The sequence below is a fragment of the Pagrus major genome, chromosome 23 (assembly GCF_040436345.1).
Source record: "Pagrus major chromosome 23, Pma_NU_1.0".
Taxonomy (NCBI): Eukaryota; Metazoa; Chordata; class Actinopteri; order Spariformes; family Sparidae; genus Pagrus; species Pagrus major.
In genome coordinates, this window is record NC_133237.1 from 2935291 (window position 1) to 3223648 (window position 288358).

The 288358-nt window shown below is 41.9% G+C and overlaps 7 protein-coding genes across 10 annotated transcripts; all 7 read right to left on the bottom strand.

The window, feature by feature from the left end:
* Positions 1 to 53369: 53369 nt before the first annotated feature.
* On the bottom strand, positions 53370 to 56288 carry hoxb1a (homeobox B1a). The gene is made up of 2 exons (XM_073494042.1): positions 55430 to 56288; positions 53370 to 53737 (listed from the first exon to the last, which is right to left on the bottom strand). The coding sequence occupies exons 1-2, from the start codon at positions 56286 to 56288 to the stop codon at positions 53370 to 53372; spliced, it is 1227 nt and encodes a 408-aa protein (XP_073350143.1).
* Positions 56289 to 75979: 19691 nt separating this feature from the next.
* On the bottom strand, positions 75980 to 79672 carry hoxb2a (homeobox B2a). The gene is made up of 2 exons (XM_073493606.1): positions 79040 to 79672; positions 75980 to 77520 (listed from the first exon to the last, which is right to left on the bottom strand). Exons 1-2 carry the CDS (start codon positions 79521 to 79523, stop codon positions 76667 to 76669), a joined length of 1338 nt encoding a protein of 445 aa, XP_073349707.1. The 5' UTR covers positions 79524 to 79672; the 3' UTR covers positions 75980 to 76666.
* A 5378-nt stretch (positions 79673 to 85050) lies between these two features.
* hoxb3a (homeobox B3a) lies at positions 85051 to 153370 on the bottom strand. Of its 2 annotated transcripts, none has more exons than XM_073494463.1 (6): positions 153298 to 153370; positions 142062 to 142336; positions 128268 to 128665; positions 102349 to 102415; positions 94220 to 94932; positions 85051 to 88981 (listed from the first exon to the last, which is right to left on the bottom strand). In XM_073494463.1, the coding sequence occupies exons 5-6, from the start codon at positions 94809 to 94811 to the stop codon at positions 88125 to 88127; spliced, it is 1449 nt and encodes a 482-aa protein (XP_073350564.1). In that variant the 5' UTR covers positions 94812 to 94932; positions 102349 to 102415; positions 128268 to 128665; positions 142062 to 142336; positions 153298 to 153370; the 3' UTR covers positions 85051 to 88124. The 2 variants fall into 2 exon arrangements, with proteins under 2 accessions (XP_073350564.1, XP_073350563.1); XM_073494462.1 differs by lacking the exon at positions 153298 to 153370 and adding an exon at positions 149040 to 149124.
* On the bottom strand, positions 130632 to 135257 carry hoxb4a (homeobox B4a). Its single transcript, XM_073494464.1, has 2 exons — positions 134445 to 135257; positions 130632 to 132783 (listed from the first exon to the last, which is right to left on the bottom strand). The coding sequence occupies exons 1-2, from the start codon at positions 134899 to 134901 to the stop codon at positions 132488 to 132490; spliced, it is 753 nt and encodes a 250-aa protein (XP_073350565.1). The 5' UTR covers positions 134902 to 135257; the 3' UTR covers positions 130632 to 132487.
* A 1262-nt stretch (positions 153371 to 154632) lies between the features above and the next one.
* Positions 154633 to 166905, bottom strand: hoxb6a (homeobox B6a). Its single transcript, XM_073495344.1, has 5 exons — positions 166278 to 166905; positions 163995 to 164208; positions 163795 to 163807; positions 157450 to 157555; positions 154633 to 156044 (listed from the first exon to the last, which is right to left on the bottom strand). Exons 1-5 carry the CDS (start codon positions 166831 to 166833, stop codon positions 155797 to 155799), a joined length of 1137 nt encoding a protein of 378 aa, XP_073351445.1. The 5' UTR covers positions 166834 to 166905; the 3' UTR covers positions 154633 to 155796.
* Positions 166906 to 184682: 17777 nt separating this feature from the next.
* On the bottom strand, positions 184683 to 202310 carry LOC141019597 (homeobox protein Hox-B8a). 3 transcript variants are annotated; one of them, XM_073494563.1, is made up of 4 exons: positions 201878 to 202310; positions 196234 to 196463; positions 196101 to 196130; positions 184683 to 184715 (listed from the first exon to the last, which is right to left on the bottom strand). In XM_073494563.1, the coding sequence occupies exons 1-4, from the start codon at positions 202308 to 202310 to the stop codon at positions 184683 to 184685; spliced, it is 726 nt and encodes a 241-aa protein (XP_073350664.1). The 3 variants fall into 3 exon arrangements, with proteins under 3 accessions (XP_073350664.1, XP_073350662.1, XP_073350661.1); XM_073494561.1 differs by lacking the exon at positions 184683 to 184715 and having other exon boundaries at positions 196024 to 196118; positions 196155 to 196466; XM_073494560.1 differs by lacking the exon at positions 184683 to 184715 and having other exon boundaries at positions 196024 to 196466.
* Positions 202311 to 216021: 13711 nt separating this feature from the next.
* hoxb9a (homeobox B9a) lies at positions 216022 to 227201 on the bottom strand. Its single transcript, XM_073494880.1, has 2 exons — positions 226589 to 227201; positions 216022 to 216257 (listed from the first exon to the last, which is right to left on the bottom strand). Exons 1-2 carry the CDS (start codon positions 227199 to 227201, stop codon positions 216022 to 216024), a joined length of 849 nt encoding a protein of 282 aa, XP_073350981.1.
* Between the last annotated feature and the right edge of the window lie 61157 nt (positions 227202 to 288358).

A 288358-nucleotide genomic window follows, 5' to 3' on the forward strand; every position in this document is an offset into this window, starting at 1 on the left:
AGTTCCCAGCAGATCAGCAGAAACAGGAAATACATGAAAATGAGAGGCTACTTTTTTCTGAGCGCTGGCATAGCCAAACTGAGCATAGTGTAAAAGGTCAAAGTGTCAGCAACTCCCATCCCGTCATTGATCCACCTGACAAACACACACACCCTCAGTCCTCGTATGTGTGTTGGTCTATGGGACACCTGGCTGGCTCTACTCCCGCCTCCGAGGCGAGGGTGTGGTCACATGACTCATCAGAACATGATCAAAGGGCTGAGGAAGCGGTGAGCTCACAGGCCAGGTGTGGAGGTCACAGGTCGAGGTAGGCCGTTCCAACGGCGACCAGGGAGGAAACGCAGAGAGGATGTGGGCTCAGATCAAAGAATGCCTGCTCACACGCTCACGGCCTGATCGCACTGCTCATTGAAGACTGCCCCCAGGATGATGAGCCGACCTCCTATTGGACACTCAGTTTTTGATGAATTTTTCATCTCACTGTGATGTCTTGAGGAGTTCACATTGGGGTCAGTTATTTTGGTATAAAGTGTTGCCTTTTGTTTGTTTCTTTGGTCAATGGTTATAAAAGTTCCCAGAATGCCTTTCACCCAAATGGAGAGGAAAAAAGAAATGGAATCAAACTGATAAACAAATATAAATTAGGGACCTCAGTTTCCATAAATTTTGCTTTCAATTAAGGGTGGGTAAAAAAAAATCAATTCATATAAGAATCTAGATCATCATCTCCTACGATTCAGAATCGATTCACAAATGTCAAAACTCTAACTGAACTGCGAGAGGAGTGCAGCACCCAGACAATTTATTGTTTTAGTGTTATCTTGAAGTTCATCTTCAAACAAAGAAGCGGTTGCAAGTGTTTGTTTTTGACTGAATAATTACCATTGCGTGTTGAACATGAAGCAGGCCAAATGTTTGTGAATCCTTTTATTGCAGTCTCATAAAACTAATGCTGTGTGCAGACCAAACGCTACGCGGATTATCCGCGTGACTATATAAGATACAAAGTCAATGATTAGACACATTTAGCTGCAAATTTGCATCTAATCGCTCAGCACGGCGCGAATGACACTACGTGATTGAAGCGATGTGAAAAATCACGTCAAGCGACAATAGCGTGAGTTGAAAATGTTGAACTCGAGCAAAATTTTTGCGGGACGCTGTGTCGCAAAAGCCTATCGGCATTGGCGTTCACACTGACGTCATGACCTTAACATTGCTGATGTCTGGACATACCTGAACAACAACACATCTACTCGTGAGTGAGAATGTTAGGCTACTTGGTAAGTTTTGGAAATATGTCTCAGCACTGCACAGCATAGCAGAATCTCCATTCAGGGAACAAGCATTTTAAAAATGGTTTGCTTGTCATCTGGCTGACAGACCTGACGAAAGCATGAATTCAGACTTTATACAAGATGGCATTATGATGTTGTTATTTTGGCATCCTTCTGATCCATTTGTTGCAGTCAGATCACAGAGAAGTCTCTTCGTTTTGGGTTCATACTGATGTGGTTCGCTTTTTTTTCTCGTGGTAGTCGCGTGAGTAACACGAAGTGAATATTTTCTTCGCATTTGGTCTGAACGCATAACGTTAACGGTGCAGAGATATGTAGTAACAAACGAAACCACCTGACCAACACACAGTGTAGCATTAAACAAACTTGGCTGTGAAGGAAACAACTCTGCTCAGTCTGTTCTACCTCAACAATTCCTGGTCTGCATCTTCTACAACGATGGACCCCCCAGAGCTAACAGTGCAGCAGAGAGGCTGCTCTCACTGCCGCAATCAAATCAAATCATGAGATTGCTAAAGATTCACACCCCTACTTTCAATAGCCTGACACTCATTAACGGCAATTGCTAGCTAACCAGTACATTTGAAAAGGGTCATGTGGATATGGCCAGAATTTTAGTTCAACATTCAATTAACACTGTCAACAGTGTGAAGAAACAAGAGTGTCAACATTGTGTCTATGTACTGTGTTGCAGTCATATCTATTGAAGAGAGTCCTGGCCATCTCGTCTTGTATTACCATGTTGTATTGCAACAGGCAATAGTCCAGTAACCCTGTTAGTTACAGCTGAGGATGGTGAGTTTGCTACTTAGTCTAATAAGTGAACAAAATAAACTCAGAAAATGTCAAGAAAGGATTTTTTTTTACTCAACAGACAAATACAACCGTACACCATCTGAATTCAACTTTCTCTCTTTTACTGAACTAGGATGAGCGAAATCGCCTCAATAACATATCGTAAAACACACTTCATTCAAACTTGACACAAACAAAATAAACTCATCAACACAGTCTTGGTTTGTCTGTCTGCATTCACCTTTGGTTTGGTTGAAATAAATCCTCAATTCACAGAGTAGGATGTGAAAATATTCCGGCCATTCCTCCAAATGACATCTTTAAGAAAAAACACAACATTAGGTGAAATACATAAAGCACTTTCCTTTTAGTCTCAGGCTCCACTGACTCCATGACCTCGTGAGGTTGTGTGACGTCCGCTGGACAGAGGCTCTAAGTGAGGAGGACTGTATCTCCCAGTTGGTGCTGATGATGTTACAGATAGTTGTGAAGTTGCTTTTACTTGCGAAAGCTGTCCAGCAGTTGGTGGTCAGAGCTAGGTTGTCTGCCCTGTCTAGCTTTAATCCTAGCTTGTCCATGGATGCTGGTTGTTAGTTTTTTAATGTAGTACAGCATGGTGATACAACTACTAATAAACTCAAGACTAGTATCACACAATTTACATTTGATTTTCTTTTCTTTCTGGAGGAAATGTTTCCACACTACGCTTCATTTAGCCTAGCACGCTTAATTCTCTTTTACTTCAGACTGCTTGCTCACAAGGCCATTTGCAGAGTGTGTGTGTATGCAAATTAACCCATAGAATGACATTCATAACTGGTCCAAAATATTCTCAGTGGGTAACTGATTAATGTTGTTAACTGTTGACATCCCAACAGAACAGAAGTTTCACTATTGTTCCACAGGTCTTTCTTTTACCTCATGATCTGATCTTAAAGCCTGACACCTTGGTGACTGTCTAAGCGATATGTTGATTTTAAAAAATGATAGAATGTCTTCAGACCCATACTTTAACTGGACCGTTTCAAATGGTGTACCTACTGTACTAATTAATACACTGAACAAAATGACAATATCATGTTCAGGCTCTTGCAGATTTACACAGTAGCCTACTCATTGCTGTCAGCATTTTGTTCCTCTCTACACTGTAAAACTTTTCACTGTAAATTTACAGTAATTTACTGGCAGCAGCTTTGCAAAGTACTGTATTTTTTCAGTAATATACTGTAATTGAGAATTACAGGGAAATAAAATAGTAAACTGAAGGTGTAAAGGGGCCTGGGTTTTAAAGGGTCACTAAAGATGTGGGCAGCCCAGAAACAAAATAGGGCCCAAATAGACCAGTTCTGGCTGGCAATCTAAGGGGAATCAGGTTCTTGGTAATTCAGGGAGTGATTCAGCATGGGCCACCGGCAGATTCAGTAAGAGGGTGAGAGCCACTGGTGTGCCAGTTCCCACCTCTTTTAAGCCTTTCAAACAGGGTGTCGTCACACCCTGATTGGCTGGGAGGGAAATGCCCCAAGCTGCTTCCACTCCTCAAATCAGGAGTCTCCCCACCTGTGCACAGGTACTATGAAACTCCTGCAACCAGTCGTGAGGAAAATCAGCCCAAACAAAGAAAAATAGCAAGTCAAACAATTGGACTGCTACAAGCTGCAAAAACAACTTTTGCCAGAATGGTACTCTCTTAAAGTGCTGTAATCATGTTATTTTTTCCCAGATTGCCTTGCAGTTTACAGTATGATACTGTAAGGCATTAATACAGCATAATGCTGTTGAAATTTTACTGTAAATTTACATCTAAGTCTTACAGTGATGGTGAAAGTCATTTATACGATTACCTTTGCTTTTTAAAAGGTAAGAGGTCAAAGGTCACAGCATACATCCCAGTGATCTCTGTACATTCTATTCTATACTATTTTGCGTGGAGCCACTGATGGTGGAAGCAGGTTGATTAGGTATAAGTTTCTCCTCATCATTCCCACCGGAGGGTTAGCAGAAGGTGGGGACTAGGAGGGGTGGTTTGGAGTATTATGGAGAGGTCAGGGTGAGGTCATTGAGGGGTTGGGACAGGGCTATGGAGAGTTCATAGTGAGGTTTCAGCCAATCGTACACCAGGAGGAAACAGTAGGAATAGAAGGGGCTAGTGGTTCACATTAAGATGCTGAGAAACACACTACATACTCTAATGTACACACACACAACACATGTTTTACTGCCCAATATAGACTGGTGTCATTTCTGGAGCAGTATTTGACTTGCTACATGCTACCACAGCAAAGAGAGTGAAGCACTGTTTGGCTAAGCGTTAACACCTCCATATTGCCAACACAACATAAGCCTGTCAGCTTACACATTAACACAGTATGTGTGTATGTGTGTTTGAATCGACATTAACATAACTCAGTGGTGTCAACAGTAAATGGTGCCGTTGTTCACGGCAACTGGTGAAAACTGTGGTTATGATGTGTGTTAATACCAATCAGGTGGTTTTGTACTGCAGCACCACCCCTCTGGGATGCAGCTTGTTTAGAGAGCAAACACACCGTGAGGTTTAAGCTACTGAGATAATAGAGAGACAGAGAGAAGGATGATGATGAGAGCAAAAAGTGAGGGAATTAAAGAGTGATCGAGGGGCAATGAGGGATGAAAAAAGAGGGTAGAAGGAACAGAGAAAGGAAGGGACAGAAGAGGAGTAAGAGAGGAATGGAAAGAGGGCACCAATTTAAAAAGGTAGTGGAATAGAGGAAATGCTGGTGTGATGGGAGAGGGCTGCCAAGTTTCTATGAATGGAGTTCTCTATGCAAGAATGAAATATGCTCTGTTTTTATAGGCAGAACGGGAGAGAAAGAAATTGAGAAAAAAGAGAAGAGAGGAGAGAGAGAAAGAGAGAGCGGGTAGATTAAAAAAAGTAGATAAACTGAATTAAGAAAGAGATGAGGACAACTTGGTTGAATAGGGGTTGAATTTTCAGGATATTTTTGCCCTGTGTGCTTGTTTTTTTTATCAGAGATCATGATTTTGTACATGGGGCTTTTCTTTGCAATTTCATAAGGCATACAGTATATAACATAGGTTGAGGCTAATCATCAAACTTGGCTCCACTCACATGCATAAGAATGTACATTCACACTTGCAAGTAAATTTGACATACTGTTCACACATACAAACCAGAATCACACAGAATCGTGTGCCAACATTCAGCACCAATGCAGCTGTATAGTGTATTCTTTGGGTAGCAAGGGGAAAGATATGGGTGTGGAGGTCAGGGTGGTGGATGGGCTTGTAGTGGACCAGAATTCAATATCTGTCACCTTTTCACTAACCGTGGCCCTGATCTTTGCCTAAAGACTCCTTAACACTGTGCAGTGTTCGAAAGTTGACAGTCATGAATGAAACCTGATCAAATCTTTGGTCACATATTACTGTGGAACATTTTGTAAAAGAATTACACTGGCGGTGTAACAAAAAAATGAAAAGAAATGTCAGCACTGTAGCCAAAGATCTGCACAGATGGATGATTGTGTGCCAATTCTCTCTCTTACTTTTTTCTAATTACATCGTATCCATATGATTCACAATGCATTCATTGCGCAATCTGATTAATTCATATTGAACAGTCTGACACACATTGAGATTTCATTTAACCCGTCTTGCAATGTATGACATATAATAACCTTTCATGTTCGTGGTTTTCCCAACTTACATTAACAATACCATAGTTTTCCATAACTACAATATTTTCCTAATATTAACCACCATGCACTGATATTATAGGAGGTGCAATGCATTAAAACATTGGCATTCAAAAAAGAAAAAAAGTCTTGAATGTTTGAATTGTAATAAAGACATTCTTCGCTGGTGATAGGTCATTTTGGTAGTCCAGTGGTCAATAAAGGTGGAATGTTCATTTATTTGTCATTTAACAACACCAGGGTTGTAACACAAAACTGGGTTTAAGTCCCTTTATGCTACAAAATATATTTTATACAGTGGCGTGTAAAGGATGAGTCTGATGAATGAAGCTGCTCTGTAGTCTTGTGGTCTGGCAGCAGATACTTCTGTATCTGTTGTCAGATGGCAGCAGGGTGAACAGACTGTGGCTGGGGTGGGTGTTGTCTTTTAGTATCCTTTGGTCTCCGTGCAGACATCTTAAATCACTGACGCTTGGTGCTCGGTGGATGGGCGGTGTCCTGCTCTACATTAATCCAGAGACATTGCAGTCATACAATTTTCATAAATGTACCAATTCCAGTTTTCCAATTTTCTGTCTGTATCTTTAAAGTCACTGTGCCAAAATGTCTCCAATCCAAAAGCCAAATGTATGTATCATTTTTTTCTTATATGATATTGTTATTAATTTGTATCGCTAACATTAGTACCTCTTCTATATGTTTTTTAAAGATTAACATTCTCATAGCAATTACAGTAAATAATCTTATAAATTATACTTTTTAACTTCTTTAAATACAACTTCCTAAAAGGTTTAGTTTATGAAAGTTAAAGTTTATTTTAGCTAAAGGTATTGAAAAAATCTCAAGAATTGGTTTAAAAGTGTCATCTTTTCTGCTGATTTGTGATTAACTGACCCTATTAGTTAAAGAATAATAGTTTAAGAATTATGTGAGAATAGAAGGGATATGAGAGCAAATTTTAAGTCACTGAAGTTACATTTTTCTCCATGACACCATCTGGATGCCGATAAAAGCATGCACTAAATCACATTTATTTTGTTCAAATATTAGAAATTCACTCAAACACAAAACACAAGGATTTAATAGAAACAAAACTAACGTGTGAAGTCAAGACCGAGAGAGAGCAAGAGAGAGAGAGAGAGAGAGGAGGGAGAGGAAGGGAAGGGAAGTGAAGCAGGTGACAGCTGACAGGTCTGGAAAATGAAGGAGAGGAGGAGTAGGTAAACTCATTGTCCTATTCACCTGCCAATCACACACACACACACACATGTTCACACACACGTTCTCCTTCATGGTTAAGTTAACAGCACCCCACCCAATTCCAAAGCTGTGAGTCACACAACCAGGTCCACCTTGGGATAACTAGGCCGCTCTCAGCTCAGCTATGGTCTGTAAAACTAGTGAATGCACAGCAGCAGCCTCTCTGACTGAAGCATGACATGGAAACAAGTTCATAACGACGATAAGCAAATTCAGTCCCAAAACAAACCTGCAACAAACGGCAGGTCAGAACCACAGCATATGAATAAATGTGTGTGTGACTGTCTTTCCCAGCCTTATTTTCTGACTCCTGATTTGCTGCCTGGAAGAAAACTGACCAATCGGGTGGGAGCTGATGAGAACAGGCTGTGATGTATTGGATGGAAGTTCCACTAGTTGAACTGAGGGGGGCACTGCAGTGTGACATAAGGTGTGTGTGTGTGTGTGTGTGTGTGTGTGTGTGTGTGTGTGTGTGTGTGTGTGTGTGTGCGTGCCTGCCTGCCTGTGTGTGTGTGAACTAGACATAAATCTTCTATTGCCACTGGTGGGATTTTTGGAGGAATCGATCCATCTCATTTTTCTGTCTCAAGAGTGAGCGAGAACAGATCAAGATACAATTTATGACACACACACACACACACACACACACACACACACACAGACACACAGACACACACACACACACACACACACACACACACACACACACACACACACACACACAGCCACTAGGGGCAGTGTGGTCCAGTGTTATCTGTGATTTCAACCTGAGGATGAGGACCCTTTGGCAGTTGTAAGATGATCTATGGAACAGGAAAGAATCATATTTCTGCTCTACTAAAGTATTATCATGTCAGTGTCATTTTTTGTATTATCCTTGTGAATTACTGTATAGTTTCCAGCCTTTGGGCCTGAACTTTGAATCAAATGTAACAACTTTACAAGTGAAAATCAGTCTTTATTTGATTGATTTGCAGCCAGCTGAGGGGGTGTCATTAAGGATCTGCTTCATTTTAAGGTTAACTGAAAAAAAGATTTACATTTAGCATCAGTGTAAGAGAAGATGGCACTTACACCGATAGACATTAGTCGTAAACTCACCTTGTCAGTTGACAATACTGGAAACAAGTGTTGTTCAGTTACACAACCAGTGCATTTCAGATGATTCTGCTAATATTTTCTGACTTTATCTTGTTTGGGTTTTATTTGGTCAGATTTGGAGAAATCCTTGTCTGAAATGTTTGCCTTTGCAGTGCTCACAACATTGATTAATGATTTTTAAAACATTGAACAGTTACTTGCCGTTACCAGAAAGCGTCTTTTACCAACAATCATTGCAAACAGATTTTATTGGCAGTAGTTTTTAACAAAGAAATACTCTCTTTTAAGTGTTATTTATTCATTTGTATGTTATTAATTTATATTCTTTCTATTGTATGTGATTGTTTTTTTTGTTTGTTTTTTTTCTTTAACAAATCCAGGTTTGTTATACTGTACACCTGACACTGGATCAGATATAACACCTAGTGGCCACCAAAGAAGCTTGACAGCATTTAAAAGCACAAAGCTGACAGTGTACGCTATGCCAAGAGGATAACATGACTTCACATGCATAACAGGTCACAGTGTGTGAGCATGTGATATTGCTATTGCACCCAGTCTATAATACAGTTGCCAGTAATTCTTCTTTCTGATTGGCTGTCCTCAGTGTTTATCTGTACCTGGTTATAGCGTTGCCAAGGAAGCAACATTTTACACCTGGTCGCCAACATTCTGACATTGTGCGCTGCCAGTGAAAACACACTCAGAGACACAGACACAGAGACACACACACACACACACACGCACACACACACAGGTGTACGTCTTAGTTAAACACTAATGTGGAATCAACTCTCCCTCTCGCTCTTACACAAACACACACAAATGGTTGGAGGCAAATATTACTTCATCCTAAGTATTTTCAAATCAGGTGATGACAGAAAGAGAGAGAGAAGAGAGAGACACATGCAGCCGTTGTGGTTTCGGGTTAAGCTGTGGTGTGTGTGTGAGGTTAACGAGCTCTTACAACCTTGTTATCACACTGATGACAGACAGAGGGAGAGAATAAAAAGTTGGAGAATAAAAGACAGAAAATGGGTGTGATCATTTGCTTTGCTTTTCAAGAGGCAGTTAAATAAACCGTCCTACTTTGTTTATGTGTGTGTGTGTGTGTGTGTGTGTGTGTGTGTGTCTGAGAGAGAGAGCAGATTTTTTTTCTCTGTCTTCACTAGCACACCCAGTCTCTTTTTTTAGTTATGGTATGTCTACTGTGTGTGTGTGTGTGTGTGTGTGTGTGTGTGTGTGTGTGTGTTCTGCCTGCTGTGCTGGTTTTACAGTTTCATCAGACCTGCAGAGGTTTGTTAGTGACAAAAATATAGAATGAGGACAAATCAAATCAAAGTTTTAGTCACCCTGCAGGGTCTGATACACAACTGTTGTTTGAAGTAATGCCTGATTAGGGACTTTATTGTTCAACTGATTGGGGCTGTCCCAAATTTTTCAGGCCATCTGGTTACCTGGTGCTAAGCTATCGCAACAAGTTCCTCTCCCTGCTGCTTTCAGACACACCTGTTGGCAGTCCAGTCAAATGGTTGAGCAGCCCGTTCACATAACAATTTGTTGTTCAGCATAGAGCCCCTGGTAGCGTGGGGGCCCTACGTAACCACATAGTCCGCATCTAGCAAGAAACAGCTGGTGTTGTCAGAGGGTCAGTTGAACATGCCAAAATGTTAATGCAACATTAATGGTGAATAGAGTTTTCCATTATAGTTAGTGCTATAACGTTATACTATAGTACTTTGAAATGTTTCGCTCCTTGACTAGGCCAATTGACAAATGTCCTCCAACTCACTCCAACAAATCCTCATACCTAAAATATTGAATAGGTCTATTGCCAGTGACTCCAAAAATGATATCACCATTCCCAAAACAAGATAACAAGTGTGGCGTACCAGCAAAAGGCACACTGGTACACTTGCAGTTGCTGAACGTAACTGAATCTGCATTTGTTATTTCACATTTGAATGTATGTGAAATAACTGAACTACTTTAAGTTTAAATAATTAATCATTGACTTTTGGTTTCACACTGGACACAAACACAGTAATCTCCTGGGTGAAAGTCCGGTGTTTGTTTTAAGCATCCATCCACCTCAACCTCTTCCTTATGCAGACTTTGGCACTCTTTATACTACTTAGCCTGACTTCCTCCTTTTCTGCCATAATAATTACTGCGGCCACTAGGGGTTGATGTCTGACAGCAAACATCATTATGGCTCATAATAACCTGCCTTCACAGCCGACCGATATGGTCTGATGAGGAAAGTGGGTTGAGCCCACTCCCTGTCATTTCTGCTTTGAAACCTTTTCCCCAGCTGTTCCCTCTCCTGGATAGCAACCTTGATATGGTGAAGTGGCTTGTCAAAATCTGGTTTTGAGTCTTTTAATTGGTTTAGTTACAGTGTAGTGATAAAGTGTAGGGTCAAGGATCTATGGTATGCAACTGTAAAGAAGTTACTAAACTGCTATGAAACTGCTGGGTATGATCTTTCATACTCAACATGGCAGCCAGGGAGCCAATGAGGGACAATTCATCCTCTTTAACCACATGGTCTGATCATGAATGTGAAAAAGCAAAAATACCAATATTGGATGATTTTGCAATATCCAATTTTGTGTTCAGTGATTTTTTTTTGTCAACGGTGTTTTTAAAATTAATGCTTTTCATAATCTGTGCATGTCAACTAGTTAGGGAAACAAGTTATTATGGTTATGGTAAATATGGTCTTGTTAGAGGTAGCAACTAAAACACCTAGGTAAAAGCAACATTATTTTATTATCTTACCTTAAACTAACAGCTTCAAAATCATTATGGTAAATGAATTGTAATAGGGCAAATGGCTTCTCTGTCTTGACCCCCCATCACTCGTTTTTGCAACTTGTTGTTTATGGAAAAAAATATATGCTTCGGTGAGTCGGTAGGATCACATTGCATAACACTTTATGGCACTTTGTCACACATGATCACATTTTATGGAGAGAATGGCTTTTCTTCTTTTGCAAAATGTAGCTGCAAATTAGCTCTGCTAGCTGACCCTTCTTGGAGCAGGGCAAACTGTCAACTCTCAATAGCCAAATCATCCCATTTCAACAGAGGTTTAGCCATTTGCATGTTATAGCCAGGTGTTATTGTCTTTGGTTCAGGTTACATCAGCCTGGCATGCTGTTACTGTTGTGTTCAGTGTTTGACTTTTGACTGTGAAACTTTGACTGCTGCACCACAAAAACTTCAAGACGCAAGTTTTCAAGACATAACATTGTTACAACCTGCTGACTGCCCCATCATGACTTTCAGCCCAGCTAAATAAATGGCACACCACTTCTTGCATTGGCGCTCAACAGTAGTAAAGAAGGTAATTTGTTGCCTGTGTGATTGTCCAAATTCTTCAGGAAAATAAGCCAGAAAGACACAACCTTGATGGTAGGGCATGTTAACCTTGGTCTGGGTTGACAGAAACAAACAGAGTTGTACAATATCAACAGTTTCTCAGACATTAAACTTATAGTGGAAGATTTCCAAGCTCACAGCTTACACACTGTGCCATCATTTAGTACCAGAAGTAGTAAGCCATTTATGTAGCTAGGTGGAAAGCAAGCTAGGTTTAGGGTAAGGGTGGTAAATGGTCACTGACGTGTTAGTATTTCAACAAAATACGGGACGTCTGTGTCACAGATCTGCAATTATTTTTTCATTCATTTGTCGTAACCGACATATTGGTTTTTAATTCCCTAACTTTAACCGTATTTCATTTGCAATTTTGCTGTGTCATTAACATTTTCCAGGGCTTTGCAAAGTATACAATATCAACTTTATTGTTTGGAAATAAGGTTGTTCGTACCTATCAAGAATAACTGTTATAAAGGTTCAACAAAATATTTCAGTTTTTTCTGTCAAAGCCAGATCACAATCATTTTCTTACAAGGTTACAAGGTACATTTATTATCATTCTTTTAAAGACAAGAGTTTAAAAACAAACAAACAAAAAAGCTATGTTGTGTATGACTATAAGTCCTTTGTGCTACATCTGTTTTATAAAATGGAGTGTAGATAATGAGTTCAGCAATCTCAGCCTGGGGAATGAAGCTGCTCTGTAGTCTTGTGGTCTGGCAGCATGACCAAAATAGGTTCTCAGTGATGTTGTAATGAGTTCTTCCTGTTATGAATTCTCATTGTTGTTTATGATGTGGCCAATAATGGTGGTGCCGTTCACATACTTAACACAATATTGTTCTCTTGATGTCTGGGAGTGTAGTCATGGGTGTACAGTGTGAACAGGAAAGTTTTTTTTGTAAATATCTTGTGTTTTTTATTTATTTTCTATTTAATATCTCTATGCATATTTTTCTGATTCTTACTTGTACTGTTGCACCTCGAGCTGTAACGTGAATTTCCCCGTTGTGGGATAAATAAAGACAATCTTAATCTTTTCTTCTTTTCTTTTATATATATAATATATATATATATATATATATATATATATATATATATATATATATATATATATATATATATATATATATATATATATACATTTTGTTTATTGAATAATGTCATGCTCATTTCATCAACAAAATTGATGACAAAAAATTTTGTTTTTGTTGAGCAAAAAATTCTGGTGAATAAAATGTAACTACACTATGACAAAATGTTATAATTAAGTCAATGAATAAAAGTAAGTATAAGTAAAACATTACCCTTCGTGCCCGAAACTATCTCTTCTTTAGAGGTTGATTCAACCTCTTGATTTATTGAACTATTAAGCAGCACCTAACATTTCTTTAACATTATGTCTCTGCCAGTAATGCTAGTTAATGCTGCAGGTACTTCAGAGGAAAAGGTAACAGATATATGGACTAAATTCATCCAAAAGCATAATGTTAACATATCATCAATAGCTGTGGAGTATATAGGTGTAATGGTAATGTTATTCAACTTTTTTGTGTTAATCAGTATATCAATAAAATGAGCGCAAGATTAATGTCAGCTTTCAACTATATAAATCTTGATGTTTGCTCAGGGAACAGCTTTTCAACACTTTAACTGCTTTTCTCAAAAATTGTTCAGTGAACAGTAGCGTTAACAGATGAATGAATCCAGCCTCTGAATGATCACACTGTTGTGCACTGGAGAGAACAGGTAGCTGTGATTATGTCAAGTGAGCCAGAACAGCAGTGAGAATGAGCGACTCAGTTTAAACAGCCAGAGTTATTGACAACTGGATTTACTGCAGAGAGTCAGTCTGGTGACGTGGACACTGTGTGTGAGAACTATTCCATTTGGGTATGAACAGGTAAATGACAACCGTAACCATGGTAACTGTACCAAAAAAAGATCTTGGTTTTTTTATTGACTAAAACTAAATGAAAAAAAAACGGCTTAAAGTAAGATGTACTTTTGTCAGAAGACAAAGGCTGTGTTTGGAATCATATATTAACTATACTATACTACTGTATATATACTATACTACTTTTAATGTCAAATTGAGTATGAAGTGAGTTTCACTCAGTTGTCTGCTGTATTGCATTTGTTCTGTTCATTTTCAAAAGTAAACTTTCTAAAATAATGTACATAGCCAGAGACACAAATCCTCCTTCTCCTTCTCCTGGCTCATTCACTTGCAGTCGACTTCTGCTTCTCATTACAGACAGTAGCTGGAAAACATTGCTCTGTCCTTCTTTGATCTTAAAGTTATTTTACATGAATCACACACAACAGTCTTTACTGTGTCTCTTTCCCTTTACTTTACTTTGCTGTAAAATAATACTGGGAATGTTGATTTACACTTGTGCTAAAAATTTTCATTTAAAAGTAGCCGGCATATGGATGTATGGAGGAGGCTGGTAATGTTGTGATCGATACAGTTGTGTGAGAAGACATATTACATGAGTATACTTCAGTGTGAACCGTCCACTGGTAATAAAATACTTAAATGTTCATTTAGTAGGCAGTATGCAGTATATACTGATTGAGTGTAGGCAGTACGCTGGTATGTGATTTCGTACACAGCAGAACCAGGCGCCAAAGTTAACACTGTGAAACAATATAGCATTACATGGTCTGACTAATGAGGTTACAGAAACAGTACATGTAGTGCTGAAAGCTGATCTTTCATTCAACTTGAATGAAAAATCAGTCGCTATGTTGTCCTTGTTTTTTTATCTATCTTTATGTGTCTATCTTCTATCTTCCTAAAAAAATGTTGATGAAACTGCATGTAAGTAGAGTAATTTGGTGGGTATCAGTGTTGCCAGCAGTTCAGTGGACTTTCCATACAGAGGGGGGAATAACAGAGTGGATGCTATCACCATAATCAGCCAGTGGGGGGCAGTGCAGTGTATAAGGTTTTCAGATTGTTTGTTTGTGTGTGTGTGTGTGTGTGTGTGTGTGTGTGTGTGTGTGTGTGTGTGTGTGTGTGTGTGTGTGTGTTATTTTGCAATCTCAGATGACTCTTTCCTTCATAGAGAGTAAATTGTAGTCAAACTACTTGCTGCTGACAGACACACACCCTGCTTCATCTTGCACTAATACTGCCGTGCTACCCCTACTGCTACTACTGATCCAAGTACAGCTAACATTAAAAAAAATGGTTACATTCATTTCTTCATTCACTGCAGTAACACAGCAGTAATATGCAATATATAGTGTAATAATGCTTCTGTGGTGTACTTTATGGAGGGAAATGAAGGTTTGCTCAGTTTGACTAACCCACTAATTGAAAACTGATGGCAGGGGCTAACAGTGACTGATGCACCACACACACACACACACACACACACACACACACACACACACACACACACACACACACACACACACACACACACACACACACACACATACAGCTTGCGATAGTGAGCAGTGTGTGTTTGGCAAGACTCCAAAGAGGTACTGACAGATCTGCTCAGCAAAACCTCCCCTGTTCACAGCCCTGTGCACGCAAACACACACATGAACACACACACACACACACACTCCTCCTCCCTCTCTTCACACTCTGGGTGACCCTGACATCAGCCCTGCACTCTCTCCATCACTGTGTTGCCATGGCAACGGGCCCCAGGGTACGGCTGTGCAGTGAAGTTGTGTGAAGCGTTGGAGAATGTGGTTGATAACACTGATCTTTCTTTCTTTCTTTCTTTCTTTCTTTCTTTCTTTCTTTCTTTCTTTCTTTCTTTCTTTCTTTCTTTCTTTTACCATTCTCAACCAAGCAACCAAATGTTACAGGGATTATGATCTGTTTGATAAAAGTATGTGATGCTGTATATAAAACTTCTTATATATAAATGTGTATATGGTTTCTACACCTGTACTGTAAAAACGCATTCGTTTTCATGTTTTATCAACTTGACATTTTTTTACATTAAACATCAAGGACCAAATCAGGGATCAGGATAGCTGTCAGAGTTTTAAGATCACTATAGCTGTAGGCTGTGAGTGTGTAACCACATGAGCTAAGAGTCAGGGGGTCTGTGTGTGTGTGTGTGTGTGTGTGTATTTGTGTGTGTGTGTGTGTGTGTGTGTGTGTGTGTGTGTGCGAGTGTGTGTGACAGCGAAAAGGAGATAGCCTCTTGACTTTTCTGAGTGCTGTCACTGAGTAGGAGGCTTAACACCTCACACATACTCACACACACATACACACACGTACACACGCACGCACGCACACACACACACACACACACACACACACACACACACACACACACACACACGCACTCACACACCAGTCCAGTCCTGGTCTCAGCCCCCTCCTGCAGTACACAATCAGCAACACTAGGGGGCAATCTGTACTGTGTCTGAATTGGAGGCTGGACCTACGTGTATGTAATGTTTTTGATATTAGTATCTATAGTGTTGTAATTAGGTGAAAATAGATTTTCTGTTCATAGAGATGTTGGCAGTCTCTTTGTCAGCTTCTGTCACAGAATTTGAAAAAAAAAAAGTATGTTACATGTGAGTCAAAACAACCAAAGAATATCTACACCTATTCTAGTGAGTCACAGACAGACATCAACAAAGAGAAAAAGGGCTGCAAAAAGGGTCTTTATTGGCATGACTGCATATAATACAACATTGCCAAAGCATATTAAAAAAACACAAAATAAACAGAGAGTGGCAAAGCCCATGGCAGGCCGTTACATTTGTGGCTTCCAGTCTGCAGGGTAACGCTTTATAATAACCATCATTAATAAATGGTGAATTTATAGCTTATTACATTTTAGCTAATGATTATTTCACTCTTAACAAACAAAGAATGCTATATTAAGCATTTATAAAACTGTTTATTGTAAAGTTACACCTGATGGAAATGGTTAATAAATACTGTGTAGCATCCATTATCTGGATGGCCATTATAAAGTTGCAGCTGATGTTTATAAACCTTTACAATTGCTTAATAAATGGTTTATAAAGCATTTCATTGTTTGTTAATTGTGAAATAACTATTAACTAATGTTTATTAACACCATTTATTAATGATGGTTGTTATAAAATGTTACCATATACCGCAGTCTGCTCTCTCTCCTATTAGTACCGGAAATCTCTCTGAGTCACTATGAAGAAACTCTGGGTATATTTGTTTTAGTTTTTTAAGATATAATTCTGGCCCTTTAAGTCATTGCGTGAAACCAGATTTACAGTGCGAAAAAAAAGTCAAATGTTACAAAATAGAAAACACTGGTATGAAAAAGACAAGACAATATATATAATAATGCCTTCCGGTCAGTATCACCTACATGAATCTTTACATACATGAAAATGTTAAAAAAAAAAAAAAACAACACAGAAGATCCCAGAGAATAATTAATTATTTATATATTATTTATATTATGGTCAAATTCTGCATTGAGGCTTTAACCTGTTGATCCAGGCTGCCTCTTGGCTCATCAATAAAAGGTTTAATTCCCCATTACACCTATAGGCACCAATGTTCAGCCATACCTTTAACTCTGTTTTGACATTTCCTTTCCACAAGGAGAGGAGATGACAGGAACAGATTGCCCAAAAATAATAAAAAATAGGCATTAAATGGCTCCATACAGCTTGTCCGGCGTAAACTAAGTCTCCAGAAGCCTGGAGATCTGAACTTGATTTGAAAATGTGTTATTTAGTGGTGGAGAGGAGGAGGAGCACAGAGGACTGGTGGACCGCTTTGTTTCGTGGTGTGGAGAAAACCATTCTCTTCTAAATGTGGCAAAAACGAAGGAGATGGTTGTGGACTTTAGGAAGACCTGGACTACCCTGAGCTCTGTTTCCATCCTGGGAGGAGAGGTGGAAGTATTGGAGAGCTATAAATACCTCGATGTTCACCTTGACAACAGACTGGACTGGAGGCGCAACACTGAGGCTGTAACAGGAAAGGACAGAGCAGACTCTACTTCATGAGGAAGCTCAGATCTTTTAATGTTTGCAGCAAGATGTTGCACATCTTTTATCAGTCTGTTGTTGCCAGTACAATTTTCTTTGCAGCTATGTGTTGGGGGAGCAGCATCAGGGCCAGGGACACCAAGAGACTTCACAAAGTCATTAAGAAGGCTGGCTCTGTGCTGGGCACTGCTCTGGAGCCCCTCGAGGTGGTTGTGGAGAGAAGGGTGCTGCACAAACTGCTGATTTATCTATCTACACCCTTTTTAAAAGCCATAATCTTTCAAAGTTATTCTGAGCATAATTCAGAGATAATGACTGAATTTTCAGTTTTGGGTGAACTGTTCATTTAAGTAAGTCCGTTAAGACTAACTCTGAACAATCAGAGTAGCTTCCAGGTAGTGGATTTTTTTGGAACTGGGCTGCCTACAATAAATGCATTTGTAAGGGCTGTTGTATAGAGTACATGCATTACATCTGCAGTTGCCATTAGGGTAACAGACATTGCAAAAACTCAATCTGTGCAGCCAAATTGGATCTCACTAATATATCTTTGAGTTTGGGGTAATGAGAAAACACATCTAAGTACAGGCCTAGAAAAAAAGTTACCAATTGGGAAACAAGTCAATTATCCACAAACCATTTCAACACTGGAGGGTCGTCACAAGCTGGTGCACATAAAAATATCAAGTTCTCAGGTGAGCTTCACTAAACTCTAACTTGGCTGTCCTGCAGCAGAGCACAGTGGTGGCTAAACAGGAACAAAAAACACAAGTTAAATCCTGACAATAAAATGCAGCCATGAAGACTGATTTTCAAAGTGGCAGTTTTTGTGTTAGATGTTATCCTGTTTCTGTCAAAGACGTTTAGTTAAGGTTTATTAACTGTAAAAACAATCTTCCCCCAACCTCAAGTTAGTTAATCAAGTCCTTTAAATTGCTTAACCTCAAGGACAGACTTACTTATTTTTCCCTGACTGTACAATGTAGTTATACAGATGTTGGAGAAAGTGAGAATTTTAAATCTTGTGTGTGATACTGTTGGATATTGTTTGAAATACATCCCCATTTTCCCCCATTAATTATTGACTGTTGAGTCTTTTTTTATAGTGTATAGTTTTTAAAAAAATTTTTTTATTGTTTTTAATTGAACAAAAACACTTTTAGGTACAAATAAAGTATTCAAAGTGTTGTACTGAATCAAAACAGTTAGGGCACTGATCATCTTAAGTTCAGTCTAACCAACTATACTGTCATTAGAAGACTGCTCCTACAGTGACACCTTTAAGTCATTTACACAACAGGATATGTAGTGATTTTGTTATAGCTCTTCATTTGGTAGAACGAAAATGGTTCTGACATGGAACTGCTCAAGTGTCATCTAGTGCCATTACATTTGATACAAGGCCGACGTCTCTAGGGGCAGTATCCTAAAAACTCAGCAACTCACACCAAACCAATCTAAATGTATAAATAACACTACAGATTAGAGCAACCAACTAGCCAACAATCAATTTATCTATCTATCTATCTATCTATCTATCTATCTATCTATCTATCTATCTATCTATCTATCTATCTATCTATCTCTCTCTCTCTCTCTCTCTCTCCTCGCCATTTGCCACTCTTTGCTGTCTCTCTGCATCTTCCTGGTTGCCATAGTTACAGCGTCGGCAGGAGTCGGGACCTGACGGGATCTGACTGTAAATGAGGGTTGGGGGGCGTTGATGGGACTGGGTGATGGGTTCTTGGTTGCCATGGTAACAGTGTATTCAATACCACCCCTCCTCAGTGTCTCTCTCTCCGTCTGTTAAACCATCATCATCATCATCTCCTCTTTTGTTCTTTAAAAAAGGAAGGACTGAAGGAAGCTGTCGCTGTGTAATATTACTGCAGAAAGACAGGCTGCTGGTTCTATTAATACACACTTGATCAATCTCAAAAGCTGATTGATTTTAACATGGTTACAATAGACAGATAGCAGTTTATGTACACAAACACACAAAGAGGAAACACTGTCTGATTGATGGACTGATTGATTGATTGATGAAGATGTAGATGATCAGGTGGGTCCATGACAGCAGAGGAGATCAGTACTGCTCCTGCCAAGAACAGTTGACTGTAAAAACACACTCACACAGCACCTATCAGTTTTGTCAGTAGGACTTCACTAAACTTCTCAAGGTCTTTCTCACACCCTGATGTTGCATTTAAAGCATTTAAGAATTAAATGGGTACTCCACTGATTTAGTATTGCACTGCCAAAAAAACCCAAACCAAAACAAACAACAACATTTTACAAAAAGGGGGTAAAATATTTTTCCAAATATTGTAAAAGTATTAACAAACCAGCATCCTTAACGTCAACATGCATTATAGCATCGCAACTGACAAGAGGCGAAAATGAGGGATTTCACCTGTGTTTTTCATCCCAGCCGATTGGGGCCGTAGCCGATAAACACTTGTGAGTAGTGCAGAGTTATTTGACATTGAAGTAAACACATTCACATGACAGACAAAAGCCATATGTTACTGGGTGTTTGTGGGTTTTTTGTCAGGTGTGAAATTGGTATACGTTAAGGTTAGGGAGATTGGTTTTAATACTGGAAATGTCAGCAGTCACTTGAAGTATGAAACATCGCATGCTATTTACAGTTTTTCACATTTAAGCAAAACCACAATCTCTTGCCTAACCTTGGCTAAAGTGCTTTTTACTGCCCAATCCTAACAACATGAACGACTCGGGATGCAAACGCCTGTTTCTGGTGTCAAATTCCAGCACTTTGTGAGCACTCCATCCAACCCATCCATCTCCCTGAAACCCAAGAGTGGAAAAAGAGCAAGGCCATTGCCCTGAAAAATATGCTGCCACCAAACATGATTCTGCAGTTTCTGGCAGTTATTTTTTCTTGGAAAACATCTTCAGCAACGTAAATGCATAAACAACATTTCCAGGACACAGGGTTGCCCTGACAGCACAGTTCAACCTTCCCAGCAGAAGTCGATTTTTTTTTTCTTGTGTGAGCATCCTACACACTCAAACCCTGCTCAGAATAACTTTGAATGTATGTACTCAACCAGTATATACTGCCTACTAAGTGGATGTTTAAGTGGCAAAGTATAATGAAGAAATACACCTTCTCTGTATCACATGACTAAATCGATCACATTACCTTCTCCTCCATACATCCATGTGCCAGAGACCTTTGAATAAAAATTGTTTATCACAAAGTTAACCATTATGTCCGCCACTCACTGTAGCCTTTTTTTTCCAGTGTTATTTTAAGGAAAACTAGAAATAAAAGGTAAAGAGACGTGGTAATGGAAGCTGTTTGTGGTTCATGTCTGATTTTAAGTATAACGTATTGAAATGAAATCAATATTAGAATCAAAGATGGACAAACAGCTACTGTCGGTATGCTAATGTGATTGAGTGAAAATGGAGTGAAAAGAGCTGGAAGCCAGAGTAGGGGGAGGATTGGTGTCACTGGCTCTGTGCGTTATCGTGGTTTACCTAAAGTAGCACTTAACTTTAAAAATGGTAAATAAACAGAATAAATGTGATGCAGTTGACAGAAATGTTGCTGAAGTTGTCCACTGTGTCAGCTGCACTGGACTGTGTGACCAGGGGAAAGAGAAGTCTGGAAGCCGACCAGCAAGGCAGTTAGCCGGCTGGCTAACTAGCTACCCCTGCAGCTGAGTATGTGCAGTAAGCAGTTGAAACGCATCACGTCCTCAACTTGACATCAAAGTTTGTATGAGCAGTACATTAGGAGGCGATTTCAACACATCCTTTGACTCTTTTCCATTTATATCTCAGTAAACCATGAGGTTATACCAGGGAGCAGGAACTGACAGACCTAAATGGTCAACATCTTTTTTCCAAACCTGTCAACTGTGTGTCTGTGAGTGACATCACTTTGAGGCAGTGTCAGCTCATCTCACCATTGATCCAGACTAAAATAATCATCCACAGCTCTATAACACACACACACACACACACACACATACACACACACACATTAGCATGTAAATTAAGCTCCATTCAAGCGCGATCCACCAGCCTTCCTCTTTAATTTGACCACACATCAATCCACAGGTCCACACACACACACACACACACACACACACACACACACACACACACACACACACACACACACACACACACACAGAAACAAACGTGTGATGGCCTCTCAGGCTCAGTGTTAATTGTGTGTATGAATGTATTAACATTAGATCATCCTTCCCCATTTTCCTTCTCTCCCCTTCTATATCCTCTAACCCTGCTGTTAGAGAGAGATAGTTTGTATTTGAAGACAAAGCATATGTCCACGTTATCCTCGGTCACATTGTTATAGGTGAAATTGATCATCAATCTAGTCATTTTCCTGAAGACAACTCTACCGCACAATCGTCCTAGCTTCGTTTTCCTATGAAGACACAAAGGCATCTCACCTCATAGCAGTGCAAAGGTGTTATTTAGTCAGTTTTCATCTGTGACATTCAATGCACAAACAATGAGATGTCTGTGTCATGACCTGGAAATTACTTAAGATGGGCGAAACAGATTGAAGAAGGTTTCATACACTCAAACCCCTCTTGATATTACTAGGAATCCTCAATGAACTCACCAGGCTGTTTTGTCTTTCCAAATTCACAAGGCATACCTTGCTGATGTAAAGCCATGTTACATGTTTCTTCTGCACTGTGCACACCACCGATCATCCAGAGAGGGGTGTATATTGTCTGCACGTACACGTGTATTTCTTGCTGTCTACATTAAGAAAAAAAAAATCTGTCCACACAACTTTTGCTTTACAAAATATCTTCATACACATGAGAACACACAAACGTAATAAGCATGCCTGGCAAGTAGGTGACGATACACATGAACAATAGTAGATCATTATTTATTTATTTTCAGGTATTTGACACCTACTGCTTGACCTTTATTTATTTGACATGTCTCTGGCACAGGGCCTAGCAGTACTTACCAAATGTAAACAAACCGTAGTCTGCTGTTGTTGTTTCAGGCACATGCTCATTACACCAAAACAACAAAAGCCATGTGCAAATTGATTGATCCTATCATTAGTGTGAATGCTGACACGCACTCCAGCAACTCCCCCATAAGCCACAATGTTCATTTTGAGCCTGAATTTCTAGAGGAGAGCAGACAGTACCAATTTTGTCTCTCGCTCTAACTTCCTAATTTTTCATTCACTCCACAGAAATAAAAAAGACATCACAGAGTTCAGCAATGTCTCCTGTTACTCACTGTATAAATATTTTGGCCATAACCATTACAGACAAGCAGGAGTTTTGAAGGTGTTTTCCTATGTAAATAAAATTATGCCCATTCATTCTCATGGGGAAATTTAGTGCTACTGCTTCAGCATACGTTCAGCTAGTAGTTCTGCTACTAATACTTCAACTACTACTACTACTACTACTACTGCTACTGCTACTTGTACTACTACTTCTTGTACTACTATGTCTACTATTACTTCTATTTCTACTACTACTACTTCACCTACTAACACTACTACTACTGCTACTTGTACTACTACTACTACTTGCACTACTACTTCAACTACTACTTCTACTACTACTTTTATTAATACTGCTACTTGTACTACTACTACTACTGATTGTATTACTACTTCTACTATTATTGCGAGTACTCGTACTACTACTTCTGCTTCTACTACTACTACATGAGGGTTTTTCAGCAGTGTAGTGCAATGCATTGTAGTTTTATGCATTTTTAGGCAATTATTATTTTATTCAGCAGTTTTTTCGAAATCACTTCAGCTGTCAGCATTCACACGGGGTTTTTGCAGAAAATACACATTTTCGCGTTGTTTTTGAAATGCTCTGCTCTAAAGATATAATAAGTAAGAATTCTGCATTAAAATGTCCAAAAACAAATAGACCATTGTTATTTATTTTGTTAAGTTGTGTGCTTACATTATCCCAAATGGTTTAATCAAGGTAACAGCGTGTTTCATTTGGCTGCCAGTCTCTAGTACCGGGATACAGACGTCAGCGAATGAGACTAGTGTGACTGAGTCACGTTAGATAGATTTTCATCAACAATGGTGGTTGTTTAACGGTGAAGCGAGTTTTCAAGTTTGACCACAGGATTATATAAGCCTGTTCGTGTTACTGACGCAGTGTTTATCTGCCCAAAATATCCAGATTAATTTACTGTATGTTAGCCATTAGCTGATGTTAGTGAGCAACGGGACACACCCTGTGTCTATGTTTAAATTCAGGTCAACTCTCACTGAACTCAGCAGAGACTCTGGTTCTCTCTCTCCTTTTTTCCCTCTCCTCTCTGTAATGTTACATTCATGAAGTAAAGTACATTTCCCCTCCAGCTCCAGTCAGCAGTCAACATTACAGAACATAAGCAACCGACATTGGAGGTCACCTCTGCGGATCACTGCTGCAGTCAGGCTGATAAACAGGAGTGAGGATACAGTAAATCCACTTTTTAATCCCTAAAGTTAAAAAGGAATCTCTGAGCTCTCCTCCCATCGGTAACAGCTCGGGATAAGAGCAGAATCTATTATTTAACACTCCGTAAAACATCTATTGTTGCTGTGATAAAGCCCCCTAGTGGGCAGCTACATATTATACATTTAATTGTTCACATTAAGTTTTGAAAAATCTGCACCTACAAAGGCGTTATCAAAAATCTTTGTTATTTCTGTATGCATATGTGCAAAAAGCCAGAGGAAAATATATTTTCAACATTTCCATATATGTGTTGACAAGACCTTAACAAATCTAGTAAAGTTACACCTCCACACTGACATGTTAAATCTCCCGTATACATATTTCAGCAACCACTTCAATGACCTTGGTTAACAACTGTGTTTTTGCTGTGTCTCTCTGCTTTGTATGACTGTGGGTCTGCAGCTGGCAAGTGCTCTACTTTATTCGGATTATTTTCATGCAGCCCACTGCAAATGGCAAGTTCATGGATGATGAGGGTTTATGTTGGAGGGAAGCTGTAGATTTCAGACGTGGTCTATACCTGCCCTTGTCCAGATACTGTGCTGTGGTGAAAAGAAGGTATTGTGGTGGATCTCACAGTGCCATGGGAGCAGGGTTGACAAGAGAAAAGACTGTGATGGACTGTGAGCGGGAAGCAAGGCAGTGGCTGTAAGTCAGCGGTGATTGCCAGTGATCTGGTCACCACTGCTAACCTACAACTTCCAGGGTGTTTCAGTTAGGATTCAAAAGTCTTTACAAACGTTTTTATGAATTTCCTAATGACATGCCATCTGACCACATTTGAAGGCAAAATGTTAATACCTGTTCCAGATGGCAATGTTTAAAGGGGGACCAAACAGCCTCCCATCATAGCCTCCAATCACTGATCAGTGACTGACCAGTTTTGCTGAGGTGTGATATTTCAGAAAGTTACTAAGACTGCTTGGTGAAGCCCACCAATCTTACTGTCCCAAATGTGCTTCACAGATGACCCACATAAATCAAGGCATATTGAGGCTTTAACAGATGTAGTTTAGTACTCTTCACAGCTCAGTTCTAAAGACAACCTGACCCAGGACCTGAGTTGGGCTATCATATTCTAATCGGGTTGGATGAAGTCTTGATTTAACAAACAAGATTCAGGGTTACTTCATCGTCCCTTCGGAAATTTGTCTTGGACATAAAGGCTGCTAAATAAAAGTACATGCATACAATATATACTGCCTAGCCCAAAAAAGTTACCACCTGCATTTAACTAAGCAAATAGGTAAGAGCCTTCCATTGGATAAATACTGCAGTGATTAATATGCTTCAGCTGGCAACACGTTATTTAACCCTAACTGATGCAGGGAGTAGCTTCTCATTACTTAAACAACCATGTCGGTAGACACATCCTGTGGTTGTGGAAAAGATGTCACTCTGTTTCAGAAGGGTCAAATTATTGGCCTGCCTCAAGCAACGAAAACAACTAAGCAGATTACTGAAACTACTAAAACTGGGTTAAGAAATGTCCAATGCATTATTAAAACCTGGAAGGATAGTGGTGAACCATCATCTTCCAGGAAGAAATGTGGTCTGAAAAACATCTTGAATGATCTTGATCAGGGATCACTTAAACATTTGGTGAAATCAAATCATAAAAAAAGCAACAGTAGAACTCACGGCTATGTTTAATAGTGAAAGTAAATCCATTTCCACATGCACAATCTGAAGAGAACTCAAGGGATTGGGACTAAACAGTTGTGTAGCCTTAAGAAAACCACTTATCAATGAGGCTAATCTGAAAAAAGGCTTCAGTTTGCTAGGGAGCTTAAAGATTGGACTCTGGATCAATGGAAAAAAGTCATGTGGTCTGATGAGTCCAGATTTATCTTGTTCCAAGGTGATGGGTGCATCAGTAGTATAAATAGTATAAATCTATGCAATTCTTTGCATTTTGACAGAACCAATAATCACTTAGGAAATATCATTACAGCAAATACATGAAATTGGACTCAAATTCCGACAGAGGAAGAAGAAGGATATAAGTAACAAATATGGCCAATTTTGACTAAAATGTATTAAACTTTCTCTGCTAAAAAGAAATTACTGACATGGGTGACACTTTATAATAATCATCATTAATAAATAGTAAATGTATAGTTTATTAGTTAGTTAATTTCCAACAGTTGGCTGCAGAATATTTAAATGTTGGTGCAGTTATTAAAAACAGGGCTTTTAAATACTTTGTGAATTAGTCTGTAAAGCACTTGAACAGCATGTTCTATGACTTTGTATTTCGTCACACTGCTCCTTTTGATCACAGCTGTTTGTTAATTGTTAATGTATAGTGGGTCTGTTGAGGTCGACTGTCCAGGCATTTTGGATCAGTCTTTGAGTCTATTATAATCAGATTTGACTGTACTCAAGTCACCCGGGGTTGAGTCTGTCTTTTTTGAAAATAAATACATGCACATTGGGTTCGAACTTCAGATAATGTTCAATATTTAGAACCTGTGAAACCTCTACTACAGTTACCTCATCAGCTAACTGGTTCATTCAGTGTAAGCTACAAACAAAAAAAATAAAAGTATCCCATTGTTCAACAATTTAGTCATATTTACAGGACCTACAGCTCCGAGTCTTACAGGAACACTGTGTACCTGCGACTGGTGAAGATGGTCAGCAGTCTCATATCAGTGCTCCCTGAGGTTATGAATGGTTGAATGTGTGTTCAGTGTCCTGTATCATACCCAGAGTGTGAAAGTAGAGTCACAGGCCGTCAGTAGTTAAATGAACTGTCACTTTAGATTATTCAGCAGGACTCGCTGCTGCACACCTCCTCCTACTTCTCCCTGACCTCTTCTCCTGCTACCTCCTCTCTGGCATGCTCTTCTTCCAGCCTCTCCTCCTCTTGCTGTTTGTCACACTCTGACCTCCCATTCTTTCTCCTCTCCCATGACTTTACATTCTGCTGTCCTCCATCTTCTCCTCTTCCTCCTCACTTTTCTTCTTTTCTTATTCTTCTCTGACCTACAAATCCTGCTCATAACTTTCCCCCTCTTTCTACGCATCTTCTCTTCTTTTTTCATCTACACCTCTCCTTCCTTCTCATTTGCTCTTCTCTTTTCTCTCTTAATTTGCTTGTTAACCTGTGTGTGTGTGTGTGTGTGTGTGTGTGTGTGTGTGTGTGTGTGTGTGTGTGTGTGTGTGTGTGATTGACATGGGAACTCTGCTATAAAGACGTTCACTGCAAATGAGATTCTCTCCCCTATTGGCATTTAATTATCCGCAGCAAATACACACACACACACACACACACACACACACACACATCTATAAATGTCTGAGTTTCCACAGTGATTCTTTCTGTTTCTTCATTCACTCTTATAAAACTGTCACACACACACACAAAAAGAGAGGGAGAGAGCAAATGAGAGCTGCTGACTGCTTGGCAGATGTTCCCTCTGTGTACACTTTCCTGACTACACACATCTGTCCTTTCCAAAAGACCTGCTCTGCTTGTGTGTGTATGCAGGAGTGTGTGTGTGTGTGTGTGTGTGTGTGACAGAGGGGAAGGCAGATGAGACTGGACTGACCACCTGCTCATTGACAGAGCTGAAGACACATAGAGATGTTTCCTAAACCTGAAAACCTCATTCACATGGCCGCTTTAGAAAGACTGGTACACACACACACACACACACACAGAGTCTCTCTCTCTTACAGAGGGAGTCGTCACACTGTGGGGGAGTCCCTGCCTGTGTGTGTGTGTGTGTGTGTGTGTGTGTGTGTGTCCCCTCACCTGTCAATATGAGGTTATTGATGAGACAGCACAGCAATAGACCTAAGGGAAGGAGAGACTCCTCCTCTCCTTTACATGCACGCACACATGCACAAAAACACACACACACACACACACACACACACACACACACACACACACATAAGTACCAAGGAATGAGTGAGGAAAAACAATGTAATGAATTGTCACTGATAAGTTCTTGAATAATTTGAGGATTTAATAGTAGATAATGATGATTTGGAGAATAGATCTATCAGTAGCTGATTCACAGTTCAAAGCATGAAGAAAGTAGGTGTTATTTTGATTCACAGAGACTTATGAACTGATCACTACCTAATGATTCATTGGGTCCCCATGGATCATTGCTCTCTTCTGTTTTATCATCTCCTTATATCTTTTTACATTCTGATGTTTTTTTTGTTGTTTTGTGTTTTTTGTTTTTATCATGTGCGGCCTGTAACCCTAACCCTTCACCACAGTGGAGCGGAGGCCATGTGACCCGGGCACCACTTGGCGATTCCTCGGCCAGCTCAGTCGTCCTCATGGATCCACACTCTTCACATATATTTAATATAATCTACTTGTATCAGATATTCCGTCTATGAAATTTGTAAACTGTGATTTTGTTGTTCTGTTCTGTACATGCAACATACATGTGTCCGTCCAGGGAGAGGGATCTCTCCTCCACTGTTCCTCCTGAGGTTTCTTCCGTTTTTCCCCTGTGAAATGGTTTTTCCCCACTCGAATAGAGAAAATAAGGACAGAGGATGTCATTCACTGGACAGATTGTAAAGCCCACTGAGCCCATTCATTTTCATTCTAAGACGGGAAAGATAAAATCACACACACATATATACGGCGTGCCATATCGTTTTTTTTTAAAAAACATCTACTGTATATGTGTTATGGTCATACTGCATCCAAAAATTATTGACCAATTTCCTTGTATACTTGAAAATGGACACTAACATACTATAGATTCTTGGCAATAGTTAACAGAGCAGCCAATCGTGTTGAGATCATTATGAAAAAAAAAAAAGGCTAATGGTACGTGTCCACAGGGGTGTTTTTGGAGTCTTCCCAGTACTGGATGCTTGACCAGCAACTGCGCAAACACCCCTGGCTGCACCTCATCGGTCGTATGCCACTCGTGGCCATTTTAGGTGAGAAATGAGCCATGCAGCAACTGAATCTGTATTCATTTTAACCTGGCAATGGTTGGTTTTCTCAGTATTTCAGGAGTTTCCAGAGTCAGCAATGAATGGGAAGCCTGGAAGTGACAGATCATGTGCACATACCATAAGAGACTACAGCCATGCTACTAGAGAAAACATGTTTCGCTGCACTGCTCAGAGGCTACCAGCAGCTACCGGGAACTTTAAAGGCTGACTGCTTTCTTGCATGTTACTCTGTGCATAGGCTGACATTGTGAATCAAGCAACACAAATGCATACTTACTACAACACAATTTGACAACTTGGACAATTTCATTTGTTTTTTATTGGCTCTCTCGCATAACATATGCTTTGGGGATGATTGGATCATTACGCGCTTAAGAAATGCTCATGAATTTGAACAGGAAATGCAAACTGTGAATATTCTGTTTCTCCATTGCAGAAAAAAAGTGGTGGAGCATCATTCTGTTGTGCTCTGGCAGCACTATGAAATGAAATAATACAGAATACATTGGACAACACTCTGTTGAGCCATTTTTAAATTGACTTTGATTGTATAGTAGTACTGAGACCAAGATTTAGATTTGTTACCGTTATTGCACCTTTGCCTTGAAAGTCACGACACGACATTTTAGGATGTTGTGATTGTGTGAAACATATTTGTGACACTCTGTCTCTCTCCCTCTCGTCCAGGTGGTGTTCATCTATTTGTGCCAGACAGTCTTGTCTCTCCCAGCAAGCAGCATCTGGTTTGTTACTCAGACACACACTCACACACACACTTACTGTACACACATCATGCAGACGCCTATTATGATACTGAGGATTGTGTATGTTGATGATACACAATCATGCATTCACACACACACACACACACACACACACACAAACTGTGTCTCCATGTTGCTCTTTCTACGCTGTCTTTCATTGTCTCTTGCTCTCTCACACACAAACACAAACACAAACACAAACACACACACACACACACACACACACACACACACACACACACACACACACACACACACACACACAAAGGCTTTAATCAAGTCAAAAGCTTCCAGCTGACTGGTACACAGGAAGTCACATGAATTCACACACTCATCCGTCTTCCACTGTGCTCACACACACACTGCTGTCACACACACCCCTTACACACTGAGTCAAGTTTCTTTCACGCACAAACACATGCAGTGTTTCTACGTGCTGCTGGTGGAACATGTGCCAAAGCATCTGCCTTTCTCTTTGTGTACAAGCCAAAAACCTGAAACCAGGAAGTAACGCTCACTTTCCTCACTGCTCATTGGTCAGCAGAGTGGAATTTGTTCGTGTATGCCAAACTGCTGAACCATTACAGAGCTGATCATTTAGTCAGATTTCTTTGCCCCATAAAACTTGGTACACTGTTTGGTTTTGATACTTCCTCACAGTTTGAATAGTTCAATTAGCCAAGACAACTTCAGTTCTATATAGAGCACAGTGGATTAACCCTGCTGTCCAAGGCTAATAGAAAGGATCAAATTATGACATCAAGGAACAAGACAGTCGAATGGTGGAAGTTATCAAAGGGGTGTGTGACAGCGCACCCTCTGCCAGCCCATCCACACTGTTGAACAGACATAACAGTTCAACTTCATTATATTTATGTGGTCATTTTTAGAGCTGAAACAACAACTTGATGAATTGATCAGTCAGTCTACAGAGATAGAATTGCCAACAATTTTGACAATCAGTTAGTAAGTAGTAAAAAAAAAAAAGGCACTGAAGGAAACAAGGTGATCATTACATCTTCATGCATCGGCCCAATGCACCTTTGTATTCTGCTCAGGTATTTTGTTAGAGGTCTTTAAAAACATTGCAACCATCAAAAACACACCTGTCAAAAATCTCACTGAAAAAAAAGTGCATAAAAAATATATTCCCCCCCCAAAAACGACCCAATCCTAAAAGGACAGACAAATTGAACACAAAACACAAAAAAGACAATCACAAACAGCAGTGACGCTAAACTTTCTTATAGATTCTCAGAAGGTTTGGTACTGAACTCTGTACTTTTAATGGTACCAACCAAATTACGTTGGTACTAGCAAGTACTAATTCACATTAAAACAATTGGTGTCAAATACTGGTACCCAAGGGCATCTTTACAGTGATGTCATAAAGAGAAAGAGATGACTTCCCAAAAATTAAGTCACTGGTTGCGTCCACAATTCCTTACCGACATGCTGTTCAGTTGGTTGTGAATGCTGGAGGCATTCACAATATATGTTCTTCCACACACGGAACTTTTTATTCCTTTTTTGCTAATTAACTCCTTCCACATTTTTCAACATTTTCACTCCATTGAAACACATTCATCTCAATAAGGACATATTATAATTTCAGAAATAATTAACATTTTCTACTAATTTTCCCCCATTAAAATGAATGGGGGGATGTTCAAAAATCCCACATAGTCACACTTTGTTAAGCATTTTTAAAACTTAATTTCTCATTCATATGTTCAGCTTGAAACTCCATTCAAACTCAAAACAAGTCACAAGACGTAAAACTACAAAACGTCATCTTTTTCAAATCTTTTACAGTTTTTGAAATATGACAGTTTTATGGTTTTGTTATCTCGTCTTCAGTTTTTACACACTGAACTCATCTCTCTTTCTGCCTTCATCATTTTTTTCTTTACTTTTTGCCCTGTACATTCCACAATCTTCACTTATCTTACACACATTTAACATAACAATGTAGGGAGTCTTCTCTTCTTTCAGCTGATGTCTTATTTCAGCAATAGGACTTTTGGCTGTGGAGGTTTTCAAGCAACAAGCACTCCAGCCAACTCCCTCATTAGCCCCAATGTTAATTTGTTAGAGCCTACATTTCTGCAAGATAGCAGACAGAAGCAGTTTTTTTGCTCACTGTCATTTCCTTATTTATGACTCTACAAAAACAAAATCTACACGAATGTGTTCAGCTACTTCTCCTGTTGCTCAAACTTATACGTTTTAACACAACAGACACTATTAGCAATTAGCATGATTTGAAAGCCGTCCTGCTGCAGATTCTGCCATTTTGCTGCTTGTAACAGAACAAAATAACAGAACGCCAGCAGACCTGGGACCAGCTGACCGACAGCCTCTGAGCGTAATGCGCACAAATTATTAAAATAATAGATCAGTAAAAGAAGTGCTGTCACACAGACACTTAAAGGACTGATCATAGTAAGATTTTTTTTTAATCTAATTTTATATATAAAAAAATATTGGCCTGTTTATTTAGGAAATCATTTCCGAGGTCCGGACCTCAGTGACCTCATAGCTGCATACCTGTATCAGAATTGGTATCGGTTCAGATGTGAACAATACCCAATCCTAATTCTCAGTGTGTGTTCTTGCCAGATTCGCTCACAACACACAGCAAAATAGAAGAGAGGCCGAAATGATTGTTGCAGATCCCGAGACCGCACCTCTCTGAATAGCCCGATTCAACACATCCTCATACCAAAACAACTGAATATGTTGAATGCCAGCGACTTCCAAAACAACATGCCTGTTGCAGCGTAGGCGTACCGTCATTGTACACTCACAGTTTAGTTAGGTTTAGACACTAAAACAACTTGGTTAGGGTTGGGTTAAAATCACTTTATTATTTCTGTAACTTCAGTTACAAACATACCTACTTTACCTCAGTAACTCACTACACTATGTCGGTAGTCAGTAAAAAGGACTTACCATTCTACTTTTAGTCTCACACTGGACACAAACAGCAGTCCCCTGGATGAAAGTCTAGCGTGCTCCATCGCTGACCTCTCCATACAGACTTTTCACTCTTTATACCACTACTCCTCACTTCCTTCATTGCGGCTGCAATAATTACTACAACCGTTCTAGGTTGCCACCTCATGGGAGACATATGGGCCATAATAAGCTGCTTTCATTTGCCCCACTTGGGCGCCATTAGGACATGGGCAGCATGTGGGGGCTTTACAGCCCTTCCGGCAGATATGTGTTTGCGGTGGGAAATGGAGAGGGCAGAAAAGAGTACCGGCAACTTGTGAGAAGTGCCACTACGTAAGAAAAAGTCACGTTACAACAAAGAATAAAATGTAAAAGTGCCAGTACCTTGTACTGGTGAGTACCAGCCAACTTCAAGCACTGGTCAGCTCCTGTTAATCCAAGAGAATTGGCTTACTTATAGTGAATAGTGTATAGCTTTGCATAGATAATCATAAGGATGAAAAGTTGTGTGTGTGTGTGTGTGCGTACATACATTGCTAGGCACTAGAAGTTGAACCCTTTACTCTGGCAGTGTTTGTGTCACATATGAGGTTTAATTTATCATGTAGCTAATTTTTCAGTTTGGGCTTCAGTAGAAAACTCTATTAGATTCATAATTGTTAAATTATCTATCTCCTTAAAAACAACTGACACTGAATCCCAGTGCTCTTCACCTTCAGCAAACAAACAGAATAGACTCTGTGTTTGGGGTGAGCAGGGTTGTCAGTTTGACCGCATGGCACTGTGTGGGAGTACAACAGCCTGCTGTGTGTGTGAGAGAGAGTGTGAGCCTCAGGCAGACAGCAGGAATGTGTCAGCCCAGTGATGAATGAAGCTGAGGCTGCAGAGCCCTGTGGACGAGCTGCACCGTAGGGCTCACCTGCACCGCGGGGCTCACCTGCCTCTGGGCAAATTCAAACTCCTGCGTGAGGTTTGTGTCCCGCTGCCAGGGCTGCTTGGCTTTAACGAGAAGGACGGATGCTGCAGCGCTACAGAAAGCTAATGTTTCCTCTGGCATCCAGCACGCAGTGCTGAATGGATCACTGTGAAAAACAGCAGGCAAACATTGGCTCATATTTGTCTGTGTTATTCTGCTCTAGCAGCCACTGTGCAGCTTTTCAACCTTCAAGCTGATTCTATGAGCTGAAACATGACCGCCCAGTTTCTTGCACTTTAGTTTGATATTTGCAAGTAATTGTACTAAAACAGCTATCAGATCAATTAAACAAACATCTATTAGTCTCCTACAAAGAATCTTAATGTGTTTACATTGTAAAAAAAACAAAAAACTTTAAGAAACATAACAACATCCCCAAATATTTTTGAAAAATTACTTCCTTTAAAGCCTTTCCAATATTTAATGTAGGTAACCTATAGAGCAATAATTGCTCTAAAGAAGACAAGCTCAGAGAAAAAAATGTCTGTGTTACAACCCAGAAAACACTGTTGTGGTGAGGGGAGAAACATGATGCTGCATTCATTGTTTGGATGAAACAATACTATTCTGGACTCAAATTTCCAAACTTCTTGGTAGATTTGGCAGATAATATTTGAGTACAAATATTTAGATGCTTATTTTATAAAATCAGTGCTTTTCATCCTTTTTGTGCCCATAGCACACCAAAGAGTAAGAGTAACACCAAAGAGCCCTTGAGGGGCAAGTGAGAATGTCTGAACTAAATTATTTTCTTTATTTTCATCTGTGAAAATGTGGGGGGGGGGAATCAGGTGTGAAACAGAGTAAAAAAGAACAAATAACGTTTTTAGTAGAAAACCAAATATTTTCATGTGTGAATTTTTTTCACCTGGTTTCACACATGAAATTGTTTATTTTATTTTTTTCTCCTGATCTTTTTTCCACATGGTTTAACGGATGGAAAAATAAAATAAGGAACCTACAAAGATAATGCTGGCAAAACTTTGTTTTCCCACCACGTCATACTTCTGACCTTGCTCTTGATTACATAAGGCTCGGCTCATCAGGTATTGATATGAGATAACTCTTCAACATTAATTTAAAACTATTTTAAGTTATTTTTCATGACATAACTTCTGACCTTTGGGACCTCCATGAGATCTATCTGTATTGATCCTTTAATGTAAATGGTAAAAAACAACAACAAAAAAAACAACTTCAGTGTTCAGGGAGACACAGACATAGAGATGAAATACTATTTATTTACACAGAGATATATTTACTGTCTTACACAGACTCCCCCCGCCCCACCCCCCCCACCCCCACCCCAATCATCTGACTCTCATTCTCTCTCTTTCTTGCCACCATCTTCACTGACACCCCTCCTCCTCCTCCTCCTCCTCCTCCTCCTCCTCCCATCTCAGATAACCCACATGATGGTGATGACAACCTGACCTCTCTCTCTCTCCTCTTCTCTTCTCCGATTTCCCACCATGCTGTGCTGCGGACACGTCACCTCCGCATGTCCTCCCTGCAACCTCTAACTCTCTGACCCCTGCACACAGACACACACAGACACACACACACGCACACACACTAGGTCTACACCACACCAGCCTCCCACTCACTCCCAGGTGTGTGTGTGTGTGTGTCCATTTCTACCAGCCTATAGCCATACATTTTGGTGAAAAAGTAATATTACAGAATCAGGAATTATGGGAATAATCAGCAGTTTTAGAGGGAAGGAGTGGGATATTCGTCATATACAAATGCCATCTATTGCGTTACAGACTTTTCTATTTAGAATTCTTCAAGCAGTTTGGCTCTTATAATGTCTCTGGTTAAACACATAATAACAGAATGCATTGATTTGTGTTACACAGTCAAAAGTATTAAAGTTCAAACTGATGACATTCATTGTTTATGTTAATACATAGTCATGAATTTGATACTGCAGTGAGAAGAGCCACTGTGTCCCACCATTTTTTGGAATTGGAACTATATTCTAAAAAACATCTCGTGCTATTAATGTCATTGCATGTTGAAGAGTTTCTTTTTTAAATGTGAGGCTTTCAGAGTTAGGTTTTGTTATCTTCATTATTAAGGAAGGTGGAGGGCACATTAATCAATGAGGACTATTTCAACAATATTCATTTATTCCCCCTTGTCTGTAGCAACAGTAACAGCTGAATTATACTAACACTGCAGTTTAAAGAAAATAAGATTTTACTCTTCCCAGTATTCTGATGAAATCCAATAATAATTCATCATCATGTAAAGTAAAGTTAGCCTATGACATGAACACAATCTAACATCTTTATTTCCTGATGTTACAAAAACACATTACATTTGCAACAATTTCTATTCAATTCAATCTATTAACTTTTCAATATATTAATAATATACAGGTATTGTAACAGCTGCAATTAACCAGCTGTTTCATATTCTTAATCACACATTTTAACTGAGTGACTTTTAGTTTTTTTCATATTTATGTTCAAGTTGACAGGTTGCTGTTTAAGTATTAAGAAAGTGTATTAATGTGTTTGTAGATTAACATGAATGAACTGAATTTAATCCCACAATATCAAGTGTATTTGTCATCCTGTCATGATGTGGAGTCATATATATAAAACTGTCTCCGCTGTCAGCACACTGTAACATGGTCAGGGCTGATAACCTGCATAACACACATAACTCACAGGCAGAAATAAAGACTTGTGGCACTGCTGGACCTACACACGCACACACACACACACACACACACACACACACACACACACACACACACACACACACACACACACTCCTGGCTATGTGCTGGGTCAGGTGTTGAAGAGAGAAATGTCAAGCCTCTCTTGGCCCAACCTCACTGTAACCCCAACATAGATCAACAGAGGTCAACGAAACCTGACTCTGAGGAGCTCGGCTGTCTCTGTACACACACACACACACACACACACACACACACACACACACACACACACACACACACACACACACACACACACACACGGAGAGTGGTGGTGATCCTGTCAGGACATAGTGTCAGGTCAACCTGTGAGAGGACGTACGAGCTGAAATAAGCCTGTGTCACGTGTTTGGAACTGTTGTGATTAAACATTTTATATTTGAGCATTTTTATTTTAATTTCATACATGGTCTGAGTTTTCACCCTACTGTAATTCTGTCATAGGGATTGTCTTCTTTTTTCTTTTTTAAATGAATATTAAAGAATATAAAATCATTTGAGTTGTGTTTCTTGCATTATCAGCCAGTCTTCCCTACCAATGCAGTGCACAGCTGTTGCTTGTATTGGAGGAGCTACACTAATAGGAATTATAATGGTTTAGTTTTTTTTCTCTATTTAAGACTTTATTCTGTGCACACAAAAGGTGTATTACTCTCAAATTTTGAGCAATTTTTTGTCAAAATCCGAGTTAGTGAGCACTTATCCAACATAATTCATCCACCTGACAGGTGTGGCATAACACGATTGTTTATATAGCTTTATTACCAGCAGCTTTGTTTAGACTGGTGGTGACAATAAAAGGCCACTCTAAAACATGCAGTTTATCTTTGTCATTATAAGTGTATTCATCGAGCAAGAGCATCCCAATCATGCTCAGTGGCTGACATGTCTGGTGAGTATGGAGGCCATGCAAGAACTGGGATGTTTTCAGCTTCGTGTACAGATCTTTGCAACATAGGGTCGTGCATTATCATGCTGCAGCATGAAGTGATGCCGCAAAATGAAAGGCACAAGGATGGGCAACAGGATCTCGTCACAATTATCTCTATGCATCAAATTACCATCAATAAAATACACCTACGTTCATTGTCTGTAGCTTATGCCTGCCTGTACCATAACCCCACTCTGTTCACAACAATGACATACAAAAAACACACTCACGGACATGATACAGGTGGTCTGCAATTGCGAGGCCATTTGGATGTACTGCAAATGAAGACTTAATTCATGGCCAATAGCTCTGATGAACTACACGCTCCTCAGAAATGTACATCTGTGACATCGTGTTGTGTGATAATGCTGCACTTTTTAGTGTGTGCTTTTATTGTGAGCAGCCCGAGGCAAACCTGTGAAATAATCACATTGTTTAATCAGCATCTTGATATGCTACACCTGCCAAGTGGTGTGCTCACTAACACAGATTTTTTTTAAAAGTGCCCAAAATGTGACAGAAATCATTCTTTTGTGGGCATAATGTAAGTCTGAAATCTTTTACTTCAACTTTGGAAAAATCAGAGCAAAAAGTGGAGCGAAGCATTAATATTTTTGTTGAGTGTAGTTGTTGCAAATGCTAAGATAAGGCCTAAGAGTTTAGGGAACACAGGGATCGTCAGCATTTGTTTTAAGTTCAATTTATGTTCAAGACAAACTGACAGAATAGTGAAAGGTTATATCTGCCTCTCTAGAAGCTAACACATGTTGGACCTGGATCACTGCTGCCCTCCTCAGAGATCTGAGTAAGGCAAAGGTGACCAGGCTGAATCATCAACATGTGACCCTGCTACTGTCCCTGAGCCATACTTTAAGAAACAGTGGTGTAAATGTCAACCATGTCAGTATACTTACAGAGAGCAGAGAAACAAACTAAGGACAGAGCTCAGTCACAAGTCACAGAGAGCCATAAAAGGAGGATGGACAACTGCAAACCTAGCAATTAACCAATGACCCAGCAGCTACATGGAGACAAACGGGAAGTTGTGCAGTAAGTGGCGACAAATAGTGGGATTAACACTGGTAACATTACGACAGGAGCTGACAGGATCAGAGGACAAAAGGAGGAGCTCAGCGGTGAGTCACAGAGTGGTGATGAGGGCGACTGTAATCGGGCAACCCTGAAATTGACCTGGCAACGATAAGGATGCAAGCAAAGATGACAAAAGGCCTCAGTCATGTGTCAGTTGGAGCCATAAAAGGGGAATGAACATCTCCAAACCTGGCAACCCTACAACTCACCCAACAACAATAAAGAAACAGGCACAAGGAAAGATCTCAATCATGGCTGCACTGGAGCCATTAAAGGAGGAGAAGTCTTCTCACCTGGCAACCTCAGGTCTGATAATGGCGTGTGTTTTCCCCAGGCAAGTCTCTGAGGTGTTTGTGTGGTCAAAGTGTTGCTGATCGATGGTAACTTGTGGTCATGACCTCATCGTCTGGCCTGCAGGAAACGGGGCAGACCGGAGACAAACAGACCCTCTTTCACACAGTGGCACTAAATGCAACCTGAGAGAGCCAATCACAGGTGGACAGCACTAACGCAGATGTGATTTGTCTGTGCTGTGAATATTTGCATAGATTTCTTTATTTTTTTTATTTTAAGTCTCAAAGTAATAATATGACAACAACAAATCATCATTTGCACTGTTAGCAGATTGGTCCTCCTTGGGGTTTTGCTTCTGATTAATTTTTAATGAAATTTTAATGGAAGTCTTTGACTGTAGACTACTCACACAAACAAGGCATAAATATACGGATAATTTATTTTTCTCACTAAGAGTGGAAAAAGAAAAAGTCGATGAATGTCACATTATATGTAGAGTATAATGCACAGTTTGGTGCTGTTCATATTAACTGTGGTGAGTTTGCCTTTTACGTTGTTATTTAGGCTGGTGTGAAAGCTGCCTGTCAGTCAAAGTGTGGACCGACTGAGACCCACTTTTTCATGTGGTCTGAAAATACAAAAAACTGGAAAACAGTCTGCTAGGCTGGATATTGTTAATTCCTGTTCCTTAAGAAAAAAAGATTCCTACTAGGTGCCTCTACTTAGTTTTAGCCAGCTGATGGCCTCCAGCCTGATGTTATTCTTTTATCCTGCGAGAAGCTCATTTATATTCTTGTGTATTATATGTATATATGAATTTTTGATATGTAACTTGTTGGTATAGATGGTTTTTATGTTTCAGTTGTATGATCATGTGACCATTATGTAACTAGAGTGTGTGAATTGAAAATGTCAAATGTCAACTAAGTCAAAGAAAAGCAGAACAACTACATATTATGTGACAACGAAAAACTATTAAATCCATTCAGTTGTAATAAACTGACAGGAGTGTGATCACCTGGTCCTTGTATAGGTAGCATAGGTATTTATGCAGGGACATTTGGTAGTCAAGGTAAGATAGAGGACAATCTGACATCGCCATGTCCATGTTGTTCCTGAAACATCATAATTGATGTTGCTCCAGGACCATCAGTTCAACTGACCAACCACATTTTTGTCATGCAATAGTGTGGTGACTCCAGGAAAAGACCAGAAAAAGATCCTTACCCAACACATATATTTAACATTTAGAGTGAGAAGGTCTATTTTAACCCAAAGCATGTTTTCTTTAACCTTAACAAGTATTTCTGTTGTTCAAACCTCAATAATAAGTGAACTTCATGTAAAGATAATAAGTGAACAGTATAATAATATGTTCCATAGAAGAGACAAAGCCTGGTCTTGTGGGTTACCTCCTGGTAACTGCCTGAGAGCTGCTGTCTGAGCTGACTTTTGCCAAGTTTGCCATTACATTGTTATTTCGGTCTACAGCCCTTGCCAGCTCCCAATTTGTCTTTTATTTTATTTTCTGGCACCTGGATTTATGTGCAGGTCCTGGCATAGCAAGGAAATTCACTCCGCCATTAGAGAGTAGTTAGTTTAGATCCGTACATTTCTAAGATCATGTCAGAGGCCCACAGTGCACTTTCGACGATTTGTACAAAAAAAAAATATTTACATCATGGTACAGGCCTCATTTTACTAAAACAACAATAAATAAAATGTTTCAAAATAACATTTGGTTATCGTTACTTATATTTAGAAGTCCACCCACTAGCACCTCTAAACCTCACTGATGAATACTCTGTATCTCGTTCTGATAAGGCATATAAAAACGTGTAATCTCAACATGTGCTTGATTATTTCTTGGCAGGGCACCATAGCCTCCTGGGGCTGGCTGCACCAACAAGGTTTTAGCTATGTCAGCCATAACGTGGCGTTCTAAGTCCGACCTGACAGTTACGCTGGTTGCACCAACAGGTGTAATGCCTTCTTCTCACTAAGACTGGTAGTAAGTCTTACGCCAGATCAGAAGCAGGTGTAAAGTCAAACTTGAAGCCGTGAAGTGCGCTCATCTGTGCAGCTGATCAGCGATGGTACGAGGGGGATAAATCAGAGTTTTGCCATAGACAGCATTTTAGTTTATGAAGTGTCCCCTAACCCACTCACAAAACTCTGTGATTGTATAAGGGAGTCTGGTATTACGTTTTGTTGTGTTGGCTATACAGCTCTATTAATATTCTGCAGTGTTTTCACAATTAGTCAAAGTAAATGCTGCTTACTTGCCCTGCCTATGCTCCACCCAGGCTTCAGTGTGTGTGTGTGTGTGTGTGTGTGTGTGTGTGTGTGTGTTTGGCCTCGGTGCTGCTTGCTCAGGTTCTTGGTCAACAGCAGAGTTTGCTTTAGGTACTTATTATTACCCCATTACTGATTGATTTCATGTCAGACATGTTTGTTCATTAAATATTATTTGGTCCATTGTCGTTTTGTAGTGTGTGTGTGTGTGTGTGTGTGTGTTGTCATTGTGTGATAGATGTGCCCTTGCTTTAGCCCCAGCATTGGGGATAGCTGATGCACTTTAGCTGTTCCTGTCCCCCCCCCCCCCCCCCCCCCCCCTTTCTTTAACACACTCACACACTCACACACACACACACACACACACACACACACAGGGTGCTGACAGAACATGGCACAATAGCTTGTTTATCTCAGGCTAACAGCATGATGACTCTAGTGTGTGCGTGTGTGTGTGTGTTAAGGACACAGGGTCACAGGGAACACAATGTTAGCTAAAGCAAACAGTCATAGGTGTTCAGGCCTGTCTGCCACATAAACACACAAAAGAGAACACAAACCTGTGGAAAACCCCATTAAGATATCACATGAAAGGAAACTAATAAAACCAGTTTTAGGGACAAATGTGTAAGATTTTAGCACTTCAGACTTTTTCTTTTTAAAATAAAGTATTTCTCATATTTTACTCTTTTGTAGGATTTGACAGCAGTTTTTAATTGCAGAATGCTGAGAAATCTAAATAAAAATAGAATGGATTGTTAAGTATAAATGCTTAAATACCTCTGCTTCGTCTTTTTTCCTGGCCTTTCTCAGCACTGGACAGACAGGAATGTCTGGCCTGATAACCTCCTACTCCCTGTTCTCCCTCTGACCTCTCACCCCAACAGTACAGCCTGCTGACAACCACACTTAAAAAAATAAAAAATACATTTTAGGTTCCTAAGCAGGCGACCTTTGGTTCATGACCTTTTGTCATCATCCTTCTTGTTAAAGACAGACCTTATTTCAGGCAGATTTCCAAACTACACCACTCTATAAAAAGGGAGGTGATGCTCCACTTTGTACATCAGTCATGTTTTAAGTAGGTTCAATGACCACCAGGAAAATACAGTAGTTGATATTATTTCAGGGATCCTTCAAGGACGAGTGTGAACCAGGAGCCGTTCTAATGACCCTGGGCAGCTTAATGTTTCATCAGCTTGTGACAACATGTAATAATTACTTTTAAACTGGATTTTTAACTGCAGACATGTTTCATGTTTCAGTAAATGACACATTACCTCTGTTTGGGGTGTTACGGTCTGTTCGGACTAAACACGAAGGGAATTATTCGAGCATCTAGATTACATACAAAGTCAATGAATGTGCCAGGTGGCGCGGATGATGCAGACATGTGAATATTTGCGTAATTCGTGCTAGTTGAAAATATTGAACTAATGCAAGATTTTCGCGTGACCCTGTGTTGCGAAAGCCTGTCGGCGTTGACATTCACACTGATGTAATGACGTTAACATCGCTGATGCCCAGACACTCATGAACAGCAATGGAGGAGAGGAAAATATTCACTAATTGTGGCCATTTGTGGATACCCGGAACTGTATGATAACACATCTACTCGTACAGAGACAGGACAAAAAAGGAGTTCATGTGGAGGAAAGTGAGCGAGGAAGTCGGACTACCTGATAAGTTATGGAAATATGTCTCAGCACTGCATAGCTCTGATCAATCCAAACTCCATTCAAGGAACAAACATTTTAAAAGTTGTTTGCGTGTCCTCTTATCCAACAGACCTGACCAAGCATGAATTCAGGCTTTTAACAAGGCGGCATTATGATGTAGTTATTTCAGCATCATTCTGATCCATTTATTGCATCAGATCAGAGAGAAATCTCTTTGTTTTGGGTTCTTACTGATGTGGTAAAACATATTAATGGAGTCTACTTGCTGGTCACAGTTACTATTTATTGATTTAACACACCTATTAAGAATCGGCCACTCAGTAGAGACAGATGAACAGGAGGTCAGGTCCCTAAATCTTCAAGGTGTTGCTTTAGTATGGATTTAACTAGGACCTGTTTAAGCTGGTGGTGAGGAGACATGCGTAACTTCTCACTGCCTACTTCTGAGCATTTACCCTGGTGTAGCAACTGATTTGAGTAACCCTTGAGTCTTGAGTCACCAGCCACGCCTGTTATCGGCAGCTCTCCTCTCAGTGATCTGGGCACTTGGTATGGTGCTAGGATGGGTTTCAGGGGCTTTTAGTAAGCCCTAAGTTTCTGTTAATGTACTTGACTAGAGTAACCTTTAAGAGCCTTTGAGATGGCTGGCACACTTAACCTAACTTCTACCTCCATCAAAGAAACATAAAATCCGTGTCCACAACTTCTACTTTGACTGCAGTTTGAAAGTTTACTGCAAAGTTTAAGCAAGGCTCAAAACTTATTTCAGTTACTATCAATCATTATCAAAAAATACTTATTGATAAAAATCATAATTCAGTATATGATAAAAATTAATCTCAAAGAGCTGAGGCTGGTTGAAGTACTAAGATGTAGTAAAGAGTGAGAGGGATAGGCCGTACGGCTAGTGTGACCTCTCCCTTCCTGCTGAAAGTCCAAGTCTCTGTGTCACGACCCCTTCCGAGGCCCAAGTTCCCTCAAAGTCCCAAATTCATGTCAGCAGAGTAAGAAACTCCAAAATCCATATTATAATCCACAGTTGGTTGGAGAAATGGTTCATTCTTCTTGTGCTCTGTTCCTGTTGTTCTCAACTTTGAATTTCTTGAAGCCCTTTCTGCAGGGTTGACTGCTCACATACTCCATCTCGTGTGTTGATCCAAGGAAGGAGAGATGAGGAAAAATGTCAAAATGTCCTAAAATAAATAATCCTATTTATACTGAAGATCCCATTAATCCTAAAGGTGTCCTAAAATAACATACTATCATGTACTTAACAAGCATGATCAGACTATAGAGGTACTCAACATAGATCTACAGCAAACAACATTTAATGTAGAACCATAATTTATTATTATTATTATTAGTAGTAGTATATGTTTGTTGTTCTATTTCCATGAATTAATGTGAAAAAGAAATGTGACTTTAGTGTTTATAGTGCTGTATAGCTGTGATTAGCTGTCAGGATGTTTTACATTACCTCTAATGACAGCCTGACCATAAAAAGGTCTAACGGGGAGTTCAACCTCTCTGCGATCTTATTGATCCTAAACTTAGATAACTCTGATTTGTTGTTGATTCTGGCAGAAACAAATTAAACCTTGCTTTAGTGCCGTACCACCAGACTACGGAAAACAGCTTCTATCCTGAGGCTGTCAGACTCAATTCATCCTCAGCACTACAACTTCAATATTTGTTTTAAATGTATGACTTACCCAATCTGGTTAAGTGGGACACCAACCCGATGACAGGCAGTAAGAATAATTATAATAACTATACAGAAATAGCCCATCTTCTTACTGATGGTCTCGTTTGCTTTCATAACCAGTTAAAAGTTCCTTGTAGTACGTTTAAGTAATGCCTCTCTGCAGAATAACTGTCTGTAAATGAGTATTAACATACAAAAGGAATATATATTAGTTCATATATAACCATATGAAAACAAATCACATATAAAATATAAAAATTCCCTTTTTTGCTGTATGGTTATCTCAGTATTTTATGACTTCCATTAACTGTACAGCCGAGTTTCTGACGAAAAGGAAAAATAATAGAAATTTTGGAATTATTATTATCATTATATTATAATTCTTACACATACAGCAGTGGAGTGTGGTTTCTGTAATGTTTTCAGTTTTCCCGATGTCGGTCACTCCACTTTAAATCATTTTATTTCGGATCAGTAATGTGGTTCAGTCTGAACTAGACTGCTTCCAGGGCCGGATTTCCCATAACAATCAATCATTTAGAATGTTATACGAGCATGAACGTGTTGGCATTTCTATGCTCAGTTCAAATGAAATCACATGTACAATTTTTGTGTGTGTGATGATACAGTAGATTAAAAATTGAACAAAACCAGCAGACACACATGTTCTTCCAAACCTTCTCAAGATCTTTGATCCTCCAATGAAGGACATATTCATGAATCCACAAAAATTTCTAATAGTCTTAAATCACTATTGTTTAGCTTGAGAAGGTTCCTAAGATGGATTTCAGGATCATGTTAGCCTTCAGATGCTTTTGGGAAACGAGGCCCATGCAGATGTGCTTTCTGCAGAGCAGCAGGCCTCGGTCAGCGGGGCGTGGCGGCTGCTCAGCAGGGCTGCAGAGCTCCTCTGTGGGCAGAGCAGAGGAGAGCTGCTGAACTCTGGGTGACCCCAACAGACAAAAACCATTGCTCACACACACACACGTGCGCACGCACACACACACACACGCACACACTGAACAGAACTGAATACATACAAGAAATACACTCAATTGTTTGCATTTTATCAACAAGTTAATCTGTTTGTTTGGGGTTTTTTTGGTAATCTGGTGATTGTTTCCTTTGAATCAGAACTATTACAATGATTGAGATTGAAGCGTTTTTCTATTTTTAATGTTTCAACATTGGACAAATGGAATCTAATTATAGTAAATTCAGTGCAGTAATATTAACATTAATTTTCTGCATTGTTTCATATAATGTATCATAAAACAGATATATATTTTAATCATATTAATGTTTTCAATTTAATTATAGAACTATTTTTATTATTATTATCTATTATTTGTTTTTGGGGTTTTTTTACTTACTTTACTTTTACTTAATTAGGTCAAAGTAGAAGTCTGATGTTTCAACAAATAGTTTAGATATATAAAATAAGTGTTAATGAAGTGATGAGGCTGGATGAAATGAAAAATACAGTTTGTATGAACTCAATTCTGAAACATATTAGGGGCAGAGGTGACACATGACACACATCATGCTGATAATAAGAAACAAATGAAAAAGCAAAATGAAAGCATGACATCACTTCAACCTCTATTATATTATTGTGATGTTACATTAATCCCAATGATTATTTTGATGCAATTCATATCAGTACAAAATGAAAGAGAATATTATTTCATCTTTACAGTAAAAAAAAAAAACATAAACAAAAACAAAGTGCAGAAATATATTTCCAACATGTAGTGAAAGTGACACAGCATTGAGGCATTTCAATAACATAGTGTATTTTGTTCTTTTTTGCAAAGTCAGCTTTCTGCAGCCTTACCATGTACATTAGATACAATGTTTTAATGAAGGATGGCTTTCCGGTCCTGTAATTATCAACAGTGTAACAATTACACTTCAGAATGCTCTAAAGAGCCAACAGGTGAGTAAAAACACTGAATGTGAGCAAAAATACACATTTATCAAGTGATTTATTGCTTCTTATAGAGCAGCCAACACCCAACCAGAAACAAGGATTGACCTCACATCTGATTCACTGGTCATTCTTCAAATACATTATTATTATTTTTCTGCATGAAAGTACGTGTATTGGGATTCAATCATAGAAAATTGGCTGAAATGGAAACAAAATGAAAACTTGGACAAGATGGAACATAATACAGAGAAAACATATTAAGCAGTATTTAGTGCCACATTAACAAGAGGAAGCAAAAAAGATGAATTAAAATTGATTGCAAATACTAATTCAAAATTATGCGTTAGATACTGTATTATTCATCATGACCAGTTGTGTTTGTGCTAACCTCTTTCTTCTCCTTCTTTGGAGCTCTCTTAAGTTTAAGAGAACTGTTGCGTCATAACAGATTTGACAACATATTTAATTCAGGATTGTTAGTAAAATTAAGTAAACTTGAAATGCAAAGAAATACACCCAACCAAACTCAATCCAACCCATTCAGACAGATTACACTCAACCAGAATTAAATAAACTAAATAAAAGTAATTATACACAGTATATTGTCACAATGTTTAATGGTCACATAATATCAACAGAAGCATATGGTGTATCAAATATCATGTTAAGGTGATACTTTTTACTACTTATACTGATAGTTTTAATCAGACATTGATTTTGAAACAAACCTTTTGATAAGATTAAGGTAAAAAAAAAATGTCTGATTCAGCTTACTTTGATTATTGAAATAATAAAACTAGTTTTATAAATATTAAAACAGGTGATTCAAAGAAGAAAAGAGAACATGACTGATTCTCAGGATGTTTTCCATCAAGAGGGACGGAGATTGTTTGATTCATAATTTTAAAAAATGAATTTCTTTTATAGCAGAAGCATAATGAGTCTGCTGTCTGATAAAAATACACACTGCACCATCTGGCTCGAATCAGTCACACACACACACACACACACACACACACCGCTCTGAACTGATCTCAGCTCAGAATTTTCACTGTTCAAGATAATAGAATAGGTATGCTTTAGTGTAGACACTATCTAAACTGTAGACCTGTGTGTGTGTGTGTGTGTGTGTGTGTGTGTGTGTGTGTGGACTCATCTATTTGATTGAGACTCTGAACTGTTGAACTGTAGCCGCACCACTTTATCTTTCGTTGCTCATTGTGAGGGCATGAACACACACACACAAACACACCTACACACACACACACACACACACACACACACACACAGACAGGCACAGGCAGCCAGCCCTGTGTTGAACTTGAGATGAGTTATGGAAAGGAAAACAGAAGTTGGGGATCAGACGGTATGAGGTCACCCAGAAAGAATCTCCACTGTTCTCAAGGTCTCTCTCTCTCTCTCTCTCTCTCTCTCTCTCTCTCTCTCTCTTCTCACTCACTCTATGTCTCTCTGCCCTCTCATCCTCAGTAAGCACCATTGTTTTCTGTTTCACTGATGTAACCATCTACAGCATTTCATGGCTCTATCCTTCCTTCCTCCTCTTTCTTTGTCGTCACACTATTATTTTTATTTTTTACTTAACAGTCTGTCTTATCAAAGCTAAATCATTTCTCTCTTTGATTTTTCAGTGGAAGTGTGTGTGAATGTGAGCGTTTGTGTGTTGTTGTATGACTGTCTTTGTTAATATCGACCCATCTGACAGAAATGTCACCATTGGACATTCGTTGACAATTATTTTAAAATCTGTCAACTACATGTATTGTGCGTGGCAGCTTCTGTATGGTAATGGTTAGGCAGCTAAAACTCTTTGTTAATGTTAGTGAAAGATCACGAATACAGTTAATAAAAAGCCAAGCAATAATTTGCTATCAGTACCGGGACAAAAAGTTGATGTTGCCTCCCATGTAAGAGAGGGATGTGCTCTTTAACACCCTTCCATCCTGCTACCTATAGGACACACTACTTCCTGTACTGGCACTGGACATTGGCGTTCAACGTGTATTTGATGAAAGAAATTGTCCAGTATGGACATAATACCTAGGATACCCAGCTGGCTAATATAGTGAATGCATTACAATGAGTTATAATTTTAGCCTAAAATATTCATACTATATTCAGGGAGTAGTGGAGGAGATTTGTGTCAGGCTAGATGTCGAAGCACCTTAAAAAGCCACTCCAGCAATTTAGTATTGCACTTTCAAAAAGTTGGGAAACCTGCAAAGACAATTTTTAAAAAGAATGGTCAAAACTGAAGCAACAGTAGCTGACATATCCTGACTTTTTTAATCAAGCTCCAAAAGCACTGGATCCTACAATTCCCTTAATGCAATGCAATAAATCATATTTCATTTAATCTCTTTCCTGACTCGTAAATGGCCATATCTTTCAAACTGCACACACCAAGTTTGTAACTCAGGCTTTGAGTCAACATTTGTAGTCAACAAGCCCAATCTGAGAAAACCCTCATGACATCATCAGGGTCATTTAATTATATCATCAAGGTCATTTAATGACATCATCAAGGTCATTTAATGACATCATCAAAGTCATTTAATGACATCATCAGGGTTTTAGTCTCCAACTTGACAAAACTTTTCCAACAAACAATATATTTCTGTCTTCACAGGCAGTAGTGCTGTGACAAGTACAGTGACCTTTGTGGGTAAAATCAGCACAGTGCCCTTTAAGCATCAGTGTTAACACAGAGACCAACCTCTAGCATGTTTTAGGCCATTCCATGCCAACTCACTTAGGGCCTCCCAGTTCATGTCATAGATTTTTTTTGGAAAAATGGGACCTTGCAAAATCCTATAGCTGTACTCCAAATACTTTTTAAGATATGAATTCATGAAGTTTGGCCCTCAGAGCGAACTTTCAGCATTTTAGTGATTCCTTGTATGTGTATTCCCAACCTCAACAATCGCTCATTTTTCACTGGATTGCGTTGAGATTTGTTGTGAAAAACACACTTTTGGAGTTATTTTGACTGTAGATTTACCCAAGAAGGATTATTTTACTTTCCTTACAACTTTTGTGTGGAAGTGTGTTGATATATATATATATATATATATATATATATATATATATATATATATATATATATATATATATATATATATATATATATATATATATAAAAATCATAGATGTTATATATACATATACATTTTTCGTACTTTTCACTGTCTGTAATGTTCCATTCACATTACATTTTATCAGTGGAAATTTGTACTCTGAGCTAATTTCTAACATTATCAAGTTGCACTGAAACAATACAGCAGGTCTATCCCACATGAAGCAGGGTTGGGTGGATACTGCAAAATGGATTGCAATATAACCAGAATTATTTAAAAAGTGCAATCATGATTTATTTCATCATTAAGCAGTTTGATGTGGTAGTGAGATCATGGCGCCCTGCTCACTTGGAAAATCCCTTTATTCTGGTTTAAAAAAATGACTTCCTGTTATTAATTTGATTACTGTAAACATACAGCAGCAACTATTTAAATTAATACATGCTGCCAAGTTTCCTGAGGGTCTCTTTGAGGTTCAGGACAAGTTTCAACTCAATCCAGTGAAAAATAAGCAATTGCTGAGAATACAAATATAAGGAATCTTGAATGCTGAAATTCTGCTCAGAGGGCCAAACTTCAAAGTTGAAAAGTATCTACAATACAGCTATAGGATTTTGCAAGGTTTCGTGAACTTCATTACATGAAATGGTAAAAGTTCTGGATTTTGGATGAGTTGGCATGGAATGACCCTTTAGCAAGAAGTTGTAATTTTATTTCTTTAAAAATTCCTGCCTCGTCTCCAGTTTCACACCTCACAATCTCTACCCAGTGCACACATCCATTGTCAATACAGGAAGTATTGTGCCCTTCAAATAGTGAGATTAGAGGAGTGAGTCCAAATCACAGCTGAAAATGGGTTCTTGGTTCTTGGATTTTGGTAAACTCTCTAACTGCAGTAAGAAGAGGCTGTTTAAAAGTAGCATCAGAAAACAACTGCTGTAATGTGCTGAGAGAGCAGAAGAGGATCTGAGGGAGGTTTGTGTCCGGTGTGTGTGATGAGGTGATGACTGAGCTTGCCACCCAGGCTCCAGGAGAGCGATCTTCAGACCAGTAGAGAGGAGAGGGCGATGAAGATGAGGAAGAGGAGGAGGAGGAGTGTGTTTACATGTTTAGATATCCCAGAGGCTCTCCAGAGGTCAACAGGTCAGCGAGCCACCCGGAAAGCCCCTCTACATTCCTCACTGTAGCCCTGCATGTGTGTGTGTGTGTGTGTGTGTGTGTGTGTGTGTGTGTGTGTGTGTGTGTGTGTGTGTGTGTGTGGGTCAACCAGAGGCCATGCAGCCATGTGAATGTGAGGCCTGACTGCTTTGAAATGCATGAAGCTCTCCGTATGTTGTGTTGTGTCAAACCTTGTGTTTCTTTAATCCACAAGGAGAAAGACAAGACTTCTCTCCTGCTTCAACTTTGTGCAGGACTGTGGTGCAAATTTCTGCGCAAAAATTTGACCTACTTGATACTTATCACTGTCCTGCTAAGCCTGTGTACTATGTTGTGTCACCTTTCAAGCGTTTTCATCATTTTTTGGACCATGGACCATGTTTTAGTTGTAGACAACGCATGGAACTGATATCAGCCCCTCAATGCTCAATACAGTGCTCAGCTCCAAGTCCACACTCTCCAAGTGCTTTGAACTCGCAGTCTGGACTGCTAGCTGCACGGCTAATTGAGCTAACTAGCTAATAGCAATCACAGTTGTCGGCAGTTAGCATTTACTCTGGTGATGTGCTGTCCTCTATTTGTTTGGGATATGAATTCAACAGGTAGCTAATTCTTACATGTGATATATTTAGATATTCCCATAACCTTGACTTCACTGTTCCCCTGGAACAAGCCAAGTGTTGGTAATGTTTATAAAGTAAATATCAAATCAAAAATACAAAATGATCACATCTGCAGTGGATTTACAGAAGAATCTTTAATTGAGGTAGTTCATAGTAGAAAAAGACAGACAAGAACATGATTGGAAGTGTTTCTAAGGCTGCAGAACTAATAAAACTCAGTCTGCTCTCATTTACAAACAACAGACATCATTATAAAAAAAAAGTACAGTTCACAGTAGAGGTCGACCTTTAACCTGACAACATTACACTTATGAAGAGATTTACTCAGGAATGATGTTCACCAGACAGAACCTCAGCTAACCCGCTTAACTTGGTAATGTACTTAATCAGAAAAGGCCGGTCATAAGTAGGAGTGGAACTATTCACATAACAGTAATGTTATCAGGATTCAAGGCAGTATCAAGATTAGATGTCCCCAGTGGAAACACCCCTTCACATACACACTTCCCGCCATAATCTATAATCAACAAAATGAAATGCATCCAATAATTTATTCTCATGGGGGAAGAGACAGGCAGTAAATATTATTTCCGAACTTTTCCCACTCAGCAGGGAGACATGTGTCTCACAGGCTTTTTTTCAGTAGTTTAATCATGTCCCCCCTGCTCACACACACACACACACACACACACACACACACACACACACACACACACACACACACACACACACACACATCCCAAATGGACCCCTGAGTCTAATTAACATGTTCAACACATAATCCTGTACATCAGGTGTTTGTTTTTGAGCACTTCGTCTGAAGATGTTACCCTGTAGTCACATAGTGCAAAGGCCAGAGCTGCATGGGGAAACATACAGAGAACAACACCTTAAACATCAAAAGATAAAACCAAAGAAAAGTTTTAAAAGTGGAATAAAAAGAGCTACAAGCAGATAAGACAACAGTGTGTTTTTGCCCTGAGAGGCTCCCTGTATTCTGGATCATAAGGCTCATTTAGTTAGACTGGGCTCAGACTGGTATGTGGGTAAAGAATGGACCACAGTTTGTCATAGAGTATATTACATCATTCATTTACAGTTTGTGTATGTTAAATCTTCAGGTCAACATGGATTCAACTGATATCAATCATGAAGGCTGTTGGTGGCATTGAACTGTCCCATACTGATCTAAATCTGTCACAGGCTTTGATTTTACCTTGAAAAGGAAGAAACATTCTGAATTATTCGCCTCAGATAACCCAATAACAGTAATTCCCTGTAAATGAATAAAGATGGCCGAGTGCATCCCACCATCATAATGTGTGTCAGGTAAACTTCAGGACTCCCAGCAGGTTTTGTCCAGAAACAATTCCATCAATGTCTTTGTGCTACGACCAGCTTCTAAATCAGTGAAAACATTTCTTCTGGGAGAACATAGGGACCCCCTTGAAAATAAGATGCTACATCTCAAGGGGCTATCCTTTAATAAATTCAAATTCAAATTCAAACTCAGCCACACTTTCTCTGATTCTAAAAGGCTAGAAGTGGCATAGGCGTGTGCAGGAATGTGGTTTTGGAAGAATTTGCCAAATCTGCAGCATTTGATTGGACGATGATACCCACCCAGATAAGTGATGTGGGGTTTTTCATAACTGTTATTTCTATGACTTTTCTCCAGTTTTGCCATTTGTATCAGCAGCCATCACCAACCATACGTCATATTTTTGCTCATGTTGGTTGCCTCATAGTGTCCCCTTTATTACTCAGACATCCATCCTGTCAAAATGTCAACTATGGTATGCTGTTTACTGTGTGGCATCCAGCTGTAGTTCATATATTTGAAGGAAAGCACATTTTTGTCTCTATCAAAAACAAGTGACCGAAGAAGAAAGGTTTGATTAGGGTCGGACAGTTTTCCTGGATCAGATCGTCTCTCTGCCTACACCTGACTGAATGCAGAAGTCCAGGTACTGACTTGGTTTTAAGAGGAATTCTGGGACATGTAGTCCAAAGCAGAGGAAGCAGACTGATGAATGAAAGGATCATTTCCTTTAAGATGTAGTACATAAGCAATGCTTTAAATAGTGTATCACTGAGTAGGACTGTGTTTTCCACAGGGCTACATGGTCTGATTGACAGGTACAAAGACCAATCACGTCGCTTGCTCTGACGACGTCTCCGAGTTCGGGGACGCACCCGGAGACGTGGACGCGGAGGAGTGGTCGGTATCCTCCAGCTCCTTGTTGAAGTCGGTACCGGAGGATGGGGAGGAGGAGGAGCGCGTCGTAGCGGACGCTCCCTCCCGCTCGCGCTTCTTCTGCTTCATGCGCCTGTTCTGGAACCAGATCTTCACCTGCGTCTCGTTGAGCTCGAGCGTGGCGGCGATCTCCACGCGCCGCGCACGCGTCAGGTACTTGCTGAAGTGGAACTCCTTCTCCAGCTCCGTCAGCTGCCGCGTGCTGAAGTTGGTGCGCATGGCGTTGTTGTGTGCGCCCGCGAGGCCGAAGTCGGACACTTTGACTGGGTGGAAAAGGGAGATAAGCCGTTATAAATGTGTTCGAACTTATTTCATTTATATGATTAAAAATTAAAAAAAAAAAAAGCCTGCATGTCACATCTGTTCATATGTTAGACTGTTCCTCTGGTCTGAAGGCCCCATTTTTTTATCTTTTGTTTCCCATGTGTTGCATCATTTAGTCTTCCTGTCTTTATTGATTAAGAGGTGTTGATGTTATTTGAACCAGGCTAATCATTGCGATTCATACAAACTGAACACGAGGTAGAGGACCAGATTGTAGAGCAAAGCAACACGTTTAATATCAGTAAAGAGAAGGGGAATACAAAGGAGGGAATAGGCTGGCGAGCGGATAGAGAGATGGAGAGGCAGGGCTTTTGGGTTCCGAGGGAGGGTTTGGAGGGGTGGGGGGGTGCCTTGAAAGATAACAGAGCAGGACAGACATCCCAGGGTGAAATAACCCGTCTGCTATATCCATTAAGAGAGAGAGAGAGAGAGAGAAAGAGAGAGAGAGAGAGAGAGAGAGGAAAAAACATATGAGCCGTCTGGGGCCACAGTGGGTCCAGACCAGACCTGCTATCAGTCTCGAGATATGACCACAATGACTGCATATACTGAACAAGTCCTGAAATCACATGAACGCCGTCCGTTTGTTGTGTTTTTTTTGTGTTTTTTGTGTTTTTTAACAAAATGTAAAAAAAAAAAAAAAAAAGTCTAAAGAAAATTAAAGCGTTTTTATTCGATGCAAATGCGGAGCGGCAATAGGCCCTACCAAATAATAATATACAAACCAACAACACTGACAATACATCTAATATGCTCATATTTTAATTTTAAATGTTCCTGTTCAGTTGTTTCAAACTGTCACAATGATAATGTGTTTTCTCCTGCCGTCAGTGTGTAGGCCCGCAGCATTTAAAAAAAAAAAAAAATCAGTTTTCCTTCTGTGTGAGCATAATGGGCCAAAGCTAAGCTTTATGTTCTTAATGATAATGAAGCTAAAATGCTTCACATTTAATACGGAAGCAGCCCTTAACAAACGGTTTCCGTCATCACAGCGAATGTTTTATTGTTCGTTGAAATGTCGGTAAAATTAATTCATGGCTGATAATAAACCAGCTCTCTTTTTATATCTGACCCTGGCTCGATGTTGGTCAAAAACACATTCAGGGCACAATTTAAATGACTGTTGTTGTCCTCATGTCTCAAGTCTCCGTCCGTTTACAGTGAAACGAATTCAGACTCGAGTGATGAAGACAAGTGAAAAGAGAAGGAAGGAACAGACGGAAAGAAGCCTACAATTTACATCCGAAAGGCCTGACATCTGTGTGCAGAGAGGGTTGAAAACGAGGCCTGCAGCAAAACAAGAAACCTTTTTCTCCACGGCTCCATATTCATTTCGTTATTATCAGAGGGAGAGGGCCCTTCAGACAGAGCGTCTCAATCAAAACTGTTGTAGATCTTAGTTGTTCTTATTGTCTTCTATAGGCTGTTTATTTTATATAGAGCAGATTTAAATAAGATATTTATCGTTTGTCTTCTGTGTAACGTTCCCCATGACAGCCACTGTGATAAATGCAGAAGAGGCCTGTGGAAACCTTAAATCTCAACATCTAACCAGCTGAAGGCCTGGCCTCTTGATAATGCTTTAAATTCAACCTTAAACACCAGACGGGCCAATTATCGCCCTCTCTTACCTGTTTTAGGCGGGTTCCTCTTAACCTTCATCCAGTCGAAGGTCTGCCCCTGCCCGGCCTGCTGGCCCTCCTCATCCACCCTCTCTCGGTCCTGGGACACCGGTAGCTCCCCGTAACCTCCCCCGTGTGGAAGGCTCAGGTAGCCCGCTGCGTCCAGACCCCCGCCAAGCTGCTGCGGGTACTGTGACCCGGCCAGGGCGCCCTGAGGCCCGCAGTAGGCCCCGGCCAAGGCCCCGTAGCTGGGGCCGATGGTGGGGGACGAGCTGGGGAAGGTTGATTGATGATAGTAGGTGGAGGCCACAGGCTCTTCCATGAAATACTGGGAGTGGACGGTGTTGGGAGGGCCCGTCGCAGCAGCATACTCCGAGTTTCTGGCGCACGCCTGACCTGCATAGGCCCCGCTGCTGCTGCTGCTGCCGCCGCTGCTCCCGTTATTATAAGGAGACAATGTTCCGCTTTGTAAGCTTTGGGTTTGGTGGAGGTGAGGATGATGATGGTAGCCGTTGTGCGTCTGCTGATGCTGTTGTTGCTCATGATGATGATGGTGTTGCTGATGATGCTGGCTCGCCCCTGTGGTTCCGTGCACCGCTTCACCTCCAGTGCCCCCGTACAGCCGCCCGTCCCCGATGTAACTGCTGCTGTCACTTCTCGTCCCGTTAACGGGAGCTGGAGAGCTGTTCGGTCCCGCGTGGAAGGAACCGGGGGTCACCGGGAAGCCCTGATGCTGATCCAGAGGATGGGGGTGGTGGTGCAGATGATGGTGGTGGTGGTGGTGGTATCCAGATTTAGGCGCAGAATAAGCGCTGGTCCCCGGTCGGTTACAAATTGAGTATTCCACAAATGAGTTCATGTTGTCCATGCAGACCGGAGGCACGATGAGGCTGAGAGCAAATTAAAATGAGCAAGAAACAGGAGCCGGCAGATGGATTTACCAGGACGATGCTGTAGAAAACATCAAAAATCAAACAATTCCATTGAAAAAAATAAATAAATCCATAAATCAACAACCTCCAAATAAAAATGAAGTTAGTCTGAAAATCAGGATTAAGCAGCACTACTGGAATTGTTCAGCAAAATATGAGAAAAATAAAAAGGTCAGCGGTCCAATGTGGAGGAGAAAAGTCGAGTCTGCACGTCCAAAACCCCGACACACACATGAATAATGTGCTCTGCCCTGTGTGTGTGTTTGTGCGCGTAAACGGAAGGCCCGACGCTGTCAGTGGCTCATCTCAACCTGAGTTTCTCAAACGCTCATCAGTGACGGAGGAAAACACCGCGAGAACAGAAAAAGAGTCTAGTCACCTCATCACCCCCACACAGGTTACACTCCGTCCTCCTGCATTCTCTGGGATCTCTCCATTTCTCTGCGTTCTCCTGTTTTCCGTGACTCTCTCTCTCTCTCTCTGTCTTTCTCTCTCTCTTTTCCGTGTCACTTCTTTTCTTACCTCTGCCGCGGGTCACGTGATTGTCGTCACGTCGCCTGGTGACCGGGGGCCAGAAGTTTGTCAGCCGGTCGTACAGGCGGGGAAACCAGTGTGTGTGTGTGTGTGTGTGTGTGTGTGTGTGTGTACATGTAGAGAGGGGGGGTGCTCTCGGTTTAGAAGTGGAGTTTGCGCGCGCGCGATGGCGCTGACGCACGCGCCTCATCCATCACTCGCCGTGACATTAGCACGACAAAGAGACTTCAATCAAACCGGCCCATCAATCTGATATCAGCACGGATCTGTCAGAGCCAAGAGAGAGGCAGAGAAGAAAGAGGAGCTGTGAGGCGGCCTGCTGCCTCCACACCTCCTCTCTGAGAAACAACCCGAACCAAACCTCCAGAACACTGCTACTGTTTCTCTAATGCCACTGCTCTAACGGTCGAGCTTGTTCACCAAACATGTCTCCAGATGCTGAGGCTTCACTTCACTGTGCTGTTACTGTGGTGGTAGCAGGACTACAGTGGAGTAGAGGCAGCTAGCCCTCATGTTTCAGCTCAAAACTCAACATTTGTTTTCCACCTTGCTGCTTCATGACTTCCCGACTGAAAGGAATGACTTATAATTTAGAACTGATGACATGTTTCAGTGAATGTCACACTGCTCCTGTTGAGGCCCACAGCTGCATGTTTTACAACCTTCCATCTTTTTTAAAAAAATAACTCAAATAAAGACAAAGTTGCTCATCAAGACAAGGCAAGTAACATTTACATGGAATGAGTGGAAGGATCCCATTCTTTTTTTGCCTTGGAAGGCCAAAACTGAAACTCAATAGTGGACCACGGCCCAAAACCAAACACCTATTGTATTGCATTCTTAAGATCTGTTGTTTCATTTTCGACTGGAGAAAAAATGAAAACAAAAAGGAAAATAAATGTGCCAGGATAATCTGTCAATCCTTAATTTTTTCCCCACTTGCCTCTCAGGGCTTCTGTATTACTGGAACCTCAAGCTCCCCTAACTGACTGACTTCTGCACAGTGTCATTCTGCCCACAATGCATACATTAAGAACAAAAAATATGTATCCTATAGATTGGAAGAGAGTTTTCACCTCATAAAAATAACACAGCATAAACAGACATTCATTATATATATTTTTACAATTAATTGAATTTTTGTTTTTGCTAGAAACATTTGATTTTTAATCTATATTTATTTATTTTTATTTTTTGATTATTCCACCTGGTTAGATCTTCTGTTTTTGCAGTGTAAAATTTAGTGAGTGTTAATATGCAGTTATCTGAGGTTGAAGGTGACAGTAGTTTTCATGCAGCTTCTAAACTACACATATTTTGTTCATACGAGCTTGATGACGAGATGATGATGAGTCTAAACCTCTCTGAGCTCAATCTGACCCCAGTCATAAGTAGCACCACTCTGTGGGATAACATGCTGTACAATTGTACCTGTGAATGACTTTTTTGCAAAAGGATGTTCTTGTTTATGTATATCTTATATAACTTATAAAACATGACATATTTTCTTATCAGCTTTATTTATAGTGATTAATGGTCATTTCTGTATTTTGTCACCTTTACAAATGTGTCCAGTGTCCAGAATGAAGTTACCACTGCTATACTTTTTAATGTACAGGATTTTAACAAGGTGAGAAAAAAAGGAAAGTATTTATAAAAAACAATGAGGTTGATTTTATCATTATTGTAATAATTAGACTATCCATACACACAGCTGTGGTGTGTGTGGGACTCAAAATGGTGAGGAAGTGAAAACAAATGTCAACAAAACACAAGATTTAAAAAACCAGACAATTCCGGTTTATTACAACCTAATTTCCATAACCTTGGCCATCATTTCTATCAGTTATGATAATATGTAATTCACTGAAGGAAATGCAGAAATCTCATTGGAGAACACTGTAATCACAGAATGGTTGAGGCACAGAGTTGCTGCATATTATTCTCTCGCACCACACATGAATATGCATACAGAATGGGGATAGATGAAGCACCATCAGCTTTAAAGGTCAAAGATTTCTTGATTTATAAGATCTGGGGTCCTCACTGAAACTACACAGACACTGAGGAGGCTCAAGGAAGGATTTTTGTTCAGTGGTCTAGTTTCGAAAAAAGGACAATTTAGCCTGATTACGGCTTTTTTTAGGTCAAACTATGAAACATAAGTCCTCATCGCATTGGAAAACTGAGCAAGGACATCAGGAGAAAGTTACAGGACGAGGGTGTGTAGACTGTGATGGGTGTTTACAGCACACAGTTTCAACAGCTCTCCTTCATTTTCTTGATGTTGCTCAGTTTGTTAACATCACCATTAGATACAGCAAAAGCTACAAAATAAAAACTGAGCTCTAAGCTAGAATTATCCTTTCAGAGGACATTCTCATTATACTTAGGTCTCAGGATAGACATTTTGTTTCACACTTGGCGCTCAGCCAGGGGTTGACTGAACCCCGCTCCATGTCTCTCCACCTTTTCTGTGAAATCGGGACAAAAAAAGCTTCAGTCAGTCTGTTTTTTCGTGTCTTTGGTTTGGTCCTCCAGCAGTCAGGAAATGTAAGTGTGAAAAGCTTTACATAATTCAGACCAACACTGCTGCTGCTGTTTGGGAGAAATGATTTATTAACTCTGACTGTAAATCTGCTGTGAACATCTTGTTGCTACAGTGGGTCTAATGCTGTGCTGAGTGCCAGCTGTTAATCTGTCAGCGTGGGTGATGGACTGACTCACTGACCTCCATCCAGCACCGACACCGTGTCTACATGGGATTGTGGAGTGTCATGTTTTCTCCACGTTTAAAACATGCTTCTCTGTTGGTTCTGTTTCTTCAGTCCTGTTAACTCACACTGATCTTCACTCTAAAGATCATTGATTTGACTGTATCTCTTCTTTGCACATTTGCCTTACAGGACAGAGGAAATCTTTTAATGGATCAAAAGGCTTCTATTGATCAGAGAGCCCGATCTTGCAGACTTTTGGGAATCAGTTTACTTTTCAACAATTGGATTTGGAAGCCATAGATTTCTGATGGCTGGATGTGCATGTGGAGTGCACGTGTGAGGGTGTGCGCGTTTGCTAATTGAATGAGTGAGCTGATCTGTTACAGAAATGAGGTTAAGGCAGACAGGAGGCCTTCTGGTGGGCCAAAGCAGCAGGACAGGAAGCAGGGATATCTCTGACGACAACACAATGTGCTGGCAAACAAAGGCCTGTGCACAGACTTCTTACTTTGGGTTTTTGTTTAATACTTTGGTAAGATTGTTTTTGTCCTTAAATTGTTCCAATATGAATGTACTTTTATCTTAAAAAACATGGTTCCCTTTTCTTATACTGTTTCACAAAGCAAACAGTAAAATCTCTTCATGTCTATATCAAATATTGGCTCATGAAGTGTCATTACTGATTAACTCCACCCATCCCTCCCTGTTTTAACTGCCTCCAATGGACCCGTCATCCATTTCTCCCCTCCAGAGCCTCTGTGAAGTGCCTGACAGCAGACGCACCGCCGTCCCGCCACCAGGACGAAATCAGGACGAGCGGCGTGGGTGTGCGACAAGGAGGGAGGTTAATGATCAGTGAGGGGCTGAAAGGAGAGAGAGAGAGAGCGAGTGGGCAGGAAGTCTGCAGGAACAGGCCGAGGACAAGAAGAAGATTAAATGACGCCCACACGGCTGTCTGGGTGGTGAAGAGACTACAGGACTGAGGAAGAGAGAGAGAGAGAGAGGTCAAATGGTCAGAGCTCCAAAATGTGCACTTTTTAAAAACATTACTGTATGTATTAATGTAGCTGTACATTCCTCAGTTTGTTCATAGTACTTTGTGTGTTTATTCAGTTTTTAACATATGATCTGTATATGGGTACCTTACCTGGATAATGGCATCTGATCCCAGGTCTTTGCATTGAAAGTTGGTAATAATCAGCATTCTGTTATGTTCATTTCGCCTGCATTAAGATCAGATCTGACTACGCACATCAAGTAGGTGGAAATGGTGGAAGTTTTTCCATCACCAATGAATCTGTCAGTTAGTCTTCAATTAATAAAAAAAAAGTCAGAAGATAGAGAAATATCAAGATCACAATTTCTTAAAGCCCAAGGTGTCACCAAAGTGCTTCTCCCCAATCAACAGCCAAAAAATGAAAGTTTGGCTTCAGTGTGCTGTCAAAAAGTAAAGTAAAGAAACAAATCCTCACAACGAGCTGGAACCATGGGATGCTTGACGCTTTTGCTTGAAATGGCTCCTAAAATGGTCTCAACTGACTTTTCCATTATAGCAATAGTTGCTGATTATGTTTCTGTTTAGTTACTGATTTATTGTTTCAGCTCTGCTTATTTTTCCTTTGCACGTACAAGGGCTCGTCTGTAGCTGTCTGATGGGCAGCTTGAGTTAGCAGAGGTGGAGTCAGGTGACTTGTCAATATGTTGATTCTTCTGTTATGATCTCAACACACCAAACTGACAAGTAACAAGTAACCAGCAGCAATGAAGGTCGACTGTTGCGTCACCTCACGTCGCCTTTGTCTCGGCCAGAGAGCTGCACTTGAACACACTTCAAAGACTACAGCTGCTGGCCAACTACAGTAGCTTGTACGTTCTGCGCCTGTATGATAGGAGGTATAGCTCTCCATACCACCAAGTGGCAGTTGTCTGTATTGGTCATACACAAGGGAAACTGGAAAACTCTCAAACGGTTATTCATTTTTTGACTCCACTATTGCTAATCATGTCGAACTAATAGTTGCGTATGGCACTGTTGAAGAGGTGGAGGTGAAAAATAAGGAGAAACTGAGCTAATGGGTGAAATCATGGATACTACAGCGATGGGCTCAGGGGCTTTACCTTTCTTTTTCCATTTTTCTTCTCATGCACTGATTCACTTAGCTGAACAACCAATCATGCTCAATCAACCAAATAGCTGCCGACAAGGGCTGACTAGTGCCAACGGTGCGGGACACACCGCAACACCTGGGCCACAGACGTTCACCACCAGCCCGGACATTGGCTGGCGACCGACGGTCAGCCTGGTGAGTTAGGGCCCCTTAGAGTGATTGTCAAATGGTCCAAAACTTTAAAACTTTGAAGGACTTTGTGTAAAAAAGCTAAAAGTAATCGTGTAAATCTTTGGCGCTGACTGCACTGACTCCCAGATGACCCACAATGCACTCCCTCAAGCACTAAATCAGCCAATAGCAGGCCTCCAGGTGAAGTGTCAGAGCAGCATCACAAGCCCCTTTTACACAGCCTGTTCAAGACGGCACTGTTGCACCTTTATTCCACCTTGGTGGAATAATGTACTTAACATGAAGTGTTGCCTCAGGGTCTGCTGCTCGCAAGTCTTGGATTCAGGTGATATGGGTGCTTTGGTGTGTTGGTGCAGTTTAAAGTGAATAACCTACTGAACAAGAAAACAAAATACTTCTTGTTGTTGTTTTTCTGCCGGTGCTCTTTCAGATTCCAGGGACTCAGGTTGCTTCTTGACAGACTGACCTTCATACCTCCTATGGGGTCGTGACCTCCAGGCCGACTCAGCCTGGTTTCTGTCTTGTCTCAGGTCAGCAGTGGAATTTAAGAATCAGCTACACCTCAGCCTATCTGTTACTGTTTCTGACTGTTTGCTCTGCATATTTGGGATGCCCGTCCAGGATGTAGCACAGCCCTAGACCAGGGGTTACTTAGGAGTGTGGTCAGAAAGCAGAGAAGGAGTAGTGCAGAGTCTTCATCACTTCATTGAAACACAACAATCTGATTGGACAAGTAGTTCTCCGTCTCTTTGCTTTCTCTGTCTGTCTCCCCCAACAGTCCCATCAGACAGGGTAAATAACTCCAGAACCAGGAAGTTATGCTGCAGTATTCCTGGAAAAGTGTGGGGATGTGCGCATGTGTGTGTTTGTGTGTGTGATATGAGGGGCTTTTTGGAAATGGTGAAAGATGATATGGGAGAGAAAGTGAAAGAGAGGAGTTGTGCATCCAGACAGCTGACGTTGTTACATTAGCTCTGAAACCTGAACCACTGATGCAGACACATAACAGCATTTATTAACCGTTATTAATAACATTTACACACACACACACACACACACACACACACACACACACACATACACACAGACACACACACACCACTGATGGAGAAAGAGAGAGGTAGAAGGAGAAAATGTGAGCACAGGCTGAACTTTTTTCTATTTCTGTCATGGAATTTTTAATGCCGTCAGTTTAAATTGAATGAATCTAAAGATGAAATGAAACTGCGTGCAGTCAGTGAGGTCGGTCATATTGATGCATGTTTTTTGGAGACAGTTTACCAGTTCTGAGACAGGATGTGATGACAAATAGATCCTCTATTTGATTCTCTTAGTTTTGAGTTTCATTGCATTCAGCTTCACTAGAATCACAAGTTTATTTATTCCATTTTGTATTATTTGTTTTTATGACTGATAATATTTTCATTTTCTACTATTTTCTACTGTGTACTGTATTCTACTTCTACTCTTATCTTTTGATGGGAATCATAAAAGCTGTTTTTGGGAAGGCGTCATCCAAACGGACCTGTGAGAACTACAGCTCTGTTTGTTCAGGGTAAATGTAGATAGGTCCTTGGGTGTAAAGCAAAGCTACACCCAGTATGATGAGGGTTTTACTGTTATAGCCTTTACCATTGGTTTAGTAAGTTATGTTTGCCGAAATATCAAGGGTGTCAATTTCAGCCCAGTCACCAGAATAAATGTTGACAATGTTTCAGCAAACCACAGAAAAGTTTGTTGATGAAGGTTCTCAGTCATCTGGGTCATTGTAATTCTAATTTTATTTCTAGAATTACCACAGATATGTCGCAACTTTGTGTTTCTTCCTCAATTTTCTCAAATTTTGATGATTTTTGAGTCTCATTCCCGATTCGTCAAATACTGGCGCATGGGGATTGTAGGACGGGTCGGCCACCATCCTGCAGCAACTTTTCTTACGAATAGGAACTCTAAAGTTGCGACTCACTTTGCTTATGGTTTAGGCACAAAAGCATCTTGGTTAGGGTTAGGAAAAGATCCTGTTTTGGCTCATACTCCTGATATAACAGACTGGTTATCAACATGTAATGTTAACGTGACATGACAGACATGATGCAGCCTATGACGCAAACATGAACAATCAGTGGTTTGCAGAAATGTTAACTTCCAAAATGTTCTTTCCATGTAGATTTATTTGTAACACGACTATTTCTATCATTTATCTTGTGATCACCACGATAAAATATAACACGATTATCACTGATTTACGTCAAAAGGGTTGTAAAATCCTGTGCCTTACTATTATAAAGTGCTGTGCAGTGTTTAAGTGTTTGATAAGCCTCTCAATACATTCATGTGTTACTCCAACTGGACTTCCTGGATCAGATTACATTGTCTCACTGGTACCTGAAGCAACATGGTTCCATACAGTCTTAGCATTGTTTTAATGCAGGCCTGTTTTCGGAAGTGCTGGTAATCACCTCTAGACATCCATATCCTACTACCCATAAGCCTTTGTGTTATGAGCTTTTTTATGTAGAGTTTGTTTGGTCAGCAGTTCAATCAATTCTATTGGCACAGGATGAGATCCACCTTTTGAGTCTGTCTGCTTTTTGGTAACACTTTCTGACACTGATCATTAATAAATGGTGAATTTACAGATAACTAAACTTTAGTTAATCATTTTTTCACTGTAAACAAACAAAGAAGTGCTTTATAAACCATTTATTAAACAATTGTTAAATGTTTAAACAGCAGTTGCAACATTAAAATTAACAATTGTTGTAATAAATGATTTATAAAGATTTCATTGTTAAGAGTGAAATAACTATCAACTAAGTTTTAATTATCTATACATTTACAATTTATTAATGATGGTTATTACCTGTTGTTTTTTGTGAGCGTCTTTCTATGTGTCGACAAGCCAGAGACCATTGCCACTCCAAGTTATTATGAAAAATGGACTCTAGGTCTGTTCCAATATCTTTCCTCTAGGTATTAAGAAGGTGTGTCCCTTCTCTCAAGGATGTCTATGCACAATTCACTTAACCCTACACATCTAACAGCACTTCAGATCGGTATTCAGAATTCAGTGTATCCCACAATTCATTGACTGCTGTGCCACACCAGTCCAGCTGTTGGCAGTGATGCACTCATGAGCTGGTTTAAGGATGGACAATAATCAATAGACATGAGGAAGTTAACATTTATGACATGATGGATTAAGTGCGACAATTATTAGAGATACAATTTTGGCACTTAACGTTTCTGCAAGGATGCATTCCATATGGACATTTCTACAAAATGTGTCATATCATGTACCAATGACATATTTATGACCAGACTGTCATATCAGGAGGTGGAGGGGAACATGGTGGAGTTACCGGAAAAACAGCTGCCAAGCCAGTGACTGCAGTTCGGGACTGCATCTCAACACATGTAAGTGCGAAACCATCGCATATTTTTATGGCCACATTGGGACAATTTCCAGCTCTTTGTGGTGACCAAAACAGTTATTTATTCATTTTAAACCCAATACATGACCAAGTGTTGTTGTGCCTAAATCTAACCAGATCATGAACACAGCATTGTTAGAAGATAAGATTGAAAATGTAACCTAAAGATACGTAAGGTTGCAACATAAAGAAATGTAAGGTTTGAGCATATCTGTGGTTTTCTGAAATGCACATTTCCAACACTTATCCTGCCAATTGGGTTGGTAGAAACCCCACAGACAGTTATTATTGAAATACTCAGAAGTCTAAATTCTTCTCTTAAATATTGAATCAGAAATCATTTAAAAGAATATTGTTTCTATTACATACATTAGACCTCCATGGCTGTTTGTTTTTCATTGTTTCATTGATTAATATCAATAATCAAAAATTAAAATTGAATTCAACCATTGAAGCATCTGAGCTTAACGTAGATGTACGTGTGTGAGCCTCATTACTAGCTGAGCAGTTTAGCAGGTATTTAGATTGAGCTTTTGTAATTGTAATTTTTCCATCATTTCCGTACACTCAGAGTTTTGTTGAAGGCAGCCATTGCAAGAACTGCAGCTCAAGACACCATTGACATCAGCATGCAACTGTTGCAGTGACTGCTTTGAAGAATAATTATTATTTGTTAAATAAACTAAAATGTTCAAATAGCTGTCAAAGGTTGGAGGTCAAAGCAGCTCTGGAATACCCGGGTGTATACAGACTGATGATATGAGAGAACAGTGGAGAGCAGAGGAGACAAATTCGGAGCTGGAGGGGATTTTCCTGCTGGCTCGCTGCTATCAGCCGTCTCTGATAACACGCTGTCAGCTCGGACGCTCTTATCTACACAACACATTTACACCCCGGCTACGGCAGAGGAGAAGGGCCATGAAGGACAACGACCGCCCTCCAGCCAATACTCCCTCGTGTTCGTGCATGGAGCTATGGGTATGAGTTCATTTTATAATTTAGAGGAGAAACTGAAGAACTGAAGTTACATATTTAATATTTCTTTAATGTACAGGTTTTAACCATTTTTCTAACCAAGAGCTTGAAGAATATGTATGGTATAATTTTCTCCTTATCGACAGATCTCATGAAAAGATCCAAAGCAGTGATGACTGTATCTCACTAAAGCATATTGTGTGTCATCAGTGAGCCACACTGTTGCACCGGGTGTCATGTTCCTCAATTACACACACTCTGTAGTTTATAATAACTCAGTCCCTAACACATGTCCTGCTGCCCTAAATGCTCATTAGAACCCCAAATGTGGATTAATCCGCTGCTGAAAATAGTCCCCAAGAAGTGCTCTATTTCCTTGTGTTTGAGAAACTTTTGATTAAAAGCTGTTTCAGGAAATTACTGAACCTAGTATAAGTATATCCTCTTGATTTGTTTGTAAAGATCTATGTCTTAAATAAATAGGGACCATTGGGCTTGGAGCTGAGTACCACAGACAGGGTAAAGAAGTCAGAAAGTATTGAGTATTGGGTCTTTAAGAGGGATTTGATGACCGTAAGTAAAATATTGAAGAATGTCAACCTTTTTCTTCAATGTACTTTACTGTCCTTTAGTGGAATTTCATCAACTAGTGTTATTCAGTCCCAGCAGAGTCAATAGTATAGCCTTGAAAGAATAAACTGAATAGATAAAAAAATATATACTGTATGTATTCAGGAAACATTTACCTTATACAATATTGGACAGTACTCATGGAAAGATTTGAGAATGATCTTAAACAGCAACACTGATTCCCAGTTTAATATGAGACATTCATTCATTTCCAAAGTTTTATTCATTGATTTTTAACTTGTGAAAGTATACACTGAAACTACTTTCTTTTGGTATTGACTTTTTGTTTCTAGTGAAAAGTATTTCCCATTCATTTCAACACATGGAGAGTTCTTGGAGCTGACATCCAGTGGTGGGTATAAAGAACTGCAGCTCAGGGCACACTGGTTTCAAGTCTTGGTGATGCCTGGTTCTTAACTAAAAACCAGTGGGCTTGGTCGGATCTAGGCACAAGCCTTCTAGGCACATGTCTCAGGCCTCTTTGCCAGCAAAGAACTGCCTAGATTAAATAATCTTTAACATGTATTTTAAATATTTTTTATGTATTAGTTTGTTAAATTTAACATACAAATTAGCGTTAATGTGCAAGAAAAAGTATTGCAGTGGTTTCACCTCATCCATTCATTAGAAAACTTGTGGAAATTAATTATTTTTTTTAAATATCTAAATCTGAATAAGTAAAGGCACAATTTAAATGAAATGTAAGTGCATATATGTACATGAAATGTATAAAACAGAACAAAACTTTTTCTTATAAATACATGACTTACTGACTGCATATGAATACCAAAATATAAATATAGAAGCTAAAACCAACACGTTCTCTCTCCCAACTCATCAAATACAGCAGCTTGGTCAAATGCTAACGGTCTACCCCTCTGGTGCCAGTTTTGAACATGCAGGGCTGCAGTCAAGTCAGCCATAACACATAGTATGCAATGTCTGGTTAGATTTGCTTACAAACAGTTAACTTATTATGACATATTATGACTTTTGTGACTATTACAGATTGTTATCAAATTTGCCAAATGGTCGCAGTTCGGTTAGGTTTAGAGGAAAATCCTGTGTATGACCCAGCCAACCACCCCATCCACACCCTGACATGGACTTTTCTCGTTCTTTCAACCAGTGCACTCGAGGGGCGCATCCAGAAGTGACACAGACTGTGTTCCACCTGCCATCCCCACCCCTGCATGCACTTTTTAATATTTCGAAGACAAACAGTGTCATACTTACAAGTGTAAGGCCACTGCAGCTTGCTGTGTTTGACACGCTGGGAGTGACGCGCTCTGTGGTATTGAGCCCTGCAGCGCAACTTCTGTGAATGTCTTTGCCACATTTAAGTTTTCTCAGTAGTTAGCTTCAAACCATGGCTGCTGCTTGGAGGTCTGAGGTGACCACTCAGCATTCTATTTACTGGCTGTTAATTGGTGCAGTTGGATTGACTGACAATTGTCTGTGTTGGTCCCTTGGTAAATACCAGTAAATCCTGTGGAATGGCTCTTTATTGACCTATTAGAGAGAGACAACAAGGGGGACTCTGGTGCATCAACACACACATGCACAGAGTGATTTGTGTTTGCCATGTATCCTCCAAGGCTCCTTCCTGACAACTCAATATACAGTAGTGTTCAAGAGAGAGAAGGCTGAAAACACACACACCAAAGCTGTGTATTGATGGGGTCCTCCGAGGCTGAAGCATTGATCATCTGCCTCCTACCCACCTAAAGAACGGTGGTAACTTAGCTAAGTGGATGCTAATAAACACACCATTCACACACATCAAATTAACAGAGGCATGGAAATGGTCCCTCTCTTCGTATATATGTGACACACACACACACACACACACACACACAGCATGTACACAAGTGAACCATGGTTGACTGTTTATGCAGCCCTGCCCTGGTCTTTAGTATACTCTCTTTAAACCTCTCTCACACAGTAGGCGGCCATTTTGGCTCAGAGTAAAGAAGAGGGAATGGGCGTAGGCGCCTTGACAATGTTCAGGTCCAAAAAAACCTGAATCAAATTATTCTTAGAGAATGAAGAACAATAATTTACCTGCAGTAGTTGTTTGATTTACAGCAAAATGGGGGGTTTGTCTGTGACAAACAGCCAGATGTGCGTTATATGCACTTATCTCCCCCTTAAAACACCTGTATCCATGTACTGCATATTATAAACTATGAGTCTGTTTATCCCTGACATTAATAAGTGTCTTCGGTGATCCAAGTGTCTCCTAACTCAACAACTCACAAAATTTAGTGATTTTATGAGGCAGTCCGGGGAATTCATCTCCTTCCTCATCTCCTTGCTGTTGTTGACTGTACTTGATGTAGCTGCTTTGGCCTATAGTATGCTGGTGTTCAAGATGCCGTCTGCTTAAGAGCAAAACATTCTATAATGGTTAACACCCCCAACTGTGACTGACATCCCACCTTCCTGCTGCCAATCGACTACTTGATCAATACACGAAACCCCTCCTGTACCATCACCTCAGAACTTTATGACTGGTCCTGCAGCCCTCTTGTAAAAGTGACACATTGAATACTTCCACTGAAATTAATACTACATTTGTGTAGCTTGTCTGTCAGTCACATAATGACTCTGGTATAATTAAAAAAATGTATTTTATCATTTCTGTTCTTCATCATGACATTCAATAAGGGGCAAGTGTTACTCTGGTGCTATCTCCATGTCTGATGTTGTGAAAATGTAAATGTCCTCTAATATTCAGGCCAATAGGAACACCATATGGGCACATAAGGCGTAGTTTAGTCGAGTTGCTAGTTTTGTTTATTTTTTTTATCATAATTGCAGACGTGCATGTTTTATATTTTCAAAAATGATACTGTTAAATTTGGAATACCGAAAATGAATAAACAAGATGTCCATGCTGAAGGAGCTAAAGCAGTGGCAGCAGCAGGCTTAGCCTTCGTGCAGATGTTGTTGGCTGAAATGCATTTAAAACCACAACTTAAAGAGTTCAGTCCTCGCTGAATATGATGAACAACACCCTACTTTGTTTAAGAGTGTACTATGATTGACTGGCCACATTACTGTATCACATGATAGAAGTCAACAACAGGATACAGTGCTACTTTACAGCATCAAGCGGGAGTGTAATGCCAAAGTTGCATGCTAAGAAGTACATTTTTATTTTAAATGGGAGCTGCTAACAGGTAACACATTGACTTGAATTGTGTGATGCATGTCAGCTGCCAGTGTCTGTATGTGCAGTACATTATGCTTGAAACGAGCTGCGTCATATCATGTTAAAGGCCGCAGTGTTTATACCTGTTCCAGATGTTCACTCTCAAAGGTGGGCTGAAAAGCCTGCATCACACTGCATCCACAGTCTCTCCTTATAAACTCTGTCTTTTGTGTTTCTGTAGCCTTAAAGACTTAAAGAACCGTTCAAATAGTGATAACCATGCACACTTTCTCTCTCCTCTGATGCTTTCTCAGTGTTGCACGTGGGTGCACACAAAAAAGTGACAGTTGAGTAAAGAATGAGTAAAGAGAGCTTGAGAAAGAAGTTCAAATCCTGCCACCTGTTAATTCAGACACCATTATATGATCTGGCAGTATTTTAAGAATCCGGACAAACGAAGGCCTGCTTAGACTCCATGAAGGTCTGTGGTTTCCTAAGTTTATCTGTATGATGAGACAGAGCTGTGCATCCCCCATCGGAAAATATAAACACACATCTGGCACAGTTAATAAGAAAAGGGTTTATAGGTTGTTAGAAATGGCTTTATCAAAGGTCATTAGATATCCAAAGGTCCATGCAGTAAGTATTCTCCTGAACAACTGAAGATGTTTGGGACTTGTTTCAAAATGTAAATAAACAACAGAAAACTAGAATCACCTTTGACCTTTTGGATATTAAATGTCTTCACTTCATCACTTTACCTGTTAGACATTTTGTTGGAAAATGTATTTGTGATAATCGCATGAACTCTGGAGTAATGGCCAAAAATGTGTTTGGTGAGGTCACAGTGACCTAATCAGGTCATCCTTGAGTCCAAGTGAACGTTTGTGCTAAATTTGAAGAAATGAAGAAAGGAATGGACAGATGCGTAAAAGTCTCAAATGGCTCCATACAGCTCGTCCAGCATAATCTAATCCTCTGAAAGCCCTGAATTCATTAGAAACATTAGAAATGTTGTTATTCACACCCTCAACACACAGTTGAGCTTGTGTACTCACTTCAGACAGGGTGTGTGCTAATGCTGTTAGCTAAGCGACTACAATAAAGCTTTAAAAAGGGTGTGAATAACTTTTCAAATCAATCTTTTCAGATCTCGGGTCAGTATGAAGCCATTTTATGTTTCTTTTTCTGTTGTTTATCTGACGTTTTAAATCAAGTCCCCAGCTAGAAATGCCATTAAAACTCATCAACTTTGGGGTTAAGTTGTATCTGACTAGTGTATGGTGTTTAACCTTTCTGTTATTTAATAATACCATTATAATTATTGGTAATACATTGATATCCATCCGTGCTCACTTTCTAATAGGTCATTAAGTATTCAGTTATAAATGTTAGGAAGTCAATGATAAAGTTTTGTTTTTAATGTTTGTTTAAAGTTGTTCATTAATGGATTTGTGGAGATTTTTCACAGTACAACAGCTGTTCTCTTTATGATTTATTACTAATTAGTAATCAGTCTCTCATGAGAGGTACCTTATTAGAAAGTGGTGTCTTTCGTAAACTATGTAGGCTGATACAGCTGCAGAGGACCTACCACGAAGTGACAGCTCTTCATTTTCTTTTTAATCCCACCACTTTGATTTGCAGGCAGCTACCTGTGTCAGCAGCAGGATGTCTGTGTGTGTGTCTGAACGTAAAGTTTCCTCTTGACGCCCGGGATGATAAAAATCCACTGCTCACATATTTCACCACTGCTGCTGAGTAGGTTATCTATCACGCCTGAGTTATGCAATATCACACACACACACACACACACACACACACACACACACACACACACACACACACACACACACACACACACACACACTCACACACACACATACATGCGCAGAAATCATAACAGTGATGGTGACGGTGATGCAAGAGATAAAGGAGCAGTCCGCGTATTACAGCATGGCAGCAGGTCGACAGGCGGTGACAGCCAGGAGAGAGAGAGATTACTGGAACACACACACACACACACACACACACACACACACACACACACACACACACACACACACACAATCTTTCCCTCACACACACGCACACACAGGCACTCAGAGGGTGAGATATGTCTCCCAGCATAGAGATGTACTCTGCTGTAATCTCTTTGTCTACAAGATACACTTGGATGGATGGTTACAGGACACAGAGAGAGAGAGTGTGTTGCAGTGTATGTCGTACATCCCAGTCTTTAGTCTGGTGAACCCAGTGCCACATTGGAAAGACATTTTATAGGCTATGGGCTTAATAAATAGTTACTATGCCTGTTTAGTGTTTTAAGGTTATAATCCTTTTATAGGATAGTTGGGACTTCCTTTAACACTCACCTTGCATATGTACACTGAATTCTGCGCAATGTTCTGAACCCAAGTCTGAGCAGCAAAATCTCTTGATTTACCTTTGTCCCACGGGATGGTCAAAGGTTTGTTGCTGATAAATCCATCAGTTGAAGCCTCAAGAAGATGACCTTTCAAGTTTTTAGCCAATAATTGTTTCTAAAGAATACAACCAACTTTTACAGAAGTCATTTAAACCCGGCTGAGAGCCAATCATGTTGCAATACAGAACAACTTCAGTGGTCAGGCCAATCCAATGTCACACTGCAGGCATTCACACCTGTATTAGACATGTCTTTTTCCTCATCTAAATAAGGTATAATACAGATTACATACAAATTGGTTACCTAAATACGTAAATACTACCTATATAAAAATAAAAATAAATCTACCTTGTACCTTGTGTCTTACCTAAATGTTGTATTTATATAATTTTATTCCAGAACAGCTAATATCTGACACCAACAGTGTCAGTGTTTTAATGGAATTGTTCAACGTTTAGGGTAAATACATTAATTTGCTTTCTTATCAAGAGTTAGTTGGGATACATCAACGCCTCTCTCATGTATTTACAGTAAATACTTTGCTGGAGCCAGCAGCTGGTTAGTTTAGCCTACCTTATCTTATTTTAGCTCAGATTAGCGTGAAGACTAAGAGTCTTTATATGTCTCTCACAATTCTGGAACCACACATATAAAAACATACTCTGGATTGTCTTTGAAGTGACATGCTGATACTGGTCAATCCTCAGATTTGAGTCGTTTCATTTTAGGTGGAAGTCTTAAACAGTGGGTGGAATTTGAGGGTCATTATTGAATTCATTCTTTAAAATAGCATTTTGTTCTTAGTGAGGATTCAAGTTCATCAGCAGTGGCTCAGGTCGGTGGAGTTCCCCATGGTTCTATACTGGGACTACTGCTGTTTTCTGTCTGCAGGTTGCCTCTGGTTCATTGTATAAGATGAGACACGACATGCAGATATAACTTTGTCTTTTGATTGTTTTAGTATCCTTCAGTGACCCGCCACATGACTAAGAAATATGACAGAGCATGTGACTAAAGATTCAAAAACCTGTTCATTTAAACACACATCAAAGATCAAATCTATCAGGAAGCTGTAAACTGCTAAGTTATACATTTGTCACATCTTGTCATCTTACCACAACTAAAGACTTCAGTACAAAACCCTACCACGAGAGTGATCCAGAACGAGGGGAAACGTCATGCTAGTTTTACTTACTGTTTAGCATTTTACTGGCAGTTTTTAAAGCATGCCTGGGGATAGCTCCCACATACATACATAGCTTTAAGCTAACTCTGGTACAGCTAAGATTTTGTGTACTGTCCCTGTCAAATAAATAAAATAAAGATGAATTAATGGAATTCAACAGTATTCCATGAACAGTTTGGATAATGTCACCAATGCCTTATTCAGATTAAATGAAACAATAGATGACGTCCTGCTGCAGCACAGAGGTGTTGGAGATGTGTTTTCTTGTGGTGAGAAAACCACGTTGTTGTCCTTTATTATGCCTGTTGGTTCCCATAGGAACGACATCCACAGCTTAAAACCTGTGCTCACATGAATGGACCTCAGTTGGATCCGTCTCAGTGCAGTTTTTTTTTTTTTTTTTTTTTAGTAAAATTGCCTTTTCAGAGAATTGGGCTGCCTTTACCATGATCAAACATTAACCATATGGTGAATATCAGCTGGTCTCTAAATTGATGCGTTCATCTGTTACATGCTCTGCAGTTTAAACATTCACACTTTAAGAATCCAATAGACATTCAAAGCTATGTAATGTTTCAATGAGGCCCAGATTCAGTCCTGCTCTTAAGGCTGTGTTGTTTTCAGCCTAAGTTACACATCCAGCTTCTTAACACAACATATTATTGCATGCCCTGTGTTTCACTACAAATGTGTGGTAAGGGGTAAAATGAGATCGTTAATGTTTTAATACTGTTGACCTCGATTTCTTTCCTCCTTCTTGGACAGTCAGAAGGGTTTATTGAACTCTGGGTCAGGATCCTAAAAATGGCTTTCTGTCAGGAAAAAGTATTTTCTGAAATTGTTTCACTATAAATGTGCATTCAGTAGTGGGTCATAATGACCAAGAAACTTTAATATAATAACTGAAATATTCGCACACCCTCCTATGTTTGGTTGTCAATATTTAGATTTTCTCTGAATCAATGAGTTTGCAAATATTCGTTTTGACGATTTTAGTTTAAAAATGTAAAATAACAAATACGTCTATAAAGTTATTATTAGAATTATCATTATTATAATGAAGAAATAAAGCAGTCTGCTATAAACCTGCCTTGAATCTGTAGCTTAAAAAACAAGTCATTTGTTTGACTATTAGAGGCACACACACATTTCCCTCCCTCCCTCCCTCCCTCTCTCGCACACACACACACACACACACACACACACACACACACACACACACACACACCATGCCTGTCACAGTGAGCCAGTCATCCTGTAATGGCTGCCACTGCTCATTGTTCACATCCTGCTTTGTCTTCAGCGCCATTTTGACTCTGCGGGAGGAGGAGCAGTTAGCATCATATCCACACACTCTAATGGCTGGCAGCTAGCCATGCTAGTCTCCTTCACATTCAGACTGCTAGCTTAATAAAGGGAGAAAAAAATCGCCACACCGGGCTCCAGTTAACGCCTCTGCCATCACACTACAAGGAGGGTGAGCTCAGCTGCACTGTGGTGAGCTCCAGGTCTCACACTGTCAGTAACAGGCTTCATTGTTGCTCTGCTTATTCTCACATGGTGGAAGCTACTGCTGGTGGAGGGCCTTTCTATGCTAACCATTAGCTCTTACTCAGAGGCTAGAGGGCTAGCCATGCTAAGCTAACGTGTGAAACAACATCCTGCCTTGGCCTCCTCTTTTTTATCTGCTCTGGAAAATATCACAGTCGTTCTCAAACTCATTTCTTCAGAGGTTATCTCTGTGTAAACACAGGAGTTCAGCCATACTGGGCCATTCCAGGCTATTTCAGGCTATATATGCTAGTTTAGGTTGTCAAGTGTGGGAAAACAGATGGAGCTGTGCAAATACACAACTGTGCGAACTAGCAGAACTGAATATATATTAGCAAATGAAAATATTGTAAAATGACAAATATTTTATTATAACGACAAAATTCTATTTTAGTTATAATAAAACAAACAAACCTGGAAATGAAAGTATAGGCTCAGTGTTAATTGTAATGTATAAATGTAGACTGTTGATATAAATGAATGTAATGTAATGATACTATAAATTAAACAAATTAAAAATATAATTATTACAGGTAACAGCAGATAATTATAAAAATGATAATAGGTCCATTAATAAGCTTTATTGTGGGATATTTAAAATTGCACTGTATTATTAGTGCAGCCTACATATGTGTTAATGTCATTGTTAAATAGGTAGGCCTGTTCAACACTTAATTCATATAGGCTGTAAAACAAAACGACAGGGGCCACATCGTAAATGTTTGTCTGTTTTTTATTATTATTATTCCACTATGAAAATATATGTACAATAAATAATTTGGATTTTCACTATTAAAGAATCTCAATAAATAAACTAGGGTCTAAAACTCGGGTCATCAGCAGGGCTTCTCTCTCGCCTGGTCTCGTTCAAAGAGAGAATGAATTCATCCTTCACTTTAGATTTTTCTAAGAGCAGTCCAGCTTTCTGCGCCTAGACTCCGTGAACAGTTCCTGAGAAGTTATTTAAGGATCCATGAAGCTGCACCAGAATAAGGAAACAAATCCAGGCGTAGGGTTCATATTTTTAACAAAAAAAAAAATCAAAAACAAGAAAGGCAATAAATACCTGAAATTTGGAAAAGAGGAGAGAAACAAATCCACAACGTTTCCATCGTGGAAAAAAAATCCTTTCCATGTTTAAAATAAAAAAAAAAGTCAAATTAACTGCATCTCTCTTAAACTACATCATAGCCGCAAAGTAAAACCAGCAAGAAGACGAAAAAATATATTTAAAAACGAACATAATTTTCATTCAGAAATGTTTCAGGAATGTTGCCGAGAAGCTTGTCGGAGTCCTCGCCGAGTGCCGTCTCCTCCGCTCGATTGTTCCTCCACACACAGGCCGTGCGTCCGTGCGCTCCTTCACTTGGTTTCACGGTTTCATATATAAAAGCAGCCGGCCTCAGAAGTTGAGGTGCTGCAGGTCTATGGTGCACAGTGTGCTTGTGAAAAGGTCGAAGTCCTCCTCCGAGAAATCCACCGGACTGTCCAGGGAGCTCTGCAGGCTGGGTGACAGGCAGGCATCCCCGGCAAAGAAGGCCAGGTCGGGGAGCGTGGATGATGCTAAAGATGCGGCTGGAGGAGCCGAGGAGGAGGTGGAGGTGATGGAGGAGTCCCGCTGCTCAGAGAATGACGGATCGGGCGCTGCTACTGCAGGCCCGGGCTCGAGCTGCATCAGGCCCGGGTTGTCAGCGGAGTTCGTGGCGGTGAACGCCGGCGGTGAGTGGTGAGTCGCCGTACCGTCAGAGGAGCCAGATGCGCCTGGCAGCGGTGGGCGTTCGGGGCGGCTCAAACGGCCTCCCTCCTCCGGCGTGGGCTGTGCATTGTCCCCGCTGTCATTAGCGTAGGTGGTGGGAGCAGCGGCCGAAGACGGATTGCCGCTCCCCGACTCGCTCTCCGACGTAGCCTCCCCCGTGCCAGATGCTTCCAGTGGCTGGCTTGAATACGGGGATGAGGCATCGGCGCCTTCGAGCGGCTCGAAACCGCCCGGGTCGCTGGATTCATGGCCACCTCCACCACCTCCGTCCCGGTGGTGCGTCGTCTGGCGCTTGTGTTTCATCCGCCGGTTCTGGAACCAAACTTTGACCTGCCGCTCGGTCAGATCCAAAAGGGCCGCGATCTCCACCCTCCTTGGCCGGCATAGGTACTTGTTGAAGTGGAACTCCTTCTCCAGCTCCAGGAGCTGTGTGTTGGTGTAGGCGGTGCGCAGCCGACGGGACCCGGCTCCTCCACCGTCCAGACTCGCCTGGCTCGGGTCTTCGGGGACACAAAGACACATAAAGGAGGGAGACAGAGAGAAATTATGAGGAGGATTTATTGTGCAAAAAATCTTTTTCAAGCTATTCTCATTTTTATTGTAATTTTATATTTCGTTTAAACTTCAAATTATAATCTACTTCATGGGAGCCCTGTAAAACCTCTGCAGTTTTATTGCGCGCACGATTTCAAGCCAAGAAAAAAGCTGCTTCTGCACCGAGCAGAAATCCCCTCGGCTCTTCTGTCTGTAATAAAACAGTAATAAAACACAAAAAGTCTCATAAAAAATACTCCTTCCAATTACAGTAGCAGCTAAAGCCATAACTGTGAGAGTGGAGCAATTTGGTGGTGGTAAAAATAATAATAATAAAAAAAGAGAAAGAAAACGCAGATAAAGACAGATGATCGTAATGTCTCTTCTGTAAGCCTGGAGTGCAGCGAGCCTGCTGTGAGAGGCTGCAGCGTGTGATCAGAGATGCAAAGAGAGCAAAATAAATATATCACGGGATAGGGAGGAAATGTGCAGGGAAATGTGGGAATGTCGATGTGAAGCGAACATGGCGGTATCTGTCAGAAACATAACCAAACCTCTGGATGGCTCTATGAATGAGACCAGAGAAGGAGAGGAACTGGGGGGACGAGAAAACAAGAATTTCCATTAAAATAGAGCGAGAGAAATAAGAGGACAAAGACAATGCAGTGATTGTTATGGAGGTCAGTGTAAAGACAGAAATGACCTAAACCCGAGAAAATGAGATTGTGTGCAGTGTGGCTGCTGTGTGGATGTAGCTTATACACCACAACCCCCACCCTGACATATTTTGCTCGGTCGCTTTGCCTCGCCATTATATTTCCTGCCTCCATCCAATATGGCTACCATCTCAGTTGTGTTGTGAATTTATAATACTAGAGTGATGGTGGTGGTGGTGCTGCTGCTATCAAATCACACCACCCAATGAACAGGAGGCTGCAGCAGCAACCACCTGCAGGGTGGATAAAGACTAAAAAAAACCTCTGCGCTCTTTAGCGCAATATTACTATAGGTTATGGACAGGATGCATTTTGAAAATGTAAGCTACAGATGATACAGGGGATGCTGGAGTGAAAAGCTTTGCACTCAGTGTTCGGATCATTTTCTACATATTGATTGTTGGAATGACAGAGGTGATGTGTGTGAGATGGTGATGGGCTCAGATTTAAATGCATGATGATGAGAGAGTGTGCAAAGCACTGCAGCATAATGCAGTGGTCTAGATATGGCTTCCCTGTTGACACAGCATCACAGCACTGCACAATACACACACACACACACACACACACACACACACACACACACACACACACACACACATAATACACTGAAGCAGAAATGTCATCTAACCACATTCATGCTGTGTGCGGGTTATTTCAGAAATGAAATGAAGATGCAGACAGAGAAATGAAAGCACAGCTGTACTCCCCTCACACTCCCACCACACACACTTCCACACACTGGCTCCCGCATCCCCAGCATACCGACCTGTGGGCGACTCGATGCCCGTCGAAGCGTACCCGGAGGCGGTCGGCGACGGGGAGGACGAGGCAGGGGGGATGATGGATCCACCACCGCTGGAGCTGCTCCCAGGCTTGGGGCACTTCTTTGATGACTTCTTCTCCTTCATCCAGGGGAACTCGTGGGCCAGGGGACCGGTCGGGGTTGCCGTTGCCGGGGCAGGGGCCTGCCCGGGCGGACAAGGCTGCTGGGCGGCTCGGTGGTGCGTCTGGAGGCCATTAGTGGCGGAGGTTCTCCGGTTCTGCTGGCTCCTAGCAGTCGGTCTCGGCTGGCTGGCTGTGCAGGGGCTGAGGCTGGGGATGGTGTGCTCGAAGGGAGGCGGAATTACTGTCGACTCCTTGATTGATGAAGTTTGAAATGACTCCAGGACGGCGGGGAAGGACGTCAGGCACTCTGCTAGGGACGGCTGGCTGTTTATAAAACCGATCTCCCTCTCAAATTCAAAATTCATAGCTCCCTCACACCGGTTTCAGCCTCAAACGGCGAGACCCCCCGAACAATCCCTTCCCAAAATAAAAAAAAACAAAACACATGCACGCACACGCGCACGTCCGCACACGCACACAACACAATATGGCTGCTTAAAAAAATAAAACGAAAAGAAAAAACGCACGAGCATGTAGGCTCCCGACCGCAATGGCGTGAATGCGGTGGCTATATAATAATTGTGTATATTGGTGATATTACTAGCGTATGGGGACCTGGGTAGGCTAAACTGAAGAACTATGGGGCGAAATTGCAGCCAATTCCTGGTCATGTGACCCAAAACAGCCAATCGGGGGGGCGGGCCTGGCGGCGGCGATGGCTGTGGGAAGCAGCATTATTATTTGTCCACCAAATGCTGTGGCAAAGAGGGGCTATATCACAGGATAGCTGCTATTGTTTTGTCCTACCGGGGGGTAAATTCAGCGGGGAAAAAAACGGGAAGGCGGCCGGTCACCATGTGCGCCGTGTGGGCGGCGGGTCGGCGCATCTCAGCCCGGTGTTACGCACGAACAATAGAGCATCTCGGGCATTTTTTCGGTCCTCTGGGTGATGTAATGACGGTTAACATTGGGTGAACGGAGCTGGCCGGTTACAATATGGCTCCTCCAGAAGAAAAAAAAAACTGTGTTTACAGCACTCAGCTCATTAATCTTATAAAGTGTGACAGAGGCTGAAAATCCCCAACTTAGACATAGCAGACTTGGAGAGGGTTTTAGATGGCACAGCAGCTCAGGATGAGAGGATGATGAAGATTTCTACTCAGCTGTAGTGAAGATGAAGCACACTGGCTTGTGACAGAGCAGAGACAGAAACTTAGATTTAACTGTGAGGAGAGGCAGAGAGGGAGCCTGTTGGTGTGTAAGTGTACAATTTTTTGAATTTAACTTCTTCATGTAATTGGGATTCTGCTGTTTTTCTAAATAGCCGTCCTCTCCTGTCCTGTGCGTATGTGTGTGTTTGCGAGATAGATAGAAGCCTAAATAGCTGCTGTCTAAAAATAATCTCACTAAAATAGTCTCCTCACACAGGCTCCAAAAATTCTTCTAGCAAAGCTGCCATGGCTCTCTCACTCTGTCTCTACAGGATGATGTGTGTGTGTGTGTGTGTGTTAAAATGTTCGGTGTGTTTACGCAGAGAGAGAGAGAGAGAGAGAGACGGAGAGAGAGAGTTCACAGCGAGGTCGCTCAGTAAAACTAGGAAAAGGAGGGGAGAACGCAGGAGTTCTGTTCCCGTTAATACTAAAAATAATAATACAGCAGCAGTAATGTGACTGCTAATAGTTAGTGAGAGTGTGCTGAGTGGCCGTCAGACTCAACAGGGCGCACATGTAGATTTTTATAAAGATCAGGAAGGAGTTTAGCAGAGGATATTTTGGGGAGGGCCCGAGGAGCCCCGGGTGGAAAAAAAGGCAGTGCGGTGATCAATCTTTCTCTTCCTGCAAAGAGCCTGACAGCAGCCCCTCTCTCTCCCTAAATAACAAGAAAACCTCCAGTCTTACTCTCTCTCTCCCTCTCTCCTTCTAGGCCCGTTATTGGTTTTATTTTTATATGTAGCTTTACGCGCAGCAAATACGCGCAAATTACGCAGAATTATTTTTATCAGAACGACTCAGATACGAGGGCTCAATGGATATAAACTATTTGGCTCGCAACCCCCGTCTCCCTCTCTTTCCCATGCCATTTGGCTTCGCCCCCTGGCTCTGAAAAAGAGGCAGAAATGTGCGTGGGAGTGAGGGGCCATTGAGCGCAGTAGAAAGCGCAGGCAGTGAGTAGGCCGAGGCTGCATTAAAAAACACACCACACACACCAAGTCCAAACACAGAAGACACAAACTGCTGACTGAGCTCCAACATCACAATAAGCTGCTGTCTATTCTTCCTATCATTTTTACTATTTTCACAATTCATTGGAAATATTTTTTTGGTAAAATTCTGACAGTTCATTGGGAGTTTTGGAGGCGAACAGGAGTTGTTTTTTAAATGCTTGTCGTCACATGGGAAGCGTGGACGGAAAAAGAGGATTTGTAACTTTTATTTTCATTTATTGTATCTATCCTGATTTTATTTTATTTTAAATCATTTTATCGTATTTATTTAACAGTCTGTTCTTTTGTTTTGGGGGGTTAATGACAAAAAAGTAGGGTAAACAGCTGCCTTTCTCTTCCAGTAAAACGCCTTCGTTACAATTCTGTCCAATTTAAAATGTCATTACAAGTTATCATTATTTGAGAATTTTGATTGGTCCAAGACCTGTTTCCACTTAAAAAAAAAGTTTACACTAGTTCATGAATTGTTATCCATCGTTCTGTTAAATCTGCTGAGCAAAATGACCAGGATTTTTCTGCTACTACGATTATTATTATTATTATTATTATTATTATTATTATTATTATTATTATTATCATTATCATTATCATTATTGTTGTTCAAATTTATAGCTACTGCATCATAAGACAAGACATATGTGCACATCTGTCCTGCCTAATATATCCAGATATTATCACCTTATTAAATTGTTGCCGTGATAATTTTTGAGCTCTTCGTTCCATGTGCAGGCTGTAGCGTGTCCTACTGTAGAACTGTACTGTTTTTAACCGTGACTGCGTTCCTGAAGCCGAGCCGAGCTCTACGTCTGTTTTTATGAGGCAATAAATTAGATCCAATCTCTGCTTATTGGTGTTTTTATTGTCTGTTAGTCCAACGGAGATGTAAAGGGAAGTACGGCCATTATTTATGGGAACCTGATTTATGTCCCAAGTTTTTATGCTGCTCTCAGGCCTCTGAGCATAAGCGCGTGCTGGAGAGAGAGAGAGAGAGAGAGAGAGAGAGAGAGAGAGAGAGAGAGAGAGAGAGAGAGAGAGAGAGATAGTAGTAGTAGTAGTGGGGTGGGGGTTACAGACCATGTGACCAGGCCTCGGGGCTCTTTTTAGTCATAAACATCCACACGGGACAGACCGAGCCGGAGGATCAGCCTGTGTTTGTGTGTGTGTAAAAAGAGAGCAAAAGAAAGCTGAAAAGAGAAATGTTGAGCTGGAATGTCTGAGCTGTGATCTCTGCTTTTGGCAACCCAGTGTCTGCTCTGGTTCAGTCACCACAGTTTGGGTCACATGTGACTGACCTCGGGTCGCTCTGTGGAAAAAGGTGGAACCATTCAGCCCCCCAAGAGAGACCACTGTCTTTCTCATTAAGAGCAAGATTAAAAAAATAAAATAGAAATAAGAAAGCTGAAGGAACATCAATCCACACAGTTTAGCAGTCCGTTATTACAAACACTAATTCAAATGGTGACATTTTGAAACAGTCAAACAGGAGAGTGTCTGCGTTGTCAGACAACACCACACAAGATACCTGTCAAAGGAACGGTGGTACACCTACTTAGAGTGATATGTAACTCCAACCATCTGCTGGACTGTCTGATAGAGTTCTCCAGCTTTGGTTGGGACCAATAATTGGTCACAAGGAGATAACTTAAATTCTTAAAGGAATAGTTCACCCAGAAGTTAAACTTAAGTCATTATCTACTCACCCCAATGCTGTGTAGTCCACAAAACATTTCGGGAGCTTCACAGCAAAACAGCGTTGGAGCATTCTCCTAAACAACTGAAGTAGCTGGGGACTTGTTTTTAAACTGAAAAACAACCGGAAAAAACATCAAATGTGTCCAACCCAGTCAACTGAAGCACCCAGACAGGGTGTGCGTTAACACTCTTTGCTTATTGCACAGTAAGGTTTTGGCTTTAAAGGGGGTGTAAATAACATTTTTTAAATCAATTTGTGATCTCAGGGCTTCCAGAGACTTGTATTACGCTGGATGAGCTGTATGGAGTCATTTTATGTTTGTTTCGGTTGTTTTTTATGTCGCCAGCTACATCAGTTGTTTAGGAGAATGCTCCAACACTGTTTTAAGAAATGTTTCATGGAAACGAAACACCTGACTTTCCATCGGCAGATGGGTGAGGAGATAATGACTGAATTGTAGTTTTTGGGTGAAATGATCTTAAAGGTGCTATTTGTAAGAAAAGTTAATTTTGAGTCTCATTCCCAACTTGTCAAATAATGACGCTCTGGTATGGCGGCCGACCCATCCTGCAAATGTGTCAGTTTTTGACAGGCTGGGAATGAGACTCAAAAATGAACTTTTCTTACAACTAGCAATTTAAGGTCCACCCACTTTATTTTTCCATACCTTTCGACCACACCTCAAGGTCTTGTTCACCATTTTCAGAGAAGCTGAGCTACTGTACAAGTCACACTACATATGTTCCACAGAACCCGCCCCAAATCACTGTTGAAATGAACTGGTGTTGCTGGAATAAAATGAGCAATGTTAATGCAGAGGAACAGATGTTTCTCATGTGAAATGTCCAAGTTTAGAGGTTAGATAGGGTTTCAGCATGTTGCTCAAGAACACTCGAACAGTGTCGGTCGTGTGGTCGGGGGGCTGTGCCCCAGCTGCCCTGCTGCCACTTTGCAGCTCCAATAACAAGTAACTTAGACAGGAACAGTTTAAATTACGGCCTCCATTAATTTTTCCAAAATTGTATATCATTTTTTGCATAGATATGACATCATCACCAGTGGGATTTATTGTATAAATATAAGTGTATGATGATATCAACACTGGACACTCACATGTCACGAGTGAGTGAGCTCTGAGGGAGTTTGAGCTCTTACTGTCAGTGAACACAAACTTTGACAACATTTGAAGATGTCAGACAAAAACAACAGAGAAAGTTCTCTGAGAAACCAGCAAAATAAGTAACCACCTTCTTCCCTGTCTAGACTGTAAAGTATATAGGAGAAGTTTTCCTTTAGGTTGAAATGTTTCCTTTTACTTCTGACAGGTTACATGTGGATCTTGGCTTCATGATTATTCTAGGTCACATTTAATTATTGGGAAGGTTTACTGACAGTGATGCCAAGCTTTAGCCTGAGGTATTCACCTGATATTCAATAGCGTTGGTTCATCCCTCAAGACATGCTGTTTGAAAGAAGTCACTCCAACACCAGATCTAGAATTCATGAACATTTTCTGTCTTCAGGTGCTGGATCACAGACCAGATACTCACTGTAAACATCATGTAACATCTGTGCAAAATGAATTGTGCAAGATTGAAACAGTTAATTGTACTTTGAAAGGATTTGGGTTAAATAACAGTGATGCATTGTATCTTTAAAAGGTTTTCACTATCTACAAAAAACTGTCATGTTTTGCTCTTCATTCACTAACTTTTGTTGAGTCTAGGCCTGATATGCAATTATTTGCATATTTTCATAGTTTATTAATTTTGCCCCAGCTCACAGCCAAGAGCAGCCCAGCAGAGCAAAGGGTTGTTTGCATGTTGCCATGACAGTCAATACAATTGGTGTTGGCAGGTTTCCACCTGACAGCCTAACAGAGAGTTACTGCCCCATCAGACCGGAGGGTGATGTTTTAATAATTAATTACCAAAAAGTTCTTTACTCCTGAGAATCATAAAAAACTGACAATAGCTCTGAATAACATAACATTTTATTAAAGAATTGTTCGACAGACAACTCTCTCAACAATGAAAGAAAAAGGAGCTACAAAGGACAAAGAAAGAAGTTGTTTTTCTCCAAAAAGACTTGTTCTTTTTTCCAGCTAATATTTTGTCTAAATTTCCGACTATGCATGGATAGGTCACCAATCCCCATCCTTGCCTTTTTCCTTGTACAAGCCAAGACATTTATGTACAAGGGTCATTATAGGAACATAAAAACTACTTATTTTCTTCTAAAATACAAGAACTAAAAAATGTAACTTCAGTACAATGGACAAGAAGAAACACAATGTTGTTTTTTTTTTCTTTCATAACAGGTAAATACTAAAAAAGTACAGTATTTTTTCTCGATATAAATACATGAAGGATAAATAATAATAATACAAAACAGAAAGTCTTTTTAAACCGGCTATAACAAATAAATATTTATATATGAATGTTCACTTGAACACACATTGGCGAAAGACGCTTTGATTGGAGGGCCTTCCGTCTTCAAAATAAGATTTTATCATTATTTTTTACCTTTAACCATCAAAATGTAAACTCTAAGTGCAACAATGATGCCCAGACGTGAAAAGCATATGTGTAAATCTGCACTTTTAAAAAACATACAACAGGTTTATTTCCAGAAGAGCAGAGGGTGTAGTGAGGGTCACACACACACACACACACAGCTACAGCCTTCACAAGCAGACTGGAAGGGTCTCGTGTGTGTGTTGACCCAAACTCTCCTCACTGACAGTTCAAACAAATAAACCCAGCTGTTTTCAAAATGTGTGATATTCACATCAGCCTAGATTTCTGGGACATGCATTTTTGTTCAAATATATACCCTGTATCCACGTTAAAAGTCAAGATATGAGAGAACAAAACAAAACAATATAAAATGTGGACTTTCACGCATTAGTGTCTGCTAATGTAAGTGAACCCTTCCAAAGTGAGAGAGAGAGAGAGAGAGAGAGAGAGAGAGAGAGTGAGAGAGAGAGAGAGAGAGAGAGAGGAGGGCAATGGCTTACCCAAACATAAATAAATAGTGTTCTCCACTCTTATTATTTACCCTGTGTCGATGATGTGCTAAAATAAGAACAGTAAAATGTCTCTTCCATGTCCTCTCATGTGTTTGTATGAAGTTGTCAACAGCTGGTGTAACCTGGCTGTGGAAGTGTGTCAACGAAAGGAAGCTAGCTTAGCATTGCTGTTCGTGTATGGAGGAGTGATTGGCTAACGTAGCTTAGCACAGATATGTCTATGGGTGCTAGTTCAGCCTTTGAGCTTGTAGCTTCTTAAACCCTGTTAGAGTGATGGGAGGGGTGGTGAGTGCACGTGTGGTGATGGGTGTGTGTATGTGTGTGTGTGTGTTTGTGTGTGTTGGGGGGGTCTGTGGCGGATTTGAGAATTTTTGCCTTCTTCAGAAGCCATGTGCTGCTGCCACAGACAGGAGACAGAGGGTTAGTAGTGATTCAGTCTGGACGGACAGAGACGGGTACGGCATGAGGCACAAAGAGACAGTGGAGGGAAGACTGTCCAGTGATTTTTATGTGCTTCGTGGAACGAGGGGAAGAGAGGAAGACGAGTGATGCCAGCTCCAGCCATATATTTCTGTTGTCTCTCTCTCTCCAGCTGATGGAGAGGCAGAGCCTTCCACATAGCTCAGCTTGGCTGACAACAACATGTGTTGCCTGGAGGGGGAGAGAGCTCAGCGTCATAAATCTAACCACCTCGTTAACTGCCCATTAAAATCTCAACTATTTCATTTACCAGGCGGGAGAGCTGTTTGTATATGTGTGTGTGTCTTGGGGTGGGGGGGGGGGGGGATTTTATTATCAAAGTACAATTTTAAAGCACATACTAGCTCTAACACAGCCATTACAGGCTTTTTTACAACATGCTAGCTGAGCTGCTGCTGTAGTTTGTTCCGCCCACACAAAAACTGTTCAGTAATGCATTAGAAATCCAGGGAGGAAGACTTCTGTGACTACTAAATAATACTTCTGCATTTTTTAAATTATTTTAAATATAGAACATTATACAGAGAGATTTAAAAAACTGACATCTCCTTCTTTGTTTGAATACAGAAGTCCTTATTGCAGTTTTGAGGTTGCTGTGCAGTAGATTATCGGTCTAATGACTACTGACCAAACAATGGTGTTCACCACACATCTTGTTATGCCATACAGCTGCCGATATGTCTTTACACCAGTGCCACAAGACGAGCTTCCTGACATTCATTGTCCCTGGGGGGATGTGGGAGACAATTGACTGTACACCTCATCTCCCACGCCTACAATATGCTTCACTGCCCTGGGACCAAGAAATACACTCTGAGAAGAATGCAAATTGCCCTCAGAGGGTTCATGTTGAGTGTGTAGGTGTGCCAAAAGAACACTAAAATGATTTTAAATAACTGATAATGTGCTTTAGGACATTAAGCAGTTTTGAATGTGTAAGTTAACTAAGTTTTTTAAATTGAAAGTTAAACTCATAACGTACTGTTAAATGGTAGAACGGTTTTGTGTTATTTCCTCCTGTATGAGGATGTTAAGTTTTAGTAGTAGAGAGTCAGTTAATAAGTTTGGTCCCAGCTTTAAAAATTCTTGGAAATGTTTTTGGCAACCACCATTGATATCAGTACTTTTACAGGGCAGAGGTGTGACTTTTATGGACTCTTTTGGCAACATGAATGGTTTCAGTCCATCACTGTTACTTTATAATAGGCCCAGCCTTTGCCTCCTAAAAAATAGATTAACTGCACTGTCAAGGTAACAGTGAAAGCTTGAACTCTAATCAGACCTGATGGAGGTATTGATGAAGGCAGTGGAAACAGGGTGGAGCTGGACAACACCAAACACTGATTGTGCCCCTTTGTGGCTATAGAGCACAGGACAAACCACTGGATAGCTTCTGTCTGTCTCGTTCTGTCTCTGCTGCCGTCCCATTGCAGCAGTTGAGTCCCCACGTGTTAGTTAGTCTGTTAGTGAGTCACGTCGAGTTACTTGTTCTGTGTCGTCTTCACTATTTCCTACGTTGTCATTTTGTTCCAAACCTGCTACAGGTGAGTGAGCTTGGGTGCTTCCTGGATTCTGCCCTGAGTCGAGGTGTGGTGCGCCGACAGCTCGGTGTACGTAGGGTGTGTGGGCGGGTCACAGGGACCCGGGGGGCCCCCTCCGCCCACATGGTGCTGGTTGGCGGCCGACATGGGCCCTGCGCCATTGTAGTCCATGGTTTGGTGGTGAGGTGGCGTGGGGCCGAGGTGGTTTAGCCCGTACATGGAGGGCCCCGAGCCAGGCATGGGTTCCACATAGCTGCCACCCCCCACGTAGACTGGACTGGCCTGCATATTGGTGGGAGTCCCATAGCCAGCGCTGTTGGCCTGCACTAGGCTGTGGTGGGGATGGGGGTCGCCATAGTCTGGGTCTGGGGCGCCATACTTCTGCTGTGGCGGACAGCCCTTCACTGGGACGTTGGAGTAGGCAGTGGACATGGAGTAAGACACTCCCTGGTGGGGCTTGCCGAAGGACGGCGGAGATGGGACATCGTAGCCTGCTCCCCCTCCCATGGGGTGCATTGAGTTGAGGAAGCTGGCGGAGGACTGCATGGTCAGGGGTGGGGAGCCAGTTGGTGAGGGCCCTCCAGAGCTGGAGCTCAGGCCCTTGGACTTCTGGTCCTTCTTGTACTTCATGCGTCGGTTCTGGAACCATATCTTAATCTGGCGTTCGGACAGGTTGAGCAGGTTGGCCATCTCCACGCGGCGTGGTCGGCACAGGTACCGATTGAAGTGGAACTCCTTCTCCAGCTCGACCAGCTGTGCACTGGTGTACGCTGTACGAGCCCGCTTCGATGATGCTGACGAGCCGCTAGTAGGACTCTTCTCCCCGCTGCTACCACTCTCTGCTCCACCTGATGCTGAGGAGAGAAGAGGAAACATTATGAAGAGAAAGAGCAAGTGAGACAAATGGAGGGAAAATGAAATGAAAAAATGGAGAAGAAAAACTCTTAAAAGAAACAAAGGGGCACTAAAAAAATCCCTGGAAAATGGAGAGGGTGAAAGTGGAAAAAATTTACAAAAAAGAATGAAACAGTACAAATGGAAACAATGTAGATAAAGTCCAGGTATAATAAAAAGGTAAAGGATGATAAAAATTCAGAGAGCCAGAGAGGAAGAGGGAATAAAACACAATCAAGCTGCATGCTGGTGGAAATTGAAAGCATTCAGGTTCTTAATAAAGCAGAGGGGGGTCCAGGCATGCCGGCTGAATTATCCCTTGATATTAGTTGTCAACACTTCATAACAGTGGCAGTTATTAAGAGACGGAGGCCCCGGCGCTGGCCGAGGGCAGCTAAATTGCATCTTGACTGGAAAGACAAACCCCCCACAGCAACAGCAGCTGCAACACAAAGACTACAGCAGGAACTGAGGCTGATCTGCACTCACTTCAATCAGCTCGCCAAGAAAAGGCACACTTCTCTCCAAATTTATGTGATAGTTATACTGACTCCCAATAGAGCTGATAGGTATATTCAGTTACCTGCTCAACACCAGTGGAAAACTACCTGATGCACTGTTAGTTTATCTAAATACAGGTGTATATATGTTTTTTCAAAATGGTAATGTGTATGTTACTCTCAGCAGGAAGCTAATCAGTTTGTCTCTAGACGATGGTTGGTTTTCAGACTCAAAAGAGCAGCCACAATTAACTAGGACGTAGCTGTATATTATCAATATTTGTGGTTATGATAACATTAAAGTCATCAAAGTCACTGCTGAGATCTTGGAACATCAGTGACAATAGCTCCTACAGGGGAACAATCACTAGTGGTCCGGCAGTCAGCCAGGTTGTAAACAAGGTGACAGATACACAGTGTTTTCAATAGGTACAGTTACATCAAACTGATACAGTCCAATATGACAGCCCTGCAGGAAATCCTACCTTGATGAATGTTCTAATGTTCAGAAGTGTTGATTCATCATCATAGTGTTTTATATAGTATTTTGGTGGGTGCTAGTAAACTTGTTTCATCATAATGAGGTCCTACTCATTTATATCAATGAGGCTAGAGTAAATACTAGAAACACCTGTCTGTATAATACAATAACATAATGTAGAAGTTTGACAGCATCACAACCACATCCTCCAAAATGACAGCCCAGTTGTTAGAATAAAACGTTGACATTGTATGTTTCTGCAAACCACAGACAGGTTACATGTTTAGGTTTCATATGTATTACATCGACATTTCTACAACATTTGCCCTATCAGGTTTAGATTAGATGTATATGTTACGAGATGGAAGGGATGGTAATGGCCGCCAAGCGAGAGACACTGACCACACAGTGTTTCCACATTAGATGTCAGGAAATTTTCCGGCTGTGCCTGTGGCGACAGAACCAGGCAAGCCGTAACATAATCTTTCTCTCACACTAACCAAGCGGTTTTTGTGCTTAAACCTGACCAGAACAGAAGAACTAAAATAAAGAAATCTAAACTTTCAACGTATCAAACGCAAAGTTTCAACATAACCCTGGTTTGCAGAAACTTACACTGCCAACACACGTGCTCCTGATTGGGTTGTAAATGCTCGCAGAGTTGAATCAACACCTCCTTGACACAGGTTCCACAACAGCTGAACGTTAGAGCCTTCATGGTGGTAGGTGGTATTATTTTTAGCTGGGTGAACCTAAAAAACTGGTAACTGAGTCTACACATGAAGGTCAAACCCAGAGTGAGTGATGCTACATTAATCCTTCATTTGCAAGTAACTCATGTGAGTATGGACAACTACAGTCACGGCTGAAGTAGGAAGTCGTTTTTTAACACTGTGATTTGATAATAGTTAAAGTGTTAGCTTTCACTTTATTTTTCATATAAATTGACTGACTTTGGAGTTTGTTTACGACCCATCAGACTGTCTGACCCTGGTGTTTCTTTCTGCTTTTCCAGATCCCAGAATTTACTTTGGTGTACACAGTGTTATTATAATGAGTTATAAAAACATAACCTGGTTTTACTTTTGTCTCTACAGAGTGGTCATGCCTGGTGTGAGCATCATTTGAACACAGCCATGCTGAAGGTTCCATGTGTCAAAACAACTTACATACATGATGGTTAGTCTGCTGCTGAAGTGAATGGCTGCTGAAGTGGGCTAACTTTACCAGCAACAGATGATACTTTGTTAGCTCTGTGCTGGTGTTTTTTCCATCTTGATGTTTATTCCAGACTAAACAGTAGTGCTGAACTCCAGTGCCTCTTCCATCTCTCTCTGTGTGACTAATACGCCTGTTATGGAAATGTGGGGATGTCTCTATGTGTATGCCTGTGCCATGTTCATACAAATAATTGCTGATGCAGTACAGTTCAAAGCCAGCACTTAGATCCTATCTCTCCATAATTGTATCTCGCTCAACAGTATAAACAGTTGAGTCTAGTGTTTATTTCTGGGGACGGGTACAGAAAGACAAGAGAAGTAACCATCACATCATCTGTCTCACAGAGCGCTGACATTCTCCAAATGATTGTTTCAAATTCCCATCAATAAACAGTCTAATCTTCTCAACTCTATGCCCAGTCAACTAAAAGCTTTATGAATGTGAGTATGAGACTCATATTCATTATGGCAGAACACAAATTCTCTTATTGATAACTACCAATTCAAATAACATATCTGTCTGTCTGTTATCACACATTCATATGATATTCAAATTTATCATCCTGTCGTATTTCTTTCAAATATTTGCTTGTCATTCTCCCTCTCTCCGAAAATCTATTCATCTGTTATCGTACATGACATTTAAATTCATCTTGTTCATATCTCCCTTCTTGCACTGGCTTTCTGAGGAGGTGCCAAGAGGAGAACAAGAGGAGAGAGCAATACAGGGCAAATAATAACCAGAGGACACAGGCCAGGGAAAGGAGGAGGACGTGCTGGAGAAAGAGGAGAAAGTAAATAAATGAATGAAGGGAGGTGTGTTGGCTAATGGCTGCAGGTTTGTGGCAGCAGCTTAGCCAGACCGTCCTATAACTGACTGTACTGTTTCTGTAATGAACTCATGACTGCTCTGTTGTCATTGACGAGAAAGTCCACTTAAAGACAATCTGCAATGGAGGTTTCTTCATAGAGTTCAACTCTTTTTAGGTCCTTTCGCTTAAAATTTGACACTAATTTTTACTCTGCTAGATCTCAACTGATCATCAACAATACTCAAAATATCCCTTTTGGTGACACTTTCTATGAAGCCCATGTCTATAATGCATTATAACACATTATGAACACATGCATTCAATGTGTTAAAATGCACCTATAGTGCTGTATAATCATAGTTAAAAACAATGAATATGTATAATTATTTGTAGCAATAATCATAACTCATTATGATGCCAATGTCTATAATGAAATGAAACACTAGTATAGTGTATGTTAGTGCCCATTAAATTAAGTTATAGGGTGCCTATACTTAATAATCAATCACAAATATTCAGAATGTTGTTTATTTAATCATCACACATTAGAGGGCATTTTATGATGAATTAGTATCAATACTTTATAATTGCTGGTTACTTACTATTTTAACAAGGATCACAGTGTATTAAAATTCTCATAGTTGTAATACATTTTGTCATTCTAGAGCATGTTATAATCATATTTTTAGCACATCATGATGTGATTATAAGTTACTGTAAGTGGCCTTTTTTTTTGCTTTAAAGGAGCACTCTGTAGTTTTGGGTAAGAAATTGGAAACTATTTATTTTCATGACTGAATAAACTGAATAAACAAACTGACCTTAAAGGACAACACAGTTTATACTGTTTTACTTTGTTTATATGTGGCGGACCCTGCCACCTCTCTAGCTTCAAACAGTGTTCTGAGACCTTATTTTCCTCTGAGAACAGCTTGTTTATTCACTTATGGAAAAAAAATACACATTTCTGAGTTTGTATTATTACCTCATTAATATTGTAAATATTACAATTCTGAGTTTGAATTTCTTCTCCAAAACTGCAAAGTGCCAAAGTCAATGCAAGAACAGCACATAAAATGTTTTAAAATTCATGTTTTTACAGGTACTAACATGAATGGTAGTAATGTTTAGAATGCACTATGGGATAATGACTTATGAGAAATGTCCAGGAGTGCCTATAAATATCATAATACAGTACTATAGGAGCGTTAACACGCATTATAGGTATGTTCATAATCTGTTATAATGCATTATAGACTTCATTATAGACTGGGCTTCATAAAAAGTGTTATGTTATTCCATGAGAAGACGCATACATGTGTGCTTTTCCCCATGTGTTGAACAACACAGTATGCCTACACCCAGAACTTCTGTGCAGCGCCTCTAGTGCTGGTTGCCAGATATGCACAGGTATTCGTATAGTTTCTGTACTGACATGATGGTACCAAACCTGGCAACCTCAGTATGGCGAGAGGAAACATACTACACAGACATAAGGACTCCATCGAACTCTTGAAAAGAAGTGCAACATGTGTATTTTAAGATGTGTTTGGAGCTTGATTTGTTGAATCCAAACATCTATATTTAATTTGTACATATTATATAAATTATTAATTTCCTTACTTACTTATTTACTTGAGCACTCCTTTAAGTTTGCAGGAATATTTGTCAGACTGCCATGCCTCTGACCTCTGACGTCTTACTATTCACTGCTTGCCAGATTTAATTTAAAAGCAAAATGATTTACCTAAAATCACCTTGGATCACAGCAGACTAACTCACCAGCTTCACATAAATAATAACCAGTTTGACTAGCTGCCTGTGGTCATTTCCCTGTCTGAAACAGCGCCTGTGGAAACCTGTTTTGTCGTAATAGTGACAAACCCTTTAAATCCTCTGGGGATCTAGAGCTTGAAAGAGGATGGTGATAAGAGAGGTGAGGAAAGAGGGACGTGGTGATGGGAAGGAGAAGACAGGGTAATAGGAACAAAGACGCAAATGAGGAAGGAAAATGAAGGCAGAAAGAAATAGAAGGAGGACGGAAGGAGCTGAGGAAAAGAGTAATGAAGAAAAGAAAGACAGAGAGAGACTGGTGTAGGAGGAATAATAATTCTGTTAAGCCACGGTGTTTGAGGGGGTGGGTCAAAGCAAAGACAGACAGAGAGACAGAGACAGGTGTAATCACCATTGCCAGAGTTGTTGCTGGGTGAACAGTTTTTCTGCTTGGTCGTCTGCCGACACTCTTTCATCCAGGGAAAGATATGCTTGGCCAAGGTCGGGTTGGGGGGCAGTGAGGAAGAGGAGGACGATGTGGAGGACGATATGGAGGAGGAAGAATTAGATGACTTATTTGGGCCTGATTTAGAGACTGAGGAGGCCCCAGCACTGCCGCCCGGCTGCTGAGCCCCGTTATTACCGTTGCTGGGGTTGGGGGGCAGTGGAGGGGACACCTGGGAGCCGGGGTGGTGCTCAGGCGGCAGGCTGGGCCGCATGCAGCTGCCATTCAGCTCCTTGGTCTTAGCTAACTGCTGCTGCTGCTGGTGGCTGCTGTTACTGCCCAGTGACTGTAAAGAGCAGGCAGAGCGCTGGTACGAATCCACATCCAGATGGGTTGCCGACTGGAAGGCCGGCTGGTGGTGGGACACTGGGACCGGGGCATCGTAGCCCCCAAAGCCGTTGGCGGCTGCTGCTGCTGCCGCTGCCGCCCCCTGCACCTGGTAGGACGAGTAGCCACCGAAAAGCGTCGAGGAGTTGTCGTAGTATGTTGTCTTCTGCATTTCTGAGAGAAGTGGCGGCGTCTTCTTGTGCTCCGGTCCTTGTTGAGAGCCACTGCCGGAAGACCATTTGGTACCGGGGGTCACGTGACGGTGTCTCTCCAACGGTCCCCTGCAATCTGACCTAAAAGGTTAAGAGAGGCAGAATAAAGAAATAAGACAGATAAATCCATCTTCCTCCAATGAAAGGCACCATGACATGAATAGAAACCACTGCTTTTCTTTTCTCTCCTCCCCCTCCCCTCCCAGCCCTCTGCACAGCCTGCAGATGCTCTGGCGGAGGGGGCACGAGGAGGGCAAACTGTGTACACACACACACACACACACACACACACACACACACACACACACACACACACACACACACACACACACACACACACGCACACACGAAAAGATGCATACACTCATAAATGTTACATTTCCATGAAATGTTACTTTAGGTCACACAGTAATTAGACATTATTATTAATCTTATTATTATTATTATTATTATTATTATTATTATTATTATTGTTATTATTATTATTGTTAGTGGTAACATAGCAGCATATCAATTCATAATATTAATAATGATAGCTGTTGTATAATTATTTTGTTGGTCACTATATTTTTCAGCAGTTAATTAAAGGATGATGACAACGCTTCACTTTTGAATCTCTGGAATGAAAGAAAATCTATTTTCAGCATCGTTTTAAACTGCGCTGTTTGTTGTGTTTTTCTCCTGATTAGTTAATTTCATTTAGAGCCTTACTTGTGTAATAAAGCGCTCCCCCATCATGTCTGCTGTGGTTCACTCTGAACGAGACATTTTGTTGTGTAATGGCGGCAGTGAATGTGGCCTCTGTATATTTTCCTTTGTGACTGATGTAGGTAGCCTATTTCTGTCAACCACTGCCTCACACACATGATTTACTGTATTCCGTCTGCTCGGCCGTTACCTCACTCATCCTCACTCTCCGGAAGCGATCATCGCTGCTGAATAACACGCTATTCTTGCATCACGGTAGATTTATTTAAACAGGTCAGAGGAAACATGGGAGCGGTGTATAGGCCTATTATCGCGCGTTATTACGATTTTTTTATATTTTATAAACGGAATAACAAAGAAAATACGTGTTAATGGTACTTCAAATGTCATTAAACTGTCAACCTCAGAGGCATAAAATAAATCTCTAAATTTATCTCTCGGAAATATTTCTCAAAATACACTTTTGTAGAGGGAAATCGGGGTTCGATTTGAAGGATGTAAATAATTTCCATTTGGTTCATATTTTGGGTCGATACAAAGAAAGAAAGAAAGAAAGAAAGAAAGAAAGAAGCTTCACGACTCAGTGATTCATTAGGGTCGAGTAGCCACAGTGCTCTATCATGGGCCCCTTAAGGGAAAGAGAGAGGAAGAAGAAACAGAGCAGTGTTAGCCCCCGTGGACTCCTATCTCGCGCTCACCGCTGGGGTGGGCCTGTGGCCGCGAGAGGCCGGCTTGTCAGGCGCGAGAGAGCACCTGGCATTCATTTCTCCTCTGGAGATAAAATGTTTAAGAGGGAGGAGCGGAGGTGAAGCGGCTCTGCTGCCTCTGTCACCAGACACAAGCTGAGCCTCTGTGTGCTAGCGCCGCAGCTACCTCCTGACGCTCACCATCTTCATTTACCAGTAATTAATTGCCAGGATTCATATCGAACAACGGCCCACACAGATATAATGTAGCCTTCAATTCTGTTTAACAGCACCGTAAGACCTGAGCTGCTGGTGTGATCACCGGGTTGTTGGCCGACATTTTGTGGACACATTTAGAAAAACAAAAAGGGAATTAGCTGGAGATAATGTGACACCACTGTTAGACATTTATAGGCCTTCGCCACAAAAAAGCTGCGCTGAAAAAAGGTTCAAATGATGTCGTCTGCCCGTGTGACTACACGAAATTTGATGCAACCTATATGCTGAATAATTGTTTAAAATCCACGTGTGTGCTAGGCCTAGATGAATTCCCCATAATAAATAAATAGCCAAAAAAATAAAAAATAAATAACACCACAAATAAGTGCAATATTTTCATAACGGGGTAAAGCTGTGCTAAAATGTCTTTGATTCCTTTTAAAAATATTACTCTTTTTTTTTGATCACACAGAGCAGCTTGACTCCAGCTCTCAGCACGTCACACATGTCAGCCATTTATCTTTCTAGTAGACAAGCTGGAATCCTAATTATTTACTCTGAGGAATAGTCCCAAAGAGAGAGAGAGGGGAGGAGAGAGGGGGAGAGAGAGAGGCCGTGGCAGTGAGTGTAGGAGGAATATGTTATTAAATCATATCGCTGTTTCACCATTAAACGGGACACGTAATGTCTCTGCCCCTGGCTTGTAGGGCTACAGCTTAATACAATCACCAACTTTACTAGACGCCTCCCTGAATAATCCACTTATAGTGACAGAGAAACAGCCACCCAAACAAAAACAACAGAGGGAGAGACGGGAGGGAGAGGTCGGCCTTGGTGTCCAGTGTCTGTGTTTTATCCTGGGATATAAAATTACAAATGGCGCCTGCCATGAAGAGCTATGCAGGCAGGGAGACAGACAGAGGATGCATTAACTTGGACAATCCACATATTCCTTATCCCATTAACAGGCGCGCACACACACAGAGAGGGGCCAATTATATGGAGCCGAGCCCAGAAACAATAAAGGATTGGCCTGATCAGAGCTATTGTTGCTATGTTCATGGCCTCCATTTGGGCTGAAGTCACCAGTGTAGCCTCCATGTGTGAATAAAAAATGATACAATCTGAACGTCTTAGCAAGAATTAAAATAAATGTCAGATCTGATCAGGGTAATAAAGCGGAGGCCCGTGGGGATGAAGCAGCAGGGAGATGTGGATCATCCAGAAAATGGAAAAATGGTCGGCCATTGCTTTGTAAATAAATAGCTGTAAGTGAGGACGAGGCAGGGACAGAAGAGGAGAAGAAATGAGAAGAAAAAGCAGCAGAAAGAAAAAGGACAGAGATGGAAGGCCGAGAGAAGAAGGGGGGCTGCTTGCGGCGGGTAGCTACGGCAGCTTAAAGCATTGTGAACTCTTCTTGAACCGGGATTGAAGTCATACGGGCCATAAATCACTGAGCCAGCCACTCCGCCGTTCACAAACTGCACAGCGAACAAACACTCTGTATTTCTGGTTTGTTGTTGAGCTCGTGCATTACCGACTGGCCTGCCTGCCTGCCGGTGATGCTCCTTACCTTCCTTATCCCCGGTGGTCCCGGTCCAGTCCGGCACGCACCCGGTAACACCGCATCACAGTTCAGTCCTCACACACGTTCGCCAGGCAATCAATAACAATAATAAATAATTTAATAAATAACGAATCCGCTCGCTTTCTCTCCCGTTTTCCTCTCCTCCTCCTCTCTTCTTCTCTCCGCAAACCCCCTGCTCCTCCGGTGCTGTCTGAGACTAGCACGGCTGCTCACCGCCACAACAACACCTCCTGGAGCCAGCAGCGGCGGCGGCACACCGGGCTGCGCGAGGGCGGCGAACCGGACACCGTGTGGCATGAACGGCCGGCGGGCTGAGAGAGCTGGACGGACAGGAGACGACGGTGGGGGGCTCGATACGCGGGCAGAGTTAACGGACAGGCTTGGTGTAGGCTACAGGCAGGCTAGCTAGCGCACGAGCTGAACGAGCTTACCGGGAGCCTGCCTGCTGCCTGCTCGCGCCCCCCACCCCCCTCCACCTCCACCCTCCGCCCCAGCACCAGCACCAGCGCTGCCTGCACCGCTGCTGGCTGATAACAATGGCCTCAAAAGTCTTTCTTTTTTAGCCTCAGTCGCTCACACAGCCAGCCAGAGAGTCAGTCAGCCTCTGAGGAGCAGGTCCGCCGCGAAATATCACCCCATTGCATTTTGGGGTGGTTGTACGTCCTTCTTTTTTATTTCCCTTCTCCTTCTCCCCTCTGGCCGTCTCCCCGGGTCTCCTGGCTCTCTCCCTCCGCGTCTTCCTCTCCGTCTTGGGTCTGTGCTCCCGCCTCGCCTCGGTCTCTGGAAGGCTGCAGGCGGCGGGCTTATTCCACACGGCTAGCAGCGGCAGTAGCCTACAGTAGTAGTTGTGGTGGCGGCAGTGGCTATCTCAGTGGGTATTCTCATTCTGTTGTTGACAACAAGAGCCGGTATCAGCGACGCTCAAGGGGGGAACGGAGGAAATAACGGGGCTTGACTTGCGGACGCGTTGATTCCCCCATCAAACAGCTCAGCGTCACTCACAAATTATGCTAATGTCAGTGGCTGGATGAGAAACACGCAGGCAGATATGTTAGCCCCACAACCAGCAGAGAGGCGACTTGTCTACGTCTTTTAAATGGGACTTTCTTCTATAAGCACTTGGGTTGAGTCTTACACCAGGTGACCTTTGGCGTAACTTTTACGCAGAAAAAAACAACAAAAAAAACATGTAATTTTGTTCATTTGTGCAACTTTTATTCGGCCCTTACATGATCGCTCCCTCTTAAATACTCTGATTTCAAACAGCACGGGCCTCTTCCACCATCTTTACCCTGGCTTCTCCTCCATTCCTAATTGGAGGCTGGCGAAATATAAATCTGACATTAGACTTCAACAAGGCGAACTGTATTAGTTCGGCTATGATATCTTTTAGGGTGAGCTTATCATCCATAGTTTCATCTACAATCAAAGGTTAGCAGATTTTTTTTTTTTTTCTTGCTGTAGAATAGTTCAGTAAATTAAATTAAAGGTACTAATGTCAAAGAAGGCTTACAACCTTACAAAAGATAAAAGCTACATATAAGATAACAGTCGAATGAATACAATATATGGTAACCAGCTCAGAAGCTGTATTAGTACTGTGCAACAACACAACTCAACATGTTTTGGACGCATGGTTTGTTTGATAGCATTATTCTGTGCTCGTTTCATAATCTCTTCACTGTATACTGACTGTTCTCTGTCAGATGGCAACATTAAAGCTTTTACATCAAATATCTGATAACATCTATATTTTTCATGCTTGTATCTAACTATCTACCTTCATGCCCAGTAAGACTGTCAGTGGAAACACAAGTGAAGCATTTATTTGACAGTGTATTATCAGTTGAGCAGGCAGGTCCATGAGTTAGGTGAGTGGGGACATGTGTATCACATGTTTACTCTTTTGGGAAAAAATCCCTTCATTCAGTCTGCAGCGAGCTAAGCATTCACCTTTTCACATCAATTTGCTGAGTAAATTTATGGATATTTGGTGACATTTTACAGCCAACAAGAGAAGACTGTTGCTCCCTGTCTTTTTTTGCTCTCTCCTAACTTTTCGAGGAAATTTGTTTGTTTTTTTTGTTTTTGTTTTTACAGAGCTTCTCCTGCAGCTCATTCCATGTCTCCCTGTGGAAACTAGACTTAGTCTGTATTGTTAAGATTTCAACACCTAGTCTCTGCCCCTGCTGCTGATGCACAGAAAAAGGTAAATTAAAAAGAAAAGGAAACAGAGGAAGGGAGGTAAGTGACAGCAGAGGTGCAGACAGCACTTGAAACAAATCAAGAAAAGGCTGAAAAACAATACAAAAAAGAGAACCGTTCTAACAGCATGGCTGAAGGTAATCTTAGGCCTTTAAATTAACTGGTATCTTTAAAGAAAGGAGAGAGTCTGAGCTCTTCCCTGTGTTTTGACTGTAACTCACATGGGAGGAAGACAGGAGCAAGTGCAGCAACATTAGAAGAAAGAGGTGAAGTTGGCTAAAAAAAGCTACAAAGAGTGACAAGAGAGCCCAGAAGGAAAGAGACACAGAGGTGAGACCAGAATGGAAATGAAAATATGAAGGTGTCTTACAATGTTTTCATAACCCCCCCACCACCAGCACTCACACACACCTACACACAAATTCTCTCTCTCTCTCTCTCTCTCTCTCTCTGTCTCTCTCTCTTTCTCTCTCTTCTCTCTCTCTCTCTCTCTTCTCTCTCTCTCTCTCTCTCACTCTCTGTCTCTAGAGCTCTCTCTCCCACTTCGCTCTATTTTTATTATTCAGGACGCTACCCCTGTCGTTTATGGCTACGTAAGATTTATGAGTTTTCTCGCACCCAGCAGCGTGTGTGTGTGTGTGTGTGTGTGTGTGTGTGTGTGTGTAAACAGCCCAACTTTAAAACAGATAGCATTCGCTGTGGGCTGCTGAAATGAGAGGATGAGCTCCGTGTAGGTGGAAGGTGGGAGTCTGAAAGTGTCCGTCTGCAACTTTTCCTTCAAACCAGGCTTTGTGAATGATCTGACTGCTGCTGAAAAACCTCATTACTCATTAACCAAAACACTAATCAGCGATTTTTTTTGTTGTCTCTGTCGTTCTTTCTTTTTTTCCACTGAGCAACAGTGTGGGAAGAGATGTGGAGAGCTAAGCAGAGCGGATTACATGTATGTACTGACTTGTAAAAGCACGCCGGTGCTTGTAAAGGATGGCACTTATTCTTTATTTTCCTTGGATGGCAGACGCGCATCGACGGCTCCGTGTTTCGGATCGAGTCACGGATATTGGGTTTCACAACTGAAACTCTGTGCCTTGCAGAACCGTGGAAATCCTCCCTCCATTTTTTTTCTTTTCCCCCTCAGGACTTTTGACATGTAGGCCACTGAGGATGACACAAAGGAATTTCCGCCTTCCACGGGATCTAAAATAATATTTTACGCACAGCTTTACTGTGTTGTGTGCCTTGACATTGTTCACAAATGAGGAGTTATTCGTGATGTGTGTGCCTTGATGTGTTCTGAATGAAAATGACTTGAAGCATTTCTACAGCTGTGACCTATTGTATGCTGCTGTTAGCGCTAGTTTCATTGCTGCTGCCACTGGGCCGAATATCACTGGTAGTGTTAGCATTATAGTGACATTAGTGCAGTTCCAGCGTGCTGTTTTAATAACTGTCTTATCAAATGATGACTGACCCTGCTGCGGCTCTAACCCGCGGCCATCACACCGCCCTTCACACCTCTGGTTTATATTACATTAGCACGTGTCGTTACATCATATTACACCGCTCACACACATGCATGAAGGACTAATATTACACATGCGTTTGGCTGCAGCTCTCTATACATTTCAGTCGATTTTTAAATAAAACAAATGATTTAAATTAAATCGTATGTTAATGTTACAAAACCACCAACGTCTTCCTTCACAGTTTCCACATCATATGAACTGCGTGAACATCACGTCTGCCCTGTTTCTGTCCAATTTTAACATCATGTAGGTAACACAATAATAATAATAATAATAATAATAATAATAATAATAATAATAATAATAATAGTCCATAAAGAGTAAATGCATTACGGCGCGACCAAAAACAAACTGTCCTTAAATTGAACTGATCGTTGCTCATTAAGAATTCAGCATGAAAGCACAGAAATCGCTTTACGCGCAATTACGACGTTTTAAAACGAAGTCGCCACCTTCTCCACGGTCTGATAAGGTGTCGATGGATTACACTGCGAATACACAGACTTCAACCCTCGTTCCAACAGTGCACCATCACAAGGAAATAAAGTAAAACAGCAGGACTTACCGGAAGATTTCCTCTTATTTCCTGATGTTTTGATGGAAGAAAACGGCTTCCAGAAAGCTCCTAAGAACTGCAGGATAAAAGGGGGTAAAGGGAGAGAGAAGGGGAAGATAGAGGGAGGGGGGCAGATAGGAAAGAAAGAGATAGAGATATGTAATCAAAGGGTCTTGGTAAAATCCGATACAGAGCACAGACCTCTTGTAGTCTAATCGAACGGTTGGGACAGGAGACAGGTATTGCTGACCTTAAATTATTCCGGTGAAATCCCGGAATAAAAGTAATAAGAGCAGAGAGAAGGATGAAGGCTGGGTGGGAGTGATCTGAGGCGTTATTGATTCTGGTTATCATATTACACATCCTGTCATATTTACCATGTTTCCTTTTGTTTTAAAAACGTCTGATCTGGGATGCCTTCTGTCTTTAACGTTTAACGAGGAAAAATGGCGCTCCTTCCCATCAGCAATGCAGTTAAAAGTCAGAGTGCACAGAGAGTAATAATAAAAGATGTTATAATATTATCAATTAATAATTTTAAAGAAGATTTAGGAACCAGATTATTGAGCAATAAAAGTCATAGTGAAACAACAGTGTAATACTATAAAGTAGAGGGGGAAAAAATCATGACATATAATATAAATATATTAGGCTGCTTATATCTGCATTATCTTATAGAAATAGCCTATAAATAGCAACATGATGTGAGAACGTTAACACATAAATGGGTGCATGAATAACACTGAACACAAGGAGCTGTGACAGAAATACAGATGAAAACAGAGGAATTACAATTAACAATATGAACGGGCTGCGTCTAAATCCTGGTCCTATTAATCTCAATGGGAATATCATAAAAACAAAATGTAGTGCCTCGTGCGAAAACCTCAACGTTAACACGTATAAATGATCTGCATTAAAACGGAAAAATCCGTAATAAGAATGGGTTCAACAGTCCGAACTGTTGTTGAACACCAAACGGCCCGTCAAGAGAAAAAAAAAAAAGAGAAGTGAAGAAAAAGGAGAAGCGGGCCCATCAGGCGAACAGCTGTTTCCCAGCGGCTCCACATCCACGCAGCCCATAAATAACATCAGCATCAATCCGAGAGAAAAACACACATCCCGGGCCGCGTTAGTGGTACTGCTCGGCTGTCCTCAGCACCCAGAGCAGGAGAGCTCATCCCGGCCGATCAGACAGACACTCAGCGGCAGATAATTCATCCATCGAGAGCTGCATGCGGTGCTAAACACTGTTTAGAAATGAATTGTATAATTGTATAAGAGCATCCACGTCAGCAGGATGAACTAGTTGCTGGTGTATATTATTAAAGTGCTGGAATAAAATCTGTGCCTGGCGCTGCTTCTGTTTCTGCTCCTGACAGCTTCCCCCAAACACATAAATCAAAAGCAAGGATCCCCCGACCTCCCCGTACCAGCCTACACCACCACCATCACCACCACCACCACCACCACTACTACTCCTACTACTATAAAGTTATTGTTTCCCTCCATGCACTCACGCACAGCTCTGGCTGCCGTCCATCCCCATCGCAGCACCGGCCGGGGTTTCCTCACTGTGTCCCCCCTCAGCCCCGCGGGTTAGTAGGAAACTTGGAGCCACGGAGCAGGACTGGACTAGTCTAAAGTTGCCCAGAAAGTGATGCAGGGGCCGACTAGCTTAGCCAGCTAGCCTATAGGTCGAGACAAAGGGAGGAGGCCGCCTCCAGTGCCCCAGAACAGCTGATGAGCCAAAATCTGAGTGGAAGGAGGCAAATGGAGAGAAGGGGGACTTTGGATGAAATCAGTGCTCCTGATTCTGAATCCAAATAAAACAATGTAGACGAGGGGGTTTTCTCAGGTTGGGTGAAGAGAAAGTTCTAAATAACGGATTGAGCAACGACAATATCAGCAGCAGCATAGGTGGAAGCAACAAAGAGCCTGTGTGTGCATGATTTAATAATGCATATTAAGTGAATGAACAGCAGGTTTACACTCCTGGGAGGGGAATGAATGGATGGACCAACAACTTAAAGTGTTACATGCATTTACTCAAGTTAAGCAACTCTGTGACACACGTTCAGACTGAGTATTTTAGAGATGTTGCATTTTTACTTAATAAACTCATTTTATTTGAATTCAGTGGGGTGTGTGTTGATGGATGGAATGATTGATATTCCTGCTTTCTGCTGCCTGCAGCCTTATTTTAAAGTCCTGCGTGATCTGAACAAACTTTATCACTGCTCTGCTCTTATCTCTGACTGGTCTGGTGGTGCCGTCACCGGCCTGCAGCCCACACACACGCACACACACACACACACACACACACACACACACACACGCACACACACACACACACACACACACACACACACACACACACACACAAACAGAGCCATATGCTCTTTCTCAGAACAGCTTTGCACATACTTTGTGTGTATTGTTTTGTGTATTGGAGTCTCTCTGCTAGGATTGATATTAAGTTCTATGGTGACTTTTTCTTTACATTCAACTGAAACACAACAGAAAACAAAAGTGCAACAAGCCTACAAACACAACTACTACAAAGTTCAGACCTTTCAGTATCAGTGCTGTTACTTTACAGACAGTAAAAAAAGTAACTTGTGGTATTAACACAGCAGCTGAACGCTCCCACTGAGCATTTACACAGTGATATATGGTGCACAGCTCTCCAAAAGTGACCTTTGACCTGGTGGAGCAATAGCTCATGTTTTTAATGATCAGGCTACTGGAAAGTAGAAGCCCCAGAATATCCATGTGTTTATGATTCCATCCTTTAAACCAGTAACCTTTTAACTTAGAATGTACAGGACATACATGTTAAGTCTCAATTGAAAGTATTCAGATTCTTTCTGGTGCTGTTGATGTGAAACTCCAGCCAGCTGGTAGCAGGACAGACAGGAAATACAATGCAGGTCCTAAAAGTAATCTCTACCAACTCCAACACAACAGCCATGACATTAAGTGTAAGATTACCATTCAGAATATGCTCGTATGCAACCACCTTAGATTACCAAGGGTTCTTTAATCATTAATAGCAGGTGGATGTTTTCTGTTTTAATAATGTTGATAATGTGTGATTTGATTTACGGCACTATTTTCAACCTAGTTCAATGAACGCATTTCAGTCATGCAGTCAGCTGAACATGATCTGTGTTCCAATGTAGACCACAGAAGTACGAGGCCGGCAATTACAGATCATGTAAAAAACAAACAAACACAAAAATCTTTTTAATTTTGTTCAGTCTTATTTAACCGACAAGGAAGTATTATCAGACTTGCATGAACCTCTGAAGCTTGTTGCAGTAGCTTCTGAATTAAAAGAAACCAAAACTTTAAAAGCCTCTGGCCTCAAACAACCTATCCGTTAAACACATCCCCCCATGTGTATCCAATTTCAAGATTCGAGGTCATTCACTGCACAACGTCAGAGGGCTTCTGGCCTCTTACATTCTCCTCTCCAGTTAGAATTTCATTTGGTTTGGTCATTTTTTTTTTGGGGGGGGGGGATTCTTTTCTCATAGGCAGAAATGTGTTTTGGCTGTTTTGGTCCCAATTTCAATGGCAAAAAAAAAGTCAAGTAAGAAAATCTGTTTGAAGCACATGTGCTGGTCTACATGTGCAAAGATTTACGCTTTTGCAGTCTGACACCACATGACAGTTTTATACACTTGGTGACACATTTACATGTTTTTCTCTGCTAGTACATACTGTATATCACTACGAGTTTGGTTTTACATTATTTACACTGAAAGGTCAACTTGTGCTTGGATAGTACGCAAGCTTTCAATTTACATATACATTTTTTGAATATATATTTATATATATTTAAAAATAGAATGCATGTGTCTTTTGATACATTTTGAATGCTTGTGGCCACCAGAGTACCCACTGCCCTCAACATTCACTTCCCCATAGATCAGTCAATATCCATACTTCTTTTGCCAAAAGGACATTTTTCATCAAGTCCATTTGAAGCTTTCGTTGAAGTGTAATGAGGTTGAACGGTCATGCAGCATCATCACTGACACGGCGACACAGCCACATCAAATGGGCAAGCAACAACAAACCTATACCACAACACATTTCATCTCCTCGCCTCCTGCTTCGGGCAGATGACACGCAGGTTTCAACACTGTCTTTCAGGGGCTAGACAGGCACTAATGAGACAGAGAGACACCGTTTGTTTAATTTAAGTGGAAGGTTTTAGGGTTTGTTGCCCACACCCAGTTACCTATACCCAGTTGTCATTAAGGTATGCCAGTACAAATCAGAGCAACAGCCACAAAAACCCTATTTTGGAAGCTCATGATCAAACTGAAATCAAACGACTTCTACTTCTCTCTCACAACACAAAGCCTATCTATTTGTTCTTAATTCCTGTTATCTCATTATAAAGGTTTGTGGAATGAACCAACATGCATTCATAAGGAACACTTTGAGTACACATTTTTTGGCTATTCATTTCACAGCCTGGCTAAATTACATAACCGGACCATGGGTGTGCGCAACCATGTTTCTAAAGGCTGCCATTTCTTAGTTACATCTAACAGCTTTACATCTGTTGTACACCATGTAACAACAAGCATGTTAAAAGACATACCATCGTCTGCTTTTATGATATGCATCGCCTTGCTTGTGAAATCTGAACAAATCTTCTACTTATAAAGTCTGTTGCTCCCGGCTGCCGGCACATAACTGACGCATGACACTCATCCTGTGTACAAAAGACCTAATTGAATCCTGTTAAGCCACAGGCTTCAGCCGAAGAGGACAAATTTCCCAATGTTCCCAAATTATAGCCTCAAAAGAGATGGCAGGGATCATGTGCAAATTTATCTAATATCAAAGCTGAACTGAGACTTCGAAATGTATTAACAAGAGGTTGACTGAGGGTTGCTAATAGGCTGAAAATGTCTGTGGTCATCTTCCTCTTTGAAATTAAAATGACGAAAGTCTCCAAAAGCCCCAAGACTCCAAATTCATGTGAAAAGATGTTATTTACACTCTTGATACAAACTCAAGCTAGCTTGTGCACTCACTTTAGACAGGGTGCACACTGATGCTTTTAGCTTAGCAGCCATACAGCTGTATGACTTTGGCTCAGAAAAGGGTGTAAGTAACGTCTTTTCAAATCAGATGGGATCTTAGAGCTTCAGGAGACTTGGACTATGATGAGCTTTTTTCTTTTTCTTTTTTTCAGCTGTTTTTTATGTTTTTAAACAAGTCCCCAGCGACTTCAGTTGTTTAGGAGAAGCTGCAACGCTGTTTTGCTGTGAAGCTCCTGAAATGTTTTATGGACTATGCAACTACACCCGACTTTCCATCCGCTTGGAGGTGAGTACATAATGATTGAATCTCGATTTTTGGGTGAATTTATCCTTTAATGGAAACCTCTGCTTATTTTTTTTGCACATGTACAAGCAGTTCCATGTTTTGTGGGGTCAACCATGCCAGCAAAACTTTATGACCTAACTTTAGCTAAAATCACTTTTGCATCTTGTCTTATATGACACCTTATCTACCATCCATTGAGCTAACATTTTAGCTCAGTGTCCACCTCCTGTCTTGCTTCAGGCAGGGTCACCCATCTCCCTGAAAAGCTCGCCCCTGTGTCACCAACAGTCCTTAACCAGAAACTCATGTCATCAGCGCCTTCCTTTGACAGAGAGTTAATCTTTATCAGAGATGCTAATCTTTAACCTCCAACTCAAAGAAAGCCCTGACACAGACAGACAGAGAGAGAGAGAGAGAGAGAGAGAGAGAGAGAGAGAGAGAGAGAGAGAGGATGGGTGTGTTTGGGGGTTGTTTAGAGGAAGATGGGGTGTGGGGGCCAAATTGCCCTTTCTGCTCCTGGGCCATGAAAAGTGCCAAGCTCACCAAGTCTGTCAAGAACTGGAGGAACAGGGATGGATGTGACTGCTTGTGTGTGAGTATGAATGTGTGGTTTGTGTGCTGAGAGTGGTAGATAGAAGTCAGGAAAGAACAGGTTTGTCTGGGCAAGTTTATTTCGGGCTGGGCTCTGATGTTAGAATACATCTGATAAACTATATGTAGATATTGCACATCAAAGCATAGGCAGTGTCAGCATACAAGTTTTAAATACTAGTATTTCCATAAATCTGACTTAAAACAGCTGAAGTGTTTTAATGGTTTTGTGTGTGTGATGCCAAGTTTGAAAAGGTTCGAAGGGATTTCTGAAATTTTAACCAATAACAGAGAGGATATTGGTTTTGTAGTTTTTGTAGACAAGTTAACCGTGTCAGTAGTTAGTTAGTCCCACTAGTTTCTGTGTGTTCCTGAGGATTACAGCGCGATGGTTGTAGCTTGTGATTGTTGCCTGGATGCCACTTCAGTCCAAGTGACTGAACATCCTTTTCATTTCTTTTGTCAGTGTGTATCCAGTCGTCTGACCGATGGTAGATGTTGAATTTCAGGACAGACAGCCACTGTGGTTGCCTGTTGGTCAAAGAAGATGGTTTCCTGCAGTCCACCCAGGGACACTAGCACTAAGTGATGTGTATCTGTAATACTGTGGTTTGGCATCACCCTAAAAATGGATTTTCCTAAGTTGTTATTGTATAGCTTTAAGGCCTCATTACGCTGAGTGTTGAACAACCTGCACCAGTACAACAGGCCTGTATCCATTTCCAAACAACATGCTCCTCTTATGACACATGGATCAGAAAAAGAAGCCAGTGATTGTAATATAATCAGGCCACTTGGCCCAGCAGCAGACAGAGCTGCTAGGAAGCCTGTTACAGCAGGAGAAAGCGTCTGTATGGATCTCAGCCAGACCTGTCAGCCTTTATACACTACGACAACGTTAGGCATGCTTGCCCCCACTATTTTATTCTGATTGGTGTTTTGCCCATAGTTTGTCATTGATGTATGAAAAAATCAATTAAATCACGGCTGTGCTGGAGTTGCTGTGGGTTTTTCATGACTTTAAAGACTCTGTACCCGGAAGTAAGTAAAAACCACCAAGGTCAAGCAAGCTTCCAGAGGACCTGTCCAACTATTACCTGATATAACCATAGAGCAGTGACTCCCAACCTGCTTGGCTTGTGACACTCTAAAATAAAGAAAAGTCTTCTTGAGTTTCAGTTATTTTTAGACGATTGGTGAATTGTTAAAAAAGTGTTATTTTTACACCTCAGATTACTTATTTTGAATGACTTTAGGTTCAATAAAGACATTCAATTATCAATTATTATTATATTAAGTATTTTACAAGAAAAAGCAAAAACAATAAAACTAATTTTGCAAGTCATCATGTGACCCTTAGATCTTTCTTGGGATCCATTGTGAGCACTCAGGATCCCCAGGTTAAGAACTCCAGATATAGAGTGACCATTTGTAGCCTAACTATTTAAACAATGACTTATCTCAATGTTCCAGTTAACAATGAAAAGCAAAACAGACTTTAAAAATATTTTTAAAAAACTGGTAGAAGTGATCATGAACATCACATCAGGAACAGATAAGTGGTATATTTTTGATCAGTAATCATGTGATTATCCATAATTATAATGAAAAGTACGTTTAATCTTTTATTTGGCATTTATCATTATTATTATTATTATTATTATTATTAAAAAGTCTAAAATGCCATTATAGTTAGCATCTGCATCATAGCATTGTTTTGTTTGCTAATACAATAATACTATACGACGATATGCACAGCTAAAATGATCTGAGAGTATATGTTGGACTACACCTATAGTCATAGGAAATAACCCGGTAAGCTGAATCCTGTCCAGTTCACACATTTTCACAAAATTGAGGAGTTTTTAAATTCTGAAATCTTGTCTGCTCACAACAAAGGAATCAGGAGATGTGAGCCTCGGTGACTGAGACGACAATTTGTGGACAGCAGAGAGAGAAAGAGAGAGAGGGGGGCGGCTTCTCGAGTAAGCAATCTTTTCACACTATCATAAATCACAGCGTGTCTTACATGCATCTTCTTTCTTTACACCTAGCCGTCAGGTCCCTATTCACTACGACTCATTCTCTCTGTGTCACGCACACAGACACACTTACCGGATACACACCTTCTTCCAAACTTCTTTAGAGAGAGAGAGAGAGAAAGAGAGAGAGAAAGAGAGTGTGAGAGAGAGAGAGAGAGAGAGAGAGAGAGAGAGAGAGAGAGAGCATGGCGAGGTGCCCCTCTCGCCCCTTTGCATGTTACCTATTCTGAGGCATCTGTCTTCAGCTGCCTACACACACACACAAACACAGCACACACAGAAAGGAGAAAAAAAAGTTTGGGGCTAGCAATAGAGCTTGGACGTGGGCACACCCCGGATGCCTCTGCGAGTTGGAGAGAGACCACGGTCACACAACAGATAATTAATGACATGTCTAGCGGCGGAGCGCGTGGGATGGGGACGCCTCGGGAACACACACCGGGACACTGAGCGAGGAGCATCCCGACAGACCTTACCTGCGCTCTCTCGGCGTGTCTCTCCTCTTGGATCTCCTCCTGCTGTGGTGTTTTTTTCCTGGATGGTGCAGTCTGTTTCGGACACGGGCGGACGTTGTGGCAGGAGTTAAGAAAACCAGAGAATCCCTTCACGGAAAACCTTGGACGTATTTTTCACTGATTGCGAGTGCGTAATTACGCGCTGTCGGTTTATGAGTTTGGCTTTTTTCTAACGTGTACTAGTATCCAAAATAGCACTAAAACAACATGTCTTCCAATTAAACCCACCGTTTAAACCGCACTGTTGCATGCTGTTGTAATAACTGTGTATCACTTAGACCGCCTCTAAAACACAGCTGAACGTTTACATGCCCGGTTTGGATAAAGCCATAAATCTTTAGCCGGCTCCGCCATGGATCTCCAACAATCAAACCTACCTACAACGCACAGGCTGGCGGGGACTGCTCGGTCTGGGGCTCGCGGTGCTACTTTACCCTAAAAAACACACCTCGTGCGCGCGCTCACCCCCCCCTCCGCCTGTGCTGCAGAATTCCCCGTATAGCGGGCCGGTGCGTGCCTGGCCAGTACCACAGTCAGGGCTCGCGCTTTTCTCTTGCAGAAGCCTCACATAACCTACATTATCCTCCGGCACGAGAGCAAACGTTGGGGTACGGCGCGAGCTCGCCTGGGCCCACTGTGTACTGAGCGAGCCTCCAAAATAAAGCGCTTTCTTCTGCGAGAGCTTTTCTGGATAGAGCGTGACGCCGTATTCCCCTGGCTCCCCTCCTCTGTCTCTACCTCTCTTCCTCTTTCCTCTTCTTGCCCCCAGTTCAACAAAAGAGGAGAGCAGAGTCCTCCTGCGCCCTTCAAACTGTTCTTCCACACTTCCCTTTGCTTCCTGGCGGATGGTATCTTTTGGCTGAAGCTAGCCTGAACGCACCAAAACACAAACTGTTACTGTCACTAGTAGCCGTTAGCCTCCTTGATGACCTGTGACCAGCGGATCCAAATATTCTAGATTTCTTCTGATTTTAATTGCTTCATTGATTATCTGCGGAACAGTGAAGACTATCACAGATAACCTGGTTCTCCTGCACTCCCTCGCTCTCGGTGTCTCTCCCTGCTTGGACCTCTGGCTTGTTCGTTCGCTCTCGCTTTGCTGGTGTGGGATCGGCGGATTGACACCATGAACTGTTCCTGAACCGGGCTATGGACTGACAGCTAGACATGGAGAGGGAGGGGGGTTCTGGTTCTTGTTGCTGTCCAATAGGGGAGTCTGGTTGAGGTGCGCCATGGGGTTAGCGCGGTTCAGCTTGACCTGCCTGTCCGTCGTGCTTGCGCGAGGGCCAGATGTTGGTTATTACATGGAGTCAAACTGAGAGCGATCAGAGGAGAGGAAGAGGGAGAAGGAGGTTGAGAGAAGGGAGGAAGAGCAGAAATTCCGCTGTGATTTGACCTGCACACGGAGAACTGTTTCCGTCCTGTTTGGCTTTTCCACACGTTCAGTGGTAAAATATATAGAAAGCGTATCGGCCTGTCCGATTCAGGCCAAATGCATGAAATGTGGAATATTTATACGATTGGCTGTGTGAGGAAATTTCAAAAAACCTTACATGGATCTGAACGAAAGCAAACGTCACCAAATTCATCTCACTTTCAATTTCATATTTATGCAGGTGATGAATGACGAAGACCTGCAGCAGATACGGATGTCTGAGGCAGCTGGGCCTGCACACACTCTCAGGGGGCGCGAACAACACTCTGCATTTTGTAGAAAATGATCTGCGTGTGGCGTTGAAATGATAAAATATAGTCAAATGCATGTTGTCTGCCTATCACAGAGTTGTGTGATCCTGGGGATATTTTGAACCCCCCGAACGAGCTACTGGACTGTAATTCTCCTGTCCTGGATGTATTGGCCGTTACGCACGGTACAAAATGAATCTCAAACAGATGCACTTGGCTCTGCTCTCCTTCTGATTCTCTCTCCCTCTCTCTGTGTGTATCTGTGTTATCTGCCCACGCGTATAGACATGCCTTCACTGCCATACACACACACACACACACACACACATACACAGAGAGAGAGAGAGAGAGAGAGAGATAAAGTGAGGAAAAGGGTGAAGACAGAGAGAGAGAGAAGTTCAATTACAGAAAGCCGAGGCGTTATTTTTAGTTTGTGCCTGCTGCGATAAAAGAAAGAGGACGGAGCGGGGGAAAAGCTCGTGCCTGTTCCGCTCCTCGTGGAAACATTTCCGGTCCAGCAGCTCGGTATCTCTTATCGCTCTCGTGCATGCAGCTCTCCAGCGCCGGTTGAAGGGGCCGGAGAGCTCGCGGGCTCTGGATACGGTTTCAGCCGCTCATTTTTCACGCGCTTTGAATCACTGCCCTCGTGCAGACGATCATAAATTAGCGCGAGGCTTCTTATTGATTTATTTCCGAACGGCTAATCATCTGCGCGCGAGGAAGATCCCAGGAAGTACCTGGCGCGTGGAGCAAGAGACTGGATATCTGCTTTTAAAAAGATAAGGCAACATGGTCTTTGTGTTTAATAATAATAATAATAATAATAATAATAATAATAATAATAACGCCATGTTGTTGTATTAGCCAATCATTTCTTTCTACAGAATAAATCATGGCGTCAGGTTTGTAAAGGCGGCTCCTTGTCAGGCTAGATTTAAACACATGTTCACGTGTTTTGTTAACATTATTTTCCCCACACTTAAATCTTTGGCTCGTTAACGTCCGGCGGCTGCAGATTTATGAGGCCGAGAGCTCCTCTGATTTATGTCTGACTGTTTTCGAAGAATCTCTGCTCCATTCCCGTTTTTAAACCCACCTGCTTTCATTGCTCGAGTGTTTGTTTGTATTTTAACTTCGATTCCGAGAGAAATTAGACCGGTTTGTCGGGCTTAAGGCTGCAAGTGCAACCTTAAAGTTAAATCCACTCCGCGGCATGTTATAGCCGTGAGCGGACTGGAGAGGATATATTATCACTGCCGCTGTAATATAGTGTTGCAGTTCATTCGTTGGATTTATTTCCGCAGTTTTAAAAACACATTTTACTGCATGACTAATAGCAGACATATTATGAAGGCGGACACAACAAAAACATGTAATTCCTTCTGAGGATATTTGAATTAACTTCACATTTGGCTGCTTTAACCTGCTTCAGCCTCATCTCTACAGGTCAACGCGGGTTTATACACTGGAATATTTCACAGTAAAACAAACGCGTGTGCTGTTTTTTTCCACTTTGTTTTATTTGTTTAATTTATGCTGCACTTCGACCTGTTTTAGAAAAAAAAAACCGTCTCGTATTTTCTGTCTTTTCTGAGCTGCGAGTTTTAAAACTGAGCGACGTTTGCAGGGACTTGATTTCATTAGATGGAGTGCTACAGTGGCGAGTTGAAATAGAAGCTTTTTAAAAAATCGAAGACATTTTCCCCCATTTCCCGGAGTAGTCGCTCGGTGCATTTAGATTTGTTTTCTTCTTTTTTGCGTGGGAAAAGAACAGAGAGGAAGACAATATGGCTGCCTGTCCTGGGAGTGAGTGGGAAGGCGCGCCTTGTGCGAAATCTTGTCCGTGTGCCTACTTGCTTTCATGCGTGTCTATCAGACGCGTGGGTCTGCACCGACCTTGTCTCTGACCATATGCACGGTGGACACAAACAGATCTGTCCATATATTAAGACGCCACCAGACTGACCGCTGAGCTGTTGAATTTTCTTTCCTTAAGCCAAGACTTAAAACACATTTTCTCTCCAGCTGTTACTGACCAGTTCAATCAGCCGCAAACAACACATATAAGATAAATACCTCCTCTGTCTCTCATGCCGCAGTTAAATTCATCAGAAGTTGTGATAAAAACAATAATGAGGTATTCATCTAACGACAATGCACCATCATTCTACGAACCGTTTAATAACGTTGCTCCATCTCCAACAACAGTTTAGAAAGAATTAACACATCAACATACACATAAATGAAAGGCAGACAGCATTTCTGCTCCCTCCTTCATCCTCCTGATGCCACACAGAGCTGAGAATGCTGCCTTTGTCCTGCAGCAGGTTTCGGGGTAAACATTAATGTCTGTGGTGTCACAATAGGCTTCTGATTGTGTGAAGACACAGCGCAGTGACACATTAACGCCATCTCTCTGTGTTTTTTCAAACATGCCTTCTCACGTTGGGCTCATCAGCAGCAGCAGCAGCATACAGGCAGAGTAGTATTTAGTGAGAGACTTGTGAGAAAGCAGCGAGGCCTCACAGGAGCAGAGTCCCGCTCCTGCCGCTTGGATATGGATGTCAGACAGGCAGTGATATCATTTCTCAACACCGTTTCAAATATTTGAACTATTTCAGCTGGGTTTGATTTGGAACTATCTCGCCAGACAAAACACACTTAACGGTGGACACATGCCTGGAATAAGATAAGATAAACCAACCCTCTCTGCTGCCGTGGACCGTTCACTGCGTGACGTAGGACTGTTTTAAAGTAAACTGTGATTTGACTTATTTTAATGTCAACCCTGACTCCCTCTGAACTCTCTGCTTGGTGCAGGGCCGTGCTCACAACCTGCCTCCTGTGTGTCTGTGCGCAGCAGGCGCCCACAAAGACGTTTGTGAATGTATTTTCAACGCTTCCCTGTCACCCAAATCAGATATGAGGTCGAGATAGCCTGCAAAATATTTAAATATATATGAAAAAAGGAGGAAGGGAATCCTGTCACTCCCCCCCCCCCCCCCCCCCCCCCCCCCCCCCTTCTCTCCGTCCGCAGAAATGAGGCGGGATATTGTTTTTGACACGGCGGCGGACAGCAGGAATACACATTTTGAAAAGCGCTGCCTCTTGCTGCTACTGCCATTATTATGTGATGGGAAGCCGCGGAGCCGCTCTAATTTGGTTACACTAAGGTTTACACTGGTAGTGATGGCCGAGGAGGGAGACAGACAGACAGAGAGGGGGAGAGGGGAGAGGAAAGAGCTCAGCCTTGGAAATGTAATTGTAAAGTGATTCCATCCATCCATCCATCCATCCACCCATCCATCCATCCATCCATTGCAGCCGCATCAGATGCATCCCTTCATTTGTTAATAACTCTGTTATACGATTAGTTAATAATATATTTACCTATATTATTATGATATGACTCCTATTGCACTTATTACACTGTAACAATGGTCTTGTAAGCTACTGTTGTATGTCTGTAATAAAATGATTTGATGCTGCGTTCACTGTCCTCTGTATTTATTGCACTTTGCATATATTACCAGCTGGCTTCACACCAAAACAAAACAGCACACACGCGTCATTTACTATAGTGAGTTATGAGGTTAGCCGATGAAAATTACGTTACTCCATCCGACCCCTCCTCACCCACCCCACTCGCTACTCGCAATGGGGAAGGCTAAAAATGCTACCACAACCAATTCACAACGTCTCATTGAGCCACTGCGTTTGATTTTGCGTATAGCCCTACGAAGAGTGCACATAAGGATTTGATATGAGATACACAGCACGTGGGTATTAACAAGCAGCAGAAAACGGTGGAAAAGTCCTGCCATCCCATGCATGTTATTTTCATCGCCACGTTTAAAGAAGAGAAGAAGGTCTGATTCACGGTGAAGAATTTGAGCAAAGGCAGAGACACTGAGTGCTGACATGAATAATGGCGCCCTGTTCCAGTCCAGCAGACATCCAAAGAAAACACATTGAAAAAATAAAAATGCATGGAGAGAGGGGAAAAAAAGCTTCTAAGTATGAATTCAGAGTCAGTGTACAGTCATGCATAAAGCTTAGCACTATTAAACACCTCTGGTCTCCTCCAGCAGATGTCTTATGTGGTAGAGATGTTCACCATGCTATAACAGTATGCAGGTAGTTTAGGTGACTTGAATAAAGCTGATATAAATTCCAAAGCCAAGTTGAGTCTCCCTGGATAGTTTCTGTCAGTGCACAGAGCAGTTTAACGATTGTATTTCAGTGAAAACCAGGGCCTAGGATAATTGTGCTTGAGAAGCCAGGGATTCGAACCGGCGTCGTTTCGATCTTCAGCTTCCTCTGGCTGAGCTACTTGGATTCACTCACACCTCCTGGCTAGATAGATGAGCTTTTCCTGGCCGGCAGGTCCTTTTTTATGAGATTTCATGGCGGCCGAGGCGTGCCCGGTGTGCCAAATTTAAACAAATCTCCCGTTAATTGGTCGCCGCAGTAATTCAAGACCCGGAGCTACAGCCAGCCACTCTCATACTGAGCGAGAAAAAAGAAAACACCCCTAGTAATAATCAAGTGTAAAAAGGCGGAGGGTGTGGGTGAGGGCATGAGGGGAAATGCAGTCAGATATAGAGGAGGAGAAAGAGAGCAAGGCAGCGAAAACAGAGCCGGAACAGAAAGAGGAGGAGAACCGAGAGAGGAGCCCGCGGCGGCCGGGGCGAGATCTCCTGCTCCTGTCCTTCTTCTTCCTCGTTCCGGTGTATCATCGGTCCATCGACCGTCATTTTTCCCCACCGTCTTCCCACAGCGGAGGAAACATGATTTATCGCGGGCAGCACCATAAACAACAGCACTCCCTCACAAACACACAATGGCAGCCCCGGCCGCACGCTGACACCCTGCCTCACTATAAATCAAGAGAAGTAGCTGGCTGGGAAAAAAGACGAGAGAGAGAGAGAGAGAGAGGGGAGAAGAGAGAGGGAGAGGGAGAGAGAGGGATGGACAGAGAGGCAGGCAGATAGAGAGAGATGTAGAGGCAGACAGGAGGTGATGGGAGAAAGATGGAGGAGAATATCCAAGTGCTTCTTAAAATATAAACAGCCATCGGCTAACATTGCATCGCTCCCTCTCTCTCTCCGGCTTGCAGGCTGCACCGCTCCAACCTATAAACAATGGCTGATGATGATGGGTGGGGGCTGATGTGTAAACAACACCAAAGCAACATGCACGATGAGAAAACACGGCGAAAGATGGGTATTTTTTGGGCATATTTACCACGATGTTAAAATAGCCTATGATTCACTGAGAGGGATGCGGGCGAAGGCGGCGCAGCGGCGGTGAAGATGAGGAAGAAGAAGTGTGGTTTCCCCCCATGCAGTCCCCTTCCTTCCGCAATACTCACGGTGTCCACAACGACCCGCAAGACGCACACCCGTCCAAATTTGTTTTATTGCAGCCTCCTTCTCTCTTTTCTCTTCCTCTCTCTCTCCGTTGGCGTTTCTCAGTGTCTCCTCTTCTCCCCCTCTCTCCCTCTCTCTCTTTTTTCTCTCTCACTCCCCCCTCTCTCCGCTGCTATAGGGGGGCTTGTATTTCTTTTCTTTTTTTTTTTTTTTTTTGAAAGGACAGTTGGATTTTCGACGTCAGACACACACACACTGGAGCGGCACCATGTCTTACCGTTATATTCCTGACGAATACATATCTATTCTGCAACCTCTGCATTAATTATTTAATGAATCACGTGACGTCTTGGTCGGGGCGGAGGGGGGGCAGGGGGTGGAGTGGGTTGGGGGGTGTCAGTGCGCCTCTCCGTTTGTGGGACCCATCCGGACCAGTGCTGTGTGATGCAGGACTCTCGGTTATAAAAAATGAACATAAAAACATAACATGAGCACTTGTGTTCACCTTTCAGTGGGAGTCATTGAGTGCTGTGTGTTAACGTGTGTGCGCTCTAAACTGTAAGGGTAAAGTAGGGTAGGCCTGTGACAGATGCACAGGGAGAACGATAAAAGATGATTGTCACCGACTATGTTCGTTTTAAAAAATGACTGCACGCCTCAGACTCTTTCTTCGTTATTCCTCACTGTCATCTCTTTCTTAGCTCGCCGTTACTCGGCAGAACAAGGGGGATTCCTTATATTGTCCCGTCTTATAATGTATCTGTTTCCAGCATTTGGAAATATTCGATGAGGACGGAGCAAAGCACTGGCATATTTCATCTGTCTATTGTGCATCACAGCAGCGTTTATTTCTCATGTTCGGTGTCATGTTAGCGCGTCCCGGAGCTAAACTAAATATTTAACAGTCACAAATACTAAAGCCAGCAGTGTCAGTGGAAACAAATCACTCCAAATCGTTTGTTTAATTATTACAAATTCATGTCCCGCATCGAAATGTGAGTGAGCGGCTGGAAATCTGAAAGAAAAAAACAAATCTAATCTGTAAAACGGACGAGGCCAGGCTCTTCTTCTACCTCTGTGTGATAATATGAATCAGAATCGAATAATTCATTTGGACTAAAATGTCCAAACACGCACCTTCTTTTATCCCATTAACAAGTTTTCCTGGTGGGGTGGCTACCGCGCGCGCTGTAATTCATTTAGAAGAAGGAGCAATTTATTTAGAAGGAGGGAAACGGACAGGAAGCAGCGGAACCGAGCTGAGAGGAGAGCTGCTCCAGAAAGAGAGGGAGACAAAGAGAGAGCGTAACACGGAGAGAAGGATACCAGAGCAGGGAGAAGAAGGGAGAGACAGACAGACGAAGAGACAAAACCCCCGTCGCGAGGCCATGCAGGGCAGCGACAATAGCGCGTTGGAATCCTTTCGGCGCGCGGTCTCCCGGTTCCACAGCTCGAGCAGCCTGGAGGAGAACAATGGAGCTCGAGACTCTAAGAAAGTGTTGAGCCTGGGAGGCTGGAGCAGGGCTAACCTAGCTGCTGAGCAGCTAACAAGAAACACTTCAAGGTCAAACAATGGGCCGCAGCCGCCTCAAGACACGCTGCTTCTCCTCTGAGGAGCACAGAGCTCTCAGCTGCCTCTCCACCTTCACATACCGGCATGCTAAAAATACAAAAGCTGCTCCTTTACACAGCTAAGTGCTGCTGTCTTCATCAAGAGGGTCCATTAAAACTAAAACCATTTTGTTTTATTTTTTATTCAGCCAATTCTGGGAGAAGAGTGACGAATAAAAGATGTGTGATAACAAATGCAATTAGCCACAAGTATCCTGTAGAGAGATTGGCCAGTTTCTAAAAATATAATCCGCAGCACTGTAAAGGCGACGAAATAATTAGCAAGAATGAAACAAATGCAGTGCCAAACCTATTATCGGTGAAACAGTTGGTGGTAATTTATTTAGTACTCGTTTTTGATGCACTAAAAACGCAGACAGAGTCCTTTAAACTTACTCCGAGCGCTGCGGCGCTTCCCCGAGATTTTACCCACAACAAGATGGAAATCAAACATTTGCGGTGGTGATGATGGCGTCTGTAATGACGGCCATAAATTATAGCAATCACAGTGTGAAACAACAGCTAAGATAAGTAGCAGCAGAGACCTGGGCCGGCCTGACAATAACAATACAAACCAGCTCTGTAAACTTGGCACAGCCGCGTGCAGAGCTATTACACACACCAAACCATTTCAGTCTAAACATCCGAGTTATGACGGGCTGAGGGTTGCACACCCAACCAGGAAGAGATGCACACAACTATAGAGCTGTAACACACAGCTAACCCATATTACTCACGCGCTGAGTGATGGGAGACTAGCACCAGAGCTCCATGTGACAACAGCAAACACAGAGGGATGTCGGTGTTTTATACTTTGCTTTATAGCAACTGTCTGCATATTTATATTTTCATTTTGTGAAATCAAAAACACAGCCATATCTCTAAAAGCATCTGTAACCTCCCAGCAATTCAATTATTTAGGCTACAAAAAAGAAAGCATATTTTCTTTTTCTTTTTTTTTTTTTTCAAACAGACATAACCTCGGTTTATTAAAACGGTTATTTTAACATTTAACAAGCGGGCTCAGAATCAAACTAAAAGCCAATAAGTAAAGTGATGTTAGACTTCTTTGAGATCTCGGGGGTCTCTTGGTCCGTGATGGATTAAGACAGGTAGATTCTCCCTCCTCGTTAATGATTAACTAGCTTTGAATAAAAAGAGAGAAACTGAAAACGTCTCTTTGTTCAAATGTAGAATGGCCGTAAAATTAAAGTGTCCACGTCGTGATTAAGTAGGTTCAGACGACAAGAGGAAAAATATTCTCTATTATTATTATTATTATTATTATTATTATTATTATTATTATTATTATTATCACTATCATTATACAGCCTAGCCAGCATAAAGACAGGGACAGTGAGAGAGAAAGAGAGAGAGAGAAGGAGTGAGAGGGAGAGATTGATTTACCAAGCCCCGACATCTCGCCTTTTACTGCGGCTCGTAAATCTGTCTTGAGACGGCAGCACGCGCACAACCGGTTTTTGAAATATATGCTTCTCCTCCGCGAGACGTGAGGTCTTCCCCCTGGTATGGGATTGCACCAGAGACATCCCCGAGCGGCCGGCCGCTTAGCCGTGTGGCTCGGCCGGTACAGCCCGTAACCTCTCCGCTTCAGCATTGTTTTCTTCTTTGTTCCACAAATGTTTGAACTCAATCACAATCAATAACTAATAACATGTCGGTAATTAATTATTTTTAAAAAATGCATCTGTAAGCATGAACGCCCTCATTACTGTTGTATTATTATTATGGAAGAAACAGGATCCATAATTGATATTCGACTCATACTTGAACGCCATCCGTCTGAACAGTAAATAGGGAGTACAGTGCACTTTAATAGGCTGCTCTGACTGTTTTCTTGTCAGACATGACAGGATCAATGACTTCTGAGCAATGTTCAAACTGCCTCGCCATTGTTAACGTTATAAAGCCTGGAGCAGAGCCCGCTGAGTTACAGTTTACATCATTACACCTTATATGTTTTACATTTTTACAATGACAATTCAAAAGAGGTGACTTTCTGTGCAGCAGCTTACTGGATGGGGTTCGAACACAATTCACACTTGGGCCACAAGCTCCTGAATGTTTGGTCTTAATACTAACGGAGGAGCATTTCTAGATACTGGGCGATATAAAGCGTGGACGTATACGTTGTCTTTAATGCTGGCTGTAAAACATACGTGCTGAAATCATTTTGCAACAAAGTTTCCCTTTGCAGCCACATTTACCGTCTGCAGACAGATCTGTTTGACATACAGGCCTGATATATAATATATAACAATATAAGCATTATTGACAAGCAACACTGCTGATAACTGTAATGAGTTCCACTCTTCATTTGTGCTCCTTTTGTGGATGTTTTAATTATAATCGAAATGATCATGGGAAATAAAACATAAAAAAGGTCATGGTCCAAATCATTTTTTCGTCGTCAGTGGTTGGATTTTTTAAAATTGTTTTAATTTCGTGTTTCTGAAATACTTCATGACTTCATGAGAACAATCATGAGTGAGGAGCTGTAGACACATGTGAGAAGTTCGTGTGTGTCAGACCTGCTCTCCACAGGATGTTATTGTGTATGATAGTTAGCGCGTCGCTGTCACTTGGATATTGATAAGTAAAAGGTTCAGAGCGGCAGAGGGGCTGTTTAATACTTTAGTATCAATAAGCCTGTGCTGGCCTAATGCTCCGCCTTTAGTCATACAGGCCACAGAAGCCCATTTATCACTCACATCTAACGGACATGAGCGCTGCTGTAACACACAATGGTAGGATCATCACACTGTACTGCTTCTCTCTCTTTACTACATGACTATGACCGGTGCCAAACAGCAGGATCACACAACAGTAGAGGAAACAAAATAGAAGCATCACAAACTGACAAATATATGAGTTGTTTTTCAGGTGTCACAAAGAAACAAAAGATAAGGATAGAAGCTTAAAGCTGCTGTCACAATAGTTTGTAGGTCATTCAGGGGTTTGTCTCAGATGCTGTAGTCAAAGAGTCTCCCTCCCCAGCCTAGTCTGCAGCATTAAATGTTGGATGTTAACGTCTTTGCAAACCACAGATCCGTCCAAATTTGTATGTGTCATAGGCTAAGTACCATATTAACATTTGTACAAAACGTGTCATATCACGATCACGTTACGTGTTAACTGACTTTTATATCGGGAGGTGGAGGGGACCAGTGACCACAGTTCGAGTCTGTGTTTCAGTATTTTTTAAGTTGGATGGACTGCTGGATATTTTTAAGGAGACCCCGGTACGCCGTGTTTGTTGCAACCAAAACTGGTATTTTAGGACAAATCAGGATGTCTTCCTCACCCTAACCAAGAGGTTGTGTGCCTAAATCTGAGCAGGGCAGAAGAACAGCATTGTGACAGGATAAAAACAATGGCAATGGAACCTGAAGAAGCGTAAAGTTGTAACTTATTTGTACTTGAGGGATTCTGGGGATTGGGCTGGCTTCAGACCTTCTGCTGATGGAAGAATACAAAGAATGACAAAGAACATCAGAGTCTACGTGGAGAGATTTACACTTTCAGCTGTTCTAATCCTTCATTACTTTTGATCATATATATTCTAGTTTTTAATTAGGCCTAGCGAATCATTTAACTGTTAATAATTTATAATACCTACTGACGAACACAGCCACATCGCACCAGCATTATCCTGCAGCCTGGCCTATAAAAAGAAACAGTGTGCGCGCGTGTTGCAACTTGGCAACCATTCCTTGGCTCTGTCTTTTTAATACTTAATACATGTCTACTTTTAAATGGCTCGCACGCTTCCTCTCTCTAACACACACATATACACACAGCCGGTGCAGTAGTAAAAGGCTGGCAGCCATATATCTCTCGTGACGACCTCCTCCTGCAGCCCGCGCGCCTGCACCGTGACCTCCTCGGCTCCTCGCGCTCTCCGGAATAATAAATTTCTCGGGCAACGCGGCTGCAACGAGCGCGAGGCAAGGAAAAAAAGCGCGCGGGCGATTTGTCTGGCAATTAGCAAACCACCGCGAGACTCCCCGGGCCAGAGAGAGAGAGAGGTAGATGTTGGTGTAACTGTTGTTTTTTGGGTTGAGTGTGTGCCAGCCCGTGATGATCACTGACCCATGTGAACACGTGCACGCTCACAAACAGCACAGTGAAGACATATTCGGTGCCTGTGACTTTATGTCACAGTGCATGTGTGAATACGTGTGTGTTGTGAAGCCTGAAAGCCTGCAGCTTCCTGTGTAAAGCTGCTGCTGAAACATCAGCTCCATCAGCTGGTCCGAAGCCTCCAAACATGTCAGTGAGCGCCTCTCAGTAAACTACAGGTCAAGAGTGAGAGCTGCCTCGCATCTGCCTGCCTGACGCCATGTTGTTTCATTCTTTCACTTCACAGTTATTTAACTGCTAATCCCACTGAGATTACAAAACAAATCTCCTTTTATATGGAGAGAAACATCAGGACAAGTGATAAAGCTGCAGCAAAAACAACATTCATGGGCAGAGAGGAGCTGAAAAGCACAAAAAGTAATGTCTGGTTTCACTAAATAAGAGCTCAGCAGGCACTTGTGCAGCAGCAGAGCAGCAGGACTTTTAATTTAACAAGCCTGTTTTTAATGAACCTGCATGAGCTCAAGGCAGAAATTAGATTTACTCCATTCAAGGTTTTATGATGAGAAACTTTACAAACTACTCCGCAGCATCCTTGTGTAAACCAACAGCATTAATACTGCAGGGTTATGTTGTCATTTCCCAGAGTGTGCCATATTTATTAGGGGTCGACTGATTTCAGCTCCTATACCGACAGCGATTATTAGAAAACAAGGAGACTAAAAACCAATATTTGGGACCGATATCAGTGACAACCAGGGATGAAATAAACCTCAGGACAATTTACGCAACTTTTTCTTAAGTACATCTTTGAGGTACTTTACTTGAGTATTTCCTCTGCTGCTACTTTATACTTCCTCTTCACGACATGTATTTGATATATTTAGTTACTAGTTACTTTGCAGATTCAGATTATTCAGTGTTTATAAGCTATTAATTGTGATATGTTACCAATCACATATGGTTGTGGGTGGGACATTGTGAGGGGATGCTGTATCAGAGCCAAAGGAGCACATTTTTAAATTAGTTTATGGGAAAATCTGACAAAACTAATCACAGATACCAATAATCAAAGTTTTCTCATTTTTTTTCCTTTCAGCCCTGCACCATCTTCCTCTGTTTTGATGCAATGCAACCTATTGTGAAGCATTACAGCTGAGAGTTTTCACGCAGTGAACAGTAATGTCTAACAAGCATACATACCTAAATATCAGAATATGTCCTTTTTCAGGCTCTGTGAAACACTTTGTATGCTCCTCCACAGCACACACTTTCACACCATACATTCAGGATGCCACATAAAGTCCAGCTTCACTGCTGAGATAACAACCACTGCCAAACTATATCTATTTCAGTTTAGTTCAAGCATGTCACATGTAAACAAAGACCAGAACAGCAGAAAGTGTGAAATAATCAAAGGGGCACAAATTCAAACTCAGATCAAAACTTGATTGGATCTCCTGTTTGTTTGGATCATCTGTGATGAATCGTTGCTCCATCTTCTGTTAGGGTGGATTTTGCATCCAAACCTGCACTTTTTTGCTCATTGAAGACAGTATTGAGTACTGATGTTGGCACCAAATGCCTGGTGAATGTCTTAATCTTGTAGAAATTAGATCAATCAAACATTGGCTGATCATAAGTAAGTTATTTTAAGATGTAAAGTATTAAGATAACTGTAAAACACTGAGGCAAACAATACAATTAATCATATATTGAATAAATGCTTTCATCAAAAACATACTCAGCCACATAATATATCTAAAGTATATTTTGGATTTGATACTGGCACTCTGGTATTGTATTAACAACAGATATTTCTAACAATCACCAAGGTGCTGTGACCTCTTCCGCTGTTGGAAAATGATGATTTTGAAGCATTAGCATCTCGTTTTCTGTAAGTAGTGGGCTTAGGTAATGGTATATTTGGACCAATCAGTGTAAAATTGCAACATATCAAAGCAGCTTTCTTAAGATGCAAAATGTGCAACTTCAGTATGTCAGGATGTTATAATAACTGTAATAATATTTCAAATATAGGGGTGACAGTTTAATAAGATGGTCAGGTGAACTAACAGCCACAGGTCTGATCCAGACCAGCCACAAGTCCCATGATGAGACTTTAAAACAACACTCAAACATCCTGCTTGCAGCTTGAAAATATCTGTTGGCATTCATTTAAATGATGGGCGATTTTTTATTATGATATGAATCCTTTAAGTCAGATTTTCCTTGTTATTCAGTCTGGAATGTTTAGGTGATGACTGAAATTAAGACAATGTTTTATGAATCTGTAGCTTCACTGCGCAGCAAGTGAGTATAAACATAGACTCATCAGTGGGTGCAGTGTGGGTATGACATGGCATAGCTGCACTGTGTGGGAAACATGTAATAGCAGTGATGGTGACACCAAACTGACCAAGAGCATTTCCCCGTTATGCCATATTAATACCAGTAAATAGTGGTGGCTGCAGCTCGCTCAGCTGCACAGTGACTTTGGAAGTAAAGGAATTCTATTCTATCTTATGTTATTTACTGGCTGTGCAGTTTGTCAACATGGGTGACACGAACCTCTTGAATTTGACCAAACTTATATTATTTAGTGTGAAACAATCTAGCTAAATACATGGTGCAAACATGACTGGAACAAGCCTGGAAATGAAAAAGGCTGCTCAGCAGTTTTCAGCAGGGCTATCAGGAGGGGAAGCGTCTGTTTACACTGAGGTCTGTCCAAATAGTGTCCAGCATCAGGCTGCACATTCCCTCTGTTTCAGCTTGTTAACAGGCCCAGCGGGCCCTTTATACCGAATCATACAGTGAGAATGTCTCACAGCACCTTGTATTACTGTCCAGTGGTTTAGATTGAGTCAGAAGCGCTCTGCTTTTAATTGACATTGTGATCAAAGAATGAGACAGCTGCTTTGAAACCACTGTTACAGTTTGCTTGTATTAGCGTCATGTGGCAGGGCAAATTATATTAATATTATTATATACAAATATTCCAAACACAACCCCACCAAACTAACAGTCTGCAGTGGCCTGTAACTGACCCCTGCCCAGGTGGTTGGGTAACTTGTCTGTCTGTCTGTCTGGGTGTGGGAGCGGAGATATCGCCGCCGTGCCCCCGGGTTACAGTGCCCTGCTCGGCCTGTTATGACTAAGTGGCCCGGGGGCTCCGGAGGTCTGGGAATGTCCGAGGGAGCGAAGGGTCCAGCAGCCTTGCGAGGTCAAGGGGGACCAGGAGTGATGGGGGTATGAGGGGTGTGTGTGCGGGGGGGTAGCCACGGGTCAGCCTCTGGCTTCAGAGCCAGTGGACCTCATCGGTCAGAAAAAACGTGTCCCCTGGTTGAACTCTCTGTGGCCGCAGCTTGGCCATTCCGCTGCCCCTGCATGACCATCGATTTTTTTCTCCCTCTCCCTCTTTCTCTCTCTCTCTGCCCTTTCTTCGATACCCGCCGCTTATATTTCTCTCATCTGTTTCTCTTACTTCTCCACGCATCGCATCACGCCATGGCCTGGATCCCCATGAGGGGCCAGAGTCCCTCCACCAGAACCGCTGCGCTTTTATTTTTAATCCCGGACAGATTGATTTCTGAAGGGGTCAAACAGGAGTGAGTGGCTTCCTGAGGCCGCTACTGCTCGGCTCAGCAGATACCGGAGGCCTGAGCGCGCACGGCGGCCGGCGATCGTTCGCAGTTCATTTGGAAAGCCTCGCCGATCGTTTGTTTTCGAGGTAAATTGTTTTGGAGCGCAACAGAGAGAGTATCCATTAACCAGCGCTCCCCTCACTGCTTTTAATTTTTCTTTTTCAGCCGCCCTCCTCCCCCTGCATCCCTCTCTCCAATTGAGAGCCGTATTATTCATATTCCTGCTGCACTCTCTCTATAGCCTGTTTGCACCTGGCTGACAAAACACACGCGCGTGCACGCATGCATGCAACAGTATCTCATTAAAAGCTATAGGCCTAAACCGCAGCCACACTTTATAACCACAGAAACAGAGCCAAGACAAAATGCTTAATAAGCTCCGGGTGAACCTGGAATTATTCACATGGGCCACTCTGTCATACATTAGCTCGAGAATTTGTCTTAAGTAGCATGCGCTTGTATAGGTGACTGCGTTAAGTTTATAGTCCAACTGTATCACACATACCCCTTCAATGAAAAATACACCTTCAGCTGAGTGTGAGGAATCATAAAAATAATCTGGTTCATTATAAAAACCCATCGCAATCCCGTGCGTCACAGACCGCGCAGTAGCTCATTTTACGCACAACAGATTCTCAAGAAGGCCTCGTGAGTGACAAACAAGCGCAGAAGTGACACCACCGCAGCAAAGAGGAACGGAAACAGTTGCACAAACTCAAGAGAAAACAGCACAGCAAAAGTCCGTCAACTGTAGCTGTATAGGCTGCAAGCAAACACACATTCACAGACTCACACACACCTTTCAACACAAACACGCAGCTCCAAAAGTCCCTGCGCTAAAATCAAAGCCCCCAGGGCCATAAATGCCCCCTTCGCCTGACCTCGCCAAATGCGCAGGGGGCAATAAAACCATAAAAACGCCACCGAGCCATCAGACACTCCGGAGCAGGAGAGGCAAAGACAGAAAAAAGGGGAGAGACAAAATGAAGTTCCCAGGCCTCTTACCTTAGACGCCACCACTTTCAGCGACCTCTGGGCCATCTTCATCTGCTCCGTGAGGGCTCTCTCACTGGTTTGTTGGAGTTTCTTTGGAAGGATTTTCTTCTTTCCAATGAGGAAGAAAAAAGTTTTTTTTTTCTTATGGTAGGATACTTGAGGGGTGTAAAAAAATAGCTCGCTGAGGGGTGGAAAGGGGAGGTGTATGTATGAGTATTTACGTGTGTGTGTGTGTGTGTGTGTGTGTGTGTGCGTGTGTGTGTGTGTGTGTGTGTGTGTGTGTGTGAAAGGGGGAGGAGGAGGGGGTGTCTTCCAAGTGTCTTCCAAGACGTCTTCTTTCTCTCCTCCTCTATCTGTCTCTCTGCTCGCTGCCCTCGCTCTCCTGGCAGAAGGGGTCTTGTGTGTGGCTGCCGGATGACAATAGAGAAGAAGGAGAAGAAGTGTTTAAAGAAGAACAAGTGATTAATGATTTTTTCTTGTATAATTCTCGCATTTTTCTTGAGGTGCCGTCCCCTCTGTCCTGTCCGGAAAATAATGGCGGTGAACTTTTTCAGATGGGTGGGTGGGGGGGTGGGCACCCTTACAAAAATCTGCTCCCATTCACGAAAGCAGCAGAAGGTCCTGGTGATAAAGGGGGCTAAAAAAGAATAAGGATTCCTCGGTGGATTTTATTGTGTGAGGTGTCACCCAGCACGCAAATTCATTTATTTCAACTCGGACTGCAAGTGCTCAGGGGCTTTAGGGGTTATTGTGGAGGCACATATGTGTGAATATATGGGGAGGGGGGTGTCTAGTTCAGATGCTCCAATATAGGACAATTGGTGTGTCGTGAAAATTACAGCATTCGGACACAAATATTATCTTATGTGAGGAGAGGTACACTGCCTGGGGGGTTGTGTATGTGTGTGGAGGAGGGGTATTAAACCTTATGGCGTCCACCATAGAAGAAGAAGATAGGCTATATGTGTGGCTCGTTATCTGCAACTGGAAATGAACGCACATCCTGGAAATGGAGTGTTAACATGCTGCAGTCACTTTGAAAGCAAAGTGGTTGATAGTAAAACAAATAAACAAACATAAAAAAAACAATGAAACTGATTTTTGCAGTAATAAAACAGTGAAATGTTGGAAAATGCGGGCTTACAAGCTGATACAAGTCATATTTGAGGCTTTACCATCTTGGCGCAGTGTGTCTGTGGGTGTGTGCGTGTGCTTGAGCGCATCTAGGTGTACAGGTTGATAGCAGGGCGGTTTTTGCGCTGGGGGAGCCTTTCATAAACAGGAAGAAAACAGATAAATGGGCAGAGGGAGTCTCTGTGGCAAGAGGCCCAGGGAGAAATCAACCAACAAGTAATAGGGAATCTTCTCTGGGCCGAGGAATACGAGCGGACCAATTTGGGGGGCACACTTTTTTTGTTTAAAGTTCATCGAGAGGAATGCTATTTTCTCCGTCTCCCCCCTCTTGCTCTATATTTTTCGATACCTGCTCTAAGAAAAGAAAATGAAAATTAATACGGGAGCCGCGCCTTACAAAAGAAGCCATTCGTCTTGTTGATTATCTATTTGGTTGTCAGGGTTTGAGCTATGGCGCCGGCCCGCTCCCTTTTTGTAATATATAAAAAATAAAACTCACATGCGCGCACAGCACCGGTCCAGAAAACACAGATAGGAGGGGAAAAAAAACTGTTGTGCAAAAATTACACTCATTAAAGCATTAAAAGACCACGAAGCGAGAAACTATTTAATGTTTTTTTCTTCAGAACCAGAGGAGGAAGGAGGAGGGGGTCCCATACTCCGTGTCGGGCCGGTGCAAGCGCGTCTGAGCAGCCGTTAAATTAACGGGAGAACGAGAGTGAAACGGAGGGACGGTTTGTGATTTAAAACGAGATTACAGGACGTAATGTACCAAGATCACTCACGGCCGGGACAGATTAATCATCGCAGGCTGCTGATTTCTCCAGACAGGTCGCTGTGCGTTTGTAGGCAAAACCAACACTGAAATTAAATGAAATTATTTATTGTGTGTGCATGTGGGAGCGGCTGAATGAACGCTTTAAATGCATCCTTCACAGTTAAACCTCGATGAGAGGCGAGAGGAGGGAGAGTTCTGCCCTTTTCACAAACGCTGTGGAAGCAAAACGGAAATTATTCCACAACAAAATGCTACATTTTACAGCCAATAAAAAATGAAAAATAAAATCTCGAGTTAAAATTTTCATTATGAATTCAAACTGGATGATTTTATGAACGCTGACATAACTCCTCACTTCATGACTGACAATATTTAGTAGGTTAGTAATGTCATTTTTAAAAAAGATAGGAACACATCGGAAGTGTAAGAGGAGAAGAGAGAGAAACGGCTGGAAAACAAGACTTTTTTTATCCATTTATTTAAATTTCTATGAACTATTTACAAATAATAGGAAGGTAGACACTGAGGGAGCATAAGCAGAGAAAGGAGCAACTTACATATCGGAGGAGGTAACACATGTTCAACAATACCATCATTGTTATTATCATCATCATCATCATCATCATCATCAGTAACGATAGAAACGGATCTTTGGAATGTAAATAAAATAACATCAATTAAAAAACACAAAGAATAAAATATCTAAAAGAGTGGCACAAGGTGACAGAACAGAGAGAGAGGAGAAGCAAAGTGTGCGCGCATTTAATGTGCGGAGAAAGGAGAGACAAAGAGGAAAAGATAGAAACATAAATCAACACCATTCAGACATGCAAGAAAAGGCTCCTTATTTTTCTGAATGTCCCTGGCCAGAACAATTGCTTATAATTAAATTACACTTTTTTTTAATTTTCCACATACAAGAAGTGAATAGCGCTTTTTTGTATTGCAGGTAATAATAATTATTATAATAACTCGTCACACAATTTCAAAAATATAAAAAGCTCGAAAAGCTGTCACTTCATTAAACGAGCAATAAAAAATAAGATGACCAAAAAAATAAAAATATATATCAGTACAACTGAGGTAATAGGTACATTGTATAGTGCTGCGTTTATAATGTGTTCATGAGCTATTAGTACCAGGATTTTGGTTTGGATGTTAGTGTCCTTTGTTTAGGCAGCTGTATAAACCCTGTTTGGTGGAAAATACTTTTAATTGAACTTTTCCCTTGAATCACCCTGTCAGTCTGTTTCCCTGTATACAACATCACAAAATGAACAATCAACGGACCACATAAACGCTCCTTGTCATTCTCAGCAATAACAGCATAAAGAATCGTTTTACAATCAACACTGAATTCAAAAATAACTATAATTAAAATTTAAAAAGCTATATTTTGTCGTTAAACAAAACAGAAAATACCAACAGTTATAATTAGAACAACACGACAGAAAACTGCCTGGTGTCATTTTGGATCATACTGGAGGTTATATTTGATGTTAGAGTACTATAAGGACGGACAGAGCATGGATGAGAGCGTGTGTGTGTGTGTGTGTGTGTGTGTGTGTGTGTGTGTGTGTGTGTGGCGGGGTGTAAGAATACTTCTCTTGACGAAACGAGAGTTCCATTTATTACACGTGCGTGTGTGTGAGTTTGGTGGGAGGGTGAGGGGTAGTGGTTTGGGGGGTGCGGGGTGCAGGGGGGTAATGGGCAGAGCCGCGGTTCACCCCTTTGCTTTGTACCCGCAGAGTAAACATGACAAATGGGGCCCGAGTTTGGCATGATTAAAGATGAAAACGAGGATCCATCTTCACCAAAAAAAAGTGTCGGATGGAAAAAGAAAAAAAAAAAAAAGGAGGAAAGAAACCACACGCACGCGGGCACATTATCGTCAGCCTACCGTCGTATGCTCTGTCATGTGGAGGAAGAGAGAGAGGAGTATAAAAAGGCAGAAATATAAAAAAGCAGGGAGACAGAGAGAGAAGAGGGGATAATAGCAAGGAAGCGGCCGAATCATTTTCTCAGTTCTTCAGTCTCATCCTTTGACTACTTTTGATCATTACATTTTTTATGAATGGGAAATCTCCCCCTCCACCCCTCCCATGTCATAACGTCATATTATAGTGTGTAACATCAGCACAGATCAGGGCCAAACGAGCGGCAATGACATCCCTCCTTCCCTCCAGAGCAAAGGCGTTATTCCGATCCAAAGTGCTGGCTCTGGTGGTTAGAAGCGTGGCTGTCACTTCGGCCTTCAGTTTGGGAAGCAGGGAAGGAAAGGAAGGGCCAAAATCAGACAAAGAGTCAAAGAACCGGGCTATAGGGGTCCGGAGCGGTTCTGGGAGCCGGTAATAGCCTGGGAGTTTGTGTTGTTTGTCCCGGAGCGGACCTTGGTGTTTGGCAGCTTGTGGTCCTTCTTCCACTTCATCCTCCGGTTCTGGAACCAGATCTTGATCTGCCGCTCTGACAGGCATAGCGTGTGCGCGATCTCCACCCTGCGCCTGCGCGTCAAGTACCGGTTGTAGTGGAACTCCTTCTCGAGCTCCAGGACCTGCTGCCGCGTGTAGGCCGTCCGCGAGCGCTTCGGCTCACCCCCTGTGTAGTTTGGATTCACTGTGGGAGAACAACGGGGATAAATGATCATCGCAACCTTAACGTGGAAAAATACAACAACCTCAACAATATCACCTCCGAATAAACATAATGATGATAATAATAATAATAATAATAATAATAATAATAATAATAATAACAATAATTGTACGTTGTTGCAAATCTTTAGCTGGCTTTCAGATTGTAACAGTAAAAATCATTGTATTGGAACTGAGAGGTGTTGGTACAATATTTGCTTACAGTAAAAATATAGAGATTTTATTTCATATCTTGCAGTGAGGCATCAGAAGTCTAGTGGTCACATGCAAAACTGAAAACAAGACATCAGGAGAAAAACATTAAGAGCATGCAAGAAGAGAAATAAGCCATAGCTCCGCGGTCGGACCTCCTGTGATAGAAAACAAAATGGCTGTAACCTTGGCAGAACCTGTAATGATTGCAATCCTCTTTCATTCTGCATCCAATCTTGTTCTTATCTTTCAAACCAGTCGCTGCAGCTGAACGTGTTTATTTAACACTACACTTTGCATTTTCAGTGAACACATGTTGTCAGGTGTCGTTTTTAGGCCCTGCGGCGGCGTGAATCCTCCCAGCACAGCCAGCCTGACACTGGTGTCCAAATGTTGTGATTTGAAAGCAAATCGGGGCCACGGCCGCGTTCAAAGGCTGAAGAACTGCTGCTGTTCTGGCACGTATGCACACGCACGACAACGACTATACCAGAAAATATAAATACATAAAAAGCAGGAGCTTTTCTTTCTACGGTCTACTGCACAGATGCCACGGACTGAGAACAAGGACGGCAGCATTGTCTGTCTTGCGTAAACAGGTTGAGAATAAAGGTGGTGGTGGGGGTGCAGCAGATACACGACGGCACTTGAATGGCCGACTGGGTAATGATTCAACAAATCCTCAAAACTACAACCGGACAACACAAAACATGCTGCGGTGGAGTCCGATGATGAGGGCATGGCATCTTTAATAACTGTGCAAAGGAAAACAACGCAAGAAAGACTTCCCTTACCGAGTAAACAGCCCGGTGCAACGAAGGCATTACGGTGACTTTGCAAAAGTGCCATGGTCGCCGCGCGGACTTGCGCTCCGGCTATTCCAATACGCGATAGGCAGCAAGTCTATTATAACACTAGAGAGGAGCCATGATAGACTGGAGCTATTCGCTTTTACATTAGTGTTTTACGGCCGGCTCCATAAACATGAATATTTCAGCTGCCATAAAACTTTCCCTCCCCTGGAACAACGAGTGGGGAAGGAAGGCTCGACAGAGTAAAGTACACCGTTTATACAACCCGACCACTTAAAATCAAATTACCAAAGCATAAAAGCTAACTTATGGGCTCGGTCGGAGTTGTCATAAGGCGAGGAATTAGAGCAGACGAGCCGGAGATCAGACTTCAAAAGGCACCTCAGCGGAGAGGTGTAATAAAAATTTATGGAGGGTGTAATTATATTGGCCCTGCAAACAGACGATCGTAAATCTTGACCCAAGGGCTACTCTTCTACTTCTAACAGAACACGGGGAGGGGAAGCCGTAGATTGTGACGGTGGACACCTAGCTGACTGCATGGTTTCAACTGCAGGCACAAAGGCGCAGCGAAAGAGAGAGGGGGAGAGAGAGAAACAAGTTTGCATGCAGCACTTACCGATGTTTACATGGACTTTCTTCATCCACGGGTACACTACGGGGTCCTTACGAGTGCTCGTTGGGGACGAAGTGCTTTGGCTGTGGGGCGTTTGGCCGCAAGACTGAGGCGGAGGCGGGCTGGGTGTCACCGAGTCGCAGCGGAGGTTCTGCTCCGGGACGGGGGTGGTCTGCAGTCCGGACGGGGGAAGGACGTGACCCCGAGGGGACATCACCACCGAAGCGGGCTGCCCTGTACGCTGGCACGGCGTGTAGGGCGGCTCAGCTCGCTGCTGGTGCTGTGGGTGGTGTTGATGGTGGTAGAGAGAGTCCGGCTGGAAGGCAGCAGGCTCCTGCCTCTGGGAGCTGTAATAGTCCGGAGAGTGGCTGGGCAGATAGTCGCTCTGTGAGTATTCCTCGCACGGTGGGAACTTCGGGTCCACATAGTTGGAGTTGATCAAATAGGAGCTCATGGCCATTAATTTCAGTCTTTTTGTGGAATTGCACCTACTCGGAAAATATATAACTAAAATTTATATCTCATCCCTTTACTCTTCGGTTATTCCTGTTCCGTTGAACCCTCCTACTTTTCTGTCAAGTGAACAAAGTTAAGAAGCCACGTGACGGCAGCCGGCCAATGGCGCGCCTCCAAGACGGACCCCGGATAAGGAAATGGGATTAAGCATATACACGGCCCCCGCACGCGCATCATCATATGGCCTCAGTTTGTGGGCATTCACAGTCTAACAGTCCGCTCCCCTCTCCCTCCCCGTCTCTCTCCTCATGCCCACTTCTCTCTCTGAATCTCTCCACCACATGTCGGCATGCATGCCATCCTAAGCAGGCAGAGAATCACAACAATAACAAAGCGCGTGTGACGCGCTGAAAATGCATTCCGCTCCATCTGAAGCCGCGCCGAGGAGCGCACGCGCATGGACACACACGAGCAACAGAGTACAGTACAGATGACAAGTCCTCCCTCAGTGCAAACGAACCCTTTCCCCCTGTTACGCGTCTGGCTCGAACTTCAAATAGAAAAATAAAGAAAAAAGAAGCAGGAGAAAGAAAGCGCTGGGGGGGATTTAAAGTGGCGCCTGCACCACCCTCTGTGTATATATTTGGGTGTGTGTAGGGACGTGCTTGCCAAAGCTTTTTTCTATCTTTCCTTCTTTTTGTCTGTTCTCTTTAAATCGCTAATAACTGGGAGTGGGAGATTGGCCTGGCCGGCTGCTGCTCCGCCACCCAGCAGCAGCACCGTGTCAGAGATAAATCTGGCTTGTTTAGGATCGATAGAAAATTCATCAACTAATTCAGGTTACACGGCCTCCTAAATCACTAGCAGACCTTTGCATTAGGAGCACAGTTTCCCTCTTTTTTAAACAGGACTGCTCCAACAGGCGCCCATTCCACATTTAACTCCCCTTGCATGGTAATTCAGCCACAGCCAGGCTCGCTTTTTGCCTTGCAGGATTTATTTCCCTCCAGTTTCCGATATTAACATCACTAGCATAGCAAGTCCATATGCCCCGTTCAGACTGTGCGGCTGCTTTTGCCCTTGAGCTGTGCATTACTGAACAGATACACAGCTCTTTGTTTTTCCTCCGAGAGAGAATTCCTCTCTCCAACCGAGACACGCTCACAGTAGCTGCCACAGATTTTCTCAGCTTTGTTCCACCATGTCCAGCACTAACGCACTAACACATAGGACACACAGTCTCAGTGTTAATCAGACTGTAAATCAGACAGAAAACACAACGAAACAAGGACTTAAATCTGTATTACGCAGAGTGAGGACGCACGGAAATCAGTAGTACACTGCAATGTATCAACAATCATAATCACGCATCTTTGCAGTCTTTTTACAGCGAAGCCCCTTTAATTCCAGTATAATTTGCTTGCTAATATCCCTGCGTGCGTTCATCAGTATCAAACAATACACACAGAAAAACATAAAACATAAATTATACTACAACACACACAACCATGAGGTGAAGAGAGTGGATGTTTTCCCCATCAAACGGAGGCTGTTGTGCACTTTCTGTACTGTTATCAGTGCGAATAAAGGTGCGCACATACACAAAGACACACAGGCTAGATGATGGAGATATCCAAGTCCTTTGTTTCGAGAAAATTGACCGTCTCTAAATCGAAACCTTACCCCCCCACACACACAGACACACGCACACGCACCCAACCCCCCAGCACGCCTGGCTAGATGAACAGTAAAGTCGACTGCATCATTTTTCAACAAGACAAATAATAAATAAAGAGTCCAATTCAACCGGGAGTTGGCCTTTAAAACTGCCAGGCGATTTGATGATCGAAAAAAAATAAAATATAAAACTTTGCTTGAGTTTTTTCTTCACTTTGGAGAGCAGACCCACAACACGGGGCCTTATCCACACAATAAACACAAAGCAACAACCAATAAAGTCCTGAAATTGATTAACAGACGCATGTGTGTGCTGAGAGGAAAAATAAATCCGTAGAAGAGACACATTCTTTAATCTTCACAGTTCCACTTTTACGAATTCAAATATAAAGCAGCAATCCATAATGAATAAACCCCAATAAGAGCAGCTGAAGGCCTCTCCTCCCCATGTTGGATCCATCGCTGCCGTTGTGTATAAATCCACTATATACTCCCCTAGAAGCGAATTTGTGATTGTTTTAATGATTTTTACACAAATCCGGATCTACAGGGTAGATATAGAAGACAGTGGCTCTCTGGAGGCGCGCGGTTACACCGTCAATACACTATTATTGCTTTCATACACTCCTTGTCGCAGCCACAGTGGAATATTTCCATCCATCTGTACAGTCTCTGACCCTTGACCTCGTCACTGCTGGTAGGGATCTGGGGAATGGAGTTATAATGCTGTAACACTTCCTGTGAGTCAAGGGCGACGATTAAGGAGCTAACTCGAAAATAATACAAGGAGGTGAAATAAAAGAACCGATGGAAATGGAGGAGAGACGAGGGACATGTGCTGCATCACAGACACCGTTAAATTATGTTTCCATTTGCAGGTTTAAATAAGGAAAAAATAAATCTTGACCATAACAATAAAGGCCTTTTCTCTTTATTTTAATGGAATGTGTCAATAATTGCTTATCGGTAGCCCATTCTTAAGCTTTTACAATGACGAATGAGAGGGAAAAAATCATACAAGCCACGGGAATTGTGAAATATTATTTCTGATTTGATTTTTTTGATTTTATTTTATTTTGTCCCGTATAAGTCAACAGTAATATTTTACTGTGAAGAGAGTTCAGGCCTCTCCAAGCGAGAATGTTTTGTATCTCCTTTTCATGCAGGCTATTTATAACGACAGATAGTTGTTTCATTCAAAATCAAAATATCCCTAAAGCTTTCCATCCACGTAATACCCACACGTAATTGAACTAAAAGTGCAGTTGTAATTATCTAAAAGAAAAAGAAAAGGAAAAATCTTGGCAGCTCCGACCGAGGACCGTTCTAACAGAATGAACACAATTTAATGAAAGAAAAGACAAATCGCTTGGCACGGGAACCACGGTTCTATCAAAAATGTTCCCAGTGATCCGACTAAGGAATGGATGGACCGATGAATAAATGAATAAATGTCCCTTCACTTTGGTAAATGAATTGCAGTCACTCTCCAAAACTCTGATTTAACTGAATTAAAAAGTCGTCTGACCCCCCACACACAACGACCTGCCATCTCTATCTATCTATCTATCTATCTATCTATCTATCTATCTATCTATCTATCTATAAATATATATATGTATATATATATATACATATATATATGTAAATGCCAATTAAACCCAGCACATAAACACTCTGATTCAAATATATTTAGTTCTAACCTAGTCTACATTAAACATGTAATTTTAATTTATATCATATCGTAATAATAATAGGCTAAATAATAAATAAAAATGAATATGAATATATGAGAATGGTAGTGGCCATGCAGCATGTTTTTTTTTCTGCTATATTTTACATGTAATTTCTATGTGCTCCTGTGCCCCTGCGCTGTTCCCACATTGATTTTGTGACACGGACACTCCCTCCCTGCTGCAGGCAATATTGCTGTTCTGTTTCCTCCAAAAGTTGCTCATACATCACCAGACTGGACAACAAAAGCAGTGAGCAGACTCTTCAGACTGATGGGAGAGGCCCCTTCAACCTGTACATAATCTGCAGCTTTCCTCATCTATTCCAGTTTTTTTATTTCTTTCTCTGTATTTTGTTTTGTCTTCGTTGTAAAATTAAGTTCTAACAGAATTCACTGTGGTCTCTGTTCTGTTCTCATCTGCGCAGGTATGAGCGTATCTCTGTCACCTTGACCTCCCGCTCTGCTGCGGGTCATCTCAGGTATCGATCAAGGTGTGTTGAGTCTGACCGCGGCACTTCCCTTCCCTCTGTCAAGTTTGTCAGCAGCAGCCATTCAGTTCAGAATGAGCCTATTGTTTCCGGCTTCAGGTAGAGGTCAATGTGCTAACCAAAGAGCCGCACAAACTCAGAGATTTTTTAGAGGATAAGGGAAGAAAAACACAAAATAGACTTAAATATTACAGACATAGTATGATGTCTTATCCTCAAAATAAGATAAACATTTAATGGCACTAAAAGCAGTTATTCCCTATTCCTACACTCAGCCTCGTTTGCTAAAAATGTGCTTTGGAAATACGCAAAACAAACAGAGTCCTTCATCTTGGCGTTTAGTTTATTTAAATAGTATAAATCCTAACCTGTCACAAAGCTAAGGGCCACTTCACTAGCTGTGGCAGCACAGCTGAAAAACCACACACATCATCACGGTGAGTAAACTGCAGTCAGCTGCTCGAAAGATAAAAATAAAAACTCTGCTCTAACATTTTGATTTGATATCTGATAGAGAGAGAGACCCTGGCAGATAGCGAGAGGGGGGATGAAATACTGTGAGTGTAAAAGGTCAGCGGATCTGGATTTAAACATGTGACTTTTATTGCGGGTCAATTCCGTTTACAGCTCAAACACCAACAAGCTCAAACAGCAACTTCCCGGAGGTTGAAAGGTTTTTGGAGGGAGGGGGTGAAATAAAAAGCAATAAAATATTCAGGGAGCGGAAGAGAGCCGGGGTGAATAAATAACTTTAAAGTCCCCCACACAATTTACGACCTTTCTAACAAGTTTGTCCCATCGGCGGCTCACAAACTCACTTGTTGTTGGCAGAGCTGCTGATAAAACTGCAGACTGGTCGCTCTCTGTTTTTACTTCTACTACAAACTGGGATTAAACTTCGATCTAAAATGGATTCATTTTCACGAGTATTAAGGTAAGACTTGGTCGTTTCGTAATGAAGGGATAAATAATGGGATGTAATAATGAAGACTTGAATGCTCCTGCACGCCACTCAGTAAATATCGCATGCTACCCGAATAAACATTCTCAGCTTCTAATAAAAAGAGCACATTAAGTATTAAGTCTATCCGTTTTTAAATGTACCCCGAAACATTACAATAAAAATCAACAGAGGGCCGATGGCAGGCCTGAACTCGCATCCAGCCACAATAGGAAAATTAAAGCGACCATATTGAAGGGTTAAACGGCCTCATTCTCTGCAGCGACCGGACTTGTCACTGCTCTGAAATATTATCGAGCGGAGAAAGCTCAACGACGACGAAGAGAAATGTGCTTTTGCTCCTTTGTGCAGTTTGAAAAATAAATCGAGGCCCATTCCATTGTTATTGTCATGCAAAGTATCGGACAGAGAGAGAAAAAATGAAGTGCTACAGAGGCCTGTCCCACCGTGTGGCGAGTAGTCTGCTAAAGGTGTTGGAAGTTGGGAGCTTGGCTCTGACTATAAGACTAATTTAATTTCACAGTGCAGCAGGCGGACCAGCAGCCCGCAGCGTGGAAGGTAAAACTGGGAGATATAAACAGCAGGGAGGAAATAAAGACGAGTCCAAAATAACGAGAGAAATACTGCTGCACGTTATCTGTGTGCAGTGAGAATCTCAAACACTCCGCTCTGCCGTTCACATCCCCCAAAACATCCTCCCTGCGTTTTTGTGACTCACTCATGAAACACAGTCTGTTTTCCTGCTAAACGTATATTGTGTAACAACATCCCGGCTTTCATTTAACTAAGGAATATAAAAACCCAAATTACAAACATATGAGTTAAAAAAGTGCGCATATCCATTTTCGACTATTAATAGAAATCCAGCTTCAAAAAAATAGCGATTGGCCTATCTGGACTATCCTGGCTGCTGAGCACAGACTGGGTGTGCACAGCATTAGCAGCGTTGTGATGGAGGAGCACAGACAATGAAAAGAAACAAACGCTCCCTGTAGAATCGGAGCATTTGATTCCACAGGCATATTCTAATCAAAGAAAAAGCACATTAGCAATCAGCAGAGGAAAATAAACAGCCGAAACCGCCGCCGCTATACACAGGCTCATGTTGCAAACACGCTACATACACACTGTTGGAAATCGACAGCAGAAAACCACACATCTGGATGCAAACTGATAAAACCTCAGAGAAGCTGCTCAAGAGCCAAAACCATCGCAGGAATTCTCGCTTCATTCTCACACACTGGATTATTTCCGGGAGAGAAAAAAAACAAAACACAATTATGCCACATGTGAGACATTAGCGGAGAAATTCTGATACTGTTGTTGGCGAAAGAAAGTCAGACGTGTGCATTTTTAGACTAAACAATTTTCAGGTATGGAGCTATCTGCTCTATAAGCTATATTGATCCGCTATCAATAAGAAAGATTTTGTAGAAATATTGAATTGAATTTAAGGCTATTTGGGGAGAAAGTTGTCCAGAGTGACCTTTAACCTAACACTGGCCACGACCTCGCCTTCACCCTCGGCCATATAGGCCTATTAGTGTGTGTGTGTGTGTGTGTGTGTGTGTGTGTGTGTGTGTGTGTGTGTGTGTGTGTCCTTGTCCATTTACATCTTGGTTAATGTTAGCACACACGGGCATTTTCCAACTCTTGTTTTTGTATGAAATATGTTACGCACACGGGCGTAAAAGAGACAAAGCACAATGATATGAAATGCGCCCTTCTGCGCCAAATTGTACCATTAGAAACACCATGGAGGAAATCTGAATTTATCTATCTCTCTACTATTTCAACATATAATCAAAAGCTATGTCTGGTTGACAAGATGAGGAAAACAGCTAAACCTAAAGGATCGTCACCCTGACGTCACGCAGCCCCGAGTGGCTTAATCAGGCTAGCAAATGAAGCAGTTTGATAGAGAAGGTACAGTGAGGGAAATGGAGCTTGCAAAAAGGAACCACACCTTTCAAATACACGTGGCGTGACGTGCACGGCCTCTAATCGATCATCAATATGAATTGATAAAGTCATTCTAAACTAAAGTGTCTAGGGAAGGGGAGGAAGAGGAGAATGGTGAGGAGGGGGTTCTGCGGCAGCTCCTGCAACACGTGATCTTCCCCTTCCTCCCAGCATGGGCAAAGCACCTGCCACATACACACGAGGTGCGAGCAAGAAAGCGGGCACACACACACACACACACACACACACACACACACACACACACACACACACACACACAATAATATGCAAATGAGGCAGCTTCGTCTTCTACAAGGCGATTTCTGTTTTTGTGTACTCACTCCTCTGTAGCTCGCGGATCCGCCTCTCCTTTCTGCCGTCGTCGTCACATCGCTTTCAACCATTCTTCCTCTTCTTATCATAATTATATTTGCTTCTTCTCCTCCTGTTTTTCTTCTTTTTTACACCTCCAACACATCGGCAGCTGCGTTCCACTCTTTTTCATTTTTTCTCCATAAAGACAAGCCTTCCTACTTCAGCATTCACACCTCAGTCCCCCTCTCCCTCTTCCTCCGACGCCACAGGTTTTTGACCTCTTCGGGATTCTTCGTGGTATCTAAAAAAAAAAAGTCAAGCTGTCATTTCCGCGGACACCCCCGCTCACATGCACGCACGCAGGCACACGCGCAGAGACGCACACACTCCGGTCTCCGGTGAAGTGTAAACATGAATGTATCCGAACCGAATCGCTCAGAATCCGTGTTTAAGTAAACGCAATAACACGGATTAGTTGGAGCCAATTTTAAAGGTGATAATCCAGCGAAAACAAATCAACACATCACCGTAACGTTGCGACACCAGCATCGCGCGCTCCGTGCGTAAAACCCCGACCGAATCGGCTTCACATGGCAGAGGAAAACCCCTTCACCGGTGGCCGTTCCCCGTGTTTCCCGGTGTTAGAGCGAGCGGTTTGGGGCTGAGGGAGACCGAGCAGGGCTGCTGTGGAGACTGTGGGCTCTTTAAGGCATTAAGTGTTGTGTGTGTGTGCATGGACTCAAGTTTTCAAATTAATCTACCAGTTTGGCACACTCTTTGTTTAACGGGCGAGGCGTGTCACCCCGCGTCCCCGGTACACATTTTAATATTGGTGAGACGCGCTGACCTCCCGTTCACCCCGAGCACAGCCGAGCCTCTCTCTCTCTCTTCTCTCTTCCTCCCTCACCCCCTCCCCTTTCCACACCCTTTCTTTCTGCCATTTCCACCTCTCTCACTCATCCCCTCTTTCTGTCATTCTGTTCTTCAGCCTTCCCTCTCTCTCTCTCTCTCTCTCTCTCTCTCTCTCTCTCTCTCTCTCTCTCTCTCTCTCTCTCCGTCATACTAAATTGAGTTGGAGTCATTACTTTGAAGAAAAATGGTCAGTAGATGTGAAGGAGGGAGGGGGGTCCTTTTCTTTCTCTCACACAGATTTTTCTTTCTTCCAGGATCATTTCTCCTTTTCCTTTTGTTGTATAAATATAAATGACACCGCCGTGGACGCTGACACGTGAACCCGCAGCAGAACCCGCACCATCTCTTCAGAGTCTCATACATGAACATTTGGTAGAAACAAGCGTGTTGTACTGCAGCGAGTCCGCACAAACAAACGATCTGAGTTTGCTTAAGAGGCTTGGAGCCGCGCGGAGATCAGGCACAGAGGTATCAGGTGGATTTATATTGATGTTATTCGACTCTCTGGATGGATTTTTATCCAGTTAACTGCAGCCATATGTCCACACTTCTCCCTATCATTTCACTTCTATTACTTCCATTGAATTGCACATTTTATCACTAACACGTCGGCTACAGAAACAGGTGATTTATTTATGCGTCGTGATTTCTGTGCAGGTTTTATCTATATATGAAGATAGAGAGAGTTATATTATATATTGACGTGCGACGTTTCGGACCAAGCATGCGCAAATTGTACAGATTATTAAAATTCACGGCCAACAGACAGACAGGCGCGCGCTCCAACCTAAATTGAATTAATTTGGTGAACTCGGGATGAACCTTTGCAGAAAGACGGAATCTGTAACGTCGTTATTCAGCCATTACCTTATTCCTTTTTGGGGCTATGGGGAGGAAACCGGGCCAGGCGGAGCCGTGCCAGCCCAGGCCAGCGTGTTTACGTCAATAAGTGGATTATTTATTCACTGAATTATCATTTTGCTCCTCTGTTGCGACTAATTTTCCCCTCTCTGTCCCCTCTCCTCCTCATTTTAACCGTAAAGCATGGCTCCAACAATATGTGTCTAAACGGTGCTATTCAATAGGAGATTAAACGATTTGGAGTTCAGATTGTTCGAGGTGAAACAAAGCCACATCACACAGGCTGAAGAGTTCGGACATTATTACAACATGGAGAGTATTACCAGCTCTAAATTAACCTTTCTGTAGACCACTTATTTTATGAAAAAAAAGATTTATTTCATGATTTTTAAATCATTCAAGAGCAATTACGACAAAACAAGTCGAATCTGTATTATGGTTTAGATTGTGGTCGTTTTTTAAATCAACACAAATTATAGCTCATTATTATTTATTAGCATTATTGTTATATCTCGTGAAAAAACAGCCTGCGAGTTCCTTACAAATTAATAGCAATATCTTCTACTGCTGCAAAAGAAAGAAAGAAAGCAAGATAGCAAGAAAGAAAGAAAGAAAGAGGAATGGACAGCAGCAGGAAAATGGTTCGAGGCTCATTCCTCTCAGCAAGAAAAGTAAACGGGGCCAGACATTCATCTTGCAGTGGAAAAATCAGATAAGGAGAGTAATATTTTATGGATGGTGCGCGAGATAAGGGTTTATTTTTTGACAGGGTTGTGTTGATAAGGTTGAGGAGAGGAAGAGCTCTGCTTTGCGAAACTCCCTCTTCAACATGGTTTGGGGGATTTATAAATAGCTACTAGCTCCAAGCATGAAACCACCACTTTACACCCACTAATCTCTGGTCATGCACACACACACTCACGCACATACACACACACACACCGACACACAACATTAACTTGATCAAAGGCAGGTTAGTCACTGAGTATGAATGTGTGTTTCTAATATGAACGTGAAATGCATTATCATAATTAGGTTGGAGTGGATAAACTGTTTGTTTTTTTAGTTTTTGATCAACACTTATTTTGGTCAGGCTAGTTTCATGAGCTTGTGGTATAAGTTAAAGGAGCACTCTGTAGTTTTCGGGAAGAAATGTATACGAGAAGAGAAATATCTTCATCAACTAACAGTGAACTAAATAATCAAACTGCGTTTGTTTTCATGACTGACACAACACAATTTAAACTGTTTTACCTTGTTTATATGTGGCTGTCACCTTTCTAGCTTCAAACAGTGTTCTGGGACCTTATTTTCTTCTTTATTCACTTAAAAAAGGGGGGAAGCCATTTTATTTTGGTGACTCTTTACATTCACTTCAGTAAAGTAGTTTTTCCCCATGTATCAAAAAACTCCAATAACAAATATCTCTGAAAAGAAAGTGACTCTATATGAAACACAAATGTTAGCCGGCGTTAACAAAGTGTGCAACACCTGCACCCCCCCAGACATCCACCCACTCACTCACCCACCCACCTCCATGTCACCGAATACCTTCCGCCCTGCCTCCACCACCTTCACCCCCTCCATTTTTCCTGTCTTTCTTCTCCCTTAATCTTTCTCTCTGTCTGCCTCAGTACATTGCGGCGGCAGGAGGAGCTTTGCTTTTGTTACCGAGGAAGGGAAGGGAAGGTCAGGCCTTCACCTCTCCTTTGCCTCTGCTATCATTTCTCTCATCTGTACCCCCTCCCTGCCTCTGCTCCTCTTACTCCCTCCTTTTTGTCTTTGACATACAGCTAGACTGGAGTCCAGTGAGTGAGGAGAGGCGAGGGCGGAACTCACGCACGACGGTGAACTTTTGACCCTTCAACTCGGTGAACCCTGTGCTACAGGCTGACTGTTAGCTTGGACATCCAGCCAGGCTGCTCTCTTGATAATAACCCCTGGATTCTCGCTCCTCCTGCCTCGCCTCGGGCAGGAAGCGAGAGGGAAAAGGGAAAGAGAGGAGCAGAGACAGTATGCTAGGCTTGAACTCACGTGCTGTCCAGTTAATGTGACCGCTCTGTTGTTGTTTAGCTGGTTGGTTTAGGGGTTAGCTTGACCTTTCTCCGGCTAACAACCGCGAAGAGGAAAAGGCAGAAATGAACCGACAGCGCCTCCTGAAAATGGCTTTTTTTTATCTTCCTGTCTGTGCCTCTACACTGAGGAGGATACTTGTGTGTCTCCGTACACTCACCATTCATCAAGTGCAGAAGACGGGGACAGCTCTGACAGGTGTATATTTTAACAGAGACGGGAGGTTGTCACAGGTTATCGTCGGTTAGGATTCAAAAGGACGGGGGGCGCGTGCTGGGCGGGAGGCAGGAGCAGAGTGGGGCTCGTGGGGGCTCTCGTGCCAGCTCTGGCTGTCCGACTGGTCTGAAGCGGGCTCTGGTGGCGGCGCGAGAGAAATACACCCTGTGCTACACACTGACACCATGGACCAACACTAAAATACAGTCTGTGATACACACTGACACCATGGACCAACATTAAAATACACCCTGTGCTACACACTGACACCATGGACCAACATTAAAATACACCCTGTGCTACACACTGACACCATGGACCAACAATAAAATACAGTCTGTGATACACACTGACACCATGGACCAACACTAAAATACAGTCTGTGATACACACTGACACCATGGACCAACATTAAAATACACCCTGTGATACACACTGACAACATGGACCAACATTAAAATACACCCTGTGATACACACTGACAACATGGACCAACATTAAAATACACCCTGTGCTACACACTGACACCATGGACCAACATTAAAATACACCCTGTGCTACACACTGACACCATGGACCAACATTAAAATACAGCCTGTGCTACACACTGACACCATGGACCAACATTAAAATACACTCACACTGACACCATGGACCAACATTAAAATACACTCACACTGACACCATGGACCAACATTAAAATACACCCTGTGCTACACACTGACACCATGGACCAACATTAAAATACACCCTGTGCTACACACTGACACCATGGACCAACAATAAAATACACTCACACTGACACCATGGACCAACATTAAAATACACTCACACTGACACCACACTGTTAAAAAGGATATGGGCTTTAAGTCAGAAGGACTGCTGTTGTCATGCTGAGTGAACCCATTGCCCATTACAACAAAGTAAGAAGAGTTACATGGATGGATTGCAGGGACCAACATTAAAATATGGTTAAATGTCATAATTTTTTGTTTGGGGTGGATCAGTCTGATAAAGCCTGGGGAGCAGCACCTTTAAAGACAGATACATGTTTTTAAAGGCTTATAAAGCTAAGCTGCTGCTGTAGTTACTAACCTACCTTCTACCCTACTATGACTCAACTACTACTGCAATCACAAAATAAATAACGAAACCTACTCATGATCCTGATAATTCTGATAATAATAGTAATTATTATTATTATTATTATGTACCATTTCTGTCACAGATGCCATAGTAGCAAGCTTACAAATGAATAACTTTCATGACACCTTAAGTTGATAATTTGATAAGTATAGAAGATCATGAAAATATAATCAAAGACCATGTGACCACTGAATACACACGTCCTCACTGAACATACATACATACATTGTCTTGATATAATTTGTTTGAAGGCAGTTGCTTGCTTTTGTTTTTGTGTGAGGAATTTGTCATTGTTTGATTTAAGTTGTTATTTGTTTCTTTATGTGAAACTTTTCATGCTGCTGTCTGGACCAGGACCCCTTTGTAAAGGAGATTCTGAATCTGAATTTAGATTAAAATAACACACACACACACACACACACACACACACACGCGCGCGTATATATGTATGTATACACAACACAACACAACATATATATAGATATATTTATATATCTATATATATATATATATATATATATATATATATATATATATATATATATATATATATATATATATATATATATATATATGTTGTGTTGTGAGTGAGAGTGTATTATCCAGGCGTACAGTAAACACGGCATAACCTGAAGTACTGTATAAACACTGTACACACCCATGACCTGGAAAACTTTAAATATTTGCAAGGTTATCGGCTTGTCATAACCCATCGCCAAGGCAAACAAAGCCTATTCTGGTCTTATCCAGGCTTTATTCCCGCTCTCACAAAGCGGCACTGATAAAGGCTCTTTATTGACTGCAAGTACTTATAATAAAATAATAAATAATAACCCAATCAAAGCTTTACTGATTTTTTTTTTTCGAGAATTCAACATTGATGTAAGACTTTGGTCAAATTCATACAGGCGTGCGCGTCTCCCTTCCTTTTTTGGTGCTTGTCTTGGTTGAACCTTCGAGTTATTTACCCAGCCTTGATTGAGATAGTGGAAGTTGTGAGTTTGTCTGAGGGAAACCTCCCTCCCTCCATGACCCGGAAATGGAGAACACAGACAGATCAATAAAAGCAGCCAGATGTTAAATCCTTTCTTCCATGTTGTCGAAGCAAACACACAAACACACACACGCAGGGGAAGTGCGGTGCTGTGAGCTGAACTTTCCTCTCCTGCGCATGCTCGAGCCTGTCTGCTGACCTCTCGGTGACTCCTACTCATGCATTATTCATGAGGCGTGGCCGCGCGGTTCACCCCTATCAGTATGCAGAAGACATTAAGGGCTTCGCAAATGCCGATTTAAACGTAAAGCAATCACAGGAGATGCGCCGGAGAGAGAGGGAAATAGTTCAGAGGCAGCGATGTGTGTGTGTGTATGTATGTGTGTGTGGGTGTGTGTGTGACTGCAGGGGACAGAGAATAGGTTATTTGCGTTTTTAAATAGACCAGGCTTCACAATGTCCCCCTCCATAGCTCCACTTTTCACAAAACGGTTCTCAGTGTGAACATAAGTAGCAGACCCAAATTTGACGAAAATTGCCTCGAATGATTCAAATCGGCTGTAGAGCGTTACACACCGGTGGGTTGTGTATAAACACACAGGATCTTCCCATGCCCGGGTCACTCACCTCTCTCTCTCTTTCTCTCTCTCTCAGCTCTCTCATGCCCTGCCAATAAACCCACCAAACACAACAGAACACACCCCACTTACTCCCACACAAAGCCCGCGACTCTCTCACACACAGACAAACACACCTTTGCAATGCAGTTTGAAAAAAAGGGCCGGTCGCATTGGTTACTCACCCCCACTCATCATCACCAACACACAGACTGTAAAGCCAAACTCAGCGCCTTCTGACAGCCTCGACAGGTTCAAAGGAGCAGCAAGCCCGTACACATAATGAACATAATACAACATAATGCAGAGGAGAAGCGGCTCTGCAGGCTGGAGCTGCCCTGTGTACATAAACGGGAAACAGATGACACACACAGCAAAAACAAAGGAGCCCATACAAGAGCTGCTGCTGTGCCTTCCCATGTCACAGCCTCCCTCACTTCTCCCGACAAGAAAAGGAACTACATTTGTGTCACGCGTGACATGTCCCGTCCTTGTGTGTATGTGTATGTGTGTGTTTGTTGAGAGGCCTCGGACGTGGTGGCGGAGAGGGGGCAGAGGGGTTGCTGGTGGAGGTGGTGGGGGTGTTCCTGTATCATCATTAAAAAGAGGAAGTTGATGAAAAATGAAATGGGGAGTTTTTTTACCTTCCTGTTTACTGAACTGAAACTTCCTCAAGGACCCAGGCCGCTCCTGACACACACACACACACACACACACACACACACACACACACACACACACACACACACACGCTCACTCACACACTCACTCACAACAGTGTGTATATGGGTGGGGGGTATACGAGCCGTTATCTCACGTCGGAAACACAAAATCCATTTATGTCATGCAAGAAAAGAGGCTGGCTGCATAACAGGCTAAAAACACAAAAACAAGTCTATTTTTGGTTTGTTTAGGACTGGAATAGGTAATAACTGTAGCCGTTATCCACGAGACAAGAGAGCGAACTGCAGAATAATAGTATTTTATGTATGTGAAATTTGAAAAATAATAATTATTCCAAAAATAAGGGGAAATAACCTTTCACTGAAGGCCATTTAAGAAGTAAGTGAGTGGACGTTTAGGAAATTATTGCTTACTGATAATATTGGCAAAAGATGTTTTTTCGGATAAACATGTAAGATGATAACACGTTATTTCCCCATTATTATTTAAAAAAACACTATGAAAAGACAGCGTAATTATTTCTATTTTTAGAAGACAAATCTGAATTTAAAAAGTCCAATTGCAGGAGGTAATGATAGTAACCTTTTTATCCTCAGTTTTGCAGAGAAGACAGTCTTCTTTCTTTTCTTTTGGTCTGCTAGTCTCCGAATAATTTATGGCATCAGGAGCATGACTCCAAATAACATTCCCGTGAAGCTTGTGAAAAATCATTGCGATGGCGGAGGGCAGCGCCAGGAATCCACCAGACTGAAAATGCATTGGGGCAGACTGGCTTCTCATGTAAAGCGAACATAATAAATGAGAGTTTGAGAGCGGAGAGCGACTTCCGAAAAGCAGAATCCTCCTCTCTTATTAGTGGAGTGCAGAGGACACCGGATTAACTGTGTGGTCGTGGCGGGGGAGAAATACACTCATGCGTGAAGTACTTTATAAATACTGTAAGAGCAGGTTTAGTTGAAGTGTAGGCTACCGTGAAATACTTTTTTTTTTTAAAAAAGGATCACGAAATACAGCAAACAAAACAACGTTTTCTTACTTTTTAATACAGTTAATCCGTTTGATCATGTGCACAGAAATCAAATAAATATACGACACTTACTTCGAAATATCCTCAAAAAAAAAAGAAAAGTGACACCAAAAAAGCAACAAAATGACACGATCATCTCCCTAAAACTGCACCCGCGTATTGACGAAAACAAGAGCTTTATTCAAGGTTCACCAGGCTTTTACCGTCGAGTTTAGCGGATGTACTCTGTCATTAATATATCATAACATATCATTTTTAGTCAATTATATTTTGCGCAAAGTTCATTCAAATATACGCAAAGTCTGGTTTAGTTAGTGACAGTATGATTCTGTTGGATGTGCTTGTGATCATCCTTTCCACACTTTGCATGTCGGCCTCCTCAGGGCGCCATGTTCCTGTTGGCCCTCGCACAAAAGGAGAGCTATTCATTTGATCGTCTTATTATGACGTCGCCTCTTTGATCGACAACGGAGATAGGCTGATAACCCTGCGGTCTACCGGGAGCGGTGACGCTGCATGACTGAATGTTACAAAAAAAAGAAATTCAAAACTTTGAAAGTCTGCCGGTATATACCGAAATGTGTGCGTCCGCCGTGACACGAGACATTAAACAATTTACATGATGGATCTAAGCAATAAGAGCGGGCGTGCGCGAGGAGAGGACGGCGCCGCGTGACTGGTAGCCGGGCTATTTGACAGCCCGAGTCCCGCTCCAGACATCAGAGGGAAATAGTGTGGAGGACTAATACAGATTTACAGGGTCAGAGGAAGCAGAGAGACAGCGCACTGTTAACACCTCCACCTTCTCTCCTTTTATCCACAACACACTGATTTCAGGATCGTTTCATGACGTCATATAAAGCTGCTGTTTTCCTTGGTGATAATGATGGTCAGCTTTAAACAACTGTATGACTGTTTGTCTTAATGGAAAAATTAGATGTCAGATTATATGTTGCTTCATATATCCGTCAGTATTTGTTGAAGCCTTTAGATAATGTTATATCACTCTCACACTTGACTGGTCTATTTTGGAGTTACATGGTTTAAATGCTGCATCAGATGTCTATTAGGTTGTGGAGAGTTTTGGTGTCGCCTGGCCTGATTAGCAGCCTATAACTTGAGAGAATTGCGTTAATATTTAATACTGTAGGTTATGTGTGTGAGCTGCTGTCATTCACCTCGTTTTCAAACGCTGTTGAATCTGACTTGAAGGCTGTCGGACAGAGCTCCCGTGAAGAACTCTGGTGTCGCTTTTATTAGAAGTTTTATTTAAGTTTTAGTGGCTGAGCCTACAGGATGGGTCACGTGGTTAAAGTCCTGATCGGCAACTTATGATTGACACAGATTTTGATTTAGACCTTTGGGTTATTGATTATTTATTTGATTCCAGTCCAGTGTTTGCATGCCATCAGCGGATTTTTATCACGTTCACTCACACTTGATTCAGCTTAGATTTGTCTTTTGTGGATGAAAAACTGTTTTAGTTGCACTTGATATCAAAGCACGTTAAGAAAACAAATACTTTAGATTTACTTAGATTTAAGTTCTGTATTAGAGCTGGTTTAAGGTGTGTGTGTGTGTGTGTGTCTGTGTGTGTGTGTGTGTGTGCGCGCGCGCGCGTGTCTTTGCTAAGAATCAAAGAACAGGCCAAAACTCTGGTGTAAAATAACCTGCAAGGACTCTGATGGTGAGCCTTGGGAATGTTTGTATCCACGACGCTTTTTCACTCACACCCATCCTGCCTGGAAAATGCAAGGGCGGGTGACGGACAAAGATTTTCTTGTGCCCAAGGACGCATATCACTACAGGCTGTGTGTGTGTGTGTGTGTGTGTGTGTGTGTGTGTGTGTCCTTGTCCATTTACATTTTGGTTAATGTTAGCACACACGGGCATTTTCCAACTACACGCTGGTCGTGCGTAAAAGCGACAAAACAAACGTACAATGATATGACATGCTTCATTTAAGATGTACTTTTAGGAACACCAAGGAGAACATTTGGATTCACTTCACATCGTTGTGCCATACATTGTCCCTGTGATCCAAAGAGAGAGGAAATAGGAGCCAGATCAGTTCCACACTGTCAGAAATCACGTAAAAAACAACCAACAACATGTTCTGTTTTGGGTCTGTTCATCAGCTTTTCACTGAATGCATTATTCAAGCCCTCCAACCAGTCTATGTAAACATTTAAGAAGGAAGAGCCTCGTGGTAAAACCCTGAAAGTGGTCTTTACGCAGTCTCTGCGTCATTCTAACCGATAATTATTTTCCTTTTAATATGACTTTTTTCCAAGCTTAAGTATGTTACACACGTGCACGCAGACACACACGGGTTTAAAACAATAGTACTGATGTAAACCACACAGTGTTCGCTGCTAGACACCTCTCCACATTCGGAACCACATCAGCATACTCTCCGGAGTGCCTGTGCGCCGTTATTACGCACGGACTAAAGCGCATGCTGGTGGCCGCACAAAAGTACACACAACTGCGCGCGTGCACGCACGCAACACCTCACTCCGTCTGTGACGCCATCACCGTCGCGCGGTTCGGACCAGCCATAACAACGAATCTCAGATATCTCAAATAGACCGGAGCTTCGCGGCACTCAGCGAGCGCGTTAATACAGCAGTGAGTGAGTGACATGGTAATTACACAGCCCTCCCCGCTCTGCCCCCATCTCCCCCTCTCCTTAGCTTCCACTTACAGGCAAGCCTACAAACGCTACTTACTGTGGGTCCTGGCTCTGTCGCTCCACCGGGTTTTCCCAGCGTCCAGAGCGGCACACACCACCGCACACTCGCCGGGCACCGCGTGTGAACCGAGCAGGAACAGCGGCCGGTAGTCGTGGCCTGCTCTCTCTCTCTCAACACACACACACATTCCCTCCCTCTCCAGCTCTGTCTCTACTTTACTGACCCCTTTAGGATCCCCGCGAAGCCGTTAAACCGTCACTTGCTTTCTAGAATGTGAAATATATAGTACATTGTCAACTCCCCAAAACCATAAAACTAACTTTATGGACCCCACGTGACCAGAGGAGAGCCAGTGAGAGGTATCGGTCTGAGGCCAGGCCTGATCTTTACGATCCAACTTGGAGATAAAAACCCTCATCCGTTTGACATGTAAATGTCAAAGCTGCCTTCTTTTTTATAGTTTGGCTCAAAGCAGAAGGGGCTTCACTTTTAAAAAAATATCTCAACACACATACACACAGGAGGCAGGAGATAGCGGTTGTGTCCAGATGAGGCTCGGACCAGGAACTCGTGCCCCCCCCCCCAATCAGCTCAGAAACAGAGACGTATATGAGCAGGGACACTACAGCAGCATCAGTCGGTGAGTTTAAAAGTTCACTTGGTTGTTTACACTTGGAGACCGGGAGAGGGTAACCTAATTTGGCCGGGAGTGGCCTCCGTTAGGACGGAAAGGGAGGCCGTTTAGAGAAAAGTGACCAATTTGTCCGCCGCGGGTAGTTTGTTGTCTTGTCAGACTTGGTCAGCAGAGATGAAAATTGGCCTTTGTGTGTCTGTTCTCTGTGTGTGTATCTGTGTGTTTTATGCAGCGTGTTAAGTGCTTGGTGAGCGCGGTGCTTTGATGGTGCTGAGGTCCAACAGCAGCCTTGTGGCATTCAGGGTTATGGTGAGGCCTGGAAAACCGACGGCAGGCCTGTGGACGGGTGTTTGGTCTGATGCGTCTTTACGCACGATACAGTTCGGTTTTTCCCAACTTGAATAATTTGGTAGAGAAATGACAATTGTTAAAACTAATTTCAGTAGACCAGGCTCAGAAATACGCACACAACTATGTAGAGAGTGGTGGAGGAGGGAAATGCTCAGAAGTATAGGACAAAGGACACATAATGACATATGAAACGATTCACAATAAATTCTAACCAGAAACTAGCGCAAATATTCCCGAATGATTGGTTTTCATCGGTTTCACCGGCAGCACAGGCTGAGGACTTATAAAACTTTTGGCTCGTGTGAATGTCATGATTTAAACCACAGTTAAGCCATTTGTGCGGCAGTTTGGTACATCACCAACAGCAGCTGGTTGAGTCAGTCTGGTTCGGATGAGTATGGGGCACTTTATTGTTTTTTTTTTTTACTCCAAGTTACAAACAAATACAAAAAGCTCATTGGCAGAAAGCTTACAGGCCTCACAGGACGGTAGCCATGTCTTTTACATGCATACACACACTCTCTCTCTCTCTCTCTCTCTCTCTCTCTCTCTCTCTCTCTCTCTCTCTCTCACACACACACACACACACACTACATCTACAAATAGCCATCTGGTCACATTTAAAAATGTCAATATATATCTATGTACATCCTTTCTGAAACATGGATTCAATAATTACAATAATAATAACAATAATATACAGTTACACGTTTTTGAATAATAGAGCTATACACAACATTATGTGGATGATACAGAGACGTGTTTTTGGACAAACACACACACACACACACACGCATACTCACGCACGCACACACACACACACACACACACACACACACACACACACACACACACACACACACACACACACACACACCCTCTCTGTCTCCTCAATAAAAATAGGAGCAGATTAGATTGGGGGGGTAGGGGGGCGGGGGGACTCAAACTAGAAGGCTATACACGCGTTATTGGCTGTGAATAACTTACAATAAGAGCTCACATGCTAACTTCTCTAGAGAGCACCTTGTCCATTACAAAACATCGCACTTGACACATTAAAACGATATTCAGACATTAAACAACAAGTAGGTAGCAAGGTTGTAAGGAAAGGATGTAGGTAGAAACTTCGTTAGGTAGCATTATCCATCCTTTCCTTACCGCGACTCCTCTCCTCCGAACAGCTATTTGAAAACGACGACAACATACAGGAACACTAACTTTTTGTTTTTTTTTACAAGAGCAAGTACCACAGTCATTATTTTTTTACGTTGCCCTAAAACACCACAGACCAACATGCCGAACAAAAAAAAGTGCTGCGCTGCTGTACAGTACTCAACTGATGATAGGAAGTGTTTGTAAAATCTAGATTTGGAATCTGCTTGTTATATATCTTTCTTCATCACGTTTGTCTCCTTTTGCTCCATTTTCTGCTGGCTTCTTCTTTATTTTTCTTCAAGTTTTCTGTATTTTCTCTCGTCCTGGGAAGCCAGCACACGGTAGTGACCTTTTCCAAAGAGATGGACGGATGATATACATATTTTTTTTAATTTCTAGGGTTGGAAGGCGCTGCCGGCGGTGGCGAGGCTCATGCTTTTCAGTTTGTTGTCTTTCTTCCACTTCATCCTCCGGTTCTGGAACCAGATCTTGATCTGCCGCTCCGTGAGGCAGAGCGCGTGCGCGATCTCGATCCGCCGCCGCCGCGTGAGGTACCGGTTGAAGTGGAACTCCTTCTCGAGCTCGAGAGTCTGGTAGCGGGTGTACGCCGTCCGCGCCCGTTTCCCGTCCGGGCCCGTCATATCTGAGGGTTTGGAGCGAACAAAAGGCGGTTAGAGGGCTCGTTTGATGCGCCAACATGTATAAACGGGTGATCATTTAGAAATGCACACAAGCAGCTGGCGGACAAAAAAAATAGCCATCAATACTTTAGAATACATCATAATATCATAATAGAGCCGAGATAAACAGAACCACCAATACTCCCAAAATACTTCTGACGGAACATTATTCTCCACAGATGTGTTGTCTGCAGGTTTTCAGCTTTGAATTCGAGTTTATTGTAGCTACAGGTGTTAATATGATTGTGTCCACCCCCCTCTGTACCCTCACACACAGACACACAGACACAGAGGGTTGATTTACCTCACTGGTATATCAGAATAAACGTGCACAAAGGCGCAGCAACGGTGTGTAAAACAGTCCCGTGTTCTGACAGCACTCTTTCTTGACACATTTTATTTCTGCCATTTCCACTCCACAGCCTACGCTAAAAGGCTTGCTTTTATTTGTCACAGCACTGTTTTCTTTTTTAACCAGCCCTCTTCACCATCACCCTCTTTATTCCCCCCTTTTCACCCCTTCAGGGTTTTATTGCCCCGTCCTCTCCCTCACCTCCCTAATAAAGTTCCCACACGTAATAAAGCTTCACTTTTCAAAGGAGCAACAGCCTCCAAAGCCTTCCTGGCCTCTCTTTCTTTTTTCTTCCTCTTTTTTTCTTTTCCCACCCGGCTCTGTCTGCGCTCCTCAGCCTGTTGGGCTTTTGCTGCCCGGCTTGCCTCTCCCCTGACAGATTTATGACGCTTTTGTGGAATTTGCTAAAATAAAAAAGAGGGAGGAAATACTGAGGGGGCAACTATCCGGCGTCCTTTGCTTCAACAGGAGGGAAATGCAAAACGAATCGCACCCTGATGCACTGAGAAAACACGCAAATACATAAGTTCAGCTGGTTAACCGGAGAGAGGCCAGCTGTCCTGTACTCTCTCTGATTTCTAAACAAGTAAAAAGTGATGAAATATTCGAGAAATAAAACAGATAGCTCGTGCTTCACTGAGAGGTTAAAACACATCGCTTGCTGATATTTGACAGTCATACGAATATATTAAATTGACGCAGTGGAAAAAGGCTTGGCGGGCTGCGGACAAAATACGAGGAACCGTGGCTAAATGTGTCTTTCAGCTATTCTCAAGCAGCCAATTTACTCAACTCAAATCAAAGCAGCAATAAGTCTGCTGAATCTTCAGTGTGTATTCAAAGAGGCACAGAGCACCATAGCTCCCCTTGTAGTTTCTACAAGCACTAAACTGTCACCATCCCCATGTGTCCAAACATATAGTCTGTAATCTATTGCGCCAGCATTATGAATATGATCGCCCTGGAACTTGTATGATACAGAGCTAATAAGCTGTAAACACAAGAGCAGCGTGTACCATGGCTAATGTGCAGCTTTCTCATCCAGGGGAATATCTGTGGTGGCTGAGCCTCGCTGCCCGTCGTGCTGCCAGCGGCTGATCCCGCCGGGCCGCCCTCCTGCTTCTGCACAACTTGCTGGTGCCCGCTCCTGGGCGGCGGGTTGTTGCCGTGGCCGGCGTCCCGGTTGTGCTGCAAGTCCTCGGTCTCTGGTGACGCGTCGTCCAGCTCCGTGAAGCGCTGCGCCGTGCCGCCGCCGCCGCCGCCGCCGGAGGACGTGGAGGACAGGTTTGGAGAGCTGAGATTACCGCTTCCTGGTTGCTCCGAGCGGGGAGACGAGCTCCGGGCGCCCAGCTTGGTTTCTCCACTACCGGGTGACAGGAGGGAGTCTGCCGCAGAAGCGAGGGAGCAGCTGGACGGCTGTCTGAAGCTCCTCTCCGGCGCGGGGGAGCCGAAGCCCAGGGAGTCCCCTACGACCGAGCCGCCCCCGAAGTGTCCTCCGGTGTTGGCGGCGCCGCCGCTCCCCCCTCCTCGGTTGGTGACGGTCAGGTCCATACCATTGTAGCTGTAGCCGTAAGAGCCCGTCGCATGGTGCATGGTGGCTGAGGAAGAGTCCCTGTACGTCCCGCCGTTCATTGCGCCGCTGCTGGCTCCATAATTTAGCAGTTGATAGTCGGGGCCATTTGGGTAGCGCCCCGAGAACGAGTTTACAAAGTAAGAGCTCATTTAGGTTGTTTTAGAGAGTTGCAGGCTTACAGTTGAGTACTAAGGGGCGCTTGATTTGTTAGATTTCTCTTGGTCGTTATAACGCGGGTACTTTCAACGATTTATGATGTATTAGTGAATTATGGCGTTGCACTGTACTTCGTTTTTAGCTATGTATGCGCCGTCCAAATATGGGGGTGGGGTGGTGTGTGTGAGTGTGTTAGATTGAGGGGTGTGTGTGTGTGCGTGTGTGTGTGTGATGGGGGAGGTGAGGGGTGAGGTGAGGGAGGAGAGAGAGAGAGACAGAGAGAGGGAGGGGGGGCGGTCACGTGCTTTTGTTGACCAGTCGTAAATTCTCGCCGATGACTTTGGAGAGGTAATTCATGCTCTGAGGTTTCTAATGATGAAGGGATGGGCGGGGGAAGCTCTCTCTCTCTCTCTCTCTCTCTCTCTCTCTCTCTCTCTCTCTCTCTCCCTCCCTCCCTCCCCCTCCACTCTCTCTCTCTCCCTCTCTCTCTCCCTCTCTCACCCATTATTCTGGTGTTGGAGGTGCCGGGGGTGAGCTCAGAGCGCCACCTACTGCAGACATAATTTATTGCACTGATTAAAAAGGACAGAAAGAGAAGGAGATGGAGAAAGTAGACACTCCAAAAACAGTCTCAGAGAGCTGTTATAAAATATTCTCTCTCTCTCTCTCTCTCTCTCTCTCTCTCTCTCTCTCTCTCTCTCTCTCTCTCTCTCTCTCTCTGTAAGTGTATGTGTCTCTCATCAGTCAGGCCTGTTAAGTGACCTTCGCGTAGGCTGGAAATTAGGAGCCAGTGACCATCCACCGTAATAAATAACCCGTTAATAATGGAATATTCAACGCGGCAGACTAACCAGTAATAACAGTCCACCTATGTAGTCTTCCAGCTGAAAGTTCTCCATCTGCAATCAGGCCTACATGGAGCAACAGAACATAATAATAAGGACAATAATACTAATGACAATAATAATGATGATAATAATAATAATACTAACCATAGTAATAATAATTTTTAAAAATAATAATAATAACAACAACAACAACAAAAAAAACCTGAAACTCATAAAAACCATTAAAGATGTGTGAGACATCACAAAGACTACCCGCCATTTATTTCGCCATGAATGCCGCAAAGCCGCATGACTGCGTCACTGTGCACTGCTGTAGCACCACAACAGCCGGGACAGGGTACAGTGAGACAGTCAAATCAGTCCACTGTCTTTGAAATATCTTTTCAACAATATTATCAGTATTTACTCCAGGCATCCGCCATAAACACACCGAGCTCCCTCATCAGCCAAGTTCGATACTATTTTATTAATGCATTTATTTATTTATAATATTGTACAGTATTTGCCGTTGTCACAACCATACCAACTGCAGTGCGCATGCATCCTCTCCGCCACAGGAAGGCCTGTTATACGAAGACGCTGCAGATTCAAATGCTGACTGTAGTTAAAGGCAGTACACTGACAATTCATTGATACAGTGACCAGAAGCTGACTGTAACTTTCACTAGAATAACCTCACCATCCCCATCACACAAACACACAAACACACACACCGTCTGTCACTGTGTGAAGCCACCGAGTCATGACTGGGAAGCAGAGTGAGAGTTGGCCTTTTACTGCGCCTCTTTCTTTCTCTTTCTTTCTTTCTTTCTTTCTTTCTTTCTTTCTTTCTTTCTTTCTTCTTTCTTTCCTCCCCTCCCTCCCCCTTTCTCCCTGCAGCCTCCCCTCCAGTCCTTCCAGCTGCAGAAGAGGAATGTTAAACCTGATCTGTGACGTCCACACTGGATGGAAATCTGCTGATTTACGATTTGTTGATTCCCGGGTTGGGATGCATTTCAGCCCTGTGTGTGTGTGTGCGTGTGTGTGTGTATGTGTGTGCGCGCGCGTTTGTAGTAGGCCTCAACGTGCACTCGGGAGCGCATGTTTCCTTGTAACTCTGACCCACACACGTACATGTGCTAGAGCATGGGACAGATGAAGAATTCCAGATTTGTGTGTGTGAGATGATCCAAACGCGCTCCGCGGGGGAGTGTGTGTGTATAAATGTGCTCTCGCATGTGTGTGCAGTTCAGGCCACATTTCAGACACTCAGCGGCTCTCACACTGAGCGTCGGCAAAGGAAACCAGCAGTTGGAATGGAAATCATCTTGAATATTCCAAAGTAACCAGGCAGAATAAAACAACTGCAACCAGCAGCAACAGGGGGCGAGCAGATTCATCATTTGACCACAGAGTTTTGATATCAACACTAAATCAGCCAACTTCTGGCCTGAAAGCAGGCTGGTGGGTTCAAAGCAGAGAAGCCAAAGTGTGCCAGGAATGGCCTGTAAGCTGCAGAGATGATGGGGAGGAGGCTCTGACCCAGTTGGCACACACTTCTGAACATACTCGTTATATATAGATTATCACCATCACATTGAAAATCTGTACAGTGAACCAGCTCGCTGGCTCTTTTGGTCAGATAAGACGCATCAGTGGTTGTTGATTTTTTACCAAAGAATACAACATTTAAAAACAGCAGAGTATTTCACTTTGGAGCTAGATTTGGCTTAGTGTTTACTGTTATCTGAACAACTGCTGCATGTTCTCGGTGTCATGGGGATGGTTTGTTAGAGGATGGTCAGGATTCAGGGTTTGAATAAGTACACCTATTCTAAATCTGCTTCTGCTCACATTGTTATGGGATAAAATCATCCACTAAACAGCAGATATCCTTGCACTTCACATATGTAAGCAAAATTCAAGGCAATCTATAGAGTACTTAAGTGCTCATTTCAAGTTGTGCACTGATGTCGAGATGCTGTTAAGATTCTCCAGTTTGGGAGATTTTCATATTTAAACTGAAGTTGAAATATTACAGATTTTGTCTTGCTCAAGGTCTAATGGAACAGTTTCATCACTCTGACTGAATCCACTCAGAGCCAGAGTCTAAAAGCAGCTCTTTAAAACTCCTGAAAAGTTGGAGGACCGAGAGTAAATGGAGGACACACAGCATGGACGAAATAAAGATCCACAACATTCTTTGCCATGTGTGTGCAGCGAGTGTGTGTTGGTTGGTAAAATGAGCCCTCTGGGTCACAGTTAAACAAATTCCACTGTGTTTAACATAGAACATCTGCCATCATGCAGTTCACCTTACTGCAGGCGTTCTTATTGCGGGGAATCGAACCACCAACCCTAGCGTCATCAGAGCCCAAAAACAGAGGCCTGTATGATACAACAGGCCAGATCGAGTTAGCTGCCCGTTATACGGAGCTTTAACTTTGTCGTGTAATATTGAGCTGAGATCATTCGATGTTGAGTCTACCTCAAGTTTTTTGTGGACGTTGACTTGAATCAATCAGTGATCTGAGCATTTAATCATCTGACCTCTAAACGCAATGCCCCTCTCTCTCTCGCTCTCTCTCTCTCTCACACACACACACACACTGCTGAAAACATTTTATTTCCTCACTGTGGTATTAATGATTTACTGACAAACTATGCCACCTATTCAAGGCCTAAACCATGGAGTCAACATTGGGGGGGACCAAATTTCTCTCTTATATATATATACCTTTTTTTTCTTTTTACCATAATGATAATGCATTGCGTTACATGTTATTACATTGTATTACTTGTGTGGGCACTGGGCAGGAGGGCCAGATAATCAGATAGATATTATATATAATATATAATAATATAATATATATATATAATATATAATATATATATAATCAGATAGATATTGGGGGGGACATTTTGAGCATATCTGAATATTGGGGGGGACATGTCCCCCCCAATGTATATGGTGATTTAGGCCCTGCACCTATTACCCTGAGAGTACACCCTACAGCTGAAAGTGCCTTTTCGTTTTTCCAGCAAACTAAATATTGGCCTACCTTCTCCGATTTTACTGTATATAGTCAGGACATCAACTAGAATAACATAAAGTGAGCTAAAAGTTGCGCACATGCTATAATAATATTATGGTATGGTTATCATGTAACTGTGTCTTCAGCACAGTAGCCTCTACGTTTAGAATATACACACTGATTTAACTTAACAGTCATATTTTCTCTGTTGACTTTATCAGTGCAAAGTTTCCATGTGAGCTAACCAGCTGTGTGTTTGTATACTGTACTGCCTCTGATGCTGTTCCTGGGCCTGCTCTTGTCAGCTAACAATGCTGATCACTCGCTAAAGATAAGCGCGTGCATCGCTGAAACCCAATCCGCTGCTGCCGAAGAGGAGGGACCCGCGCGCCGGTCACTCAGAGGACACGCAGAGTTCAAAGGGTCACGAGGACATTGTCCACTTTGTCTGGGTGAAGTGTGTGTGTGTATGTGTGACGTGTCTGGCCCGGCCGGCTCGAGGACAGGTCAACTTTCTCTCCCCCTCGGTCTGGTCATCAATTAGTTCAGCCCGCCATCGGCAGCAGCTCGCGCCCCTTGTCACTTCCCCTCCGGACCCGCCGCGTGCGCTTACTTGGCCCACGCCGTAAATATGTGCGTGCATGTTTCAAATAGTGGGGGTAAAAGGTTTACGATTCTTTATGCGCGGGTCTAAGTAGGCCACTAAATCATAGAATAAAACTGTTTCTACTTCTCAGTGTTAACTGTTAACACTGAACTCATGTTCCTGATCACCTGCACAAAAACAGCCTCTCTCCGGACACTTCTTTACATTTTATTGAACATTTCTCATAGGTAGTATACGTAATTACTTGACAAAACACTAACATAAACAAACAATGTAAAAATTCATAAAATATACACTTTCCTGAACGTTTTTTAGGTAGTTTGGAGAATAACATCAGTAGGTTAACACCCCCCGCCCCCCCCCAACACGCGACCCCACTATATCGGTAGAGTAAAACAGCTGGAAATGTTAAATTACCCCACCCAAAACCAGCAATTACATTATTTCCACCGGACAGAGTGATTTTTTTTCCTTGCTTATTTCTATACAGTTTAAATATGAACACCATTTGACATACATATACCTCTCAAAGAGCCTTTCCTCCCCACATTGCTGTGTGTACGATCGTGTTCGCACGTTTAATTGAAGATAATACACACAACACATTTTTTTAAAAAAAAATCAGGAACAAAAATAAAAATATCACCGGGGAAAAACAGCCCGAAGTCGAGTTCTAAAGCTTCAGAACAAGTGCCTGCAAGACAGGAAGTACATTTGACAAAAATAACAACTAAGTAGAATAAGAAGTTGGGTGATTTTCTTGGAATGCAACAAGAAATTGTCTCTTGAAACAGTTAGTCACCGTTGGGCGCAGGGTTACTTATTGTATTTTAAATACACTTTGGATGCCATAGACTGGCCCTCCGCCATTCCCTCTCTTTTTTATATTCTTGTTTTTATTCACTATGTTAATTTTATCTGTTCTTACCACAGTCACATGGTCCCTTTTAAGAGTCAAATGACCTCCTAATTTTCAGACCACAAAGAGAGACGAATTCAGTGTACAGAAAAAGGGGACTTTTTTTTCTTTTTGTTGGGTGGCGATATAAGAGGGTTAAAAAAAGGGAATATCCCTCTTCTTCTATTTCTATAGTACATGTTTCAGCCCTGTTTAAAAAAACAAGTCAAATAAAACGGAGGCTACTTTTTCCCAGAGTTTTCACATCAGACAGACGTCTGGATGGAGCTTGAGACAGGAGGGGAAGGGATTAACCAGCATGTCTTTTCTTCCATCCATCCATCCATCCTCCCCCTCTTTCATGTGTCTTATACCAGTTTGTTTCTCCTCTTTCACTCCGTCCGTTTCTCCTCTTCCTCTGCGCCGTTCACCGTGGAGGAAGAGGAGGAGGAGGAGGATGAAGACGAGGAGTTGATCAGCTTGTTCTCCTTCTTCCACTTCATCCTCCGGTTCTGGAACCAGATCTTGATCTGCCGCTCCGTGAGGCAGAGCGCGTGCGCGATCTCGATCCGCCGCCGCCGCGTGAGGTACCGGTTGAAGTGGAACTCCTTCTCGAGCTCGAGAGTCTGGTAGCGGGTGTAAGTCTGCCGCCCGCGCCTCCCGGGGCTGCCGAAGGTCCCTGAGAGAAGAGACAGAGAGAGGAGTTACACTTTAACCACAGCAATAACACACAGCCTGAACCTGGTGACACACGCAGGAGGACTGAGTCACCTTCTGTTGCTTTATGCGCGCTTTTTAGTATCATTTATTCTGTTCCCACCTGCCAAGTGCTGATCAATAAAGTCAGAATTTAATCCCTCAGTGAATCAGTGCGCCAGTCAATTACTGTCTCTCCTCTCCTCCTAAAAGTGCGCTTCTCTGACATGGAGCTGCTTTACAGACAGACCGAGCAAGAGCCCATTTATAAATTTCTGTTTTTTTGGCATCTCTTCAGTGAAATGTTAACCCAGCCGGCCCGAGAAAGAGACACTTGTTTTTTGTTTTTTTTAACTGCTATGTGAAAGCTGAAATTATAATGTTGATTTTATGTGGAACTAAAATAGAACACCATAAAAAATAACAACCCATCTATTTAACTTTAGTAATGACATATTAATGACCCTGCTGGTGAATAGCAGCATTCAGTGAAGAGGACAGAGACGCGTTGTTCTAGTTAGTTGCTCTAGTCGACACTATTATTACTATCACTGTAAATAATATAATATTATTATTATTATTATTATTATTATTATTAATAATAATAATAATAATAAATAATAATAATAATAATAATGAAGAGGGTAAAAGTAAAGTCAGGATAGTATTTCAGTGGTATTCCCCTCAGTGAGGATCAGCTTCCAGGGCTTTAGTCTCCTCTGCTCCTCACTAACTGTATTTTGGCCCCCGGTGGTGAACAAATGGCCATGTTGTCAGCTTAGCAGCTTCGGTTTCTGTATCGATCTGAAAATGCAGAGCATGGATGGAGAACCGCATGCTGCTCATGGCACGTATCTAAATCCAAATATCCATAAAGAGAAAAAAGTCAGGAAAACTGGATTATGGAGGAGCACTCAGGGGTTATGTGCCTCCTCTGTTCTATCTCCGTCTGCCATTTACATCTTCAACTGTCATTTATAGCCCGCGTTGCGTTTTATTCCTTATATATTTCTTTGCGGCGGAGCCTGTTTCCACCTCATCTGTCATAACTCGGAGTGTCCTGCAGGGCTTTGTACAACAGTAGCCCTGCATCATCCACCATTACTCACTGCACTCTCAACAGGCCGTTTTTCTCTATTAAAACAAAGACGTTCGGCAGTGCAGTGGTTCAAACTATATTTATTATTTTATATATATATATATATATTACGGTGGTTTATTCACACAACAGTGTAAAAAACAACAACACACCTGTGTGTGTTTATTTGGGCAGACAGATAAATCAAATGATTCTCACTCCGAACTTGGCAGCGTTTCCAGGCCTGATTACAAGTGTAATATCTAATCCGTGGGGTTAATACCATCCTATAACACTGTCTGCGGAAGCCCACAGAGTTAACAGGCTCCATATGAGATAACTGAAGGGAAGTTGTGATAATAAAAAAACAGCAGGAGGGAGCTGTGAGACCGTTCTCCCTTTACTGGTATGTGGAAACAGTAAGTTTGTATAAAGACACGAACACGTTTTCTTCATGAAAGTCAGCTGGCGAAGTGTTTTCTATTTTATTTGTCTTTTTTTGTATCAGTTTCCAAACGCTTAAAGAAGAATACATTTTTAAAATAGAAATAAAAAGAATGAGGCAGAAAAATAAACAGAGGCTGTCTGTCTGCTGGAGCCTGCTTCCTCTCTGTCTATCTGTCCTTCTTTCTATCTGTTCCTTGTTTTCACCCACAACACTCTCTGACAGGCTTTTCCTCTCAACTTTCTTCCCCCTGCTCGGTAGCTGCGTCGGTCAGCAGGTCACATACAGTAACAGGAGCTAGGCTACAACCCAAACAAACCCGGTTTATGACGGACAATAAAATACCGAGCACATGACTGACTGACAGCCCAACAAACGGGGATCATAAAGCAGCTACTGGGAGAGGAGGAGGAGGAAAGGGAGAAAGGAAAGACAACAGAGGGACTGACAGAGGAAACAAGCGTCACTTTTATGACGGGGATCGTAAAATACGCAGGAAAGAAGAGGAAAGGAAGAAGAGGACACTCACCGTTGCACGCGTTCATCCGCTGCATCCACGGGTAAATGGGGGCTGATGACTGCTTGTCGTCCATCGTGTCTCCATACAGCCCTTTGCCACTCAGCCCCGCACACTCCGCTTTACGGTGCATGCCGTCATGGCTCAGCGCGAGCTGGTGCTCTTCCAGGCTGCACGGGTGCTCCTTGTCCCGGTAGAAGCTCGTGGCCGCCGCTGCAGCTGCCGCTGCCGCCGCCGCCGTGGCATAGTCGCAGGCACCGGCTCCGGTTGCGCCCCTAACACCGACTCCTGCCGCCGCCCGGTGCCCGCCGTACGCTCCGTTCGCAGCCTGCTGATAGTAGGAGGACGGGTACGGTTTGTCCTGGTGCACACCACCGCTGGCGCCGTACGCCACGGCCGCGGCAGCGGTGACGGCCGCTGCCGGGTAGTGCCTGAGCGGGTGGTCGGCGGCGTATCCCGACGAGTAGAGCGGGATCTGACCCAGGAACGACTCCGCCGCCGCCTGCCCGCCTCCACCCGTGCCCGGTAGCGTCACCGGGAAAGAGGAGTTGACAAAATACGAACTCATCGGGAGAAAGTGTAGGAGAAGGATGAGAAGAGAGGAAAAGAGAGGAGAGGAGAAGAAAAGGAGAGGGGAGGACAGGAGGGCACGAAACAAACACAACAACAACGTTCACGCGATGAAGAAGAAGGAGGAGTAGAAGGAGGCTAACGGGCTAACGGCTAACGGTTCTCCCTCCCGTCCTCCTTCCACTGCCTTCCCCTGCCTGCACTTTATGATTTGTTGTGTTTTATAGCCGACAGTCCGACGGGCTGCTGCTATCACTTAGTTTATCGCAGATAGGGAGGAGGGGGTGAGGAGGGTGAGGGTGAGAGGAGGGGAAGGGGTATCTGGGTGGCTGGGTGCCAGTGTGGGACAGAGAGAGAGAGGAGGGGGGACAAGTGTGTGTGTGTGTGTGTGTGTGTGTGTGTGTGTGTGTGTGTGTGTAGAAGACGGGATGGGGTGAGGAGGGGTGTAAGGGGGGGAGGCAGAGACCAGCTGACCTTAGGCTGACCAATGGGAAGCTTCCGTGCCTGGCATTCGCTGGCCCCCTTTTCCTTTCGTTGAAGAGAGGAAGAGGAGGAAGAGGAGGGGGGGCTGGGAACTACCGCGACCCCTCTCTCCCCCTCCACTTCTCCCTTTTTCCTATTTCCCTTCTTCAATCCCCCTCTCCCTTTCTCTTTTTCTAATTTTCATTCCACCTCTCTTTCTAATCTTCCTCCGGTTCCCGGTGAGATTGCGCAATCACACCGGAATCCTCCGCGCGTTAAATTGATTTTTCTCTCCCTGTGTGTCTTCCTCCGTCTGTTGTTGGACCCATAAAAACCCAGCAGCTCACTCACACGCACGCGCGCCCTCCCCGATCGTGGTGGTAGCGGTAGTGTGTGTGTGTGTGTTTGTGTGTGGGGTGGTGCTGCACCACCGGAGGCAACCGAATAATAAAACATATTCCCGGCGCTTTGCAGATAATACCGACCGCATTAAAATGAATTTGGAGAGTGTAAATCACGGTCGGGAGCGCGCGTGAGTCATGTGTGGTCCCGTGTGTGTGTGTGTGTGTGTGTGTGTGTGTGTGTGTGTGTGTGTATTAGAGAGAGAGAGAGAGAGAGGTAGCCTATAATATAATGCGGGCTATGCGCGTCTATAATTGAGGTGTTTGTACATTTATAATTGGTATTTTTGGTTCGGTGGGCTGATTTATGTCCCCCACCCGGTCAGTGTGTGTGTGTGTGTGTGTGTGTGTGTCCTCCTCTTACCGCAGGCTTTTCATCGCGGTTATTTTCTCCATCGGAGGAGTAATTGATAATCTGGAAGGGATTTTCTGAGTATAATCTGCCGCTCTGTCCCGGGTTCTGCTGTCAGAACGGTCAGGCCGCTGTGGTGCTGTCTGTACAAAATTAAAGCTGAGGAGTTCCAGTTGCGTTCTGCAGGACTCGGTCCGGTTTGATCAATGTGTGCAGTGAGTTATTTTCTTGTTCTGTGACACTGATTAGGTTGAAACGTAAAAGGAGAAGAAGAAAAGAAACAGCCTCAAAGTTTCCCAATTTTTCCCTGTTTTCTTGACACTGATTGGCGCCTGAGACTCTTTTCACCGGAGCCATATTTATTCAAGTCAAATATATTTATACAAATATCTTAGCTTAGCCTAAAGAATATATACTAAAACCTTAAGAGAGAAAAAAAGTACTTTTCCATATGTTATAAGTGATCAAGGACAGCAACCAACAATTCAGAAATGACAATAAATAAGAAAATTAAAATTAGTGATGTTTAGGCAATAAATAAAAGCAGCTAAAATAAAAAAAAATAAAAAAACAAGTAAAGCTAAAAAGCCTATTTTAAATATAGTCTGAAAAAAGTCATGTATCAACTGATTATTTATTATATATTATTATTTTTATCAGTGGTAAAAAATACATACATATTCTATTTTCTGTTCATAAATAAAAACGTTATTTTAAGTGTAGCTCAACTGAGTTAGGCCAGAAACACGCGGACTGGAGCTAAAAATGGTTTCTTAACGGCTCATTATTGACACTTTTAGCATGATAGTTTTCTAGTTTATTTTATTTTTTAAGTTTTATTTCATTTAGAGTACTTATAAGTAGGCTAATAAATGGAAACCAAAATGTCAAGAAGCACTGGAGCAGGCTGCACACACACACACACACACACACACACACACACACACACACACACACACACACACACACACACACACACTTTTACAGGCCTGCTACTGTTTTGTACTTCTGGAATTAAAGTTTTGAAAGAAGGATAACTGGAATCATTCATGTCCTCTATTCACAGCTCTCTGCTCTCTACTGTTTCGCCTCCTGAAGAAAAGACAGACGAAAGTCAAATCTGAGTCGGCCTGCTTTTCATTCGCACTTACAAACGGAATATGTGTCGCTGAGGTCGTAAAATAACCGCAGGCAGCCATAAATAAGTCTCCCTCTCCGCGTCTTCCTCAGTGTACTACAGGCTCTGACTTGTCTGCGTGGCCGGACTGCAGACAGTCTGACTGACAAATAGGGACAAAGACTCTATTTTTACTTTTACTTCACCCTCCCGCCCTCTCCCATGCCTGCGTGTCTTCCCTCTTTTTAAACTAAGTGTTCGGAGCGGGCAGACAGATAATAACGTTCAGGATAATCCTCGACTCTCGCTTTCTGTGCAGGATCACACAGACAGACGGGATCTCTCCTGCTAACGTGTGTTTTGACCCGTCTCTCCCCTCTTCTCTCTCCCTCTCCCTCTCCTCTCCTCTCCTCTCTCCTGGCAGGACGCTCCGCTTCCTCTCTACTTTGTGGGAACGGGAAGCAGCAGCATTGTGTTGGAGCTGACTGTGGTTTAATCATTAATGAGCAGCGGGGACAGGACAGGACAGGCATGGTCTCCAGCCTGGGACACACAGGACGGTAATGCTATTATTACATATATGCACGGTCCATTTGCATTAGCTCGCCAGGTCTCGTCTTGATTGTAGCTTTGGCATTATGTCAGTGTACCTGCTCAGCTGCCTGCAGGGTAAATATGACTTTCTGACATATTCAGATTTATCCACTGGAGCAGTTCGAGCCAACGCGAGAGTGTGTCGACATAGTAGGAAGTGTGTGTAAAACAACTAGACTGGATTGATATGCTGTTAAAACGTGTTTACCATGTGTGTGAATTAAAAGGTATCACGCAGTGTAAATTAACGACAGGCCTCAGCAGGTGAGCTTTAAGTGTTTCTGGTGTTATGACGTTTTATAACACTTCATAAGTATGTGAACTCTGAAGGCTATCTGTTTTGGATAATGTTAGCCCAGCCTGCCCCATCCAGTCACATGCAGTCTGCATCTGAACTGAATTGATTTTGATTGATAGGTTTATATATTTCTAATATTGAATCCTCCATAACATGATATCAAATAAACCTTGATAACGGCTGCAGATGTGAGCAAATTCAATTCTACAAAAATAAAGCAGTGTCACATTAAAATGACAGCAGTGACATAATCCAGCATTATGACATGTTTGAAAATAACAGTTTATAACCTTACATTAAACTTATAACAGGAGAGTTATACAATTAGTGTTAAACTCTTTAACACCAGGTGGGAGCTTATCAGTGACGCACTGAAAGTTAGGAGCTGTATTATGACGCATCTTAAAAGAGCACTCTGTAGTTTTGGGGAAGACATTTATACAAGAAGAGAAAGATCTTCATCAGCTAACAACTAACTAAATAACCAAACAGTCTTTTACTTTTCTCTTTTACTGTTTTACTTTGTTTATATGTGGCGGACCCTGCCACCTTTCTAGCTTCAAACAGTGTTCTGGGACCTTATTTTCCTCTGAGAACAGCTTGTTTATTCACTTATGTGGGGGAAAAAATGCATTATTACCTCATTTATATTGTAAAAATTAAAGTTATTACTTTTAATTTCTTTAACAAAACTACAAAGTGCTTCTTCAACACAGAAGCTAAAGCTACACACAGTCAGAAAACGTGAACATTGAGAGTATTAGCCGTGGGGCTAGTACACTCCACACATAGCCTCAGGCTAACGTGGCTACATTGAGCAGAACTTGAAGGCAGCAGTGTGACCTCCTTTCTGCTACAGTATCATGTGACTGCCTTGAAATATTCATACAGTAGCCTGCTAAGTGCTAGCTTTCCGTGAAGCCTCGTCGTAATGAGCGGCGTGTTGTGTGTGTTCGCAGGTGTGAAGCGGGGCCGCAAACGGCACCAAACGGCAGAACCGGGACCGGAAACGAAGACTGGAAACTATCTGCTGGCTGAGACACGGGGAGTGTGTCCGGCTGGAGACAGCAGTGTGTGACAGTGAGGGAGAAGGACAGAGACATACAGGGACCACAGGACATATACCTTAAAGGAGACAGTAACTACACGCGCCCTAACTCAGTGTGTTGTGTCTTTCTCCTGTTCTCCGTTTCATCCTGTGGTCCAGCATATATGAACACCACAGCTTCTATAAGCCTATTGAAAAATACTGTATGGATACAAAATATCCTTGTTTTCGGAGCAAGATGTGTTCTTAGAAAGGCACTATGACGCCTTCTATAACGCAGTGCGACCTACATATTGCTTTATAGCGGTAAAATCGAGCTCACGGTAATCTGATTAACATTTGTGAGTGAAATAGGAGCATTAAAATGACTAAAGTATATCAATAATATTACTTGTACTACTATAAACACCAGTAACAGCGATCCGAAACAACAACGGCATTACTATTGCCCATAATAATAATTATAAGCAGGTTTTTCATTAAATATATGCGCGTTAATCCCGCTATATTCCTCCGCAGTGAATCAGAGGGATGTATCTGAGACTGAGCCGCGGTGTAAACAGTCCGAAGCTGCTGCAGGAACTCCAGGAATCTGAGAAACTTCAGAGATTATCGACAATTAAAGCTGAAGGAGTCGGGCTGCTGCTTTTATAGCTTTATGGCTCTTTTTCTCTTCGTGTGTGTGCGGGAGAGAGCTCGAGACTTTTATGGCTTTATGGCCGTTTATGACTCCTTGTAAAGTCCGAGGAATGGCGACGAACTGAAAAACAGGCCCGCAGCAAACAGCAGATGAACAAATGCGCTGGGATGCACACAAGGAACGCGCGTGCACACACACATGCGCTGTACAGTTCATCTGCGGTTCATTTCGGCCCCGGCAAGACTCAAATCTCCTTCATTTCACTCATTAACACGACTGTGAAATAATGAACCATCAAATGAAACCTCTGGTATTTATTTCACTGACTGACACTTTCTTTAAACTCAGAACTTGATTTCAAACAGTGCGGAGAGAGAGAAGCTGTTCAACGTCATAAAACATTCATAAAGCCGAATGTGATATATCTATATTTTATAATATATATATATATATATATATATATATATATATATATATATATATATATATATATATATATATATATATATATATTCAAATTAAAACGCGTGTGTCAGATAATGTATTAAACTTTAAGACCTTAAAATTGAAAAGTCGTTCAAAACACACACAAAGAAAGATTAATTCCCAACGGTCTCACTGTGGTAGAAGAGAAGAAATCCAGTTTTTAAATAATACATACGCTCAAATGTTGTGTGTGTTCCTGTAACTACAAAGCTATAAAGCTTTGAAAACATACTTTAAATGAACGAGAACACCATCCGTTTATTCATCCGTATCAAGTGAAGAGGTAAAGCTGGCGTTTACTTAAACCAGTTCTGTTTTCTTTAACAGAGGCGATATTAACTATTACACACATATAATTTACATGCCTTTAAGGCTCCATACACAGAATAGGAAACTGTGTGTGTGTGTGTGTGTGTGTGTGTGTGTGTGTGTGTGTGGTTGTGTGTGCGCGCGCGCTGGCCGACCTCTCCGACACGAGTTAATGACGAACTGGAAGAAAGTGCCTCACTAGTGCTTTTTTGTTTTAATGTATTAATCGTTTCCAGGCAGCACGATGCCCGCGTCCTTCACGCCACCATGAGCTCGCGCTCTGGGTCACTTCATCGGACTTGTTACCGGTGCGCGCGAGCACCCGGCCGCACAAGGGGCCCCGGGACGAGTTAAAGATTAACGGACAGATGAATGCAGCATCACGGGGAGGGCCGCATGTTTTTCTCAGAGTCTCTGCTGAATCCAAAAAAAAAAAAAAAGAAGAAGAAGAAGGAAAAAAAAGGACGCGCACATTCAGGTGCACGTGCGTTTCAGTGTAACTGGTCGGAAAAAAAGACACGGTAAAAAAAAAACATTACAGATTTGATCATTATTGTAGTTCGTATAATAATTAAAATTGTAAAAGTAAATACATTTTAAATTATTATTATTATTATTATTATTATTGTTATTATTCAGTGGCGCTATTAGTAGTATTACACTTGGTTGTTAGCCTGCTTTACGTGAACGCAAAAACTAAGTGTTAGGTCAATAAATAATAATATAATATAACATAATATAATATAATATAATATAATATAATATAATATAATATAATATAATATAATATAATTATGGTGGTGCACACATGTATCGTTCATGTGCAGTTGAATAATAAGCTGGAACTCCCCCTGACATTACACAGTCCTCATCTCACTATAGACAAAATCCAATTGAGGCTGCTGCTGTCGAGTAGAACAGAAATAGATGAGAGGAAGCAGAATATTGATTTTCCATTTTAATACACTGAAGTTGATTTTGAATGCCGGATTAAAGTCAGATGATACTGGAGTCATAAATTACAAACAACACCGCGGACTCCTGCCCCCCGCCCCGCACTCTCCGCACAAGGGTCTTTTTAAATGATCACACAAACACACACACACACACACACACACACACACACACACACACACACACACACACACACACACACACACACACACACACACACACACACACACTAACCAACACCTGGATGCATATATGTGTGTGGAGGGGTGCACAACAGATCTGCAGATTAGCAAACCAGTAAAGATGATGAAATCACAGAGCAAGGAAGAGTTATTACTTTTACACGCACACACACACACACGAACACGTATAAGCGCACGCACGCGCACAAAGGGGCCGCTGGTTGCCTCTGTTAACGGAACAGCGAGGCCCAGACCAATCAGCACAAATTTTACATCCTAAGCTTCTGTTTCCTTGGGCACACACATAGAACCCATTTGTGCGTTCTTGTCCGCGCACGCATTTCTCCACGCCTCATTCACCACAGTGCAACAGCAGCCAGGCCTAACCTGGGGGAGCGCGCGAGAGAAGCAGCTCTGTTTCCCCTCCATGCCACAAATCTGTCTCTCTCCCTCTCTGCGTTCACTTCAAAGAGAGGCAGAAGAGGCCAGCAACCAGGGAGACAAAAGACAAATTGTACACTCCACTCATACACACACGGTCACATGCGCGCACGTGCACGCGCTCCCTGCCTCTCGTCATGTCATGTCTGGTCTGGTTTCATTCCAAGGAGCACAAAAAAGTAAAGTCGCGGGCACATCATCAGTTTGTCAGCAGCTGAAACAATACAGACCATGCACACACTGTCACACACACGCACACACACTGCTGGCAGCGCATCACACCTTCAAACGACGACAGAGACACATTCAGCAGAGTCGCCCGGAAGCATAGCGTACATGTTTAACAGTCTTTGACGAAAGGGGAATTACAAGATGAAGCCTCAGTGTTTTTTTTGTGTGTGGATTGTTCGGTACTGTTGCCAACATGACGCTAGATGGCACCAGAGCGTTGTGCAGGAGCGCGTTGGAGCTGCCGGCCGCCTCACTGGCGAGCGGCGCCGCTGAACAGCAAGCGTGGTCGAGGCTGTGAGCCAGTGTGCCCACCGCTCCTGTAGCCGCTCAGCACAGCGTGTTCTTCATGCGTGAGCCTCCCCGCTCCTGACACTAAAGCTGAGATTACACAGTGTGTGCCATCTATTAGTGCTGCATGTATACCTGACATTTGCTTAAAATTGAGTTCATATAGGCTACACAGCTGAAATGTATATTTCAGTGTTTTGATTGTGTTTTTAAATATTTTCTATTTGGTACAATATGCCATGTGTATACAAAGTATGCGTGTGATGCAAGTTGGTATTGTTGTGAAGAATTTACATATAATTGTACAATTGAATGTCTATATCAATAAAAATATATTTTTTTAAACTTGACTTGAGCTCCGTGAATGTTGTGCACACAGGCGCTATTAGAACCAATACTGCTGCTGATTCTGATAATAGGCTGAATAAGACAGAACTGTAGTCACTGTTAGATGGCCAAGAATACTATTATCAGCTATGAGTAATATTAATAATCATATAGATCTAATGTCATGTATATTAACAACAAAATGAACCACATCTGGTCGGAGGCCTGCTGCTGATTGTCGCTGACGATAGAAAATAAGCGAAGACTTCATACTGCAGCACAATAGTGTTTATCTCATCTGTTTATTATCTTCAAACCTGAAATAAGATTTATGGTAAATTCAAATTTATAAATAAAGTTTTTAAAAGAAAAGTTCGACCTCTTGAGTTTCTTTGTTCTCACCCCGTTTCTCCAACACACACAGGCGCGCGTACGGTGACATGTTCGTGCTGTTGTATTGTAAAATAAGGACTTGTTGTATCAACATTAAGTTCATAAAGCCTTTAGTTAGTCTCCCTACTGTAATACGACGACATGACGGATTGCTTAAAGCCTAACCGCTTAAAATGACAGCATCGTCTCCCATAGCCATAATTGCTGTACGCAGATGGGCTATTAATTCTATCCTAAATATAGAGACGTTTACTCTGGATGTAAAGATAATGTTACTGAAAGTAATCTGCTTTTGGCAGCATCGCCTGACACTGACGTCCTTGTCTGGTGATATGGTTGCGGTATATATGCCGGCCTACGGGCAAGTAAAACACAGGAAAAAGTCAACAAGAAGACTTTTTCTGTATGTTTATACATTATGGTAAAGCGTAGGGGGCACTAATGCTTATAATACTAGTTGGTGATGGCAGAGCTAAAGCTAAAGACGTCCGTCACAGACTGTATCTATCATTATTACATCGTTTGCCTGCTCATGTTGACTATATGACTATATTTCTGATGACTGACGACAGTTTTATTGTGTATTTATTGGATAAGAAAGGAAACGGAAGGGCTGTGTTTCAGCAGAAAAACGCAGTCTGTCCATGAGCTGTTACTGAGATCCTCAGCACAGCACTCATGTTGTCGTGTCAGCAGAGCGGAGGAGCGCACACGTCGATGAGCGCATATCCAAAGCTTTGCCAAACGTTCAATTTGAATATATATTTTGTTGAAAAGTCCATGACCATGTCTTGTGATTGACTTAAAACATTTCAAAATAAAGCTCCTGAACACCTCATCGTGTTCGCTGTATGTTTCCACATTACCACTGACCAGTTTAGCTTTTCTGAGACAAAACAATGGACCGTGTCCCAGTTCAGGAATTTCATTGATATTTCAGATCTCCACATAATCAACAATCTTCACACCACGGAATATAGGCTGAGTATCAGTAGAAGTAAATAGTACTGGTCTTACAGCAAATACAACACAGTCCTCATAATAATACTAATACTGTTAATAATAATAATAATAATAATAATAATAATAATAATAGTAATAGTAATAAAAAAGACAAGAAGGAGAAGAAGAAGAAAGAGAAGAATAATTAAATGACAGCAGGTTTTGTCACTTTCTTATTATCCTGTAGCTACTAGCCTTCTAAATTAGTAGCTCCATACATTTAGAGCTGGGTTCTGTATAACAGCCCAGAAACACCTTTAGTTAGAGCATAAACTGACACGCAGCTGAAGACATTTACAACAATACGCAAAGGCTAAAGACATGGTTAAAGAAAAAAAGAGCCAATTTTGAGAAATTATTCAAAAGACTTTTATGTATTTGTTGTACTTCCAGATCTCAGTGGAAGAGCTGTGTGTGTGTGTGTGTGTGTGTGTGTGTGTGTGTGTGTGTGTGTTGGGATGAAGGGATTCCCTCCAGTGGAGTTGTTTGATATTTGAGTCAGAGCAACAAATTGGATACCAAAGCGAAGGCAGACAGAGCTGCAGATGTGTATGTGTGCAGGGTGTAGGGTTTAGGTTGGTGGTGTTGGGCGGTGTCCTGACCGCTTAACTGTGAGAAAATAACAAAACAAATAATAAAAAAATAAAAAAAATAAAAAAAACAGCCGCCCGCCGCAGGGAGGAAGTGAGAAGGGAAGCAGAGTCATAAAAGTAGGCTGGACAGACTGAGACAGAAAAACATTCCTGTGTCCGCAAACACACACACACACACACACACACACACACACACACACACACACACACACACACACACACACACACACACAGGCTGTCAGCCAGCTGAAAGAACCTGGAAGCTCTTCCACTGAGATCTGGAAGTGAAACAATTTTTTAAAAAAACACACACACACCGAGAGCAGAAAGGGAAAGAAACACACAGAGCTCAGTTCTATCTGCAGCCTGGTGCACACATCAAATAAGAAAGATGCAAAGACACAAACCCTTTCCTTCAAGATCAAATCAAATAAATGACTTCAAGATCGGGATTTGACAAATCCAGCACACCTGCCCCCACATCAAAGCCAGCCTCACTCATGAACATATCTACCCCCTCCCTCCACACACAGAGCACGGCTTGAGGCAAAAAAGACGTCAGCTAATCTTCCGGATCTCAGGCAGCCGAGTTTTTAAGCGATGGATGTCTCCTCCGCAGCTAATCCCACCACTCTGAGAGCCAATTCATCTGGAGAATTCATCATGGAGCCTAATCCAGCGAGGAAGCGCTTTAATCTGATGGAAAAGTAACACCTCATTTATAACCTTAATGTCAAAAAGCAACAGAGTCACGCAAAAGCGCCGCAGCTCGGCTTGTTTTGCTCCCTTCACAATGCGCATGCAGCAGCGCGCGCGAGGCTGCCGGAGGAGGAACGTGCATGAATGGCACTTACCGTTTGTTGATAATCCGTCACGAGCCCCACACACCTGCAGCTCACTTCGGTGTCCCGAAGCACCCCGGACTGGCACGAGACAGCCCTACCGTATGTAGACCGGATGGATGATAATTGGATGGAGGGGTGGCGGCGCGAGGAGGTGAGCATGAGGAGGAGGAGGAGGAGGAGGAGGAGGAGGAGGAGGAGGAATTTGAAGGGGGGTACGCTCCCCTGTTGTCACCCAGTCGTCAAAACACTGCCATCATCTTCATCACCGCCCCTGCTATCTTCATCCTCGCGGTGACAAGTGACAAATGGAACAAACTGTCGGCTTACAATTAAAAATAAAATTAATGAGCTCATCCCCGGGATGCTTTTTTCCCCGGGTCTGGTCTCGCGGCTCGCCCCATCTTCGCCTCATCACAGCGGAACTGTCCCCATCTCGGTCCGCCGATTTAGCATAGACAGCAGCACGAGACCAGACGGAGCGCGGAGCCATAGCGGAGGAGGAAGAGCAGGAGGAGGAGGAGGAGGGAGGGGGCGGGTTGTTGTCAACGTCTCCTCGTGCCGGTTTCCACAGTCACAACCCGTATTCTCATTAACTAGTCTGTTTAATTAGAGCCCGGCGTTAATTTCCTCGCGGTTGCCGGGCTCCGAGCGGCGCTCTGCGAGCCCCGGGCAGAGCGAGGGAGGAGAGGCGGCTGTTCGGGCCGGAGCGGAGTGCAGCAGCAATATAGCCACTTGGGAAATCATAAAAAGTTCATGTTCACGTTAAGCGCGTCCACATGACCAGCCCATCGGCCAATCCCCGCGCGCGGCCACTCATAAACTTGTATCACAAAGTTGTAAATTTTCATAAAACAACAAGGAATTTATTGCATTTCTTCATGGAGTGCTGTTAGAGGGGAGCTGCTCCTTCTCTTTCTCTCCGCCGCCATTTTCTTCTTCTCTGCCCCTCTTCAGAACAACAAGCCAGCAGCTCCCAAAACACAGAAAACAAACGGAAGAATTCTGCTTTTGTTTCCTTCACGTCTTTTTCTCTTCTCTTGTGACTCCCGTGACTGTTAAAAGTTTTCTCCGTGTTAACAATAGCTTGCTTTATTTATTTGCAGATGTTGGACTCGTGTGAACCTCATCAGAGATTTATCCAGGTTGGAGATGCATTTTATTTAACCCTAAAAACCCAAACAACAATTACGCTCACATGTGATAGTCAGATAGAAATTTGCATACTTGAGGTCACAATTTGGCAGGACTGACGCAGAGCAAACAAAGCACTATATTAATTGTATTTTAGTCATAGTTAGGCCTATCTAACATTCCGGTTTAGTGACGCATTGTATGTGAAAGATAAAACGCTTCTATATGAAAATAGCCTTAATGTGACCACAGGAGAGTATTCTCTGAATGATCTACACCATTCTGCAATCAGTGTTTTTGAAAGAGGAACAGTGTCTGGTGTGACCGAACCTCCGCAGTGTCTCATAAGACGGCCAAGCCAACCGACGTAGATAAAGGATAAATGAATGAATGGAAACACTTCCGAGGTGAAGCTTGGCTCTCGGCACCACAACGCAAGAAAAACCAAAACAACAAGTTTTGTGGATGGAAACAGAACATTCTCATTATCGCCAACCACTTGTGTTTTTACAATGGTAAGACTTGTTATTTTGTAAATGTTTTATAGGCTCAGTAGGTTTTGCCAGAAGGCTCCATGCTCCTTGTTTTTATCTAACAAGCTGCAGAGGATGAAATGCTGCACGGTGTTCTGAGTGAAGGTACAAATTCGGCCGATGGCGATTTGCAGGCACAACAGCAGCATCACCTGAGTGCTGGTGCGGGCCTGGAAAGCCGTGCGTAAAGGCGGTTTCGCATTGCGGCAACGCGTCACCATTTTTACGGCCTGCAGGCCCGGAGCCGCAGGATGCTCAGAGACCCTGCAAACACACCGCAGTGATTTTTTTTCTTTTCCACAAAATGTTGCTTTACACAATTGTAACCAGCCAGACGCGGTCAGGGAAGGACTGTGCCTCACAGAGGAGATGTGAAAACACACCTGAAGGACGCAGAATTTTAAAATCTAATTTTTAGAGGGAAAATGTTAAAATGCATCAATTTATTTTGTTCGACGTTCCCACCCTCCCACACAGGAACCTGAGCCCAAATCTGACACCTCCGAATCTTAAACAAGTTACGTGTTTACACCGTCCTCATACAGAATATGATGAATTCTGAATTTTTCAGAAACTCTCGGATACCAAAACCAGCGTGTTGGACGAGTTAAAATGATGGTTCGGCCACATTCAAACAACCAAGAGGTCCCTATCAGCCCGCAGCGACAGACACACACTGCACAATATACCTGGTTAGCTGTTTGCCTGCAGTATTCTATCTGCATCATAAAGTTTCCAGTTAACAGTTATGAATTTTCTAAGAAAGCCAGGGTGTGTGTGTGCGTAAATAGTCTATCCAAACTGCTAACGAGACTGAATAAAGAAAACTTGAATTTTTTGTGACGCCTGGATGGTCCCAGAAAACCAGCCTCTAGCACAGATTTAGTTCGTATTCCATTTAAACCCAGAAGACTTGATTTTAAAAAACCTTCGGTGACCCACATGTGACCTGTGTCTGGTCAGCAGGAGACGCGGATCCACCGCTTCCTCTATGCAAATGCCCCGCGTTAAAAATTAACAGAAAATGAAGCAACAACACAGAGCAGGAGGCACAGACAGGCCGCTCGATCCCCGGTCTGTTGCTTTCTTTGTTTGTTTTTGCTTTTATTGGGGTTTCCGGCCTTTTCATGGACGCAATAAAGGCATTAGGACCTGCTATAACACCCCCCTCACACACACACAAACACAACAGCCCTCCAACAGTTTACGTAGTCTTCTTGGTTTCTACAGACAGCAGAGGACTTCCAGAGGAGACCCAGTCTTCTGGAAATTTCGTTTGGATTTGGAGAAACGTTGTCTGGTGTGAATGGAGCAGACATGGATGGTTTTGGCGCATAAAGCTGCGAAATAACTCAGGTAAAAGGTGGAGAAACTGCACTCAGCCTGCCAGTTGTTGCAGGTAAATGGGAGTGTGTTTTGAACCACACAGGCATAAAAAAATCTAAACAAATCTGAATATGTGTGTACTTTGATACTCTCTTCACATGAAGAGATGTACGTTTAAGTTTTCAAGATCACCTTTATTTAGATAATTTAGTTTTATTTTAGTTTGTATTTTAAAACGGACCTGGTCCTGTGACATTTACGCAAACATGACTTCCCTTTGTCTTCTGGCAGCAAATATTTGCGCACTATCTCGTTCAGGTTGTTTCCATGACATTATGCATTAGATATTAAAGACATTTTTCTGTGTGGATTATCGAAGTGGTGACGGGGAAAAAAGCTTGTCGGTGTCATTGGGCTACAGATCAGAAGAATGTGCTGATATGTCCCTGTTATTAAATTAAAAAGATCCAAACCTGGATCCAAAACACAGCATCATACGTGAGTTTTCAGTCTGTTACAAAGTGTAAAGCGTTAGACTGTTGCACAGTGAGCCCAATGCGAGGACGGGTTTCAGTGTGCGTCAGAAAAAAAGACTAAATATCTTTTTGAAAAACAGAACAAAATCTCCAGTTAACTCAAGTTTAATTTTCTAATTTTCTCTGGTAACATCATCATCTGTCTTGTACAAGAAATAATCCATACAGTATTAAGATTAGGAGTATCCGACACGTTTAAAGAGGAGTCGCGGAGTCATGTGATTGAAGCTACATTTTAAGGAAACAGGAGTAAACTAAAATCCAAGAGTCACAGATGTCGTATCCTTTTTAACAATTTGGTTTGTATTATATCTTAGCATTCCTGCTAAATAAAGAAACAGGTGTAAATGCTGAAACTTTGACTGCTATTTAGCTAATAGCTGTAACAATAGGGGGTGAAAGCCCATTAATATATTTAAACCTGTAAACAAGGTGAGGATGTTTAAGAGCGCATTGGCGCTCATTACTGTGCTTTATAATCTGTGGAAGTCGTGATTACACTCTCAAGTCAAGGTGAAACCTATAAAGGATGGTTGGAACTTAATAACGCAGTGTGTGCGCACTCGTGTGTGTGTGTGTGAGTGTGTGTGTGTGAGAGAGAAGAGATGTATAATGGAAATGTGGTATGTTTGTATTTTTGTCTGGAAAACTCTCTTTTCTCCAGAGAGTTCCTCCACAGATGTTGACATATAAACACATGTTTTTCATTTGAGAGCTGAAGCTGTGAACATTGCTGTCACTTGAACAAGGTCGAAAATGTCCAAATGTGAATATTGCAATCTAACGTGGACATGCATGCTCTTTAATATAAAACACAACATGTTGGAATGTGGTCTAAATGTCTTTAGTTATTTTTAAATGTGAAAACCAAACACTGGTCCCAAAATGAAATCCCATTTGTATTTTCACATGTGGTTTGTCTGTGTGATTTTATCTGTTATATGACTTGTGGTTATAAACTGTTCTTACACTACATGATATGAAAAATGACATAAGAAATCCTCCATCTGTCTTTAAAGGACTGTATGCCACATCTTGGGAACTACTCAATAAGAATCTCAGACCTGACTTCTTGTTTTCATTTACTTACCTGCCTGCTTATTTCAACATTGGCAGGATTGTGGAAACTAAATCATTAGTGAAGCACGACTCGATGAAAGTGCTGTCAAAACACACATCTCTCCAGACACATAATCCAGATATACAAAACCACATGTTGAAATTATTGTTGAACTGTCTTTATTATTCTTACTGAGGTACAATAGTGACTGCAGTGGTACCAGACTGATCATTTTCATGCTGTTGTCTGTTTTTATCTTCCAGCAGAACCACACAAAATTTTAACAATGTGAAACAGCTGCCATCCTAAAATGTTTCCAGATGACAGAGACTGAGAGATAAGACAAGGAGCTTTTGGCAGTTTTTTTTTATTATTATTATGTACATACAAAAAATGTGCATTTTAGTCTGAACATATTCAGCTCACACAACATGAAATCATTGGTGCAAATACAGAAAACTACAACAACAACAAATACAGGCTATAATCATTTTTAAAGCATGTAATCCAGAAAGTCATTGCCACACTTTCAGATATCCCTTTCAGCCAGAAAAATGTTATTATAAAGTAAATTGTTGAATTAAAATAAACATAGCTATTGTTTAATCAGGTGGCTTATATCTATTTGCATCATCAAAAACATACTATATGTAAGTGTGATATTATTTATTAGGTTATTCTTGGTATCTCAGCATCTAACTCAAGGTACTTTTTGTATAACGTGTGTTTGGGTCAACAAAATTGTAACTAAAGTATAATATTTTGGAACAGAATCAAACCTGTGTTTATTTTGGGCTGTAAAGCTAACATGGATAACACCAAGATCAGATGCACATTGATATTAAACCTGTTTTGATTTGAATGTTTGCGATTCTGATCAGACAAAAAGATTCTCAGACAAAAAAAACGTGCATTATCTACTGCAAATCCATGCCTGTATCGATTTAAAACATTCAGACCACAAGCGAGATGGATTTCAGAAATGGTTAAATGTTGCCATCTTTTTCTTAAATACTGAAAAAATAGTGGTTGGTGGCCATGCAGGCAAAATAGAAATTCTTCGTGGGTGGGGTTCTGCAGGGGGACCTCAGTATTCTCAACACCTGGTGACAGCTCTGATTGAAGGCCAGAGGAGAAGCTCTTTAAGTCCAATATTTTAATAGCATAGCACAAAGCTATTTTTTTTTTTTTACCTCGTGTGACTTACTTTGCACTGTAAGTGGTAGAAACACAGACAGTAAGCTTTGTATCCAAGGAAATAAGTATTGATGTTTCAGTGAGGCTTCAGGCATGATAAAGACGTCCAGCCCTCAGTTAGAACACAAGCTTTTCCTGTGGTGTGCAACAGAAATGGGTCCTTTATTAACATCTGTATGATTTCAGTTCTGTTTCTGAAAAATCTGAATTATCTTTTAAAAATATTAATGATTTCTCCCCCTACCACCATCCTTCTACATTTAGGTCAGGTTACAACCCAATCTCCAGAATAAATGTTGGCAAAGTAAGTTTATGCAAACCACACAAAACGCTACAATTCCTTTATGATGCAACTTCACATTTGTTTAGGTCGAATTTTCCAACCAAGCTTTTGCTCTAGTTAGGTGTAGGCAAAAAAAACAAACATGTTTTGGCTTCAAATACCTGTTTTGGTTTCGGCTGCAAATTGTCCTGATATCCATTGACTTCACTTACAAATGTTGAGACACAGACATGAACCGCGGTCACTGGCTTGGCAGCATTGTTGCCTCTAAAGTCAGGTCATTAACATATACTGTGAATCTGACATGTATGGTACACATGCCAATATGGGACATGATCTATGTGAACGTATCTGTGGTTTACAGAAACTTTAACTGCCAACATTTTATTTGACTTGCGACTGGGCTGCAGGAGAAGAGGAGCTGAAACATTATCTATATTGTAAAATCTGACAATGCATCATGCAGGTTGGTTTAACCAGCTTATTTTATTTGGAGACTATACTACCTTGTCTTTAGCATATATTATATTATCTTATATTATTTCATATTATATTATATTATATTATATTATATTATATTATACTATATTGTATTATATTATAATTAAAAAAACTAAACTGCGGTAAAACAAACTAAATTGATGACAGTTAGCACAAAATGCTCAATAATAAAATCAAATGCTTGTAAATGTGTTGTGTTCATACTGGCTGCTGCTGGAGGATGAAACGTGACTGAAGGGCAGAGGTCACTTCTGATATCGCTAGTCAAAGCTAAAACACTGTTTGTTGTCTTAAAGTGTCCATTCCCGTCATCAGTGTCACTCCTCCTCCTCCTCCTCCTCATCCTCCTCCTCTTCTTCTTCAGCAGTCGGTGTCGTTGGGGAGCCGCTTTCGGTCATCTTGTTCTCCTTCTTCCACTTCATCCTCCGGTTCTGGAACCAGATCTTGATCTGCCGCTCCGTGAGGCAGAGCGCGTGCGCGATCTCGACCCGCCGCCGCCGCGTGAGGTACCGGTTGAAGTGGAACTCCTTCTCGAGCTCGAGAGTCTGGTAGCGGGTGTAAGTCTGCCGCCCGCGCCTTCTGTCGCCACCTGCACACACAAACACACATATTTCCTGGTGTTTCTATGTAAGTCCTTACTTACTCCTTGTTGACAATTAATTTCTGTCTTTTATTTTTTTTAACATAGAAATTCCCAGAACATCTTTTTTGTTGCTCACGGTTTAAAGTGGAGTGAAATAAAATGCGTATCTCTAGCATCCAATATCATGGAAGTGCAAAAGGCAAACATGGATGAAATGCTTTTTTTTTTAATTGAGTAAATAAAATATATTATAAAATATAGATGGTCATTTAAAATAATGAGATTCTTAGTGAAAATTATGAACTAGAATTGTGTGTTTTGGAGTCACAACTAGTCTATGACATAATACGTCAACAGTTTTACTTGCACTTTTTACTAACCTTTAAGTTTAAAGTCATAATTTTGATATAGTGGGCTGAGTGCAAATTTTGATTTACGTCATATAATTTGACTTATCACAGACTACGGTTTTAGCTTAATGTTTAGGGTTGAGGGTTGAGAAAAAAACATTTTTAAAAAACAGAAAAATACTCATGATGAGTAAAATGCTAACATATTATGTCAGAATTCTGATATGATATGTTAAAAGTGGGACTTCGTGGAACCAAATCACGAGACTGTGCAACAAAGTGTTCTGTGTTCATCTCCCAGCAGTCTGCAGCTGGATCAGGTGCTCCTCAGCTGGAGAAAAGGGACTGGAGCCTGTTTGAACTATTGAATGCTATAAAGCCATTACACCGTTGCATTTTTATTTTTATTTTGATAACACTCATTTTGACTCAAACTAGTCTTTTTAGTTTTGGCATTCCTAATTCTTCCTTGTTGGTTTGTTGCCTCCCCACATGTCTTCTGAACAGTAGTCAAACTTTGAACGTGTGGTGTTTCAACATGTCAACAGTGAGCTGAAAGGTTACTGTGAAACATGGAAGTGCTATTGCACATCAAGCTGGCTGCTACAAATCACTGAATTATATGAGATATCATGTATTATACAAATCTAATGCTGAAAGTGAAAAGTGTATCATAGATAACAGTTTACCTCATTGTTACTCACTAATATTTATTTCCTTTACATTTCTAAAATTTTCAAATAAGAAAACAACCTATAATCTGAGCCTTACAGTCATTTTCTCTATATTAGTAAACGTTTTTTTCATTAAACAAATTATGAATTAAGCATCTCTACTGTCTCAGTTATTATAATCATTTATTTTGCATTGAGTTCTAAAATAAATGAATGTATAAATACTCTTAACCTCTAAGTCACATGTCTGTGTGTTGGTGCTGCAGTCCAGACCTTGTAGCCACTTGTTGTCACCTCCACTTCCTGGCAAACACATTTGACTTGTGGCCGTGTAAACACCGTAAAGCAGTTCCTAAATGATGTGGTTAAACTGTGGGCTCAGCTGCTGTCTGTCTGGGCCACAGTTCAATATTTACCTCGTTGTGTTTAGCCTTAAAGGAGATGTACATGGACTACATAATTAAAGTGGTGGAAAAGAGTGTGATATGTGACTGACTGTGGTTGCTGATGAGCTGTGGACATGCTTCCGGAAGCAGTTTTCCTCATGTTAGCAAAAAAAAAAAAAAAAAATAGCCATGTCTTCTCATGTGAAATGTGCACTGTGTTGAGTAAGACCACAGAAACCATGTTGACCTTCGGTCTATATGAGGTCACGCAGCGCCTGAAGGTTAAAGAGAAACTGGGTCACATTTTCACAGCTCAGAGGTCGACTGCCGGCCACACAGACATCTGAACCTCTTTTCTATGGTGATTTTTTAAATACATTTTTATAATCACTATTAATAAATGGTGAGTTTATAGTTAAACTTTGGTTAATAGTTATTAAACTGTTGACAAACAATGAAATTAAGCAATTGTTCATTGTAAAGTTACAACTAATGGTTATAATACTTTGTAAATGGTTCATTGATATTGTGTAGTTCATCTAATAAAATTATTTGGATGTCCAACTGATGTTTATTAATCTTCACATTTGCTTAATAAATGGTTTATAGAGGATTTCCTTGTTAGTTAACAGTGAAATAACCATTAGCTGCAGTTTAATTAACTAGATTTACCATTTATTAATGAAGGTTAGTATAAAGTGTTAATGATAATTCTATCTCAGCATTCTTCTTTAGATAATCAGAAACTCTCTGTAACAGTTGAACTAACCCTTTAAGGTTTGGGGCTTGTGCTACATTGCTTCTCTTCACACCGTGGAATCTCTAAACAGACTGCAGGTCATCTGCGCGGCAATAAAATGCAATGACCAGCCTGTAAAGAATCAGCCCGGGCATTGTGACTGTTTGTGTGGACTTTAACAGCATTAGCTGGTGTTGTGTGAAAGCTCATAAATGTGTGAGGGAAGATTTTCTGTTAGAGTTCTCACAGGACTGGATCATGAGGAGATGAGAGGAGTTAAAACCTGACACTGCTGCTGTTATATTTCAGGACAGGTTCTTTGTTTTGTCTTTTAAAATGTTTTTTTTTATATAATTATATTTAGCTTTTACATGTCTAAATGCTTGCTTTGGCAAAATGTACAGTGTTAGTCATGCCCATAATGCCAAAACACAGGAAATACAGAGCAGTTTTGTGTCATCTGAAGAACAATTCTTCAATCTAAATGTTGTGACTTCTGTGATCATTACAGCCCACTGCAGCTGAGCTCTATTTAGGGGCAGACTGGGAGATAAAACTATGATTTTTATGACATAAATCTCAGTGATATAAATCATCAGCCCCCCTGACTGTCTGTTTTCCAGCTGTAAATGAGCTGAAGGACAAAAATGGATTTACTTTGATTTGATATTGATTTTCAAGCCTGCCACAAAGACTACAAGCTTTCCATACAGACAGTGTCCTGGCTGTGATTTGACACTGCAGGTAAGAGCTTTATCACACTCACTGCAGGACTACTACACATATATGACAAGGGCTGGAACTGCTACTGTGGTCATGTGCTCTGCATTCCTTCTGGGATATGAAGTTTCAGGAAACTGTGAGGAACTTATATTCTGCAAGTTAAATCTTTACACTTTGTATTGTGAAGGTTGATTCCAGTATTTATGTTTTCCCAGCAGTGTGAAACAGCATTTAGACCCACTTGTCGAAAACTGAAATGTAGAGAAAATATAATTTGTATCACTCTAACTGATTAGATAAATGAAAGCTATGAAAATATGGAGGAGAAGGTGGATGGGGCACTTGGGGTCTTGACCTCAGTCCCTCTAAAATGCCTGCCTGTGGTTCTTTTAGGGCCAAGACTTTAAATGTACTTAACTTTTGATAATGAATGTGTACTGTGTTGTTCAGTGTATTTCTGTCTGTGTATTTCTGGATGAGTTTGTGTGTCATCGCTGTGCTGCAGTAATAAACTCAGAGTAATGTCAGAGAGGATGATGAAAAAGCTTTCAATTTGAAATGGCTGTGGGTTTGCTTACTGTTTGCTGTTACTCTCACTGTCTCACACACACACACACACACACACACACACACACACACACACACACACACACACACACACACACACACACACACACACACACACAGTTGATCAAATTATAGCAGATCTAATAACAGGCAGAGTCTTGGAGACATGTTATTCTTACTATTATTTTATGAATCCCTCCATGACCCTTTGGAGTTAATTTCTATGAGTTACCAAATACATATCAGAGGAGAGTCTGTCACAATTAATAATCAACATCAGTAAGAAATTGTAAACAATAATAATAATAACAACAACAACAACAATAATAATAATAAAAATAATAATAATAAAAGTTGATAGTTATTTGACTGTTTACAAACAATGACATGCTTTATAAATCATGTATTAAAGAACTGTTTACAACTGATGTTTATAATACTTTTTCTTAGTAAATAATTTATACATCATTTCAACAGTCAAATAATTATTGACTAAAGTTTAATTAACTATTAATGTACATTTATTAATGATGGTGATCATAAAGTGTTACCAGAAAGCCTTATTCATAAGCAGGTAGGCCTATTTATTTATTTGTTAGTACACTTCCACTGACTCCCATTTGTTGGAACTTTCATTTAATGACACCACATGAACTTGCCATTAATTTGTTTATTCTGTTTTCTTTCAATTTCTTTCTTATTCACGTCATAATACAAATAAAAATATGACGTCAATATACCATGCTTTTCCCCTTCTACTATATTTGGTCACAGAATTAAAAAATGTCTCGCAGGATCACATTATGAAAACGCCGCTGCTTTAAAAGCTTCAGTTACATTTCCATCCGCACAATCATGTTTCTGCTGGCAATGTCTCCACACTTTATTGAGGACAGCACTCTGTATGTGTGGGTGACTGAGTGTCAGCGCCGGGGAAGTGTGTGTGATTAAGTATGTCTAAGTATGTGTGCGTGTGTTTATCTGTGCGCCACTTCCCTTTGCCGCACAGCGAGGTGATACTTCTTGGTTGGTGTGTGTGTGTGTGTGTGTGTGTGTGTGTGTGTGTGTGTGCGCGTAAGTCTGTGAGAGAGAAAGAATTCATCTCCATTGGTAATATTTTTCTGCTCTCGCGCTGTCGGCCGTGATTTATTTGCGCTCGAGCTCGAGTTGGAATTTTAAGGCAATCAACAACAAGAAGGGACTGTATTGTGCTCTCTCTCTCACACTCTCTCACTCTCTCTCTCTCTCTCTCTCTCTCTCTCACACACACACACACACACACACACACACACACACACACACACACAGGGCAGGATGTTACATAAAAACACATTTATAAAACAAAGTAGTGAGTTAGTGTGTTCATATATGTGCACATGCGCGTCCCTGTGAGAGCTCGAGCGCCTCCTTTAATAAGCCCTCGTGTGTTTGTCTTGTTCACCGGTTGTTAACGGGAACATCCGGGACTTCTCCTTCCAATCATCTCCAATGCCTTGGACTGGAATCGGATCTAAATTAAAATCTATGAATTCATTACACAAGCTGGCTGCTTCGACCCCAACACAGCACCACCCTCCACTCACTCACACACACACACACACACACACACACACACACACACACACACACACACACACACACACAGAGAGAGAGAGAGATAGAGGTTTACATACATCATACTTACCACTGTTTTATTTTTATTTCATTTTCTATGTTCCTGAACTAACTTACCCTGCATATCTTTATATAATAAAATTGTTTAGTACATGTTCCCTCTCTGCTCTGGTTGTCAGAACAGAAGAGAGTCTTAATGCCTGAAGCAAATCAAGTAGTTATTATGCTATTCTTATTTTACACTCCCTTTATCACACACACAGGGCAGTGGGTGACGGAAATTAATGAGGAGTTCTGTGGCGTCGACGAAGCTGTCCAGTACCTGCCAGGTTTCTGCCGATGAGGAGGGACCTGATTAGTTACCTGACCATCTTTAGAAATTGACCGGGTTTCCTACACTAAACCGCTCAGATTTACGCACACAAACCAGGCGACCTAAAACTACACGCGCGTGCACGGCCTCGCCTAAGTCGCGCACTAGTGGACAATATCTCATGTCTCCTGTCAGATTCCACGTCACTGTTTTTGAGAGCACCGTCCCCCTTCACTTTTACGCGAGTTTACGCACGAACACTCTCGCCATATTTCCCAGTTTTTTACGCGCAACCATTCAGTGTTTTAGCGCAAATATGTGTCTTTGTGCTGTGTCTGTTTGTTGTGCTTCGAGGCTCCAAGGCCCCGCATCTATTCAGCATCCAGCCCGGTTCTATCGCACAATACAGCTTTTACAATCGGGGGAAAGGGCAGGCATTCAGAGATCAAAACCCATCTGCTAATTTATAGTGTTTATAGTATTAGCGGATTGTGGTGACAGTACAATAGCACAATGGGCTTTCAGTGAGCCAGCTAGCACTGAGAGAGAAACACCAGACTGTCAGGTAGGAGAGGCTGAGCTGAGCTGAGCCAAAAACTCAAAAAGAGGGTAAGGAAGAAGACTTTCTCTGGAGGTTTTCTTCAAACAGTTTGGGATAATACTCCAACCTCCCTGCGCTCAACTGTCCCCTTCTTAAACACAATACCACCTAATGAATATTCACCAAGTCTTAAATTATGGTTTTATGGAGGTCGCAGAGCCATAAAAGATCTACAAAGAGAGAGAGAGAGAGAGAGTTGTAAGAGTGTAAAGTTGTAAAAAGTGACAGAGAAAGAGACAGACAGGCATAGTTCAGCTACCGGCAGTGGCCGCTGCGCAACCGGGCCAACAGTTTAAAGAGCGTTTAACGTAATTACCACACACACACACACACACACACACACACACACACACACACACACACACACACACACACACACACACACACACACACACACACACACACACACACGCACAAACACAGATCCCTGTCATCATCCCCTATTTCCTAACTATTGTTAGTAAAAACACCGCCCCCCCTCCCCACCTCTCTCACCTGTATGCCTCTTTAATGACCTCATCACCTCTCATAACTCTTCCATCCCTCCTCCTCTCTCTCCTCACCTGAGCTTCTCATCCAGGGGTAAATCCGTAGCCCCTCCTCGTGTGACTGGAGCTGCAGCTGCTCCGGGTTACTCTGCCTCCTGCAGGCCGTCTCAGGGAGCCTGGCGTTCAGCGAGCTTAGCTGAGGCCGACCAGTAAACCGCTCCAGAGAGGAGCACATCGGCCCGGCTCCCAACGCGCTGCACGCCCCTCCTGAGAGCACTTCGGCGGGGTTGAAAGGATGCGCGCCAGGCGGAATACTCCCGCTGCTCCGGTTCAATCCCGAAAGAGACAAACAGAACGTTGAGGAAGAAGAGGTGGAGGGAAAGGAGGAGGAGGAAGGAGATGAAGAAGACGAGGAGGGAGGTAATGGGAGCCCCCCGCTCCCTCTCCCACCGGAGACATGGAGGTGATATCCGCTGGAAACGAGGGCGCATGAAGAGGACGCGGCGGGACCAACAGAAGGAGAGGACGGGAAGGGAGAGGTTGGAGAGTCTGTGAAGAGCAGAGCGGAGCAGCTCGCCGCGGCTTGTTGATATTTGGAAAACAGCGCGTTGGCGAAGTCGAGCGAACTCATAATTTGGCGCCGGTGATTTGTAGGCCCGGGGCGCTTTAATGTCGACTTTTTACGAGGCACCGTGAATTATTGACGCGGTATTACTGTCTAGATTTACACCAAAAATCACCCCACCCCACTGTTCTCCTCCCCTCCCTCCCCTTGCCTCGCGGACCACGTGACCTCAGGTCCATGTGATGTCAGGCTGCCCAATGGCCGCCGGGGTTTCCCTCCGGATGCAATATTATAATGGAAGAAATTAGCTGCAGACCCGCAAGGAGTGACACACACACACACACACACACACACACACACACACACACACACACACACACACACACACAACATTCTATATAATCTATACATTCCAGTCAATACGCAGCAGCTCGGAACGTGTCCACTAATCACCGAGCGCGAGAAAACAAAACGGCTGAGGCTGCTGACAACATCCCGCTCAGACTTAAATCTTTACTGCCCTGCTTGCCTGGACAGAAGCGGGTTAAGTCGTGCGCAAAGCGCGAAAAAACACCATTAGGTGATATTGATCGGACTTGGAATGGAATGACGCTCGACACGTGCGTAAAGATCCAGAGAATACCAAAAGGGCTCAAAGAGGAGATGGATTTTCCCTGCTTCTCTCAAACTACGTCTTAACTTAACCCATACTAGAGACCACACATGCAGAAGAGAGGGTCCCACACAGCAGAACAAAACAGGCAGTTGTTTGCTCATATCGCACCGCTGCTGTTGACCGGTCACTGCAGGCTGCGTGGATGATGAAGACGTGTAATCAAGCAGTGAGGGACGTTTATGGAAGCAGTCAAACGTGTCGGTTCAAAAAAAAAAATCTTCATTCTGCAATAACGCGCACAGTGAAGGATCGCAGCTGCTGCGTTACAAGAGGACGCATTCCGCTTTAATTCAACTGATGAACATGAACATAAAGAATTACAGGTTAATATTTCTTTCCGCTGTGTCATGGTTCGTGGAATATTAGAGCTGTACGCTCGGCAAACAAAACTGGAAAGTGAGTGGGTGTTGGAAGCAAGCGAGGGTATTCATGTTTAGGTGTTTCAGGGAGGAGACGCACTGCTGAGTCCATTAAAAAAGAAAAGAACAAGAACCAGACGACACACATTTGATCATAACTGGTGAGGGCCGATATGTCTGCATTCTCCATGCCATTCAAGATGTCTCATCTCCGTCTTTGAGTTCAGGTCTGATTAGTTCAGGCCCCTGCTTTGGGCAGAGGAATCTCACCTGGCGTGCAGGTGCTAGGCTCTGTGTTTTGTTCCGTACCCGTGACGTTGACCTTTTTCCGCCACGCAGCACTGAGTTCATCGAGATAAAACCTCCGAGCTGAGTGTAATGTTTAACAGGCCAAAGGGGAATTATGCGTGCGTAAAAACCCACTGATTTGTTTTTCTAACTGGAAGAACTGGAAGGAAGGACAGGACAAACTGTATGAACCCTAAATATGTGTGTGTGTTTTGTAATTTTCACTTTACTGTTTTACTTTTGCATGACTTTTAATTTTCAGACACCGAAAATTAAGTGGGCAACGCTCGGATGTGTCATGCGTAAAACCTCTCGTCCTCACGACGCCATGAAGTCATATACCTTTCCAAAAAGGCAAGTGTCATGTCCCCGTTGTTAAGTCATACAGTTAGAACAAAGGAGCGTCGACTTCACCGTGCTTACATCACATGCCCGCTCAACTGTTTAAAGCTTTTTTTTCCACATCCCACTGAGCAGATTGGATTAAACAACAAGAACATCGTTTTGTCTCTCGCACAGAACAGATTCATATGTGTACATCAAGGAGTTAACAGACACAGTGATGCATATGCAGCAGAGAAGTCCAAAACAGCAGGTTTAATTTGTCGACTCAGTGGATGCAAATACAAAGTTGGATTACCAACCTCCAAGTTCATTAGTGTCGATTAGCTCTCGGTTATTTGATACAATCTGTGAGAATTTGCAACACTAAAGCACTAACAAGGGAAGAGTTTGCCTCAACGTGTCGCCTTGTCTTTTAGATGATAGCTTTCACTCCTTACACTGCGCTCACATGGTGCAAATTCAAGCTGTGTATACTGTTGAAAAGAAATCTCTGTGGTGATTTCTCGAAACGAGATCGTTGCATTAGCCCTTTAACTTAAGCGGGGCAGTCAAAGATGAAACCTAGATGAATGCTTCTCTTTCTAAATTCGTTTGTTAAAACGTAAATACAGCAACAAGAAGATGGAGAGCTCTACAGCAGCGTTGTCAAAATGCAGATATCGCCTTGTGTGAAGTGTGCTTTTTATCCACTGCCTGTTCGGTTATTTCTGCATGGTGGAGACAGCTCGGGGTGTTTGTGAAGCCTAGCTGTGTGTCTGAATGACCCTCACACCCAAACTGCACACACTTCCCATCGCAGCGTTTCCAGCCCGAAGCTCCTCCATGTAACTTGTTATTTGGCAGATATTTGGTGCTTTGATATGACTGCAGAATCCACACAAACGTCTCAGAACCAAGTGTATGAAGATATACAGTATATGCATGTGTAAATATGAATGCTGAGTGTGTTTGATCTCCCCAGATGGAAACAATCCGTCCTCATCGTGATGATGATGGAAGGCAGTGTAATGGTGAATATAGAGGCCTGTAATAATGTAAGTGGAGGTAGAGGACCAGGCCATAAATAACGTGATGTTTGGATAGGATGTGGATTGTGGGGTGTGTGTTAGTGTGTGTGTGTGTGTGTGTGTGGGATGGGGCGGCGACTGTTGTTTTAAGTGGAGATTTCCGAGTCCAGGCTTAAATGTTTGGCCTCGTGAACTGAACGGTTTTATCAGTCTGGGTGCTGACAGGATGTACAGAGAGGAGAGAGAGAGAGGAGATGGAGGAAGGGAGTGGGAGAGGTGAAGGAGGAAAAAGGGTGAGGGAAAGGATGGAGAGAAAGTGTGGATGAAAGGAAGGGAAGTAACTTATCTTCGTTTCTGTCCCCTCGTGTTAATCAAATATCATCGAGGAGTGTCAGGCTGATATCTAACTGCTTCTTAACCGATAAGTGAGTGAAAATTAGTTAAACAGTACAATGAAACCAGCCCTAAAAGCCATCACTGACTCATTACACAGCTTCATATTAAATGCAACATTTTCATTTCATTTTTTCCTCGTTTTTATTTTTATGAATGTTCTCTTTTCTTTTAATCTGCAATGTGCGCATGCTTTTTACCCAAAAAAGAGAAAAAGGAAGACAACATAAAACAAACACCATCGATCAAAAAACGAACTAAAACGAGAAACGACAATTAGAGTGTGTAAAAAAGAGACCCGACCTACTAAAACGGCATAAATAGGCAGTTTCATGTTGTTGGAAATTTCATTAATTGCTACGTCATCATCATCGTCATCATCATCATCATAATCAATCATTGCCATAACAACAACAACAACATAGAAGTGAGAAGTACAGTAAAAAGTGCACCATCATCATTTTTTAACTTAAAAACTATACAGCTGCCAAAGATAAAATTGTTAATGATAAACTTCTAACAATATAGAAATGTTTCCACAATAATTGTTCCACAAAGAAAGGAAGCTATCGTTTTTCTTTCTTTTTTTTTTTTTTTTTTTTTTTTGTTTCTTTTAAACACTAGAGTAGACTATGTTTGTTTGACTTGGATTGATCCACCCCCGCCCTCATCGATTTATTTTTTTAAAGTTCACTTTCTTGTTTCATTGCGTCTTTTTTTTTCTTCTTCTTCCCGCGGTTTGTACAGTCAGCAGACAGAGGCGCGAGGCCCCTCCAGTCCGTCCAGCTCGCCAGTCGCCATTTTGGAGACACAAGTTCCTCTCCATCGATTGAATCGTGGAGACAGCGGGGCAGTCCAACGGCCTCAATTAAGACGAAAACAGTCCCCCACCCACCCTCACCCACCCTCACCCCATCCTGTCCAACATTTACAGCTTCCTCGTCCCCCACCTCTCCCCTCTCCCCCCTAATTTCAACGCTTTCCTCCCTACATTTGCTTGTGGGTTTTGTCGTAGCAATCCTCATTCACGGGGGCCTGTGACCCCGCCGTGGCCGCCACCGAGCTTCCTCCTCCTCCTCCTCCTCCTCCTCCTCCTCCACCTCCACCACCGCCGCCACCCTCTCCACCTCCCGATCCCGCTCCGCCTCCGCTTGTGCTGCCATCCCGCAGCTCCTTCTCCCTCCTCTCCCTCTCCACAGCCTCCTGCTCGCTCTTGCTGCTGGGGAACTTGTCCTTGTTGTTCTCCTTCTTCCACTTCATCCTCCGGTTCTGGAACCAGATCTTCACCTGCCGCTCGGTCAGGGCGAGCGCGTGCGACACCTCGATGCGGCGTTTCCGGGTCAGGTAGGGGTTGAACAGGAACTCCTTCTCCAGCTCCAGGGTCTGGTAGCGGCTGTAGGTCTGCCGGCCTCGCCTCCTACCCGCAGCTACTGGGGGGGATGTGGGGTGTGAGGACAGGGGAGACACGGGACAGGAGGGACATTATTAGAGGCAAAATATTTTTACATCATTATCCTCTCTACCTCACACTTTAAAGGAAAAGTTCACCCAAAAATGAAAATGCAATCATCATCTCCTCCCCCCATGCTGATGGGAAGTCAGGTGAAAACATTTCTGGAGCTTCACAGTAATTTTCCTACACAACTGAGGTAGCTAGGGACTAAGACCAAAAAAGGGGGGAGGAGGTAATAATTGAAGTGCAGCATGGCTACCACAGGAAACAATTTAAAAAATCTGAGAATCACAATTTTGATATTTTATGACAGGTGATTACACAAGTAGTACACGCCAGAACACTTTGATCCCCAGGGCCTGGGCACATACATACGTATACACAGTGTACATGCATAGAAATATTTCCTTTTTGTGAAATTGATGACGTGCCTCATGTTAAAAAGAGGTGACACTGTCAAATCATGTGATCCTCCTGTGTGTGACTGTCATGTCCAGGGGTCCCATCAAGGGGATGCTCTCTCTCTCTCTCTCTCTCTCTCTCTCTCTCTCTCTCTCTCTCTCTCACACACACACACACACACACACACACACACACGCATACACTGAAACACAAAGTCTTCAGACTCGATCACACCGCACCACCAGCCAACTAAAGTCATTAGTAAAAAAAAAAAGAAAGTGAGCTCCTTATATAACACAGACTAATCCACCGAGCACTTACAGAAGTGCACATGAATATTTGATGCTATAAATACATCGTAAACACTTTAAAAGGAAGCAGGATCCCGCACAGCAGAGATGAGGACAGAGATTGAAGCGCAGCCTCTAATGACGAACAAAGACTTTTAATTAAAAATGGTGCAAACGATGACAAGTGGAGATAGAAACGTTATTTCCACACCAACAGGTAATCATTTACTCTGCTCCTTCTTTGTTTCTGTTGTCGCAGCTTTGAAAGCAGCGCAGACTGGAGAACCCGGTGCAGACGCAATATAAAATTCATAAATATTTAATAAAGGTCAGATATTTCTGCACACAGGCTGGACAAGCATGGGGCTTTTTTTTTCTTTTTTCAAATTAATAACCTGTGAGACGGTCTTATCCACCTGACTTTAATGTTCCAAGAGAGGACCAACAGATGATGCCCCTTGCAAAATATTTTATTGTTCATATTTCATACGCTTGTACCAACAAACTGGGTGATGCTATAATTGTAAATAAATAGCCACATCTTTCATCTTGGGTGGCATTGCTGAAAACATATAAACCTTAAAACGAGTTATTATTTATAAAAAGATTGATGTGATAATTAACTAATAACTAATAAAAACTACATTTACTTCAGCATAAAGAGGGCGAATGAAACTGACAGGTTTAACCCGAGGAATCCTGGCAGCAAACTTTCGACAGTTTACACAAAGAGAGGACATTTGCGTAAGTGATTGTATTTCCATAACGCTGTTTGTCTTCCTCTTTGAGTATTGTGCCGTAAAAGGAGCTCTGCGCCACGGACAAAACATGCCAGTGATAATAAAGCTTTGAAGCACAAACCGCTGCTCCTAAATGGCTGATCTGAAGGGAAATTCTGATTTTACATGACTGGCAACTTGAGTATTAGTGTTCATAACCCTGGAAGCAGAGAGCAGCGGAAGAACGCAACACGTTATAATGGGCCTCACTGATAAACTCATAGTGAATAGTTTGTATTAGTTATTTGACTTTTACCAAATGATGAAATGCGTCACAAACCATTCATTGACTCTTATAAGTGTCGTAATCATCAGTTACAATAAACAATTGTGTAATAAATTGTTTATAAAGCATTCATTGTTTGTCAACAGTGAAATAACTATTAACCAATGCTTAATGAACTATAATAAACTACCATTTATTATTGATGGCTACTATAAAGTGTTACCAAAAAATCTAACAGCCACACACACACACACACACACACACACGCGCGCGCGAACACACCCTCGGCAAAGTTTCTGGATTACATTAAGGTAGAGGACCATGACTGCAGCGCATTACTACTGTAATCACATACGAGTCTTATACAGTCTACATCCACTCCGATCACATTATATAAGGCCTGCAGGTTACGGCTGAAAACTATCTACAACATCCATTATATATCCCCCATAAAGCAAAGACCAGCTCGATGCTCTCCATGTTAAAGACGGTGCTGTGACTCTCATGGATTCCCACATACTGTCTAGTTTCTGTCTGCGGGCACAGAGCTGCTTTTTATGGTCAAACAGCCAGAAGAAGGAGAAGAAGAAGACAAGGAAGTCTTTATGGAAATGCATGGACTTGTAAGTGATGTAAATGTCTTGTATGTGTTATCTGTCACAGGGCTGGCGCCGTGATTCCGTGCTATAGGGACTGACGGGAAGTGGGCGCCACATTCACCGCTGTCACCAGCCGTGAATTAAGGGAAATGAGAAACACTTCCCTGGATAAAATGACAGCACGGACGCTTTGATCCGACGAGTTTCAGACGGAGCAACATGCGTGGGGAATTTAACCCCCAACCCCGGCTGAGTCAGTGCACTGCACGAAGTGTATGCAGACACAGCACACCTTCCACACACAGCTGACATGGATCAAACAGCTACATCTGAAGAATAAATCCTGAAAGTGTGCAGTATTTATTTGACATTTTCCTGTTTAAGCGTCAGATGAAGGATGGCGTGCTCTTAAATGGTCTGAGAAAATGACACAAGGCTTGGGATTATGAAACATTTTCAAGACCTATTACATATGAAACCTTTACGAAGCCAATTAAATAAGCCCTAAACAAATGCATGGCAGTCGGCAGTTGACATTTTGGAGGAGGGAGAAACGAGGTTTCCACTCGAAAGCAGATGTCAGTGAGAGGCCGAGGCAAAAGACACTAATAACATTACAGACATACATTTCTTCCTCGACCTAATCACATTTTAACCTCTTTTTCATTGGAGAGTCGTATGGAGAGATTAATTTATCAAGGTTCCCAACCTCAGTGGTTAAAGTGGTAAAACGGCTCATAGTCACGAGTTTGGAATCAAACTCGGATATTAAACCTCCAGCTTGGGGGCTGAGGAGTATTTCAAGACACTTTCAAGAAGTAGGAGCCTCCTTGTCTTCTGTGGTTATAACATAAAAGGTGTGGAGGCGTGGAGGAGGCCATATCCCTCTTTATAAGACAAATTATGAAATGTGCCCCTCGTTAAAGGGGAATTTCTGGAGTATAAACGAGGAGGATAACCGCCTCCGCCGCTGCGCTTCATCCTCCCGTTTCACCCACAAAAGACCGTCCGCCTTTTTCTGCTATTATAACTAATATATCCCCACACTGAGCAACGATAATATCCCATCAAACCGTGCAAGGGTTGTAACTGCGTGCGTACAAAAGATTCTCGGACTTCCCTGGTTTCCTGTTTTGACTCGACTTTTCGGCCCCCGTGTGATCAGAGCAGCCTGCACCCGAGCCGGCACGCCGTTAAGACCATGTATACTGTTAGAAAAAACTATTAATCATGGGACTAATCACTGCCATCGTTGGTAAAGAAAGACTCGAGCCCTTCAGGAGTGGTTCTCAGCCCCGCGCCTGAGTGCGGCCGCTCGTATTTAAAGCTGGGAATGATTTGAAAAGCCGGTACGCACACAGGGGAGTGAGGGCAGACAAGTGCTATGAAAATATAACAGAAGCTTTAAAGATGTAAATTATGACAATTTACAGGCCGCATGCACGAGGAGTAACACACGCACACACTGCTGGGAGGCACTGGAGAGGAAACACTGCAGGAGAAGTGTCCACAGCCTTATAAAAACGTGCGTAAAGGTAAACTGTCCACAATTATCACTGTTATCTGTAGCAGGTGGTTGTAATGTTAGTGTTATAGAGATGAACAGAAAGCAGCTCGAGGTGAATACAGACCTGACCTGTTGTTGTTTATCATTTTTCTATTTTATGATCATAATCATGAAGCCACAAAAGTCCTGTACAGGCTATAACCCGTCTGCAGCCCCACTTTAAAAAATACAACCGAGAACACAAGCAATAAACTCTCTCTCTCTCTCTCTCTCTCTCTCTCTCTCTCTCTCTCTCTCTCTCTCTCTCTCTCCTCTCTCCTTCTCTCTCTCTCTCTCTCTCTCTCTCTCTCTCTCTCTCACGCACGCACACACACACCTACGAGCACAGCACAAGAAATATGGGCTCAAACAAAATAGGCTACTATACATGTCAATCCATTCACGCTCTCTCTCTCTCCCTGTCTCTCTGACTCTAAGTCTATGTCTCTCTAACACAAAAACACCTCCTCGCATAATCAGCCTCGCTGTGGTTCGAGCCATCAATTACAAACTCGGCTTCCGTATAATGCAAATAATTTTTAAAATCGCTCTCTTTAAAGATTTATAATCTGACCGTGTTGAACCAATCGGGCCGAAATCCATATCCAGTCTGTGTGTGCCACAAACTACACAAAGACCACGAAGAACCACACACACACACACACACGCACGCACGCACATACACACCTTAAATTCGAACCACACGGACATTACTTGTGGGATGATTTTGGTGTTTGAGTCAGCGGATCAGACAGGCCTGCGCGTCCAGAGATCACGCACGCTGTGCAGGCGCTAATTCCGAGTAAAAGTACTCCCTTTTCCCGTGTATCCTCTTTCCTCACACACATGCTCCCCCCACCCTGCTTCAACCCTGTGGGGAACTGGCCACCGTGTAGCCAAATAATCCCGGAGACCACAGTCAAGGCAGTAAAAGCAAAAAAGAAGAAGAAAAAAAAAAGGCAGTAAAAGTTTAACCCGGGTCAAAGCTGCATGTCTAAGACGAGTCTGTGTGACTGGAAACAACTACCTCCAACAACTCTTTCCCATCTGCTCTGAGAGGGGCACTCTCAGTTTTTAGAGGGGCTTCTCATGAAGAGGTCTCTGAGGTTCACTTCTCTCTCCTCTGACCCCTCCAACATCTCTTGCTTTTATTCTGACTGCTTTCCTTTCTCTTTCTGTCTGAGCTCCTCTCCCGGCTCTCCGCGTCCATTCCCCCAATATATGGCCGGGGCAATTAAACCCTAAAGTCATTCACAAGTTTTGGTGCCGCCAATAAAACCATAAACGTGCTTTTGTCTCCCGCTTTGAACGCAGGAAGCCCTGATTGCCCTGCTCAAAGTGCTGCTTTTAAAACCACTTTTCCAACTTTCTTGCGCCGTTTCCTCCTCCCCGTGTGTCTACATTTGCGGTGCTCCCCTCCTGGAGGAGCAGCAGCTCTGCTCTAACTTGGACACTCACCTTCTGGGAGAGAAGATTAAGCTCGACATACTTTGAAGAAGGCTAAAGATAAACAACAAAACCGCAGCCAGTCTTTCCATTTCCTCACCTTGCGGCCTCATCCAGGGGAAGAGCTGCGTCGGTGAGGGGCTCTGCTCGGTTCCCTCCGCGTCCTCGCCGCTGAGCCCCGGCGCGCCTCCCAGCTTACAATCGCTGTACTGGACCAGATCCGCGTCCTGGGCCCCGAAAAGCGTCTGCCGCTGCAGGGCGTCGTATCCGTAGAAGTTGCCCGGCTCGCCGTGGCATGTGACCGCGCAGGGGCTCTGCTGGTACGGGTTGCTGGGCAGCGTGGAGGCGCTGTGGTGGTAGAAGTCCTGGATCTGCGGAGCGTGCTGAAAGGTGGCGCCGGAGCCCGGGCCGTACACCACGGTGGGCCGGCTGCCGGCCAGGTCCTGCGCGAAACCGCACTCGTAGTAGTTCGGACGTAACGAGTCCCCGCTTTTATATTTGGAGAAGAGCGAGTTGACGAAATATGAACTCATCTTTTGTGATGTTGTTTACTGTTGTTTCAGTTTGTGTTCGGCTCGGCAGAGTCACAGTGGGACTGGAGGAAGCTTTCTTTTTTTCTGCTTCTGTCGTGCGGGCTGAGACAGAGAAACACCGACACACACACAGACACGGAGGGGAGGGAGAGAGAGAGTGAGGCAGGTCTGCCGCCGGTGTCGGTGACCGTTGTTGTGGTGCTTCCCCTCACGGCCACAGCAGACGAGCGGTGTGAGTAACGTTAACGGCAGCCAGCCAGAGCGGTGAGAGCCACAACCACCACAACAACAATAACAACAATCACAGCGATTCCATAAAATCTCCAGCGAAGAAGAAGAAAAAGAGGAGGAAGGAGAAGAAGAGGGAGAAGAAGAGGAAGAAGGGCTCGTGCGCATCACAATTCCGGTGTTAGCGCTGTAAGCGGGAGCCCTGTCGCGCTCTCAAACGGGTTTTCCGTGATTTACTCCTCTGCAAATGAGTTGTTTCATATTTTTTCTCCCTCCCTCTCTCTCTCTCTCTCTGGCTCTCTCTCGCACGCGCACTCTCTCTCTCTCCCTTCCTCTCTCTCTCTCTCTCCTCCTGGCCCCGGTGTGTGTGTGTGTGTGTGTGTGTGTCGGTTTCAGGGATAATTTGCATCTATTATCAGCTCTTCATCCCATTGGCTTTTCCACGCACATAGACGCACGTGCACGAGCGCTTGCGCACGCAAACACACACAGACAGAGATACCACACACATACACACACACAGGCTCTATTACACTTTTTTTTTTCTTTTTTTTGCGCCTGTGCCCGCACGCGCCTGTAAGCCTATAGATGATAGTCTCCCGGCGTCGGCTCCAGGAGCTCCGCGCGCCTGTGGTAATGCAAAGGGAGTGAGAGAATGAAGAAAGAGGAGAAGAAGAAGAGGAGGAGGAGGAGGTGAAAGAGAATAGGTGCAGCATCAAGCGAGACAGGAGGGGAGGAGGGGGGGTAATGAGAATTCTGCCGCTTTGCATCTGATCAAATAAGCACACTTCCACACACAGACACACACACACACACACACACACACACACACACATATATATACACACACACACCAACTACTCTTTCAACCAACCAACCAAAAGAAGAAGAGATGGATTTTTTTTTTTTTTTACTTTGAAGCTGAGATTGAGGTTGGGTGGAGGTGATGGTGGTGGTGTCGGGTGGGTGGGGGTGCATCGCATCGTGAGAGCATCTCTCTCATTAATTGCGCTTTCTCATCCCCCCCCCCCACCCTCATCCTTAAAGGGGAGCGCGCGGCTGCATGGGAGCGAAGTGAATGAGGCCCGAAAATGTCAGGGAGCCTGGGCGAGAGAGGCTGCCACAGACTGGGGAGAGAGAGCGGAGGGGTAGTGCTTCCTAATTGGTATTGGTTTTAACAAGTACTGGCCTATAAATGTAATTGAGGTTTTAAAACCAGTTGTCGGAGCCTTTCTTGTCTTCCATCCCATTCCAGTGACTACTGCTGCTGATCAGGAAATAGACGAGCTCCGGGCCCCTGCACGCATGCTTTCTGATCATCGTATACTTTTATAAATATGATCTCCATAAACATGTGAGGAGGACTGGGGAGGGTAATAGACTCGGAGAAAGTGGCTGTAAACGCTTTAACAAACTATAAAGCGCCATAAAGCGGAGGGGCAGTGTTTGCTTGTTTACGTCCTTGCAGCAGAGAAACAAAAAGGGGGGTTTACGACGCGCCCTTTGCGCGACCGGAGGCCGTAAACGCCTCATCCTTGCCCGGTATTTAATTGTCATTTTTGTCGTGTTTTCCATACGGCCGCGGTCCTTCCTGTCTGGGTGTAAGGTTGGGGGGAAGGAGGGTTTTTCTAACGAGGGATAAGTTGTGGAAAGGTTAAGCTCGGCCTTGTAGAACAGCCGGGGCTCGTAAAAGGTAAGATGGTCTAAAGTGCAGCGATTAGCCGGAAAAGAGTCAGCTGTGGAGTTATTTCTAATTTGATTGAACGTTCACGATCAATCAGATATGAACAATTGGGGATGGGTGTTTCTGCAGGTACAGCAGCCCGTGCAGACCCACATTTCCTCATTTGATTCTGGTTATATTATTTTGTTTGGGAACTGTTGTGTCTGATTGCGCGCACACATCAGCCAAATAAATGTGTCATTACCCGAATTTAATTTATTTAGATGACTCTGACACAAGAGGCCTAAATGTTGCCAGCACCCGGCTGAATTACAGACTGTGTTGTGGTAAATCAGCTGATTGTACGCCCGACTTTCTGAGGAGTAATTGCCGCAGTATTTTCCCAATTTATTACCCAGAATATGATCTTATTGAAACTTCAGCGCGCCGTGTTTTACACCTCCAATAAAGCGTTTGCTTATGAAATCTGTTGTCTGCATGGTGATGTGAGATGTGGTGCGCAAGAAAAAAAAAAGTCACATGTTCCTTTTCCACGCGCCTAAACCGTGTTCACACATCACCGCGGTCGAAGACAGACCAGTAAATTAGGAGACAGTGGATGCTGCAGAAAACACACTTGGACAAAACAACAAGTGGCCTCAATGGACGTTAGAGACGTCGTACACAAATGAGTCCACACTCACCGCGGTATATCTGGCGCAGGAGGAACGTCTAAAACTGGATTTCAGCCCTCGCGTTTTTACGCGTGTCGTCCACTGCCCCGCGTCTACACTAACTCAAACACATTAACACAGGAGTAATGAGGCCGCAGTAGCAGCGCATATGAAGGTGTCCGTGTATCCTTGTATCCACTGGTTGTAGATATTATCCACATGTTACCAGAGGAAAAATGTGTCAGGTACCAAGTAAGGACTTCCCGTACAATAAATCCCTGCACCCATACATGCCTGTATGTTAAACAGAAAGCGGTGAAGCTGTAAGAGGCCTTGGTGAGAATTTTTGCACCAAGAAAAATAAACAAATCCTGGCAGCCTATACGTATCCTGCACGCCTATGGGTTATTATTTTCCAAGGCCTCAGCCCTTCCTCTTCATCCCCTGTAGGCTGTGGAAATGACCTGAGACTGCCTCAAATGTCAGGATGTTCTAAAGCAAAGTCAAAAAGTGGCCCAATCACCTCACTTCTTCTTGAAAATGCCCCCTTTAAAACACATTAAGAAGAAAAATACGGCAAGTTTAACCCCCGTAAAGGAGCCCATGCATGTGCGTGGCTTCCATAAAGGCAGGCGAAGCCTCGGGCGAGGCGCGTTTCATCGGTGGAGCAAGAGCGCCATCAAGCGGCCGGTTGCAGAGAGGCCACACGGGGGGAGTCGGCCTGTAATGCGGCTTTATGGTTGTATTAAGTGCGCACATAAAGCTACATAAGCCGCTTTAAAATCAAACTGCGTGCTGTAATCGGAGGCCAGATGTGATGGTTGATTTGGGATTTGTGGGAGAGAAAAAAGAAGAGACTGAAGACAGACAGATCTGCCGCATGGAAATGTGTGACTGTAAATATAAAGGAACAATAATCCTGATACCTTTAATGAGCATTTGTATGTATTTTAATCCCATTGTTGGACCGTCAGGGCTAAAATGTAGAGTACTTTAATCTCCAGAAACATCAAATATTGAAGTAAAAAGTAAGAGACAAGGTGGACAAATGTACAAATACCCTCTGTCTACTTCCTTTTTATAGGATCAAATGTCAGTTTGCGCTTTTCCTCTGTAGGATCACTAAATGATTTGGACAACACTGTTATTTCTGTTCAAAGCACTGTACAAAATACTCACAATGTGTTTTTAATGGATACTTTGATAACATGGTCTGTAATGATTTGTAATAAGTACTTGATGGCATGACCTGTAATAAGAAGCCTGCATTCATACCAAGTGCTGTGATGACTACTGTAATAATTTGAACTGTAATAAGCACCTGGACTGTAGGCTAAGACAGGACATATGTAGATATATGCGCAAACCTCATTCAGAACCAAGATACAGAATATATTATTAGATTTTACTGCACTGTGCCAAAAAGCTGAAAAATTTGGGTTTTTTTTTTGTTTTTTAAAAAAAAAAAACTTTATACCACCTATATCTACTTAAGTGTGCTGGATAAACAATTCTCACCAAATGTGTTAAGCATCTTTGTCGTTAGAAATTATTTGTGAAATGCAGTAATATATATGTATATATATATATATATATATATATATATATATATATATATATATATATATATATATATATATATATATATATATATATATATAATAGTATATTACTATACTATACTAGGCTATTTACTATATTACTATATATGTAGGAGGAGGAGGCGTGTATCTCCTCGGCGGTGTCAGTAAAGTCCTGTTCAGGAGACAAACCCGTTTTATTACCCGCAAATGATCTTTGTTTTTATGTTTGAGGGACCTGATGACCTGATGTATGCGTGTGTGTGTGTCTGTGTGTGTGTGTGTGTGTGTGTGTGTGTTTCTAAATTACAGGCTGTAAACAGACTGTAAAAGCGGTTGTTCCCATTATCTGAAGAGACTGCAGCCCGGATTCCTCAGGTCCCCCCTGTGGAAACATGAACCCTATCAGGCTGCCATCATCACGGTGAAAGAGAAATAGAAAAATAACAATAACGACAGAATGTAATCCAGCTCTAGCCCACTAAAACCTGCTGACCGCCGATCTCGAGGCAAAAACCCGCTGTATGTTTCTGCAGGAGGTTCAACATCACGCAAACATTTCTCTGCCTCACCCCCGGCTGTGCAGCCCCAGCCCGGGCCCCGCCGTGCCCTCTAGGCCGGAAGAGAAGCATGGGAGTCGGCCACAGTACACCCTGACTGTCGGGGTCTGTTGTCTGAGTGTGTTTTTTTGGGGGGAGGTTGGGGGGTTTATGTCTACAGCCCCGGCTGTAAGGATGCAACTGAGTGAGACAAAAGCGAGGTCAGACGTGAGACAACACACACCAAATACACACACACACACACACACACACACACACACACACACACACACACACACACACACACACACACACACACACACACACACACACACACACACACAGGCAAAATACCCGAATAGAGCCAAACGGCTGCAAAACCATAAAACTCCCAAAGCTGAAAAGAAGAGGAGGAGGAGGAGGAGGAAGGATACTCATCCTCCCTTCCGTGCAGCTACAACACAAAAGTAGCACAAACACAAATGAGGAGGATTCCTCCAGTGCTCTGTGTCTGCCTCTGAACATGGTTCCTGTATATTCAGGCCTCTGCCTCTCTCAGGTCCAGAAGGTCTGAGTCTAGAAGAAGCCTTCTCAGCTCGGTCTGCTCGGTCCATCAATCTCATTCTAACCTCCAAATAAATGATCAGACAAGGGGATTTGAAACTTTTCATCTAATATTTCCTCACTCTGTGTGTGTCTTTCCTCGCCCCCCCTTCTCTTTCTTTCGGCGTGTTTGCTTTACAGCCGTTTAGTTCTTAACCTTCAGAAATTTATACGCTATAAACTTTTATTGCCGTCATATTCTTTTATTGCGCCGCTCCGCATTGAATCCTCTTTCTCTCCTCTCCTCTTCTTCTCCGTCTTCCTCTTTGCTCTTTTTACGACAGTCGGCGGCGGCTTCTTCCAACCCGCACGCATCCGCTCCCGCATCCCTCATCACCCCCTCCTACTTTTTTTTTTCTTTTACCCGTGAGCTCCAGACCCCCGGTGCGTGCAGCACATCCTGCTCCTCTCGTGCTGTTTGTTTCCGTGTTTGAAAATAGGAAGTGTGCATTACAACTGACGTGAGAAAGAAGAAGAAGAAGAGGAGGAGGAGGAGGAGCTTTATTGTCCCAAAGGGAGAAATATTGTGATTTTTTATTTATTTTACTTATTTATTTATTTTTTTTAGCAAAGTAAAATAAAACAAATGTTCTGAGCGGCGGAGTCCACTTGTGGTTTCACAATTACAGCAGAAATAAATGGAGGGAGCCTCATCTTTCCTGTGAAGCTCCACCGGGCGACGCACTGCAAGAAATCAAACTGCTCCGAGATTTGTGGCTTTGAGGCGCAGCTAGTGAGAATGCAGATGGATGTGAATCATTTGGAAGAAACGGAGCGACGGCCTGTGTGTGCCGCTGCCTTAACCGTTTTCAAAGGAATGGGCCAACAGGGGCCAACTGCACGGACCGCAGACAAACACTGTGAGACTGTCGGTGCAAAGCTTCATTTCAAACTTTAGGAGGGAAATAATAGTTTTTATTTTCTATTTTCTGCTTTACTTTTCATCTTTTAGATAAGTATTTGCAGCGCCTGTGAGCAGAGAAGCGCTTTGTTGTTGTTGTTTTTCTGTATTATTATTATTATTATTATTATTATTATTATTATTATTATTATTGTTGTTGTTGTTATTGTTATTGTTATTATTGTTATTGGGTGTTCTTATGCTTGATTTTATGGTGATGTTCAAATTGTAGGCAATTCAATAATCGATAATTATAGTTACATTAATTATGTTGTTGTAAAAGCTTTAAATGAGAATATTATATAAATTATGATAAATGCCATTTAAAAATCGAATAAATTATAATCGTGTCCACGCATTTATAGTTTATTGATTTATTGATTTGTTTAATTTGAAAATAAAATAAAATGAAGAAGACGAAAAGGAAAGAAAAAACTTTTTTCCAGAGCTTTCAACCACGTTTAACAGGACGTGAAAAAAAGAAAACTATTGAGCGCACTTTGAGTTAACATATCATTTCATGTTTTGTTATATTGTCTTGAGCAGGTGATAACATGCACATTTATAAGATAACTATAATTTCCGGTGTTATAGAAAGTGCTGTTATACAAGCTGATATTGTTGTATTTGTCCACATATGTGTTATCAATCATCATCATCATCATTATTATTATTATCAGTAGTAATAGTTATAATAGTATTTCTGCCCAGTAGCTTTAACATGTGCGTCCTTCACGCATTCTTCCATACATGTGCACGCATCATACTGCTATCACATTGTATTTGATATTAGTATTATTATCTGTGCCCAGTCACAGGCAGCTGTAACATGTGCGGAGCAGCCAGCAGCATTTGGCTTGCCGTCTAACTGTTAATGAGTCCAGAATGGCTGATGTGATCTGATCCATACAGCCGTTTGTATCAGCGGGCCCATAACTCTCTTTGAGAGAATTTATGAATATGAATGATATTCTCTGCTGCTTGATGAATTATAGAAGCTGTGCTGTGTAAAACAGCTCATTCAGTGCGGGGGGACAGTGGAGAGCTGCTCTGGGCCCGCTGCGCTCCAACATCCACCCCGAGTGTGTGTCAGTGAAGCTGCTTATTATCTATAGACTCTGTTTTAATATGAGAGGATAAAGTGAAGACATATTGGATTGGCCACGTTCGCCCGAGTTGAAATATGAATTTTGCCAGCAGCAGCACGTGGTTTGTCTTGTGCAGCCCATTTAGTTTCAGGAAATATCACTGAAATGATGAGGCCTGCACCTACTTTAGCCGCACAGCTAAATCACTGCACAATGAGCCAATCTGGATTTTTCCATTGGCTCTCAGTTGGGATATATCACAGAGAAAGAGAGATGGGAGTTTGGGGGTCGGGGTGCAGTGGGTTGCGTGTTGATGTTTGGGTGGCAATTTCAGCAACATGGTCTCCTCTAACAACAGACTCCAGACCAGGGAGTTGCACACTGTTGGAATGTTATGAGAAACAGACTGAGGTGAAGTCGCTGCTGATCCAGGTTTCTGTCGGTGCCCTGATCCAGATGAGTAGTTCATCAGACAGTAACATTAGCAATGGCAATACATGGAGTATCACAGCAGGGCGTAACAGCAAACTCCAGCGTGCTTTCAGAGGAAACAGAAGGAGCACCTTTCTGCTGTCCGGGCAGCACTCTGGCATACTATATTAATCACCAGTGTTGGTTTTACTCAGTCTTACTTATGAATCGAAGTTATCGCTCAAAATGAATGCACATAAAAGACAATTGTTGTTTTCCTCTGTATTATAACTACAACCAGCTCTTTGCTGAGCACACTCTTCTTGTTTGGAGAATTACTGCCTCTCGCTTTACCCATAATAACAGTTGTGCCGCTCCTGATTCTGCCCTCTCCTTCACATGTGACCAAGATGTCTCCCTGGTGTTTCTCTGCCTCCATAACTGAAAGTCATCCTTGTATTAACCTGATGTGAATGTGTGCTGTGGTGTGAGGCTCGCTGCCTGAGATTTACTGTGCCATGCGTCAAAGCAAACCCTCCACCTCTCTCTCTCTCTCTCTCTCTCTCACACACACACACACACACACACACACACACACACACACACACACACACACACACATGGTGGGTGAAGCAGCTTGCATTCTCTGTCCCTCCCTGGGACAGCGGGCTGAGGCTGGAGGGAGGCCTTGCAGCAGAGCGCCGGGCTTCTGGATTTAATGAAGCTCCGACCCTGCTAGACCTCAGAGAAGTATCACAATCATCCGCCGTCGAGTCCACAGATGGTTTATGGGATTGCTTTGTTGGGGCCCGAGCCTAAAGCTGCTTAAATCCTGAGGCCTCATTGGCTGGATCCAGCAGTGCAGGCTGTGCTGAGACTTTGTTCGCCATCACATTTCTACCTCTTCACACAAGGGCTGTTTACACTGCTTTCACTGTCAGCACTGTGTGTTAGTACTAATTCTACTACTACTACACATACAGCGACTACCATAATGGTAACCTTAGGTCAACACCCAGTATTATCTTGAAGCATATCACTAAAGTAACCGCTAACTGCCTGTAACTAACTGCAGCTGCCATTAGCTAGTTAGCTCAGTTAGCTGTGCAGCTAGCAGTCCATACCTGGAGGTTGGGTGCCAGATGTGTGTTGGTGTTTACACCGCTGGCACAGGAGCCGGGTTAGCATGCTAACTTCTCTGCAACACAATACATAAAAATCATAACGTCAAAATTCTTATTTCTTCACATTCTGACAAAGGTTTTAGTTCATTTTTGATTTTTTAAAAATCTAAATTCTTACATATTGCCCCTTTAACACCGCACAACACACTGTTAAAAATTATTCAGCTGCAAAATCATTGATCATGTTTTATTGTGTTATTACGCAGTCATTACATGTTTATTAACAGGTTAGCGATGCTTGATGAAGGTCTTTATCATGGTCTGTTTAAGGCTGTTACAAACTCTTCCAGAACTGAGTTTGTAAAGCATTAAATGCTTAAGATGAGGTGTTACCAAGACAGCTGCTGTAATATCACAGCTTTACAACTCCAGCTACATGCTGAATTGAAATTGTAGGCCTGCTAGCTACACACACAGCTACTGCCATTACAGCTCAGGTGGTCCTGCAACCAGGGCTGGAGCAGCTGAGGCCTTGTCCTTTTGGAATTCACAAACATGGCAGTGTTTTAGGCTGATTCTGATATGACATGCTGTACCTTTACATTTGAAAAAACAATTAAAGACAAATATTGTGGACATTTGACGTGCGTATTTCTAAAACCCTGCCTGCAACCACAAGTGTAGCAACAGCAGCAGCAATTGCTGATCTTTAAATAAGTTGATTGCAAATCATACCACCACAACTGCTATAATTATCCCAATACAAGCAGCCTACTATAAGTGTTACTAGTAGACTCTGGTGCTGAAGCCTCCTCTGCCTCTGCCATTCTTCTGTTATACCTTTAATATTTCATGTCAGAGTCTTCTCCTGCTCGTTCGGCAACAAATGGCACCTTTTACTACATGCACCGGGCTACTATAACTTCAAGCCCTACTGGAACTGTTTCTACATCTTGTGAGAGAGGAAATAGAGATCCTGCAGCCCTCATCAGACTCTGTGTCTATCAGTCATTTGGTGCGGAGACAAACACAGGAACCGCAGCGGCTTCACAGGCTACTAATGGACGGATGACGACGCTTCTAATGAATGCACTCATCATCTGTGTGTGTGTGTGTGTGTGTGAGAGAGAGAGAGAGAGAGAGAGAGGGGGGGGGGGGGGGGTGTTTATGGGTTTATGACAGTCTTTTGGTGTTGCAGCCAAACAGACGCCCCTCTCCTTTAAGCTTCAGTGTACAACTGAAGACACACATATTTTAAACACATGCTGGCTCATCCGCTTCTTTCTTTCCCAGCCCCCCTTCACTCCTCTGTCTCTTTCTGTCTTCCCGCAGAGACCAAATTCAATCTGGAGCAATACGAAAAGAAAAGAAAAGCTGAGTTGCTCCCTCTGAACTTTCCCACTGCAGCCTCATTAACACCAGAGGACAGCAGAACAGAGACGGAGGTCTTCAGATGGCGGAAATTATATAAATGGTCGATTTCAGCTGTAAATCACAAAGGCCCCCCCACCATTCCTCCCAGATAACCCTGTATTTAATTAGCAGTGCAATGCAGTGAAATGAAGCATGGTCGTACTGTAAAGTCTCTTTAATAGGAATCCAGCATCTGCAGTGCCATCGCACAAAGAAACAAGAGACACGACACACAGAAGAGAAGAAAACATACAAGAAGGGACTGGAACATTTCACATGGAGGAGAGGATCAGAGTGACTGGAGGTCGCCCGCTCGTTAATAAAGCCTTTACTGTGGCCACATGGCTTACATTTGTCTCATTAAAAAAAAGAAAGCGGAGGGAAAATAAAATGACTTGCCCATATTTATTAACAGCAAACACTCCAGAAACTTTGTTCCTCCTGAAGAGAGAAAATACTGGGGACATGGAGCGGGAGGAAGTCATAGAAAGGGCAGGAGAGTAACAGAGTCAATAATTCAAATAGAAAGGATAATTTATATAGAAGCATTTGCTTCGTTTTAATCAAACCTTTTCCGTCCTCTCTGTCCCAATACTAGCAGAGTCCAACTCATTACTGTTCACCATCAAACAAATCATAGACATCGGACTGACATCAGAACAGATCATTGAGACAGTCGGCACAACAACATGGAAAACAGAAGCTAAAGAACATGACAGACAGAAAGAGAAATCATCTACGTTACAGTAAGATGCCATATTCCAATAAGACAAAACAATATTCAGCATATTGAACTCATTCCAATAAGAAAAGACGAGGTTACTCACTTATATACAATAAATTAGAAATATTTCCTATCGAGAAACTTCTATTTAGTCTGTTTTAATTCTTCAGTAAGCATTCCCCTCTGACAGATCGAACACACAAAGAGCTAAACGACGACGGAACGTCTTCAAAATGACTAGTGACTCGAGGCATGCGCAAACCATGTAAACATTTTTACTCGTTAATAGAGGATTGGATGCTGCTTATCGAGAACCTCTCTGGTTAAGACGTCGCAAAAGAAAGGCTGGTTTGTAGACCCGTTCAGTTTATTTCTGCGTGTACGTTAGAACTGACAATGACACCAACTAAACCGGAGGCAACCTCCACGCAAGCGTGCGTAAACTATATATACTGTGTATGTGTCTAATTTTTACAAGCAGCCTTTGTGGCCTGCGAGCTGCAACATCCAACACACACACACACACACACACACACACACACACACACACACACACACACACACACACACACACACACACACACACACACACACACAAACACGATGTTGTAAACGTTGTAAAGCCTACGCGTTGTTTATGATGCGTCCATAAAACTGCCATCGGGCGCCATCTAACTACCCCACACTTCAAATAACGCCATAGTAGCAGGCCTGCCTTCCAACATGGCCTCTTCATATTTTAACACTCAGATCAATAAAATTCTGCATAACTCTAACACTCCGAGCTAGTAAACGTAGACACTATTGCTAAAGCATTTCGCGCGGGAATAAATCGAAAGTGTTTTGTTATTGATATAAACGCGTTATAGAACCTCTAGGAATGACATTTTCCAGGAAAAATCAAAACCTGAAAACAAATGTACAAATTGTCAGTAAACATGTCGGGGGTGTTCCGATCTTTCTTCACCCCCAGCCTGCGTTCAGAAACCGCCGTTGCGCACACATTTTCCATAGGCTGTTTGTCCTGAAACGAGAGAGAAACCCGCCTTGCATAGCAGATAAACAACATACTGTATGTATAAAAATAGAGATGATTCTTTCTTTAAACGCAAGGCAAGAACCACGTTAAATAAAGACTGGAGGGCGGTGAGGACAGAGGTGTTTGGGTGCATGGCGCACAGCAGCGCTGCATGCACACACGGGCTTTGTGCGCACTGCAAATAAAGGGTTACCTAAATGAATAAGCAGACATGGACCGGTCTAAATAAGCGTTTGTGTCACCTGTTCTTTAATGTTGCTCGAGTGTGATGCGAAGGCTGGTGGGGTCACAGTTTGAGAGGAAGCAGCGGAAGCTAACTGGAGTATTTATCGGCTGAAGTAAAGCCAGGTGATCGCCCGGATAAGACCGAGTCTCGCCTGAAGCCTATATCTGTTTTGTTTTGTATTTGAATCTGGTGTTTGTGCTGTGTCTCCTCTCACATAAACCCTGCTAACTCCAGGCTGATGTGACGCGGAGGGGATGACTATCGAGCCGATAAAGGCCGCAGATGAGCCGCTGCTGCCGCCGCCGCAGCGCATAAAGCATCCGGAGAGGTAGCTGAAGGGCGGAGGATTCACGATATCGACAGCATCCTAATCGGATCCCCGGTTGCTGAGTCGGGTTAACACCTCCGCCACCCCATCACTTTCCACCCTCCTCCACCCCCTCCGGTATCTGCTCATTACTTAGGCCGACAACCGGGAAACAAACGGCGGCTTGCTGCTTGTATCAACGCCGACCATCGGTCGCTTTCTAATCAAATTCTGCCGGCAATGAGAGAAACACGAAAAAGGGAGAATAAACATGTGTGTGTGTGTGTGTGTGTGTGTGTGTGTGTGTGTGTGTGTGTGTGTGTGTGTGTGTGTGTGTGTGTGTGTGCATCCCCCTCTGCTCCTCGTGCTTATTAATGGCCATGTGAAACCCCGGTTTCAGCACCTCCGCGCGCCTCCGTTGTCAGCGTCTGAGCAATAAATAACTAATAAAAGGAAGAGTAGTGCTTGAGAGAAAAGAAAAAAAAACCTCTCTCTCTCTTTCTCTCTGTCTGCACCCCCACCCACTAGTCTTTCTAGCATCAATGGCGGTTTGCTGCCGTTTTCCTCTTTCCTGTAGCCTAATATCATCGCCTAAATAACAGCGGCATGTAAAACAACAAAGACGGAGGAAGAATACAAGCCATCAGTTCATCAAACAAACAGTCCAATCTGCAGTTTTATAGAGTCCGACCCATTTAAAGGAGAGCAGGTCCGGGAGGAGTTGTTGTTGGTCTGTGAGGTTCTGCCCACGACCGCAAACTCAAACGATCCCAAAGTCTTCTAGCGTCAGGCGGAGCTCCTCCGACCTTCTTAAGACTTCAGTGTTAACGTGGAGGCGTCCTGAGCGTCTGTTAGCGATCAATACAGCCATTGATCAGTTGTATAGATTGGTGAGATTGGACTGAAGCTCACGTGGTAGCGCCTAAAGGTTAAAAAATGCAAACAGCAGGAGTGTGTGTGTGTGTGTGTGTGTGTGTGCGTGTGTGTGTGTGTGTGTGTGTGTGTGTGTGTGTGTGTGTGTGTGTGTGTGTGTGTGTGTGTGTGTGTGTGTGTGTTGCAGTTTTTGGGAAGGCCATTTTGTGTTCCAGATATAAGAAAGAGGGGAGTTTATTTATGTTGGATACAAGGTGTGAGCGTGCGTGCGTGTGCGTGTCTGAATGTGTAAGTGCGCGCGCGCGAGTGAGAGTCCCGTTAGTCCTTGGGTTGGTCCTTGCTCTGTTTCTTCATTTTCATCCTCCGGTTCTGGAACCAGATCTTCACCTGCCGCTCCGTCAGGTTGAGCGCGCGCGCCACCTCATGCCGCCGGTCCCGCGTGAGGTACATGTTGAAGAGGAACTCCTTCTCCAGCTCGAGCGTCTGGTATTTTGTGTACGGGCACCGCTTCTTCCTGGAGGAGCGTGCGTGCAGCCAGTTGGCCGAGGGGTCAGCTGGAGGAAGAGAAGAGAAGGAGAGGAGGGAGATTGATTAAACAAGATAAAAATAAATGCACGCACACTTTTTCTGGCTCTCTCAGTGCATTTAGTACAATTTTGAGAAAATAAGAAACCCGACCAAACTCCTCGAATGGTCAAAAGAACATGTCTCCGTGCGTAAAAGTTGGAAAACCTTGAGCGTAAAAGCTTTGCTCGGAAACAACTAACTATTCAATTGGCACTTTGGTGCGTAAACCAGGTTTATGGTGTCAACATGGGGCGCAAATTTGACACACGTAGATCCATGGCTGTTTTATTTGACACCACGTGGAAGACAGACGGCCTGCTCCCTCCTGCAGCTTCCATAAACGAGAAGGAAGAAGACAAAGCTTCAATATTATATCATACATTCAAATTATGAAAGTGGGGAAAAAAAATTAACATGGGCAAAATTGGCAAAACGCAGCCTGAGCTTCCTGATGTATGGAACCAGTTTCTAGAACGGGTTCACGCCTTTCAAAAAAATGTAATTCACAATTTAGGCACAAGCATAAAAAAGCAACAATTAATTGTAAATAGCCAGTGTGTTTTCATAGTGATAAGGTTGCAGTTAATCACATGTCTCGATGTACAGAGCTATGTGACTGTCTCTGAAGGCTCCTGGTTGAAGGTGACCTTCAGCGCCCAGATTTCAGATGCTCTAATCACAGACACGTATTTTCCGGTGATGGATTATTAATAACAGAAATGAAAACAAGGCAACAATCCAAGTTACTGTTCACGTTTCCTGACTGAAAACAGAAGCCGACATTTCCCCCGCGTGATGACAACGAACACACAAAGACACATCAGGGATGTTTTACACAGTGCTAATATTTAAAAAAAAAAAATTCATATACTTTTTTTGCGTGATAATGATTTTCACATCGCTGTCACTGCTTCACTTCTGAATACTCCTAAATTAATAAGCGGAGGGAAATTTATGGCCCTTCTGCGATGTGAGGAAAATATGTCTTGTGTTCTCTCTTCGCCTTTAATTCATTTTATGTAGATACCATATGATTTTTCTTTACACATTCACAATAAATTGTGTTGAACCCGATTATCTTCATATAATGACTGCAGTCCACAGCATCGTGCGGTCACCCTTACTGAAGTTAAAGGTGATCATATAGAAGGTTTGTAAAGACATTCAGCTCCATTGTTGCCACATCAGAACTGCGACGAGCTCCTTTAGAAAAAAACAACAAAAAGAATAGAAACCTCGTCTCTCATTGTGGAAACTTGTGTTTGAAATAGTAAATAACAACGTTGTAATGCGTAAAAATAGAGCGTCCTAAATTGGATGTTCTTCCTTTTTAAGCGGCGAGAAAATTATGAATTATTGTCTTGATTTTTTTTTTTCCAGTCTTCTTTCTTTCTTTATTCCATGTGTCTTGTTTGCCAGGCCACCCTGACTCCTCCACCCCACCCCACCCCGCTCCACCACCACCCCACCCCTCTTTATAGCTTTCAGACCGATGTAATTAGCAGAGACCTCTTGTTTGGGACGCATGGGTCTGGTTTAGGGCTGAAAGCTATCTGCTCTTCCCCTCTGCAAAGCACCGAGGCATCTCAACTATGAGGCCGCTTGCTGGGACTCTCACGGCACCGAGGCGCTATAAGGAACAACGGCGACATGAAAAAAGGAAGCCATTTTCTCATTTCGAGCTTTTCCATCCCCTTAGCACCTAATGCCTTATCTCCGAATATTATAATTGTTAAATCAGTTTAGCCATGCAGTTTCAGAAAATAAACGTTTCCATCAAAAGAAAAAAAAAAGACATTCAGGAACACTATGCTGGTTCTGGTTCACTTCAGCTTTAGCATCTTCTAAATAAAACCTTTAACCAAGAGCAATTATTCCCTGCGGTTAGGCAAGGATCGTCCTCCAGTCAGTCACAGCTCAGTCAGGGCCGACAAACAGTCCTCCACTTACTAAAGTTTCTCAGACTGAAAAGAAATTCAATGTAAACAGATACAGCTTGAAATTCTAGCCTTCTTATTGGGTGTGGCTATTTCCAAAATGTAGTCTGAACAGCCAAGTCAAATACAATGTCAAACAAAACATTTGAGAGCATCTCTGAGCAGTGCGCAAAGCAGACAGCAAGAACACACTGGAACGGTGTCCTTCGAAGCTGCTGTTTCTTCATTGCATTCAGTCAGTGACACCATCTCAGTCAGCAGTCTAAATCCAAGTCTGGTGCACAACCTGAATGTGATAAGGGTTGTGAAAGGGGACTCCACTCTTGATTTACTGGTTTAAAAAAGGTTGATGTAGAGTCACTGGCTGTTTTTGTTTTAATAAAGCCATGGTGAGGTGGTGTAAGTCAGACTGAATGAAACACAGTGCACATGCAGCTCAACCATCAGGCTGAATTTGGCAATATAAGCTCCATCTAAATCAGTTTGGGCAGCGTCAGGGCCAAAAAGCTTCTCATTGTTGCTGTTAAAAAGCAAAAAAATGAGATTTATCCTTGAAACCAGGAGCACATCACATCTGCGGGGCAATAAGGTTATAAAAGAGATTTTCTGCTCCTATGTAAAAAGCAGCCTCAGTCCTCCGGCTCAAATTGGCAGAAGGGATGATCTTATCACTCACAAGTCAAAGGGAAAGCCCAAGCTTCAGTGCCTTTTGACGCCAAGCAGAGAGAATTAGAATGTGTGTGTCCCTCCCTGAGGAGCCAGGCTTTTTCCTAACTGACTTTGGGTGGAGGCCTCGTCTGGCTTCAATTTCACTGGTAATATTTTACTACCGTGACAATGATACTTGTTATAATGCCAAGGCAGTTCACACGACTGCATGTGACATTCAGGACAATGATTTTTCTCTTCTAGTTGTGAACAAAGAACAGTTTTGTGTTGCACCATCAGCAGCGTTAGCCTTATGTCATCTATATGGTTTACATTCCAATGGGCAGCTTCTGATTATTAATTTGCCATCACTCTTATTTCCTTTTCCTCTCTCATGTTTTTCTCCTTTTGTTTTCCTCTGTGTGCTGTAAAACACTTTGGATAAAGTGAGTTGTGTGTAAAGTGCTATTCAAATTAAGCTTCTGTAAATGGAAGGAAATTTCCCCCAGAAAAAAAGGTGTGGAAAGTTATTAATGAAAACATATAGGTAAGTTGTTAAAATGATAGAATACTGAATCACTTAAAGGTCGAATTTTGACATTTAAATTCTAAAGAGGGAGAAAGTGAGTCCAGATGTTGAGATAGAAAGTGTAAAGTATTAGATGCTAAAGTCAAAGTCACTCTAATCATTTTAACTTTAAATGTATTTTGTTGAGATTTGACTGAGTAATTCAGAAATGTGACATACTACCATAACTGTGACTTCTTTATTACAATTTTGACTTGGTTTGAGTATTTTTCTTTTGTCATTCCTAGCTTTTTATTTAATTTATGTTGTACATTTTTAATTTTGAAGGATCAATCATAGGTGTAGGGAAACTGGTACCACACATAACACCTGACCAATTCTTCATCAAAGTATTAGCTTCCTTAATCAGTCATGTCAGTGTATCATCTGTCCTCCAGGTTAAAAACAAGCACCTGAATGCACCCAGCATGTGAACCTGATGGTCGCTGCAGAGGAAGCTTTCTGATAGTGGGAATTGAAGATCTAATACATGACCATAATATAATCAGCTGATCATAAACATAAAAGTCTCCTAAATCTCAATTCAGGAAAAAATAAATGAATAAATAAAATAAAAATTCCACATAAAGTCATTACCAGACATTTGCTTGCATTCATTTGGGCAGAAAGTTCTATTTGATTACATTACATAAATAAGGACATAAATCCATTTCAACTTCAAAAGGTTCTAACTTTGTTGTTTAAAAATGATTAAAACAGACTCTGGAGTCAATCATGATGTTGTTCTTCATAAAAGTGAACAAACCCGTGATAAAAAACACACCCACTTAAAGAAGTACAACTTCAAACATGTAGCTCACATTTTTTTCTCGTTAGCCAACACTACAAATTTGCACTAATGCATTAACAGTGCCGTAGGGACTTTGCAGGATGTGTGGACATTAGACTATGCTGAACAAGTCTGCTGGTATGCTTCTGGACGCGTCTGTTTGCTTTGTGTAATGTGTCAACATCTTAGACGCAGAGACTTTGGTTTTGGAACCAGATTGCAAAGCCACGATGGCTGCAAGTGATGTATAGTCCATCACCCAGCCTCTGTCCCTGTGTGGATCTGATAGGATATAGCCTTCCCCAATTATTCCCACCAGCCAAGTTGGTTAGTGGCCATCATCAGTAAATACGTCCTTAATACCCTCTGGAATCAATTTTCTCCAACATGGCCAGCATGTAGAGGATCGATTTCATTTCAGAGCAAAATAATGCCTGGTAAAGAGGTGAAGAGAGGCTGGAGGGTGGGGTGGGTGTGTGGGGTGCTTTTGTCACACAGTAAAGTGGGTGCTTTGCATTCCCCGGGTGTATAATCACTTCTAGGACCATCCATTACCCTCGGAGCTGTGCCGCGACCGTGGCTGTCACCCAGGATGACGGACCGGTCGAGGGGTGGGGAGCGGTGGAGGAGGGTGGTGAGTTGGGGTGCTCGTGGTGATAGTGGACGGTATGGATGGTATAGGGGTGGGACGACAGTAAGGATGATGACGGATAGAAAGAAACAATATGGGTGTGGGGTTATGGGTGTACAGCTTGTATGATCCTGACTTGAAGTTTTCTCTTCAGGCTACATCCATGTATCTGCAGAGGCAATGTGTGGCTTGGATGTCACATTGACAGATACATGGAGGAAAGGATTGATATCCCCGTAAAGCTTTAGCCCCTGCAGCATGATGTGTTCAATTGCAGGCCAATGTGTCTCTTTGCCTGCATGTGTTCACTAAGATGAATGCTGCTTGCATGGAAACAGTGACCAAAACCCTACAAGACTAACACCACATCCCTTCCATTTCTCCCTCCCTTTGCAATTTCACCCTAATAGTTCCAGAAATTGACCTCTCATATATCCCAAAGGCACGTTATTACATTTCCCGAAGTCGTATTTTATGTCCCTCCCCAATGCCCCCACCCAACCCAACCCTTACACCCTATCTCACCCAGCCACCAACAGCAACGCGCCAATTAATGGGGTTGTTCACCCGGCGTTATAACTTAATAAACTTCAGGGGTAATAACTTTCTCGCTCTGCCCGGCAGCAGCAGCAGCGGCACAAAGACTGAAGTGTAATCTTGTAGTTTATTCTGGATGGCCGCCCAGCACCAGTAACACAAAGAGAATCTGTAGCTGGATGCTGGCTTTGACTGGATGTGATGTTTTGAAAGGTAAGATTCCACAGCAGCTATTTTGAATACCTGGGGAGGAAAACTCAGCCTTGATTTGTCCTGATGTTACATGCCAAGATGCAGACATCAACCATTTCTCAGATTCTCCATTGGAAAGTGCATCAGAAACTCAAAGAGTGCAGGTCTACAACTTCCATATATTGGGTCCACACCCTTCACAGTGTCCATTACTTTTACATACTTGGAAGTGGGAGGCATTACACATTTTTCGTGTGTAAAAACTGTATTTTGTTTTCCTTTTTGGCAGAACATAAGATGTATGAACATATTTGCCCCTGGAACTCCTAAAATATCTGTCCAAAATTCCTTCTTATTATCAATAATGGTGAGGACTTCCAAGAATTCTGCCATGCTGTAACATTTAGCCTGCAAACAGCTCATAAAGTCCAAGCTCTCAGAGGAATTTGGCCACTGCTGAATACTGCATTGTCAAGCCACTTAGCGAACACAGAGTACAAAATAGGACTTTGAGACAACATAAAACCCAGTGTGTCATCAATGATACAGCTCAATGTTCGGTACACCAAAAGTTTTTGTTTGCTATCCTACAACAATAACTATTGTGAGTCTTTATTTTTCTCCTTAATCTGTATTTAGATTGTCATGTAATACATGCACAGATATGAGTCGCTCTGTAGTTATGTGTGAAAACTCAGATGTAAACACAGGACGTTTTCTCTGATCATGATTGAGCAAAACCAAGACCAAAGCCTCAATGAACAAGAATTTTTTTCCTCGGCCCAAGGAGGTTATATGTTCATTTGTTAATTGCTTTGTCAATGGGATTACACAAAAACTGATTTCTATGAAGTTCAGATGGAGGACCGGCCTTGGCCCAGAATAGACCCCAGTAACTTTTGGTGTGGATCCTGGTAAAGAGTCAAAGATAAAGGGTCAAGGAATTTCTTCTGACTAACATTTTTGACATTTCTGTAAATTTCTCAGAGAAAAATATACGCATATGCAAAATTAATGCATGGATCTTGATGAAGAAAACCAGGCTCAATTAGGTGGCTGTATGTATGAGTGGGTAAATCTGATGTGGATCCAAATAAAAGATGTAGCAGATTTAAATGTGTTTTGATACTGGATTAGGTTTGATTGAATTAAAGAGGACTGTTGTGCCTTGGTGGAGGTATGTGCTCTACTGAGGGCCATCTGAGTTAGAAATACCTTCATGTCATTTTAACACCTATTTATTGTTTTTGTCCAGATTAAACAAACAACATATAAAATGTTAACATGAGCAGGTTTTGTGACTGTCGGATAGTCATACTAGCTGTTTCCATATTTCCAGTCTTTATGCTAAGCTAACTAACTGCCTGCTGTTTGCTCATAAGTGGGACCAATCTTCTCTACTTAAATCTTGAAAAACAACTTAGAGAGGATATTTTACAATACATTGAACTATTTCTTAAATTCAGAAAAAGACAGCCACAAGAATTAACCAGAGAGCTGTGAAGGCACTTTTCCAAGCAGACAGTTGTTACATATTTCTAAATGTGTTATGGAAAATAACAAATGTATCACTTGTAATATGACAATAGCCATGTGTTCGATTGTACAACTCCTAAGTGGTGGGAAAGAAAGGATAATTGAGTTTGGCTTGAATGGTGAAATATGTAGATTTTTGCACCCATGGTGTTCAAAATGGCTGCCATGTGAACAATAGAAACAGTCTCCACTGCCTTCTGCTGCCTGGTGCAGCTCCCACTGCCTGCCACACTGACCCACTGCAGTACAGACACATCCGAAAACAAACCGCGAGGAGAAGTGCTGATGCTCTGAAACAGCTCAGAGAGAAAACTCTGTTTTTTAATTGATTAGACTTTCAGTTTTGTACCGTTTGAACACCGTCACAGGCGAACTTTTACCACCACAAGCCAGACTGGGACACACAGCGTTACTGGTGGAAAGTCTAATAATTCAAACTGGAGGCTGCTGGGCTCCATCCAGCCCTTAACCAGCTCACTGCTCTGATGGATAGCATGCTCAGAAGCTGTAATAAGGTTGCTGAGTGTGCGTGTGCGTAAGTCAGTGTGTGTGTGTCTGTGAGAGAGACAGAGAGAGAGAGAGAGAGAGAGAGAGAGAGAGAGAGAGAGGGAAATATAACTGTGTGTGTGTGTGTGTGTGTGTGTGTGTGTGTGTGTGTGTGTGTGTCCTGCCAGTGTAGTAATAAAGTGTGTAATATTTGCAATTTGTATTTGTTCCCCTGTAAATGCCAATAAGGAGGCGACGCACACGCAATGCACGTGCACATATCACACGGCCACGAGCTCAGACGGACGGCTCAGTCTCCTCTGACAGGAATTAGATTTATCCGGCGGGATCAGAGGGGGAACAGAGCCCGTTCACATCCAGCCTCGCGGTTAAAAATATATATATATCACATCAAATAAAAAAAAATAAAAAATAAAAATAATAATGCATGTCTTTCCAGGGAGGGTTTTTCTGTCCCACCCAAAATAAGTCAAAAAGCTTTGGAAAGGAGCTTCAAACTGGGCCAACCCCGCCGGCACATGATGGATTAAATGTTGTTGTTAGTGCGAGTGATGATAGAGAATCAGAACAAACCCGGGCTGTAGCGGGCCAAACCTCGGCGGCTTTATATCAACACGATTGCGATTTCCTGACTGGTAAAATATTATTCATATTGCAGAGTGAGCAGATGAATGAAACAACTCACATGCGACTGTTTGGCCGGCAGACGACAGCCTATAATAACATTGAAGTATTTTATAGTTTCAATCATCTTTGAGGTGGCTTAAATAAATGATCTCTGTCTGAACGTCGAGGGTTGGGTGTTACAATAACAATACAAAAAAGAAGATCACGCAGAACATTCGTCACATTTTTGGGATACAGACTCACGGGAGAATATAGTTGAAGAGGTTCGTGTGTGTCTTGGCAAAAAATATGAAGAAAAGACAAAGTTTATTTCTTTCGTCTTCCATCAGAGACTGCTGTGACATCTGCGTGATGCTGTGGATTTATACGCGCTTTAAGAGTCCAGAGACCTCGTCCTGACTGTCCCCCCTCACGTGTGAGCGGGGCTGAGTCCCGACCGGCAGAGTTAGTCTATACTGCAGGCTGAGTTATGAGGCCTCTGCTCTATTGAGAACTAATCTTGCCTGCTCTGCAGCTCCGAGCCGCCGGGTCAATGATGGACGACGCGACTCCTCTGATTTTTATGATTTTTAGAAGAAGACAGGCCGTGTATACGCCTGACACACATGTAATATTTTAGCTGATGGACGGACAGATGTTTTGTTATTGTGTTTACAACTCGAAGCTCTTACAACACTGACGTTACAAAGGGATATCCTGACAGAAATATGATGATACAGGTCTAACAAAGCTCCCCTTATGTCAAACATGACCGATTGGAAATAGAGCGTCACTTGATTCCAGGACTGGTTGCCTTAATCTGTGAAAGATAATCCGGCCTGTGCAGTATTCCTCCAGTCCGACCGAAGCCCTGGAGCTCATGTTTTCAACTGGTACAGCATTAAAGCTCTGCACAGTGAGCACGAGGCCGACAGGTTTAGATTACAAGTTGTAGCAGTTCGCTCCGGATGAGTTTTCACAGTTTGGACCGGCTGGTAAAGCGGGCTTGTTACAGACTGACAGATATGAGGAGCTTTAAAAACGCAGTGGAGCGCAGACACGAGCACGTGTGCGCGTGGCCTTGCGGGGGAAAAGAAAAAGACAGAAAGACGAAGAGAGGCGAACAGTCTACCTGCAGTAAAAAAGACGGATCTGAAGCACCAACCACTTGGTCCTTTTCCAACAGGGCAGAAGTGCGCATGCCCTGGCTGTCTGACAGGAAAGCAGTCGAGACCCTGAACCCAAATATCAGGCTGGTGAATTTGAGGAGGAAAAGCAGCAGATGATGTGACTATGAGGCTTTCTGAGTTTTTTCTTATCTTTTAATTTTTGGTTATCAGATGATTGGATTAATCATCTCTGCTTTAATCTGCTTTAATTTAAGAGCTCTCCCAAATCAAAATATTCTCCTCTGTCACACAGGCATCTGTTATAAAAAATATCATCTTTTAAATCAATCCAGTAACCTATTCTAGGTCTACTCGAACTTCTATTGAATCACTTGTAGTTAAATGTATATAGCACACACTCACATTGCCTCAGTGGGCTTTACAATATGTACAGTGAACACCACCCCCTGTCCTTAGACCCTCCATTAGAGTGAGGAGAAACTTGCCATATTAAAAAAAAAAGCCTTTTAACAGGGAATAAAAGAAACCTCAGGAAGAACCACAGAGGAGGGATCCCTCTCTCTGGACGGACGCACATGTAGATGTTGCGTGGACAGAACTAAAATCACAGAGTTTACAGAGTTCATTGACTACTAGTTTATGTGTTGAATTGGGATTTTGTAAGGTGATCTAAGCTAACCATTCTGAGTACTTTCTGTCATATTCAAACTGTAATATGGATACAATAACAACATCACCTTTATACAAAGAAATGCAGCCTAAATATTATTATATACAAACAAATATGAAGAAATGTGAGATTCAAATTTCAGTTTCTCTCAAGACTGTTGGTGTTAATCACTGTGTTCATATTCAGCCTGGTTCTTGATATTGGACTAGCTTCAATTATATCACAGATTGTTGTGTTATTTTGTCCACACTTGCTGGCTATTAGAAGCAGACTATGTGTCACATTAGAAAACCACGGGGCAGCACAGTTGTCATTTTACGGTAACGTCACAGACAACAGTGATTTTTTAAATGTGCGTAAAGGCTGTCTCTGTAATCTGTTAGCGTGGAGGAGCTCTGCCACGGGATAAATATCACAGTAAACTTAGAGAGCAGAAGGTGGGGGCACTTTGGCTCTGAGGCTCTTTGTTCTTGTTTTATGGCGGCATTAAACGCGTTTACAATCTCTCTCACTCCACTCTCTCTCTCTCCCTCGCCCGCGCGCTATTTCCTGCTTTAATAACTTACTTTGATCCAGGCCGTCTTTGTCCTCGCTCCCTTCACAAATGTCCTTATTTTCCTCGAACCCTGCTCCCGGGATGGCCGCCGGATGGTGGTTTAGCTCGCGCGCCGCCGTGGAAGTCGACTCCAAGATGTACGTGGTGGTCTCGTGCTGGTGCTGTCCGCCGATTTTAGGTGGGATCTCCCCGCCGAGATGGCCGAGCTGCGGCTCCAGCTTGACCTGCCCCGTCTGGCCCTGCCCCGGGACAGACTCGGAGCCGCGCGGCGCGCAGTCGAGCCATGAGCGTAGGTACCTTGTGTCCGCGGCGGGCACGTGCTGGGCAGGAATGTAAGGGTGGTACACGGTAGGGAGACCGCTGGCACCGTGGTGCGGGCTGAAGGGGCTCCAGGACGACGAGAAGACCGGAGGCTTCGGCTGGAAGCTGCAGGATGGGTACGACTCGGGATGGGGATGCTCCGCGTGCACCGCGCCGCCTGGTTGCCTTCCCCCCGCGGCCGCAGCGGAGCTCGAGCCAGAATACTGAACGCTGGGAAAGCGAGCCGGGGTTGGGAGTTCATCGCTGTCGTGACTTATGATGGAGTCCACGTAATAGTTGCTCAAAGTCCCAGAAATGGACATTCTCGGACATTATCTGCGAAACGCCGCGAGTTCACTAAATGCAGAACAAGAAGAGAGACATTACGAGATTTTTCTCTTTCCCTCTCTCTCTTTCTCTTTTTCTCTTCTGCCCTTTGCTCGCTCGCCCCCTCCCTTCCTCTCTCTCTCTGTATCTCTCTCTCTCTCTCTCTCTCCACTAGCCCCCTTCCTTTCAAACAACTTGCTCACTATAGCAAAACAAAGTGCTACAGCCTACTGCCTCGCACTGTGCGCGGGGGTTTGTCGGGTCTGTGCGCGAGGCGCAAAATGATTGGCCGGACTGTTTCTTCCAGCCTGATAAAGCGTCAATGGAGCGTAAATCAATCCTGCACGCGGGCCTCTCTCTCTCTCTCTCTCTCTCTCTCTCTCTCTCTCTCTCTCTCTCTCTCTCTCTCTCTCTCTCTCTCTCTCTCTCTCTCTAATAGATTGCCCCTTCTAAATAAATTGTCTTGTTTATATGCAATATGCAAAATGAACCGTGCGTCCGTATATCTAGTCTGTGTATCTACGGCTGCTGTCAAACCAGAATTATATAAAACCGTTAAATTATGTTTGGTCTGGACAGCACGCAGGAGAGATGCAGAGCGGAGACAATGGCTGACAAATAAGTGGCGCCATTATTTTTTATTTATTTATATATTTATTTATTTATAAACTAATCAAAACAGAGGCGCGTGAATTCCAGCTTGAAGCGCACGAGACGCACCACCGGGACCACATCCACTCCTCCTGAATTGTGCGCAAGTAATCACTCAGATCAATCTGAACATCAGAGAGTCTGCCTTTAAAAAACCATTAGCACCAGCGCCGACACTTACGGAGAGTCAACAGCGGAGATATTTTCTATCCAAGACAAGATAGATAGTAAAATTCACACCTAGGTGTGTTTAATAATTCACCCACTTTCTCAGTCTACTTGAAGCTTTCCTGCGCGCTGCAGAGCCGCCTGACACTGTTTTATTGGTAGATTAACAGTCATTTTTGTTAACGAGCGCCATTAAATCGGGCCCTGCGTGGTTATGCCCCTTGTCTTTACAGCGCAAACTACTTCAACTACTTTTTTGGGGTCCGTTTAATACCATAATAAAATCCTACATCAGGGCGGCTGCTTTGGTTTTATAGGGCTGATATATGGCCTGTGGTGGTGCGGACCGTAAACGCGACTGAAGCTGTTGCAGCCTTCCTCCCGGTCGGCATAAGGGCGCTTCTCACTCAGCGGTCAGGCTGCCAGGAGTAAACACAAGTCGGACCTGAGCTCGGTGGAGGGGCCGTGGACTGAGGCTGGACGCCGGATAGAGCTTTCTTCTGTAACGGAATAGTCGGTCACCTGACTGCTGGCCTGTGCTGGAGTCCAAAGCCTCTCAGCCAGCAGCGTTTGAGAGCTGAAATCCGTCATTGGGCTTTTAATGAGGAGACTGAAGAGCAGCAGCAGACTGGACTAACAGTGAGTGCAGACATTTGACTTCCTGCTGACCTTTATCAAAGTCACTGGGATTGTAAGTCTTTATATTTCTTTGCAATTATCACAGACATGCAGTCTTGGACTCTTTGGGGATGGAAGGCTGCTAGTCGGAGCTATAAATCCGATCTCTGCGTCGCACATACAGCTAACACCGTTATTTACGACGATTAAATATGAACTACGCATTTCTTATGGGGGTAACGCCGTTATTTACGAGGGTAAAGGTAGCGCAGCCTCAGATCTGCTGAGGAGAAATGATGAGCTGGGCCGGAGACAGATTGAGCGGCTGGTTCGCTTTCCTTCCAGCAGCAGCAAGAAAAACTCAAACCAAGAGTCCTTCAAACATCAGCCGCGACTCTGGTGCCCAGCTTTGGCCTTTGAGCTTGAATTCAGCACATTCCTCCGTCCTTAAAGGACCAGTTTTCCAGCTCATATGGACAGCTCACGTTGGATACAAGGACCAGACTGAGAAGTATGAAGTTATGAAAGGTTCATTTGATTAGGCGTGAGCATGAAGTAGGTTTCGACATAAAGTTTCAGCTGAGGATTTTAGATATGGCTACAGAATGAAAAGTGATAAGAGCAACAGTGTTGTGTATTAAGGGGGAATGTACAGCTTGGGTTCAGAGAAGGAGCACAGCTTGCATCGTAAAGCATTTTGTTTTTCAATATCGCAGTCGTAAACCTGCTCTATCCGGCATGTTTAGTGTACAAACCGACTTTGTTTTCCAGTCATAGATGCTCGGGATATTTTTCAGTCAAAATGGCCTCTCCACAGACCGCAGGCTGTGGGAATTTTAATTTTCGGAGGGCCTCCGCCCTGCAAGCTGCCAACCAGACAGTGCGTTAATTGGAGACACTGGCGCAGAAAAAGCTTGAAGACATTATCTACAAACCACCTTCATTTTCTACTCGTTGCCTCAGTGCTGTGACACAAGTGACTTAGGCAAATAATCCACAAGCACATATTCATAGTTGTGGTTAGAAAAAGCGCTACAAACGATGAGGTATGAGTCTTGTTTTTTTGCTGTGCGTCACATTGGCCAAATATTTCAAAGTGCACGCCAATATCATGAAGTTATTTTTCCATCAGTCACTACACAGGTTTACGCAGAAACATCGGGCCACTGGGAGGTCATGTATGGCCCCAAACGGTGCTTTGCTGGCAGTAATGAGTACCATGGAGGCCAGGCAGATTCCAGCCTCGTCGGTTCACTCTGAGCAGTGTGTTTTATGCTTCATCAGAATGACAAGTTGATTTTAAAAAATGTAACCAATTAGAGCCAGCCAGCAGCTGGGAAATTCACTCTCAGCTGATATGATTCTGAAAATTCTCATAAAAGTGTTTCATTTTAAGCCTAACTGATGCTGTGATCAAATCAATAGACTAAAGGTTTTTTTTAGGTTTACAGGCTACCAATAAAATTATTTACAGAACAGTAAATTGTATTTATGGTATCTCATTTCCTTTTCCAGAATAGGATTTAATATTCATTCCCCTAAACAAGTAATTGGGCCACCATAAAATCAGCGGGGTCATTAAAAAACAGTGTAATAAACTCAAGCAACGAAAAGGTAACTCATCACGGGGAAGAGTTTAAATGTCAACAGTCCACAGTCTTGTTCTCTTTTTCCAACAGATTTAAAATAACCGAGGCAGTCGAGTCAAAGAGGTTGAACCGAAGCCACGATCATCTCTGCCGATGTGAAATACTGACATGTGAATTCCAGGCGGTAATTTGCTTTTCCTGGAGCCAAAGCCTCCATTTCCACCACGGATCCGGATTTAGAAGGCGTAAATTTAGACCGTTTTTCTAATTACACTTTACGCACATCCACGGGGTGTTTTGATTTAAACAAAAAAAAAAAAGTATTATCTACGAAAAGTCATATTTGCCTGTGAGGAGAATTCATCACAGTTGGTTGTGAAATTATAAATCAGATTCTAAGTCTTTAGACAGATAATTATGTTCTGTTCAACCTTTTTTTTTTCTTCTCATGCAGAAGTCTTAACCGGAGTTCACCTTCATAATCAAAGTTCACCTCAACGCATGTGTAAATGCTCCTGGAATATTCCACAACCTACAGAGCCAATAGACAGATTTTCTTGAATCAAATCTAAAAAACTATTTTCCCCGACCAGATTGTTTTAGAGTCAGAAAGTGGGTCAGTTACGCACGCAGTCAAGCAGGTCCAGAGACTTCCCCTTCTGTAAAGTACTGAAAAGGACTGACTTGTAGAAATTTTGTTTTTTTTTAATCAGTTCATTTTGATTTACCTTAAAATGTCTTGAAGCTGCAATATTTATATCAATCTGTTATTTCGGACGATGCCATTAAAAGCCTCTTTCCTAACTATCACACACTGGCCAAAATGTTGTTTTATTTGAACATGAATTTCAAATACGTAAGATTTGGGGGACACAATCGAAATAATCATTTTTGGCAATGCGTCTTTTAATTGGAGTGCGTCAGGACCCGATGTTTGATAGCAATAAAGCTGCTGCTTTAATTTCGATTAGAGCGGGCAAAACTGAGAACAGCGCAGATGCGTCTGTTTATTTACAACACGATCATTTGTAGATTCACAGCAGTTTTTTTTAATATGTACACTATATATTGTTATTTAGTATTTCAGTGCTGGAAGGGAACACTGGAATAAGCAGGACAGCAGACAGGCAGGCTCCGAGGCTGCATCAAAACACATTTTACAGTAGCATGTTTGGCGCATTACTTCTCAGAGGTCGGGTCAGTTAAACAGATGTCTAACTCCGTTTGCCAATGAAACACAGGACACAACGCAGAGAGAAGCTTGCTTGAAAAGTGGGTGGGCTATTTTGATAAATATCAGGTGTGAAGATAAATCAACATTTAGTTTGAAATGTAACACAACAGTTCACACAGGCCTGCAGTATGAGTTGAGCTAAACAATGTTTAATGGACAGGTTTTATATACACAGTGTGTCCAAATATATTCTTTTAGATAATAAGTAAATGTGTAGATCTCTAAAATGTGCAGTGCATATAGTGTCAGATACCGGCCAAGATAGGTTTACTAAGATGATCTGATCATCTAGTAAATACTGTGTTGTTTAACACATAAAACAACTCCCAGGTCTTCACATTTAAATGCGCTCCTGGGATGTAAGTCCCATATTTACCACAACGAGCATTAACTGTTCTATGATAAACAAAACCGAGAAAACGAACAGTCGACAGCATCATTTGTAATGGCCGATTAAGGCTTTCTATTTTGATGAGCACGCATCAGTAGATACCTAACAATAACGGCTATCGAGCATGATAACCTGTTTGATTGATATGAGCTATATATTTTAATAACAGCCCATGCTCGGGCCTCGTGGATCATATACAGCATCATATTTCTCAGCTGAAAAGCTCGAGGAGGCTGCAGGCATCTCCCCGAGCCTCTTTACAGCTCAGATGGTAAAGTTGCCTTTGTAAATGAAGTCAGTGGAGAGTTATTAACTGACTATCCTCGACAGCAGGGCCAAGTAGAAATGTATCATGATGCGGGGCGGGCTCTCAGCAGCGACAAGAAATGTCCTGAGACACATCGTGCTGCAAAAAATGTCCAGCTGCTGAGCTGTGTGTGTGTGTGTGTGTGTGCGTGTGTGTGTGTGTGTGAGAGAGAGAGACCTTTCGCAAACGTTTTGCATCGTCTTGCTAAAATAAATATAAAATAGAAGCTACGCACAATTACGCACGGCAATGAGAGAATACAACCCGCCAAAACACAGACATGCAAAAGTCTAATATCACGTGATTTAGAGGTTAAATCATCCTCACCTCTGTGTTTTTTTTCCCCTAACTAAAAATAACTGAGCATTCTCACATGCGATCGCCTATTTTCACATGTGAACTAAAATTTTAACATGCGAAAATAAAACGATGTCACATGTGAACTGGACATTCTAATGAGCAAATGTAAATTTCACATCTGATATTTGCATTTTCTCTTGTGATTAACTTACACGTTATTGTCTGTTTTCACATGTAGAATTCTTACACACACTGCTAGATGCCAGTAAATCTTACACACGTCACCTTTAAATTGTTACCACAAAACATCTTTTATGTCTGCCACTGATCATAATGCTGTATTTTGCTATACATGCAGTGGACAATCCTGTCTGTCTTTTCCACATTACAATAACACAGCTAATTTGTAGGGCAGTTATGACACTTTTGACAAATACAGTACCTGTGGATACCTACTGACTGAAGCTATGGTGAAATCCATTGAGTCCAGGTTGTCTGTGAGCAAATCTTTTACCGGATTATTTTGGTATCTCTCAAATTGTCTCTCAAGTCTGTGTGTTTTTCCTGTTAATTTGCTGTTAACTCTATGTTGCTGTGATTGTCATCCACGCCTCCCTTGTAAAATAAATCCTTGATCTCAAGGGGATTAACTGGTTTTAAATAAAGGCTAAAATGTTTGGGTACCTCAAGCTAAGAGTACTTCATTTTGTCACTGCCCAGCAGTTGTTATTTATTCTGCATCCTAACGGAAAATTTACCTACAGTTACATTGAATGTGTCATATAAACTTAGCTTAAAGGCTAAGATACAGTGCACCCAAAGGCTAGCAGTTGTCACAGCCGACAGGCACCCGTAGGAAACATTTAGACCAATGATGATGCTTTAAGATTAGTATCATTCAAGCATGAAATCCATCTGATTGTGAAATAATTTATTTTGTGGTTTATTGTATATTTCTCATCATTATGTCACTAAACGCCGTTTTGTTTGATGTGTATCTTCAAAGAAATGTGTTGACATGATGTGCTGTATTAAATTTGATTATACTGTACAATAAAAAACAAATCAGATTTTTGCTAACTTATTTTTTGTTATTTTGTTATATTTTTCTTCTGATTCAGTTGGATTTAAAGCTGTAAAAGCTTGAACATAAATCCAATTTAATTTAATTTAAAAATGTAAGGTATTCTTGGTTATATTAAGTGGTGTTATTGTGGATTAAATGCATATTAAGGACATTGTAACAATTTCCATGTCTCTAATAAAGTATCACCATGGCTGTAATCTATAATTACATATTGTATTTATTTTGCTGAATTACTGTAGATGGATTTTAAACTTTAATCATATCAGGGCAGTAGCTATTTAACATTTTCCCTTCATGTTGCTTCTTTCCTCTCCAAAATATGTCAAAATAAATAACTTGATATTAATGAGTGTTAACTGATCCTCTCCTCAACATCTGCTCCATGCACCACAAAGATCAGGGGGATTATCAAAGCCATGGGTGGATGAGAGTTAGGGACTCAAGGGGCCAAATGTAGCTGTTGGGCCCCTACTGATCCCCCACCTCCTACTCTCTACGCATTGTGTATGTAACTATGTATGTATGTGTGTGCGTTCCATTATGCACAGTGCACACAGCAGACTGGCAACTTCATTCTGTATGCAGAGCTAGAGAAATCAAGCAATATTCCAGTGCAAGAAAACATTACCTGGTCCCAAGATTTCTGTCTGTCCATGTAATTTGATTAAAAGGATACAATCTATATAGGAATATGCACCATGTGAGCGCAATACAAACTAACTCAACAAAGCTATAGATAGGACATAGATTTTGAGAAAGGACCAGTTGAATAGTTTAGGGTTGCAAATTTCAAACAAATTTACAACTAATTGATTATCAAAACCTGCTGACATGCAATGAAGCAATGAGTGAAGTTTTGGTTTTACATACAGGCCTTTACATCGTACGTCTCTCTACATAGGATTCTCTCAAAAGCTCCAAACATATATACAACAATGTATATTTGATATATTGCTTAAAGCTGAAAGATATTTAGTAAAGCTGCGTTCACAAATTTATCAGAAGCATTTGTCACAGCTGATGATGCAAAGCCATACATACAAAATGTAGCTGATTCAATCCTATGTGTTCATATACACCAAAATACATTCTAGGTATTTATTTTTAATCAATTTATCAGACAAAGGACTTACTTGAAATTGAGTCAGTACTGATAAAAGATATTTGTATATATAAAAAAAATCCCCCACTTGCCCCTGCGGGCGGTCTTGTGTTCTTCCTCCCTATTTTTATATATATATATATATATATATATATATATATATATATATATAGATATATATATATATATATATATATATATATATATATACATATATATATATTCTTGATAAAATAATTTAATTTATATTATATAATGTATATTATTGTTTAATTTAACAATCATCAATCATCATCAAACAATAATAGCTGCAAAGCTTTGTGACGCTTTGTGACTGTTGTGATGACATAACTGAAGTATGGCAAAATGCTTAATTAATTCTACTGCCAGTGCCTTTAACCAAGACACTGGTTTAGAACTCAAGTTGGTTCTTGTGCAGTGATCCAGAGATTGTGCAGGATTTAAAAAAAAAAACCTTTGAAGCAGAGACTGTGATAGATAGACTTTTAGTCCCTCGTATGGGCCGAGCTCCAATGACTGGATCCTACATAAAATCAGCCCCTTCCCATTCCCAACATGTCAAATACATAAGCCCATTCAGTGGCTTTACGCTGGTTAGTTTGACGCTGTAGGTACCTTTCTAGCACTGCATTTTGAAGTGCCCCTCGAGTGCAGTTGTATAAAGAGCGAGAAAAGTACAAGTTGGAGGACAGCCAGAGTTGAACTTTCCCTCTGTAGGAGTTCATGTATCATTTGTGACCAAGACTCACGAGTGATATTATTTTAAGTTATGTTATGTAAGTAAGTGAACATACACAAATGATGTAACTTACCTCACTTATGTTACGATAGTGATGTAGTTACGTCACTTACATAACTTATGTACCAAACTGCAATTATTTTAACCCAAAGTATGATCTTTTCCTAAACCTAACAGAGTCATTTTGGTGCCTAAACATAGTGTCGGCGGAGTTTCTCTTCAAACATCTTCAACTGCATCACCACAGAAGATACGACAATAACCAAACCACAACATTAATAGCAGTCTAAAAGTCATAATATGTGAAGTGTTTGTGAAAGCTTTATTTTGAAAGTCTAACCGGATGTTGTATATTTGGTATTATTGCTAACTTGACTGGTGAGCCTTTATTTTTAAAGTCTGACTTGTCTGCAGAGCCTTTCCTGTCCAAAACTGACACAAGAGGGGTAGGTAGAGCGTCATAATTTGAAGCTTAAGTCCACTGACCAAGCTGTCATATCTGATGAGTTGGGAGTGAGAACTTGTTGATTTAAATGCAACTAAATAGCATCTCTCCCGAGATACGCCCAACTTTCACAGTTCCAATTTGCAAATTGTTATAAATTTGTACTCAGCCATTATAACCCAGATGACATCATTTTTGCATCATCATAGTTATTTCCTCAGACTTTACAAAGCTTCTGCAGAGCCACAGAAGATATTATATAACTGTTGACAGGCTGAGATGACTAGGTAAACTGAACTTCATGTGTAAGATTGGTTGAGTGTCCCTTTAGGTTTATGTCCAATCACTATCAGACCCCCAAAGTTTCCAACTATGTACCAAAAAGAGCACGTTGTCATATAATTAGCCCTCAGGCCATACTGTATTCACTGCTATATCTAATGTGTCTGGTAATAACCAATATTTTGTTTTTGCTGTATGCAACTAAATTAAACTGAAGAAAACTAAACTGTCAATTAAAATTGACCTACAGGTGTAGAAAACATGCTAATGGGCTTACGATTTTTCTAAATGCTTAAGTAAAATGATCAGATGTTACGGGTGAAGCAGGAACTCATGACTACAAGATATGAGTTTTAAACAAAGAGTGTTCAATGAAGTAATGATGAAAATGTAATTGGATTTCAATAAAATGCACCATGAGTTTTTACAGTGAACTGCTTCATTTAGAGTCTGGATGTCAACAACAATCTACATCCTGTGTTTGATGTAATGTTAAGTAAATGGGGAGCTTGTACAGGCTGCTGTACAGGCGCCAGACACTGAGCTGTGGCTGCTAAATGTTAATGTGCTATTAAACGCACTGCAAATTATACTGAAGCCCTCTGCCGCTGACACTGTAGAGAAAGAGAGAGCAGAGATTTACAGCTTCATCGCGGCACGCTGAACTTTATAAAACATTATGTTTGAAAATGAACACGGCCAGAGTTTATCATCACAGCAATACAGAGGCTGCACGATGAGGAACAGGCAAGGCCAATTCCATCTGACCCTTCCCTGACACACACACACACACACACACACACACACACACACACACACACACACAAAATAATTCCTTCTGTCTTTGTGATGACCAGAATTTTATTTTAGATACAAATCACTTTTAAACACACTTAACATTGCAAGAACATGGAAGCCTAAGGAAGGCTGTGTATTCCAGACGGTCTAATTTAGTGTGTTTACACAGGCAAAATGGCGGCTTCACAAGTAAAAGTACAGCAGCATTTGGCTCCAATCTTACAATGAGTGCTGTCCAGAGAGACTGAAGGGTTAGGGTAACTGCTTAATCTGTCCATTAGGATTTATTTGTTTCATGTATTTCATAAACATAATCAGAATCTAAAGTGAAAACATAATGGATTGTTAATGTCCAAAGCAAAAGGGATTCTGGAAGAATGTTGATGAATGTACTGTGTTTATCATGTAAATAGTAGAGTAGTTCCATTTTGAGCCAAACTCTGTGTACTTGGAATTTACTCAGAAGACTATGTTGTTGTTTTACAGAAATCACTACTTATTGACTTTGTCTGTCATGTTTTCTGGCCAGGAGGACATGTTCACTCCTCTGGTAAATTAAAGACAACTTCTTTAACATTACTAGGAACAAAGTAATTTACAGCCTGTTTTGCTTTGCAGAGATTGACTTATAATCTTAAAGGGGAAGAAGAACTGTATGGAGCCCCTATATAGAATCAGTAACACATTCTAATGGTTTAAAAATGTGACATATTGACATGTATCTAATCTGAATCTGTGAAGCAGTTGGCAAATGAAGTATATAAAAATAATCAAGTATTACAAGATTGTGCTTAAGTACAGTACTTGTAGTACTGTAAATATACTTAGTTACGTTCCACCACTGGTGCAAGCTCACCAACAAAATTGATGGTAATGTTTGGACAGCCCCTGTCCCCCATTATCAGAGCAGGCCCAAAATTGCCACAGACAGGCATCTCTGGACAGTGCCATGCATGACAATGTTATGGTGACATCAGCAATCAATATCAAAATCCTAAGAACCAACCTGCTCTCACAAAATGCTGTATACAAAATATGTTGTGTGTCATTTAATGCCAGCCATACTTAAGTTTTTCACATGCCAATTAAGCACCACTGTCATAGAGGAACAAAATGTCAGGTGGTACAGTACAAAGAGCGAGAAAGTCAATGTACGGAGGTGGATGGAGTGGGTGGACTGGTTGAACACAGGACTTTCACCCAGGAGATCGATGTTAAGTTCTATGTGAATTAGCCAAAAGTGAATGTTGGCTTATTTTAACTTACACTCATACTAACATGATGTATTTAACTTATGTGGCACACTGATCCAAACCATGATCTTTCTTAAACCTAACAAAGTGCATAAACCTAACCAAAAGGCAACCTTTTTACAATCTTAACCACATGTTTAATATTGTTTCCATGACAACCTTGGTCACCAGATTATGATGATAAAGGTCACCTGATATTGTTACCATGGCAGCCAAAGGTCACCTAATAAAAGTGACCCGACTTCCTCCTTTCCTGCATGGCCAAAATTAATGAAATGCAGAAGGCATTGAAATGTGTGACATGCTGCACAAAATGTTCTTAGAAGTGGTGTGCTTTTTATATCCCATATTCCATCCCATGGTATGTGCCGGACTTAGTTCAATCTGTGTTTCTAGCCTCCAACATTATAATTCCTACAAAGAAGCCGGATTAAAAGAAAACTTTAAGCAGTCAGTTTGAACCAAAATCAAAAATACGTATTTTCTTTTTACCTGTGGTGCTTTTTATCCGTCAGGATTGTTTTGGTGTGAGTTGCTGAATTTTGGAGATACCAGACGTAGAGATGGCTGCCTTTCTGGAATCTAATGGAACTAGATGGCACTCAGCATGTCGTGCTCAAAACACCAAAAAATACATTTGAAAAACTCAACAGTAATATCTCTTTTCAGAAATCATGACCCGGTTCCTCAAGATAATCCACAGACTTTGTTGTGAGCATGTTAGAACCATTTTCTTCCTACCCAACTACACTCGCTAACCGTATCACCATGTGTGCATCTACCAATGGCATCACTTTGTGTTGAAAAGTGTTGAGGACAAAAAGGGGGAAAAAACATTTTTAAATGGTATTCAACATGCGATTTTAGGCAACCTAATGTCTTTAGTCACCATCTTATGTTGTACCATAAAATCTGGTAAATAAGATGCATTGATCTATGTTTGCAGCACTTAGATATTCTAGCTAGCTACCAAACCAGTCCACCTATTATATTACATTCTGATTTTCACAGTTTATGCTAATTACAATTATTTTCTAATGCGCAACAACAGTTTTTCTGCACTGTTGGCTGTAGATTAGCCTTAGTTTATAGTGTAATGTACAAATCAGGTCCTGGGTTAAAATTATGGGTCATAATATCTCCCCAGAATCAGAAGCAGATGATTTTCATCTGCAAGTGCTGATGGAGAGTAAACTGTTCTCATTTGTTAAGATTTCTTGGTGCAAGCTATTTTTCTGAAAATTTTTAACAAGTTATGCTTTTTCAAAGTAACTGGGACAAAATTGTCCATTTCAAAAAGTGGTGGGAACATGTCCACATGTGTCCCAAGTGTAAATGCCACATCTACTCCTGGATGAGAGGCTCACGCTCGTAACAGGACGGAATATAAATGGATCATTGCATGCCAACTCTCACTCACCGAGGGCCTCCCAGTTCATGTCATGGATTTTCTTGAAAAAAATCATGTTGAAACTTTTATTAAATTCATGGCACCTTGCAAAAAGTGAAATAAGCTATGTGTGTGGTTACGAATACACATACAAAGAATCACTAAAATGCGGAAATTTTGCTCTGAGGCCAAACTTCAAAAATGCATAACTTACAAAGTATTTGGAGTTTCAGAGAAGTTTCAACATGATTTTTTTCAAGGAAATCCATGACATGAACTAGGAAAGTTAGCTGAGTTAGCTAGCATCTTGTCCATGAGTAGCTGCATGCTCCCATCTGCACTGTGATAAGGTTGGTGGGTGGAGTTCAGTCGAAAGAAAATAGTTTCTACATGAAACTGCTTACAACAAGGTCCGTGGATTATCTCAAGTAACCTTTGTAAGACATTGTCGACTTGACCATGACCTACAACCTAAAACATAGTTTTCAAAATTGTCCCCTTAAGTAGCTTTAAGAATCTGACTCTGTCTGACAGTATTACATACATTCTGTAACAGCTTGTTCATTGATTTTATGTGATGTCACTGAGTGAAAGATTCAAATCCAAGACTCAAGAAGTCAAGGATACCTGTCCCATTCTATCAAACGCCAATGTTTTTTATGTCTGGTGCATCGCACACCAGTAAGGGTTCCAGAGGTTGAGTTCAGAGCTGGAGTCAGGGTGTGGTTAGCCTAGTTTATCATAAAGACGAGAAGCATGGGGATAAGAACCAGCCTGTGGTCTTTATGCTAAGCGAGGCTAACCATACCCTGACTCCAGCTCTGTGCTTGACACAGAGACACGAGACTGATACTGATTGTCTCATCTCACCCTTAGAAAGAAAGCAAATACATGTATTTCTCTGAACTATTCCTTTAACATCACCTTATAAATGTGAGGACCCAAAATGTGACATTTATGTCGAAGTGTAATAAAAACAGTTTGTCCCCACAAAATTAATAAATATGAGAGCTTAAATATCTGTTATGTCGCTGCAAATAAATATCAACACACAAAACTTGTATGGACCCTGGTGTGTGTTTACAGTTGTTTTCACTTCTTTTAGCTTAGGACTGTGCTTCACTGACATCATCCTCATTCTCCTGTTAGTTTTGTGGCACCTGTTCACAGTATGAGAGAGAGTTTAATGACCTCAGCAGAGGCCACATTACTCCGAGACTGAGCAGAGGTTTAATCAGCCAAAATAATAACACCTGTGTGAGTGGAGACAATCTTTAAAAACTCCTGCTGCTGTATATACTATAGCTGCTGACACTCTTTACGTCAAAGCTTAACTTCTTTAAGTTACGTCAAACTTAAATGAGAGTTCTTGTCAATTTTTGTGTAAAGATGTGTGTTGGATGACTCGATGATGTGAGTGGCAGATGACCGGTGGGCCGGTGTTGCTGCCAACTTCCATGGAGCACACAGACTGGAAAACTTTTTTTAATTTGTTTGTTTTCCGCACATACTCCACGTAGCATTGGTCATGTACTATGTGACTTAAAACCATTTCGACATTCAACATTCTGGAAGATGCATCATAAAAGTTTAAGCTTGCATGCTAGCTAGCTTGCTAACTAACAAATACTGAAACTGAATTTTGAGTTCAACTTCAATGATCTGTAATGATTTGTTAACCCCTTCTACCTTCCTGAGACCCAGAAGAATAAAGGTTGTATTTATTTTACTTTAGTCTTTTTTTATTTTACATTGAACATTTAAGTTTTGGGGATGTAAGAAACATATCACAAAGACTTATTCTCTCAAAAATGTTATTTATTTATGTTTTATGGCATGTCCCTTATAGTGGACATCATAGCAATACTTTTCAGAAAGGTTACATTAAAAATGCATTAATTAGGCAATGACACATTTTCATTTGCTCTACATTTCTATTTCTCATATGATGAATGTTGAAAACAAACATAAAGGATTTGCTGTCAAATACCATTCTTACGAAGACATTAACAAAATATCGTTATAGATTTCCCTTGATCACTTGCTTGCCTTACTGACATAAAACAAGACTCCATAAAAACTTGGTATTTCGCCCGGGGGCGGCGCCTTACATCCTGCGTCACACAGAGCGTCGTGTGCCTGATGCACATTCTCGTCGGCTCGCATTGACTGTTTCATCATCACTTGTAACGTCAAACAGAGATTCTTTTCATTTTTGGTGATCATTGTTGCTCCCGTCCCGAGTAAAACCCAACGGGAATGCTGACATATTAATTTAATTACAGACCAAGTGTTTTTATTACCTAAGTCTAACCTAGTCGTTTTATTGCCTACGCCTAACTAAATATTCCTGTAAACACCTGAAAACAATACGTTTATGAAGTCTAATGGTACAAAGCGATAATACAAAACTTTACTCTATGACACCAGAAATGAACTGTGGTCACCCATACAAAAGTCATATACTTTGTCCACTGAGCCAGCACATCATTTCAGATTGTACATTATTGAGTGGTTTCATATATCACATAAAGACCTACCTTTCCCAAAGGTTTTCCAGCAGAAAACTTCATATAAAGCCACCCAAACGGTCTCACAAGGCAGAATATCACCTTCCATGCACATAGATGAGGTTAAATACACAAATTATTGGAATGTGATATGCACTCCTATACTCTGCACGGACTAAAACAGTCATGGAGCTCACTGAAGCATGCACTATTACATCCTGCAAAACCACGCCCATCCGGGCGAAATACCAAGTTTTTAGGGAGTCCTGACATAAAAGTGTTTGATGTAGTTCCCGCCATTTTGACAGAAGATGTGCTCTGTTCGCCACACCCCCATTTGTGATACATCACTGGAAAGCCCAAGATGTCGGCCTCACTGTACAGCAGGACTCAAATAGATTGCATTAATGGTGCTTCACATAGAGGTCTCAGATTCACGTCCCCCGCAGCGTTCTCAGGAGGACTCCAGTCAATCCACTGTGAACCTGAAAGGATAGACTTCATTTGTCCGAGAAAGGTCACATATTAAAAACTACACATGAATCAAAGTGCAGGTGCCTTTTTGGAACATTTTATCATTCACAAAAAGAATATTTAAATGTTTTAAATAATTTATTGCTTCTCTACATTTTAATTTAAACTTTGTGAATAGCAATAATTATTCTGTGTTTGAAAGCTGTGTCAAACACAAAGAGGGAACATGCTGATAAAAATGTCACTTATTGTCAGCCAGTGAAAAGGGTTTCTGAAGACACCAGAGAGAAAACAAATTCATATGTATTGTATTGAAAAATTGTATTGAGTCTTCTGATGAGGCAACACATGGGAAAACCACCATGCATCCATTTTCAATTTCAAACTCAAAGAGCATGTGTTCTGCATTGACATGTGGCTTTTTGCAAAAGCAAGCAGTTTTAAAAAAACAAACCACAGCTTGTTTTATCCATCAGGCTGTCCATTCAGCAGCATTAACTCCCAAACAGTACACTGATGACAGAAGTTGTGTTGGGTTAACAGCTGAATGTCTTGGTGTCCTCCTCTGCTGTCTGTTGGCATGCAGTTGAGGCTGGTGTGATTCAGGCAGTATCAGGTTCCTGTGATCTTAAGCATCCAGCCCAACAACTTGAAACTACCTACATCACACAGCTCCTGTATGAATCCTGTGACTCTACTCATGGCAGTAGGAGGGGTCAAAACTGCAGGGGGGTGGGGTTAGAAACACTCCATCATAACCAATAGAAAAGACATTTTCAGATTCAATATCAAACACAGTCACAAGTAATCTAAATTAGATTTTACATTTAAAACTGAAAATATGATTATTTGCTTTTCCCTTTTGTTTGTACAGTAAATGTAATAAGGGCCCCTTGCTGACTTGGCCAGACACAGTCACTTCCTGGGGACCGGTAACGTGGCCTCCAGGCAACCAGCAGAGGCTCAATGAAGTTACTGGTCCTGGCCAAGACCAAGTTTTGCACATAACCGTGAATAAAAACACAGTTTTTGTACGGATTAAATAAACAAGGTATAATAAGTTAATCATTTAGCTGACAGGTGCTGGTAGGTGGATTGAGTTTCCTTTTGACAGTGCCAAGTCAGCTATTTTGTTTGTAGTTTTGTGCCAATACCTAACCAAACCACAACCGTTTGACAATTTGTGTAACAGTCCAAAAGTCATATGTCATGTCATACTATGTGAACAAGCTTTATTTTGAAGGTCTAACCAGACGTTGCATATGAGGTATGTATGCTAACTTGACCACAGTAGCAGTGGGGTATCATAGTTTGAAGCTTAAGGCCACTGACCACAACGTGTTGACAAACACACATATGTGGTTGTGTTTTTACAACATGGAAGCTGGGTCCTTTTTGTCAGGTCATCCAGGTGGCTGGTTCAAATCCCTGGCTCCCCCGGCTGCATGTCGAAGTATACTTGAGCAAGATACTGAACCCCTGCTCCTGATGAGCAGGTTGGCATCTTGCATGGACGCCTCTGCCATCAGTGTATGAATGTGTGTGTGGATGGGTGAATGTGACGAGTGTTGTCAAGAGCTTTAAGTGGTCAGTAGACTGGAAAAGTGCTACAGAAATGCAAGTCCATTTATCATTTACCAGGACAGAAGACTGCTGGAATAACAGCTCTGGTTGTTCCGACTAGCCAATCAGTGGTTTGCAGTGTTTTAACTGCATCCACAGGATGGCATGAAGCAGCACTGTTGGTACCATCCACAACTTTTAATCATGGAAAGGCAAAAATTACTATTCTAACGTGTAACTGAACTGAACTGAACCTGACTGCTTGGTGGAAACGGGGCTTGAGCTAGCTGGGTGCTGCGCATTGTAGCAGTTAACTTGTTGAGTACAATGTTATTACAAGTAATTGCATCAGTTGTAACTGATGGTCAAAAAGATAGTCATCAGGCAACAGAACACAAGAACAAAATGAAGGAATGTAGTTGCCTTTTATTGTGTCTCATGTTTATGACTTTACAGAACACATCAGCACAGATTTCTGGTGCTATAACTTGGCAATTACCACTTAATTGTGATTCTTTCATCTAATTCTCTGTTGTCCCCCCAAAATTTGTCATGACTAACACTGCTCACCTCTTTTTCACATTCTTTGTATCCAGTTCACATTTGGGGCACAGAATCATAAATGCTAGGAGTTGTCTAAAAGTTTGACAAATGCAAATCTGTGTTTATTGAAGTACAGTTCAACTGTCAGACAAGAACAATAGCTCGGTCAAGGTTTTCGACTGTTGCAAGACGGGTATTGCCGTCCTCTGGTTGTAATCAAATGATTAGAGTGCATGTGACTGAATCCAGCAGCAGGAGGTCAGGCTGCTGCAGTAAATCATATCTAACAAGTAAAATCCCTTCAGCACCAGGTTTCTGCTTGACTTAATGAATATCCAACTGTGTGACCCTGATGCGAAAAGGAGTTTGGAAAACCTCTGGAGCTGTTTCTGTTGCTTCATGTGAAGCAGCAAGGTGATGATACATGATGAACGCTGTGAAGAAGCAGTGACGCCTAAGGTCAATAAAACAGAAGAATTTTGTTTAATTTCAGGGCATGGTTTCAAAGACGAGGACCTCTGTGAAAAAGAGAGAAGAAGTCATATCTGTTTAGTCTCGGGGTAACAGCCATGTGGATGCGAGAGACAAAGCTGACCATTAAAGGCAATGAGACAGACAGGAAGGACAACAAAGAAGGCAGACTTTCCAGGAGGCGCAAACCATCCTTTGGAGTGTCTTTTGTTGACCACCAATAGGCAATAAGGGGCAATAAGGCAGCCGTAAAACCACACTATACAGTAATATACAACTGCCTCCTCCACTTCCTCCAACCACCAATAAACGAGTTGGTCAATTACCCCCGTGGTAAAAAGTAAAGGTGGGAGAGGGAGACAGATGGGAAACGGAAAGAGGCTTGCAGATGGACAGAGAGGAAGACGGGACAGCGATGAGGCAGGAGACAGTGTGGCGCTGCAGAAATGCTGCTGTCTCAACATGGCGCCTGCAGACCTGCAGCCTGGGAACAGAAGCTGTCCCTACTCCTTCCTTATTTATTCTCTCTTTCTATTTACTCTCCTTGTTTACTTCTGTTTTCTCCTGCGTGTCCCACCCTACTCTTTTTATCTGCTCTATTTTCCCTCTGCAGTTACAGTCAGCATTGCATTCCTTTATTCCAGTGTCTTTTCTTTTCCTCCTATCTTCTCCTCTCCTAACAGACAGCAGCTGGCCATTGCAGCAGCAGAGGAAGTTCAGCCATATGTTCCTGATCAAAGCTTCTCATAGAAGCCCCGTGGGTCGCTTCTCATGCAACATAACTGCTCCGAGTGTTGCATTTAGCCTGCGATGAAATAGGGTGATGGTCAGGTTGACGGAGGTGGATCTGTCGCTGACTCACTATCCTGTCCTAACCCGCTGAGACTTCATAACCTTACACATGTAGCACCCCCAGCATCTCAACTAATTTCAACTTGGTAAGAGGATTAGATATTATGTTGAAGGTAATACTTTAGAGCTGACTCCACTGTACAGCCACTGTCTTGAAGATAATAGTTAATGTGGTGTCTATATATAGAAATACAAAGACAGGGCATCTGATACTGATAATACAGAAAGCTTTATGACTCAAATGCAGACCTTGTGGATGCAGTCAAGCAGTTTGTGAGATTATTATTAATACTATCACATTATACTGCTACTACAGTCATTATGCTATGACTGCTACACCTGTAATATTTTCAAGATTCAAAAATGAACAGGAAAGTGGGATGAAAACAAGATGTAAAAACAACAGTGTTCTTAACAAATCATTGGGTAAAAATGCAGTATATCATACTTTGAGCGGTTTGATCTGATAATAAAGTTCAAATCAAAAGACAAAACAATAAGTTTGTCTTTGATCTTTGCCTCTCTTCATCTAAAGGAAATGCCCTGCTCCATCTGCATCGCTTGCGTTTTCAACTCCAGTGAACAGGAAGTGGAACTCGTTAAATTCAGAAATAGATGTTAGAAAGCTCTCACAGGAAATATTACAGCAGTAGAACCACTAACATGTTTCCCACAGACAGACTGGAGTGAGCTGGAAAATCAACTTTAAAATGCAAAACAACAATTCAGAGTTGTGACGCCCATTGGCATGAATATGATATGAATGTGTCTGGAGTCAACTTTTACCATTGGTGCATCTAATATGAGAGCTACTGTGACTAATACAAATACTACGTACCACTTGCATTACCACAACAGCTGTAGCAGTGCTAGTTTGACAATTAGCACTGCTTGTACTAATTTGTGTTTGTGTTTTCACTGATGCCTTCACCAGAGAAGGTCAACATAAACCTTTACTCACACATCACCAACATATGAATATACTACAGATTTCATGTGCTGTATATGATATAAGCTACATATAAACAAATAAGAAAAATAAAGCCACAAGTGTGTGTGTGTGTGTGTGTGTGTTTAAAATAAGAAACATTAGCATTATCAGTGCTTTTATAAAGTCTTTCTAATTCAGTCTATATTTTATTTAAATAAAGAATTTAGCATGGAGCTACAAGGTCATATGTTGCAGGGCTGTTTGGAAGTTTACATTCCACAATTAAAAGACACATGGTAGTTATTTTATAGAGCCAGATCAATATCCAAGTTTCGGGGGTCAATGCTGAAATCAGGGAGTAAAAACTTCCAATATCAACATGTCAGCCAAGACACTTTTTTTTCCCCAATGAGCCCTAAAATGTGGTAATCAAACACTTGTGACAAAGATATGCAACATAGACAGCTAGTTCATAATTTAACAATACACTAAAATGGTATCAGCGTATTGAAAGTGATAACTTCACGGGGAATGTAATGTTAATTAAATTATCCAGAACATCTTCTTCTGCATTATAATCTCTAAACAAAAAGTTTTCATATCCGTATTTATACATTTATCTAAATCACAAGGTAATATTTTTTAAAGGAGCACTCTGTAGTTTTGGGCACAAATGTTAATGAGCAGAGAAAGATCGTCATTGGCTGATCTTTTTTTCTTCCTAAACAAACTTAATAATCAAACTCTCTTTTTTTTCATGACTGAATAAACAAACTGACCTTAAAGGACAACCCAATTTATACTGTTCTACTTTGTTTATATGTGGCGGACCCTGCCACCTTTCTAGCTTCAAACTGTTCTGGGACCTTATTTTCTTCTGAGAACAGTTTGTTTATTCAGTTAAGGAAAAACTTTGTATCATAACCTCATAAATATTGTAAATATTACAATTCTGAATTTGAATTTCTTCTCCAAAACTGCATACTGCCCCTTTAATGTTTGTTTTGCTCAAAAACTAGTGAAAATCATGCCAATAACTTTTGTTTTCAAAATATTTTGTTTTGAAGGAGTGCCATACATACATCAACGGTATAAAAAGCGATTCAGTAACTGTTAAATCCTTTTATTCTCAGAGAACCAGACAGGGTCAAAAATATATTTTTCCAACTAAATCAGATGTTAGAAATACTATTAACCAGATGTCAATGATGTTTTTCTTCTACATAGCACATCTGTCCACTCCAGTGGATGTCAGGCAGCAATGGGTTTATTCTGCCTTTTGGGTCGACAGAAAATGAGCCAAAATTGAGATATAATCTAAAGATTATTGAATATTATTGGTAAATCAAACGTTACAACTTTAAATTAAATCATAATTTTAAAGAAAAAATGCAAAATAAGGCAGAATCTAAATAAGCAGAACATACCCTTTGGCTCATGATGGCCTCTGGAGTGGACAGATGTTTCTTCAGTCACACACACAAAAAAAATAAAGTAAAAAGTAATGTGGATATAAGCATTTCTTACATCTAAATTCATTATGAAAATTTGAAATTTACCTGTCTGGTTTTCCTGGATTTCAAGATTTAGCAGCTATTTTAGAAGATTTATGATGCAAAATGTCATTACGAGAAAGAGACACAAGGATAATCAAAACGTTAAAAACCCCTTGAGAGGACATAGAGGGGGTTCTGTTGAGTTAAAGGTGTCAGGTGTCATTGTCAAACAATAATTGATTTCCTTGGAAACTTCATGTAAAGAAGCGTAGTGGTAACATTTGATTGAGTAGCCAAATTCGGCTGAAACTTAAGACTGAATTTTAAGAAGGCTCTGATGATGTTCATGTTAGGAAATAAAAATACAGAAGCTGAGGTACTGAATACTTAAAATATGATAAATCCAAATAATGCAACAGATCTAGACTGCTGATGTATTTCTAAACTCCTGGCTACTGCCCTGGTTCCCTTATAACGTCAGGCATGAATACATCAATAATAAATAAAGTGATAACTACAAATCAAGCCATCACGCTGTAAACAATCTATGGTCTTTTACTCAACAGCCTCCTGTCATTACGCACAGAAAAAAGACACACACTCACCAGCTGACGACAGGGAGACTGAGTCCGAGCTGCCTGCCTGGACGGGAAATGAAAACTAAAGTTAAGTATAAAGTGCTTTACATTAATATTTTGTAAAGACGGCGAATATTGGCGCGGACACACAAGACAATGAGAAATAGAAAGGCCGTCAAAACAACAAGAGGATGTCCCACCCACCAGTATCCAGACTTTCTTCTGAGGCCGTCTCCTCCTCCTGGAAGATTGAGTGCGGTTCCTCAGCTCAGACTTGAATCCTTCTTAAAGGTTGATAATATTCCGACACACCTCAGTCCAATGCACGAGTCCGGATCACTTGTTTGGTGTTGATCTTCATAATCCAACAACCCACACAGAACCGTTTCATCTGGAACCCACTCGCTCATATTTTGAATCCCGTGATCATTTATCACAACTCTGAGCCTTTTGTGTGTATGTGTGTGTGTGTGTGTGTGTGTGTGTGTGTGTGTGTGTGTGTGTGTGTGTGTGTGTGTGTGTGTGTGTGTGTGTGTGTGCGTCCAGCGTGTGAAAGGTTTGTAAAACTGCATGGACAAACATTGCACGTTCAGTTAATTGCATCTCACACGATCGTCTTCTTCATCCTCTCTGGGTTCCAGCGTCATGCAGCCTGAGGTGGAGGGTCATCTTCATCAGTCCTCATCCTTCGGTTCTGGAACCAGATTTCTTCACCTGTCGGGTCAGTCGGGTCGACGCTCCTGAGGATCTCCAGGCGGCGCTGTCGGGTCAGGTACACGCTGCAGAGGAGCTCCTCCAGCTGCAGGGCCTGCTGCTCGGTGCGAGGACAGCGCTTCTTCCTCTCGGCTCGGCCCGGCAACCAAGCGCCGTAGTCCGGGCGGTCCGGGGAAGCTCTGACCGGGCTCATCTGGAGAGGATGGAAGGGAGACAGACAGAAAAATCACACATCTTTTCTAACTTATATTGAAAATGAAGGTTTTTTTTTTTGTTTTGTTTTTTTTTAAGAAGAAGAAGAAAAAAAACGATGCAGTAATTATATTTGCATCACTGACCAAACAAAATAGTGCAATCTTGGGCGAAAAGATATTTAAATAACAAGATTATAATAACATCATGACAACTTTGAAATTAATACTTAAATCACACACACACACACACACACACACACACACACACACACACGGTAAGAAAGGGAATATAATAAATATAGGCTAGTAATAATAAAAATGTAACATACATATCCTGACGATGCAACAATGTAATGTAAATGTTACATGTTATGAAGGTATTTTGTATAGGACTGCTGCGACTGGACATTGTTCAGTAACATGTCGTCGCCTCCATCTTTCACTTCATTTCCATCTCTAACAGTGTTGAACGGGACATAAAGTAACACAGCACACAGCACACAGCTCTGCAGACAGACACTGGCAGTAATACTGCCGAGCAGGATTGTGACGGGGGTTGTTTGCTGAAACGTGTCACCATAAGAACAATATGGAGAATTAATGAAGAATTACTGGGAGACATTTTTGTGGTTTTTGCGTACCTCTATAGTTAACGACCCTAACCATAAACTAAACAAAGGTGAGTTAATTACCACAAATGAATAATTAACACTAAATGTGTATTGTTGTTATTATTATTATTATTTATTTTTTATTACTACTACTATTATTGCTATTATTATTATTATTATTATTATTATTATTATTATTATCATCATCATCATCATTATTACTACTTCTACTATTATTACTATTATTACTATTATTACTATTATTATTATAATTACTTTTATTATTATTACTATTATTATTATTATGAATCACGCTGTTTAGCAGAACTGCACCAAACGCAGAAAAAAACGTGTAATAAGTAGCTGAATGAGTGAATGAATTAATCAGGTGTCTCATTTATGTGTGTTTGCAGAAGAAGCAGATGACAGAAGTAGAGCATCATAGTAACTAAACCCTTTTTGTACCGTCGTCACATTTAGACTTTGCATCTAAAAAAAAAACAGCCCCACAGCCTTTGTCTGTGACGTCATCCACAAAAATATATTCATACAACCATGTGTGCACTTTAAGCATTCTCGAAAATAATAGATGAAACTGGATAAGATTCGATTCATTCCATCATATAACATTAAATAAACTTTACTGTCCGCCTCGGTGGAAATTGTTCTTTAGCCTGTGCCAAAGTATAAAACGAGTAGGCCGCATACACTATAGCGCGGCACGCCACTAAAAACATACAAACAGGCTATACATCACACACTAGTGCAGATGGGCAGGTTGCAGGCTGTATAAACCTTTGTTGGATGCTCTCTTGTGCAGGCTGATGTTTAAGTCTTTATTTGGATCACTTTGCGTCAGATTCTCCATGACCTTGTCGCTGTGGACATGTACAGCTGGAAGCTGCTCGGCCTCTTTATTTCCCCTGAAATGCTCGTTGAGAGCAGAGCAGGCTCACAGCAGAGAGCAGCAGCAGGCCGTACAGCTAATATTAAACCTCAGTGTACGTTTCTTTTGCACTTTGGTTAGTTAATAATCATAATTTACGATGACGTCCCTCCCGTTCCACTGAGCAGACTGGATAGATGTAAGGACAGGCTCATATTAAAGAATGCATCAATAACTGCAGCAGGAAAGATCATATGCACATCAATTATTTCACTCCACAAGGCCTCTACTCCGGTTAAATAAGACTCATTTGGTCTGGACAGATGAAATCATGCAGAATGTGGATTATTAATTCAGTCTTATTTTACATTGACTATTATGGGGCGGTAAACGGGTGGAGGCGCTATTTTGTCCATTAAAAGACAAATAAACTATTATTTTCGCTTTTTTTTGAGCAGCTGCACTTTTAAACCTACTTTCACCAGTACACGCTGTAACATCCAGAACTGTACTGTAGTTTGGTCCTGGCTTTTAAAAATACGAAGAACACATTCTTATAGTCCTTCATCCAAACAGTAGAACACAACTAATACGCATTAATACGTGTGTATCCTTTTAGTTAAGCTATAACCTGCTAAGAAAAATATTCATTTTAATTTTGGTTGAAATACAAATTTGTATGAACTTTAAAATAAATAGGACCCTGCTGCCCTGTAGTCTGTAACGCACGACAGAAGTCACGTTGGACTGCTGTTGTAGAAAAGAATAAAATCCACCTTCACTAAGAGTCAATAATCAACTTGCTCAGGCAAATGGAAGAAGCTGCAATGTGCTCATTATATTTATTTACTTTGTTCAGATCCACACGGTGAAATGAGACTGTATCCACGTGTTATGCTGCTGTTGTTTTAGCTCCATCATTAATCTAAGAATTGATTCATTTCTTCACTCACTGTCTATTTTTGAAGAAAAACAGTCCATCGAATATTTTCCCAAAACAGACGAAAGGAACAGGGACCGACACCTCTGCGCTTGGTTTATGTCAGGACACTACAGTGTGTCACCACAGCGGGCCAGGCTCTTCCTGTCCTGGCTGCTGGACACGGGAAGAGGGCAATAAATTCATTTGAGGGAGAGAAGAGGTGGGGGTGACATTACTTTCTTTGTCTTTGAGAGGCCGCCATAAAAGCAAATAAAGAGACATTAGAAAGACAGTGAGGCAGACAGGAAGGAGAGACAGAGGAGTCACCTTGTCTCGCCTCCAGACCAAACAGCCTCCCCCTCCGGCTGCTGCCACGGCCGAGCTCTCAGCCAGTCTGTCTCTTCTTCCTCTGTCCTGTTGTTACTTTGCTACACCCTGTCTTCCTTTGACTGTCCACCTCCAACTGTTGTTTTCAGTCTCCTCCCATTTCATTTTCAATCCCTTCTTTTTCTATCCATCCCACCTCTCCCTGCTCTCTCTTTCAATACTCATCCTCCACTTCTTCCTACTCTGCCTTCATCCTCATCTTCTTCTTATTTTAATCTTCCATGTTTTCCCTTCTCTACTCATCCTGTCATCCTCTCTCCTTCTCCTTCTCTGTCCCGTACCTTGTGTCTGTGGTCCCGGTACTGTCGGCTCTCCCCCCATCAGACCGTCGTCCTCCGTGCCCGCCGCGGCTCTCCCTGACTGTTTTTGGACCGGAACCGAATGACATTCCTCTACTCGTTCCCGTTATTTTCCTCTTGTCGTCCGTCACCGAACATCATTCGTCTCTCTCCTACCTGCTCTTCGACGTCGGTATAGACCGGCTGCCATCATAAAGGGTCGCTCTCTTCCACGAGGAAGCCCGAGATCCAGATCTGCTGATGGGGCGAGGTGTCCACCGGGGAGTCGGTGTGTACGGGCAGCAGTGGTAGTGAGACAGGTCTTCCTCCGCTACTAAAGATCCGGCTGTGTTGGAGTGCTGATCCGTCATCGTTGACATACGGAGGAGGTTCGCTGCAGCTGCGAGCAGACTCCAGTCACGAACCGAGCTGGCACCGGGCACGTGTCCGGTTTCAGGCGGCAGTCTGGACCCGAGCTGTCGGTTCGGTTCCTGAGTGACGTGGGAAGCCTAGAGGAGGAGGGGGTGTTGGGGAGGAGTAGGAGCAGCTCTATTTTTGTTCCAGGGCCGGAACATGTTCCGGTGCGTCTCCTCCGTTAGGTGTGATGCCTCGGCGGCGGCGGCGGCTGCGTCTCGTGCCCACCTGGCGGCGGCTGACACTGAGGTGACATCACTGAGGTGACACATCGTCTCACACCTACTCTGAGACGAGCCCTGTCACTCAGATGATTTGAATACACTGGAGTGTGTTGTTGGAGGGACTGGAGAGTTAATGGTGATTAATCTTCACTGTGTGTGTGTTGTGCTCTGACATTACTGTGGACACATCTGTGAGGAGGAGGGGGCCATGTTTTGGGTTGATGGGGGTAGAGACTGGCTGAAAACGCTTCCTGTTAGGCGGCCAATGGCAGTCTGAGGTTCACGGGCAGACCACGCCCCCGAGCTCTGACGGCTGCTTTCTTTCTCTCCATCGGTCTCTCTGTCTGACTTTTTTTTCATTCATAATGGGAAATCGACTACAGGCTCCATTAAAACGCGCTCTGTACATATTTCACCGCAGCTTCAAACGAGAACCACGCGTGTTTCAGAGCCTGCACGGGGGCAGGAGGCCGAGGCCTGACTCCAAAGCTGCATCCAATTACAGTCCGGGCGAATGCAGCAGCCCGCTGTGGAATTTCCCCACAGATTAGGCCTGCACATTGTTGTAAGAAAGGCTTCTCTAAGAAGTATTCTTATGTTTCCGGGGAAGAGCTCAAGATGTAAATACAGGAGAGGTGATGTCGCTGCGGGAGCTTTGTTTTCATCTCATGAGAAACATGAGAAAATAATTCTTACAGAGCTGCTAAAATGAATTAAGCATAAAGTGGCCTATGTTTCACCCTTTGTTTCTGATACGGTCGCAGGAGGTCTCGCTTTCACTACAGTATAATACTGTGTTACAACGCGTCATGATTGCGTGATGGAATATTTCACAGATACACCGCAGTGCACACATTTTAAAGGTTGTTAGCGTCGTTTTTTATCATATTCATTATTATTAAATGACTATCTGCTGGTTTTACTCAACTTTTGACATCAGACAGCGGGTGGTGTTTTCAGCCCCCTGGTTAATGAGCACAGTGTAGTTTTGGAGAAGAAATTCAAACTCAGAATTGTAATATTTACAATAATAATGAGGTGATAGTATAAACATCAGAGATATGGGTTTTTTTTTCATAAGTGAATAAACAAGCTGTTCTCAGAGGAAAATAAGGTCCCAGAACACTGTTTGAAGCTAGAATGGTGGCAGGGTCCGCCACATATAAACAACGTAAAACAGTATAAATTGTGTTGTCCTATAAGGTCAGTTTGTTTATTCAGTCATGAAAACAAGGAGAGTTTGTTTGTTTAGCTTGTTTTGGCAAAATGAAGATCTTTTTTTTTTCTCATTAACATTTCTGCACCAAAACTACAGGGTGCTCCTTTAAAAGCCCAATAAGCCTCAGGCCTAAAACTTCATACTGATAATAAACGTTAAATATGAATATTTTTTTATCAAAACAAACGCTGCAAATATGTGAATATCATTGCCTTCCATTAGTTATTATTTATTCAGTCATAAACTAAGCAGCACAAATGCTACAAATACTGATATATTAGTCAATCTAAAAAGGATGAACATTTTAGGGTATACGTACTACTCTAATAGCCTTACACATACTTCAAAATATTAGGTTAATTAATATATTTTTTGCAGAAACAATGAAGGCTGAATATCACTGAGAAGTTAATGCTTCATATCTGAACATATTTCTTAACACAAAAGAGCAATATATGTCCTGTCTGCAGCCAACCGAGCTGCCATCTTTATTAGAATGACTCAAATGAAATTGAAATACACACAACATGATTGCTCGTGCAGATTTCTATTTCCTCATGGAATCTATATTTATCTCTATATTAAAGCAATCATGAAGTCCGTCGTAAACAGGATTCAATAAACAAATGCATGTCTCTGTCGATGTTGTAGGTCGACCATAGCTCTTGTGTCAGTCAACGAACTGGACCGGGGCTGTGATGGTCCGGATGCAGTACATCGTCTCTGCCTCCGACAGTCGCTGTTCTTCTTTGACAAACCTCCGCGTCCATGTAACTACTGTGTAAACACAGCAGCAGCAGCAGCAGCAGCAGCATTTGATTTTTGGTGGTTGAATCAGTGTACAAAAAACAAGAGCAGAGACCAGAGCAAACAACAGCTGGTGAACAATAGGTAGGTCAGTGTAGTGTTTTGTAGTCTAATCGAAAAACACTTGAGCTCCATGTTGGAAATACTTTCTAATGCCATAATGAGTAATAATACATGAAGTAATATAACACTTATGTATTCAAGTTCATGAGACAGAAGTCCAGTCCAGAAATGATTTTGCGTCACTATTTTAGAGGTCATGTGATTAGTAAACCCCTAAAGGATTATTAATGAATATAGATTAAATCACAGTTAGGTCACACACTGATAACATTAACTGAACTGATAGAACATGCATCGATCTGCCTCCATAATGCAATGAAATGAAAACTCTCTCTGGTAATGTGGTCGATATTAATATCCAGCTTCTCGTCCTCTCTTCCTTAGACTGCTGATCTGTGCCTACACATTTCTGTCCACTCTAGCCTGATAAGTCAGCTGGCACCTGCACAGATGTTTGTGTCTGTGCTACACTTGAACAACATCAAATAGGCTAATGAAGACAGAAAGATAATTCAACTCGTGTTCCATCAGCCAGCATGTGAATATGCCATTTAAAAAGGGTCACTAAGTCACTCAGCAACTTTTGAGCTCCAATCATTATAAATGATATCGCTGCTGTAACTGCTTTACATCTACACGCTCACAATGAGCTCTCCATCCTGTGCAATCATTTAGAAAGGGAGCGCCATCCTCAGAGTTACTTGTATTTAACGTCATAGATGCGTCATTTTCTGTACTGTACTTCAGTCATGTGAGGACTACTGTTACATTAGGTTAGCTCAGGATTCACTAACAGCAGTTCTGAATCAAACGTTGTGTTATTTTCTCATCTCTTCCAAGTTAAAGTTGCCAAAATATGAAATTGTATCTGCATATGAAGCCCAGATGGATGCTGGGTAAAATTAGGACTACGGTCTGTGGATGGTTGCACATATGGTGTCCAGATAGGCCTTCAGTACTAATGGATCGCCTGCCACTGTAACCTCACGGTAATGAGACAAATCTGCGTGTAAACGGTTACTTCTCACCGCCTCACTCACAGTTAGCACATCGCCAAATGTCCAATAAGACAGTATTAAAGCAGTCAGCAGACTCACCGTGCTTGGAGGCTGGAGGGCGGGATGACGCAGGACGCACGGCGGTGAGCAACCTCCAGGATGGTGGGGGGAGACTGTTCTCATTATGTTTCGGTCTGGTCCACGCTGTGTTCGCGCTCGTGCACTCTGTGTCAGTCCCGGGTCTCTTCGCTGGTCTCTGGACAGTTTTGACGTCCCGGAGTGAGGGGCCTGGTTTACTGGCCCTTGCTGCGTGTGTGTGTGCGTGTGTGTGTGTTTGTGTGTGTGTGTGTGTGTGTGTGTGTGTGTGTGTGTGTAACAAGCTATGGAGAGGAGCGTTCTGCTTTAAAATGTGACATTCCAATGATCTCTCCCCTTGACACACGTCCTCTCTCTCTCTCTCTCTCTCTCTCTCTCTCTCTCTCCCTCCCTCCCTCTTTCCATCTTTTTTTTTTTTTTTAACCAACCCCCGGCCCACACACACACACACACACACACACACACACCATCTCTCTCTCCCCCACTTTCCCATAATTATAAACAGAAGAAGAGTTGCCGACACACACAACTCTGCAAATGGTGGACCCCCTCTCTCCTCCCATCAACACCCCCGGTCAAGCTCGTATAACCCGTTACCATGACAACTGGGCCCCAGATCGCTATAAAGTTTTACAGCACAGAAAGAGGCCCGAAACTCCCACTCTGCCTCTCTCTCTCTCTCTCTCTCTCTCTCTCTCTGTGTGTGTGTGTGTGTGTGTGTGTGTGTGTGTGTGTGTGTGTCACTGGGAGGAATGGTGAAGAAGAAGCGGACTCCATGTCAGAACAGATTGTAATCCCTCTCCTTCTCCCTCTCGCGTCTTCAGAAGTTGCTCTCCATAAAACGAGTCTCGGGGGAATTGAGGCATTTTTCATTAAATCGGGCCAGTGAGCGCATTAGGAGGATTAAAACATATTTATGGAGCTCCATTTGCATTTCTTACAGGCACAGAGGCACGCGGCCCTGGCTGACCTTGCGCGTCTGAAGGTCGAGGTCGGTTTGGATTAAATGTAGTTTCACTGTTTCACCGGGCGGATCAATAGTGCGACCTGCTCCGGCTGCAGGGTCTCCGCAGCACCACGGTCAGAGACCCGATGCTCTCTTTTGACCGGGGGGGATTTTAATTAATTAGCACGAAATGATGGCAAAGACAAATCATTATTTATGCATCCATCAGCCTGGTCAGTGACTCTCAGAACCCTGTCACCCAGGTGACTCCGCAGGTGAGAGCATGCGCAGTAGTATCCACCAAGATACTGTGACATGGACACTGACTTTATGTATTTCAATTACATATAGAATATCTAGCTAGTCAATTACATAAAATCTACATAAAGTGCATTATTTAATGCAAGGTGTTTCCATCATGTTGAGTTGATGTGAATACTTAGTAGGCTTAAGTCAAAATACATTGGTTCAATTTTTCAAGTATCCTACATAAAAGTAGTGCATTACATATGGATTACTTTTATGCATGATACCTTCTATAATAGCCTTTTAAGTTATTTAATTTATTCACATCAACTCAACATGATCAAAATACTTTGCATTAAATATACATTATATATAGAACTTAAAGCGGCAATTGCAGGTGTATTTTTGGACCTCAATGCTCCAGTGGCGCCTGTGTGACGTCAGTCAGTTGTCAGCTTTGCCACGCCTCCATAACAACACCACATGAAAGCGATTTGCACCTTTTTTAAAAGTTTCATCTCCACTGATGTCGGTCTTTTCTTTGTTTGTTCGGCCATGATGTTAACAGTAACCTTAACCGTTTACTCCCAACGCCAACAAAACTGTTAAGTCACGTGCAAACCACCTACTCTCTGTGGCCGACCAACCGCTGCTGGGTGAACGTGTCACTAAATGTGCGCAGCTTATGATATTTTTCGGGAGTATTTTACTTAAGTACAATTTTGAGGTACTTGTACTTTTCTTGAGTATTTCCATTGTCTGATAATTTATACTTCCACTCCACTACATTTATTTTGCTTTTTTTTTTTTACTACATTTATTTGATTACTTTAGGTACTAGTTACTTTGCAGATTACATGCTGCATCAGAGCCAAACCATACTTTATCAATTTGATATCAGATGCTTTTACTCAAGTACTTGGGCTGACTTTTACTTTAACAAAATATAATTTTGACATTATATCTTCATTTATACTCAAGTATGGCTTTTTGGGTACTTTTACAACACTTACTCCCTAACAGCTGGAGATAATATAATAATGAATCATTTGAAAAACTAGTTACAACTCATCAGTTACTAATTATGTAAACAAAAGTTTCTTCTTTTGTTCCTCCTTTCTTCTTGGATCATGTCAGACTAAGGATGACACTTTTAAAATAATAGTAAATTATTACAACTAAATTATGAATATATATAATATGCCACCTATCGCCTGAGCTCACCATCAAATGTATAAAGGTTTAGTGCCTTGCCTTTATAAATGATGATGAATTAAAGTGTAAACAACATTAAAGACTGAAGTCATGCATCATATTTAATAAGTCAGTCACAGATTTTGTAATGCAACATCTTATTTTGTCGGATGAATTGATGTAATGGGGAGGAGAAGTAACATGAAATGGAAATTCTAAAGCAATGCATCAAAGCTGTACTTGAGTAATCAGTCACTTTCCACTAGACTAATTAATCTCCAGCTCCAAAAGTTTTTTGGGAAGATAGAAAACATGAGGAAATCTTTCCCAGAAAATACAGTCTGTCCTGTTGCTCCTATTCTTCAGCACATGTTGTGAAGCTGCATGTTTTCATTTCTACCAGAGCCAGATGTCTGCTTCTGGACATGGTCCGTCTGAAATATCAGAGTCACAATCGCAGAAAATACTTGATGCACTGCCAAATATCTCTCCTTTGCAATTATCTTAACATTTTCAGAAATATGAGGGAAGAAAAGCCTCTGGATCAGTCACAGTGCAGTTCAGTCAAGAGGTCTGTTGTTCACATGGTGAACTCATGTTTAACTGCAGCTGTATACAAGATGTTGCTGCGCTGCTAATCTAAACTCATTCTCTTCAAGGGATTTATTCACTGAAGTTAAGGCTATTGAATAGTAAAATATGCAATTTGAGAGATGTATTCTCAATCCCTCAGAAGGTTTATATCATTTAAAAGAATCTGAAGGCAGATCTGTCACATTATTCTTGGACCCCCGAGACAAAGTCATCAAAAATAATCTTAAGGCTTGGTGTTAGATCCCGTGAGATAATCCAACAAATATTAACAGAGAGGTCAATCTTTCAGAAAATATTTAGTCAATGAAAACGTTATGTGTAGTGACGGGATGTAACAAAGTACATTTACTCAAGTACTTACAATTTTGAGGTACTTGTACTTTACTCAAGTATTTCCATTTATTGCTGCTTTCTACTTCCAGTCCATTACACTTTGGAGGCAAATATTGTACTTTTTACTCACTTCCTTCATTCGATATCTTTGGTTACTACTTTGGTCTGGCTTCATGAGAGCCAAATTAGCACATATATACATTGATTTATTTAATCTGAAATCAGATTTTAAAGAAAAAAAATACAAAACAAGAACTGATTCCAATAATTGTAAATATGCTGAATATCAGATTGAGTAATTGTCCAGGTCAAATATATGTAATTTACTTTTACTTGTACTTTTGATACTTAAGTACACTTTACATTTACATTTTACTCAAGTATGACTTTTTGGTACTTCTTACAACACTGCTAATGTGGAATCTGACTGGAAGGTTTGCCATTTGCTGTCTGAAATGAAATGCTCCTGTGGTGCCTTAGTATGACCAGGAGGTGGCACTGTGGTACAAAGAAAGAAAGAAAGAAAGAAAGAAAGAAAGAAAGAAAGAAAGAAAGAAAGAAAGAAAGAAGAGTTGGAAAACTTGAAAATTAATATAACATTACTAATCATGCAATGAGTCAAATTGTTACATTCAATGTGTTACTGTTACACTAGTTAATTTAAACATGTTTTACAAATTAATGTGGCAGTTCATGAGGTTTAAACCTATTTAAAAGGACATTTTTGAATAAATGTGTGATATGATCTGAATGTAAAGCAATGACATCACCAGCTACAGCAGGTTTTATCGAAAAACCTGATTGATGGATTTCATATAGAGTCATTCCCAAACTGAAATGCATCCAGTAATTGAAATTTTAAGGTGTTCATCATTGTCTGATCTCTTCACCATCAACCCCTAACCCAGTGTTTTGTTCATTTCCGTCTTCCAGGATGCACCGGGCTCCCGCCTGCAGCCCTTTTACGGTTGTGTATTTCACCGGCTCTTTTATTGCCACCGACAGACAATTAAAGTCTACTGAACACACGCTTGCTGCCCGTCAGCAGGCTGCGGCTCCATAAAAAGCGCCTTTCTGTGAAAAACGAGTCACTGTGCCTTCACGGGGAGGGTGAGTAGAGGGAGATAGAAAACCCACTGCGATCAGGGTTTTATTCTGAGCTCTATAAAGTCAGGGACCCCAGAACAGCCCACCCCGATCAGGTCTCATTTGACCTTGAGACTGAGCCAAAGTGCAGGCTGGTGCTCCTTTCTTTGCTGTTTTCTCCTGCATCACACCTGAGCTGAGGCAACATGACTGCTGGTGCACAAGTTGTGCCCGTATAACATGGTCACCAGGGAAGAAAATCACCAGATCCAACCTGAGAGGACAGTTTTTCTCTGACATGACTATTTTTTAACCCCATGTACATTATGCTGTAAAAGGACGAGTGTATAGCCACCATAACAGCTCCATGAAGCTGTGGTACTTAAAAAAGCACAGGTCCAAAACTTGTATATAATGTATATCAGCTTTGTTGCAATGATTATACAAAGGATTTTGTCAGAACATAGGTGTCATTTACACTTGGGACACTGGGGACATGTCCACGATACTTTTTTAAAAGGACAATATTGTCCATATCACTTTATAAAAGTAAATAAATGTATTAGAAATGTTTGGAAAAATTGCTTGCACCAATAAAATGTTCAGTAACAAATAAGAATGTTTTGCTCACCATTAGCACATGCTGCAACTGGCAGATGATAATTCTGTTTAGAAATTATGACAGCAATTGAATCCAGGACCAAATACGTACAGTACACTGTAAACTAAGACTAAGAAACAGCCAACGTGTGCAGGAAAACTGTTACTGTACATTAGATACTAGATGTGATCAGCATATACTGTACAATCAGAATGTAATGTATTAGGTGGACAGACTAGTTAGCCAGGTACATTAGCCTAAGGTTTGCAAACATAAGTCACTGTATATTATTTGCAAGATTTTATGATACATAATAATATATGCTTTATTTGTGTGGAGTTATTAGCATCAACATGTTCAGTTAGTTGTGATATAGTATTGGATGAGCAAAGATGAGACAAAAAAGTCAGAGATGTCGATGAAATACAGCTTTGACAGCTTTTGGCATGAGCTGTTTAATACACTTAATAAACTGATTCAATGGGCTGCATTTATATACACTTTTCTAGTCTTACCATCCACTCAAAGCACTTTTTAAGGCAAGTCATCATTCACCCATTCACACACACCTTCATACAATGGTGGCAGAGGCCTACATGCAAGGTGCCACCTGCTCAGTGTTAACCAATCACAGACACTCACATACAGATGGATCAGCCTTCAGGAGCGATTTTAGATTATTGGCCAAGGACACTTTGACACACACTTCAAGGGACAGGGATCCAATTAGCCATCCACTGATCAGTGGAAGGCCGCTCTACCTCATCTAAACATCAATGCGAGGTGGCACCAACCATAAAGCACAGTTAAGGCTGACGGGAACATAATGTTAATGTTAAGGTATTGGACAAACTGAAATTTTGACTTGATGGTGGTGCTTAATGAAAAGCCAAAGTTCACAAAGCCCATGCATGACTGCACCAAATTGCATGGTTATCCATCCAACAGTAAGACATTCAGATATTTCAGTTTGGACAGAGCTGCTGTCTGAATATCACTTTATACAAGTATAAAGATGCAGTGACAGACACACCCAGTGTGTTCATAGGTGTGTGATAACGGAACTTATCCTTTGCTCAGCATGCTGAGAAGATGCAGTGTACTTTGTAAGCCATAGTATCCTACCTAATGGTGCTATTTGTAAGAAAAGTTTATTTTTGAGTCTTAGTCCCACCTCGTCAAATAATGACAGTCTGGGCTTCCCAACTCATCCAAAAATAACACTTTTTGATGGCAGCCGACCCAGCCTACAATCCCAATTTTTTTGACGAATTGGGAATGAGACTCAAAAATAAGCTTTTCTTCCAGATAGCACCTTTAACTGTTTACCTTGTGTAACCGTATTTCATACTGTTCACATTACTTTGTGCATAAGACACTGTCCATCAGATTCTATCCCCTTAGGTGCCATTTTAGTCATCATTTATTTTAACTTCCACCTTCTCTTATTTGTGTTATTTGTTTCTAAATACAAATTGGAGTAAGCCAAAATCATGACAACATTTGAATAATGACAACATTTGAATCATGACAATGTTTGAAACATGACAACACTTAAATCGTGACAGCATTTGAATCATGATAACATTTAAATCATGTTTGTTATGGACAGAGATCAGAGATTCCCTAAGGTCCTGATGTGAACAGAGATTTCAGGTCATCAGAAGCTTTTGGGTGCACCTGTGATGTTCTCCCTCAGACTATGGCCTGGACTACACGTATATGGATATTTTTTTAAGCGGATATTTTCGTCCTCGTTTAAAAAAAAAACTCTGTCCACACCACAGAAATATCTCTGTCCATACGAAGAGGCAAAACTGAAAACGATTGCCTCTGAAGCCTGCAATGCCATGCCCAGCCGATAGGTGGCGATTAGCAAAATGTAAAATACCACAGAAGAAGAACGTTATGAGCATGCGCAGTCAAACGGCGGCAGTTAGGGTAAGAAGTTATGGCGAAGAAACGAGTGATGCCCTGGACATGCGAAAGTTTAATTTCCACTCCTCATCAACCACACCCCCTGCCACGAAATTGTCCCACCATTTGCTGGTCCGACCCGGTCTGACCCAAAACCGGCGTTTCTGGCGGATTTTAAACCGTGGACGCTTGGGGCTATCCAGTAATATTGGGCGCAGCAGACGCCTTTGCGTACCGCTGGAGTGCAGTTGATGCAACAACGTTACGTTCATGTGTAGAGCTGAGATGAGACCTAAAAGTGCAAAGCACACATAGATAGCCCGGTACATGTTGGTCATTGTTGTTGGCAACCGTTTTACTTCAATGCGCATGTGCGAACGGCTTGTTGCTAGGCGCTTGACGTCATCGCGTCAACACCAGCTCCGTTTAACATCGCTACACGGATCCACTCAATCGGATATTTTTTTATTTCTCCACTTTTTTATCCGTTTAAAAATATCTCCTTTTATGTGGGTGAAATCGCCGTGTTCGTGTGGTTGAGAGGCCCAATTGGACAAAAAAATGTGCGTTTAGGAATATATCGTATTCGTGTAGTCCAGGCATATATTAGGGGGTTGCAGTTCCCCTGCTCAGTTGGTTGTGTGTCTTCAGGTCATCAACACCATCAGTTGGCTTTCTGTGTTTTCTGTTTGAGTGAAAATCTGAGTTGAGTGTGTGTGTGTGAGATTTTTTCTTTTGGCCAGTTTCCATACATTTTGTTTCCCCCTTGTTCAATGACTCCTACTTCACCTTTGTTTTTTGGGTCCAATCCTTTAGTTCATCTATCATTTTGATAGAATCAGTGGGTGGCTGTGTGTTTTACTCCCACCGCCACCTTTTAGACACCAAGGGACCAGTTTGCTTTGACCCTTTTTGTGATTTGTGCAGTGCTTTGTTAGTTTCCCAACATGACAACATTTGAATCATGTCGTCATTTGCAGAGATTAAAGCATATTTCAAAGCTGAGCATGTTAAAATGAGCTAATTAGCAAACAAAGGACAGCTGGAGCTGATGTGAACGTCATTGGATGATAAACCAAAGTATCGGACAAATCAAAAGTACTAGCCTGAAGATGATTCTTGAAGAAAAGTCAGAAGATCATAATGTCATTAGGATACGTCCATGTCTGTTCACAAATGACTGTTTGTGCAAATCCAGATAGTAGACGTTAAGATATATCACTGGATAAGTGACCTGCTGGATGGCACCAAATGAAAAATCGGAGGGTTACTGAAGTCACTAGGATTCAGGGACCATGAAGTCATCGCCAGTGTCATCGCCAACCCTGGAGCTTTGCTTCTAACATCATTGTTTACTGGGTTAAGAACACAAATGCCCTCTACGGGAAGGGACAGAGTCTCTATTTTCTGAGACGATTGAGGTCATTCAACATCTGCCGGACTATGCTCAGGATGTTTTATGAGTCTGTGGTGGCCAGTGCTATACTCTATGCTGTTGTGTGCTGGGGCAGCAGGCTGAGGGTAGCGGACGCAAAAAGGTTGAACAGACTGATCCGCAAGGCCAGTGACGTTGTGGGAGTGGAGCTGGACTCTCTGATGGTGGTGTAAGAGAGGAGGATGCTGTCCAAGTTACATGTCATCTTGGACAATGGCTCTCATCCACTCCATGACGTGGTGTTCAGCCACAGGAGTGCATTCAGCACTAGACTGATCCCACCAAGATGCACCACAGAGCGCCACAGGAAATCATTCCTGCCTGTGGCTATCAAACTGTTTAATTCCTCACTCTGAGTGTGGCATTTTTGCTCCGTATATATGTACATTTCTTGTATTTTTGTTTTGTTTTTGTTGATATTGATGTTATTACTATTATTATTATTATTTCTGCATATTCTGAACTTTGAATGGGAGCAGCTGTAACACAAACAATTTCCCCTCGGGGATAATAAAGTATTTCTGATTCTGATTCTGATTATGGGACCTCATTAGGGATTTTATTGAAGGTAAACTTGAAAACAAAATGTAATTCCATGACAGCGTTATAATTGTCCACATATGTTTGTGCTATTGAGCGTAAATTAAAATGAAGTCATTCAATTTACAATTATGTTTTCGCCTAAATGCAAGCATTCAGTCATTATGCAATTCAGTCATTGAGGTCTGCTCAAACTCTCACCTCTTTTAAATCAAGGCTGAAGACCTTTCTCTTTGCCACAGCCTTTCACTGAAGCAATCTAAAGGCTTTAAACTGCACTGTGACTTCTATTCTTTAGTCTAGTCTCTTTTAAACCTTTTCTATTTTAGCTTATTTTCCTATTTCTTAACTTGTTTTAATGTTTTGTTTCTTGATGTCTTCATACTTGTTTTTAATGTATTTTAAATGTAATTTAATAATAATAATACTAACAATAATAATGCATTTTATTTAAAGGTGCCTTTCAAAGCACTCAAGGACACTTTACAAGACACACATAACATAACAACAGTACATCAAACAATATAATCAGGTAACATTGGTGTGGAAGTTAGTGCAATTTTGCAAAGATAAATAAATAAATAAATATGAATGCAATTACATAGTGCAATAATACAGACAATAGGCAAGAATTTGATTGCATAGTTAGTGTGAGACAGAGTATGCCACTTGGAATAAGTGCGTTTTCAGGAGGGATTTAAAGGTAGAGACAGTGTCGGAAGTGCGAATGTCTGGTGGGAGAGAGTTCCAAAGGCTGGGGGCAGATCAGCTGAAAGCTCTTGACCCCATGGTAGCTAGGTTGGCAGATGGGGCAAAGAGCTGGATGGTAGAAGAGGATCGGAGAGTGCGGGAAGGTGTGTGGATATGAATAAGTTCAGAGAGATACAATGGTGCCAGGTTGTGAAGGATCTTGAAAGTGAGGAGTAGAATCTTAAAATCAATTCAATCAATCAATCGGGATTTGATAGGGAGCCAATGAAGTTGCTGCAGGGCAATAGTTGGAGTTCTGGTGATGATACAAGTGGCTGCATTCTGGACCAGTTGGAGTTTATGAAGAGATTTCCGAGGAAGACCATAGAGGAGAGAATTACAATAGTCCAGACAGGATTTAATCAGGGTGTTTACAAGGATAGCAGTGCAGGTTGGTGTAAGTGAGGGACGGGGACGATTGATGTTGCATAGATGGAAGTATGCATACCGGGTAACATTATTGATGTGGGCTTTGAAGGATAAGGTGCCATCCAGGATGACACCCAGGCTCTTTACCTGAGGTGATGGAGGAACAGTGGAATTGTCGATGGACATGGAGAAAGTGTTGTGTTTTGCTAGGGTGGATCTGGTACCAATGAGGAGGACCCCAGTTTTGTTGCTGTTCAGTTTAAGGAATTTGAGTGAAAACCATGATTTAATTTCCAGTAAGCAGTTGGATAGAGCTGTGGGTGGCAGAGTGGAAGTAGGCTTAGTGGAAATATAGAGCAGGGTATCATCAGCATAGCAGTGGAATTGAATAGGAAATTTCCTGAGAATGTGTCCAAGGGGCAGAAGATAAATAGTGAACAGGGGGGGGCCAAGGACGGAGCCCTGAGGAACACCATTGGGGACTGGGGAGGAGCCGGATCTTGAGTTGAACAAAATGTGTGCGACCAGTGAGATATGATTTTAACCAAGCCAGAGGTATGTCAGTGATTCCAATAGAGGCTAACCTGTCCAGGATGTCATGAGAGACGGTGTCAAAGGCTGCACTGAGGTCGAGGAGAACCAGGATGGAGAGTAAACCAGAGTCAGATGCCATCAGGACGTCATTGGTGATTTTCACCAGGGCTGTCTCAGTGCTGTGAAGGAGACGAAAGCCAGACTGAAATTGTTCATAGAGATTGTAGTGCGACAGATGGGTGTTTAGCTGAGCTGCAACAGTCTTTCTAGTACTTTGGAGAGAAATGGCAAGTTTGAGATGGGACGAAAGTTGTTCAAATCATTCGGGGCTGTGCCAGGTTTCTTAATAGTTGGAGTAATTGCAGCAGTCTTTAGTGATGATGGAACAACACCAGAAGTCAGTGAGGAATGAATGATGTCAGTTTTTAAAGAGGACAGGGCAGGCAGGCAGACTTTTACCAGGTAGTTAGGTAGGGGGTCTAACTGGCAGGTGGATGATTTGGATTTAAGGATGAGTCCAGTTATTTCAGAGACAGTTGGCGGTTTGAAGCTGGCAAGCGGAGAGCTGATGGAACATGTAGGCAGAGAGTGCAGAGAGGATGCAGAGTTATTTGAAGCAGTCAGTGTCGGGTGGATATTTTCAATTGTGGCGTTGAAGAAGGTCATGAAGTTATCACACTGTGTAACTGTGAGTAAGTGAGGTTGTAGTGTATCAGGTGGTTTCAGGATAGTGTTGATAGTTGAGAATAGGGCTCTAGTGTTCCCATCAGCTGTCCTGATTAAGGTTGAGTAGTATGTGGTCTTGGCTGAAGAAAGAGCATCCTTGTATTGAAGTATTTGATTTTGATACATTTCTTTGTGAACTGCTAGGCCGGTTTTGACATAAAGGCGTTCCAGACGATGGCCTTTATTTTTGAGCTGGCGTAGTGCTGGTGTAAACCAAGGAGCAGAGTGGGCAAAGGAAACAGACCTTGTTTTCAGAGGTGCAAGAGTATTAAGCAGTCCATGAAGTCCAATATTGTAATGAGATACCAGTTCATCTGTGGTGGATAAGTTGTCTCTGCTAGGAAAGTCATCAATTCCAAATTGAAAAGGCAAATCTGAGGCACAACAGTTTTGAGGGGTTACACCAGAACAGCAGATTAGGTCGGAGTGTGTCGGAAAGTCAATATATTGCGGTAGTCCAAAGCTGTCAGGTCATGAAGTAAAGTCCTTTGTAAAAGCATTGTTGATGCTATCCAAGTGGATATTAAAATCACCCAGCAATAGTAAATTTGGGGAAACAGAACATAAGGTTGTTAAGAAGGCAGAGAATTCCTGTAGGAAGGCATTATTTGGCTTGGGTGATCGATAAATAGTGGCAAGAATAGTAGGAGTTGGGCCCTTGATTTGCAGAGCAATGGACTCAAATGAGGGGTACACAGGCACTGTAATGAAGGACACTTTCCACTTTTCACTGTATAGTATCGCCAGGCCACCTCCTCTGCCAGAGGTACAGGGTTGTGATGACAAACCCAGGAGGAATAGTTTGATTAAGGTGTGAAAAGTCATTCAGCTGCTGCCACGTCTCAGTCAAGCAAAAGAAATCAAACTTACGGTCATTCAGTAGATCATAGAGCAGAGGTCCCTTGTTGGTCAGTGAACAGATGTTAAATAACCCAAAGGTTAGATTGCTGATGTGAGGTTTGGTGTTAGCTGACCTGGCTGGATTAACAAGCACACTATGATCGACAGTTCGACTACACCTGTGCTTGTGTATTGATTTGCGATGTGAAATAACAACAGGAATTGGAATCCAGTTAATCACAGCAGTGGAAATAGCTTTATGACAGCCAGTAGGAGACAGTCGACCATGGTAGGGGCGTTGAACCGTGGAGAGTGTCAGTACCTGGGTTGGTCGCCAGGGGGAGCTTGTGAGACACAATATTGTGTACTGCAAGAGTAGGTGGAGAGGAAGAAGGCTCCAGGAGGGGGGCATGGCAGGTCAGTAGTCAATCACGTGGAGCAGCGGTCTGAACAGCATGCTGGATGTTAGCTGCTAATACTTTGCTACCCAGACTGTTGGGGTGAAGTCTGTCGGTCTGGAAGAGGAAAGGACGGTTCCAGAACAGATTGAAGTTGTCAATGAAACATATGTTGTGGATTCTACAGGTGGACTGGAGCCAGGTGTTAAGACTGAGGATTCTGGAGAAACGCCCAGCTCCATGGGCGAGAGTTGGCAGAGGTCTGCTGAGCCAGACATCCTTTCCACAGCTGTTTAAGAAGCTGAAGAGGGCATTAAAGTCCTTTTTAGTCAGCTCCGACTGCCGACGAGCCGCGTCATGGACTAGGAACCGGTTAATGGATGATGGGAGAGAGCATAGTAGGTTGGGAAGCTTATCCAGGATAACCGGCACCATGGCTCCAGGAAAACAGTGTGTGGCTGCGTTGAAAAAGCGAGCGTTCCTAATAATTGAGTCTCCTATGATGAGTGTGGTAGGAGCGAAGAGAGGACGAGGAGACGATGGCTGTGGGCTTTCAGTACTCGAGCAGGGGAGTGCTGTGGCCGGGCAGTAGCTACGTATCTCGGAGAGGTATCAATAACCGGCTTGGTGTGAGGATGAGCACTGGAGCACCGCATTACAGCCTCCCTCAGGATCCGGCGCTGAGAGGAGGAGGTTTTGGACCGGGATGAGAGCCGTTGATTCGGGTCTGGGCGAGGAAGGTCTTTGGGCGGTGTTGCAGGGTCAGCAGGCGTTGTCATCGGGCGAGGAGGAGCCGCAGGGGGATCAGCTGGGTCAGCAGGCGTCATCGCAGGGTGAGGAGGAGCCGTAGGGGATCATCTGAGTCAGCAGGTGTCGTCAGCGGGCGAGGAGGAGCCACAGGGGGATCACCTGGATGAGCCGGGTTTTCAGCCGACAGGGCTGCATAGCGGTTTGAGAGGGTCAGGCAAGCAGACCCATTTGGGTCCCTCTTTCGACCGCGGACCAAAACCTCAGTCCAAGGCATCTGCTTAGGTGTTGAACAGGAGGAGAGTTGTGGACCAGCAGCAGGGTCCCAAACAACCATGTCCCGGAGGATTGCACTGAGCGAGGCGATCTCTTTGGATTGTACGGATGCTACATCCATGAAGTTGGACAGCAGTGACTCTTTCTTCTGGTGTTCATTAGAGAGCCGTCGGATATCGTCCTTGAGGTCAGAGATCTTTTTGTTTGCTTGCTGTAGAAGTTCGCAGTCCACACCGGGCATGGTTAGCAATGTTGTTGTGTTTAGCTTAGCTGTGACGCTAACAAGCAATACTGGTCAAGCAGTTAGACTCTTAGACCAGTCCAAAAAGTCAGGTGGAATGAGTGTTCAGAGTATCCTCACTGCTTGTGTGTCCTCTGCCCAGATTTTCTTTTGTCTTTTAAGTCTTTCAATGTAATTTTTATTCCCCTGTAAAGCACTTTGAGTTGCCTTGTGTCTGAATTTTGCTATACAAAGGAACTTGCCTTGCCTTGCCTTGTGCAAATTATATGTTACGAATAAAAATATATTTTTTTAACAATTGTAATGTAAATGAAAACAGCATCTGACATTTCATTTTAAAAGGCATAACTGGCTTTCTATTATTAGCTTCTCAAGGTAAGATTTTATTACAGAATGCCATTGTATTAATTTGGTGTCAGCTGATGGACAGAATGGCGGTGCTCAGACCAACTAGATGGGCGGGCAGAGTCAACTTGGAAATCGAGAGGACTCCCTGACTGCTATACTCGATCAGCTCCAAGAAAAGGAGACATCCAACATGTGGAGCGGTGAGAGAGAGCAGATGCAAGGGAAGATATGTTTCCTGAAAGCCCAGCTGGATAAGGCTCAAGCCAATGTCTCTTCACGGAACGAGATAGAGGATCCGAAATCACAGCTCCGAACCATCTCCAAGATGCTGTACAACACTCAGACTAGCCTTCAGCAGCAGACCTCCAGTAGTAAGGACATTTAACTCCAACTGGAGAAGGCGAATGCAGAGAAGGAGGACCTTCAAAAGGAAGTGGAGGCAATGAGATCAGAAGTCCGTGTGGAAAAGCAGCTGCACGCTGTGGCTGACCGCAACACTGAGACAACTACTCAAAGCCTGAAGATGCAGCTCTTTGACAAAGCTACAGCAGCAGTTGAGGCTTGGCACGATCTTGTATTTGAGAAGACTCAAGTTTACAGGCTGCAGGACAAACTGAGCAAGATCAAAAATGCTCTTGTCAGACGAAAGGAGGACGCTAAGAAGACTCTGGAAAGAACCCAGGCTTCCCATCGTGCCAAGCTGGAGGAACGCGACGCAGAGACCAGGAAGATTTCATCTGCCCTGAAAAATGCAGAGGATCTGCTGGAAACTGAGCACCTCCGCTGGCAGCAGGAGGGAACCTCCCTGCTGGAAGAGACGGAGAAATCCAGAGCTCTTCACGTGGCTCAGCTTGGCAAGCGAGATCAGGAGAACAACACCCTCCTGGCTGCTCTGAAAAACACAGAGAAGCAGTTGGAGAGCCATCGTATCGAGCGGCAGGAGGACAAGTGATCCCTCCTTTAGGCCACTGACAGCTTCAAAAAGACTCTCCAGGAAAAGGAGCAGGAGTGGGAGGAGAAAGAGAGCTCTGTGAAGTCCAAGCTGGAAGATCTTGAGAGCCAGGTCAACAAGAAGAAAAAGAAGAAGTGGTATAGAAAACTCTTCTAGTGCCCAGATCCAGACTCAGAAACAGAGACTGACTCAAAAACATGCATTTGTTCTTGTATACTTGAGGATTAGTCACACTGGTTTTCTCTGGTTGCTCCGGTTAACCAACAACAACAAAAAAAGTTGAATTTGTTCAGGCGTGTAAAACTGACCCTGCTCCTCACAAATATACAAGAACAAATGTGCGTACGCACCCAGCCGTCCGAGGAGAGGGGATCTCTCTCTGAATTGCCTTTCCCTTGGTTTCTTCCCGTGCACTTCTCAGGTTCATGGGGAGTTGTTCCTCGTCTTCTTAGAGAGCTTGGGCTGGGTGTCTGTTCCTGATCTGAGTCTGCAAGGCCCACCGTAATACCATCAGCCAAAAAAATTGGCTGCATTAAAATAAAAAATAAAATGCAATGAAAAAGTTGAGAATTTAAACTTTGTTGTAAAGCTTTAACCACACAGAGGCCATTTGACCGCAGAACCTGTGCTATTACTTTTGATACTTCAAGTACTTTCAGCAGATTGTAAGGTCATGAGATTGTAAGGTTTCACATGCAGGACTTTTACTTCTCATTTAGTGGTACATTGTTGTGTTTGTACCTAAATGAAGGCACATGCAGATGCAACAGCCAGTAGCTCCTTCAAATTTTGTTTTTAATCTGTAATTTATTGGAGCGATCAATATATGTTCTGATTTTAATACATGTACATTTGTTTAAGTGATACAGCTCCCCATTCAAATCATTTTAGTTACATACAAAAAATGCATTCTAGAAACCTTTTTTTATATCAAGACATTAAGTATTTCATCAAAGGGCACGACGGCAGTTTTGTCAATCAGCTGTAAATGTACAAAAATAATGAAGACATGAAGTGATTCTTCTCTCTCCCTGAATTTGTTTTAGGGGAACTATTGCACACCTGTTTCCTCTTATAAAATATTGTATGTTTATTGTTACGGATCAATACAAGTACAAATACAGTATCTTTCAATCGTTTATCAAATGCAGAGCTTCAGTGCTAATGCTGCATACTGCTGATTGTCCAGTGGACACACATTTAATTGAGTATATCAGAACTTTGTGCACATTCATTTACCAATACAGAGTCAAATTGTAGACCATATAAAATCTATTAAAAACCTTCCAGGGAACCCTTGGTGAACTTTTATTTGGCATTAGTAGATACAAATAAACGAATACAGAGTGATTAGATAACACATTATAGAGGCTCTTTTGCAGGGATATGCTCAAGCCACACCTGTATTCATATCTCTGCAAAATATCCCAAGCTAACTATTCAAACTAAATTAGGTCAAATATTTAAGGCAGCCATAGATAGATAGATAGATAGATAGATAGATAGATACAAAAAATGAAACACATTTAAAATTGCACCCCAAACCTCAAATCACACACTGTTACTAAGTTTGGCTATGATATATTTAGTCAATGCTGATCCATAGAAGAAGCCATGAAGTACATGTTTAATGGATGAGAAAAATATCACTGAATGGACCACGTCCTGCTGTTCTTTTCCTGTCTCCTTGAGATGCAGTTCATGATAAAGAACACTAGATGGAGAAAGAGAGCTAAACACTGAGCACTAATTCTGTCTCCTTCCTCCTGAACAGTGAACATGAATCTATATCAATCAGACTCATTGTTTAACTCATTATGTCCCACCTTGTGTTGGACGACAGCCTGCAGTTTCTGTCCAATTTATGGCAGAGTAACATATCTGGAATTTAATTAATTAATGTAAAGTATAGCAGTGTGTATATATAGTAGTGGTAGATGAATATGATTGATTGGTGATATGATAAATTTTAACACTAAAATGCTGAAATGTTACTAGCAATTTAACACTTTCTTGTTGTTATATGCGGTGTTATAACTTTTCATATGTCGTCAACTTCATGCCTTCCTGTAGTTCAATCAGTCAGGTACAGTAAGTATATCTAATTATACTTTCTTTATTGATGCACTTCATTAAAAAACAACAATCTTCTGATTTCTTTATCTTCAGTATTTCCACATTTTCAACCCCTCAACATCTACAGTACATAATCTGTTGCTTTTCATACATTTACAACAAAACCTTTTCTATAACAATATACATTATACAATATTAAATGTCTTGTTATAACATTTTATATATGTATATGTGTGTATATATATATATATATATATATATATATATATATATATATATATATATATATATATATATATACATATACATATATATTATAACATGATAAGTTTGTATTTTGCAATGGCGTTAAAACTTCTTATTATAACAATAAACTTCTCGTGTTATAACATGATGCTGATCCATTTTTCTTTTTCTGTCATGGCAGCAATAAGCTTCCATATAATATGATTTGCACATACTATACCACCGAGATTTTTATCTATTATCTAACTAAAAAGCATACATATTAATAATATACTCCTGTACAGTGACATGCTCTTGCCTCCACAATATGTACAGATAGAAATTGTATACATAAGATAAAAAAAGAATGATAAAAATAAGTCAAATAAAGAATAATGAGAAGAATTATATTGTTTTCAAAGGGATTATTATTATCCAGTTGTGTATGTGCTTATGTATACTAAAGCTGAAATGATTAATAGACTATCAGCTATTAAATTAACCACCAACTCTTTCAATAATTGATGAATCGATTTGTGAAACACTGGTCGACATTTTTCACCATTTTCTGATTAGAATAATGGAGGAAATAATTGACGGATTAATCGACAATTAAAATAATAATGTTAGTTGCAGCTCTAATAAAAACACACTAAGTACAATGTAACTGTGAAGTTGTAGAGAAAATAAATGATGTAGCAGTAGGGGGGTTGTAAAGGCAGGTAGTGCAAAGGGAGCAATATAGAGGAAAGAAATAAAATCACTAAGAGAACAGCACAGTGCAAATTAACAAAAGTGATATCTTTATTTGTGGTGCAATGAATTGAACACATAACATGTAGAGCAAAGTCAGTGAGAGGAGTGTGAGGACGACCAAGTGCAGCTGACCGCTCTCACAGCCTGAGGGAAGAAGCTGCTCTGTGGTCACAGCAGCAGATAATTCAGCAGGGTGATTAGGTTGTGGCTGGGGTGAGAACAGTCTTTCAGTGTTATCACCAATGTCATTAATGCTGGGACAATGACACCAGTGATGTTAATACAGAGCCAAATCCTGGGCCGGGCACATGCCATGACAGTTTTGCTACTCTTCTATAAAGTTTAGGCAACTAACATTGCCTGGTAGCTAGAGAAAGATTGTGGTCATGGTTAAAAGAAAACAACTTTGACTGTTGGACCGATAAACACCAGTTTCCAGAGTTAAAGGAAACGTGCCACAAACTCTGCTTTTGCTTCAGAGAGACATACATCATTCTTCCAATTGCAAGTGATTCAGTGTTTTTGAACAAACTATCAGTTTGACACATAAATAAATATATGTAATTATGAATAAAGAAGTGGCTCTTGGGTTTCTTTTTATGTCATTCTTTGAGGACTCAGTACAGAATATTAAATAATTACTTCAATGTGTTGAGCATTTCATCTCCACAAAGAAATTAAATAATAATATACAATGTTGTACATTTGAAAGGCAATGACAAGACAACGATAAGAAAATACAAAGGCTTATAATAAAGTTAACAGCTGGTATTATTTATTCTCATTCAAAGATGGTGGAGTTAACTTCAGTCGCACTGGCCAGTCCTCTGTGGATTAGTCTTTGACAAACAGCCTAATTTTCAGACAGTGGCAGTATTGAATTAATCAAGTTAGTCTCAACTACAGATTCTGAGTGACAGAATAGCAGTCACACAAATCTACTTTTGTTACATTTATTGGGTTAGTGTACATTACTTTGGTTAAGGTTAGGAGTTGGTCAGGTTTCTCAACTCTGCTCTAATGTAAAGCACTGTCCCAGTTGTATCCTTGGACTATAATAGTTTTTTCCTATGTCAGCCTCCAAAAATTACATTTCTTTAAATTCAAGGGGGAATTGGCCATTCAAACAGTGTGTGTGAATCCAGTGCAGATGTTTAGGAGGTCTTTATGAAAGAAAAAACAGACTACCAAAACAAATTTTTAGTTTTAACTTTTAATTTTAATATTTATCTGCTGCTGTGGTCAAACTAAAATTGTTATACAATGTGAATCAAAACCAACTATCTGTCAGCATGAGACTGCCCTAATCCTTTCATTGGATTTGCAGTGCTGTGTTTTCAAAAACTGCAGACGGTCATGGAGGAAAAAGTCAGACAGGCGCTGTAAAAAGACGTGTGGTGTTGATAAACCACCCAGGTGGAAATCTTCTCTTCCTTTAACACATTTTTACAGGAGCAACAACATGGCGGTCAGAGCAGGAAGTGACTCAGAGGTCAGCTGATCCCGCACACACCTGCTTCTTATCACCGTGCCAACACTGTGTGTGTGTGTGTGTGTGTGTGTGTGTGGTGTGAGCATGGTCTGTTGGACATGAACTCAAGATGTTGTGAGTGTTACTTATTATATATATCTTATAGTTCTAGAATATAATTATTATGACAGTCTTCTCTGGTTAAATTTTTACAATACAAACAATATGGAATGAGTCAACATACAAACAAAGGCAACTATCAGAGTAGTAGTCAGACTATGGTAAGACTACAATTTAAAAAAATACAAATTTAAAGAAATGGCAAATAGGTATCCTCAGAAAAAAAGCAACATTCAACAACAGCTGAAAAAAAATCAAGATAAAAACAAACTTGAGTTTTAGTCAATTTATTTGCACGAGTCAAAAATAAAAAATACATGGAAATAGCAATGTGCAGCAGAATAAACCAAAACTATTTTCACACTGTTGAAGATTTCTATAGGTTACTAAAAATACATAAAGTGACACAGCAGAGGTTTAGACATGCTGTCCAGAACGTTCTTTTATTATTCTCAAGGTATAAAGATGGATGACTGCATGGTTACTGTGAGCAAAATGAATGGTCTGGAAAGTTATCCTCTCTGAACTGTATCTTTACAAAACATTTATGTTATGAACTGTTGGAAGTAGAGGAAGAGATAGTGGGCAACAATTTGAAATTAGTCTTTAGTTTACATTGCCTAAAATATACAGAATATTGGACATCACCTTTAGAACTTGGTGAGATTCTCTGTTGGTAATGTTATTCTGTAGAAGGAATGGTGAATACATCATGGGGAGTGACTTAGTGGATCAAATGTCACTATTGTTTCAGATTTGCATTGGACATCACTGCAATGAGGTGATTTTTTTCTACATGTTGAGCTGTTTTAATACATTTATTGTTTTTATGGTGTGTATCTAAATTGTTGTTGTTGTTGTTGTTGTTGTTGATTGAGAGCATTCAGAGCACCCAGTGACAGATGTACCGTTCCACTGGACTAAAAGCAACAACATGTCACTTGTGTGGAGTCCATTCAGATATTACCAAATTATTACCCAATAACAAAATGAAATATATATATTAACATAAACTCAGAAACGGTTAGAATTTGCAATAGCAGTGCAGAGGATTAAAATCCTTGTTGGCCTGTAGAGAGAACACTGAGTCTGACGACAGATGACACGAGTGAATGATCCCTCTGTCAAATGTGGCCAACCACATGTCAATATTTACACTCAGCCTTTATGTCCAGCATTAAAAGATGCTATAAAGAACTTCCTTGACCGTAGAATATGAAGGTCCTTTCTCCACTCACACGCAATAGATAGCTTATCACTTAAGTTATACAGCTCCATCTAAGTCATTTATTTTCTCCAAAAGATGGATGCCACAGGAGGAGTTCCACAAGGGTCTATTCTTGGGAAATTCTTATTGCTAATTTATACAAATTAATTAATTATATGGTTGTTTCATTACCAAATGTACTACCTTATCTCTCTTCCAGATGATACTAATACATGCATAAATGTACTTGTTCTTATCAGTGAATTAAACAAATATGGACCGCAAGACTAAAATGTCTAAATGTTTTGTATTTAATAAACTCTAAAAACTCTAAAACTTGCTAAGGGTCAGTGAATCTAACTTCATATTTTGCGCACATTCATCAGACTGAGACAAAATCTCACCTACATTTCCCTGATAAATGTATATGTAATACTGTACTGTAAATGTAATACTGTGTGCATTCATTACACATTTATTTACTTTTGTCAATTTCTGCTCGCTTGCTAGTTTGTTGTTTGACTCGCAGTGCTGTTCAGGGCGGGCACAATAGCTTACCCCACCTGTGTTTCTGCACAGCTGTTTTGTATCACTGTTTTCATGTCATGGTTTCCATGCAAATAGACTAAAACCATAGTGATTAAGACTTATGTGGTGGTAACGACTGCCGGCTCACTTGTTTCATGATAAACCTAATGATGTTCAACATGAGTCAATCCAAATGAGGGAGAAAATCAGCCCGGATGGATCTCCCAGCGTAACACCTCGAACAGCAACATGCCTTCACCCCTCTGCTAAACAACCAGGATACACACACACACATTTATAAGGTCAACAACATTGTAGATGGCTGTAAAATTTCACAGATGACTAGTACGTTGGCTGCCAGTGCATTTGGTTATTTAACAGCCGCATGCAGTCTTAAACTTACCCTGGCTTTGTTTGCCTGTCCCTTTTCTGGTGCCCGCTGTTGGCCTGCTGCTCATCATCGACAGGAGTGTGTGTGTTTGTGTGTGTGTGTGAGGTTAGTGTATATTCAACATTCTCCAACTCTGAGTGTGTCAGCCCAGTATTTTACATCCACAGTGGACAATTCGCCACCCCACAATCTACATTCAGCCTAACCTCACTCTTAGTCTAAAACATAACCTCACCGTGGTTGCTGTGCACAGATACTGCGAAAAGCAGAAATTCTCATCCTCAACTTCTTTAATGAACAGAATCTGGTGTTTTGCACAGTCGTCCAGTATTAGCATTCCTCTGGTGATATTATCTTTAGAGACGACAGAGAAGGAAACTGATCAGAATCTGCCTGATATCACATGTAAGGTCAGTGATGAAGAGTTAAAGGACAACATGGCTGCCTTAGATTGGATCAGTTTGTCCAGTGGGCCATTTGACCCACAAAAAAACCTGAATAGACAGAGACCAATTTCTTACCATTCATTGCTCTTGCTATGCCATCCTGCAAACAGGTCTCTGTCAAAAAGGAAAATTACCTGCAACTGCTGACAACACCCTGCTAAAGGGAAACTTTTCTGACCAGAGTGCTCTGTAGAACATGGAATCACTGTAATATTTTAAATGTGTGGGGATATTAAGGGATATTAAGAAGAACCAATGATTTAAAACATTTTCAATCCAGTTTAATTAAGAGAATAAAGAATGAATATTATGAATAGTTTGAATCCATCTATTTCGAAGCAGCAGCAGAAAACCTTCATAAAACTCCTGAGAGGGCTGAATTAATTTTAGATTACAGGCAATCATGTGGTCTCAGAGTTATCCAAATTAATCTGGTATTTTAACATTTTCTGATTTGTAAAAAAAAAAAACTTCAAACAGTCAGTTTTCACATTAGGTGTGGAGTATATGCAAATGTATATAAAAGGTTGTGGAGACAACCAGGGCTGTTGTGGTCTGCACAAAGTGTCCTGCTACCTTTTTGTATACACTTTTAATCACACAGGTCAAAGACTTTTTTTACAATCAGCAAAGAGGACTTGGTTTTTTGCTTCACAGTTTTAATGCACATGCTTTTGTTGTCTGCACATCATCCTAAATCCATAGTGGGATCTACCAATGTCTTGTTTTCAATAGAGAAAAATACATTATTCATTTGGTGTGTTTTCCTTTTCTTTTTCTTTTTCTTTTAAAAAAAACCCTTTAGTAAATTCTGGGTTTGTCCTCAATAGTTACGCAATAGTCCCTCCATACTACAATAATTGAAGTGTCAATATTTTGATTTTGTTTTTGTTATTCTGTACCTAAAACGTTCAGTGAGTTTCATTTGGGCTGCTGTGAATTGTCAAATGAATACAAATTTCTTCTGAACATACTGAACATTGTTTGGATGCAGTCAGTTTGTTTTGGCTCGATGCTTTTTGGATGATGTTTAGCTCTTCATTTGTGTTTTCTCAGATTTAATTGTTTAGCCTGTTTGTGCTTGTATTGGTTTTAAATTATATGTGACTGGTGGTATCACCAGAAGTTATACATTAATAAAAACCTCATTTCTCATCACTCTGTTATTATAACGCAGAATTTGTTTTGTGATACAGGGGTTGATACTGACAACAATGTTGAAATACATCTGGCTACATTTATTTCATTTGATCTAACAGATTCTTTCTTTTTCTCGCTTCTAGCATTTCAATTCCCACATCCCCCATTTGTGTAGTTAATAAGGAGTCTTCAATTAAGTTTCATCCAGATGTGAGTTTTCCCCGTTTTGACTATGCAATAAATGTTTGGTCCTCCTTTGTGAACCACAAAATTACTCCTCCAGAAATTGTTCTATGACTTATGTGGGAATATCTTCTGGAAAGTTAATTTGGTTCTTCATAATTATGTTGGGACGTGAGTATAGGAGTCTCTTGCTGTGTCTGTGTTTCATTTGAGATAATTAGATCAATTTAATTGATTACCATTTCAGAATTTCTAGTTTATAATTCAATGCTGTAGAGTCTAGTCCAAATCTACTGATTGAAAAATATACTAAAGATATATTTTCATGCACTGATGAAGACCATGTGGTTGACAGTGAGCCCCTTCTCTAGCTCCTGTGTGACTGTTTTCTGGCGTTGGTGGCAGCCTGCGTCTGCCCACTGCGGTGTTAACAGTCAGTAGCAGGTTTATTATGCCTGATACTACTGGTGCATTCCTAGGGAATAAACATGTAGTTTGTAGGTCAGTAACAACATATTGGTCGGTTTGTCAGCAGGATTACACAAAAACTACTGAACAAATTTCCACTAAACTTGGATGGAGGATAGGTCTCGGAGGAGAAAAGACCCCATTAACTCTTGGTGCAGGTCTGGATAAAGGGAATTTGTTCTCACTTTCTTTAACATAGTGTGTGTTTGTTCACAGTTTTGTAAATTTTCCAGGGAATAATGCATGGATCTTGATAAAATACACAAATAAATTAATAAATCTGACGTATTTAGTTGGCAGGTATCTATGAGTGTGTACAAAAGGACACTATTGGGTGAAGGTATACACTATTTAACATCATTAACCTCACAACTCACAGATGATTGTCCAAACATTCCTGCATATTTATGTAGCACAGTTTTACACTTTTCACTTTTCAGAATAGTTTTAACGATAATTACTTAATTGCTCTGCAGTGAGTCCTTCATGTGACCGCTGACATAAAGAAACTTCTTCATCCGTCCTCCTGTCTGCATTTAGTGTCAGTAAAAATGAGACCAAACAGGAAGATTCAGCATTACATTGCTGTTAATTTCCACCTGCATACTGTGGAATAGAAATTACCTGGCACTGACAACAGTTAGTTGTACAGTTCTTCTCAATTGTTTTGGGTAAATGGATGATTATTGTGCAACTATTTCCAGTCTATCTAAATACATTAAAGGAAGGTGCCTTCATGACCCCCTTGTTCCTGTGCTCCGCTCTGCTTTAACAGCAGCTCCACATTCATGCTGTCACTATTTTCTTGTCAAGTGGAATCTAAAAGGTAAAGACTACCTAACAGCACAGTCTCATTTCTTCACTGTGATGTCTATGTTCAACACAGAAATGTTTCAGTTAAAAAAATGTTTTTATTTCATTCTAGCTGTGTCAGTTCTGAGATTTTGGTGTTTTAATAGACGATAGATTACATACGTCTACATTATTTAAAATGAGAATACTTCAATATCTAGCATTTCTCAGAAAATAAATGATACCCAGTGAGATCTTGGCCTTGAGGATTACCACCATGTCATATATTCTATGGAGAGGTGAATTTGCCCCAATCAAAAATAAATAAATAAACAAATAAATAGATACATTGAAAGCCTCCCTGTCTGCATAATGAAGCAGAGCTTCATAAAGAGATGCAGAAAGGACAATACAGTAATAAATAGATTTGTGGAAATAAGTAGGGAAGGGAGAAGAATGCGAAAATAAATCTATCCATCCATCCATTATCTGAAACCGCTTATCCTCTTCAGGATCACGGGGGGGCTGGAGCCAATCCCAGCTGACACTGGGCGACGGCAGGGTACACCCTGGATAAGCTGCCAGTTCATCACAGGGCTGCAAAAATAAATACAGAAATAAATTCCTAAATGAAATAGAAAATGAAATGGGAAAGTAAATAAATAGTTGAATCAATACAAAGGAAAATCAATAGAGAGGCCAACTAAAGCAGATATGTCAATTTATGTCACATTGTATAAATCAATGAATGCCTAAATTCTTTTTCATTATTATTTTTGGTGCATTTAATGGCTTATTAATTAATCTATTGACCCATTTATTCATTTATTTATTTATCTTTGATTTTGGCAGTGTCAGTCCACCATACTATCCCAGTGTCATCACTGAAAAATGTTAATCTCATGCTCTTATTCCTCTTAGAAATATGAACCCTGGGTTTGTTTTTAAGTGGAGTACTAAAAGGAAAAAGCCACCAGTGATCATAAAATCTACTTTAGAAAAGTAAATATTCTTCCTTCAAACATTATGCATTTACATCAGCTTCTTGCTACTTATGTTGACTGATTCTACTGCTTCTCTGCCTTATCTGAACTCATGAGCTTATGAAATGTGATAGCTAATGAATGTGGTTTTAGTAATGAAAAGTGTGCCTGTTTCTCAGATCAGAACGGGCATTTTTGTTTCTGTAGTATTTGATGCAAGACTTAAGAGTCTGCAAGCTGGTGCATTTATTGCATTAGGCTATATGATGTCATATCCCCACGCCAATCACCACCACACACAGGCTTTGTTGGAGACCTGTCCAGCTGTATAGTGTGTTTACAGTCATTTCCTTTTCTTCCTGAGCTGTTAAAGACACACACACACACACACACACACACACACGCAGACACACACACTTGTGACTCGGGGCTAGCCTGATTTTACTATTTTCAGCTTGACTCACTTTCTGTCCACAGTGGAGGCTGAAACTTGCTTAAATTTTATTTACAGGCTTAAATTAAGCAGCTTTTCAGCTTGAAAATAAACCTCATAATATGTAAACAAAATGAGAAGTGTCAAACTTAAGGAGGTTCTTTAACAAAGCATCCATCATCCCCTAACCTTTTAAGCGATTTCATTTTGAGGTGTTTTATTTTGTCTTTACAGTGCGTAAACACAAAATGTGAAGTCTTGCTCTGTTTGTTTTAATTGGAGGCATTTAAAGATTCAAAACAGCTCTAAATTCATTTAAAGGTGTTTGTGTTAAACTGGACTGTTCAGCCCAGAGTCCATTTCTCCACCCTTTTGCCCCCCCAGGCCATTCCAGGCCATTCCAGACCAGACAGGGGCCAGACTACTAACTGTTTACAAGCTGTCTCTGTCTCAAGTTCAACTGCAAAGTCCAACCTGGGAAACAAAAAGACAGTCCGCAATGCAGACAGAGAAGGAGGAGGAGGTGGAGGGGTGGAGAGAGAAGGTGGTAAAAACGGTAGGGAAAGTGTGTGTGTGTGTGTGTGTGAGAGAGAGAGAGAGAGAGAGAGAGAGAGAGAGAGAGAGAGAGTGAGGGGGGTCTGATGGACATGAACTTGAGACAGAAAAACGAGCTTCAGTCCTGCATTCCTGGTCTGAAGCATAAAGTATACTCTGGGGAGCTGTGCGTGTGTGTGTGTGTGTGTGTCAGGGGGTGGGTACTCTCCTCCTCTCCCGCTGTCCCATAAACTGTTGTAGAATAGAATAGAATAGAATAGAACAGAACAGAATAGACATTGGGATATAATATCAGCTATTTATCGGCTGTCTGAACTACATACAGTTTTGTGTGTATTAACGTTATGTATATATTTGAACCCAAGTGCTCGGTGCATATCATTTCACTTCCGGAGAGCCTCCTTAACAGCTGGAGGGGCGTAACCATGGTAACCTGTGCCAACAAACTGATAGAAAGAAATATATTACACTTAGCAAAGTGAAACCTTGTACTTACAGTCATCGAAAGTGTTATTGACGTTACACCAGAGCTGCCATGGTCGATGTCTGCCATTGACTAATATGTTCTTGTCACCACTGCATTGCACTGTGGGATATTTAGGCCAGCATAGTGTCCAGTGCTTGCATGCTGTAATATTTCCCTGGAAATTGTATTCATTTCACATGTTATTGGTTTCATATAATGTTAGATTCCAGTCTATGTTGATAGTTGGAATTTCCAGCTTTTGACCTCCAAGCATTCCGGCCAAAAGTTAACAAAATCCCCACTGATCATATCAAAAAGATGTATCTTTGGCAGGTGGACACATGAGTGAACCCTCAGCAGTGCAACCCAAAACAGAGGAGGGAAACAACACTTGATGAAGTATGAGATGACATTTTACTGCACTTTTATTCTTGGAAATGCATCTATTCACATTGTATTCACAAGCCAAATACAAATAATGCCGAATAGGCTACATCCTACCCCCTCCCCATGGGTGCTGCCATTGTTTTGTGATGTTAGACAACTGCTCTCTCATGGACTGGTAGGGTACATGGATGTTCCCATGTGTTCACTAGGATCTCCGTTCGCTGTTGGCTATTGATTTGCATTGCGGAGATACGTGAGCTCAATAAACTTGTTTATTTCTGCTGTCACTTTCATTCCTGACTTTATCATTCAAACCTATATAGTTAAACAGCACCTATCTGACCTTTCTACTGTACTTATTTTATGTACTGTGTTTTTCTGGTGTCTTTGATATCTACACAACAGCAACATCTCAGACTAACTGCTAGTTTTAGGTAAACTCAATCCGACATTTTCTTCAGTCTGTGGGCCCGATGGATAAATCAGGTCTCCAACCAAATGTTAGTTGAAGTGATTTGATTAATGACATACGCATTTGATAACATGCATTTTAGATTAATTGTGATGTATGCATTTTAAAATAACACCATGAAGAAAGACAATACCTCTAACAAGCTCACATGTCTTGTATTGAAGAGAAAATTGAAGAGAAAGGGAAAGATTTTACTCACTAGCTATATAATATTTACATTGCTCATTTACAAATAGATCAGCAAGTAATTTCTTTATGTCTTATTCCACAAAGGTCATTCTTCTTCATGTGGGCCCCCTTTACTTACCTATTTCCCTAAATATTATGTCAGAACCCTGTTACATGTTTCAATAGGTTTTAGTATGCTGGTAGGTTTCAAAAAACAGAACAGACCACGCTAAAGTTTTTCAACCAAGGCAATTCAAAAATGTAAAAACAAAAATTCAAAAGATGTTGTTGTAGTACTTTCTGCTCATGCTGTCTCTTCCTGACATCACCCCCGTCTGCTGTTCTTTTATTTGGTCTCTTTTCTGCTCCCAAACTTGCTTATCTTTTACCGGGTCAAGCATGAGTCATTGTTTTTAGTGTCTGAGCCCGAACCCTAGTCACTGTTGCTGTTGCTGTTTATCTTCTATGATAATTTTAGCCTTATTTGCTGTAGTCACATTAATGTGGGTTACTAATGATAACATTAGTTCTTGTTAGCACAAGCTGTGCAATTATCCCTGGTAAAAACCATCTTTCAACCAATCTTTCAAAGTTCAAACAAGATTTAAAAATGACTCTTAACCTTAATGACATTTGTATGTGTCATTCATAATGTCCTCCAGAAAATGAATCTAAACAAGTTCACCATTTAATGATCTTTTCAGCCCCGTGGGAACTAAGCTGTAACTTCTACCAAAAAATGACCTGGACATCACGTTTGAACTTTTTGACCTTTTACTGAAAGGTAAACGCATGGCTTTGCACTGTTTTTACGTCTCTCTTGTGCTAGCAAAAACAGTTCTCTCCAAATTTACTTTCTGCATTTTTGCGTCACTTCTTTGTGGCACTTGTAACTCACACTGGTAAGCTCAAAACATTACTGCCATCTTGTGGTCGGCATTAGTCGCTGTTCACAAATTATAATTCCTCATACGACAAATAAAATTATTCCAAATGTATAATATGTAACCTTTATAACTATGTTTTTAACTATATGAATTACTGTATCAATTAATTAAAGATACAACAAGCCTCTTTAACCCTTGTCACACAGCAGTTAGGCTAGGCTCACACTACGGGAGTATCAGGCTGATTTAACCCCGATTTGATCATCCTGACAATCACAAGAGAAAGCTGGCTAGAGAGTCCGGTCGGTCCAGAAGGTCGGCTCAGATTATTTGTTAATGTGGGGGGTGTACAGATCCAGTCTTAAACCTCCTGAACTGCTCCAGACTCATTGGGGCCACCCCCATAAATATCAAACGTGTAGGATATAAAGGAATCAAAATCTGGAGGGCCGCGGTTATCATAACATCAGTACTTTCACAACAGCCAATGAGAGTGATACATATTTTTTACTTTAAGACTAAAAATAAACAACCCTAGCTCTTGAGGCTAACTTTAGCTAGCAAACTACAGCTGGCGGATAATAAAACTGATGGCAAAATCTCATCTCCTGTTCTCGTTGTACAATAGACAGTCCATGTTGACCGCATCTCTCCAACCAGTTTATCATTCAGACTCCTTTCTTGCTGCAAAGTATTAAAGTTACGACAGCAAGTTGTCTCCATCTGTTTATATTTGAGATCACGTGAGGTGCAGCATCTTTCCCTCTGGCATGATGATCTTAATAACATCCTGTAGTATGGGATGAGCCATTATTTTCAAGTCTTGTAGTGTGTTCAGGTTTGAGGTTAGAGAGAACATTTGTGAAGTTTCTCCTCATGTGCGTGATGTCACAGTTGGTTGGGATTTTAAAAGTCAACACAGTAATGACGAAGAACATTCGAACATTCAACGACAGATGAGGTTGAGACAGAGATGCAATGTAAACATTCAACGAAACCAGGAACATTTATTTTAATAAATTCAGTTCGGTAATCTCAGAGTTCAAAGAGCTGAATGACATATCACAATTAAAAATACTCCTGGGAGAGGGAGATAGGGCATGGCTTGCTGCCCAATATGTGTCAACATGCCACAACCTGAGGGACTGTGAGTGACCGACACACACACACACACACACACACACACACACACACACACACACACACACACACACACTGTATATACTGTATATATAATTAATGTAAATCAATCTTGGTGTTGTGTTTGTGTTGTTATTTGTTATGTTCTGTCCGAATGTTTGGACAAGTTGTGTGTTGATGCTTTGGCAACATTGTTGTAAAACTTTCATGCCATTAAAGCCCCTTTGAATTTAATTGAATTGAATTGAATTGAACATGATTGGTCCTCCTCTGTATATTCTGAGCACTGATTGGTGCTTTGAAAGTGGTGTAGTTATACCTCTAGTAGGGGTGTTGCAATACACCAGTATTGACGATAATCATATTTAAAAATGAAATATTGATATGCTAATAACACAGAGATGATGATATCATGTAAACAATCCAGAGCCACTTAAATAACTGCCATTTCTTTTCATTGGCGCATTGTCCGGGTCGATGGTGGCACTGTGCCTTAGAGCTGGTTGCCACCCGCCACTAAAAGGAAAGAAAGTATGCAGAGCAAGAAAAGTCCATGTTGGCTGGATGAGTCAGAGAGGAGGCCAATGGACAATAATTATGTACAGGGTCAAAAATGTTGTACTCCTCCCCTGCATGAGCTTATAAAATATAATAAACTGAATAAACTGTAGATCACACTACCAAATACAATTGTTCAACCAACTAGATCGTTAACTATGTATAATCTATAATAGTAAAACACTCACAAGGGCCATTTTTGTGATTGATAAATACTTTTAATTTTTTATACTTTAAGCACATTTTGCTTATGATATTTACACATCATAAGAGACTTTTTCAATGAATGCTTTTATTTAAGAAGTACATTTTTTGTTGCTGTTGTAGTTTTGATACTTCTACTAAACTAAAGGATTGGAAAGCTTCCTCCACCACTGGTCTGGCTATTTGTACTACAAAACGCGTAAACTTTCAGGTCGGATTCTAAATTAAAAAAAACGTTTTTTATTTCTTTTTAATGAAATACTGTGACTTGGGATCTCAGTCCCCCCGCTCTGCTGACTCTCCAGCTTTCCTCTGTGAGTGTGCAGCTGTGTGTCTGCGTTTTTTTCTGCTTTTACAACCACAGCAGGTCAAACCATGCAAGCGCGTACACCGACATCTCTGCTTCATTCCACTGACA

Bases quoted from the DNA above. Each gene is read 5' to 3' on its own strand.
- hoxb1a (XM_073494042.1), bottom strand. From the start codon at position 56,288: ATGGACAACATGAACTCATTTGTGGAATACTCAATTTGTAACCGACCG. The intron at 53,738-55,429 runs GTAAGAGAGGGC...TTTTCCACCCAG, and splicing joins GAGGAACCCGCCTAAAACAG to TCAAAGTGTCCGACTTCGGC.
- hoxb2a (XM_073493606.1), bottom strand. From the start codon at position 79,523: ATGAATTTTGAATTTGAGAGGGAGATCGGTTTTATAAACAGCCAGCCG. The intron at 77,521-79,039 runs GTCGGTATGCTG...GTGTCCCCGAAG, and splicing joins GGGCATCGAGTCGCCCACAG to ACCCGAGCCAGGCGAGTCTG.
- hoxb3a (XM_073494463.1), bottom strand. From the start codon at position 94,811: ATGCAGAAGACAACATACTACGACAACTCCTCGACGCTTTTCGGTGGC. The intron at 88,982-94,219 runs GTGATTACACCT...TTCTCTCCTCAG, and splicing joins CAGCAACAACTCTGGCAATG to CATCAGGTGGAGCAGAGAGT.
- hoxb4a (XM_073494464.1), bottom strand. From the start codon at position 134,901: ATGGCCATGAGCTCCTATTTGATCAACTCCAACTATGTGGACCCGAAG. The intron at 132,784-134,444 runs GTAAGTGCTGCA...GTTCTCCCACAG, and splicing joins GAAAGTCCATGTAAACATCG to TGAATCCAAACTACACAGGG.
- hoxb6a (XM_073495344.1), bottom strand. From the start codon at position 166,833: ATGAGTTCGTATTTTGTCAACTCCTCTTTCCCGGTGACGCTACCGGGC. The intron at 164,209-166,277 runs GTGAGTGTCCTC...CTCTTCTCTCAG, and splicing joins GCGGATGAACGCGTGCAACG to GGACCTTCGGCAGCCCCGGG. The intron at 156,045-157,449 runs GTACACGCTGCT...CCAAACCCTCAG, and splicing joins AAAGCTGCACATTAGCCATG to ATATGACGGGCCCGGACGGG.
- LOC141019597 (XM_073494560.1), bottom strand. From the start codon at position 202,310: ATGAGTTCATATTTCGTCAACTCGCTCTTCTCCAAATATAAAAGCGGG. The intron at 196,467-201,877 runs GTGAGGAAATGG...CATCCCCCCCAG, and splicing joins CCCCTGGATGAGGCCGCAAG to TAGCTGCGGGTAGGAGGCGA.
- hoxb9a (XM_073494880.1), bottom strand. From the start codon at position 227,201: ATGTCCATTTCTGGGACTTTGAGCAACTATTACGTGGACTCCATCATA. The intron at 216,258-226,588 runs GTAAGTTATTAA...CTCTTCCTCCAG, and splicing joins CAAAGACGGCCTGGATCAAA to CTGACCCCTCGGCCAACTGG.